This window comes from Myotis nattereri, assembly GCF_964212035.1.
Source record: "Myotis nattereri genome assembly, chromosome: 9".
NCBI lineage: Eukaryota > Metazoa > Chordata > Mammalia > Chiroptera > Vespertilionidae > Myotis > Myotis nattereri.
The window spans coordinates 16,578,154-16,789,829 of record NC_138084.1 but is presented as its reverse complement, the minus strand read 5'-3'; the positions used below and the strand labels follow the sequence as shown (position 1 = coordinate 16,789,829).

Here is a 211,676-nt window from a genome sequence, read left to right as displayed (position 1 = left end):
CTTGGTGTCTTCCTCCTAGCATTCTTTAAAAAAAAAAATTGATGTAACACAAAATTAGCCAGCTTAAAGTGAACAATTCAGTGGCATTTAGTACATTTACAGTGTTGTGTAACTGCCATCTCTGTCTAGTTCCAAAACATGTCCATCACTCCTCAGTAAAACCCCTTTCCAATTAAGCAGTTTCTTTTCATTCTTCCTTTCCATCAGCAACTGGAAACAGCAATCTGCATTCTGTTTTTTTGTTTTGATCTGTTCTGGATATTTCATATAATGGAATCATATAATATGCATATAACCTTTTGCATATATATATATATAATCTGTTTATCCATTCAACAACATTGAACACTTGGATATTGTTTCCACCTTTTGGATATTGTCAATAGTGCCACTGTAAACATTGTGTGTACATGTACTTGTTTTCAGTTGTTTTGGGTATATACTTATGAGTAGAATTGCAGGGCCCTAGTGTGTGTGATTTGAGAGTTGTTGGCTGGGCTTAGATTGGGATTGAGAATCTCTTTCCTGTAATGTTTAATTTTTTGAGGAACTGTGTTCTCCTAACATACTGGTTTTATTATTTGCATTTTACTGATGGCATAATTGAGGCATAGCATCTGCATCGTTTTAACTTCCTAGCATCTTCAGAGCAAGTCAGTGATGGAAGTAGGAATTTAAGACTTAATGATGTTCTTTGTCTAAGGTGACCCATTTAAAGCCATGTTGAATTTACATGAGGCTGTTTGAAATGGGCTTTCTATATTTTATATTCTCTTGAAGAGATATTGTTCAGGTGGTGTTAAGCAGATGTTCTCTTTCCGTAGAGGACAAGACAAGAGGGAATATGTTTTAATTGCAATTGAAGGGATATATATTACAAATTAGAAAGAACTTTCTGACTGCAAGATCCTGGAATGTTACCAAAACAGGTTGTGAAATAGCTTCCCCAAAGACTTAGTAACTATCTTTCTAGGATGATTTAGGTTTGGGCTTGTTGAGAAATGAGGGAGATATGAAAGATTACTTGCTGAGGTCCCTGGTAACCCCAGAACATAATTGTTTGGTAGTTAATCAAAACAGTATTTCTTGCATTTTAATGAGTATATTATCATTTTCCTTACGAAGAAATAATAAAGAGTAGGTGAATTGCTCAAGGCCTCCTGGTAAAATAGAATATTAACATTCTGAATCTTATGCTGAGGGATGTGTTCTTTATCATATGTGTTATTCATGGCTTTATGGTATATTTTTAAATTTTTACTTAAAATTTGTTTTAAATTTATTGATTTTTAGAGAGAGAAGAAGAAGATAGAGAGAGATTGATTATTCCACTTATTTATGCATTCCATTGGTTGATTCTTGTATATGCCCTGACTGGGGATCGAATGTGCAACGTTGGCATATTGTGACAATGCTCTAACTAACTGAGCTACCCAGCCAGGGCTATTAAACATTTGTTTGTATGATACTATTTTTATTATGATTTTCTTCCTAAACCATGGGGATCAAAACCAACATCCGTAGCTTCTATAGGGTATATATGATTTGAGATTTGTTGGCTGGGCTTAGATTCAGATTGATAATCTCTTTCCTATAAAAATTAATTTGGTCTCCTGTTACACTTGTAGAAATGGGAACACATTATCAATAACAGGCTAAGATAATAGATTTTTAATTACTAGTTTAGGACATGCCAGGTTAAAATAACTTAGATGAAGGTGCATGTGATGTAAACATATTTTTGGCCGAAACCGGTTTGGCTCAGTGGATAGAGCGTCGGCCTGCGGACTGAAAGGTCCCAGGTTTGATTCCGGTCAAGGGCATGTACCTGGGTTGCGGGCACATCCCCAGTAGGAGATGTGCAGGAGGCAGCTGATCAATGTTTCTCTCTCATTGATGTTTCTAACTCTCTATCTCTCTCCCTTCCTCTCTGTAAAAAATCAATAAAATATATTTTAAAAAAAACAAAACAAAAAACAAAAAACAAAAAAAACAACAACATATTTTTGTTTGTGGTGCCTGGAGAAATAGAAACCCAGAAGATGGGCAAATGAACATTAGATTCTGTTGCAGAACATGAACCTAAAAATATTCATTAAGTGCAATATTAAGTTTCCAGTTTAAATGCTTCACTCAAGAAGTACCAGTGTTAAGGTGCTTAGAACAGCATTAACTCATTCAATCTGGTATTTAGGGTCTACCTTAAGGTATCTCGTAAGAGATCTCTTATCTCATCAAAATTAAAATCGGGCTTTGAGGTCCAAGAGCCGTTGACTGGGAAGCTAAGCTGAGTTAGGTGGTATTATCATTGGTGCCTTTAATAAAGGATCTGTTAGGTTTGTTTATTTTAGTTGAGCTATGGGAGTATTTACTTGTTTCTTGATTTTTTTTAAATATATTTTATTGATTTTTTACAGAGAGGAAGGGAGAGAGAGAGTTAGAAACATCGATGAGAGAGAAACATCGATCAGCTGCCTCCTGCACATCTCCCACTGGGGATGTGCCTGCAACCCAGGTACATGCCCTTGACCGGAATCGAACCTGGGACCCTTCAGTCCGCAGGCCGACGCTCTATCCACTGAGCCAAACTGGTCTCGGCTGTTTCCTGATTTGAAGATATCATCAAATACATGTATTAAGCTTTCTTTCTTTTTTTTTTTTTGTTAATTCTCACCCGAGGATATTTTTCTATTGATTTTTAGTGAGAATGGAAGGGAGAGGGAAAGACAGAGAGGAACATCCATGTGAGAGAAACATATTGATTGGTTGCCTCTTGCACGAGCCCCTACCAAGGCCCAGGTTGCAACCAAGGTATGTGCCCTTGATCTGAATTGAACCCGGGACCCTTTGGTCCGCAGGCCAATGCTCTATCCACTGAGCCAAACCGGCTAGGGCTTCTTTCTTTTTTAAAATATATTTTTATTGATTTCAGAGAGGAAGGGAAAGGGGGAGAGAGATAGAAACATCAATAATGAGAGAGAATCACTGACTGGCTGCCTCCTGCAAATTCTACACTGGGGATTGAGCCCCAAACCTGGGCATGTACCCTGACCAGGAATTGAACCGTGACCTTCTGGTTTATCAGTCAATGTTCAACCACTGAGCCACGCTGGCTGGGCTGTATTGAGCTTTCTTGAATTGGCAACAACTGTTACCTCTACAGGATAAAAGAGAGGGGATCCAACTTTTGAATATTTACCATATGCTGGTAATTTTATATTTGTTCTATGTAATATTCATTACAGACCTATTAAGTGGATGGTGATATCTCTTGTAAGGTTATATAAATGGTGAATGGCAAAGCTGAAATGGAAAAGAGAGTCTCCTGTTTCAGGCTAGTGCTTTTTAAATTTTGTTCTTTATTCTTTTCAAAAATAAATTTTTATTGATATCAGAGAAGAAGGGAGAAGGAGAGAGAGAGACTGGGGATCAAGTCTGCAACCTGGGCATGTGTCCTGACAGGGAATCAAACGCTCAACCACTTAGCTACACCGACCGGATGATTGGAAGTCTCTTAATCTCATCCAACTAGGAATGGAACTCACAACCTTTTTGGTGTATGGGATGGCGCTCCAACCAATCTAGCCACCCAGCCAGGGGAAGGCAGGAATGTTTTTGTTCACTCTGGTATCCTTAGTGCCTAGAGTACATAGTAGATGGTCAATAAACACTGGACTGTCTATCATTGCTTTTGCATCCCCTATCCCTTTTAAGTGTTTTTTATTTGGAAAGTTGGGGAAATGGAATCCAGCTTCTAGTCAGAGTTTAAAGTGACTAGGATCTTAAATCCAGTGTCTTATTTTGATTGGCTGAGAAATGTGATTGGCAAGGTGGAGGGGCATCTGGAACTTTTAGCATAAGAGCTCCGCACTTAATAATTTGACTTCTTTTCCTGAAGCCTTGAGGGAAACTTTTCCTTTCCCTATTCTAGTCAGCCAAGAAACTGACCTGGGCTGACTCTAACATTGGAGAACACTGAACACAGTATCTGCTGAGCCAAGGACTGGGAGTCAACCTCTGATAGTATCTGAGGGGAAAGCCTGAATTCAAATCCTGCTTTGGCGACTGACTCATGAACCTACATGAATTACTTAGCCTCTTCCAGGTTTTATTTTTATGTGGCTGGTGAGTATTCTCATCTGTCCTGGGACTTTGAGGATCCTTGGATTAATGTTCTTAAAGCTTTTTACAATACTGTTGCTGTGGTTCCCGGGGTTTTTCCAAGAATTGTAGGGTGCAGTGTGCTCCAGGGAGGAGGGTTGGACTCTTTCCCCCCAAGACTGTAGAGAGCAGAAAGATGTAATCCTTTGTGATTTGGCTCTACTTTAGTCTCCTAATATTGTTGGTGGATGAAAGTATGTTGTTGCCTAAGTCGTTAGGCCCGTTTGCCTGAGGTAGCTGGGGTCAGTTCCCATTTCTGGAGTTAAATTGTTTTTGCCTCTGAAATTTCTTTCATCAGAAACTACCTTTTCTCAAATAAAAAAATTTCCAAAAGCTACCTTTTTTCTTTGCTTGCTAATAGAAGATCTCTTGCCAGTTTTGTGCACTTAAGAGTAGCCTTCCTGCTCTTGATTTGTTTGATAGCTTAAGACTCAAAACTTGCCGAAACCGGTTTGGCTCAGTGGATAGAGCATCGGCCTGCGGACTGAAAGGTCCCAGGTTCGATTCCGGTCAAGGGCATGTACCTGGGTTGCGGGCACATCCCCAGTGGGAGATGTGCGGGAGGCAGCTGATCGATGTTTCTCTCTCATCGATGTTTCTAACTCTCTATCTCCCTTCCTCTCTGTAAAAAATCAATAAAATATATTAAAAAAAAACACAAAACAAAAACCTGTGGCAGAAAAATTGGTGCTTTTTATTCCCTTTATTATAATAACAGTAATTAAAATTTATTTAGTTTTGTATCCTCAAAGCATTTTGTAAAGTTGTTAGCCAATTTGTGATATACTGTGTAAAGTTCTGCCTTATTCTGAGTTTATATATAAAAAATGTTGGGGGTGGCCCTAACCGGTTTTGCTCAGTGGATAGAGCCTCGGCCTGTGGATTGAAGGGTCCCAGGTTCAGTTCTGGTCAAGGGCATGTACCTTGGTTGCGGGCAGCTGAATTGATGTTTCTCTCTCATCGATTCTAACTCTCTATTCTTCTCCCTCCCTCTTCCTCTCTTTATAAATCAATAATATATATGTATGAAGTTGGGGGTGGTAGTGGATACGAGAACAAAAAGGTTACATTGCTTACTCAACTCTTGGTAAATTTGGGCTGACAATCTTTGTACCAGGTACTTGACTGATTATTACCTCTTACCTTGACTTTCTACATGGAGAGACCACTTGTTATTTAGAGTATTTGTAATTCTGAACATACTAGTAAATGAGGTAGCGGGTGCAGTTATGTCTGTAAACATTTTGTTTATGGGTTTTTGTTTTTAAAGGGACCGTAAATAATATTGGTTGTGTTGGTTTTGATCCTATAAAATTATTTGCTTTCAATTTGTCAGATACTTTCTGATTCTGTTTCATAGCCACTGTAGTGTCCTTTGTACTCTCAGAACTGTAGGTGCCAAACATCTTTGTGTGAACTTCCACTTATTACTCTGGTTATTGTTGGTTCCTAACTTGGCTGTTACTTTGAAAAGTAGTAATCCTGCCTCAAATTTTTGAACTCTATTTCTTTGAAGGTACTCCATTTCTACCTTAAAAGACGTAGTTCTTTTAAGATGGAAGATGTAATACTTTCAGTCCATACATGGAGGAAAACTTGAAATTCAGGAAGAGTGTGGTTTGTCCAAGATTATGTAACAACTCAGTGGTAAAAAATCAGTTATTAGAACTTCTTAGTCTTATCTTTACCCATTAAATCACATCACATTTATATCTGGCATTCTAAAATGTAACCTCCCGTATTCCTATCCCACTCTCAGAATATAAACACTGCCTCTGTACTTGTTCTAAATATGCTGTTTTTCAGCCCTGACCTGGGGTGGTCACATTTTGGACTTGCATCCTATAGGGTGTCATTTGAAGTGTCCTGAAATACCTTGTATAAAATCCTGTTAATGAAAGCAAAGCTGACAACTGCAGAAAACCCTGTGTATTTCAGTCCACCTGTAGTTTCTAAAAAATACCGGACCGCTTTCAGGCCTCTAATGAAAGGCCTGACATTTTGTGGTTAATTTGCCAGTTGTTTGGAGACCTTTACTTACGCAAGTGATTCTAGATTTAGTATTTAAAGGATTTTTTTTCCTTTTAAAGTGTTAACCTTGGGTTGAATCCAGTATATTATGGAATATATGTTGGTATCACATAACTGATTCGAACGACTCTTAGACTGCCTCCAGGAACATAGTGAAGTGGGGAGAGATGCAGTAACTCGGATGAATTAGGTGATTGCAGTCTGTGAGTCCCTTCCAGGTCTAAATTTTTAATTTATTTATTGATTTTAGAAAGAGAGAGGAAGGGAGAGAAAGAGAAACATCGATTAGTTGTTCTACTTATTTATGCTTTCATTGGTTGATTCTTGTATGTGTCCTGACTGGGGATCAAATGAGTTGTAACCAACTGAGCTACCTGGCCAGGGCATTTGTTCTGTTTTATGATTCACTTAACTTATGTACAGGTTGCCCAAATCTCATTTGATTATTTTTGCCACATAAATGTACTTTATTTTTCTGAGTATATTCATTTTGCTTTGTTGTCTGGTAACAGCCTTTGAAATGTTTCTTAGAAATCTGCTGGTCTTAGGAATTTGTGGCATTTTGGGTCTCTGGGGTTTTATTATTTGGTGCGGGAAAACATAGTAAACCCCAAAGAGGATTGAAGACTACAGACAACAATAATGAACAACTCCATTACTCTTTTTATTGGAGCCTCACAACAATCTGATGAAGCAGATACAGTGATTCCTATTTTATACAGGAGGAAACAAAGTCTCAAAGAGGTTAAATAACTTGCTGAAAGTCATATAGCTAGAAGGTGGAGCACTACTGCTGGCATAAGATGATCACATTGCAAGGAGAACCTGTAAATTCAACTTTTACTTCCCACTGGTGATTTATATTAGTAATTGTAAAATATAATTACGTCCTAGAACTAAGCAGAGAAAATCTTTAAAGCTGGTTTATTTTCCTAACTTTTTAGAGTGCTCAGTTATGTTATGGGAGGTGGGATGGGAAGAGGGTAGAATCTTGGCATTTGTGTTATGTATATAGGGTGGGGCAAAAGGTGGTTTATAGTTGTGAGTATGGGAAACAGTTTATTCTTGTATTATTATTTATTAACTAGGGGCCTGGTGCACAAATTCGTGTACTGTGGGGTCCCTCAGCCTGGCCTGCGGAATAGGGCTGAAACTGCCTCGCCAACATCCCCCAAGGGGTCCCAGATTGCAAGAAGGTGCAGACCAGGCCAAGGGACCCCACCAGTGCATGATTGGGGCCAGGGAGGGACGCGGGAGGTTGGCCAGCCAGGGAGAAACCGCAGGAGGGCTCCAGAGTGTGTCCAGACTGTCTCACTCAGACCCAATCATCCAGACCCCAGCAGCAAGCTAACCTGCTGGTTGGAGCATCTGCCCCCGGGTGGTCAGTGCATGTCATAGCAAGCGGTTGACAGGCCTTAGCATATCATTAGCATATTACACTTTGATTGACCAGCCAACGAGCCGACCACACACTTAGCATATTAGGCTTTTATTATATAGGATTATTGTATTATTTGCCATACAAACAACTGTAAACCTACTTTTGCCCCACTCTATCGCAGTTGTGTACTTTCGGTTCTAATTGCATGAAGCTTTTGATTATTTGAAAATAAATTTTGAGGACTGTGTAAGGGCTTCACAAAAGCTGTTCTTGGCATCTTTTCTCTCAGTCTGGTTTAAGGGACAGATTGGGAAACTTTTTTCTTCCTTCTTTTTAAAAAGAGGAATGAAAAGCACACTTGACTGACACTTCCTCCTCAGCTACAGGTCAGTCTGACTTTAGTTTGATTTAATTCCTTTTGTTTTTTTTTTTGTTTTTTTAATATATTTTATTGATTTTTTTACAGAGTGGAGGGAAGAGGGATAGAGAATAAGAAACATCAAAGAGAGCGAAACCTCAATCAGCTGCCTCCTGCGCACCCCCTACTGGGGATGTGCCCACAACCAAGGTATATGCCCTTGACCGGAATCGAACCTGGGACCCTTCAGTCCGCAGGCCGATGCTCTATCCACTGAGCCAAACCAGTTAGGGCGGTCCTTTTGCTCTTTATAGAGAACCAAGTAAACATTCTTCTTAGGTGGCTGTAAGGAGTGTATCAGGAGAGTAGTCCTATATCCTTTTAAAGAAACACAGGCAAATATTTTTCTTCGGACAAAAGAAAAACTGTGCAATTGTTTTAGTCCCTTTGACTTCTTGCCATTAGTCAGACTTTATCTTGTTTGACCTTTCAGTGTGTTTAGGTCCCTGGGAAATGATAGACAAGCTCTTTGGTAATTCTGAGCTTTAGTTTTTTTTAGATTTCTTGAAAACTGGTATTTATAGCAGTACTTATATCTTCCTTTTGATACCTGTAGAAACTCCAGGTTGCATCACAGTTTTCTGGATCAGTTGAAGTTTGTGACCTATATATTCTTTTTCCTTGTGAATTACACAAGGTCAAAGATCAGATTTCTTCTTTTTTTTGGAATTAGACTGCTGCTGTTTTCACCACATTTTACAAGATTATAAATAGTTTAAAGTTATTTCTTAGAAAGTACATTTATATTGCACTGTTAGGACAAGGGACCTTCAAAACTAATTTCTTCAGAAATTCTCTATATTAGGTTAAAGAATTATAGGCTCATAAAGAATTGTAGACTTAGTAAAGGGTTAAGGTGAACTAATGGGAACTGTATTTCTGCACCTTACTGGTTAGTAATTAAGCTGCAAGGCAGTTTTACTTCCAGACTTTTGGTTTTGTTTTTTGTTTTTTTTAAATATATTGATTTTTTTACAGAGAGGAAGGGAGAGAGATAGATAGTTAGAAACATCGATGAGAGAGAAACATCGATCAGCTGCCTCCTGCACATCCCCCACTGGGGATGTGCCCGCAACCCAGGTACATGCCCTTGACCGGAATCGAACCCGGGACCTTTCGGTCCGCAGGCTGACGCTCTATCCACTGAGCCAAACCGGTTTCGGCAAGACTTTTGGTTTTAAACTATGAGTTGTCAGAGTCACCAGGGAGATTGTTTCCTTCCAGTTAGTTCATCCTTGGTTTATTCAGAAGGTTGGCTTACAGCATGTTGACATTTTCAGTGTGTACATACGTATATCATGCACTAATGAGGGATGAGAGCTGTATCATGAGGATAAAGGTTAGAGTTTGTTCCTTTGTCACTCCTTAGGGAACTGTGCTTTGTATGTGACTAGGAACATGTGAGTTGTGTCTTTCCATAGAATCTTTCTTACTTTTTACATTTTAATATTCCAGGGAGAAAACTCCTTTCAGCACAGGCTATAAATATTTTTCCTTCTGAATATTTGGATGAATCTGGTTGTGTACTTTTTTAGATTGCAGCCTTTCATAAAATGTAAAGAGCCAATTTGTTGTTTGACTTTTTACAATAAGCATTTATTACTTAAATTTAAAAAGTAAAAAGAACACTGCATTTTCTAATTATCATATCACCTGTAGCCTCACCTTTCAAAGATAACCTTGGTTATTATCTTTTTATATTTCTTTTATGTCATTATTCTCCAAGCTCTTTTTTTAAATAAAATTGGGATTATACCATGGTTTTTTTTTGTTTTTTTGTTTTTATTTTATTTTATTTTACATTTTTTCTTAATTAAATCTTTATTGTTCAGATTATTACATTTGTTCCTCTTTTTCCCCCCCATAACTCCCCTCCTCCCAGTTCCCGCCCCACCCTCCACCCTCACTCCCCACCCACTGTCCTCATCCATAGGTGCACGATTTTTGTCCAGTCTCTTCCCGCATATCCCACACCCCTTTCCCCCCCAAGAATAGTCAGTAGATTCCCTTTCTATGTCCCTGATTCTATTATGATCACCAGATTATTTATTCACTTGATTCTTAGATTCACTTGTTGATAGATGCATGTTTGTTGTTCATAACTTGTATCTTTACCTTTTTCTTCTTCTTCCTCTTCTTAAAGGATACCTTTCAGCATTTCATATAATCCTGGTTTGGTGGTGATGAACTCCTTTAGCTTTTCCTTATCTGTGAAGCTCTTTATCTGACCTTCAGTTCTGAATGATAGCTTTGCTGGATAAAGTAATCTTGGTTGTAGGTTCTTGGTATTCATCACTTTGAATATTTCTTGCCACTCTCTTCTGGCCTGCAAAGTTTCTGTTGAGAAATCAGCTGACAGTCATATGGGTATTCCCTTGTAGGTAACTGAGTTTCTTTCTCTTGCTGCTCTTAAGAGTCTCTCTTTGTCTTTTGCTCTTGGCATTTTAATTATGATGTGTCTTGGTGTGGTCCTCTTTGGATTCCTTTTGTTTGGGGTTCTCCGTGCTTCCTGGACTTGTAAGTCTATTTCTTTCACCAGGTAGGGGAAGTTTTCTGTCATTATTTCTTCAAATAGGTTTTCAATATCTTGCTCTCTCATCTTCTGGCACCCCTATAATTCTGATGTTGGTACGCTTGAAGCTGTCCCAGAGGCTCCTTACACTATCTTCATATTTTCGGATTCTTTTTTCATTTTGCTTTTCCGGTTGGGTGTTTTTAGCTTCTTCACATTTCAAATCTTTGCCTTGATTCTTGCGGTCCTCTGGTCTGCTGTTGGGTGTCTGTATAATATTCTTTATTTCAGTCCGTGTATGTTTAATTTCTAGTTGGTTCTTTATCATAACATCGAGGGTCTCATTAGATTTGTTGAGGATCTCATTAAGTTTATCAGCGGCTTCTAGACAGTTCTTGAGAGACCTTAAAAGTATGGTTCTGAACTGAATATCCTCCATTGACAGTTTTGTCCTGTTTCTTTGTCTCCTCATTTTTTATGCTTTCTTGGTGCACCCCCTAGTGGTCTTTGTGCGCAGTCCTGTTGTAGTTAAGCCTTGATTGTTGTAGTTAATACTAGGGGGATTTGACCTCCAGGCCAGCTGGCTGTGTGAATCAGCTGTGTCTGCAGTGGGAAAACTTCTGTCCTCTAGGGAGGTGCTAATCTAGCCTTTGCCTGAGGCTATCTGGCAAATGGCTCTGCGCAGGGCTTGGGCGGGGCGGGTGGGTCGCTCGGGCTCGGGATCAACAGGGTGGGCCGGAGAGAGCAGTTATGGCAGCTCTCAGTTCCGTCCCTAGGGGCTCTGCCTCACAGAGTCCCAGCAATCACTGCAAACCTCGGAGAGAAAGATGCCTTCGAGTTCCGACTGAAGCCAGACAGTCCCGCTTCTCCCGTTTGAGTCTGTGTCCCTAGAGACTCGCCTGGATCTGGAGCTCAGAATCTGATACTCCCTCTCGATTGAAAGCACCAACCGCGCCCTCCGCCGCCAGCCCGCTCCGCGCGCACTAGGTACCTGAGTATTTCACTTCAGCACTGCGCCTCCTCTGAGTCTGGGTATGATATTCTCTTTCCTCCTAGTTGTAGAATTTCCACTCAGCCAGCCTTCCTGTGGTTCTGGATGATGTCCGTTCCGTCTTTTAGGTGTGTTTTGATTTGGTTGTTCAAGGCAGCAATCTCCGGCGTTAACCTATGTTGCCATCTTGGTTCTCCTCCCTCTCGGGATTATACCATGTATATAATTTTGCAATTCTGCTGTTTTCATTTAACATGTATTTTCACTTAACATGTATTTTTCGCATCATTAAATATTTCAAAAATAAATTTTTAATAGGTAATACATTTCAAAAATTTAAAAATGATATAAAACAAACAAGCACAGCCGAAACCGGTTTGGCTCAGTGGATAGAGCATCGGCCTGCGGACTGAAGGGTCCCAGGTTCGATTCCGGTCAGGGGCATGTACCTTGGTTGCGGGCACATCCCCAGTGGGGGGTGTGCAGGAGGCAGCTGATCGATGTTTCTCTCTCATCGATGTTTCTAACTCTCTATCCCTCTCCCTTCCTCTCTGTAAAAAATCTCTGTAAAAAATCAATAAAATATATTTAAAAACAAACAAACAAACAAACAAACAAACAAGCACAAGGTGGAAGTCTTGCTCCCATCTCTGTTTCCATTCACCTTGTTCCTTCAGTTTCTAATAAGTGTTAAGTTATCCTGTTATTCAAAAGGTAGCATTACTATACTGAATACAGTGATCTGTACCTTGCTTCCTCCCCCCGCCCCCTCTTGGAGGTCTCTCGTTGTCATTACCCAGAGAATCTTCCTTACGTAGATTGGTCATTTATTACCTTTAGAGAGAGAGAGAGGAAGGGAGAGGGAGTGAGAGATAGAAACATCCAGCAGAGAGAAATATCAGCATTGGTTGGCTGCCTCCTATATCCCCCCTGCCTGGTATTGAGTCTGCAATTAAACTGGAATCGAACTGGCAACATCTTGGAATGAATGAGGTGCCACTCAACCACCAACCCATACCAGCTGGGCTATTTAATCCCTTTTAGATGGACACTTGGGTTGTCCCCAATTTTTGTTATTATAAACACTAAGAAAGAAGTAGTTATTAAAGGCCAAAAAGTAAGCATTTAATCTGCTTCAGTTATTAAGGGTCAGTTCTTTCCAGAATGCCAGCTAATAAATGTAGAAATAATGACAACATTAGAATATCTGCCCCTAAGTGAAACAGTTCAAGAAAGAAGCATCGCCCTACCTGGTTTGGCTCAATCGATAGCCTGAGGACTGAAGGGTCCCAGGTTCGATTCCCACCACGGGCATATGCCTGGGTTGCAGGCTCGATCCCCAGTGGGGGGCATGCAGAAGGTAGCCAATCAGTGATTCTCTCTCATCATTGATGTTTCTATTTCTCTAAAATCAATAAAATATATTTTTTAAAAAAGAAAGAAGCATCAATGACTGCTAAACCATTAAGCAAAAGGTCGAGGAAGAACAGATATTTGCATGGTGCCAAATGTTAGCCACGGATTATCAATGTAAAGGGAGAAATAGACCTTTTTTATAAAGAGAACTTTCTGGCTGCTACAAATCCAACCAAGTGATCATGTTTTGCCAAGTGATCACATAAGTTACCAAGCCTGACTAAGTGGGACAGACTGAGAATATGTGCCACCTGATGTACTATACCAGGGGGTTTATATTAGCATCACCTGTGAAGCATTTTCCAAAAAACAACCTAAATCTCATCAGTGGTTTTTAGACCTAACTTGTTTACAGGAAATATAAGGCATACAGAGGCAAGCTAAATAGCACTATGAAGGAACAATTAAATAGAACTAGGATGTTAGACATTCTGTAAGTCAACTATCTTGGTCTTTTAAAAAAGCTTGTGTTGTAAAAAAACACACACCAAAAAAACTTATGTTGTAGATAAACAAACAAAACCAACCAAAACAAAACTTAAGGCCATCCTATCTAATAAAAGAGAAACATGGTAAGCGTACATCCGCTACCCTTCCCATTGGCTAATCAGTGAGATATGCAAATTAACTGCCAGCCAAGATGGCGGCCGGCAGCTTGAAGCTAACATGAGGCTTGCTTGCTTCAGTGACGGAGGAAACCAAGGTTCCCCGCCTGCCTTGCCGGCCTCTGAACTTGCAGTTTGAAACATTTTTACAAATATAGAAGCTAAACAAAACCCCAGAAACCTGCTTTCAGCTCGCCGGGATCTCAGAGCTGGAGTTGATACAGTGTTTCGATTATAGAACCCAAACAAACCAGATACCTGCTTTCAGCAGCAGAGGCCTCAGAGCTGGAGCCAGAGCTAAAGCTGGCCCAGAATAAAAAAGAAAAAGAAAAAAAGGAGCGGTTGGGAGCTTCAGTCACCCGCCAGCCTGAAAACAGCCCTCAGCCCCTCACCCAGGCTGGCCAGGCATCCCAGTGGGGACCTCCACCCTGATCCAGGACACCCTTCAGGGCAAACCAGTCAGTCCCCACCTGTGCACCAGGCCTCTATCCTATATAGTAAAAGGGTAATATGCCTCCCAGCACCGGGATCAGCGGAGCCACGAGGCCTCCCAGCACCGGGATCAGTGTGAAGGGGCAGCGCCCAAACCCCCTGATCGCCCTGTGGCTCTGTGTGTGACAGGCTGCGGTGCCCCAACCCCTTGATCGGCCCTGCTCTGTGTGTGACAGGGTGCGGCGCCCCAACCCCCTGATCAGCCCTGCTCTGTGTGTGACAGGGTGCGGCGCCCCCCCCCCCAACCCCCCCGCCACGGGCCCTGCTCTGTGTGTGACGGGGTAGAGCCATAACCTCCCCATCGGCCCTGCCCTGAGTGTGAGAGTGGCAGCGCCCCAACCCCCTGATCGGCCCTGCTCTGTGGGTGATAGAGGGCGGTGCCCCAACCCCCCCTCCACGGGCCCTGCTCTGTGTGTGATGGGGTAGAGCCATAACCTCCCCATCGGCCCTGCCCTGAGTGTGAGAGTGGCAGCGCCCCAACCCCCTGGTCGGCCCAGCTCTGTGGGTGATAGAGGGCGGCGCCCCAACCCCCTGATCCGCCCTGCTCTGTGCGTGATGGGGGAGCTCCCCAACCCCCTGATAGGGCCTGCTCTGTGTGTGACAGGGTATGGAGCCCCAACCCCCCTGATGGGCCCTGCTCTATGTGTGACGGGGTGGCGCCGCAACCTCCCCATCGGCCCTGCCTTGAGTGTGACAGGGGCCGGTGCCCCAACCCCCCAATTGGCCCTACCCTGAGCGTGACTGAGGGTGGCATCACAACCTCCCGATCTGCCCTGCTCTGTGCATGACAGGGGGCGGCGCCCCAACTCCCCAATCGGCCCTGCTCTGAGCCCGACCAGGGGCTGCACCTAGGGATTGGGCCTGCCCTCTGCCACCCAGGAGCAGGCCTAAGCCAGCAGGTTGTTATCTCCTGAGGGGTCCCAGACTGCGAGAGGGTACAGGCCCGGCTGAGGGACCCCCCTCCCCCCGAGTGCACAAATTTTTGTGCACCGGGCCTCTATAATAATAAAAGCATAATATGCTAATTAGACTGGATGTCCTTTCGAATGTCCTTCTGGACGAAGCCAGGGCTGCGAGGGAAGCCCAGGTCCCGGGTGCTGGAGAGAAGCTGGTGCCGGCGGCCAGGAGAAGGAAGGCCTACTCTTGCACGAATTTTGTGCATCGGGCCTGTAGTTCTAGAATAAAAGAGACTAAAGAGACATGGCATCTTGAGACATGGTATGCTTGAGTCTTGATTTAATTCTGGATTTTAAAAAAAGCCAACTCATTAAAGGCGTTTTTTTGGGGGACAGTTGGGGGAATTTGAATGAAGACTGAATATTAGATAATTGGTGTGATAATAGTATTGTGGTTATGAAGCTAAATGTCCTTATTACTAGGAAATGCATAATGGGGTATATAAGGTTAGAGTGTTTTTCAGAAAAAGCAAACACACACATATATTGATGGAGATAGATAAAGCAAATTTGACAAAGTACTAACAATTCTTGAGTCTGGTGAATAGTGTATGTTTCACTCTTTTAAAAACTTTTCTGTATATTTGAAATTTTCATAAGAGTTGAAGAAACAGTGCTGCAATGAATAACATTTACATTTTTATTTTGAAACACCATTTTATTGGGCTGCATATTTCATTGTATAGAGGAGCCAATTCTTTAATTTTTGTATACATATATATATATTTTGATGCTAGTTGACATCTTAGTAGCATTTTTATTTTGTGAGTTTTATGTTCTTAGGGATTGTGGTGGATGAGAAAAAGGAACTGAAAATTTTTTCTCTCCTCTGTTCTCTACTTTGGAACTTTAGTGGAGAAGATAAAACTAGAGTGAGAAAGGTACTCCAAAGTAGTCCTCATGTACTTATTTGCTTTTAGGTAGGAAGTAGAATGGCAGTTACTACTAAGAGCCATACTGCAGGTAATAGCCTCTTCAGATCTGTTACCTGTCCTTTAGTTTGGAGATGGCCCAAGTGAAAGAAGGGGTGCCAGCGACTAGGGTAGCAGCATGGCACAGAAGTCATGTCTTATTTTTGATAAGTTTCTAGATCTCTTTATTAGTAGCAAAAGTTCTTCCTGTCTGATAAAATAAGAACAGAGTAACTGCTTTAGAGAATGGTCTGTTCTTTACATAAAAGGCTAAGCTATGGAGGATATGAGCAGAATTTAAGGAAGAAATATTTTTGGAAGAAAAGTTCTGGGGAAAGGATCATTTCTGAGAAAGTGTCATCATTTAAAATAAAAGCCTAATGTGCAAATTGTCCCCTCCACTGGGAGTTGGACCAGGGGGTGGGGCCGGCGGTGGCCGGGGGAAGAGAGGCGCCCCTGGCCAGCAGCCACTAGGGACCCTACCTGTGCATGAATTTCATGCACTGGGCCTCTAGTCTATATATATAAAAGCCTAAGTGACCATTACGACGGAACGACCGGAACAACCAGTCAACCAGTCGCTATGATGCACACTGACCACCAGGGGGCAGACACTCAACACAGGAGCTGTCCCCTGGTGGTCAGTGCACTCCCACAGCCAACCTCCCATGGTCCCTCCCCCCGTCTGGCAGGCCCCGTCCTGCACCTGGCAGCTGGCAGGCCCCCGTTGGCTCAGACCCGATAGGCCTTGATTGCCCGTTAGGCCTAAGGACCCCACCTATTTCATGCACCGGCCTCTAGTTAAATATGAAAAGAATACTTTCCTTTTTGGGCTAGATTCGTATTTGCAATGGGAAGCTTCTCTGTAGAAGCTTTGACATTAATGTTCATTGACATTAATGTTCATACTTTAGATTTCCATGAAGACAACTCACAAGGAGCTGAATGGCCTCATTTTAGCTGCTTCAGCGTGTGGAGCTATTGCTTGCTCCTTCTTTTCCTGTGCCTGGTGTTACAGTGGCTGCTGAGCACCATGAAGGTTGTTCCAGAGAAAAATGCTGTCCGCATACTCTGGGGGCGAGAACGGGGCACTCGGGCCTTTGGAGCTCAGCGGCTTCTGCAGGAGCTGGTGGAAGATAAAACCCGGTGGATGAAATGGGAGGGCAAGGTAAGAAAAATGGTTACTTTGGACATTGGGTTTGTGCAGGGGTGACAGTAGAATGGGACCTTGAGTTGGGTTAATGACATAGAGTTGGGGTGTAATTTATTTTGTGTACTAGAATAGATATACTATGTAACTTAGGGAGTTTTTTTTAGAAAATATAATTTTTAATTGCTTTCAAAGAGGAAGGAAGAGGGAGGGAGATATAGAAACATCAATGACGAGAGAGAATCATTGATTGACTGCCTCCTGCATGCCCCGTACTGGGGACCGAGCCCACAACCCGGGCATGTGCTCTGACTGGGAATCAAACTGTGATCTCCTGGTTCATAGGTTGGCACTCAACTACTGAGCTACACCGGCCGGGCAGGTAGGTGTTTTTTATTTTTTTTAATACATCTTTTTATTGATTTTAGAGAGGAAGGGAGAGAGAGTGAGAGGTACAAACATCAATGATGAGAATCATTGATGGGCTGCCTCCTGCACGCCCCCTTCTGGGGATCAAACCTGCAACCTGGGCATGTGCCCTTGACTGGAATCAACCTGGGACCCTTCGGCCTGCAGGCCGATGCTCTATCCACTGAACCAAACCAGCTACGGCCGGGCAGGGAAATTTGGTAAAGCAAATTTGGAAGAACTTATGGGCTAGAAGTACCTTTTTTCTTTACAGTTAGACATTTTTCCTAAAGCTAATTTAGATTTGTCTTTCTCAATTTGTAGCTTCATCATGTCCAGTTTGATAATTTACTCTGTGAATACTAATCTAGACAGGTTCGTGTATTTTTGAGGTAGAGTGGGCCATAATTTATAAATAATGTTTTTTAACTTTTTCTGTTTGTTCCCCAGAGAGTAGAACTGCCGGATAGTCCACGCTCTACCTTCTTACTGGCCTTCAGCCCAGACAGGTACCTAGTACTTATCTATTACTTAAGACTTGTGATAGCATTGCTTTCTGTGTGTTTGACCCAATTTGATCCTCCAAGTCAAACCCCTAAAGCAGTGGTTCTCAACCTTCTGGCCCTTTAAATACAGTTCCTCATGTTGTGACCCAACCATAAAATTATTTTCATTGCTACTTCATAATTATAATGTTGCTACTGTTATGAATCGTAATGTAAATATCTGATATGCAGGATGGTCTTAGGCGACCCATGTGAAAGGGTCGTTCGACCGCCAAAGGGGCCGCGACCCCACAGGTTGAAAACCGCTGCCCTAAAGGCTCTTTGAAGCATTGTATGAACAGAGCTTTGACAGTGTATCAGAAAGGGAAAGAAAGTAGATGAGCAGTTATAACCATAAAAATAGTAGGAATAAGCAAAGAACATTGAGGCACAAAACTTGGAAAGTTTTTCAATAATCATCCCTTGCGTGTGCAGTATGGGCCACCAATGGTGTGATAGTTTCCCAGCTAGAAAATATATTCTCAGAAGGGGTTATGTGTCATTTGGGGACAGGGTGGAGAATTCAGAAGCTTTTAAAGATCAGAATTCTGCTGTTGGTAATGCCCAAGGTGTAGTTTTTTTTGTCCTGGGATGAGGAATAGTATAAATTTTCTGTGTCACCCAAAGCTGATAGTTTGTTCCCCCCCCACATGCTTCACATTGACTTTGTACTCTGATTTCCTAGGACTCTCTTGGCCTCCACCCATGTGAACCATAATATCTATATTACGGAGGTGAAGACTGGCAAGTGTGTTCATTCACTGATTGGACACCGTCGTACTCCATGGTGTGTCACTTTCCATCCCACCATCTCAGGCCTTATTGCTTCTGGCTGCCTGGATGGGGAGGTTAGGATTTGGGATTTACACGTAAGTATTTCCTTGTCTTTGGTATTCTCAATTCAGAGACTTGTTTACCATTGGGTTCTTAATTCTGGAGGAGAGACTAGCCAGGTTCTTATCACTACATCCAAGTAAGTGGTAGTCTTTACGCACTTAAATGATAGCAAGCCTAGCCTCCATTCTGTGATGAATACCCTATTTAACTGTTTTTCCATCCGTCCATGCTCTACCATGTGTTCAGGATGGATTTTTGTTGTCTTATAGCACGGATTATACAGTACTCTGATTACGATCCTCAAAGCATTATGCTCCTTGTCCTACTGAATGGCTAGTGGGTTGTACACCGTGTCATGCGCCAAGCTTGAGTTTTCCCAGGCTTCAGAAATAGGAGCTGTACTGATGCTCGTTCCTGATGGCTTGTAGAAGACTTGGAGAACTGAACTGACAGTAATATTTTTCTAATAAATTGGTGACACTGCTCGATCGCTGATTTTCTACGTCGTTTTACAGAGGACAAATTTAAAGTATGCCCTGCCATAGTAATTTTACCTTAAATGTGGACCTTTTGAGAATTTGTCATCTCAGTTTGCTGGCAGCTGGTAACCTGAGAATATTTGGGATTGGTTCATTCATAGGGTGGCAGTGAAAGCTGGTTCACAGATAGCAACAATGCCATTGCCTCTCTGGCTTTCCACCCTACGGCTCAGCTCCTTCTGATTGCCACTGCCAATGAGATCCACTTCTGGGATTGGAGCCGAAGGGAGCCCTTTGCTGTGGTGAAGACAGCTAGCGAGATGGAACGGGTCCGGTGAGTCCTCTGTCCACCAGTGATGTCTGGTATAGATTAGCATGGTAGAGAACATTTACACTTGGCTTTCACCTGGGAGACAGATTGTTATCCCTACAGCTCCTTCTGCCTTTTTTTTTTTTTTTTAAGAATTTTAATTGATTTTTAGAGAGAGGAAGAGAGAGAAACATCAATTGCTGCCTCTTGCATGCCTGCTATCGGGGATAGAGCCTATAACCTGGGCATGTGCCTAACTGGGAATCCAACCGGCATCCTTTCAGTGCACAGGTTCATGCCCAACCAACTGAGCGCACCGGCCAGGGTGCTCCTCCTGCCCTTTCAGCAGCTGGCCAGTCAGCTGGGAAGTAGTTAATTTTGTTCATTTCAACTGTTCATTATTGGCCTATCTTCTGGTCTTTGAAAACTGGGGTCATTAGAATCTTTTTTAGGTTCAAAGCTATCTGGGTTTGGAAGAGCCCCTTTTTGTGAGAGATCGGAAAGGTATTCAGGTTGTGGGTAGCTTGAGGGATAATTGTTCATCCCTAGTTATCTGTGTTTATCAAACTGCAAGAGGGAGATGTAAGTATGCATCAAATATGCCAGTTGATATTTATTTAGCCCTCAAGATCAAAACACACATTGTCTGAATTAAAGCTGATGCAGTTTTCCTTTGGCTCTCTTGGCATTAGAATTGGATATAAGCTAGTCTAGTCTAACTTACAGACTCCGCTAGTTACTTGATGCTGAAACTGTCCATTGTCACCAGGACTCATGCTTCTTGCCAGTGTAGCTTCCATATAAGGGAGGAACTGAACTTGTGGCAGAGTTTGGGAGAATTCTATGCTTTGCTATTATGATGAGCTCATAGATATGAGCAAATGTGCGCTTAATGTAGCTGCTTCCTGGAATGAAGTCTAGGTATTTTTTGAAATTATTTTTGTGATACAGATTCCCATATTTTGGCAACTATAAGGAGATAACAAGAAGTATTGAACTTGACTATTGTAATTTCTTTGAAAGTTTTGAAAATCTCTAGGGTGAAGTAATCTGACATTACAGTATTGATTGCTATAAATTTGTACACGTTTCCTCTTCTAAGTTAGCATAATCTCTATGCATGTCTTTGTCTCTTCGTCTGTTTTCAGTCTGGTGAGATTTGATCCTCTTGGACACTACTTACTCACAGCAATTGTTAACCCCTCTAATCAGCAGGTAAGTTAGTCAGCATTTCCAACTCCATCTAAATTGTGGCTTATTTTTTAAACTAGTGTTGTAATTCTGATTGTATTAGACTTTAATTTTCAGTGCCCGAGTGTTTCTCTCCAGTCAGTATTCAAAACTAGCTTCAGACTGTATTCAAAGTTACAGCCATAATCATAATAGGGGAGTCAATTCCAAAACCCGAGTGATTCCATCATTAGAAGTAACCAGGCAGTGTTGGATAGATTGTCATTCATGTGCCTCTGGCTGGTTAACATTTTGCTTCCCCTCACTGCCTCTATGTTATGAAGATGTCTTTTTTAAGAGAATTGGTTTTCCAGCTGTACTCATTCAGAAATGTTGTTAATTGGAAGGGAATAATTTAATACCATATGATGATTCTGAATCTGAAGCCAGTTCTCAGCACTTCAGAGGTAGAGTTGTTGCTTGTCTGTGAAAGTTTTTCTTGGATGATTATCAGTAGCTTTTCTTGGTTTACCTAAAGGTTCTACCTAACTGTCTTGCTCTGCCTCCGTCCTACCTTGGTCCACACTGCAGGGTGATGATGAACCAGAGATCCCCATAGATGGAACAGAAATATCTCACTACCGACAGCGTGCCCTGCTGCAATCACAGCCAGTTCGCCGGACGCCTCTCCTCCACAATTTCCTGCACATGCTGTCCTCTCGCTCCTCTGGCATCCAGGTGGGAGAGCAAAGCACAGTGCAAGAGTCTGCTACCCCCTCACCCCCACCGCCTCCCCCTCAGCCCTCCATGGAGCGCCCCAGGACTTCCGCTTACATCAGGCTCCGACAGCGGGTCAGTTACCCCACAGCTGAGTGCTGCCAGCACCTTGGGATCCTGTGCCTTTGCAGCCGCTGCTCTGGCACTCGAGTTCCTTCCCTCTTGCCACACCAGGACAGTGTTCCCCCTGCTTCTGCCAGGGCTACTACCCCTTCCTTTTCTTTTGTACAGACCGAGCCCTTCCATCCCCCGGAGCAGGCCTCATCAACGCAGCAGGACCAGGGCCTCCTGAACCGGCCGTCTGCCTTCAGTACAGTCCAGAGCAGCACTGCCGGCAACACGCTCCGCAACCTCAGTCTGGGTCCCACCCGTCGCTCTTTGGGAGGCCCTTTGTCTAGCCACCCTTCTAGGTATCACCGAGAAATAGCTCCCGGACTGACAGGATCTGAATGGACCCGGACAGTGCTCAGTCTGAACTCCCGCTCTGAGGCGGAATCCATGCCCCCGCCCAGGACCAGTGCCTCTTCGGTGACTTTGCTGTCTGTGCTGAGGCAGCAGGAAGGTGGCTCTCAAGCATCTGTGTACACTTCAGCCACAGAAGGGAGGGGTTTTCCAGCTTCAGGGTTGGCAACTGAGTCAGATGGAGGGAATGGCTCCAGCCAAAACAACTCAGGCAGCATTCGCCATGAGCTTCCATGTGACCTGAGACGCTTCTTTTTGGAGTATGACCGGCTTCAGGAGCTGGACCAGAGCCTGAATGGGGAACCCCCCCAGACCCAACAGGCCCAGGAAATGCTCAATAATAACATTGAATCTGAGAGGCCAGGCCCCTCCCATCAGCCCACCCCACACAGCAGTGAGAACAACTCCAACCTGTCCCGTGGTCACCTGAATCACTGTCGTGCTTGCCACAATCTGCTAACCTTTAACAACGATACCCTGCGTTGGGAAAGAACCACACCTAACTACTCCTCTGGCGAGGCCAGCTCCTCCTGGCAGGTCTCCAGTACCTTTGAGGGCATGCCATCGAGTGGCAGCCAATTACCACCTCTTGAGCGGACTGAGGGCCATACGCCCAGCTCCAGCAGGCTGGAGTTGAGCAGCTCTGCTAGTCCGCAGGAGGAGAGGACTGTGGGGGTGGCCTTCAACCAGGAGACAGGCCACTGGGAAAGAATTTACACCCAGTCCAGCAGAACTGGAACTGTATCACAGGAGGCCTTACATCAGGATATGCCTGAGGAAAGTTCTGAGGAAGATTCACTCAGGAGGTAAGCAGGCGCTTTCTGTCCTTTCTTACATCCCTTACTCTTCTCCTTATATCTCTTCCTTTAGTCCTACAGATGTTGTGGCTGCATCTGGAGCGTCTGAGACCCATGCATTTGGTTTGGCTCTCCCTGCTTCCATTGCATCTTCTTGGAAAATCATGCTCTCGTGGCGGAGAGAAGATAGGGCCTAGCAATATGAGCCAGTTGGCTCTACTAGCTCCTTTTCTGGTTAAGCTCTTGTGACCTTTAACCTTAAAGGAGAGTGTAGATTAGGTTGGAGGGGCATGAGGAGTTGAAGAGGAGATAGAACCATTGACGTCCTCTGCCTGGCTTTTTTTAACTTCTTGAAGGATTGTATATTCAGGGCTATGAAACAAGAAAATGTCCCAGTATGTTTAGAAATTAGTAGTAAAAGAAAAGCCTGCTTGGGGCAGATTAGTGTATTGGGTCTTCTTGTGTTGCTTTGTGTTCAGCTCTTAAATCTGATCTTTTGGAGCAATGCAGCTTGACAGAAAGGAAAATAATATATATGTTGAAGGTAGTTCATATTTTTTGAGATAAATATATTTTTTGGACAGCAAGTTAGTTGCTTAGTTAAGATTTTTTGAGTAGATCTTCCAGATGGACATTTACTTTGGGGTGGGGAAGAAGAATAATTCATAGAAGGAAGGCCTCTCCATACTCAGATCGGCATCTCAGGCAACTGTTTCATGGAAGAAACTGAGTGGGTATAGTAAATAGCCCACCACATGTTCAAGGTGTGGCTGTGTGTGCATCTATCTTGATTTATTAGGGTCTTCTTTCTGCAATTCTGTAAAGGTCAAATCTAGTGTAATCACCAACTCCCAGACTCTGCCTTTTGGATCCAAGCAGCATGTTGTTCTGCATTATATCCTCTGTTTAAGCCACTGAAATTTCTCTGACATAAGGTTCTAGCAAGGGAAGGAATATGGATTGTGCACATAATGTACTTGTTATTTTAGGAGGATGCTTTAGAGAGTTACCCAGTTAATAAGGACTTGTTGAATGGTTACAGTTTTTCCAAAACTGTGCTAGGCATTATGGGGATCCCAAAAGAAGCAAATACCTGATTTTTGCCCACTGGGAATATATATTGTTATTGTAGAGGCAAGCCTTATTTACATGAAAGTATATAAAAAATGTAGGGAACTGAATGCTTTATTTTAAGTTTCTGAGATTAAATGTAGTATAATTTTAGAAAAAGGGAGAATCAAAGAAAGCATTACAAAATCATGTCTTGAAAGATGGGTAGGATTTAGAGAGAGAGAGAGAACTTTTATTTTAGGGCAACAGTCCATACTAGGGGAGGAAGAGCATGATGTATGCAAGACAGTAGGTGGTTCCTAAGGGGGACAGGGGAACTTGGTTGGACATAAAAGATAAAAAAATAGCGGTTGTTGCTATGCCCATGTGATTGAGGCCAATTCTGGATTAACATTTCCAAAATTCTGGCTTTGGAATATTTTACCTTACATCTCGAGTCTTGGATTCTGTTTATCCTCTTTGTAAGGAGAGCTGAGACGGTAGCAAGCACAGTTCCTGACATATAGAAGGTTTTCAAAAAGTTTATTAAAGGTAGCCACAAAAGGATTGTCTTCATTTACTGCAGTAGTTCTCAACCTTCCTAATGCCGCGACCCTTTAATACAGTTCCTCATGTTGTGGTGACCCCCAATTTCATTGTTACAAATTGAACATAATGAAAGCATAGTGATTAATCACAAAAACAATATGTAATTATATATGTGTTTTCCGATGGTCTTAGGCGACCCCAGTGAAAGGGTCATTCGACCCCCAAAGGGGTCGCAACCCACAGGTTGAGAACCACTGATTTACTACATTAAAAGCCTACCAGTGTCTGTTTCCAGAGCAGTAGTGGGCTTCTGCTCAGCCTTTGTCCATCCTCTTCCAACAGGACCTCTTCATTGTTATTCTGAGAAATACCTACATGGTTTAAAGTAAACTCTGCTGTTTGATAATAGAGACATCAGTTACTGAGGGCCTACTATGTGTTAGGTAGTATGTTCTTGCTTTGCATGGATTATTTCTATTTCCCACAGCAACTTTGTGCAAGGCAGCTATTAAATTTCCCATCTTAACAGTTGAACAAAGTGAGGCTCAGGGAAGTCCAGTGTCTTGATAAAGGTCCCATAATAGGTCACTGAGTATGGATTTGAACTCTGGTTTGATGACTGAAGATTTTTCCAAGCTGCCCTCCATGATGTATTCCTAATGGGACAATCTCCTCTTTAGGCAAGCCATTTTTTATTTATTTTTCCTTTCTTTTAACTTTTTTATTATGAAAATCTTTAAACATATAAAAATGAAAAGTATAGTAAACATGATTTTAAAACATTAATATTTGGCCAGTCTCCTTTCATTTTTGTCTCCTATCCAATCCCCCATCTAGATGTTATATAATTTGTCTGAAAGTAATCCAACGTGTTTCTTGCAGTGGTTCTCAACCTGGGGGTTGCGACCCTTTCACAGGGGTTGCCTAAGACCATTGGAAAACACATATATAATTACATATTGTTTTTGTGATTAATCACTATGCTTTAATTATGTTCAATTTGTAACAATGAAATTGGGGGTCACCACAACGTGAGGAACTGTATTAAAGGGTCGCGGCATTAGGAAGGTTGAGAACCACTGCAAGAAATGCTGTTCACGAAAACTTTCTACAATGATGAGATGTTCTGTATTTGTGCTGTTCAGGACAGTAGCCACTAGCCAACTGTGGATCCTGTTCTTCCTCTTTGTCAGGAGAGCTGAGAAGGCAGCAAGCACAGTTCCTGACATACAGAAGGCATTCAAAAAGTTTGAAATGCAGCTAATGTTATCTGAGGATCTACATTTAAATTTTTAAACTTTAATTTAAATGTAATTAGCCACATGTGACTAAAATATTAATGATTACTTCTTTTTTTAAAAATATTTTTTATTGATTTTTTACAGAGAGGAAAGGAGAGGGATAGAGAGTTAGAAACATCCATCAGCTGCCTCCTGCACACATAGAAAAAGTACTATGTGTGCCCGCAACCAAGGTAAATGCCCTTGACCGGAACCGAACCTGGGACCCTTCAGTCCACAGGCTAGTGCTCTATCCTCTGAACCAAATTGGCCAGGGCATGATTACTTCTTAATAAAGTTAGCCAATTTAAAATTCAGAAGCTGGCCCAACCCGTGTCACTCAGTTGGTTAAGCATTGTCCCAGGCACCAAGAGGTCAACGATTTGATTCCTAGTCAGGGCACATGTGGGTGTACAGGAGGTAGCTGATTGATGATTGCCTCTCAGGGGTATTTCTGTCTGTCTCTCCTTCTCTCTCTCTCTCTAAAAAATCAATTAAAAAACCATTTAAATAAGTAAATAAAATCCAGAAACTGCCCTGGCTGGATGGCTCAATTGGTTGGAGTGTCATCCTGTACACCCAAAAGGTTGTGGGTTCGATTTCCAGTCAGGGCACATACCTAGGTCACTGGCCTGATCTGTAGGTAGGGCATATGCAGGAGGCAAATGATAGATGTTTCTCTCTCTACAATCAATAAAAACATATCCTCGGGTGAGGATTTAAAAAATAAAATAGCCGAACCCGGTTTGGCTCAGTGGATGGAGCGTCGACCTGCGGACTGAAAGGTCCCAGGTTCGATTCCGGTCAGAGGCATGTACCTGGGTTGCCGGCACATCCCCAGTGGGGGATGTGCAGGAGGCGGCTGATCGATGTTTCTCTCTCATCGATGTTTCTGACTCTCTATCTCTCTCCCTTCCTCTCTGTAAAAAATCAATAAAAATATATTTAAAAAAAAAATAAAAAATAAAATAAAATAAAATCCAGAAACTATTAAGGATCTACCAAAAATTTTTGTAGAGAAAAAGTACTATGTGTGTGGTTTAAATAAAGTTATAGCATTAAAAAATGTATATTGTAGAAAATGAAGTCCTTTGTCATCTTGTAAACAATTTTACATATATGCTTTATAAAATTTAAAATATATAACAAATGCATGGTTATTGTAAAATTGTATATTAATACAGTAAGTTACATTATGTAAGGAGTCACTTTTAGATGAGCGAGGATGAGGTATACCATGAATGCTGACATTCTACTAAAAAATGAGGCATATTTTAAAATTTATAAGTGCACACCCTTTAAAGAAGGGCCATCACTTCCTCATGAATTGAATGGCTACATTCTAGTATAAGTCACTAAGACAAACAGGTGCTAATTGGCATCTTCTACTTCTAAAGGGCCATGACATTTTTGAGCTGATGATCACAGTACAGTACAAGCCCTTGCTTGTATTTCCCCAGCAGGTGTCAGTGTTGGGCTGCTGCTGCCACTAGTCTAGACTGGTAAGCGGGGAAAAAAGGTGTACACTGGCTACTGAAGGGAGAGGGTTTCTTCTTTGGCCTTGCAGTGAGGGAGAGACTAAAGAGGCATGTTTTGATCCTTGGTGCTTCTGATAGAATTAATAGTGTTACAAATAGTGAGAGTATTAAGCAGCAGCGTGTATTTTAGTGTACCAGATGGTCTATGTTGCATAGACCTACGAAGCATGTGGCCTACCAGCGGTGAGGTTGACATGCTTGTCAGTGATCCCAGTTAGGGAGGTTCACTATTAAATCCCAACAAGTGAAAGATCAAAATTGGACTAAATCTTTCCCATATAAATTGTTTTTTCATTCTTTTTCTAGATAGGTAAGGCGTTAGGTCTGAAGTATTTAGTAGGATTGAGTGTGTTCTGAGAACTGTTGTCTTTGATTTTTACTTTTCCCTTATGATCAATGAAGATTGGGGAGGACATTGGTTATAGCATAAAATTTGGCCTAAAACATCGAAGGTTAGAGTTGGAAGCCCTCATTAGATTTCTAAGGGTGCTTTTTGTTTGTTTGTTTTAGACTTTTGTAAGGGAATTGCTTTGGAATTTGGAGCAATCTGAAGCCTCTTGAAGCTTCATAGGCCCACTCACTTGTTTGATCCTTCAGCTCACATGGGGATGCTCCAGGGAACTTTTAGCAGAAACATCATTGATAGAAATAAATGGATATGTCTGCAGGGCTAGTTGTAGGTTCACAGAGGCAAAAGGAATCTAGAAATGGGGAAGGTACCAGTTTTCATAGCTTGATTATAATACAGAGTAGGATCCAACTTGAATATTTTTGTTGTTGTTAATCTCACCCAAAGATATTTTCCCATTGGTTTTTATTTTATTTTTAAAAATATGTTTTTATTGATTTCAGAGAGGAAGGGAGAGGGGGAGAGAGAGAGAGAGAAACATCAATGATGAGAGAGAACCATTGATGAGCTGCCTCTTGCACATCCTCCACTGGGGATCGAGCTTGCAACCCAGGAATGTGCCCTTGACTGGAATTGAAACCGGGATCCTTCAGTTGGTAGGCTGGCGCTCTATCTACTGAGCCAAACCAGCAAGGGCTTCCCGTTGGTTTTTAGAGAGAGTGGAAAGGAGAGGGAGAGACACAGCCCTGACCAGGGCCAGGAATTGAGCCTGCAACCAAGGTACATGTCTTTGACCAGAATGGAACCCAGGACCCTTCAGTCCAAGGGTCGATGCTCTATTCACTGAGCCGAGCTGACTAGGACCAACTTGAGTACTTTTCTGTGCCACTGGCTTAACTGGTTTAAAGGGTTTATTTATCTAAAACCCTCCCAATTTCTTTGGATGGGGAGTATACATAATTTATTCAAAATCTAGCACAACTGTCACCCTTTCCTTTGGGAAATCTTCCCTGACTGTCCAAATAATCACTTCCTCTTCTTTGCTGGCTTGTGTACTAGATATGAAATTGCACCTGTGGCAGAAAGTATTTGTTTCCCTTTCCGCCAGTGAGCTCTCTGAAGGCAGTGACTCTGTCTGTATCCCTGTTGTACCTAGAACAATACCTGGCACGTAGTAGGTGCTCATTAAATGGTAGTTGAATTGAACAAATGGGTTTGAAATGACATCCCCTGTGATCCAGTATGTAGTGTAAATCCTTTTTGTCCTTTTAAGTAAAAAAGAAAAAATAACTTCACTATATTATATATATATCCCTGTAGTCTTATAGAGAGTTGTTGGCTCAGTAAGTATGTGTTGAATAAATGGAGTGGCATTGCCTAGAGCAGTAGTTGCCAACCTTTCGGACCTCATGGACCACCATTGGTCCCCAGACCACTGGTTGGTGACCTCTGGCCTAGAGTACATAGAAGACACCTTTTATAACTTGAGCTCAGAAGACTGAGAACTTACTTCTCTGTTTCACTGTTGTGCCATATTTTAACTTGTATATTGGTTGTCCTGAAGCCTGTAATAAGTCTTATGCACTTGGTTGGTTATCTGTCCTTCACATTTACATTGGCTCCCACTGACAGACGACTCAGTTCACCGGCCTCATATACAGCTTCCTCTTGAGACTATTTTGTTGGTCTTTGGCTTGACCTTTCAGTGATACTGATATGTCTGCTAATCAGTGCTGCTGTTGTGCTTTTCTCCTTAAAGACTCTCTGCAGTCTCAATGACGGTATACTTGGTCTTGAAAAGTCTTGATAAAGTCCAAATTAGATTTGAATAAACCAAATTAAGTGTGAAGGTTCTATTTCCCATTGGTGCATTATGTTTCTTGTAGTTTCTGTGGAAGGCTTTCACTGAATTTGCTTAGAAGTAGGGTGTTTTGGGTTTGAAAAAGTGGGTGCTCATCTATTTTTGTTTTGGGGTCCATGATTTATTAGAATAAATCTTTTTGAGTTTTGAGATGATTTGGGTTTTATTTTTTGACAGGGGTGAGGGGCAGAATTCTTATATTAAGAGAGAGTTTTGCTTTTCCTCTAATTATGCCCGTAAAAAATTAGAATTACTGTCTTTGGTATTCAAGTTACAATAAACCCTTCCTAACTTTTGAGTTCTTACTCAGAAGTTTGGTATTAGAGGACAAAGAATAGGGAAGAATCCTTTGTGGTATGGATAAATCATGACTTGTTCCTGCAGTGAAAAGAGAGAACGAAGTATTGAGAAATCAAACAGAAGACAAAGCTGATGGTGGAATTTAAGCAGTTAGTTTTAAGAGAGGTAAGGGAAGCTCGGGGGAATGTAAACCCAGGCCTTAGAGGAGGAAGCTGAGGTGTATGAAGAAGGGCTGCCCCTCCTGTAAACATGGCTCTTACAATCTTGGGAATTGGGCTAGTGAAAAAGTTACTCTGATTGATCAATTTGTTTATTCATATTTATTTAACAGAAATATTTACTAAGCACCTATTGTGTACCAGATATGATTTAAGCACAGCTATAAATCTCTCATTCTACTAGGAGAAAGATAAAAAATAAAATATCTAGGCTGCCAAGTGGTAAAATATATATATATATATATATATACACACACGTATATATATTTGTTTTTCAGAAAAATATTTTTAAATGTAGGCAGTGCTGGAGTGAAAGTTTGTAGTATTAAGAAGGGTCATCAGCCCTAGCTGGTTTGGCTCAGTGGATAGAGCGTCGACCTGTGGACTGAAGGGTCCTAGGTTTGATTCTGGTTAAGGGCATTTGCCCGGGTTGCGGGCTCAATCCCCAGTAAGGGGCTTGCAGGAGGCAGCCAATCAATGATTCTCTCACATCATTGATGTTCCTATCCCTATCCCTATCCCTATCCCTCTCTAAAATCAATTAAAAAATATTTAAAAAATCTATAATAAAAGCATAATATGCCAATTAGACTGGATTTCCTTTCAGACGACCTTCCAGATGAAGCTGGGGCTGCAAGGGAAGCCCGGGTCCCGGGTGCCAGGGGGAAGCCGGTGCCAGCAGCTGGGGGAAGGAAGGCCTACTGTTGCACGAATTTTGTGCATCGGGCCTCTAGTAAATAAATAAAAAGGGTCATCAGCCCTGGCTGGTGTGCTCAGTGGTTAGAGTGTTAGCCCATGGAACAAATATCATGGGTTCGATTCCTGGTCAAGGGCATGTACCTGAGTTGCAGGTTCTGCTTGGCCCTGGTCAGGGCACGTGCAGGAGTCAAACAATTGATGTATCTCTCACTTTTCCTCCCTCCTTCCCACCCTCCCTAAAAAAATTTCAATGGAAAAAATATCTTCTAGTGAGGATCAATAAAAAGGGGGGCTCCTCAGAGGAAGTCTTGATAAGCTGACACTGGAGTAGAGAACTCAATCAAGTAAGCAAGGAAGTAAACTGTTGATATCGGGGGAAAGAGCATTCTAGACAGAGAGGAAAAACACATGCAAAATCCCTGAGACTGGCTGGAACACAGCAACGAAGGAATGGAAGAGATGACGTTAGAGAGGTAATGAAGATCAAATTATGCAGGGTCTTCTAAGCCATTTAAGAGATTTTACAAAAAAAGCAAGTAAAAATCTTCTCAACAGCCTTATATTTTTACATTTTACCTCTTTTTCTGAGTGCTTTGGGAAGCCATTGGAAGTGGAGTAGCATGATCTAATATTTTAAAAGGATCACTGTGGCTGCTGATTGAGAATAGATAGAAGAGGCTTTGCTAAATGGGGTAAATTAGGGTTAGGCGAACGTCACAGTTTTATTTTTTTCACATATATATTTTTAAAATATATTTTTATTGATTTCAGAGAGGAAGGGAGAGGGAGAGAGAGATAGAAACATCAATGATGAGAGAGAATCACTGATTGGTTGCTTCTTGCACGCCCCCTACTGGGGATCGAGCCCACAATTTGGGCATGTGCCATTGACCGGAATCGAACCCGGAACCCTTCAGTCTGCAGGCTGATGCTCTATCCACTGAGGCAAACTGGCTAGGGCTTTTTCATATATATATATATATATATATTAATATATTTTATTGATTTTTTTACCGAGAGGAAGGGAGAGAGAGAGTCAGAAACATCAATGGGAGAGAAACATCGATCAACCGTCTCCTGCACATCTCCCACTGGGGATGTGCCCGCAGCCCAGGCACATGCCCCTGACCGGAATCGAACCCAGGACCCCCCAGTCCGCAGGCCGACGCTCCATCCACCGAGCCAAACCAGCCTCGGCATTTTATTGATTTTTTACAGAGAGGAAGGGAGAGGGATAGAGAGTTAGAAACATCGATGAGAGAAAAACATCGATCAGCTGCCTCCCGCACACTCCCCACTGGGTATGTGCCCGCAACCAAGGCACACGCCCTTGACCGGAATCAAACCCGGGACCCTTGAGTCCGCAGGCCAACGCTCTATCCACTGAGCCAAACCAGTTAGGGCCATATATTTTTAAAATTAATTTGTGTCTTGAGATTGTGGTGAAAACCAGAAAGTGAGAGTCAATGAGTATGTTAGAGATAGATAGGCCTTAAATATGAAATGAAGAGTTGCTAAATAAAAAAAATAAAACAAAGCCTCTTAATAGCATATTTGAAACAAAGCCCTGCTACCTCCCAACCATGATGGCATGTTACTGAAACTGTGCAGAAGGAAGAGGCTGAAACATTTACAGTGAGCAAGGGGTTATAAATGGAAAATTTGAGGTGCCTGTTTTTTCTACTTACAAAATTAATACAAATTCACGAATCCAAACATTACAGAAATGTGTGATATATAAAGTGAATGTCCTTAACAGTGTTAACCACTGTTAACAATTTGTGTTGATTCCAGAATTTTTTCCTTTATTTGTAAAAAATGGGATCTATCATACTAAATCTTCTGTCCATCATTTATTTACACATTTCAGTTACTGTCTGGACATTTTTCCATGTTGATCTATATAGATCTGTTATATTCTTTTAACAATGGCATTGTGTTCCCACAATTGGATGCACCATAATTACACATTCTCTGTTGGTAGGATCTGGGTTGTTTCTGTTTTTTGCTTTCACAAACAATGCTGCAGTACCTTGTGTACTTGTGCAGGTGTTTCTAAAGAGGATGAACTTTCAGAAGCACAGTTGATGGGACCAAAGAGTATGAACATTGTTAATGATAAATGAAGGTTAATTGTATAGTATTCATTCTAATTCATTTAAGATGTGAACATAATTTTATAGGTATTTACAATTTCATAGATTTGGGATTCCTAATGCTGTGGGTTTTGTTTTTTTTTCTTCTCCCATAAGATTTTAAGGTTCTCAGCAATAAACTCTAGCACTGGGTTTTTCAAGACTGTGCTGTACAAGATTGAGAAGGACTTACTTATGTTTTAGTAATTCTGAATATCTGCCACCTGGAGGTGTTTGTGTATTTTTCTTCTCAACAGCCTCATATGAGGGAGACATAATAAGTTGGTTCCAGGTATGGCATTCTCTGATTACCGACTCTGGGCCACATATAGTCGTCTGAGTCTTGTTAAATAATTGGGAGAATCCAGATATCTCTTCCCCCACTCTAAGGCAGTAACAGTTAGATATTTGATTTATTTGTCTTTAGGAGTATTTAGAAAACTCGTTTCTCTCTTTGGCAATAGGAGAGTGAGGATAGGGTGGAATAGAGAGGAATCATCTGCTCATCTGCTCAACCTGAGCCTCTGTGAACTCTGTGTAATCCCTATGTATATCCTCTCTAAGGGTTGGCAAAGTTTTCCTGTGAAAGACAAGATAGTAAATATTTTAGGCTTTGTAGGCTATACAGTCTCTGTTGCAGTATTGAGCTTTGCCATTGTAGCATGAAAGCAGCCATAGACAATATATAAATGAATGAGTGTGGCTGTGTTCCAACAATACTTTATTTATGGACACATGCTATTTTCATACAATTTTCACATGTCATGAAATAGTCTACTTTTTATTTTTTTATTTTTTAGCTATTTAAAAATGTAAAAACCATTCTTAGTTTTTGTGCAGTGCAAAAACAGGCAGCAGGCCAGATCTGGCTGACAGGCAGTGGTTTACCAATCCCTGCTTTAGGTGAACGTGATTTGGAAGAGAGTTAGGTGCAATAGTAAGTGAAGGTATGATAATGAGGGCCCAGAAGAACTAGGTAGGGGGCTCCTCTCCCTCTATTTTGGACAAGGTGTTCTAAGTATTGGCCTCACCTAAGAATATTTTTCCATTGATCTTTGAGAGAGAGTGGGAGAGAGAGGGAGAGACAGAGAAAAACATTGATGTGAGAGAAACACATAGATTAGTTTCCTCCTGCATGCACTCTAACCAGGGCTCAGGCCAGGGAGGAGCCTGCAACCAAAGTACGGTGTGCCCTTGGCTGAAATCGAACCCAGGGCCCTTTGGCCCGCAGGCGTATGCTCTATCCACTGAGCCAAAGTATTGGCTCTTTAAAGACTATTTTGATGGTTAAGAGCAGGCATACTAGTAAGTGCATAAAGATTTTCTTGTTTCCTATACTGTTTGTCTTGGGAATTGTTTGCAAGCTGGGGAAGATGCGCACCTCTAGGTCCTCCAGGGCAGTATGCTTGACAGGCGGCCCTTCTCCCACTGCAGGTCAAATTAGTGCCAGTTAGGCTGATGTAAATTATCCCCCATCATCTCTCTCTCTCTGAGACAAAATGGTGTAGAACAGGCTGTGTGCTCTGTATATGCACTGAGAACTGGAAAAGATTTAATCGCTTCTGTCAGCGCAGAGTGTTGGAGTGCTACAGGGACAACAGTGGGATCCATATGTGTGCTGCAAATACATGGGAGTAGTTTCTCATGTAATCATTTTTCCCCTTCAGATCGCCCTCTACTGCATTTATTCAGAGTAGTGCTCTAAAGGGTGCGTTGGAGGTTTTGCTAAGACAGTAACATCAGGTGTATGGAGTTTCGTTTGCATAATATATTTTGCTTATTATAATTAGTCCCAGCCTGGTAGAGCTGTGCAGGTAGCTTCCCTTCATCCTCTTGGGCTTGTTATATCTTTATGGGTAGAGGGAGAATCCAGTACATTCTTCTTGGGAGTAGTATTCCTGAAAACATTTCCATGTGCACAAATTTGGCTTTGGTGTGTGGGCCTGTTACGTTAGCCCAGAGAGTGCAAAACAACCTTCAGGTATGTTTGTTTGGCTTCATAAATAGTTTTTCCCCACATAAATACAGATTTCTGGATTCTGTTGGAAAATATGGAAGGATCTGGCTTGCACTCCCTGAAATAACAATAGGCAGGAGTTGAGTAGTTATCCCTTTATTCAAGGCCTGGGCTTTCTTTGTAACTTAGTCTGCACGGGGCTGACTTTACACATTTATGTTTCCTACTTAATTCCAATTTTGTGTTGGTTACCACCATTCCATTAGTTCAAGCAAAATGTGTTGATGTTTATGTGTAAGCAAGTATGTCCTGAGTGCCCTATCATTTGGCTCCACCAGGGGGAGGCACTAGACATTGCAATACCCTCTCCTGTACCCATTGCATCCTGCCTAATTCATCCACAAGGGGCTGTCCTGCTGCTGGAGGCTGACATGCTGAAAGCCCCCTCAACTGAGAAGCTGCCTGACTTTTTAATAGCAATAATTAATAAACTCCTCCTCTGTTTCCAAAGAGGGAAAGTGGAGGTGCCAAGCTTTTTGCTGGCTGGGGTGCACTTTAGTGAGCAGATCGCTGTTATGTCAGGTTATGCAGCCTGAAAGCAACCATCTTTTTTTTTTTTTTTTAATATATTTTATTGATTTTTTACAGAGAGGAAGAGAGAGGGATAGAGAGTTTGAAACATCGATCAGCTGCCTCCTGCACACCTCCCACTGGGGATGTGCCTGCAACCAAGGTACATGCCCTTGACCGGAATCGAACCCAGGACCCCTCAGTCCGCAGGCTGACGCTCTATCCACTGAGCCAAACCGATCAGGGCGAAAGCAACCATCCTTTAATGATGAACTAAGTGAAATAAAATATTGGAGAATATCTCCCTGTGAGCAGAGTGTCTTGGACAAAAGGGTGGGTTCCAGTGAAAAGGATGCTTGATTTCAGTGCCACCTGCTAGAAAATGAAAAGACAATTTAGAGCAGGAGTAGGAAATTGTAATGATAAAGGAATAAAAGACTGAGAGTATGGCCTTGTTATAGAAAGAGAATTGCAGTTTGTTAATAGCATGTGCCCCTTTTCTTTGCTGCATCAGAGTGTTTGAGTGTCAAACGTTTTGTCTCTTTTATTTTTTCCTCTCCTACACATGCTCACATACATTTCTCAGTTTTCCTCTATCTCCCTGCTATCACCTTGGATCATTTCGCCTAGCAAAATAGCTTATATCCTTTCTTTTCTTTGTTCTGATGGCACGTAAAACCCATTTGCATGTTTTTTTTCCTTTTGTTTTTCCCTTTTCATTTTAAGGAATATTGTTCTAAAGCAAAAACATTAATAAAACCATAGGTCTATTCCAAGATTTCTCAATATTGTCTGTAACATTCCATTCAGAAGGTAGAAAACCACAAAGTCCTTCCTGAGGACAGGTGTAGATGGAAAGTAATACTGCATTACTGCACTGGACAGAATACAACTGTGAAGACAGAGAAATGCAATTATTTAATTTCCCATTCCCCAGGTCGCTTTTGTTGAAGAACTGCTCACTTAACATCCTGGGAACTATCTTGTTGAGATCTGCCACTGTGATCTACGAGTGATGAGCCTTTTCCAGTTAGGGTAATGATGTGATGCTGCCTTCATCTATCTGGGTTAGCTTAAAGGACAAAGCCTCAGTATCACAGGTCATCTGTTAGCACTGGTTCTCAACCTTCTAGCCCTTTAAATACAGTTCCTCATGTTGTGACCCAACCATAAAATTATTTTCGTTGCTACTTCATAACTGTCATGTTGCTACTGTTATGAATCATAATGTAAATATCTGATATGCAGGATGGTCTTAGGCGACCCCTGTGAAAGGGTTGTTCGACCGCCAAAGGGGTCGCGACCCACAGGTTGAGAACCGCTGTATTAGAGAAATTGTGCACATAATTATTTTCCTATCAAGATCCTCCAGCTTAACAATTTAAGTAGCTAAAATATAATTGAGGTCACATATGTACCATACCTGGAACTACACATAAACATACTCTGTTCACAAATATTTAGCTTTATAGCAACCTTGGGACAGTCAATAGCACAGTCACATTGTTAAAAATCAGGAGAAGTAAACAACAGGGCTTTTGTACAATGGCAGAAAATTCTGTTCCTGGTAGTAGTCAGGAAATAATTGGCTAAAGAAATAGGTTCATGGAGAGGCATAACCTAGAATCTAAGTAACAGAATAATAGGATACTTGAAAAAGTCATACAGATCCTAACAGAGTCTATTATTTTACTTTGATAGTTTTTTATTCAAAAGTTAAAAAAACCCACCAAAAAACAACCCAAGTGATTATTTCTTGTTTCCTTAATTAAATATTTTACTCTAAAATTGATGAAATCATGTGACTATCTAGAGAAATTTTTCTAATCACAAGATTCTTTGCAATGGAGTAATTAATTAGTAAGCTCAAAGTGAACTCTGAATTGGCTATAGAAATTTGTGGAACAATAATATATTTCCCCAAATCTGAAGAACAGGAGATTTATGGCAGATGGTAACATCAAGAAGAGCCAGTCAAATATTTAAATGGCACCCTGAAACTGGTTCATAGCAAAATGTAATTTTCTGTTAGCTTTCATTATATGGGTGAAACTATTCAGTCAGAGTATAGATCAGGGGTGGGCAAACTTTTTCACTCGAGGGCCACAATGGGTTCTTAAACTGGACCGGAGGGCCGGGACAAAAGCATGGATGGAGTGTTTGTGTGAACTAATATAAATTCAAAGTAAACATCATTACATAAAAGGGTACGGTCTTTTTTTTTTTTTAGTTTTATTCATTTCAAACGGGCCGGATCCGGCCTGTGGGCCGTAGTTTGCCTACGGCTGGCATAGATGGAGGTAGGGGTAGAGGTGCCTGGTTAGGCTGTACCAAGACAATTCCACTCTGATGTCTCTACAAAAGGAAAATAACTTTTTGTGGCTTATCTTCAGCAAGGCAGTCTAGTCCCCTCAACTCCATTGTGTGCTTGGGAAAAGATAGTAAAAATGCTTCCATAAGAGGGAAAGACTAACAGGACACTACAAGCTCACTCTGGAGAGATGTGGTAATGTCATGGAAAGGAGCACGACATGCTGATTTTAACATTTTTTTTTTTAATTGGAGGAATTTGTCATGTTTACACCATTGGAAAACTGGAGCCCTCCCCCCAAAAGATAATGCAGAAAAATTAAATTCATGAAAGAAAGTATACATTTAAAGTAGGCAAAAAATGGTATGTATATTTTCAAAAACATACAAAATAATATCACTATGAAATGCCTTGATTTGCATGTGACATAGTACATATTTCATATTAACCAGATCCAGTTGCTCTAGTAAACTTCTATTACATATGTTTTAAAATGTCGATTTTTAAAAATTAATCTTATTTTTAAGCTAGTTCATAAAACCTGTATTTGTGCACCCATGAATAAATGATCCTGCTTGGTATCTTCTTGGATTCAAGATGCTAAAAGATGAATAAAACTAATTTTTAAAAACTTAAAGTTACAGATGACATATTTTTAATAACAAATAGTATATTTCTTCAAGTTTTCTCAATCACACTACTAAAATTAACATATTCATTTATTCTAGATTTCCAGATATAAATACCAGTCAATTGTTTGTTGGCTATTACATCATAAGTGAAATTATTCTTAGAACTGGGTCATAGTATATAGAATGCCTTAACTTTTCTTAGTTCAGATCCTGTAAAGTACATAACCCTGCCCTTTTAATTGCTTTAAGCTGATGTACTGACTTTGCAGTCTGTATTTTGTAAGAGATCAGATAACTGTAGCTCAGAAGAAACCACATCATGTGGCATGGGCAATGACTTCAGTGGCACTATTCCATCTTTATTTGTCCAGACTGTTGCTTTCAGCCCTGCATTGAGGCCTCCTTCTATATCAGTTTCTTGTGTATCGCCAACCATCACACAGTCCTAGGCTGTACTCCAAGGAGATCACAGCAGTAATAAAATATGGAAGGGCTGGTTTCTCTTCTTTCTGTTCTCCACCTACAATACTATCATCAAAACAGGACTGAGGCACAAACTTCTATCTTCTCCCTCTGGGTCTGTCTGTCTCCATCCTATCTAATAAAGAGGGACTATGCTAATTGACTGCCACACCCTCAAAAATGGTGGCACTAACAGTCACAAGATGGCTGGCAGGGGAGGGCAGTTGTGGGCAATTAGGCCAGCAGGGGAGGGCAGTTAGGGGTGACCGGGCCAGCAGGGGAGGGCAGTTGGGAGGGGACCAGGCCAGCAGGGGAGGGCAGTTGTGGGGGACCGGGCAGGCAGGGGGGAGCAGTTGGGGGCGATCGGGCCGGCAGGGGAGAGGTTAGGGGGTGATCATGCTGGCAATCAGGCAGGCAGGCAGGCGAGTGGTTGAGAGCCAGCAGTCCCAGATTGTGAGAGGGATGTCCCAGATTGGAGAGGGTGCAGGCTGGGCTGAGGGACAACCTCCCCCCCCCCCCCAGTGTACAAATTTCGTGCACCGGGCCTCTAGTTTGGTAATAATAAAAGGCAGACCTCCTTTTGAAGTTCAGTGAGCATGACGTTGACATCTTCTCCTAGAGTCATATTCTGTAAGTGTGTAGATTTCCACAGAAAATAACATTCTTCAGCCAATTTCCTATTGGCTACACTACGCTTTGTTTCTTGAATTGCTTCTTCCCAGTGTGAAGTCCTTAGATCAGTACTGCATGCATTGGGAAGATTAAAACATTCCTTGCTGAGTTTAACTTAAACTTTGTCACAAATGATTCCAGCCTCTTTTTTGTAATGAATGGTGTTTTGATTGTAAGGGCTTTACTATCTTTTCTACTTGCTGGGGCCATGTTAATGGGCATGGTGCGTGCCTAGCCCCATTCCAATGGCTTGCCCGACATCTGCACATGCATAAGGCAGGCCCATGGACTACATTATTTTTTTTAATTGTGATTTAAAAACAAAACAAATTTACCCTCTTAACAATTTTTAAATGTACAGTATTATTAAGTATACGCATATAGTTGTATAACAGATCTCTGGAACTTTTGCTTTTTGCATTAGTGAAACACTGTATTCATTGAACAATTCATTTTTCCTGCCCCTGTCCCCTGGCAACCACCATTCTATTTTCTTTTTCTACTAGAGGCCCGGTGCACGACATTTGTGCACTGAGGGGTGGTGTCCTTCAGCCCGGCCTGCGCCCTCTCTCAGTCCGGGACCCTGAGGGGTCCTTAGCGCTGCTGCAGAGGCGAGAGAGGCTCCCACCACCACTGCTGCCCTTGCCAACTGTGAGCCCAGCTTCTGGCTGAGCAGCACTTCCACAGGGGGAGCACACTGACCACCAGGGGGCAGCTCCTGCATTGAGCGTCTGCCCCCTGGTGGTCAGTGCACATCATAGTGACCCATCATTCTGCTGTTTGGTCAATTTGCATATTAGCCTTTTATTATATAGGATGAGTTTGATTACTTTAAATACTTCATATAAGTAGAATTGTACCTATGTCTTTGTGTGATGGCTTATTTCATTTAGTATAATGTTCTCAAAGCTCATCTATGTTGTATCATATGACAGGATTTTCTTTTTTAAAAAATATATTTTATTGATTTTTTACAGAGAGGAAGGGAGAGAGATAGAGAGTTAGAAACATTGATGAGAGAGAAACATCAATCAGCTGCCTCCTAAATACCCCCTTCTGGGGATGTGCCCGCAACCAAGGTACATGCCCTTGAACAGAGTCGAACCCGGGACCCCCCAGTCCGCAGACCGACGCTCTATCCACTGAGCCAAACCGGTTAGGGCAGGATTTTCTTTTTTTTGAGAGTGGAAGGGAGAGGGAGAGACAGAGACAGAGACAGAGAGAGAAACATCGATGTGAGAGAGACACATAGATTGGTTGCCTCCCACATGTACCAAGCCTGCAACCTAGGTATGTGCCCTTGACTGAAATCGAACCCGGGACCCTTCAGTCCGCAGGCAGATGCTCTAGCCACTGAGCCAAACCAGTTAGGGCTATACCACATTTTCTTTATTCATTCATCTGGCTCTGTTGTGTAACCTTGGGCAGGTTAAGTAGCCTCTCTAAACCTCAACTTCCTCAATTGTAAAATTGTGTATTTGGACTGTCCCAGTTGCTCAGTTGGTTGGAGCATCATCTCATGTACCAAAAGGGTTGCAGGTTCGATTCCCAGTTGGGGCATACACCTGGGTTGTGGGTTCAATCCCTGGTCTGGGTGCATATGGGGAAGTTGAGGGGGCACAGCCGATCAGTGTTTCTCACTTCTGTGATTCTCTTTCTCCCTCTCCTTCATTCCTCCCCCTCTCCCCCGTAAAGTCAGTAAATATATACTTGGGTGAGGATTTTTTAAAAAGTGTGTGTGAGGATTAAATAAGTTAAACCAGCGGTTGCCAACGTTTCAGACCTCGTGGGCCACCAGTGGTCCACGGACCACTGGTTGGCAACCGCTGAGTTAAACAGCTGCTTTTATAAGTTTAGGTCAGTGTTTCTCAACCTTGGCTGCACATTAGAATCACCTGGGAGGGTATCTTTTTAAAATCCTGATTTCTGGGCCTCATCCTCCGGAAATTCTGTTTCTTTGTTATGGGGTGGGGCCACAACATTAGTAACAAAGAAACAGAATTTCCGGAGGATGAGGCCCAGAAATCAGGATTTTAAAAAGATTCCCAGGTGATTCTCATGTACAGCCAAGGTTGAGAACCACTGGTTTAGGTGGTCAAGAAATGCATGCTCTTTTTTCATTATTACTTTGCTCAAAAAAAAAAAAAATTAATAAAACCAAGACAGAAAATCTCTTATTTTGCCGTGACATATTCCCTGCAGGTTATTTTCTTTCTTGTCTGTTAGTATCATTTTTTGGATGTCAGTCTCCATGGGGTAGCTGAAATCTCACCATTTAAAATTGGAGTAAACCAAGTACAAAAGAATGTGAGGTGCCTTGTAAAGAGAGGATAACAAATGGCTATTGAGGTAGGGCTGGTACAGATTACTTCCATTAGTCACTTACTGCAGACACACTAAGGTTCTATTTTAGAAAGTAGAGTAATACGAAAGTAGTTTGATCTATACCAAGGGAATGGGATATTATCTTCATTTTTCCTGCACTCCTTTGTAGTGATTTGTGCAGAAAAACTGGTCCTGCATCTTGATAAGGAAGGGAGCACAAATACTTTAATTTCCCAGATTCTAGGACTACCTTCTGCATACAAGGCAGAAGTGTTTCAGAAAGATGGAGAGCCTGATTGGGATAGAGAGGAAAGAGTAGCAAGTCTTTCTAAATTCACATTGACCCTCTTGACCAATACCAAGATCTCATGCTTTGGACAGACACTGTGAGCAAGTTTGCACTGAGTTTTATTATTAAAGGTCTGTTTCCAAATGTCTTGTTTGATGTTTTGCTTTGGTGGCCAAGGTTCCTTTGAGTACAGCTGTGATTACTTTAGGCTTGTAAGCTAACTTCATGGACTTAGTTTCGCTGTTGTGACCAGCTTGAAAGTTCTACAAGAACAGGAACCATTTCCTTTATCTGTTGATGTATAACAAACCACACAACAAAACTTAGTGACTTAAAAAAACAGTTTATTATCTTTCATTGTTCTTTGGGTAGATTGGGCTCAGTTGGGAATTTCTGTTGGTCTTGCTTGGGTCTGTCTGGAGTTAGAGTTATTTGGAGGTTCAATTGGGACAACGAAGCCTTTTTCCCTTTTAATGTCTCAGGGCTTCCTTTCTTCATGCAGCCTCTCCAGCAGACTTTTTAATGATCCTTACCTGAGGATATTTTTCCATTGCTCTTTAGAGAGTGTGGGAGTGAGGGAGGGAGGAAGGTGGGGGGGGGGGGAGAGAAACATCAATGTGAGAAAGAGACATTGATTGGTTATCTCCTGCATTTGCCCCAACCAGGGCCTGGGATGGAACCTGCATCCCAAGTATGTGCCCTTGATCGGAAATTGAACCTGCAACCCTTCAGTCCACAGGCTGACACTTTAACCACTGGGCAAAACTGGTTAGGGCTATAAGGACTTTTTACACAGGTATCCATTCAGCAGGCATCCAGATCTCTGAGATTGTAACCATTTTAGTGCTAGTGAAAAGAAGTTAATTTACTTCCTAATTATAGTAGAGGGGGGAAATGAATAAATATTTAGCATGCTGGGAATTAAATGGCATCCAGGCTCCACAGAGTTAATCTTCTGGGTGGTATTGATTGACATGCTGGAGGCTGTTAATGTGTGATTCTTTTGGGATATGATTGATTCTTTGGGGAATGGGGGAGGAGAGTGGAAATTGCAGTTTCACTACTAATTGTACTTTAGGTGTCATTTATGACAATTTCATGTTGTCTAGACAGAAGGAAATGGTGGAGAAATTATTTCATTTCTGGAGTCAAATGCTGAGTCCGAAAGGAATCAAGAAGGTTGCTAAACTCAGGAACAGGGTGAAAGGCCAAGTAAACCCCCAGAGGTGAAGTAGTGAAAATCAGATGTCACTAAGAGAAGCAGTTCAGAATGAACCCAGGGTATAAGAAAAGTGGGTGTACTCTGAGCTTTGTTTTAGCTCAAGGGCTAATCATGGGTTGTTTGGGGTCTGAGCGGGGGTCTTATCTATTTTTGTAGATTCCAGAAACCTCATTACTTGAACAGACATGAACCAGGAAGGCTGCTTCTTTGCCTATCCTATATAATAAAAGCCTAATATGCAATTGTCCCCTCGGGTGGTCGTTTGACCGGGAGACTGAGAATTCAACTGCTTGCTATGATGTGTGCTGACCACCAGGGGGTGGCACAGAACATGGCTGGTGTCGGCAATGCAGCACTGGCAGCAGGCGGCAGTGGAGGTGCTGCTGGCCCTGATAGTGGGACCATGGCGGGATGGTGGAGCAGGTGAGCAGGTGGTGCCAGGCCAAGGTGGGTGCAGGTGGGGGGTGGGGGGGAAGGTGCTGCCCAGGGCCCAGAGGTCAGCTGGGACCTGCCCTTCCATGCCAGATGTTCACGGTTCAATTGCAGGCCAGGCCTAGGGACCACACCCGTGCTGGAATTTCACGCACTGAGCCTCTAGTGCAGCTGTTCTCAACCTGTGAGTTGCGACCCCTTTGGGGGTCGAACGCCCCTTTCACAGGGGTCGCCTAAGACCATCAGAAAACACATATATAATTACATATTGTTTTTGTGATTAATCACTATGCTTTAATTATGTTCAATTTGTAACCATGAAAATACATCCTGCATATCAGATACTTACATGACGATTCATAACAGTAGCAAAATTACAGTTATGAATAGCAACGAAAATAATTTTATGCTTGGGGGTCACCACAACATGAGGAACTGTATTAAAGGGTCGCGGCATTAGGAAGGTTGAAAACCACTGCTCTAGTGGTTAATACTAGTAAATACCCCAGCCCACTGTGCATTTCTTTTTTCTCATTCTTTGAAGGCTTCATTTACTAACTCTCTACCTACCTGATGTTGGCTCTAAGGTTTTGCTTCATATATATATATAGTTGTTTGCAATATACCAGGTTCAGTAGCCTATCACTTAAGAGCAAATGTCCTTGGTTGAGGGATTTTTCAATTTTAGGTCAGGAACATGAATATGAAAAATAATCTAAGGAAATGTACAGGTTTGCTGTTACTGAACAATAAATGATTCTACCAATTTATTCTTTGTAGAATTAGTGGGTCTAGAGGTAGACTGTTTTGGAATGTCTATTCTGAACAAAATTATCTGAGAATTCAGGATTATTGATTCTGTAAATCTCTTCTTGATTGGGAGAGGGCAGTCAATCAGGATTCACTGCCTCTTAATTAAAGTCTAAACCTGTCTATCACAGCTGCTGTTTGTGGGGGGATGTGTGCATGTGAGTATCAGAAATACCTGTGGAACTTGTCATTGATATACTCTTACTTAATCTTTAGTGAAAAGCCTTTGATCTAAATCCCTAGTTGAAAAAAAAAGTCTGTGGTCGGTGAGCAGACCACCCAGTCTCCCAGAGAAAATGGATTTGGAGGCAGAGTAAACATATCCATATAGATGACCTTGGATATTTGAGTTCAGATGCTGACAGAAGTGATTTTTTTTTATATATATATTTTATTGATATTTTACAGAGAGGAAGGGAGAGAGATAGAGAGTTAGAAACATCGATGAGAGAGAAACATTGATCAGCCGCCTCCTGCACATCTCCCACTGGGGATGTGCCCGCAACCCAGGTACATGCCCTTGACCGGAATCGAACCTGGGACCCTTCAGTCCACAGGCCGACGCTCTATCCACTGAGCCAAACCGGTTTTGGCGAGAAGTGATTTTTTTATTACAGATTGAAGTTTCATAACTATAGTGCAATGTGTTGAGGATATACAAGAGCTAAGCATTCTACCAACCAATCATTTTTCAGTTGATGAAAATAACTACCCACCAGACAGCAGAAGGTCAGATGTTCTCAGAAGAATCTGGCTGGCTTTTCAGACAAGATCTTTGTATAGCTAGATACACATTTGCATACTGCATAAGAATTCTGTTTCCAGCTTCCTCTCTTTTGGTGTGTGATTATGTTGTGCTCTGATGTTTTACCATCTATTGCTCGTTACACAGAGGGATATATTAATGTTTTGTAAAGATACTTTAAAGCCAGCTTGTCAAACTCGTTGGCGGCCGCTAGTTTAACATACTTGCTTTAAAGTTTTTCTGGTGTAGCACATTGTTTGTGCTTGATGATAGTAAAATAAGGCTGATCCACTCAGTGTGGGTTGTGAGTTCTTTCTGTAGTATATCTGGCTTTTTCCTGAGGTTATTAGCCTTTTAGGTATGCCACCTTGCCTTGGTCTACCCCACAGCAAGGGGCAGAGATTGCCTGCCAGGCTCTGCTGGCAACTGCACCATGTGCTTACAGGTACACCCCTAGAAACTGGGGGGCCCTGCAGTGATCACATGAATACCTATCGTTGGATAACTTAAGTGATAATTGCCAGTGTGTGAAATGGGGAGGTTCTGATGCCTCCGCTTTAAAGCAGAGATGTCAATTTGAAAATCATAATAGAGGTGTCGTTTCAGAACACACAATTATTTTTTACAAAGAATTAGGGCTTGTCATCTCCCAGCCCAGGCATGCAGAGATCTGGAGCTTTTAGAGCAGGATTCAGAAATGAAGAAGGCAAGAGTACATCCTGGTTTTCTTGGCCCCCTGCCCCTTCGTCCCCCTGAAAATATTGCCCTCTTTCTCCTGTGGGGTCTCTTTTGGCAATACACTGTCCAGGAGTATCAGTGGTAGTTTCCCAGGCAAGTAGCCAGCCTCTGACTTTATGATTTAACTAGAGCAGTGGTTCTCAACCTTCTGGCCCTTTAAATACAGTTCCTCATGTTGTGACCCAACCATAAAATTATTTTGGTTGCTACTTCATAACTGTAATGTTGCTACTGTTATGAATCGTAATGTAAATATCTGATATGCAAGATGGTCTTAGACGACCCCTGTGAAAGGGTTGTTCGACCTCCAAAGGGGTCGCAACCCACAGGTTGAGAACCACTGAACTAGAGGCTTGGTGCATGAATTTGTGCATGGGTGGGGTCTGGCCAGCCTGCCCCTATTGGGGCCGATCTGGTGGGCAGGCCTGGGGTTGGGAGGGGAGGTTGGCTGGCCGGCCCCACCCCTGATCGGGGTGGGGGTGGGCTGATTGGGGGTGATTGGGGGTAGGGCCGGCTGAGGGGAGGGGCCACTGGCAGTTGGCTGTCTGGCCTCACCCCTGGTCAAACTCCTGATTGAGAGGACAATTTGCATATTAGCCTTTTATTATATAGGATAGGATAAGCCACCCAGGGACCAGGCTGTGCTGCATTTATCAGGACAACTATGTCAGCACTTTAACCTTAAATAATCAAAGAGATGAAGGGTGATTAAGTATTTTCTGAAAACCTTGTTCCTTCAGGAATTTCAGTGTGAGTTTTTGGACATCTAGCAACCTATGAAAGTCACAGGGTAATTGAGGGGCAATCAGATGTCTGCTTATTCTTCCAAATCTATGGGCCTGTTGATTTATTATCTTAGGTATCTACTGGTCTCCTGTTATGTGTTAATTAGGATGTGAATTTTATGAAGATAAAAAGGTGACTTGGACCCAGTACCTGCTTTTATGTAGCTTGTGGTCCAGCAACAGAGATCAGACACAAGTGACTGCAGTACAAGGTGACTCGAGAAATAAGGCCTTTTAAGAGAGGTTTCAAAATGTAATGGGGTATTAGGGAAGAGAGGGTTAACTTCTGGCTGGCAGAGTCAGGTATTTGAGCTGTGAAGGATTTTTATAGGTAGAGATGGGGAAGAACTTTCCAGAAAGAAGAAATGGTCAAGCAAAATACATAAATAGACAGTGAGGGTGTTTAATTTAGCTAGAGCAATGATTCCCAAAGTGTGGTCTGGGATCTCTTAAGTCAGAACTGAAATGCTGTTCTTTCTTTTTCACTCTCATTCTTTCATGAGTGTTCAGTTGAGTTTTCTAGAGGCTACATGACCATGTAATGAGGTTATTAGTGTGATAGCTAACAAACTGTGTGTTTGTGTATTAAAATGTTTTGTTTTAATTTCAAATATAGTCAATATTAATAGATAAAACCCTATAAACAAAAGCTCTTCGGTGGTCCTCAATAATTTTTAAGACTGTTAATGGAATTCTGAAACCAAAAACTGTGAAAACCACTGAGCTAGAGAAACAGTATATCCAGAAGGAATGAGAAATTTGGCTTTACAGCTTTGAGTGCCAAGCTGAGGAATTTGGATTTTATTTCCTATGTAGAGGGGTGCCATTAGTTTGAGTTTAGCTCAGTGGTTCTCAACCTTCCTAATGCTGCAATCCTTTAATACAGTTCCTCATGTTGTGGTGACCCCCAACCATAAAATTATTTTCGTTGCTACTTCATAACTGTAATTTTGCTACTGTTATGAATCGTCATGTAAGTATCTGATATGCAGGATGTATTTTCATGGTTACAAATTGAACATAATTAAAGCATAGTGATTAATCACAAAAACAATATGTAATTATATATGTGTTTTCTGATGGTCTTAGGTGACCCCTGTGAAAGGGTCGTTCGACCCCCAAAGGGGTCGCAACTCACAGGTTGAGAACCGATGGTTTACCTCCTCTGAACTGAAATAGCAGATATCACCCAGACATCAAAGTCAGGCTGGGAAATTATATCATGGGTACCAGTGACATCTTAGCTTCTAGGCACAGGCTTTTCATTTTAGGTCACCGAGTTCTGGTAGTTATTTGTTTCCAGCGATTGGAGAAGATCTGAACATGTTTGTTGGCTTTAGGATATTGAAGGCTCTTTGCAAAAAGCTAACTGTAGGAGAGAAAGCTCTTTCTTTGGCATTCCTAGGAGTTGTGATATTTACTCGTATACTATTTCTTTCTTTATTCAACACCAATTGGAAAAGTATTTTTTATTCCTCAAGATAGTTCTTGTTTTGTAGCTGTAGAGAATTTAATGTTTCATCAGTGCTATGTGGGGGTGAGGGGTATGTGCTAGTCATAGTAATTGGCTCTCCTGATTTCATGTATTAGCAGTTAAAATGTCACATATATATGACTTGCCAGTCCACTGTATTGCTTGGGGAGCAAATGGTGCCAACAGATCTGTAGTAAGTAGGCACAGGGGATGCATGTTCCAAAAGAACCTCATCAGGGACTTCCCAGAGACAAAGCTTAACATTTTGTTTTGACTCTGATTTAAAGAAGTCTTATAGTTAAGCTGGAGGTTAGGGTGGGAAGTAAACTTGGCAGGATTATAAAATGGAATCATTAAAAATGAAATGGTCTAATTCAGCTCTTCTAGTTCAAGACTCTCCTTTGCAGGATTCCTAAAAAGTCATCTCATCTCTTTTCATACTCTCACTCCTCGGCATAGTGAAGGGTCAGATTGGCTTTCTAACTTAGCAGGATCATTTTCTAGGCAAAATACTTAAGAAGGATGAATGTTGGTCACTCTGGAGGGTGCTCCTTGCCAAAGGGCCTCTGCTTTCTAAGCCGCCATTTATAGGATAACACGACAGGGTGCAGTGATGTTCAGGACTAAACTCCAGAGCCCTTTGGGATGGAAGAAGCTTCTGGGTGTTCCAGGGCAGTCAGCTCTCCCAGATCTTGCTTCCATTCACCCGATTCCTATAGAACTAATTTATTAGTAATTAGTAAGTATTATTTATTTAAGATGGCATAAATGCCCTGAATACTGTTCTCATAATTTCACTTTTCTTTTTTTCTCCAGTCTGTGTACCTCTCGTTACCCCTTCCTCTCACATTCTGTATTTCAGGACTCAAAGACATGCTATGCTGTTGTTTTATGTGCCCCTGTGAAAAGAAAACACAGTAAATGTGGGGAGAAAGTATGTCTTAGAATTGAAACACCATTTCTGCTACTGTAAACAGTGATATCATTGAGGATTCAGGTTTTCAACCAAAGAGATGTATTTTATTTTTATTTCTTTTAAAATATATTTTTATTGATTTTAGAAAGAGAGGAAGGAAGATATGAAGAGAGAGACACATCAATCGGTTGCCTCCTGCTCTCCCCCTACTGGGCATGGAGCCTGAAACATGGACATGTGCCCTGACCAGGAATTGAAGCAGTGACCTCTTGATACATGGGATGACACTCAATCTACTGAGCCACGCCTACTGGGCAAGATGTATTTTATTATTGTCTTCTCTTCTTCATCCTTAAATTGTATTCTCTCTTCAGTGGTAGAATGGTTTAAAGCAGCAGTGCCCAACCAACCGGTGGTTCACGGACCACTGGTGGTCTGTGAGGTCCGAAAGGTTGGTGACCGCGGGTTTTAAGTGTGGGGATTATAGGCCTAGTCTAGGTAGGAAACATTTCACAGTTGGTTTTCCTGGGTGGGAAAGGTAGCAAGCCAGGTTGACAGGGCCTCTGCTGTACCTCTTCTCCAGACTGTTGGAGGAAACGCTTCCGCAAGCCAGTTGCTGGGATAAAGTGACTGCACATGATTATACCTGGAGCCAGCTGGTTTTAATAACAATGAATTGAATTAAGTCAATTGTAAAAGATTGGTAGCTGCTGTCCTTATTCTGCAGATCTGCTTTAAAGAGTCTGGCAGGGAGCCAGAGACCTGTTTTCAGAGAGCAAAATGCTGCCTGAGAAGAGCAATGTGCATTTCTTGCTGAGACCATTTCCTTAGGAACATGTTCCATGTCAGGAGCCTGATTGACTGCCAAGGCACGTTTGAATTGGGAAACAGTGTGGCGGACATGGCAGACTGGGGGGCCCATGGCCCATGTTTAGCAGATGTCTTTTTTAACTGGCCCATGTTGTACAAAAAAGGGAAAACTGTTTTAGCTAAAATTTAACAGGAGATTTTGTGCAAAAGTCCAGATTTCTGACTACTCTTTTGTTGTTGTTGTTTGTTTTAATAACCATTTCTTTACTTATTTTTTGTTTTTGTTTGTTTTTTATTTTATTTTATTAAAGTATTACATGTGTCCTTATCTCCCCAACCCCCCTCCCCCCAACTACTCTTAATAAATAGTCAGATCCACCAATACTGAGCCCACATTCTAGCTTGGATTCACAGTGGATACATACGCACTTTTACCTGCCTGGAGCCCAGAAGGTCCTGCAGTATAGCATAGTGGTTTGAAGCATTTGGAGCTGACAGACCTTCACTGGAGTCTTAGTGCTATCACTCATAGCTGTGTGCCCGACAGCCCAGTGTTCTCGTGTATATAGTAATGCCTAACTTCCCAGGTGCTGGTGCTCTTTTGAGTTATAGTTTTGAGACAGGTGGTTTAGGTCATTGGGAAGTATTGCATCAAAAAGAGTGCTCAGTAAAATATGTGTATCACATATGATCAGATGAACTTATGATTATATAATTAGCAATTTTTTTCAGTTGTTAAGAGAGTCACAGAAATTCTTACAAAAAAGGGTGTGAGAAGAATAGATGAGAAGATAAGGTGATGTGGATTAGGATGACATGGAGGTGCTGAACACCAAGATAAATATTGGCACTACAGGATAATCTCTAGTATGCCTAATTTCCCCCTCATGTGTTGATTCTAATCTCCTATTTGTTACCTGGAAGTACTGCAAATAGAAATAAGATCATGCCTCTGAAGCATTTGTTCATTTCTCACTGAAGAGCAGTTCTACACAATACAGTGGCCATATCCAGTGTAGGAGCTCTGTAGCTCTTCGCTTATTTATGTCTCTAGGTACTTAGCTTGCAGGAAGGGTGTGATCCCAGGTAGCAGGTGTTAGCTGGCTGCAAAGGGGGATGTTATTTATCTTACCCCCCATTTTCCTTAATGAATGACCTCTGAGTTGGTAATTGACAGGGATTATTGCCATTTTTTTAATCTCTGCTAGGAGGCTGCTGGAGTCTTCCCTCATTTCATTATCCCGTTATGATGGAGCAGGATCCAGAGAGCACCCAATTTACCCAGACCCAGCGAGGTAAGGCCGAAGTGAGAAATGGCACTAGGTGGGGGGGAGGGGCTGCCCTTGGGGTTGCCAATTGCTGGAAGCCCCATTTTGTGCCTCTCTGGTCCTGGTGCTCTTTTACTCTTGAGTTACAGTTTTGAGACAGGTGGTTCAGGTGATTGGGAAGTATTGCAGGTAAGTGAACAGAACCTCTGGTGACAGAGTTGTGACTGAGCTCTTATCCTTTGGGGCTCATTTCTGTGAATGTGGCACTAGAGGAGGGACCTGGGGAGGCCACTAGCAGAGTCATAGGATAGGATATATTTCTTTCTTCGATCAGTGAGACTGTTGCCATTCAGATGGACAGCCAAAAGGGAAATAAAAGTATTTATTAGTAGGGATATTACCTATAAATTCAAATAGATAAAAAATCCTTCTTGCTCTCATTTGAGAGAGAGTTTAGAATATCAGAAAGCAGAAATCAAGCTCATTTAGTTGTTGAATTTTTTGAGACTGTCTGAAGGAAGAGATGACTGACAAATGGAACTAAATATAACAAGTTGGAACTTCATTAAATGCTTGACTTAATACTGATTAGAAGACATTTGAAAAATTCTTGAAGAAATAAAAAAAATTCAAATGAGTTGAAGATCCGCCCTAACCTGATACTGGTAACTGAGTACCAAGTTTGGAGTGTTTGAGTTGATGAACATTTATAGTGAAAAGCCCTTTGGGGTTGTCACAGCTGGACTTACTGATTGTTAATGATGTAAAGAAGGGATAAGCTGCACTTAGGCAGTGCCAGAGCACATTGTGAGGCTCTGCCCAAAGAAAAGAGTGTTTATAATGTTGGGGTTGGCAAGTTAATACAGGTCACATAAAGCTAAATGAGCTTTGCTCTGGTTTAAGAATTTCAAGTCTGAAAAACCTTTAGACCAAGTTGATTCCAGAGATATTGATTGATCTTGTTGTTGGCACAGCTATGTCATGATGCTGAGCATTCTTTCTGAGATACTAGTGAAAAGGTTCCCCATTATCCTCTTCCTTTGGATTGGCGAATCCAAGGATCAGGGAACATGGGGATTGACGACTTGAAAACAGGTAGATAGCTTGGATGATGATTGAAGCAAGGACATTTATTTTAGTCCGTATAATCGAAAATAACAAGCCCTAAATAAGAAAAGGAATATTTTCACATGAATCAAATACTCTGAAACACTGAGATAGAGAACTTTTTGTAGTTCTCTTAGGATTGCAATGGAAATCTCATTCTCAGAATTTTTAACCTGACAGAGTTTACCAGTAATTCTTAAAGACCATAACTTGTCCTCCTTTTATGTTATTTGTTCCTACTCAGAGCTCTTTATCACAGAAAGTATCATACTTTATACTGTTGATGTTCTCACATTTTCCCTTTGAACACAAAAATTTAAAATTTTTACTTGGAACACTTCAGAGTTTGATGGTTATCCAGCTCTTCAGTGGGAGGAGATTGTTACCTCATTATTGGTGGTTTCATTTATTTTTTCTCTTAGGTTCACCACCCTGTGCACAGTATGTATAGGCCAGAGCCTTTGTGAGACATCTCAGCATTCAGATCCTTAGCTGCCCTCTGGATATCCAAAAGGATAAGGATAGGGATGTATTTGTAGTTAATAATTGTGCCAAGAATCCTTTTTAAAAAATCATTGATGCCTAGTTTTATAGCTTAGGGAATTTCTGTCCTATCCTATATAATAAAAGGCTAATATGCAAATCGACTGAATGACCAGTTGCTATGATGCACACCGACCACCAGGGGGCAGATGCTCACCACAGGAGCTGCCTCCTGATGGTCAGTGTGCTCCCACAGGAGGAGCGTTGCTCAGCCAGAATCCAGGCTCACGGCTGGTGAGCGCAGCAGTGGTGGGGGGAGCCTTTCTTGCCTCCACGGCAGCATTAAGGATGTCTGACTGCCGGCGGGGAGTGGGCCTAAGCCGGCAGTTAGACATCCCCTGAGGGCTCCCAAACTGCGAGAGGGTGCAGGCTGGGTTTAGGGCTCTCTCCCCACTCCCACCCCCCCGCCCCCCTCAATGCACGAGTATTGTGCACGGGCCTCTAGTAGTGAAATAAATAGTTGGGGTTATCTAGTGCTGAGATTGTGCCCCTGCACATGAAATAACAATCTTATTGTCAGCTTCAGCATTATTTCTGCCACTATCACCAATAATATTTGCAAGATTTTCCCATTAGGGTTGGTTATAAACTCAGGAATGAGTGTACTTGTGGTCACTTTTGAGAATCAGTTCCAAAAACAATCTTTATTCTCCTCTTGAAACTTTTTTTACTTTCTTTTCTAGACTGATTGACTTGAGAATTTAGGCAATAATAGTTGATTTCTGCTGGAAGGTTTTTTTTTTAATGTATTTGGTAGATATAGGAACAACTCAATAGTATTGACTTCTATTTGTTGAAAATAGAGGATTCTTGATTGATTTTTGCAAAATGTGTGGAAACAGGCCCAAACGAATAATGAAAGTTCTACAAGTTAAGACTTTTAAGAAATGGTTCTTGTACTCTCATGACCTTGGCCAAAGCATCTGTGCATCCCATGCCCACCCATTGTATAAAGATAGCTATGTAAAGATAATTTGGACTCAGGTGCCAAATGCAGCATCTTGTTTCATAACAGACATTTGAGTTCCAAAGATTGTCAGCTGGCCTGCTTGGGAATCCATTTGATGGTTGGCCACAGGACCACCACCTCTGATGACAGTTATTTGAGAAGTAGCCTCACTTCCTACAGCAGTTGACTCCGGGATCTGAGTCAGTAGATTTATTGAAGATTTGCCCAGAGACTTTGCCAGGGGTAATGAAAGATCAGGCAGCAAGATGTTTGTAAATACTTTTCCTACCATTTGGATATAACTCTTTAATTTCCATTCTCAATCAATTTTTCCAGATTTCCATTTAAAAAAAAAAAAAGATATGCTTTTTTCTTTTTATATTTAAACCTTATATAAGTTCAGGTCCTCAGTAATCCTCATTAGGATTGCTGTGTTTCCTTTTAATTTTTTAATTAAATACAGAAATATATTGTTTATATACATATTAGTATATACGTACCATTCTTCCATTCCTCCCCCCCCCCCCCATTTAAAATTATATTTTAGAGGGCTTTCATGTGTGCAGATAGGGATAATTTGTTCTTTTTAATAGCTGTATAGTGTTTCTTTGTATGGATATAGTTTGTTTCATCTGTTAATGGGCATTTGGGGTGTTTCCCAGGTTTTCATTAATTCTAATCTCTCTGTATCTTTGTATCCTTGTGTGTTTCTGTAGGATAAAATTTCTAGTGGAATTGTTGAGTCAGTGTGTACCTCAGGCAGGTTTTAAGTTTGGAAATTTCTTAGTAATCCTATTAATACTATCATATAAAACATTCTTCTACTGTTTGTCTCTCACACTCTCAGTTAATAGCCTCAAATTATGTAACGATGTGAAAGATGGAGGGAAAACTTGACAAAGAAGGGAATGTGGCAAGTTGTATGGGACACTTGACGTTTTCATGGAATATGAAGATACTAAGCAGCTAGAAGAACGTAGGTCTAGACTGTTTCCTGAGAATAGTCTAGTAAGGGAGAAGAAAAACAATGACTGTTGCCTTCTGTACTGCTCAGTCCCCATGTAGCCTCTGATGCTCTCTTGTAAGACAGAAAAATTTGTTTTTATCCTTTTAGGTTTTTCCAAGTATATTTTACTCTCAGTTTATATCTCTTATTACAAATATCTATGAATAAATTGTTAAAGGAGAGATAAGAAGCTCAAAGAGATTTTAAGGAGCTAGAACAAATCTGGAGCATGTCTGTTTGTTGGAGAAAAAAAGGGTCCTCGTGAAAATGCCTGTACATGCCTTCGTTAGTGATCTCAGGTTTCCTGTCTCCTGGCCGCTTCCTCATCTAAAACGGAAAGAAGAGATGACTTGTTGATGATTGCTGTGATCCCTTTATATCTTATATTTTAGGTATGGATGATTGAGGGAAGGCTGTGAGTCTTAAAGGGGGTCGGTCCCTTAAGAAACTAACAAGAAAAGTCCAGTGTTACTCTCTTGGGAGGGGACAGCTGTTGATCAGATAAGGACTGATTAAACAGTCTCTTTGCCTTATCTCAGAACAGAAACACTGGTGGTAAGCCGATAAGCATATTGTGCAGTACAAACCTCCTGGTGAGTTAAATGCCCTTTATTTTTTATGTCTCCGGATTCGCCTCAGCAGGGAGAAGCCAGGGGAGAACTGGATTTACTGTCTTTCACAGTTTCCCCCACATTAGTGCTAGTTTGTATTTGTCCATCTCTGTCTCTCTCAGATTATCTCCTGCTGCATACTACGCTCAGAGGATGATCCAGTATCTTTCACGGAGAGACAGTATTCGCCAGCGCTCCATGCGCTACCAACAGAACCGGCTTCGCTCTTCCACCTCCTCCTCTTCCTCAGACAACCAGGGTCCATCAGTAGAGGGAACCGACTTGGAATTTGAGGACTTTGAGTAAGTACATACTCAGCTTGCTTTCTTCCCTCTGCTCCCAAGCTGGGAGTGCTTCCAAGTTGGTCACTGTCGGAGCAGCAGTGGTTGACATTCTAGCTTCAAACCTTTAAAGTACTATTTATGAGTAATAGGATGGGGTGAGGGACAGGAGGGTTAAAATGCCCTGGGCACGCCCACCTCTGGCAGTTGGCTGATTCACCAGGATCTGTGGGAAGAGGCAGTCCATTGGGCCCCGGGCCAGACTGGGAGAAGATGGCTGCTGTACTTACTCCCTTTTGTGTGACCAGTGCCTGTGGAATGCATCGTGTGGACTGTGTTCACAACAGGGAGCAGGAGGCTTGGTGTTTCTTTCACTTAAGCAGAGCAGGTATTGAGAGATTAAAAAGAAAATACTCAGATTTTCTAGAACCCTTGATCACACTGGTACTTTGAGGTTTTACTCCTTTACCTAAACTTTCTCACTCTTCCTCCATCCCCAATAAGGATCCTTTGAAAGTTGCCTGTCAGGTTAATGTGGTGGGTTGCGAGGTGATTCCTTCCTCTTCTGGTCTTTTTAGTTGGTAGTTGGGGGACTGGGTGAGCTAAAGGAGCAGGGTCAGCCCAGGCTCCAGAATTCAAGCTCCCCAATTTGACTTCTGGGTTTTGCCTTCCCTGACCTGGTGCTCCTGGCCTTTCTAGCCATTCATTGTTTCCATTCTGAAACAGCTTTTCTGGTTTGTATCGGATTGGACACTGACTTTTGTTTTGATTCCTATTTTTTGGTATTCTCAAACATGTAAAACGAGAGAGAAAAGGGTGTTTAAGTATTTTTTTTTCCTCCTCTTTTACTGGCAGTATTGGACTAGGACAGCCTGTCAGTCATTTTTCTTTTTTCTTCTCTATCCTGACATAGCCTGGTCAGGTCTGGGATCTTAAGAGTTCTTGTCTCCCCTCAACCTTCTGTTCCGTGAGCTGAATGAATAGTCCCCAGGCGCCATCTCACAACAGAGCTTTAGGATGTGTTTGAGCGATATCTTTGCCAGAAAGAACTGAAAAGGTGGGAATACCCTTTGTACCAGTTCACCTTCCTGATGTGATCCTTAAAAGCACACTAGCAATTGTGTACTTGGAAGCAGAAGGCAGACTAACTGGGAGACTCATTTGCCTGAGGAAGATGTAAATGTGGAAGAAAGGCAGGGATGCTGTGAGCACTGTGGTGTGGCCAGCGAAGCAGGCGCGGTGGCCTCCGTCATCGACTGCGAAGAGCCCAGCTACCCTCTGACTCTCAGCACACGTCATTCTTCCTTCCATCCACGCTAGGTGATGGTGGATACACATGGCAGCCGTGAAGGGAAAATGTCTCCATTCCCTCAACCAGGCAGACACCTGTAGTGCAATATGTCCCCCTGTAAATGAGATTATTTTTCCAGCATTGGGTCTATTCAGGGGAGCAGTTACAATGTATCCACCGAGGTTACTGGGACTTAGCGCTGCTCAGAAGCCTCAGTAATCCTGTGTGGCTCAGATTGCCTAGCCCCCTCTCCATGCACGCTTGGAAGGCTGTGTTATCCTCTGCAGTGGTGGGGCGTGGGGCTCATGCCTTTGAGCTGAGTCTTGCCTCGTGACTTGTCCTTCACAATGGAGTTCTGGGTTAGTTTAAAATGTTCTGTTCTCATCTTACCTTCTCTTTCTTCTGCTACCACCTCCTCCCTTTCTCCTTCCTTCCCCCTCGATTTTCCTCTGTCAGACTGCCTCCTCCTCGTGCTCCCCACAGCCCACCTGTGCTCTCACCTCCCCTTGGCTTCAGCGCGACCTGAATTTACATCGCCTCTTCACCTTCCGTGCCCCGACTGACTTAAACTGTTCTTTCCTAGGGGTCTTGTGGTGCTCCCTGGTTACTAACAGTGGGCTGATTTCTCTAATGCCCCGCTAAAAGTCCCTCCCCTTGGTGTTTGCCTTTCTTTTTGGACTGATACAGACGGTAATCTTGTTTTTAATAGCAGCTATGGATTGGTCACCTCAATAGTAGTAGTCTAGGTGTTCTGGTGAAGGGTGTTGCTGGTTGGTCAATGCTCATTTACGTCTGTTCAGTAGGCATCCATCCTTGCCCTCTTCCCCACGCTGTAAACTGAGTGCTGCTTGAGGTTGCTCTTCTTCGCTAAATATCAAAGTACTCTGAGGAGAGTAAGAAATTAGGGAATATGCTAGCGTATTTTAATTTCTCAGCCCCCATCCTTTCCTTTAGTTTTAATAACTAGAAGGAAAATTAGAGGCGTGTATGGCCATATTTGGGGGGGGGGGTGGTAAGTTAGACATGGCTTGAAATCCTGCTAACACACTTAGGTTACCATGAAAAGAAACTGTTCTAGTGAATCTCCTCACCTTCACAGCATATCCTGCTTTTGCCTTTGCCACCCTACTTTGACCTCTTCAGTTTGCTTCCATTTGCTAAGGCTTAGATCATTTTGTCATTCTCTAGCTTGTCCCATCCAGGTTTACAGAGTCCCCAGAAAATGAAGGGGAGCCATTATTCAGACCCATCATTTTGATTCTCTTTCATCATCCATTGAATGAAAGGTATCAGCTATAATTTTCATATGTATACTAACTTAGAACATATAAAACATTTGTAATATATATAAATATATTAATATATATCTTTAAAATTTTGTTTAATCCTTATAATAATCCAATGAGATATTTACTTTTTGTTTTGTTTTTTTTGTTTATTGATTTTCAAAAGAAAGGGAGAGGGAGAGAAACATCAGTGATGAGAGAGAATCATTGATCAGCTGCCTCTTGCATGCTCCCTGCTGGGGATCAAGCCCACTACCCAGGCATATGCCCTTACCAGGAATCTCAAACTGTGACCTCCTGGTTCATAGGCAAATTCCCATTTTCACTTTTACTATCCCTTTGGAAAGAGGGAGGCTTTTGTGAAGCCCAGGTTAAGCGCTATGTCCCAGTAGTTGCTAAAGTCCATAAAAGAGCTAGTGTACGGTATATGACTGTATGTGACTGTATGACTATTGCTTCAGCTATCCTTGCCCCTTCCACGTCTTACCTGTTACTGTAAATGTACTTAATGATCCCAGAATCATCCCTAGCTCATGTCCTTCCTTTCTGACTCTTTGTAACTGCTTCACCTTCTAAGGCAAAAGAGATACCTGAGCTCATGACTGAACTACAGAACCTTCAGATTAGATTAGTCACATATATTTCCACCACACATACCAGCCACTAGGTAATTGCACTCAACCTTTTTTATTTTAATTTTTTATTTACAGTTGACATTCTCAACTTATTAATTGTTGCTAGCACAGAAAAGAACAAATGCTACATCCACAGTTGTGACACTAGGCCAGTGATGGCGAACCTTTTGAGCTCGGCGTGTCAGCATTTTGAAAAATCCTAGCTTAACTCTGGTGCCGTGTCATATAGAGAAATTTTTTGATATTTCCAACCATAGTAAAACAAAGACTTATACTTTTGATATTTATTTTATATATTTAAATGCCATTTAACAAAGAAAAATCAACCAAAAAAATGAGTGTCATAGGTTCGCCGTCACTACACTAGGCTGTACACTGGAAAAACATCTCAGTGAGAATTCTAGTCTTTCAGCCTCATAATGAAATCTCTTTTAAGTCTATTACATTTATTTTCTTAATTCTTCTAATTATCTGGCTCCCTTTACCCAGAAATTCATATTGTGATCTAATGTGCAAAAACGTTTTGTTTGAGAATGACAGTCATTTCTGGGCCCAAGATGGGTTCCTGTTTCTCAGTTTGACATGCTGCAGTACAACATACACATGTATAGGGGAGCATCCTCCAGCCAGGGCTTCTCCTTTTATGGTCCCCTTGCTAGACACCTTCTGGCAAAGAAGTCATTAAAAGGTCTTCTTGGTATATGATGTAGTTGAGGGGTGTTCTGAAGGCTGTCACTCAGCTCTGCCTTCCGATTGGGTGTGGCATAGGGGAAGTTGCTTGTCTTTAGTTCGGAATGTTATATTCTCCATCTTCCCTTTTGGCATAACAGAAATTTAGTTGAGCCATGACAAAGAAAATACGTTAGAAATCAGGTCATACTACTCCTATCATCTGTCATCGAAATCTGACAGCTTTGTGAGACTCATACTTCAAGATCCTGTGGCTGGGAATTCCAGTAGAGCAAAGCCAGATGTGTCCTTGGTAGTACCTGCGCCTGCTCTTTCTTCTATGCCCAGAATTTCTAGAACCCCTGGGGGAGTCAGTGACTACTAATAGCAAATACATAACTTGTAGCCAAGAAAGGGAAGGGTAAATCTTCAGAGGGAAATGTTGTCTATTTTGAAACAGAGTTGCTTTTGTCTCTTCCCTTGACTTACAAAAATAGGCTCTTTAATATTAGAAGTGCAAGAGAGACTCTAAGGAAACACTAATGTTGCTAGAACCTGCTAAAGCAATGATTGGGAATCAGTCATCTAACTACATTTGTTGAGTGGTGGTATTGTACAGAAATTTAAGAAATAGTTCTTAAAATATGATGAGATAAGAAACTGTTCCCTTCCTTTTTACCAGAGAGTTTTAAATAATTTCATTTACTTGATTTTTGTGGTGTTTGATTGTTTTTACAGGGTGGTCTTACAGAAGAGAAATATTTAAGTCTTGAAATAGGGCCTTTCTCTAGTTATACTTAGGAGAAGGTAAATAAACACAGTCATAGAAACATGAAACAGAATGGAATATTTCAGGAATTCCCTTGTTGATTAGTATGGCTAGACTGTAAAGTACAAGATATGTGGCAGACGAGCCTGGAGAGTTAAAGTAGTCCCAGATCTTAGAGAGCCTTCTGTGCCTTGCAAGGGGGGTGAACTTTATTCCGTAGGTGAGAGGGCACCCTTGAAGAGTTGTAGGCTATAGAATAATATGACCGGATTTTTACATAAGTGTCTTACAAGATAGACTGTAACAGATACCACTGAAGTACAGGACAGTGTTGGGGGAGAGTATTTGGGGAGCTGAGAGAAGGCTTCATGGGTTTCAGCTGGGTGTGAAGGCTGCATACCACTTAGATGAATTGGGGTGGAGGATGGGGCTAGGGAAGGAGATTCTAGAAAGGGGGTAGCTTAAAAAGCCCAGAGATAGGAGATTTACAGGGTTTATTTGAGGACCCTGAATAGAGCTATGGAGTGTTTATAATATGAGGGAGAAGATCAGAAAAGTGTGAACTATTTTGGACCTGGCTAAGAAGTTTTTACTTTACTTTTGTCTGGGACATCCGTTAGTCAATGTGTATGTTATAGGCTAACTGACAGCACTGGTTAGGGTGAACTAAAGTGACAAGTATGTGGATGCAGGAAAACCAATTTGAAAGCTGTGGGCAAGTATAGGTGAGAACACATGAGCACTGATAGCTATTGACTAGGGGACAATCCTGGGTTCTAGTTTTGGCTGAGCTTGTGATTTGTTGTTTGTCCTTGGACAAGTCCCTTGCCCAGTCTGGGCCTCAATGTCTGATCAGTTCAATGAGATTAGATTATCTCTGAAGTTTCTTTTAGCACTAAAGTTCTTGGATCTTTGTTGGAGTTAACTATTTTAGGAGAATTTCCCTTACATGCAGCAGACATAGAATAATGAAAAGTCTCAGAAAAGTGAGGGAGACTTCATGAGGATTAGAAATAGGATATCTGGTACCTGTAGCACCCCTAAATATTTATAAAATATATGCCTACCTGAAGTCTAGCTCTTTACTGAGGATTTTGAGCCTATTGCTTAGAAACATAATATTGTTTGGCAGTTTTAGAATTAGTACTCTTTCTGTGCAAGTAAAATATATATGAATATTTATTATGAAGAATGCAAAAGAGAAAGAAAATGGACTGTGTCTGGATTGTGCCTGGGTTTAGAATGGGAAAATACAGAAGGAAAGAATTAAACAATCAAGACAGGAGAAGGGGGAAAGGAGGACATACCCTTAGAGATACATGTATTTTTTTAACATAAAATGCACAATAGGAATATGATTTTCATAATGTTTGCAATAAAATTAAAGGTAGAATAAGCAGGGAGAGGAATTTGTTAATAGTAATTATCTGTTGTGTCACTATTCCTTGGAGAAAAATTAAGGCTTTGTCGTTCCAAGAGACCTATGCTCCTAGGTGTCCCCTGTGAATGTTTCGGCTGGGACTGTGCCCTGCCCCTAGAAATCGAAGCACTTGCATGTATGCACAGTCTGGCACTAGACTGGGGCTCAGTTCCCATAGCACCCAGGTAAGGAAAGGTCTTGTCCAAGATGACTGCCATCCAGGGACAGGAATGCCAAACAGGCCTTCTTTTGTCTGAAGATTGAGGAGAAGCAAAAGAGCATAGAGAAACAAGTATATATATTTTTAAACAAACATACTTTATTACTGCACACTTTTTCTTTCTTTGTTTTGAATATGTTTTTATTGATTTCAGAGAGAGGAAGAGAGAGATAGAAACATCAATGATGATGAGAGAGAGAATCATTGATTGGCTGCCTTCTGCATACCTCCTGCTGGGGATTGATCCTGAAACCTGGGCATGTGCCCTGACTGGGATTGAACTGTGACCTCCTCATTCCTAGGTTGATGCTCAGCCATTGAACCACACGGACCGACAAGCATTTTTTTAATAGTCTAATTTTCAGCAAAGTCATGTGTGTATTGTCAAGAGGACAATGGCCTTTTGAACTATTTGCTGCAAGAACTTCATTTGTAAAGGCCCGATTCAGAATCATTTGTCACTGAGGAGTAATGACAACCTGACTGTCTGGTCAGGACTCAGACAGAAGTCTGTAGGTGTATTTTTAAATTATAGCCTTTCTCAGGCAATTAATCCCTGGCATTTAGCAGAGGTTGCTGCTGCGTTTCTCTCTTGTTCCAGAGATATATTTTTCTGGTATTCGGTACTTGTCTTAGATGCTTGATTGTTTGAAGGGTGTTTTTTCCCTTATAAAATATTTTACAAGAAAATCTTACATTTTCTCTCTCTCTTCCTCAAATACCCCTTGGAGAGTTAATCAGAGATGCATAGAGTTCAACAACTGGGAAAGCCATTAATGACTCAGTCAGCATCTATCCTGCTGGCTTAAAGGCAGTTTCTAGCTTCTGGCTGATGAGATTGATGAGGATTTCTCTGGTGTCTCCCTGCAAGTGTTTCGGTGGGAAAGTCCTCCTGTGGTGGAGGAAAAGCACCAGCACTCTGATCACTCTGGTCTTCACCTTTATTGTGTGTGTTTGTTTCTGTTAATCCTCAAGAGAGGATATTTTTTCCACTGCTTTTTTAGAGAGAGTGGAAGGGAGGTTGTGACGGGGGAGAGAGAGAGAGAAACATCAACGTGAGAGACACATTGTCTGCTTGTCTCCTGCGCGCGCCTAAACTGGGGCGGGAACTCACAACCCAGGTACGTGCCCTTGACCAGGAATCAAACCTGTGACCCCTCAGTGGATGGGCCAGTGCTTTTACCACTTAGCAGCACTGGCCGGGGCATGGTCTTCACCATTGTTGTTTATTTGATTTAAGCTCCCCTTGAAAGGGCATTAACTATGTTAGGCCCCAGTATTTAGCACTCTCCTCTGTTTCTAAGATAAACCCTCTCTGTAGCTTTCTTTTTTCCACTGTTCATCTATAAAACAACTTCCAATTCACTCCTACTGTCTCTGTCTGACCAGTTTTGCCTCCTTCATCTTATGGAGCCATGCTTCATGCTGATCTTGTACTAGCACTGAAGTGAGTGGCAGAGTCTGTGTAGTTTTCTAAAAAGAACATTATTTTTTAAGTACTTTTAATTCCTTTGCTTTTTTCTTGGAACTTTTACCAATCTTCCTGTCCCCTCCTTCTACTAGTAAGCCACCCCTCCTTCAACCCTCCGCAAATATCCTATGTGTTGAAATTTGTTTCCCCATCTCAACTCCTTATTATTTCTGAATTCTCTCTTCTTTTTAGACTATAAAACCTTTGACACCATACCCATTTCTGTTTTTAAGGTTTTTCTGGTCAGTAAATGCTTATAGGCTGTTTTCTCCTAGATGTCTTTGTTTTTCTCCCATAGGCAGCATCATCTCATTTGTGTGTTTACCGCGTTTCACCTTTTTCTGATCATTCTGGGTCCTATTCTGCCATTTCTCCTTTGCTAGGGTTCTGAGCACTGTCAATTTGAAGTCATTCCTACATTTTATTGAGATGCTACTTAGCTCCTCCTCCATCATTAGTTAAGATGTTAAGCTGAGGACCAGCAAATACATCTCCACTCACTTTGACTGGGGATCGAATCTGCAACCTTGGCATATCAAGGCAATGCTCTAAGAAACTGAGCTACCCAGTGTAATGATGCCTAATGTAACCATCAGATTGAGATGATGTTTGTTTGCTTGTATCTGAGCTGCTGATCTCATTCTTATTTTCATACACACATACACACACACACACACACACACACACACACACACACACATATATATATATATATACATACATACATGGTGTTCCCCAAAACATATACACACATTTTTGAATAATTATAGGCCGTGTTTATTACAATACATTTTATTTAAAAATCGAGCTATCACGTATATATGTATGTATTAATTTTCATATACTAGTATATATATCTTGTCTCTCTTCTGCCTCTTCCTTGATCTATAGAATTTCAAATCAAAGGAATGTATGTAGAGAAAACAATAGTATGCTTTTTCTTTTGGGAAAATAAAAATCAAGTATTGACTTTTAATGGTTCAGCTTCCAGAACCCCTGGTATTGATTTGTCTTTAAATGTTCAGCATCCAATTCCACCAAGATATGAAAACCTTCCTTAGCCTTTTGTTTCTGGCTTGTAAAGCACCCAGTGGTCCATTTGAAAGCCAAAGTGTTGTCTTAATTTTGGTTCCAGGGCCAGTTTGAAGATTATCTTATTAATCAGTCTCTCAGAGGTTCATTTATTTTGTGGAGTTTGGGTAAGCAGCTGATTAACTGCTCGGGCCAGCCAGTGCCCTTTGGCTTGTTGTTCCTTTGATGCATTGGAAACTAAGCCACGTGAAGTCTCTGCCCTCTCTTTTCTTGTAGGAAGCAGTGAAGTACAGTGCAGTGAGCAAGGGCTTCAGAGTCAGATCTTCCTTAAATCCCGCCTCAGCCACTTACTAGTTGTGTGACTTTGGGCACTTATCTCTCTGGTCCTTAGTGTCTTTATCTGTAAAACAGAGCTAATAATATCTTATGGAATAGCTAAAAGTATTAAATGGGATAACACATTAATAACCTTTGTATTAGAATTCAGTAGATATTTTATAAATGGTGGTTATTACAGACGGTAAAGAAAACACCTATACTTTGTTCTTTTTACTCAACTGACCTGACATATTTGTATTGTCAAATAATTCTTTGTCATTGTCCATTTTTCAGCCTTTAAAAGAAAGGACTACTTAATGTCTTTTTTTCACTTATTAGTGTTTTTTTTTCACACCAAGGACCTAAACAGATTCACTGAAAGATAACCATTTTTTGAATGAAATTGATGAGGGAAGTTTTCTTCCTTCAAGATCCCCAAAAGACAAAATTTCTCTTTATCTTTCAACTTAGAAAAAAGTATCCATTCCAGATCCTTTAGAAGATCTAAACCTGGCTTCAGTTTCAGAATCAGCAAAGCTCAGAGATCACATTAATTCCAGAAAAACCTTTCTCCTCAACCACATCCAGCATGGCCAGGGGTGAACCTGAGGAGGGGTGGTGAAGGTAAAGAAGACAGACAAGAGAATACAGTTGGGGCCAGGTAGGATCACTGTGCCTCGATGAGGAAACAGTGACACAGCCTGTAAGCCGAAGCTTTATTTTATAGTCACATCACACAAAGCAAAACAAGGGGAGTGTTCCACATGTTTACATTATTCTTGTGAGAGAGTTTCAAATCTATTTCGTTACTCAAGTCTTATTTTGGCAGCACTTGCTGCACCTCCTACAGTCCATTAGCTACCTAGGAACAAGGGAGGACTATAAGGTCAAGCTTAATTGTGCTGGGAGGGCTCTGCCCTCCAAGCTGGGACTTGTATGTGGCTCTGCCACAGGTCAGTCCAAGGCTTGACCCTATAGTTGCTCCCTATTCTCCTCCTTACTGAAATAAATGCTCCTGGATCATTTAGTTGAGGTACTCCAGAAATAGAGTATATGAATGTGCCACCCAAATTAGTAAGCAGACAGATCACTGATTTCTCTGGGGTCTTCCCCTAGGTGTAGGAATTTAGTTGGGGGATGCTCGTCTTTTGGGCTGGTGGCTGATTCTGCTTTAGTGACTCTCTTACGTGCAGTCTTTTTGCTTCCTCCAGGGACAATGGTGACAGATCCAGGCACCGAGCTCCACGCAACGCCCGGATGTCTGCACCTTCGCTGGGACGCTTTGTACCAAGGTAAGAACTGGAGAGTTAGTCTTTATGAGAGACTTTTATGAAGGAGCCTTTATGAAAGCCTGGGTTTAGTTTTTAAACCTACTTTTTGATCTTTGAACTGTCCACATCTGGAATTACTTTCTAGTGAGTCTATGGTCCAGCCCTGCCACCTAAAGACTTGACAGGAGATGATTGGCCACAGTAAAAAGAGATAGAATAGTGGTAGTGGGAGCATCCTGTTCAAGAATAAAAGCCCTGGGAAACTTTAGAAGAAAGATCAAGAAGGAGGTACAATTCTGTGAACGTACAAATCCTAGGAATTTTTACTCCACTCTGGGCTTCTGTGGATTCCTAGGTCTAGTGCAAACTCATTAGTCAACAGAGCCAAATATCAACAGTACGACGATTGAAATTTCTTTTGAGAGCCAAATTTTTTAAACTTAAACTATATAGGTAGGTACATTGTTATTAACTTAATTAGGGTACTCCTGAGGCTTAGGAAGAGCCACACTCAAGGGGCCAAAGAGCCGCATGTGGCTCTTGAGCCGCAGTTTGCCAACCATGGGTCTAGTGGATTCGTTAGCATTGATTCATAGTATATCTCCCTTGTTTTATGGTCGTCTTTAGTAGGCTTTTCACATGTGATTCCTTCTTGTAGGCGTTTCTTGCTGCCTGAGTACTTGCCTTATGCTGGGATTTTTCATGAACGTGGACAGCCTGGCTTGGCTACTCACTCTTCTGTTAACAGGGTCCTGGCAGGTAAGGAAATGTTTCTTTGGATTATGAAAATTTGAAGTGGCAGGGAGCCAGGTAAGACGTTCCCCTCCTTTACTTATATTGGTTTGACAGCATCTTGCTACCTGGACAAAAACTCTGTTTTGTGGTGTTGTACTCAGTTCCTTATTTCAAGGCTAGGAACTGCAAGATTAAAGAAAATTGTTTCTCTTGCATATTTCTACTTCCTTCAGACATCTTTCAAATTCCCCCTCCCATTTAAACCATTTTTTTTCTCTTAATTTAGCAATTAAATTCTGGCTATTGAATGATAGCAGTGTCTTATTCAAGTTTCAGTTGGTGAGATACTCCTGAGCCAGAGCCTGTGATTTAATTAGGGGCTTAATGCACACCTCTCCTACCCTTTGCTACTGGCAGCACATGGACACTGTGGAATCTTCCAAGAAAGGAGGAGAGACCCATAGAGCTGGCTCAGAAATCTCCACAGAACAGAAGAGGCAGTTTTATGTGGCTGAATAGCTTAGTGACAGGGACTAAGATGCATGGTGCAACTGGGCTCTGAGACATAGTGTGTGCTGCTGCTTCTGGGCAGTCTGAAGAAGAAACTAGCAGAATTCTTTTTTTTTTCCTGACAAAGGTTATTTCTCCATCACACTCTTTTCCTCCATTCCCATCACGTCCACTGCCAACTTGTAATTTATGTATGTAAAGGCATAAAAGGTTTAAAAATCAAGTCATGCCCTGGCCAGTGTCTTTCAGTTGGTTGAGTGTCATCCCATTTTTCACTCTCCCTTCCTCTCTCTAAAAATCAATAAAATATTTTTAAAGTCAGGGCATTATATCTTTACTTTTTTTTAAAGTATATCTTTCATAAGCAATGCTTACGTTTTGGAAAATCTGGGCCACATGAAGGTTAAAGGTAGGGATCTGTATGTGAGCCAGTGGCACTGTCAGGTGGGAGGATGTGACTTTTCTTTTTTTTTAATTTCAGAGAGCAAAGAAGAGGGAGAGAGAAAAACATCAATGATGATAAGAGAATCATTGATTGGCTGCCTCCTGCACCCCACACACTGGGGATGGAGCCCGCCACCTGGGCATGTGCCCTGACCAGGAATCGAACCATGACCTCCTGGTTCATAGGTCAATGCTCAACCACTGAGCCATGCTGGTTGGGCTCCATTGATTTTTAGAGAGAGGGAAAGACAGAGAGAAATATCGATGAGAGAGAAACACATCAATTGATTGCCTCCTGCACGAGCCCTGACCAGGGCCCAGGCCTGGGAGGAGCCTACAGTCAAAGTATGTGCCCTTCACTGGAATCGAACCTGGGACCCTTCAGTCTGTAGGCTGACGCTCTATCCACTGAGCCAAACCGGCTAGGGTGAGAAGGTGATTTCTAATGAATTGCTATGACAGCTGAAAGGCATGGGATCTGGCCTCCCCTGAGCAGTATCCTTGACCAAACGTCAAGGCCTAGAATTCCCAGTAATATCTGTGCTTTCTCTGTTGGAGACCAGGACTTCGTAGGCCCAGGCGTGGCCAGAAGCATACTACACCATGGTCTACTGACAGCCTCATCTGAGGAGGTTTCTGGCCCGAGTTGTAAACAGATCCCATGGCTCTGCTTCTTGCTTGTGGCTTCGGGTGGGGACATGTGGAAGCTCTGCGCTGGCAGATAATCACTTGCTGCCAGACAGCACTATGGGGCTCTTCTCCCCCTTCTTTGTTCCAGGCGTCTGCCTCCACCACCCCACACAGCGCCTCCTGCTCCTCTGCTGCTGGAGAAATCTCTGTTTCCTGGCATTTAGTTTTTTTGGAACAGCTGTATGTTGTTTTTTCTTCTTTTGATTTAATACCTCTACCTTCATTTTCTGTTCCTTACTTTATGCCCAGAGGTCTGACCCGAAGTGACCCAATTTCACTTATGGATACATTTGAATATTGGGGTTGTGTTCCAGCAGCCAGTTGTTTCTATTAAGAAACATTCTCTAACAAAGATACAAAGGGCCACGAGGGGAAGGAAATCTAGATTTTTTCAGAATCTCACTCCTGAGTTAGATTAGCAGATGGTTTCCATTCATAATTAAACTAGCTTCTCCCATCCTCTCAAGATACATTTTGCAGAGTGCCCATTGCCCTTTTCTTAAAAGCCTTCATTTTTTGTAGATATTTGGATGTCTCTTCCAGTTTTTATTGACAATTGTCTTACCTTTTACTTCTGTTGAGAAAAGCCCAATAATAACAACAACAGCAACCAAAGAAAGCCCAACATTGAGTGCTTGCTGTATACGAAACCATAGGGAGTGATTTATTTATTTTTTAAAAAATCAATATTTTATTGATTTTTTTATAGAGAGGAAGGGAGAGAGATAGAGAGTTAGAAACATCCATGAGAGAGAAACATCCATCAGCTGCCTCCAGCACACCCCCCACTGGGGATGTGCCCGCAACCAAGGTACACGCCCCTGACCGGAATCAAACCTGGGACTCTTTAGTCCACAGGCCGACGCTCTAGCCACTGAGCCAAACTGGTCAGGGCAATAGGGAGTGATTTAAGTGCTTTTTCCCAGTAATTTCATCTCTCACAGTAATCCTGAGATGAGTGCTGTTATCTAACAATAAAGAAAACTAAAAACCTAGAAGGTTGACTTGCCCAAAGTAGTGAAGCTGGTAGAAGAGCCAGAACTGAACCAGGCAGTGAGACTCCAGAGATTCCTAATCTGCCTCCCCACAGTTACTTTAAAGGACAAAGCATCAAAATAGCATTCTTTTTCCAGGATCTTACTCTGGAACAGAGAAAACACCCCCAGGGAACTTGCTGACCTTCAGGGTTTTTCTTATTCATTTTAGTTCCTCTATAGGTATACATACCTTGTAAATATTGTGTTTTAATTTCAGACCACCTTAATAAAGTGAGTTGTAATCTTTTTGTTGGTAGAGGGTCATGACTTCAACTTATTTTTTTTAAAAAAGGGGCAACAACTGTGAAGCATAATAAAGCAAACTAAGCACAATAAAATGAAGTATGCCTGTATTTTAAGTGGCTTTTAGACATAGCTTTCTATGAATACAGCAGTGCTTGCTGAGGAAAATCTTATGTAACAGCCCTTTTCCCGAGCCTTTGTGCCCTCCTAGACACAGATGTTTTATTAAACTTGTGATCATGTAATATCACTGATAAAATAATGGCTTTTGAAGCAAAAGACAAATTGGCCTTTTAGCAGTAAGCACTCTCAATTTTTATGGTAAGGTACTTCCTCTTGTATGATTTGGAATGAGGTTGTGATGGTCTCAGAATAATTATGTTCAGCAGATATTTGTTCTGCACCCATGTGCCAGGTACTCCTCTAGGCTACCAGAGTGAATATGACCCCTGGCCTCCTGTAGCTCAAAGTCTGGGCAGTTGGCCATGTCCCAGTCTCGCTGTTTGCTTAGCTCCAAACATAAAGCAAAACTTTGTGTGGTGAGTGGCTTTTTGCAAGGATGAAGCATGGAAATTTGACAGACCTGCAGGACAAAAGCATATAAACACCTGTAATTTTAGGAGGCATGACCAGTACTATGGTAGCAAATGAGTCTCCAGTGGACCCTAGCCATTCGAAATCAACAAAAATGGATTTGTAGAAAATTAAGATCCATTCTTCCCACTTCCTCCCATAAGAGCCTACTACAGAGAAGTGTTTTGATAGTCTGTGAATGTTCATCTCTTCTACCTATCTTGATCCATTCCCCACAATTCTGTAGGTTCCTGATGGCCTCCAGTACCTATCAACCCACCTCATGCCCCTTCTTCAGAATGTAAATTCTGAACCTGTACTTAAAGGGGTATAAATACATTTAAAGCTACTGAACTCTACCAGGTATATTTTTGCGGAAACACACAAAAATCTGAAGAGCTCCCCCTGCTGACTTTTTAGCAGACAGCTCTAGCTCTGTCATAACAGCAACTGATAATAAAGAAGGAAGTGAAGTTAATGCTGCCTACTACGAGCTAGGTACTGTTCTAATGCTTTCCCAATCATTATCTCCTGTAATCATTGTAACAAACCTGTGAAGTAGATGGTGCATTTCCATTCTACAGGGAAGAAGACTGAGTTTCAGAGAAGTTATGTCACTTGCACAGTGTAACACAGGGAGAGGTAGTAGTCCTGGAACTTTAAACCAGGTTGGTCTGTCTGACTTATAACAACTCTGTTCTGTCTTCTGTGCCATGTTTTAACTGAGTTCAAGTAGGGAGTACCTGCCAAAATGTTAAGCTTATAATATTTTCCTGCATGTTTGAGGTTCATAAAACTGAAATGAGAAGCCCTGGCATTTGACATATTCCTGGTAATTACTGGAAGAACAAAAATCTTCTGAAGGCTTGGGACCTGGGTAATGTAGGGTATTAGATATCTGGCCTGCCTAATCTTTTTGACTTTCATCCTAATGAGCATCTGCTCCCAGCAGATGGTTGGCCTGATGTACTTAATTGAGTATTTTGATTAAAACCAATGGGAAGTGTCAGTGTTTTCTTGTTCTTACCCACAGGTCATTGGGGCCTGGTCGAGTGTCCTGGGCTAGCAATGGCTTTGTGCCCAGCCATTCTAATTTCTCTTAGATTTCTTTTTCGATCCAGTAGACAATACACATTCTAAACCTGTACTTAAAGAGGTATAAAAACATTTAAAGCTAATGGAACTCTACAAAGTATATTTTAGGAGTGTTTTAGGAGTATGTTCTTCAGTTTTTCACATACTTTTGAATTTCTTAAATTTTCTTGTGTTGTAGCCGAGACCGGTTTGGCTCAGTGGATAGAGCGTCAGCCTGCGGACTGAAAGGTCCCAGGTTCGATTCCGGTCAAGGGCATGTACCTGGGTTGAGGGCACATCCCCAGTGGGGAGTGTACAGGAGGCAGCTGGTCGATGTTTCTCTCTCATCGATGTTTCTAACTCTCTATCTCTCTCCTTTCCTCTCTGTAAAAACTCAATAAAATATATTAAAAAAAAATTAAAAAAAAAAATTTTTCTTGTGTTGTTGATTTCTTATGTATTTTCATTGTCCAGGCAGCCTTCTGTTTGTTGCCTGTGTGGGTAAGACAGACCTACCTCTTTTGCAAGAATTGACTTTTCCTTGTTAACTTTATTTTTTTTTTATTTTAGTAAATCTTTATTGTTCAGATTATTACATTTGTTCCTCTTTTTTCCCCCCCATAGCTCCCCTCCACCCAGTTCCCACCCCACCCTCTGCCCTTACCCACCCACTGTCCTCATCCCTAGGTGCACAATTTTTGTCCAGTCTCTTCCCGCATCTCCCACACCCCTTTCCCCACGAAGAATATGAGTCCATTCCCTTTCTATGCCCCTAATTCTATTATAACCACCAGTGCATTCTGTTCATCAGATTATTTATTCACTTGATTCTTAGATTCACTTGTTGATAGATGCATATTTGTTGTTCATAATTAGTATCTTTACCTTTTTCTTCTTCCTCTTCTTAAAGGATACCTTTCAGCATTTCATATAATACTGGTTTGGTGGTGATGAACTCCTTTAGCTTTCCTTGTCTGTGAAGCTCTTTATCTGACCTTCAATTCTGAATGATAGCTTTGCTGGATAAAGTAATCTTGGTTGTAGGTTCTTGGCATTCATCACTTTGAATATTTCTTGCCACTCCCTTCTGGCCTGCAAAGTTTCTGTTGAGAAATCAGCTGACAGTCGTATGGGTATTCCCTTGTAGGTAACTGAGTTTCTTTCTCTTGCTGCTCTTAAGATTCTCTCTTTGTCTTTTGCTCTTGGCATTTTAATTATGATGTGTCCTGGTGTGGTCCTCTTTGTATTCCTTTTGTTGGGGTTCTCTGCGCTTCCTGGACTTGTAAGTCTATTTCTTTCACCAGGTAGGGGAAGTTTTCTGTCATTATTTCTTCAAATAGGTTTTCAATATCTTGCTCTCTCTCATCTTCTGGCACCCCTATAATTCTGATGTTGGTACGCTTGAAGCTGTCCCAGAGGCTCCTTACACTATCTTCGTATTTTCGGATTCTTTTTTCATTTTGCTTTTCTGGTTGGGTGTTTTTTGCTTCTTCGCATTTCAAATCTTTGCCTTGATTCTTGCGCTCCTCTGGTCTGCTGTTGGGAATCTGTATAATATTCGTTATTTCAGTCCGTGTATGCTTAATTTCTAGTTGGTTCTTTATCATAACATCGAGGGTCTCATTAGATTTCTTGAGGATCTCAGTAACTTTATCGGCGGCTTCTAGACAATTCTTGAGAGACCTTAAAAGTGTGGTTCTGAACTCAGTATCCTCCATTGACAGTTTTGTCCTGTTTCTTTGTCTCCGCATTTTTTATGCTTTCTTGGTGCACCCCCTAGTGGTCTTTGTGCGCAGTCCTGTTGTAGTTAAGCCTTGATTGTTGTAGTTAATACTAGGGGGATTTGACCTCCAGGCCAACTGGCTGTGAGAATCCAACTTTATTTTTTTATATCTTTTGCCCCTCTTATCTCTTTTAGAAACACAAGTCCTCTCTTAGATGTCCCCACTTCCCTGGTACTTTAAGGAATTACTTCCAGGAGGCCTGTCTAATCTATTTTGGCCAACTAGGTGGGCATTGGGGCCTTGGGCTTGCCAACTTTTAGGAATTAGCCTGGTTTTTCAACTTAATATCATAGGTCTCTAATACAACAAACTACTTAATTACTATATATCAGATCTTCACTTGAACTGGCAAATCTGGGTAAGATGAATAGTAGTGGACACAATTAAAAGGCATCATGTTATACTTAAATGAATATGGACAGAAATGAATAATAATTCTGGTGTTGGACCCTTTATCTGCATGTTCTGTGCCTCTCTCTTATCCAGTAGCCAGGCAAGTAAAATGAGTGGCACATTCCAACTCAACATCAAGTAAGATGGCTGTTTATAAATCCCAGATAAATGGACAATTTTTGGTGGTGGTACTAGCTAGTGCTGCTTTAATAATTAACTCTATTACCTTTCATTCTGCTCCAGTGATGAGAGTGAAGGCGATAAGGGGGCTGGCTTGGTTGCCTGGGAAACAGAAGTAAATGCATCACTCCTCCCAGAGAGCTTTATAGTACTCAAGGCCTTTTACTTATATTACTTATTTGGTGTCTACCAACCACTGGAGCATCAATGTCCTCTTCACCTAAACTCTTTACTACATCTCCATATGCCATATAGTACACACTGCTAGTGAGAGGTGTGCTTATTGAGAAACTGGGGCCCAGTTTCTAAGCTGAATTGCATGTGCTACTTTGGCTTTCCTACAGAAGACTATTGGGCTAATGAACATTTCTGTTCCTTTTGTATTATGTGACTGAGTTTGTGTGTGTGTGTGTGTGTGTGTGTGTGTGTGTGTGTGTGGGTTTTTTTTTTTTATGTGACTACGTTTTTATGTGCCTTTGTCCATCCTCCTTTCTCCCTCCTGGAAATTTCCTCTTGATCTTTCCCCATGGAAGCTTTACACCCTTACCCTTTTTGTACTGTCACTTTGAAATGTATGTAGCACTTTCTAAAGGCTTAGCATTTTCCAGGGCACTTGGGTCTTATAAAAGAACTAAATGGTTCTGCCCTTAGGGAGTTTACAGTCTAGCCAGGGAGTGGCCTGCTTTCTATGTTTTGTTTTGGCCCTGCCACTAAAACTTTAATAATTCCCCTGAGACTTTAACTGCCAATCCTGATAGAATAGCTAAGGGGGCACAACTCAAACCTGGGCTTGGACCAGGGACTTACGTCTTTTGGAACAGTTTGAAGAAACTCTGTGTCCCCATTCATCTTTCAAGTGGGTCTGTGAGCATGAGGGAGTGGAAGTGGAGCTTGAGGAGGACAGTTGCCATTTGTAATATTGCAGAGTTTGGGCTCTGGAGCCAGACTGTCCAGGTTCAAATAATCATTCTGCTACTTTTTTTAAAATATATTTTTATTGATTTCAGAGAGGAAGGTATAGGGGGAGAGAGAGAGAGAGATATCGATGTGAGAATCATTGATTGGCTGCCTCCTGCATGCCCCCTACTGGGGATTGAGCCCACAACCTGGGCATGTGCCCTTGACTGGAATCAAACCTAGGACCCTTCAGTCTGCAGGCCAACACTCTATCCACTGAGCCAAACCAGCTAGAGCTCTGCTACTTCTTAGCAATGTAATCTTGGTTAATTTATTTTACCTTTTGGGGGACTCTGTGTTGTTGTTTTCATCTGTAAAATGGGTATAAAATTAGTTTCTAGCTTATAGGATTGTTTTGAAGATTAAATGAATTAATATATGTGAGACACTTAAAACAGTATTTTTTTTTTTTGGCATACAAGTGTTCAGTTGATGTTAATTCTTATTGTTATTATACATTTTGAGGGGCGGGGGCAGTGTGAGAGCTATGCCAGTCTCTTTATTGATATCTCATTGTTTTGCCTTTTTCTCCAGTGGTGGTCTTCCTGGGTCCCAAGCAGGGCTGTCTCTCCTTTCTATGTTCAGCGAGTTGAAAAAAACTGGGAGTTTGTACTCTGTGACACCTACAGATGGTAACCTGAATGTTCCTGTGTTGATAGTTTGACAAGCCAATGTGTTCACTCTTGCCTAAGTGGCACCAAGGTGGGAGGAGTAGAGGAGTCACAAAGTTTGCATTTGAAAAACCCTTTTCTGTACTCCACCAGAACCCATGCTGATGAAATAAGCATCCACTCAACAGAACAAGTACAACTATGTAACTATGGCAACATGGGATTCTCAGCGTGTAGTTCCTAGACCAATAACATTAGCATCACTTGGGAACTTGTTACAAATGCACATTTTGGCCCCTACCCCAGATCCACTGAGTCAGGAACTTTGGTTGTGGGGCTCAGGAATTTGTGTTTTAATGAGTCTTTTAAGTGATCCTGGTGCACTTTAAAATTTGAGAAACAGTGGTCTAAATTAATTCATTAAGCTAGGAGCAGAAGCAGAGGAATGGGAAGAGATGACTTGGTAACACATTAGGGGTTGCACATACTAGGAATCCAAGATGTGTTTGTGCTGGTGAGCTGGTGTATAACTCCTCTTAATCCTGAGTTATTAGTAATGGGGAAAATGAATGAATTTGTAATTACTTACAGAGTATTTAGTTGTCATACTAGCCTTTTTGGCTCAATAAGCATTTATTGAGTTTCTGTTGTTTACATGGTTTATTGTTAGGTATAGTATCCAGGTGAAAAAGACATGATCTCTGCTCTCCATCTTCTGAGCAAGCCCATTATGCTAATAAACAGCTGTAGGACAGTGGGCATTGTGCTAAATGGTAAAGTAGAAGTATAAACACAAAGCTGTCTGTGAGAGCTCAGCATCCTGCATTGTTTCTGCAACAGAAAATAGAAGTCCATTAAGCTTCATGTAGATAAACAGACTCTTGTCATCTCTGCTAGGAGAAGTTAACCTATAATTCTTCTAACTTCTTAACCAGTTTCCCACATGTTCCCCATCGTCTTCCTGAAGAAGAAATGTTAACAACCTGGCTGATTTGGCTCAGTGGTTGAGTGTAGGACCCATGATCCAAGAGGTCAGGTTCGATTCCCAGTCAGGGCACAAGCCCTGGTTTCAGGCTCTGTAGGGGACATGCAGGAGTTAGCTGATCAATGTTTCTATCTCTCTAACCCTTTCCTGTCCTCTTTTTCTAAAATCAAGAAAAATATATTTAAAAAAATGCTAACATCAACATGTCTGAATTGAGACCCCTTGTGCTTCGGTTTCTGTACTCTAGGCTTCCCTAGACCTAGAGTAATCTCAAAGCTTTTTAAGTCCTGTGGTTGTATACCCTTTAGAAATAATGCTTATATTGAAGGTGCCAGCTAACGATGCCTTCTAATCTAAAAGTACCCACTGTAATGCCAGAACCCTTTTACTTCTCTCTACTTAGGTTATGCTTAGTATGTGCTTTGACATATTTTGCAACCCACAGAACAAATGACACAACAATATAGAAATCTACAGAAGAGATATGAGGAAAGAAAAGGCCAAATGTGAGGTCAAAGCCCGTTTTTTTCCAGTGGAGACAGCAGCCAAATCTCCACTTTATTTAAATTAGAAATCTTGTACAAACTCTGAGAAGACTTGCTGCCCTATCTGCTCCATCAGTTTTTACCTAAGTGATCAGTAGGAAGCTAACCCTCCACCTCCTTCTTTTTAAAATTCTGAGCTCACATTAACTTGTCTTTCTCTTTCCCTTTTCATGTCCTCAAGCAGCCTCATTTATTCCAAACGGGCTGGAAATACCATGGGAGCTGGCAGACAGCACCTCTCACCCTCTCTACCAAAGTAGAACCAACCTGTGGGTGTTAATTTCCTTTCTTTAACACCTGCTGATCCACAAGGCCAGCTCTTCCCAGCTGGAAGCCAAGAGCAAGCATGGATATCTTGGTATAAGCCAGGATGTGGAAAGAGGCACCTGCTTGTGGGTGACCAGAGACCTCTTGGCATGTTGAGATTCCATGGGGTGTTTCTTGTAGCCAGGAGTTGAGTGTCATCCATGTTATGTCCAGATTTCAAGATCCCCAACAGACCACGCGAGGGAGCCAGCCGTGTCCGATGCAAAAGCAAAGAGTCCTTTATTCGAACTAGTTCGGCTCCCCGACCACACTCACCAATGCAACGGTAAGCCCAGTGGCAGAGAGAGAGCTAGCCCGATGGGAAGAGGAGTTTTATAGGGGGGTGGAGTAAGGGCAGGAGAGGGGACTGTGGGCCCCGCCGATTGGCCAGGCGCAAGTCGGTGTCTCATTACACAGGATGTGGTCATATTGATGGCGTGCACTTCCCTTGATTATCATTGGTTAGTCCAGAGAAATCCTGGGTGTGGCTAGCAGAGGCTTGGGCTTCCGGGAAGAAGCCTTGCCGAGCACATGACTCTGCCCAAAAATGGAGGACCCAGGGTAAGATGGAGGGTGTAGTCCTCGCCCTTTAATCCAGAGCCAGATATCCTGTAACCATATTATAGGTCTACTCAGATGAGTCTTGGGTTTATCCTAAGCCCAGTCCACTGCAGCTGTGTGCCATGCAGAAGGGGCCCAGATTCACTCCCGCTGTCTTCAGCTGTGGGTCTCTGTTCTTTGGGGTTGCCTAGCAAACAAACTCATGATTTTTATTCTTGTGGTTCATGGCTGGTGAAACACAAGCCAAAAAATGGTCATTTCTGAACAGAAAATTAAACTGGTCTAGGCTACAAAGGAATAGAAGAAAAGCTGGACAGGAGATAAAAGGTCGAAGTTCCCAGTGAGAACAAGGGAGGGAGGGTGTACTGTGCCTACGTGCCTATGTGATGAAAAGAAATAATTTATTTTCACACATAAATCTGTCTAGAAAGATGAGTTTTCTCCAGAATCTGCCATATTGCCAATGGCTACTTTTGGTAATACTTGCTGATTTTTAGTTCCCCTTAGATTAGTAACACAAATGAAAAGACTACATGGAAAAATATCCACAGGCACTCCTGCCTATTAGAGTGAAGTTTTACCTGAGCAAGCAGTTCAGTTCTGTAGCAGCATTTAAAATTACCCAGAACATTGCCCCTCGTGTTGAATTGATAAAAGCCCTCATGCTGAACTGGTAAAAGGTGTTGTGGAAAGAAAAATGATGGTAACTCAAGCTTAGATTTGACCATGAAATACTGTTAGATCACATTTGCGAAGTGCTGAGGCTGTGAATATGGCGCTGCTTGCGTGTTAAACAAACAACAACCCCAGAGCACTTACTATATGCCAAGTACTATTCCAACCACGTCGCACACATTATTCACTTAATCTTCAAAACATTCCGGTGATGTCCTATCATTACCCATTTTCACAAATGAGAAAATGGAGGCATAAAGAGATGAAATAATTTGCCCAAGACCACAACTAATACCTGACAGAGTAGGACTTGGAACTCAAGCAGTCGAAGCTTTAAATTGGTGCTTTTCAAACAGAACCATCATGGGGTGTGGGTGATTCTTTATTGGTAGAGGAGGCTGAAATGTAAACTCTGGGTTTACTTTAAGAAAAGCAAAAATAGTTTGTTCAGTTCACAAGACTGCTTCTGGGAAGGGGGCTACAAATTCTCCTATATTGTTGCAGCTTCTTTCCCCTAAAAAGAGGGCCCTGTAGAAGAATTACATTCCCAAACAATGAATCCTGAAGAGGTAATTACACTGTTGCCATCCCATTGGGAAGAAAGCTGGGGCGGTGATTACATTACAAACAAAGCTGTTCGGGTATAATTGCTCTGTGCTGCTCTGATCAGTCTGGGGAAGGCAGGCCTCTGGTCTCCATCCTCCTTTGTTTTTTGAGATGGAATCCGAATAGTATTGAATTAATAGGCAAGACCCAGGCACAGGGAAGTCAGCCAAAAGTGCCAACAGGACATTAACTTGCTATTGGCATTTTCGTTCTACTAAAGTTTTCCAGACCTTTTAGTACAGGCAGATTTGAGGGAGAGTCTATTTGAGAAAATATAGTTAGCTAATGAAGGGTTAGAGACCCTTCCTTATAGGATATCCCCCAAAGCTTTCGATGGTCTTCATGCATAGAGGAGAAATGATTGGATGGCAATGAAATTTCTCTCTTCTCTCAGCAGCCTTTGCTCTATCAAAACATGGCCATTCCTTCAAATATTTCCCTAACACAGTGGTTCTTAACCTTCTGGCCCTTTAAATACAGTTCCTCATGTTGTGACCCAACCATAAAATTATTTTCATGGCTACTTCATAACTGTAATGTTGCTACTGTTATGAATCGTAAAGTAAATATCTGATATGCAGGATGGTCTTAGGCGACCCCTGTGAAAGGGTGGTTTGACCGCCAAAGGGGTCGCGACCCACAGGTTGAGAACCGCTGCCCTAACACTTCTAGCATATATATATTTTTCATGTATGTAGCTTCCAGTTGTGGATCAATAGGTCCCTCTGTGGTTCTATTAAAATACTAAGGCTGACTTTTGTTAAATTACAGCAATATCTCTAGATCTGGACTGGAAAAGAAATAAAACTGACTTAACTAGAGCAGAGAAGGGGGTAAGATTCATGTTATCAGGTTGAGGGTTGCGCAGATCCCTCGGAAGTGGTATAATTCTGACCATTTTATTAGTTTTTGCTGCCTCACAAAAGCACCCACAAATTTTCTGACTTATAATAGCATTTATTTATTGGACCCAATTCTCTGGGTCCAATGTACAGTTCATCTGGTCTGGGCCAACCTGGCTGCTCTCTGTGGTTAGTTGATGTCTTGGCTGGGTGTGGATGGTCTTTGTCGGAATAGTAGGCAGAAAAATGGCCTGCCAAATATCTCCACATACTAATCCCTGGAACCTGTGAATGTGTTACTTTATGTGGCAAAAGGAACTTTGAAGATATGATTAAGGTTACAGATTTTGAGTTTGGGAGATCTTTCTCAATTATCTGGGTGGACTTTTAGCAGTTTAATCACATGAGCCCTTAAAAGTGGAAGAGAAAGACAGAAGAGTCAGTCAAAGAGATGCAGTGATCCCTAGCTGGTTTTGCTCAGTGGCTAGAGTGTAGGTCTGCGAACTGAAGGGTCCCAGGTTCAGTTCTGGCCAAGGGCACATGCCGGGGTTGCGGGCTCCATCGCCTCTCCCCCCAGTAGGAGGTGTGCAGGAGGCAGCCAGTCAATGATTCTCTCTCATCATTGATATTTCTCTCTCTCTATCCCTCCCCCTTCTTCTCTGAAATCAATAAAAATACATTTTAAAAAAAGAGAGAGAGAAATGCAGTGATAGAAGATGGAAATGGCCCTCAGCTAAAAGCCAACCTCAATCTCACAACTGAAAGCAGCTGAATTCTGCCAGTGACCCATATAAGTAAGGAAACAGATTCTCCCCTAGAGCCTCCAGTAAGGAGCATAGCTCTGCCACCATCTTGATTTTAACCCCTCAAGATCTGTGTTAGACTCCTGACCTGCAAAACTGAATGCTAGTAAGTTTATGTTAAGCTACTAGGTTTGTGGTAACTTGTTACGGAGCCCTAGAAAGCTAATAGCTAATATAGGTGGCTTCATGCACATATCGGGCGGTTGGCAGGCTGGTTGGCCTCGGCTAGGATGACTTGTTTCTTTTCTCTTCCCTAGTAAGCTAACTAATGCTTCCTCACATAGGTGTCTTAGGGTTCCAAACAGACACAAGAGAGGTCAGGCCTCAATGCACAAGCACTCTTAGTTTCTGCTTATATCATAACTAAGTAGATTTTTTAAATCAGGGGTATCCTGGTTGCTCACTTTAAACAATTTGCTTTTTTAAGTGCCCTTACATATCCATGATAGAAATTTTTCAGCAAACCAAGAGATATAGATGTACAGATTTGGATCTTTGGAGAAACAGACCATTATTTGGATTATTCAGAGAGACATACACTCAGTATATTTTTTATTGATTTGGAAAAGGAAGGGAGAGGGAGAGAGAGATAGAACATCAATGATGAGAATCATTGATTGGCTGCCTCCTGCATGCCCCCTACTGGGGACTGAGCCTGCAACCTGGCATGTGCCCTGATGTGAATCGAACCATGACCTCCTGGTTCATAGGTTGATGCTCATCCACTGAGCCACACCGGTCAGGCGGAGAGAGAGAGATACATTTAGAAATTACATCTAAATAGGAAGCTGGGTTCTGGTTTTCTACACATAGTGTTTCAGAGAAACTACCTTTTCTCTTTCGCTGGGTGTTTTCTGGGATGTAGTCCTCTATTTCTGTGTGCTAGAGGGTAAAAAGATGTGCAGAAGAGCACTGTGGGTGGTTGGACCCCCTGGGGCCACAGGTATTTCTGTGTAGGAGTAAGACTGACAGAATTAACTGTGCGAACACTTACTAAATTGGCTGTAAGTGAGCCTGTACCCATGGCATCATTTAAAATCTACAGCTCCTTTAACAGCAGCAAGTTGGAAGAAAATTTCCTGAAAATGAAGTCAAGGGGTCTTTGTGGCACATTATGTTTCTTATAGCAATGGTTGAGATAAGCTAGAATTCAGTTCTCCTCAAGCATAGGACTTGGTTTTGCTTGGCCTAGTTGATGAGATTGGCAAAAACAACAACAACAGTTTTATGGGCTTCACCCGTGAATGCATGGATTGGACTTCAGGGTATATAGAGATAAATTTAATGCCAGTCATATATATATATATTTAATTTATTTCGGAGAGGAAGAAAGAGAAACATTGATGAGAGAGAATTATTCATCAGCTGCCTCCTACATGCCCCCCACTGGGGATCAAGCCCGAAACCCGAGCATGTGCCCTGACCAGAATTGAACCGTGACCTCTTGGTTCATAGGTTGACGCTTCAACCACAGAGCCATGTTGACTGGGCACCAGTCATTCTGTTAGGACTTCCTTAATGTTCTTTCACAGCCACTCAATGACTGGTGGGATGCAGGGTCTGCTGTTGAGCCCTGGGTTTTGCACTGGACAGTTGTTATTAAATATGATAGCCTATGTACAGGAAAGATGTGTATTTGTCACTGGAGATTGAAACTGGTTTTGACAAGAACTTGATCATACAACTCAAATGGCACCCAACAGATTACTGCGCTTATTAAACATTTCTTTGCCCTGCCTTGAAGCTTAGCCAAGATTTAGGAAATGACCATGAAGCAGAAAGGGAGCTGTTGCCATAGTGTGAAATGTCTGTGTGGCCATATTTGCTGCTGGAAAGTGAAGAGAAGGGACCCGCTCAGCTGAGTCTGGGATGGGGGAAATGTAGATTCTGCTCCCAAGAGGAGGTTGAGCAGCATGTCCCTTGGGAAGGAATAATGGTGCCAAGAATGGAAATGTACAGACTGTTCAATCTAAAGAGGCAGAGAATATCCCCAAATAAAAGTAGAGCTTATCTTTTATTGCCTGATAAGAGGTCAGAGTGTGTGGTGATGAGATTCAACCAATATCCTTCCTTCCTTCTTTCTTTGCTCCATGTCCGTCCGTCGTCTCCCCCCCCCTCCCCCCCCCCCCCCCCCGGCCTCCATTTGCCTTTATCTAGTGTGGGTCAGAGAATTTGAACTTGGATTTCTTTAAGGCAAAATGAATACTGCTAAATTAAGAGTGAATTGAGAGCTTATAAAAGCCACAAAGTGTTTCTTTGTATGAATATTTTCATTGATTCTGCTGAACTGAGGTGACTGGGGGAAAGTGGTAAAATGTTATATTGCTTTTTAGGTAAACTAATAAAAACTGAAAATACCAATGCAGAGCTGAAATAAGTTGTTTCCAAATGCCCAGTTTCTCCACTCCCGTGTTCTAGGTGGAGAGGCTACAGGGACATCTTAGGAACACCTGTTCTAAAGAAGTTTTCAGCTGCTTTAATCTTAGTCTTACCTAAAAAGAATTCGAAGGTCCTGTGTGACAGAAGAAGCCTGCACCAACCAGTGGTTATCTTGGGAATCTTTAGATACCTCTGTACAGTATTATCCAACCCAAGCCATCCTTAAAAATAAACTATCCAAGTGAAAACAGCTTGCTGTACTGACAAGACCTCACCTGCCCCCACACCCCCCATCCCCACACCCCGTTAAACTGCTAGCCCTAAGACTCATTTATAGAATTTCTCAAACTGCCCTTGGGTGGAAGTAACAGAGGAACTGGCCATAGAATTTGGAGATTACAGAAGGAAAGGCATACTGGTGGTTTATTTCTCTAAAAGTCACATGCATACTTTTTGTCCCTTTCTACCGTTATTACCAGGCACTCTGTATTCTAGTTTCTATTAGCATGGACTTATTAGTCTTTGTTTTCAGGCACCAGTTGGAATTGCCTACCTTTTCTTTTGTGTCATTAACATCTGTCCCATGTGGGAGAGGGACTTTTGTCTCAAAGGCTCATGTAGCTATGGAGAGCGACAGTGCTCTTTTCTGACACCTAAAGAAACAGTGTTAGAGTTTAGAAAGCGGCCCCCCCCCCAAAAAAAAAAAAAAAATCTTAATCTTGGTATTCTTCCTGCTTTTTTTGCCTTCCGTATTTTGAATGCCACAGTTTTCTATTTCACCTCTCTTCAGATCTGAGACAGTAAAGGAAGAGTGAAAAGTATATGGCAAGAAACGATGGGATTCTTGTATCAGAGCTAAGCAATGTTAGCTTCAGTTTGACAGTTTTACATTTTAACGTGATTCAGGACTTTTGTGTGAGGTGTATGACAAACTAATGAAGCTGAGAATGGCCTCAGGGGCCCCGTTTCTAGGAAAATGTTGAACTCTTGAGTCCTTCTGTGATGGCAGGGGGACTCAGTGTGCCTATGTAGACTCAGTCAAAGACTATTGCAAACTAATACAAGTTAGAAAGGTCCAATCTACTTCTTAAAGAAATGCTTGCCTCTCTGTTCCTTCTTCAACCTAGGACCTGCGCATTAAACTGTTGGCTATTTAGCTTATGTTCTCCTTTGGCTTTGATGTTCTTCAATGTTAAACATTAGGAAATACCAATCCATAGCTGCTGCCTTGAAAGAAATCAAAGGCTTGAATTCTTTTAATCATGGTTAATCCTTTGTATTCCAAATGATAACCAATGTTGGGTCCTGGAGGCTGCCTGCCGGCTAGGTTGACTAGGGTTTAAAATTAGGTGGGTTACTATTCCAATTTCAGAAGGGCCTACAATGCTTTCAGTTTTACTTATTTGTTAATGTCTTGCTGTTGATAAGGCTTTTTTTCCATTTCAAAATGTTTTCTATCCATTCTACTTATTTTCTCTGCTCCTCTCCAGGTACTCAGATTGATCCTAAGGGACATAGTATAGTCATCCTTCTTGTGCTGTAGGTATCTGGACTTTCTCAAACCGAGCCTTAAAATGTCCATTTCTCAGCTATACCTCTATACCTTGTGTTGCTTATCTTTCAACTTCCTTGACTCATTTTTGTTGTTGTTGTTGTTTAATCTTTCTGGCTTTAAAGTCCATGTTCAGCATCTCCGTAGAAGGTAGATGGGGGTTAAATGTTCTCCCTAAACCAGTGCTTTATTTTTCCGTGAGCCCAATCCTATCTGCTAGCCATAGGAAAAATCTGGAATGAGTACTAGCCTTTTGTGTGTTAGTGTCCTCCTCCACTCACCCCTCCAACAGGTAGTATAGCCACATTAGAACAAAGGGTAGAATTTGGGGTCTCTCTTTGTATTTGAGAAGTGCATGAATGTATTCTGTTCATATAGATCTTACAACTCATACACTTATTTGTTCTTTTACTCCCTATTAATTGGAAACTATTTCTTCCAGTGTATTTACTAACTTCATTATGAAATTAACCAGGAAAAAATTTCAAAACTTACTGATTTTACTATGGCATTCATTGCTACTCAATTGGATAATATTAGTCCTGTTTCCAAGTTTGTATGTAATAAATTCAGTGGGATGTACTCCTTTAGTGTCACTGTGTGCTAGGTCCTACACAAAATGCTGAAAACTTTTAATAGAAAAAGTTAACTTCAGTAACTATCCTTCCAAATTCAGTGAATATTTTCTTTCTTTCTCAGTAATTTGAATTCCTGTTGTTATTCTGTAAACAAAAGTCCTAGACTTAATCTGATTCCTTATCCCTGATCACTATATCACTGTCATAATTCCCCCACAAGTAACAGGAAATAATTAATTCTGTTCTATTAAGGCTTTACCCAAAGATGTCAATACAATACTTATCCTATCAGAGAAATGCAAGTTATGACTTTTCTAGTTTTCCTTGTGCCTCAACCACACCCAAAGTTTCTACCACTCAAACCAAACTTAAATAGCCTTTTCTTCCTCAACAAGCTTTTTAGGGGAAGTATGTTCCAGTGCAGACGTCCTTAAATGGGGTCAGTTTTCTCTTCCTGGCTTTCACAGAGGCTGTCATTCTGATGTGATGCAGGAGGATGTAGTCCGTAATGAATGTTTTTGGCACGACTTGTCAATTGCTTATTTCCCTGGTTATGTTGCATTAACGTATTAATTAACCACTAAATTGGAGTTGAGTTCTTAGTTGAGAAGGCAGCTTTGATTTCCTGAAGGCAGGCTGACTTTTCTTGCATAACTTAGCTCACTGGTATGTCACCAGGTTTTGATTAGTGTGTAAAATTCACTTTTGCTAAAATTGTTATTGTAATATCAGCTTGACTTTGAGGCTGAGGAAGTCACACACTGTGTTCTAGAGTAGGATACAAGTTGATAGGGGTAAGAGGTAAGAGAAAAGAAGCTTGTGTTTCCTACACATGTGAGCAGTTAGCCTGGCAAGTAGGTGAGTTAACAGTCTGCTGGGGAGAACATTTCTTTTCATTGACACAATACCGGAGGCCACCGGGTAGGCACTGTGAGACATTATCTTATTATAACAGTGTCTGCATTTTTATTTTTGCTGACTTGACTGTTGTTTTGAGTCTTTTAATCCCTTCAAACATAGTTATAAAAAAAACCATAGTGCCCAAATGTATGTTATGAATACCAAAAGATTGAGAACTGATACTGTGTGTTAGAAGCTGAACTGGAAGTTGAAAGACAAGCTGCTGTCTATGTGGCTCCTTCAATAATTCACTATGTAATTTGAGTGAGTCGTTTTGTCTCTTTGTCCACTTGACAGGTGAGGGTGTGGTGCTTACCTCCATGTTATCTCCAGGGGTTATATAGGAAAAAATGGTAAAGTACTCTCACTTCCTTTGCAAGAGATTACCTAAGTCAGAAGGAATAAAAGTAGATATGTGCCTCAGCACCAGGTTATTGGCAGTACCTGAACTACTTCAGACAGGCTGGGACTGTCGGCTTTAGGTGTTCCCGTGACAGGAGCACCTCAGTGCTCAGAGATGGGCTCAGGTGGCTGAAAAGGATGCATTCTCAGCTTAATAAAAGGAGTCACTAAAGAACATCTGAGTTGTGCTAGGCACCCTTGGGACATAAAATAAATACTACTTCTTGATGGACTGGAGGCGCTCACAGCAGCAAGGAGAAAGTGGGATTTGTCCAGGGTTAGTGCATTGTCTTCTCACAGGTTGAATGCAGTTCATGAAGCATCCCTTGGCTATCCCTAACTAATTATTTTGACCTCTTCTCAGCTTTTTAAAGAATATGCTATCAACCAAAGATCTTAGGCCATTCACTACTCTTTTGTAAAAGTTAATGTGGATGGGAAATAAAGCATCAAATACTGAAATAGAAAGTTATTCCTAACCCCCTTTGGGAGATTATAAGTGCCAGTATAATCATAAAGAAATACCTGATAAAGCAAACCTTTATAACTGAATTTATTACTGACTTAGGGAGAGGCCGTATAGCTTAATAGTAAGAACAGTTGAATTCAAATTTCCTCTCCCTTCTTACTAGCTGGTTGACCATAGGGAAATTGTTTAACTTATCTGAGCCTCAGTTTCCTCATCTGTAAAATAGGGATTCATTAAAAAAGCCCTGTTTAAAATTATCAACATTTTAAATTACCCCTTGCACTTCCTATTTTTCTTCCCTATTTTATATTTCTCTTTGGTACTTAACATAATTTAACATGCTATGTGGTGAACTGATTTCTTCGTTATGGTTCTCCTCCCCCAGAATATAATTTCCATGAAGGCAGGAATTTTTATTTGTTTTGTTTATTGTGGCATGTAGTAAGCACTCAATAAATATTTGTCTAATTAATAAACAAGCTTATTTTAGAGTAATTGTGAAGATTGAATGAGGACTTTAATTGAATGAGAACTTTTTGTGGCCCTTGGCACATACTAAGCATTTAAAAAATGTTACCATGCTGAAGCCGGTTTGGCTCAGTGGATAGAGCGTCGGCCTGTGGACTGAAAGGTCCTGGGTTCGATTCCGGTCAAGGGCATGTACCTGGGTTGCGTGCACATCCCCAGTAGGAGATGTGCAGGGGGCAGCTGATCGATGTTTCTCTCTCATCGATGTTTCTAACTCTCTATCTCTCTCCCTTCCTCTCTGTAAAAAAATCAATAAAATATATTTTTAAAAAAATGTTACCAATTATGAAGTTTTCCTTGGCTCTAAGGAAGAAAATAGAGGTCTTATTTATATAACCGATTAGTATTAAAGTATTTTGCTGCATATTTTTGAAAAATGAACATAAATCATAGTGCTCAATTATATCAGATTACATGGTATGTGGATTAGATGATTATAACCTAAAAATGAAATATATGTTGCTATGTCTTATTCTTAGATTTATTTTACTCTTAAGATAACATATTCAAATTGTACCTAGGATATGTAATGCATTTATAATATTTTTCCTCGTATTCTTATATTTGTATACATATTTTCTCTCTTCTACTAGAGTATTAATTCCCTCAAATCAGGAACCTTGCCTTTTTTCATATTTCTATTCCCCAGTGCTTTTGTTATAGCTTATTTTGCTGTAATGTCTTAGGGTTATATTCCTAAGACATTCAGGATAATAAAAAAAAATTCTGTTATAAAAACAGTGGCTTAATTTTTGGGGAGGAAGGGTTAGGAACTAGAGAGCTCCATATACAGCACATTTTACCCGGGGCATTTTCAATTAAAATATATTACTGCTATGTGTATATAAGTATAAAGCCTAAACCTACTAAATCTGACATTTGATTACAGCCTTCCTTTAACCATGATGCATTGTACTTTTTTTTTTATAACTACCAGCACAAACTGCTTTCTAAACGTTCCAATCAGCTGCATCACCCATTGTTCTTACCTTGCACAGAACCACTCAAGGCAACACTTATTTGGTCGATGTTCCTCCAACAAAAGTCTAAGAGCTTCCTCTGTACCTTACACCATCCTATGCCCGGGTGGTACCATGATCCATTTTTCTAAGTAAATTAAATGTTCTAGTTTGGGTAACAAATTCCTGCACCCTAGTTAATTGATCCAATTTAGGCTATAAAAATTTGGGCTTTGAATAAGTTCCTATACTTTTACATTGTTATAACTCAGTGCATATTTATTGTAGCAGTTCTTAACTGGTGTCTCCCTACTTCTACTCTTCATTTCTGAAACACTTGCCAGATTACTCTTCATAAAATGTGAGCAGAGAGATTTTTGATAAACACAACAGAATGACCATGTGTATTTATCCTCTCCCAAATCACTTTAAAATGACCGTAAAGGAATTGGAGAAAAGCATCTACTCATTATAAAAAAGGAATGTGACAAAGACAGTGACGAATAGCAAGTGATAAACATTTCTCCTCCAAGAGAAACAAAATTGCATGTGAAAGAAAATATAAATTTATTACAGTGTTTCTATATGCTGTGAATATTTATATAGTTATGAAACTGTAAATGATTAACATTATTTAACCTAAAAATGTAATAAAACTATTTTGGAAAGAAGGGGGAAGAAAGAAGGTTGGAGAAATCATCTCCCATTAGAAAAAGCCAGTAGATAATAGCCAAAATTGAAAAATTAGTAGCAGTAAAAATATGAGTTAATTATCAGAAGAAAAACAGCTAAAAGATTCTGGAGAGCAGAAACCAAGGAATAGAATGGAGCAGGAGGTTGCTATTTAACTTTATTAGCCCTCTAATACTCTTTAATTTTTAAAATTATGTACATGTAGTACTTTGATTAAAATTAAAATTTAAAAGCTATCCACTTTGTAATTCCCTTGCTCCAAAAATGTCAAAGGATTTCTATTTCCTGCCACACAGATGACAAATTCTTTGTCTTTTTTAAGCCAGATTTTTATATTCCCTATATAAGCCTTTGCTTCCCACTGAACTGACACTGCCCTTGAACCCTGAATCACCTTTAGAAGAAGCCCCTTCCAATCCTGAACCACCCTCCTCCTCTCCTCCTTTCCAAATCCTGTCACTCTTCCTTTAAGGCCTAGCTCCTATTTCTTTCCTAAGCCTTCCTGGCCTCCCCTCCCCGAGCCAGTGAGTGACGCCTCCTGAACAGCGGTGGCTCTAGTCGTCTATACCGCTCATTAGACACTTACATGGCCTTTTCTTGTTTGTAATGTTTTTGATGTCTTTTCTCCCCAACTGGATTATAAGCTCCAACCAAGCAAGAAGGACATCTTATTACCATTTTATATACATCTTTCACAGTGTTATGTTTGATAGATATCTGTTTAATATTAGGTCCTCACTCAGCCATCAAAAAGCTTTCTGTTCTACTACTCTTTATTCTAGGCATGTCTCAGGACTGTGTACTTTGGTCTAAAAATCTCTATCTCTGTCAGCCTTACTGAGAGGTTGGAGGCCAGGGCTTTATCTCTTTGCTGGTGGTGCTGTCCTTGGTTGACACAGCGTGCTAGTTTTTTTTTACAGAACATAACCTGGAGAATCATTCTCTAATCTCCCAAACCCTGTAGGTGTTTTTAGGCAGTCAGAATTTTTTTTTACTATTTGGGAGAAATGCTAATTTATCATTACCATCACCACTTTGGGGGTTTACAAACCTTTTCCCCTTATACTCCCTTGCCTTATGATCCCCTGCGCTGCAAAAAGCCAAGAAAAACAGAATAAGCAAAGCCCTCTGCAGTCTCTAAGTACAACCACCTGGCTTTATGTTTGCCCTAGTTAAGCTTCGTCAGTGATACATTCTTGCCCACTGAGCTAGAGCCCCAATATGACCTGAAACGTTTGGGTCATTAGTTCTTAATCTTTAGAAGACAGTGAATGCTGTGAGAATGTGTGTTAAAAGCTGGTTCCTCCCCTCAGAAAAAAATGTGTACACATAGCTCACATAGCTGTATTAAAATATACCCGGGATTTTCGTTTTATTCAGGTACGGTAAGGCCAACAGATGAGACCCTTGCCATTAAAAAGAAAATTTGTTACTTACAGTTCCCAAGAGGAGCGGAACACACCACACAGGGCTACATAGGGAAGTATCTGGGTTGGTCAGGAGGCAGATGAGGCTAGGGAGAAGCATGAGTTCACCAGAGCCGTTGTTGGGATTTTCAGGGGAAGAAATGGGTGAGGCAGGGTCGGTACAATCAGTAAGTTTAGGATTAGATAGTTTGAATAATTTTCGCCGGTTCTGGACTATGGGATGGTCCCTAATTGTCCATACCTAGCCCTGGGTGCTTTAGGGCAGAGGAAATTATTGGTTTGCTGTGTTTGATAAAGTGGTTGGAGGTAGGGACTCTGGATGGGTTGGTTTGCATGCTTGCAGTTAAATTGTTTCCTACCTTTAGGAATTAGCTAATTCTGGAAGAGGCAGTTCCTTAGTCCACAATGCCCCAAGATGTCAAAGCTCTGTAAAATACTATAGAAAACAAAAAAACACGCATAGTACAATAACATGCATACACACAATTATATTTTCTATTTCAGTAAACCATTTCTTGGACCTCCTGAGGCCCATCTGTAGACTCAAGGTTTAAAACCCAAGTTGGGCCCTGGGAGCTCTGTGTCTCCAAATACAGTATATGAATTTTGTTTGCCTCTTTACAAGAAGGTCTATAGCTAATGATCAGTAAAGACAAGAGGATGTAGCAACTGCTCGATTTTTTATGGTAAAGATTTTATTTCTTTTTTCTTTTGACTTTTATACTGAGAGCTTATTTGTGGGTATTTTGTGCCAAGAGGGAAAAGCCTGCATTCCCTAATTGTTGCATCAAGTCCGTCCTCACAGGGCGTCCTGATGACATTTTAAATACATGGAAATTTTTGAATGCTTGAAAACGTCTGGTGCTGAGTCTCTGCTGCATATTTGCTCTGGCACCTGGTCCTCTCTTCTTGGAGTTTATCCCATTGCCTAATTCTGTACATTGTCTCCAAACCTTTCATTAAACATTGTTGGAAATTTTGCTTTTTAACCTCAGCATCCCCACTTATCTATTGAACAGAAACAGAGCCGTCTCTGACTAGTAGGCATTTCCTAGAGTGAAAAGCTCCCCATCTTGCCTTTTATGACTTTTCAGAGCATGAAACAGCAGTGTTCATCCTGTTGGCCTCAAGGCAAGAGCCTTGCAGAGACAGACAAAGGGGACAGCCCGCTCCCAGCTTGGATCCTCCAGAGGCCAGAGGGAGAAACTTTTTAATGTTATACCAACTTATAGTAAAAAATCTACCCACCCTGCTTTGTTTTGACTGCACTCAGGAAGAAAAAATTTGGAGTGTTTTTCCTGCTTGTAACCATCAATTTCTTAGTGCCCTGAGTACTGTACTGGGTAGATTTCCAGAGGCTAGATGCTTTCTTAGAGTCTCAGAGATCAAATAAAAAGGGTTTTAGGAATTCTGCAAGTGTCCTTCTGATGGTTGAGTGGATATTTCTCAAAGCCAAAGGCACTCTGGCTCCAAGTTAACAAATTGAGTTGCAACTGTGTATTTTGTGCAAGGTGCACTTTAGGGCACAGGACTGAGAGGCACTTAAGTCTCTCGGGGTTTAAGATAGTCCTTCCTTTTAAGGGGCTAAGAATCTAATAGTAAGACTCACACATACTCAAATAACCTTTGTCTCTATATTTGATATGGAGTTACTGTATACTGTGTGTGGCAGAGCTTCAAGATATTTCATGAAAAGATAAGAAAATTGTGTGTCCTTTCTCTCAAGAACCTACGTATAATGCACTATGGGGATACAGGTTCAGGGAAAGTGTTGAGGGGAACAAAGCAAGCATGCTTGGTTTATAGATTCCAAGTTGGCCTCTGGTGGACTGGATTTTATGCCTGCCCTCAAGTAGAGTGAATAAGGGTAGGGAGTGCTGCCTCAATAAGATGGCAGGAGAGAGAGCAGAAGGAATATGACAAAATAAGAGAGAGAAACAATGCTGAAACCGGTTTGGCTCAGTGGATAGAGCGTTGGCCTGCGGACTGAAGGGTCCCGGGTTCGATTCCGGTCAGGGGCATGTACCTGGGTTGCGGCCACATCCCAGTGGGAGATGTGCAGGAGGCAGCTGATCGATGTTCCTCTCTCATCGATGTTTCTAACTCTATCTCTCTCCCTTCCTCTCTGTAAAAAGTCAATAAAATATATTTTTTTTAAATATATTTTATTGAGTTTTTTTTTACAGAGAGGAAAGGAGAGAGATAGAGAGTTAGAAACATCGATGAGAGAGAAACATCGACCAGCTGCCTCCTGTACACTCCCCACTGGGGATGTGCCTGCAACCCAGGTACATGCCCTTGACCGGAATCGAACCTGGGACCCTTCAGTCCGCAGGCCGACGCTCTATCCACTGAGCCAAACCGGTTTCGGCGTCAATAAAATATATTTTAAAAAAAAAGAGAGAGAGAGAAACAAAAGGCTATGGGGCTTGCAAAGAAGATCATATCAGGTTAGTGAGAGCAGAAAAGATCGCTTAGAAAAGGGGGGTTGAAGAAGTCCTTGAATGAGGAATACGGACGGAGGGATATTAGCATTTATTAAAGGAGAGAAGAAGGAATATAATAGTAGAAACAGAATAAGCAAAAGTATAAAAGCGGGAATATATTTAAAACATATTTACAGAATTATGTGAATAATGAGCAGTGGGAAATAAGCACAGAAAGATAGATTTTTGGTTGCCTTTAACAGCAGACCAAGGAATTTTATCTTAGTTTAGACCAGCGGTTCTCAACCTGTGGGTCGCGACCCCTTTGGGGGTCAAACGACCTTTTCACAGGGGTTGCCTAAGACCATCGGAAAACACATATATAATTACATATTGTTTTTGTGAATAATCACTATGCTTTAATTGTGTTCAATTTGTAACAATGAAATTGGGGGTCACCACAACATGAGGAACTGTATTAAAGGGTCGTGGCATTAGGAAGGTTGAGAACCACTGGTTTAGACCAGGGGTCCTCAAACTTTTTAAACAGGGGGCCAGTTCACTGTCCCTTAGACCGTTTGAGGTCCGGACTATAGTTTAAAAAAAAACTATGAACAAATTCCTATGCACACTGCACATATCTTATTTTGAAGTAAAAAAAAACGGGAACAAATACAGTATTTGTATTTGCATGTGGCCCATGGGCCGTAGTTTGAGGACCCCTGGTTTAGACAATGACATTAAAGCTTTTTGAGTGAATGAGTGACAAATCAAAACTCTGCTTTTAAAAATAAATCAGTCTGCCCCTGACCAGGTGGCTCAGTTGGTTGGAGTCGTCCCATACACCAAAAGGTTGTCAGTTCAATACCCAGTCAGGACACATACCTAGGTTGCAGGTTTGATTCCTGGTCAGAGTGCATATGGAGGCAGTCGGTCAATGTTTCTCTCTCCCCTCTCCCCTCTCCCCTCTCCCCTCTCCCCTCTCCCCTCTCCCCTCTCCCCTCATGTGTGTGTTATAATCAATAACCTTTTCTTGGGGTGAGGAAATAAATCAATCAATCTGGCATTGAAATATGGATTGGAGAGAGGAGCGGAGAAAGGAAGATAGGTGACTTTTTAAGGGACAGGCTTAGTGTTAATTGCAAGGTCATTTCATGATGTTACCCCCATCCCATGTGGCTGGCTTATGGAAAAGTTTGCAAGCTGTCATGCATTCTTTATGATGACCAGCACCAGTTAGTCTTCAGAAGGCATTGCACCACCATGCTCACTGGCTTGCAGGCATCCCTGAAGTGTGCTCAGTGTTATCTCAGAGGTGTATATAATAAGCAGCTCTGACAGAAAGGAGGAGACTGAAACATACCTTAATCTCCTTTTGCTTTCTCTTGTAAAATAACCTCTTTCAAACACTGGAATTTTGCCACAGGTCTTTCTCAGGAACTTACCTAACCTGACATGAAATATAAGCCTTTCTTATTTTCAGGTAAGATGTTAAATGGTATCAAGATGGTCTCTAATAGAAAAGCCTGGAGCTGGACATCTGTTAGTGCATTTCATCCATGTAGAACCTAGGAAGTGTGAACCTAGGAAGCCCATGGCCTTAGAGTCTCTGCTTTTGTGGGGTACAAAGTTTGTGTGGCCATATGCCATTGATACATACACTCACATAATTTTCTTCATTTTTATTTTTTAATAGCGGTAGGCTCATACAGAACAATATATCAAGGACATCTTCCTGTGTCAGTATCTATCGGTGTACTTTATTCTTTTTAATGGCTGTATGGTGTTCCATAGTGTAATTGACCAAGTTTATTAACGGTTTTCTTTTTGATGGATGTTTAGGTTGTTACAATAAAATTCAAGCTTCTTTTACAAACCATAATTGTTTAGTTCCATTCCTGGCTGTATATACCACACTGAAAATTCCCTTAACATGTGATTTGGTTCTCAGACTACCTAGAACAGTGGTTCTCAACCTGTGGGTCGCGACCCCTTTGGGGTCAAATGACCCTTTCACAGGGGTCGCCTAAGACCATCGGAAAACATATATAATTACATATTGTTTTTGTGATTAATCACTATGCTTTAATTATGTTCAGTTTGTAACAATGAAATTGGGGGTCACCACAACATGAGGAACTGTATTAAAGGGTCGCGGCATTAGGAAGGTTGAGAACCACTGATCTAGAACATAGAGTTTATGTAAACTTCCCACAGTTTATAAGGCTGGCATAACATTCCTTGCAGTTCCCATTAATGCTCCTAGCCCTTGTGTATTTCATGCCTCTGAAATGAATGGCAGTATTCTAAGTCCTTTAAATGTACAGTATTTAATGGTAAAATGCAAGCGAAAAGTTGACCCCTTCTCTCAAGTTCTCTATCTTTAAAAAGAAGGAAAGAGGCCATGGGGTACCAACTGAACATTGATGTCTAAGTGTACACAGAGCTATAAAAGCTTGCTCTCAGAGCAAACTTTATTTACTTACAGCCAGGTACCTAAAGGACAACAAATGTTTTGTGTTCTAAGAATAGCTAATACTGTGTGGGCAGGGATTCCCCTCTAATTCAGAAAAGCTTTTGGGAGGAGGTGGGATTTTATTTAGGTTAAAAGACTTCTAGAAATGCTAATCTGGAGTGTAGTCTAGCTTCCAGGTGCATCCTTTTAGCAGTGTCTCAATATAGGGCTTGTTAATAATGCTCTTTCCCACTTTGTCCTAGTAGTAATGTCTGAACAGTGGATTTTAATGAGAAACTATTTCAACTTAGCTATCTTTATGTGCAAGTATTGTTCTCCTAGAAGCCTACAGCATGTGTATGGCCCTGGGGACCACTCACATTGCTAAGCAATTTGTGTTTTGAAACAGAACCATTTGCCATGCTCTTTCCCTTATTTTTGCTCCATACTTTCCACTAGTTGGTGCCTATACTTTTAGAACAAGGTCTGGAATCCTTTTTTTCACATTGGGATCTAGGGAACAGACTGGCTGGGCCCGTGGAGCAGAATCTGCCTTAAAGGATCTAGTTACTAAGATTTTGTCAGACCCACTTTTAGCAGAATCAGGATGTAATTTTCAACAAAATTCCGACCACCTTTCTATAAGCAACTGCCAACACATTCATTAGGAATTGCTAACCTGTTGACCTTACTCAAGTCCCAACATTTACAATATTTCCCTTGGACCTACTTGTGGAAAAACGTAAGATTGTTGATCTTACAAATGTTCCCTTCATTCCAAAGTGAATGTGAACTTGGTAGTCAAGACCAACTATTTTGTAGTCCACTTTCTGACCTGACCTTTGTCCTTCAAGCCCAGGGGCTTCTTTGTTAGCCCTTAGGGCTTAGCCTTTCTGTCCCTGGGTAAACAGTGATGTGGCAGTGATCACAGTGAAGTGACATGCTGCCTGTGGTGCTCCAAAGTCTCCTCTAAACTGAGTGACCCAGGCTGTGGATTAGAAAACATCATGGGCTGGGCAGAGCAGATCTGGCCACTTTCCTACATGTTGGCCCTGACTGAGTCAGCCCAGTAATGCTGTACCCTGAAATGTACAGGTGTGATTTGACAGGAGCTTTTCGCCCTTTACAAACTGGGCCTCCTAATGAGAATGTAGGCTCATAGAGCAATAATTCACGTGTAGGTGGCCTGTAAGGAAAGTTTTAACAAAAGAGTTGGTTAAGAAGCTGATTTATTTTCTTGCTGTAACTCTCTTGTCATGTGCTGAGTGGGGGCGGAAGGGGAGAGGAGGGTGGGGAACGGTGCTGCTGAAAGCATTTATCTTCATTTCTGCCATCTCCTAGTGTTTATTACCCTGTGATCGACAGATGAGGAAAGCTGCCAGTCAAACCCACGTTCAGCACATTTCCATTTCCCCTCTTTGCAGATTTAGGCTTTTGAAATCTGCATCCTCTTTGCAGCAATAAAGGTCGTTCCCTCCTGCTGCTGACAATCCCAAGACCCTCTGGTCCAATTCCACTCACTGTGCTTCTACCAAACAATAAAAGCCGCAGGAGTCTCAGCAATTTAAGACAAGTGATTGGTGAGAGATGTTCAGTGTTTGAGTCAGTCAGTCGCGCTTTCTCTCTCACATCTTTCTCCCTCAGCCTTCCACCCCTTCCCTTCTCTCTCTGCCCATCTTTATGCTGCTGAGGCACCCCCTTTAGCAGCTCTATTGTGCAACAGTGAGAGGATGACTGCTCTTTGACTTCTTTCCTGGCTTCACTCAGAGACCTCCTGCCTAAGCCAGTGTCCTCCCAGCAACAGGGGTTGCTGGGATCTAAATAGAGGAACTGCCAGATAGTGGGGGATGTGGAAGTGGAGGTAGAGTAATTCTTAATACCCGTATCACCTGCATGTCTTCTGTCAGAGGTAGAGGCTTTGAGGAAATTCCTGCCTGGTGAGAGTGAATGCCAGGTTTTTTGTTTTTGCTTTGGGGTTGTTGGGTTTTTCCTCCATTTCTCCTGAAGGCTGTGGGTTTTGGAATGCTGTTCCTAATAATTTTCCAGTAGCATGTGTTCTTATGAGCTTATTTGTTTTTTTTGTTTTTTGGTTTTTTAAATATATTTTATTGATTTTTTACAGAGAGGAAGGGAGAGAGATAGAGAGTTAGAAACATCTATGAGAGAGAAACATCGATCAGCTGCCTCCTGCACATCTCCTACTGGGGATGTGCCCGCAACCAAGGTACATGCCCTTGACCGGAATCGAACCTGGGACCTTTCAGTCCGCAGGCCGATGCTCTATCCACTGAGCCAAACCGGTTTTGGCGCTTATTTGTTTTTGTCTTAAATAATATTTGTGGGTGGAAGAAAGGTAATGATATTCATTTCTTTGAAAATGCTTGTTCTGCTTTCATAATTACTTGTCCCAATTATATCATTAGTGTAAGTTAGATAATTGCGTCATTAGGATGTATATATTGAAGAAAGGCAGGTCTACAGAATGGTGATGAAAATGGGCCCCAGCTTCTTCATCTACCCACACAGGAGCATCTTCGCTTGACTTCAGAGAGCTAGGAGCTACCAGCTGTCCTGTCAACAGTCAAGATTAATGCTGGGTTTTAATGTGATGGAGGAAGGAGTGAGGACCCAGTGAAGAGCAGCTGACTTCCTTTGCTGTAGGGTGGTAATACATCGCTGAACTCGGGATGACACCATTACTTTCAAGGCAGTGTGATGGAATCATTGGTAATCCTCGAATGAGGAAGCAGAGTAGTCTTAAGGCAGCTCTACCACCTTGGGCCTTGCTGAAGTTCACTAGGTCTAATGACATGAACCTTATGCTCTGTTTGACCCCTTTGAATGGCTATTATTAAAGGGAAAATGGCCATTCCAGGCCTAGAGGTTATGCTCTCCCATCAGAACTAACTACTCCCCTGTATATTTGAGTATGACTGCTTTCACACCAGGCTTGTGAATGTGTTATGCTATCTAGTTGTGCATCTCCTCTTGATTTCAGCGCTCGTTAAAAACTAATACCAATACTGCATGCTTCCACTTAAGGATGTATCTAAAGTAGTAAAATTCATAGAAACAGGAAGTAGAATTGTGGTTACTAGGAGCTGGGGGGAGGGAGTAGAGTTGTTTAATCAAGTATAGAGTTTCAGATGTGTAAGATGAAAAAATTCTGGGGCTCTGTGTCACATGTGAATATATATGTAACTACTAAGCTGTACACTTAAAATTATTAGGATGGAAATTTATTTTATGTGTTTTATACCACAGATATATATACACACACACACACACACACACACACACACACACACACTAGAGGCCTGGTGCATGAAATTCGTGCACCAGGGGGAGCGGGTGGGGGTTTCCCTTAGCCCAGCCTGCACCTTCTCCTGCTGGATCGGGCCTAAACTGGCAGTCAGGCATCCCCCTCGCAATCTGGGACCGCTGGTTCCTAACTGCTAACCTGCCTGATCGCCCCTAACCACCCTGCCTGCCTGCCTGATTGCCCCTAATCCCTCTGCCTGCCTGCCTGATTGCCCCAAACCCCTCTGCCTTCCTGCCTGATCACCCTAACTGCTCCCCTGCTGGCCTGATTCCCCCCAATTGCGCTTCCCTGCTGACCTGATTGCCCCTAACTGCCCTCCCCTGCTGACCTGATCGTTCCCAACTGCCTTCCCCTGCCGACCTAATTGCTCCCAACTGCCCTCTCCTGCTGGCCTGATCTCCCCTAATTGCCTCTGCCTCGGCCCCGACCACCAGGGCTTTGTCTGAAAGGAAGTCGGACATCTGAAAGATGGCCGGTCGACCGGTCTAATTAGCATATTACCCTTTTATTAGTATAGATAGATTATATAGGTTAGGATTGCTTAAATGGGGGGTGGGCAGGAGCCATGTTCAGCAGGAGGAGATGCTCTTGGCAGACAAAAATACATAATCCCTATATCTGGACTGATAGCCAGCCATATGCACTATACTGCCAAACCAGTCATTGAAAAATTGAACTGCTTTCTTACACCTTACACCAAACAGCTGTTGCCCTTAAAACCCCTTCTCAGCCGAAACCGGTTTGGCTTAGTGGATAGAGCATCAGCCTGCGGACTGAAAGGTCCCAGGTTCGATTCTGGTCAAGGGCATGTACCTTGGTTGCGGGCACATCCCCAGTAGGAGATGTGCAGGAGGCGGCTGATCGATGTTTCTCTCTCATCGATGTTTCTAACTCTCTATCTCTCTCCCTTTCTCTCTGTAAAAAATCAATAAAATATATTTAAAAAAACAAACCTTCTCAGCCCCCACCTTAGGTTCTGCCTTTGCAGTTCACCCAGATTAGGTTCTGATTGGTTGGTTTCTATGCCAGTCAGCGTCTCCAGGCCTATCTCTGGGCCTGATCTGCAGCCTCCACGGCTCTGATGATCAGGCCCCACCTCTCTCTCTCCCCGGGCCTGATCTGCAGCCGCTGTGGCAGTGGCCCGCCCACCCTTTGCTGCCCCACTCGCCCACTGGCCGCCAGCCTTGCTGTGATAGGAGCCTGTGGGCCGCAGGGAAGGGACCGAGAGGTGCACCATGCACTTCCTGGTGACCAGTCATCTGTCTGGTCGTTTAGGCCGTGACGGGCTCTGGCGTTTTATAATGTAGATTAATTTTTTATTTAAGAGAGGAAGGGAGAGGGAGACAGAGAGATAGAAACATCAATGATGAGAGGGAATCATTGGTTGGCTACCTCCTGCACATCCCCTACTGGGGATCAAGCCTGCAACCTGAGCATATGCCCTGACCAGGAATCAAACTGTGACCTCCTGGTTCATAGGTCAGTGCTCAACTACTGAGTCACACTAGAGGGGTACCACAATTTTTTAAAAGTTAACACCAGATTCTGTACTACTTACTTTGGATAGGAAGACTATATGTCCTCTTGGCCTGTTATAAAGCTAATCTGCTGTTGCTATATAATCCTGGTTTGAAATGTTTTGAGACTGTTTTTTATGAGAACTATTTTGTGGTGGTTTTTTTTTTTTCTTCCTTGCACACTATCTGTATTCCAGGCCTTACTGATTTCCTTCTTGAGTTCTAAGACTGTCATTTGTTGTTTTGTTGGCCTTATCCAATGCCTTTGACCTCAGCAGTTTATTTCTTGGGTCTGCCCCTAAAGTTAATGATTTGTGTGTGGACTAATACTACAGGAGCAGGAGCTTTGGAGCCTTTAGTAGTTTATTGGGCAATAAAATTAGGTTGATTTGGGGGCCTAATTCCTGCTGAGAGAATGTCACTGACATCTGTATCTACAAAATATTTACCCTTTAATTTATGTTAAATATACTTGAAATGAATATTGTATGATGATTGACACCAGTTTAAGTGACCAGTTAGAACAGTTATTAAACAGCCTAAATCTGATAGACCACACACTTAGAACATTTCCTATGTCAGAATTATAGACAAGCACATGATACCTTTTGGGAATTTTACTTTTCTGTTTTTACAGAAAATGATGTCCCCGACTACTTATATTTTTTATTTTAGCCCCAGGAAAAAGTTGAAGACTCGGTTTCAACTATAAGTAATTTACTCAGAATTGGTCTTTGAAAACACTTTTTCCTTCAAAAGGAAATAATTCTGTTCCACTCAGATACTTTTATGATTGCTGGGTTCCATGCAGTGTATTGTCTATAAATAAAAAAACCCAAACACATTATCTTACGTGAACCTGTGGTTTAATTATAAACATATAGTGGGACATCATTCAGCTATAAAAAGAAATGAATTACTGATACATACTATGACATAGATGAACTTTGCAAATGCTCTGCTAAATGAAAGAAGCCAAACACAAACAGCCACCTGCCATGTGATTGCATTTATATGAAATGTCTAGGAGAGACATACCTGTAGAGACAGAAACTGTATTAGTGGTTGCCTAAGGCTGGGGAGGGAGTGGGGGCAAAGTAGAGGGGAATGGCTGTTAATGATTTGTGTGTGACCTAATGCTACCCATGTTCTTAGGAGCAGGAGCTTAGGAGCCTTTAGGTAATGGGTAAGGTATGGGGAGGGAAGGGGGTGATGAAAACATCCTGAAATTAAATAGTAGCGGTGGATGTTATGAAATTGATTTTGATAATGGTTGCACAGCTGTGTGAATACACTAAAAACCCTTTGATTGTATCATCGGAGGAAATCTTGTTATCTGCCCTCTGGGATTCTTTCCAGGTCCCCAGCCTATAGAGTAATGGACTGTGCTCTTCCATGAGACTTTTAAAATAGTGATGAGGTGACAAAGTGCGTGTCACAAAGTGTTTAGTTCTACCCCCTTCTTAGAACAAATATAAAGACTTTTTGAATGAAGCTTTCTGAAAAGAAATAACTTCTTTCTAGGATGCCATTCAGTGTATACTTAGAGAGGAAGAATGCTTTTTATATCAAAATAATTCTGTGTGTTCTAAGAAGAATTGGTTTTCATAGACAGAAACCAATTTGTTTTAAAGAACTGAAACAATCTATAAGAAAAGACTTAAAATAACCAAACATAAAAATGCACATAAGATGTGGGTAGGTAGTGCACGCTAAAAGAGATAGTGAGCCAATAAGCAAATAAAAAGATGCTCACCAGTACTCTAAATTTTTGAAGAAATGCCAATGGATACCAAAAATTGAATTGTCATTTTTTACTTCACAAATTGACCCAAATTTATACTATTAGTAATAGCCTTATTGAGATATAATTCACATACCATATAGTTCACCTATGTAAAGTATACAGTTCAGCCTGGGCAGTGTGGCTGAGTTAGTTGAGCATTGTCCCCATATAGCAAAAGGTCTCTGGTTTGATTCCTAGTCAGGGCACATGCCCAGAGATGCAGGCTCGATCCCCAGGAGGGGGCGTGTAGGAGGCAGCCAACAGATCGCTCTCTTCTTTTCTCTTCCTCTTTCTTTAAAATCAGTAAAAATCTATTTTTAAAAATACAGTATACAATTTAGTGATTTTTAGTATATTCACAGAGTTGTGCAACCTTTGGCACTACCTGTATATTTCAGAACACTGTTATCACCTGCTAAAAAAACTCGTACCCATTAATACTCACTTCTCCCGTCACTTCCCCTTCACTTTTCAGCCCTAGGCAAATACTGATCTACTTTCTGTCTCCGTAGCTTTGCCTATTCTAGACATTTCATGTAAATGGAACCATATATTATGTAGTCTTTTGTGACTAGCTTTCTGAAAAGAATTTTGAAAAGTTGGTAAGTTGTTCAGTTGCACCTGTCCTGGGGTTTCTAGTCTCAGTTCTGCTGACCAGTTAGCAAGCTGATTCTTTTTTTATTTCAGAGAGGAAGGGAGAGGGAGAGAGAGATAGAAACATCAATGATGAAAGAGAATCACTACTGGGGATTGAGCCTGCAACCCGGGCTGTGCCTTTGGCCAGAATCGAACCCAGGACCCTTCAGTCCACAGGTCGATGCTCTATCCACTGAGCCAAATCGTCTAGGGCAGCAAACTGATTCTTGACTTTATATCTCAACCAAGCAGAAAGATAGTAACTGTGTTTCCATGTTGATGAGTGTTCACACCCCCAGCCCCATTCTTGTTCCAGCAGCAGCACAGTCAGAGATGCCCATTCTGAATGAGGCACTCAAATTGAACAATTTTATAGGACCGAAATATAATTTAATTGTTTCCTTCTTTGTAACTTGCCCTTTTTTACCCTCCTGAATTAGCTTTTCTGATAGATTTGCTAATGATTCCCATTGTTCCATATTTTCACTGTACTGTTGAATCATACTCTTTATTTCGCTGCTCCTAGAACAGATCTTGGAGAGAGGGGAAAAAAAAAAAGTGTTTTGAAAAAATGGCTCCTAATTCTTTTTTCCAAGCAGCAGAAGAGATGCAGAGGCAGAGATGCATGCAGGCTCTCAGGCTTGGTAGAGCTCACCTACCATGTGACTGTCATGACTATTAAGATTTTTATCCCTAGACACAGTCCCAAGGCTTCTGGCCTGCAAGTTGAAGACGTGACTCAGAAAATGAGACTTGGCAGCTTGGTTTTTGCTCTTCTTTGGTAGTTGGCCAGGATCACTGGATTTAAGTGTCCTCTGCCCCTTTTTTTGTCTCTCATCACAATAATCCTTACTTATTCTTTTGCTCTGAAATTCCAGGAGAAGAACTCGGTAGAGTATGGTAGAAGGTGAACTGCCATGACTAATAGTATTCTTATGGACAGCTGCTGTTTCCTAGAACATGAATGACAGTCTTGGGCTCTCTCTCGTCTCTTCCTCTATCTATTTATCTATCTGTATTTATCTGTCTCTCTCAAATTAATGGACCTTTTTTAGAGCAGTCTTAGATTTACAGAAAAATTATATGGAAAGTACAGAGAATGCCTATATACCTCCTCCCCACCCACAAACCCATGGCCTCTCGCCATCAGCATCCTGCGCCAGAATGGTACATTTGTTACAGTCCATAAACATTGACATGTCATTAGTACCCAGAGTCCACAGATTACATTAGGGTTCACTCTTAGTTGTAAGTTCTATGGGTTTTAGCAAATGTATGATGACATTTATTTGTCATTATAGTATCATACAAAATAGCTTAATAATTCCCCCAAATCTCCTTGTGTTCCACCTATGCATCCCCCTGCCCAAACCCTTGGCAACCACTGACCTTTTTACTGTGTCCATAGTTTTGACTTTTTCAAACTATATATGTCATATAGTTAGAATTATACAGTATATAGATTTTTGCTTCTTTCATTTAGCAATATGGATTTAAATTTCTGCATGTCCAGTCAAGGCACATACAAAAAGCAACCAATGAATGCATATAAATAAATGGAACAATAAATAGATCTCTCCCTCTTCTTTTTTCTCTCTAAAATCAATCAAAATAAACTTTTAAATAAAAATATTAAATTTTCTGCATGTCCCTTTGTCACTGGAAAGGGACTGGGACAGAGGCAGATCTGCTCCAGTACAGTCCAGAATGTGTGGACTCTTGATTTCATGCAGGAAAAGATTTCACAACAGGAGTCGAGTGATTTCGAGAGTATGTTTATTAAAGCCGGGGGCAGTGAAACAAGGAAGGTCTGAGATAGAAGAGGTAAGATCACAGCCCAGGAGTGCGCCCAGGCAGAGCCCTTGGGAAACGTGAGGAAGAGTCGAGCCAGGGCTTCTCTCTTTTTCTTTTCTTAGTTAGCCTGTCTAGAGGTTTATTGATCTTTTTAAACAACCAGCTTTGGGTTTTATTGATTTGGTTTTTCTCTATTGATTGCTTGTTTTTAATTTCATTGATTTCTGCTCTAATTTTTATTTATTTCTTTTCTTCTGTTTACTTTTGATTTAATTTGCTACTCTTTTTATTTCCTAAGGTAGAAGCTTAAATTATTGTGGTAAATTTCCTTCTTAGCCCTGCTTTTGCTGTAACCCACAAATTTTAATAAGTTATATTTTCATTTTCTTTTCTTTTTTTTAATATATTTTATTGATTTCTTACAGAGAGGAAGGGAGAGGGATAGAGAGTTAGAAACATCAATGAGAGAGAAACATCGATCAGCTGCCTCCTGCACACTCCTTACTGGGTATGTGCCTGCAACCAAGGCACATGCCCTTGACCGGAATCGAACCTGGGACCCTTGAGTCCGCATGCCGATGCTCTATCCATTGAGCCAAACCGGTTAGGGCTTCATTTTCATTTAGTTCAAAATATTTTAAAATTCTTCTTTGAGCCATGTGTTATTTAAAGTGTGTTGCTAAATTTTTAAGTCTTTTAGGATTTTCCAGTTATCTTTTTGTTACTAATTTCTATTTTACTTCCCTTGTGATCTGACAGCATCCTTTGTAAAGAGCGTAGGGCCTAGGCTACTCTTGTCCACTTCCCCTCCTGTGGATGGCGCAAGGCACAGGGCAGCAGGGCAGCAGGGCAGCGGCCTGGGGTGAGGGATGGGGGGAGGCGCCAGCCCAGCTGGTCCCCGCCTGGATGGAGGCCTCCATATCTCCTGCAGCAGTGCCTTCTCCTGCTGCAGTTCCTGGTTGGACCGCTGCTACTAGACATTGGCCTTAATTCTAAAATTAAGTACTTTCTGTCCAGCCAGAGTGGCTCAGTTGGTTGAGTGTCACCCTGTGTACTAAAAGGTTGCATGTTTGATCTTTTGTCAGGGCATGTATAGAAGGCAACCAACCAATTGATGTGATGTTTCTCACATCGATCTATCTCTTTTCCTTTCACTAAGTCCTAGGGCAGTGATGGCGAACCTATGACATGCATGTCAGAGGTGACACGTGAACTCATTTTTTTGGTTGATTTTTCTTTGTTAAATGGCATTTAAATATATAAAATAAATATCAAAAATATAAGTCTTTGTTTTACTATGGTTGCAAATATCAAAAAATTTCTATATGTGACATGGCACCAGATTTAAGTTGGGTTTTTCAAAATGCTGACACGCAAGCTCAAAAGGTTCGCCATCACTGTCCTAGGGTGAGGATTCAGAAATAAATAAATAAATAAATAAATAAATAAATAAATAAATACTTCTTTCTCTTGGCACTGGCACATTATTTGGGCCAGTCTCTTACAAAAGGACTTCTATGAGCTGTTGATTACAGAGCTATACCCATTGAGGAAAGCATACAGAGATTGGAGTAAATTATCAAAGTAAATTTTTAAAAATATTGTTTTATTGATTTCAGAGAGGAAGAGAGAGGAGAGAGAGATAGAAACATCAATGATAAGAGAGAACCATTGATCGGCTGCCTCCTGCATGCCCCATACTGGGGATTGAGCCTGCAACCTGGGCATGTGCCCTTGACTGGAATCAAACTTAGGACCCTTCAGTCTGCAGGCCGACACTCTATCCACTAAGCCAAACCAGTTAGGGCCAAGGTAATTTTAATGACAGTCATTTGTTAGACATTTATTATTTATTTGCCATCACATTACATTTATTGTTTCAGTAAGTTCTCCCAACAACCCTATAGGTTGTAGGTATTCTTATTATACTTTTTTTTTTATAGATAAGGAAACTTACCTGGTTTCTTTATCTGTAAGGAGAGGCCAGGGATGTTGCTTAAACATCCTACAATGCACAAGACCCACCCCACCCTGTAAACAATTATTGGCCCACAGTATCAACAGTGAAGGTTGAGAAACCTTGAGTCTAGCTTGTTTCATTCTGTTGTTACTGAGAAAACATTGTGGCCTCAGAAATCCCTCAGCAGTTTCTCAGGATTTGGTTTCTGAGGCTGTGTTCTATCTAATACTTGTAGCTCAGCCCATTGACTCATTCTGACACGTCCTATACCTTCACCTTATACTAAATGATTGGGTTGTTTTAGTAGGGTGGTACTTTTTCTTCCTGATATTTCCGAGAGAGAGGTGTGGTTGGCCAGCACTTCTTGCAGAAGAGAACCTGGTGACAATCTGTTGCTGGCATCTTTAGCTCCCTAATCTATGTTTACATGGCACCAAACACTGACTCTTCCTGGTGCCAGGCTTCTTTCCTTCTCGGCACTCTGGCACTGTTGGCAGGGAACACTTCCCCAGTCTCTTCACACATGTTTATTTTATTGCACAGCTGTTCTCCAGAAGATGTTTCTTGAGGCATGCACAGGGTGCTTCTAGAGCAGTGGATTGGAGCCTTAGTCATTCGTGTTCCCACTTGCAGATCCACAGCACTCGTAAAGCATCTGGTATTTTCCATAACTGTTTTCCTGTTTGTAGTTCTCATCTTCTCCCTCATATTTTAAACCCCTAGAATATGGGGTTTGTTTCTTCCACTTATTTTCTACCTTCTTTTAGCAACTAGCATTTTGTTCATCATATACTTAGAAAATCAATTTATCTTCTTCCATTTAGGGTTATATGATTTTCTATGAGGAGTTGGAGGAAATGATAAGGAACTAAAGTAATTTGAGAGAGGCTAGTGGTCAAAGGAAGATGTCAGCCACCTAGATAAGAAGCCAGGGGAACAATTCAGAAGCTTCAGTGGAATGGAGCCTGGGTCAGAGTGCAACTGAATAATTCTGTCCTGGGAAGAGGTAGATCTTAGAATTTAAAAAATGGTTTTCATTATCAAGGAGGCCCATAAAAATAAGAAAGTTCCTATTAAGGCAGTCTCTTGGAATCTTAACCTCCTCATGACCCAGAAGTTTAGCAAAAGTTTCTGATTAGATGTGATTATATAGAATTTTCTGTAAAGGTTAAAAGTAAGGGCATAGTCCTAGCTGGGTAGCTAAGTTGGTTAGAGCATTGTCTCAATATGCCCAGGTTGCAGGTTCAGTCCCTGGTCAGGGCACATACAAGAAACAACCGGTGAATGTATAAATAAGTGGAACAACAAATAATTGTTTCTCTCTTTTCCTTCCCTCTCCCTCTCTCTCTCAAATTAAAAATATAAAATAAAGGGAAGGGTATATATATTTACTAATTTGAGTGGTGCCACAGGACCCTCAATAGGGGTATCAGGTCAGTAGACTCATTGGCAGCATCCCCCAAATGCTGTCTTCCTCGGACCTTGGGGAGATCATGACCATTTGGGTCTCTGTCTTTGAATCTGTAAGATTTTAAAGAATATGTTGTTTGGGAGGTATTGTTTTCTCTAAAACGGTATTTGTCAACCTCTATTTCATTATTACCCTTCTGAGGAGCCCTTTTAGACATTTTTCCCCCCTAATCATCTCTACTGTCATGAAATTTTAATATCACGGATGTGTTGTGTATCTGTTTATCTACTGCAGTACATAGGAGGGGAACCAGCTATTGTACTAAGATTCCCCCCGCCCACCTCTGTGAGCTAGTTTTCACCCCCATGAGGGTAGTATTGCCCATGTTGAGAATACATAATCTAGACATATCATCATCTTGAAAATGAGCTGTTACAATATGTGTACTTTCTCTGCAGTTGAAACTGGGACAGAGGCACTATCAGTAAACTAACATTGAAAAGTCTTCTTAGGCAGTGGCCTGCAGCAACTAGAGAAGAGTAGGAAGAGTACTTTTCTCATATTTTAGGGCTTGTTTTCTCTCTGAATAATCGTTTGACCACTTGAGTAAACAATTGGAACACACCAGGAGTAGCAGAGCAATGAAGGCAGTTCTCTAAAAGTTAAAAAATAAAAGATAAAAAGATGACAAAACCCTTTGTACTGATATGCAGAAATAGGTATAAAATTGTTCACTATCTGGAAACTAGTAAGTTCTAACAAGCTCAGTTTCTCAAAGCAAGAGTTGATTTGCAGCAGAGAATACCATTTAGGTTGTCTAGCATGCAAGAATGTTCCCTCAGGAGGGCTTGGCTCTGTCTGATCGGAAGGGTGGTTGTGTACGAAATGCACCTTGGAAGGAGGAGGAGGAAATGACATGTTCATGTAAATGAAATACAACTGCAAATTAAAGTGTCACCCTGTTAAAAATCCATTTTTTATTTAATTGGCTTCCAAGGAAAAAATATCACACAGAAGCGTATATCTCAGGGAAAATTAAACTGTGAGATGTTACAAGTGAATCTGGATTCAGAGAAGTTCTTATGAGTTGGGTGGAAGTGTGGGTTATAAAATGTTGTCTCAATAAAAATATTTTGATGCTGAAAAAACTAGGCTTATAAATTTCTGCTGTGTTACATGCCAAGGGGCCAGAAGAAATTAACAAATATTACCTCGTTTGTTTTTTATAGTCTAGATCCAGCCAGCTGTATAGTGGCTGCCTGTTCCCTGGAGGAAGCCTTCTTTTAAGATGTTTTATTAGGAAGAAGGTCATATACTAAGGAGAAGCTTTCTCCTAAAGAGCGGTGCTTATTACAAAGACATCCAGGGACCAAAATGCTTTTCTCTGTTAATGGTGTCCTCTCATGCTTTCACTTTTTGTTTCACTTTATTATTTTTTTTTAAATCCGTACCCGAGGATATTTTTCCATTGATTTTTAGAGAGAGAGAGGGAAAGAGAGAAAAATATCGATGTGAGAGAAATACATCGATTGGTTGCCTCCTACACATGCCCAACCACAGCTCCAGCCAGGGAGGAGCCTACAACCAAAGTATGTGCCCTTGACCAGAATCGAACCTGGGACCCTTCAGTCCACAGGCGGAAACTCTATCCACTGAGCCAAACCAGCTAGGGCTTGTTTCACATTTTTATGAAAATTCATGTCTCTTTAGATTGTGAGCTTACCAAATAAGATATATACAGTATCTGCAACATTGTTGGCACTAAGTAAATGTTAATTAATAATGGGAGGGAGCTACCCTGGCTGGTATGGATGGCTCAATTGGTTGAGTGTCCTCCTTTGTACCAAAAGGTTGCCAGTTCAATTCCTGGTCAGGGCACATGCCTAGGTTGTGGGTTTGATCCCCAATTGGGTGGTTGTGGGAGGCAACCAATTGATGTTCACTTTCATATCTCTCTCTCTCTCTCTCTCTCTCTCTCTCTCTCTCTCTCTCTCTCTCTCTCTCTCTCTCCCCTCCCTCTCTCCTTTCCTCTCTATCTAAAAAATCAACTTAAAAAACCATATTAAATAATTGGAGAAGGCTGATGAATGGAATTATATTTCCATGTAGAATTGTTCTTGAGAAAGATGTCTGGTTTCTCCTTGAATCGGGGGCTTGACAGATGGGACTTGCCAGCCTTCTTTAGCCCTAGTATGGTTCTTCCTCTTCCCTCTCTCATCCCAGTATTGATTTACTTATCATCTCAGTGGAAACATGTAGATAAACACTATAATGGACTCTCTTGTCTTCTCTCTCACCAGGGGCAGTGATTGGTGATGGACAGTCTGCTGTGGCCAGTAATATTGCCAATACCACCTACCGGCTCCAGTGGTGGGACTTCACTAAATTTGACCTCCCAGAAATCAGTAATGGTAAGCCAAGGTGGAACTTGGGATACTGATATGGATGGGGTATCTTACTAGTGAGCCATAACTCAGAAACTCACATAGCACTGGACTTTCCATCATCTCATTGAGAAGCAGATTGTCATATGCCATTTCTGCAACTCTCAGTTCAGCAGTTCAGCAAACATGTATAGAACAGTGAACAATGCTAAGTACAGTATGAGGAACAGTGCTAAAGTGGATACAGAAATGAAGATGTCTGTGCCCTGAGAAGCTTACTTACAAGTAGTTCATTGTTCTAAGCCTAGAAGTTTAGGTGGGACTGAGAGAAAGAGAAGAAAGTGTAGGAACTGAGAGCTGATCTTGTGACCTTTGAGGAAAGATGTAGTGATATTAAACTCATTTATTAATCCAGATCTTAATGGAATGGAGTGTCATAATTGATATGTTTATATGTTTGCAAATATGTCTGTCTGACAGTCCAGTTTCGTAGTCTCTATGGAAGTCTGCAATCCCGTGTCCCTGTTGTGTGGAGGGAACTACTATATTTCAGACATCACATTTCATTTGCTGTGTAATGAAGGATTCTCTCTGACACATTCCTGAGAAGTGGCAGTTCAGCCTCTACTTGAATACTTCTGATTTTTTTTACAAATTCAGTATTATTTTGTACTAGAGGCCCGGAGCACGAAATTTGTGCATGGGTGTGTGTGTGTGTGTGTGTGTGTGTGTGTGTGTGTGTCCGTGTCCCTCAGTCCAGTCTGCACCCTCTCCAAACTGGGACATCCCTCTCACAATCTAGTACTGCTGGCTCCCAACCACTTGCCTGCCTGCCTGCCTTGTCTGATTGCCCCTAACCGCTTCTGCCTGCCAGCCTGATCACCTCCTAACCACTCCCCTGCCAGTCTGATTGACGCCTAACTGCTCCCCTGATGGTCTGATTGCCCCTAACTTCCCTCCCCTGCCAGCCTGGTCGCCCCCAACTGCCTTCCCCTTCCGGCCATCTTATATCCACATGAGGGTGGCCATCTTTGACCACATGGGGGTGGCCTTGTATGTTGGAGTGATGGTCAATTTGCAAATCACCTCTTTATTATATAGGAATAGAGGCCCGGTGCACAAAAATTTGTGCACTGGCGGGGGGAAGTCCCTCAGCCTGGCCTGTGCCCTCTTGCAGTCTTGGATCCCTCGGGGGATGTCCACCTGCTGGCTTAGACCCGCTCCCTGGGGTGGACTGGGCCTAAGCTGGCAGTCAGACATCCCTCTTGCAGCCCGGGAGCCCTCGGGGGATTTCCACTTGCCAGCAGGGAGCAGGCCTAAGCTGCAGTCAGACATCCTTAGCGCTGCTGAGGAGGCAGGAGAGGCTCACACACACACACACACACGTGCACACACACACACACGCACACACACACAGCTGCTTTATCCACTCATCTATTGATGGACACTTGGGTTGCTTCCAGATCTTAGCTCTGAATATAGGGGGTGCATATATATTTTTTCTGGTTGGTATTTGGGGATTCATTCTTAGGATATATACCCAGAAGTGGAATCATTGGGTCATAAGGCAGGTTCATTTTTAATTTTTTGAGAAACCGCCATACTGTTTTCCATAGTGGCTGTACCAATCTGCATTTGTACCGACAGTGTACAAGGGTTTCCTTTTCTCCACATCCTGGCCAGCAGTTGTTATTTGTTGATTTATTGATGATCACTGTTATAACAGGTGTGAGGTGTTATGGTTTCAATTTGCATTTTTCTGATGATTAGTGGCATTGAATATCTTTTCATATGTCACCTGTATGTTCTCTTTAGAGAATTGTTGATTCAGGTCCTCTGCCCATTTTTTAATTGGATTGTTGGTTATTTTGGGTGTTGAGTTATATGAGTTCTTTATAAATGTTGAACATTAACCCCTTATTGGATGTATCACTGGCAAGTATCTTATCCCATTCATTTACTCGAATACTTCTGATGATAGGTCACACTGTGATTAAATGGCCTAATCCATCACTGCTAAATTCTTGTTAAAATCTTCTCTCTTGTACCAAGTTGTCACTTCCTCCTATTGGTCCTAGTTCTACCTCTGAATCGCCATACAATAAGTCTAACAATGGCTCTTCTAAGTGACAGTTCTCCAGCTATTTGAAGATAAACTGCCATTTCCCTTTAAATCTTTCTCTTTAGGCCTGAGTTTTCCTTTTACTGATATGGTTTCCAAATTCTTGTCATTTCTGCTCATCCTCCCTTTTTGTTTTGCGGGGGCCAGAACAGAGTGAAAAACTCCAAGTGAGAACTGTCCAGTGCATAGTACAGTGGTGCTTTAGACAGTGTTGGTTTAGCCTAAGCTTTCAGCAGCTTTTTCAGAAACCACTACTGAATTTGTAGTAACTTAAAATTCTTTGGAAATTGTTAATAAATCAGGACTCTGCCATCCTGTAATTACTTGTGCAATTTGAATCTTTTGAAAACGAAAGCAGGTTTGTATTTGTTTCTATTAAATTTTCTCTTAATAGTGTATAGTACCTAGTTCTTGCCTCTCAACATCTGTTTGAACTTTTAGTCAGTTTTTCTTTCTCAATCTTATGTTGTTGAATAACTTGATGAACATGCTTTCTCTCTTCCTCTGCATCACTAACAAAATGGTGAATCAGGACATTGTATCAAGCCTTGTGGTAGGTTACTGTGGACTTCTGTGTCGATTTTGGTTCATGTAGTAGTGTGGGTTGGGTGTTCACATCTGAAGTCCACATTTTTCTGTCTCATTTACAAGATATTGTAAGACTTTGTCAGATGCCTTACAATAATCAAGATATTCTCTTGTCTGTGGCATGTCCCAATTTGCCACTCTTGGTATCCTTATCAGACAATGAAAATTAAGATTAATTTTTCATGCCCTGTTCTTAGTGAAACCTCACTAGCAATCATTTCTTTCTAAGTACTTATAAGCTGCATGTTCAGTAATCTGTTCTTTCATTCTGCTGGGAATTGACTGCAATCCACCTCTTCTCTTCTTAACTACTGAGTTTGCCTGTTTATCTCTGGCCCAGATCTTGTTGCCATAATTTATTTACAGTTATTTTCTTGCTTTATTTTGTTTACTTTGTTTCTTCTATGGTAATCTGAAATCTTACAATTTGAAATATATTCATCATTCAAAATTTTTAAAATAGAAAAGGACATACAGTGAAAAGTTTCCCAGCTCTGCTTCCAGCTACCCACCACTCCTCCCCATAGGCAACTGCAGTTTCTTGTATGTCTTTTCAAGAATATTGTGTGTGTATACAAGCAAATGCAAATGTATGTTTTTCTAGCTTCTGTTTAACCTGAAGGATAGCCTGTTATACATGCTTCTTTCTGCACTTTGCTTTCTTAACTTTACATTATATCTTGAGCTTTTCATATCCTGTATAATGAAAGGCTAATATGTAAATTGACCAAACGACCAGTTCCTATGATGCACACTGACCACCAGGGGGCAGTCGCTCAACACAGGAGCTCCCCCCTGGTGGTCAGTGCGCTCCCACAGGGGGAACGCTGCTCAGCCAGAAGCTAGGCTCACGGCTGGAGAGTGCAGCAGCGGTGGCGGTAGCCTCTCCTGCCTCCAGGGCAGCACTAAGGATGTCTGACTGCTGGCTTAGACCTGCTGCCCCGCCCCAACCTCCCCCACTCCTGGGGAGCAGGTCTAAGCCGTTAGTCAGACATCCCCCAAGGGCTCCCGGACTGCGAGAGGGTGCAGACCGGGCTGAGGAACACCCCCGTTGCTCCCGCCCCAGTGCACGAATAACTGCCTAGTATTCCATTGTCCAAAGGTCAGTTCTTCTGATGAGGGACTTTTATGTTGTTTTCAGTCTTTTGCTATACAAATCATAATGCAGTTTGTCATTTTGCACGTGTGCAAGTATATCTATAGGATAAATTCCTAGAAATGGAATTGGAGGGAGGAAGAGTAGGTATATTTGTGATTTTGGTAGATATTGCTAAATCGCCCTCTGCTCGGGTAATGCCAGTTTATGCTCCCATCTACAGTTTATGAGAGTGCCTGTTTCCCTGCACTCTTGCGTATAGAATGTGTTAGCATATTTTTGGATATCTGAAAATCTGATAGGTAAGAAAATAGTATGTAGATCATTTTAATTTGTATTTTTCATGTTACAAAACAGGTGGTGGGCCTCTTCATCCACTGAGCCTGCAGGTGGCCTTTTCTTGACTGTCCATGTGCTTTCTTTACCTGTTTTTCTATTGTTTTACGGGTATTTATTGGTTTACAGGAATGCTTTATAGATGAGAAAATTAACTTATAATAGGAATTTACTAGTTGCCATTTGTATTTTGACTTTGCTGAAGGTTATTTTTCCTCATAGAACTTACTTTATGTAGTCAGAATTATCCAACTTTCCTTTTATGATTCTCAGATTTTGTGTCATTAGGAAGATCAGTAGTAATTTTATATTTCAGTTTTTTACCTCTTAGACTTTGATTCACTAGGAAATTTAACCTAATACCAAAGAAGCAGGGTATGATCCAACTTTTCCCTCATGGCTACTCATTTGTTCCAGACAATTTATAGACTAATCCATTTGCCTCCATTGATTTGGGATGTTACTTCCATCCTATTAATAATTTGCTGTGGGCTGGGTGTATTGAGATGTATTTGTAGGCTATTTTGTCCCAGTGATCTTTCTGATTACCCATGTGAGAGGGCAGCATGGGTTTTTTTAAGTTTTGAAGATTTATGTTTTAGAATTTGGTAGGGCTCTCTCCTCTTGCTATTTTTTAAATCCACATTTTACTGCCTGCTCAAGCATTTTTGTTTTTCTGCAAGGACTTTTAACTATCTTGTTTTTTTCCCCTGAAAAAATCCTGTTAGTATAATTATTATGATTGTATTAACTTGGTAATTAACTTAAGGAAATTCAGTATCTTTATATCTTCCAGTATAAGAATATAATTTTCAGTTGCTCATAATTCTTAGGAATGTTAAAAGTTTTCTTCACTTGATTCTATACATTTCCTAAATGTATTGTTACAAGCTTATTTTTTTTTAAATAACTTCTCTTTTTTTTAATATATCTTTATTGATTTCAGAGAGTAAGGGAGAGTGAAAGAGAGATAGAAACATCAATGATGAGAGAGAATCATTGATCGGCTGCCTCCTGCACATCCCCTAATGGGGATCAAGCCTGAAACCCAGGCATGCGCCCTTGACTGGAATCGAACCTGGGACCCTTCAGTCCACAGGCTGACGCTCTATCCACTGAGCCAAACCAGCTAGGGCACAAGCTTATTTTTTAAATCCTACAATCCTACTGAATTTGTTTACTAGTTGTTATCAGCTAAATCTCATGGGTTTTCTAGATGTGTTATCTATAAATAGAAAATTTACCTCCTCCCTTCCAAGTTTTACACCTGTGATTTTTTTTTCTCTTATCTAAATGCATTGGCTGCTATCATCAGAACAATGTTAGTAATAGCAGCATCCTCATTGTTCCTGACTTTAACGGGAAAATGTCCAACTTTTTCTCAGCAAGCATATTGCTGGCTTTGGGTTGAACTAGAAATAGTTTATTATTTTAAGGAAGTCATCTATTCCTATTTTACCAAGAGGTTTATGCCTTTTTTTTTTTAAATCAAGAACAGATATTGAATTTAGTTATGCCTTTTTTGTATCTATAGAGAGGATATTTTTTTTCTCTCCTTTGATTTACTAATGTGATTATTATGTTAATAGATTATGTACTATTGAAACCATCCTTGTATTCCTTGACTAGACCCCACCTGATTCAGGATATACTCTTTTTTTTTTTCCAGATGATTTCTTTTATTTTTTAAAATTTCTTTATTGATTAAGGTATTACATATGTATCCTTATCCCCCCATTACCCTCCCACCCCCCCACTCCCCATTCATGCCCTCACCCCCCCTGTTGCTGTGTCCATTGGTTAGGCTTATATGCATACATTCAAGTCCTTTGGTTGATTTCTTCTCCCTTACCCCTACCCTCCCCTACCTTCCCTCTGAGGTTTGATGGTCTGATCAATGCTTCTCTGTCTGTAGGATATATTCTTTAATGTTAAATTTCTTTCATGTAACTTGCTAATAATTGGAGGATTTCATTGTAATTTATGAGATGAATCTCTCCCCCCCTTTTTTCTTTTTAATCCTCACCCTGAGGATATTCCTTTCATTGATTTTTAGAGAGAGAGAGTGTGAGGAAGGGGGGGGGCGGCGCGGAGAGGGAGAGAAACTTCGGTGTGAGAGAAACACATCGACTGTTTGCCTCCTGCACTCGCCCTGGCCAAGGACCAGGGATTGTACTTGCAACCAAGGTACATGCCCTTGACTGGAAATCAAACAGGAGACCCTTCAGTCTGCGGGCCAGTACTGCAACCACTGAGCAAAACTGTCCTTTCTTGTTTCTGAAATCTATGGGTTTTGGTATCAATGTTATGCTTGTGTTAAAATGTGGAGGTTTTTCTTCATCTGAAACAATTTAAATACTATTGGAATTTCTTATACTTTTAAGACAAAAATCTGATGATTGTTTTGCTTCTCTGTTTTTCATAAGCATAGGGAGAATTAGTTCTTTGATAATTTTCCTTGTCAACTGTCCTTTGGTGGTTAAGCACATGAGCTCTTGAGTTACACTGCCCAGGTTCAAATCCCTGCTCAGCCACCTTCTAGCAGTGTGACTTTGGTTACCTAATCTCTCCACACCTTGATTTCTTTGTTACAAAATGAGGATAATAATAATACAAATCTCATAGGATTGTTACGAGAATTAAATTAGTTAATACTTGTCAAACCTGAGGTCAGTAAATGTTAGCTCTTTTTATCATGTCTTTTTCTTGGAAATTGCACCATGATTCTTTGAGAGTATGGCCTTAATTCTGAAGTCACACCTGTAATCTGAGGAACATGCTTTTCATCTCTGAAGAGTGATGTTCCTTAACGTGTTGTCTCATCTGTAATGGGCTTCTGATCCTTCTTAAGCATGTTGTTTCTACCCAGTTGGAGGTCATTTTCCTTGAGAGAAAAACAAAATATTCAGAAGAACAAAGGTATTGGAGATGCTAATATCTCACAAGGCCTTTTTGGATGCTTTTAACATTTTTTGTGCAAGCGTCAGGGCATTCCAACTACACCTTTCTGTCGTTCTCCTTCTGTGTTCCTTGTTACATCTTGTGATCATGGGTCTTGTAATACCCGAGCTGATCGGAGAGCATCATGTGTTGCTCTAGGTTGATTCATTTAGTTTGGCTCACCTTTCTCCCTCATTTAAATCATGTGTGGTGTTAGAATTCTGCTTTTTATAAGAGCCCTATTTTTCTTAGAGTTTTGACCTAAGGAAAAACCTGCGTTCTAGAAGTTTAGGGCACATGGGTCTGATGATAGCCAAGTTCCTTTTCATGGTATTACTCCTAGAATGATAGTTACTTTCACCTGAGGTTCCCGTCATTTGCTTTTAACTGCTTGTGTTTTCTGGTTGGTCTGAATAAAGTCTAGTTACGATTTTGATCATTTCTCAAGTTAGGCTGAAGATTCTGGCCACCTGTTTCAGGTGGAATACTGTAAAGAGATTAGAAGTTTGTGACTAAGACCTCAAAGGCATAAATTTGAAACTGTTTTCATAGGGGGGGGAAAGGAGCTCATTAGATTCACTGTGAATTACAATTTGTGTTTTTTCTTTTAATCCTCACCTAAGGATATATTTTTATTGATTTTTAGAGAGAGGGGAAAGGAAAGAAAGAAACATAAATCTGTTGCCTCCTATATGTGCCCCAATTGGGCATTAAACTCACAACCTAGGTATATGCCCTAACTGGAAATCCAACCCACAGCCTTTTGCTGTACAGTTTGATGCTCCAAACAACGGAGCCACTCGGCCAGGGGAATTACACTTCTTAAGAGAAACTCTTACTGGGTAAATAGCATTTGTCATTAGGGTACCCTGAGTGGCATGGGGCAGATCATAGCACAGAGATGGAGTAACTGGGGAATGCTTATAGTGTCACCTGCCGCTCTCTGTGCAGGAGGTCTTATTCTGAAACTAGTGGCCCGGTGCACGGATTCATGCACCGGTGGGGTCTCTCGGCCTGGCCTGCACCCTCTCGCAATCCAGGACCCCTCAGGGGATGAAGGAGAGCCAGTTTTGGCCTGATCCCCACAGGCTAAGCCAAAGGACCCCACCGGTGCACAAATCTGTGCACTGGGCCTCTAGTATGCATATAAGATCTTACATTAATCTCTTCATGCCCTTTCCCTCCCTTCTTCCCTCTGAGATTCATCAGTCTGTTCCATGTTTCCATGCCTGTGCTTTCCGCTCCTGTGTTGAGCATCTGCCCCCTGGTGGTCAGTGTGCATCATAGCTACCGGTCAGCCGGTCACTTAGGCTTTTATATATATAGATAGGAGGGGCTCAGAGATAGCCCAAAGGAAATTTTCCTGCTGGTTTAAAGCCCTTTGGATAGTGTCTAATGCATTTGCAAAAGTACTGCAACTGCTAATCACTCCCATGGCTTCATCTGGCCAACCAGCGACAGGCTACAAATCGATCTTTGTACAAGGTGTTTGTTTATAATTTATGGAGCTGATAGGAAGGCAGAACCATCTGCTCCTCCACCATCAGCACTTCTAACCCCTCCCATTCCCTGTTAGGGCATTTTCACTTGGAAATCATAATTAGGAGAAGATTACATTGCAGAGTCTGGAACATGGTGACTTCCTGCTGTCTTTTGCATCGTTTTTTTCTCCCCCTGGAGCTGCCCCCCTGAAGCTCTAAAGCCGTTTTGATTTGAAAAAGCCTTTCTTTCTAGCCTTTATTTCCATTCTCTGCTTCCCAGCTGACTGCCCCATCATTGTTCCTCACATGTGTTTTGCTTTAAAGTGCGAGCAGGACTGTTGGTAAGGTAGCAATTTTCAAGTATGGCCCCAGACCAGCAGCATCAGGGACACCTGGAAAATTGTTAGAAATGCAAATTCTTTGTCCTTACCCTGACATTTTTTTTAATAAGACTTCCAGATGATTCTGAGGCAGGCTGGCGCTTGAGACCCACTGTGGTAAGGCCAGTCAGCGAGTGGAACAAAAATTTACAGTGTTGTGTGACTGCCAGTGTCTTGGACTACATTTCACTTCACCTTTTTCTCTACTTGCTTATGTTATTATTGAGACCAAAAAGGATGAGTTATCCTTGTCATTAGTGCATTTCTTTCTATGGCCCAAGAAAACTAGCAACACATTGGAGAAATTTCTCCTTATATGAATTAACTCATCAAAATGTCAGCCTCCTGAGAAGCTGCACAGCAAACTGCAGCATTGACCACTCACCATGGTCACTGAGCATTTCCATTCCTGTGTGGAGATTAATAGACAGCAAGCAGCAAATGTAAGTTGCTAATTGGAGCTTTGAAATAAAAATGAAATTGTAAACACACCACCCAGCGCTCACTGAAATGAAGCTACCAACTCGCTGTGCGCCTTCCACATCCCTTCATTAGGGTAGACGTGAAAGCCTGCAGTTTCTGAAACAGGGCGTGCTGTTGGAGAAGTTCTGTTTTAGTCTTCAGCATTCTCTTTTCATTTTTAATTTGCAAATCTGTCTGTAAGCTCACTGCTGTTAGGGGGAGCAGTTGTGAAATTGGATGGAGTTGCGGGGAGGGGACAGAATTTGCAAGATGGCCATTGACTTGGAATCATCATAATATAGTACAAACACAAACAAAGTGGCTTGGATTTGAGGCCCACAAACTGCTTTTTGTCTGTATGCCCAGTTTTTCATGGACCTAAAGCCAAGCTTTCCAGAAGAAGGAAAACCTTACTTATACTTTCCTCCCCACTCCTGGCCCCTCGTAGAAATTAATATGGGAGTAAGCAATTTAATGTTCCTTTTATGTTGGTAGTCCGTTTTGAGGGTCATCATAGGTTCTGTTTGACTGAATTGTCGGTTAACACACAAATAGAAAAGCCTACTTTCATAAAATACCCACCATGCATTTTTATGTGGATAAAAGAGTAACTGCAAAGCTGTCTCAAAGTCCACAGCATCCCATCTCTTTCCCTATTTATTTTCATGTCCTACTTAATATTTATGATTTCTTTACTTTGCTTCTCGTCCTGCTTTTTATGCTTATGATGTAAATTGTCAGTTTTTTATCTTTCTAAGAGCTGTGCCAACATCAAGGTTAGAAAACCGAGACGGATACACTTGTGAAGTTTCCCACTGTTCCTTTGGTTCTGCGTCCCCAAATGGAATCATGTGTCAATCCAGGGAAGGAGGAGGAGATTGTCATCCTTTTGGCAACAGGCTTGGGACCCTGACTAAGGAGCAGACCGCCTCAGTGCTAACTAGATAAATCTAGCCATGCAGGCTAGAGCAGATGGTGGGTTGGAAGATGAGCAGTACAGAGCCCTAATGGTGGCAGTGAGTATTTGGATGTCATTATTTTATTAGTTAGCAAACAGAACCATCCTTGTGGTCCCTCCTCAGTTTTATGCGTAATGGTGCTGTTGGTATCAGCCCCAGAGAGTTGGCACAATAGCCTAATCAATGTGTTCAGATGTCTTTTTTGATCTACTCTGTCATCTCTTGCTTCATTAGTAACACAGGAAAGGGGGAATGAATATAGAGTTTTAGCTTTATCTGAGTCCCTGATTTCATAAGCTTTAAAGCCCCTGAGAAGTATTTCTGTTTTGTTTTCCTTGAGGTAATTTTGTGGTGAAACTTGCCCTTGACCTCCCAGGTCATGTCTTTTGGCTTACTAGACTAGATCACCTGGAATCTGGTGAGGGCAACTGAGCTTGGCTTTCTTTTTTTTTTTTTTTTTCCTCTTTAACCATAATGCTCTGACAGCAGACATCCAAGTAATCTTCAAATAAGAGGAGTAAAGTGTCTCTGCATGTGTATATAAAATGGACCTAAATGAGACAAAGCCCAAAGCAGCTTGGTCCCTTTGAATGTGTTGTGTTGTTCTGCTTGTGCCATGATGTGGACACTCTGGTTCCAGGCACACTTCAAGGGTAAGCCACTTCTTCCTGGTGGGGAATTGGAGAAGGATTCAAATGAAAACCAAAACTACAGGCATAGTCTGCTTCGTGGGGAGCAGATTCTCTCTACCTGCAGACATTCCTCCAACACACACCCTCTTCACACACACACACACACACACACACACACACACACACACACACACAAACTCAAACTCACACTGAAGCGTGCAGACTGGGGCTGCCCATGGATATTGGCTTTGTTTCTCTTTATCCTCACTGTGGAATTAGGTATTAGTATTAGCAAGGGGCTGTTCAGAAGATTGGTGTCTGTAAATGTTCCACTTCTCTTAAGTGTAAAGTGAGACACAGACTTATGAAATGACTTCCTTCTTCAAGGTCACAAAGCAGGTGTGAATAGGAGTCGCACCCCAAGGAAGTTTACCTGTATCACCCTTTTCCTGGAGTCAGTGGGTTTGCATTTCATTCATCCTGGTTTTGATCTTTTGGACTATAACAGCTGCTGAGTGGCTCTCCAGGAACAATTTATAATAACTTTTTCCTTATCTAATCTCTCAAATGATGTTTCCTAAGTGTGAACTAAGATTCAGCAGGTGATTGTGGTTGTGTTAACTACCTGAAGTTTCATATTACAGTGGTAGAGGAAAAAAATAAATAAAATGAAGTCGTAGAGGAGACATCTCTTTCCTGTCTCTCGTGTTACTTGTTAATGACATTTGAATTTGATTAAGCAGCTTTTAGCATTTATAGAGAGGGTTCAGACCCTTACAAAGGCCCCCAAATTACTTGGACCAGAAATATTTTTAAAATATGTTTTTATTGATTTTAGAGAATAAGGGTGGGGGAGAGAGAAACATCTGTGTGAGAAAGAAACACAAATGGGCTGCCTCCTGCAAGCCCCCTACTGGGGATCGAGTCCACAACCCAGGCATGTGCCCTGACCAGCGACCTCAACCAACTGAGCCACACCGGCCAGGGCTTGGCCCAGAATTTTCATCCCATCAACTACAGACATTTTTACCCTCTTTTCTTTCTTTGATGCAGCCTCCGTGAATGTGCTGGTACAGAACTGCAAGATCTACAATGATGCCAGCTGTGACATTTCTGCAGATGGCCAACTCCTGGCAGCTTTCATCCCTAGCAGCCAAAGGGGCTTTCCCGATGAAGGCATCCTGGCAGTGTACTCCCTGGCCCCCCACAACTTGGGTGAAATGCTCTACACCAAGCGATTTGGTAAGGGATAGGAAGCCCAACCTAGTGGCAGAGGGCTGCTGGTACCTTGAAATGAGCATTCCTAGGAGAGGCATGGTTGAGGTGGGAGTAATGGTCTTCACTGGGCACAGACCAGAGGAAGATTGCTTTGCAGGAGTCCCGCCTGGAAGCATTGCCAAAGAATCTCAGAATAAGAGGCCTCCCTATCACAATAGCATCAGTGATATGTTGTTCCTATTGTGATGGTCAGGAGTAAGGGAGGGACTTTGGCTTGGGAAGTGGGCACACTCATAAACTGTAAGGCATTTTGGCATTATGTATTAAAAGCCCCCAAAATGTATTTTCTCTTTGATCCAGTAATTTCACTGCTAAGGAAATAATAAGAAAACTGTACAAAGCTTTATATGCAACAGTATCCACAGTACTATTATTTATCATAGAAAAAATGTGAAATTGGGAAGAGTTGCTTAAATAAGTGATGTGCATTGATAGGACAGAATACCATTCGTCCTTTAAAATGTTCTTACAGAATATTTAAGTATGGAAAATGTTCATAATGTGTGAAGTGTAAAAAGTAGATTTCAAAATAGTATTTACAGTATGTTACCAATTTTTTAAAATGTGAATCTGTTATGGGTTCCATACAGTGGTTAACATCTATTAAGTACTTTCTATATGTCAGACACTATGCTCGGTACTTTGCATTATACTACTCACTGCAGTCCTATGTGTTAACCCCACAATGACCAAATGAAGATGGAGGCTGGAGAGAAAGAGAAAAGATTAAGAGGAAAAATTATTTCCTTGTAATAGCAAGAACTCTGGGAAATGGTTCTCTCTTCTCTTGGCCCTCAGGTCCCAATGCCATTTCGGTGAGCCTGTCCCCAATGGGCCGGTACGTAATGGTGGGCTTGGCCTCACGAAGGATCCTGCTGCACCCCTCCACAGAGCACATGGTGGCCCAGGTCTTCAGGCTGCAACAGGCCCATGGTGGCGAGACCTCCATGCGGGTGAGTGTCATTGCTTGTGCTTCTGCTGTATGGCAGCTCTCCTAGGGTTGGCAGGGGAATGAAGGACAACGGTGCGATCTCCGAGCCAGGACCAGATATGCTCCTAAGGCATAAGGAAAGGCTACAGTCACTCTGTGCATGACCAACAGGCTTTACCTTCGGAAGCTGTGGAATATTAAAGGGCAGGAGCTTTCTCACACCCTAGCTCAGTGATAGCGAACCTATGACACGCGTATTAGAGGTGACACGCGAACTCATTTTTTTGGTTGATTTTTGTTAAATGGCATTTAAATATATAAAATAAAATATCAAAAATATACATCTTTGTTTTACTATGGTTGCAGATATCAAAAAATTTCTATATGTGACACGGCACTAGAGTTAAGTTAGGGTTTTTCAAAATGCTGACACGCTGCGCTCAAAAGGTTCACCATCACTGCGGGCCTAGCTCATGGGCTGGGTTCCCCAGAGGCCGGAAAGCATTTTTGGTTAAAGACCAAACTGAATACGCCCTTACCTCCACATGAGACCTTTAGCGGAGATACATAAAGATCCCAATGATAAATTTAGTCTACGTAAAACTCTTTTTTTAGAAATCAAGCTATAAAAATACACCTATGAAATGTTCTTTGCTGTGGATAGTAATCATGATGAGGACTTTGGGCAGCTGCTATACTCTTAACTGCCCTGCCATTTCAGTAGCAGAGGAAGGTCCTATTTAGGACCCTTTCTTGTCGGAGTTGGATCCCTTTTATTACCATAAAAGCCTTCTGGACTCAGCTAGACTAGTTTCTAACTGAGCTTCCACATCCCATAGTGGCTCATTTGACTAGGGTTTTGTCAAGGGGAGTCAAGCATTTGAACAGTTCTCTAACTAAATGCTATTTAAGCTCTGTTATGCACGTGTTTATGTGTTGTTTTGTGTGGTGTGTATGTTTAATCCACCCAGTTAGGTTTAGTATAAGCTCCATAGGGACATATCCCCCAGGGCCCCTCATTTAGTGCAATGCATACAATTGCCTGGAATGGGAAGCATTTGTTTTAAAGAAAAAACTAGAGATTAGATCCATTATATGGTGCGGTGGCCTCCATTCTGGTCTCCATCCTCTCTCTTCTCCCTCCTGGGTCCTATAGGGACCTTCTGTTGAGCCCCTTTCCAAGCACCTGAATTTAATAAGGCTCTTTCTTGCTAGTGTGCCTTTACCTGGAATGCTCTCTTTTCCCTCAAATCCAACTGCCCACAAGCTCTTGCCCTTCTGTGGAACCTTCCTAAACAGAATTGATCACTCCTTGTCCCACCACCGTACCTAGTAGACACACTCATGGTAACTCATCACACACATTGCAGTTACTTGTTTCCATGTTGCTCTGCTCTCGGGCTGTGTACTCCTTGAGAACAGACAACTTGTCTGTTTTATCTTTATGTAGTCTGCGTACCTAATAGGGAACCTGACATTTAGGAGGAACAAGGAATGAAAGAGAGTCAAGAATAGTATCTACTCTTGGCATCATAATGACAGGAGAGTTCTGATTCTTGGATTCCATATAAACAGAAATATTTAACATGGAGTGATCAGGAGAGGACTTCATCAAGTTTATTTTCTTATCTAGATATTTGAGGATGGAGTTGAATTTTAGTTTACATGTTCTTATTTTGCTTATCTTAAACATTTGGATGGTCAAAGTACCTGGTGTCTGCTTTTTACCACCTAGAATCCTGGTCCTAACAGCTGTTCTTCTAACCCTGCCTAATTAGGGAATAATGGTTTATAATCATCAAGAGACAGGATCTGATTTCGTCAACACTAATGGACAGCTCCAGTCTCTTCCGGAAGCCAGGGCTCTTGCCCAACTCCTGGCTAAGGGCAAGCAGTTACAGGGTGGGAGCCAAGATGTTGTCACATATGGAGCTGGCAGCTCAGGGAGCGCAGTTGGAGAAGTCTGCTGAGGAGATGCGGTAATTCACTGCTGTCCTGCTAAGGGGCTCAAGGCAACTAGCCAGCTGCTGCGCGCCTCGTGACAAGAGCTATTTTTCAGGCCTCCCAGCGAGGCTTTCTTGATTCTCAATAGGCACCATCTGCTGCTTAGGAGAGGGCGCTGAAGTAACTAGAAAGCTCCCATTTGGGATGTGTTCCTCTCACTCAAGAGACAGGATCCAGGCTTCCCAACAAGGTTTTAGTCACCTGTCCACCAGTCTGACTGTGAAAGCCCCATGCGACAGAAAGGTTTCTGGTTTTCCAGGTCTTGGTTGCCCCTTAATGTCCAAAGGCACCAAAGCACTCAGCAAATGTCCCTGAATTCGTTCACTGGTGGAAGGGAAGACACCAGCTTTTTGGGATAGCTGTGCTGTACCACCATTTAAGGCAAGAAGTGCAGTTTTGTCTGAGAACAGGGAGCAAGGGTTTAATGGGACAGTAGAGCATCTCCCTCTTTGCACCGGTAAGTATAGGTGGGTGTCTCCATCTGTAATGTCTAGCTCTGTCCTTGAAGGAATGCTTTTGTGGGTAATGGGCTTGTCTTAGAGCTTCTCTACCCAGAATTCTCCTCTTTGGTGTTGCCTCTTGGAATTCACTGTGGTAATATGTTCAGAGAGGTGAGCTTATTGGGCCACAGACATTCCCGAGAGAAGGCCCTCCAGAGCACTGACTGATTGTAATCCCCACTAAGTGACATCTCTCCGACAAGAGATGATCTGTTACACAATCCCAAGTGAAACCTCTTCTGAAAATGAATTGCTAGTCACTATTAGTCGTGGCACATTTATTCTAAGCAGTTCTTCAGACTCCTGGGTCAGTGCTTTTGTGAACTGTGCTACTTGGACCACCTTCATTAGAATACGTGGAGTCCTTGTTAAAGCACAGGCACCACTTCAGATTTAAAATCAGTAAGAATGGGGCGGGAGGGACCCAGGAATTTGTATTTGTAAAACAAGCTTTCCAGATGATCCTGATAATGCACTTGAGTTTGAGAACTGCTGTTCTTAATGACCATTATCTTCATTTTAGGTTTCTGCCCTCAGCCTCTTCAAGGCAGAGACACAGTCTCAGGTTTACTTCTTGCAGTTCTGTGTGTGGTGCTTTGATACCACCTTTGGCTAATTTTGTTGCAGGCACCGTGGCAGTTATGTCCCATTTCCTACCAAACTCATAGCTTTTTGGCTGCCCGTGCTTCACCTCCCATCTTTTCTCAGCTGTTGTTGCTTTCCAGAGCTCGGCCTTGAATATCTCTGTGCTGGATGCTTTTCTTCCTCTGTTGAGTCATTTTAATTTTTATCCTGTTTCTAGGCTCTCGTGTCTATTGCTGTTTCCCTTCTCTGCTTACTGAAGTTAGTCTGCCCAATTTGAGTATGATTGGAAAGCCAGGAAGAATAAGACAAGGCACATACTTTCCCCCCCCCACCCCTCTGTCCATTCGAAGCTCCTGCAGACCAGATAGGCAGGGTCTTACTTTCTGTTTGACTCACTTACAGTTGAGCCAGGGAGGGCTTTTTGTTCATTTCTGTTTTGTTTTTTAGTTAGGCATTTAGGAATTGCTGAGCTAAAGTTTTGCTAAATTCTCAAAACACTATAAACTGCTTGTGTTCCCTCTCTGCTTTCATTTTCTAATTGGAACAAGGCACAATATAGTAACAGAAAACTGCAATTAATTTTCTGAAATACTGGCAACTTGCACATTATAATAACTTTGATTGTAACTAAGTGAAAACATAATAAAAAAATTAGTGACGAAACCAGAAATAGTCATATACCAAACTGTTCTTCCAGTTTCTGTCAGTATTAAGTGCTATTTTACCCTGGAATGGAGGCAGAGTCAGCACCTAGGCGTGGGGGTGGGGGAGATGCTGAATCCTTTTGAGCTAGAAAACAAGAATAGTTGTAGCTGGTTTGGCTCAGTGGATAGAGCATCTGGCTGTGGACCAAAGGGTCCCACATTCGATTCCCATCAAGGGCATGTAACTCGGTTACAGACTCCTCCCCAGCCCAGGCCCTGGGGCCCTGGATGGGGCGCATGCAGGAGACAGCCAGTCGATGTGTTTCTCTCACATCCATATTTCTCTCTGTCTTTCCCTCTCTCTTCCACTCTTTCTAAAAATCAATGGAAAAAAACATTCTTGGGTGAGGATTAAAAAACAAAACAAAAAAACACAAGAATAAGATTAGTGCTTTCAGCACAGGTTTTAACAGGTGTTATGTACTCTTTCCCCAAGTGCATAGAGTATTCCTCTCACAGGTGGGGGCTGTAGGCATATATAAGTAGTTTAATAAGAACCGAAAAGCATCCTGGTGACACAATCCCTGTAGATCCAAGAGGCACTAGGTTGCTTGGTGCGGATTTGCTTTTTCTCTCTGGTCATCTTATTGACAGAGTGATAAACAGGACACTTCCTTTGACTTGAGTGTTAGTAGAAGCTCTAGGACTCTACTTTCTCCTTGAAACAGCATTGTGCTCTTGAAGGCAGAGCCTCAAACACTGAGAGGTTAATTTGGCTTAAAGCTTTTTCTTTGTGGCTATGCGGTAAAATTGTATTCAAGTGTTGGTCGACTTATCAGATAGATCGTTAGTTTGGAGTGGATGTTAGAAGGCCTTTCCCTCATCCACTCTTTCTTCCTTCCCCTACCCCTATTTAAGAAGAAAAAAAGTGTTTATTGATTTTTAGAAAGAGAGGAAAGGAGGGAGACAGAAACATTGATCGGCTTCCTCCTACACGTCCTCCCCCTCTCTATTTCCCCCCCCTTTGGGGACGGAGCCCGCAACCTAGGCATGTGCCCTGACCAGGGATGGAACCAGTGACCTCGTGGTGCATGAGTCGACACTCAACCACTGAGCAACACCAGCCAGGCTCTCCACTATTTTTTTCTCTTCTCTCTCTTCCTGTTCACTCCCTTTCCCCCCACTTCTTGACCCTAAGAGTTCTGCTCTGCAGTAGTGGACTGTTTCATATGCCATCTCTCTGGACAGTTTTAGCTCTAGAGATATGCATCCCTCTCTTCCTCAACAGGCCCTAGGCAGCAGGGAGAAAAAGCAGCTTTGTTACCATTTTTTACACACCTACAACCTACTCACATCTAGCTGGGCTGTAGTCTTCAGTGTGTGTTCCTCTGGGACTACAGAAGCATCACCTGGGAGCTTGATAGAAACGCAGAGTCTCTGCCCCACCTGAGACCTGCTTAATCAGAAGCTCTGGGGGTGGAGTTCAGCCATCTTTGTTTTACCAATTGCTCCAAATAACTGCAGAGAACAAACTGCATGGGTATTCTAGTTAGACCTTGCCTGTCGATTTAGCTTTGTCCTTTTCCTTTTTGTGCTCACCCTGTCTCTGGAACTTCATCTAGTTTACTTCTATGGCTTCTATTAACCAGATCTTTCAGATATTTCCAGGAGGTTGAGAGATTTATGAGGACCTCCTGCCATAAGGATTCCAGGCATTTAGGATCATGCTAGCATCCTAATGTGATGGTTCTTTAAGGACTAATGCTGTGAGACCTCTTTCCAATTCTGATTAAAATTCTTACCTGCCCACACTTGACTTTACTCGGGCTCTTCAAGCTCATGCCTGTTTGCATGTGTGTTTTAGAATACAGAGGTGCTTTGGTCAAAAAGTGAGAAAGAGCAATATCGTTATCTTTCTCCCATGCCCTTCCCCATCTGAAGGAGTATTTCTTGAGTTCTTTTTTCCAATGTTCAACTCACTGTTATCCGTGGATGGGAGATGTCACTATGATACCTATTAAAGGGCATCTTACTAGTAGTGTCACCACAAGAAGTAAACCTGAGACTGTGTCTCTGCTACCTAAGAAACATTAGTTGGCTTTCTTTCTTTTATACCATATTTCAGCCATCTTCACAGAGCCTAGTGATGACTGTTATTAAATGTTCATCAAAATGAACCAAAAAAAAAAGGCTTGATATCCAAAATGCTCAGATTAGTCAGAACTGTATTATAGCTTAGATTCTGGGTCTGGATGGGTGTCCAGTGCTGTCAGCAGTGATCAGCATTTATGTGACTAACATGTGTCAGCTCTTAGCCTGTCCTAGCTCCATTCTTTAATATGGTTCCCTCTTTGCCCTGAATTTAGCCCTTGATGTAATTCAATTTACTTCCCGAGATTGTAAATATTTGATTTTTTTAAAAAATATTTTATTGATTTTTTACAGAGAGGAAGGGAGAGAGGGATAGAGAGTTAGAAACATCGATGAGAGAGAAACATCCATCAGCTCCCTCCTGCACACCCCCCATTGGGGATGTGCCTGCAACCAAGGTACATGCCCCTGACCGGAATCGAACCTGGGACCCTTCAGTCCACAGGCCGACGCTCTATCCACTGAGCCAAACCGGCCAGGGCGTAAATATTTGATTTTTAAAAGAGCTCTAGAACTCTAATTCAATCCAGAGTATTCTCAAGAAATCTAAGGGAACCAAGCCTCATAATCTTGACTGGCCTCGGAGTGGCAAAAACCCAAAATGAAGATAAATTTTATTTTTATATCCTGGAAGGGTACTATTTCTTCAAAGAGAGATTAGGATAAAAGAGACAGCTTTGTTGTTACAAGTGATTTACTCCTTCCTAAGATTTTGTCCTCATTAATTTTCTTAAAGCTGCCTGTCAGTTTATTAAAAGCTGCTTCCGCTGCAATTATCTTAAAGTTGACTTCTGAGATGTGGTACAAAGCATCTATCCTCAAAAAGTTCCTTTCTTTAGCACATTGTTGGAAAGGGGGGAGTATGGGATACGTCAGGGATGTCTCTGATGCATTTTGTCAGAGAAGGAAGGGGGCAAGATGAAAATTTTAAAATAATATTAGAGCTGCAACCAAAGTCATTAGCTTAGTCAGATTTTTCCATGACAGATTCCTCCAACTCCAACGATGTCTTTCCTCCATGGTCTCTTAGTAGAATTCAGTCTACACTGCATTTTATTCTTTTCACTCAACAGAGTTTTAGTGAACCCTGCCATATGCCAAGTACTTTGGCAGGTCTGGGAGTGCAGTGAACAGAACGGACCTGCTCCTGCTCCTGCTCCTCGGGCGCGTGCATGTTAGGGAACTGGCTTCCTCAGTGGTTTCACTGCTGTGTTCCCAGCCTTCACTGTGCACCGAACACAGGAGGCACTCTCGTTTGTCCCAGGAACGCCTGTCATTTTGAAATCTGTGTGCCATGTATTTCTTGCGCATACGTGAGCATACATCCCTACTCACTACCACCATCAGTGTGCCTAGCATGTGACTCAGAAAACAGTGACTGAACAAAAGTATTAATGAGAAATCCTTATGAAAATAGGATGTGCTTTCTCATGTCCACAATTCTGCCCAATACCAGTGAGTTTCTCGGTTCTAGTCCAAGTGAAATGCAGTAAGAGGTTCTCAGTAGATTGGTTCAAAAGTGAAAGGCAAACATTTTTTATTTTTTCAAGAATTGGTAGGAGAACCTACCTGAAAGTATTTTAATGTATATCTTGCCCTGTAATTGTTCCAAAATATATTGAATGTTGAAATATATTGAAAGACTCTCTTATCTAAGGTGAATATCTAGAACGGCTACTCATTTGGCCTTTATCTTTGAGATTTGAAAGCCGAGGAAGTTCAAGAACTTGTCCTGTGCTTGGAGATGTGGGAACAGGAAGAAGTAATTATTTTCATTCCTAGGAGTTCTGGGAGCAGCAAGGGCCTCCGTATTTCTTTAGCACAGAAGTAGGTTCCTCAACTGAAGTAATCTCTGTGGTTTGATCCTGATGCCCAAGGGTGGCTTTTGGCCATCAAGCTGATTGAAAAAGAAAATTCTTGTCCTCTGACTGTCCTTTGGATCTCCTTGAGAGAAACAAATGAATAAGGCAAAGTTTACAGGTCTCAACAGCTCATAGGAGGTTGGCTTGAAATGACAGCACATTGTCAATAGCAGCAGAGGGCCACAGACTCCAAGGAGTGCTTTAGTTTGCACAAGGGTCATCAGGCCGACTTGTTCCTGCTTCAGCTGAACAAAGGAGAGAATTAGGTGACTTAGTATTCTGATTCTCGTTTTAAAATGACCACTCTAAAATCAACATTCAGTGAGTTCTAAACTCCAGTGTAGAATATAAAGAAGGCTTGGAGCCAAGAAAAGAAATTCGAGTTTCTGGAAAACAATCAGATTTTCCTAGAGCAGTGGTTCTCAGCCTTGGCTGCACATTAGAATCACCTGGGAATCTTTTTTAAATCCTGATTTCTGGGCTTCATCCTCCAGAAGCTCTGTTTCTTTGTTATGAGGTGGGGCCACAACATTAGTAACAAACAGAATTTCCGGAGGATGAGGCTCAGAAATCAGGATTTTAAAAAGATTCCCAGGTGATTCTAATGTGCAGCCAAGGTTGAGAACCACTGTCCTAGAGGATAGAGAAACTCCAATAATTCATGAATCTAAGCAAATCAAAAACTCGAAAAGAAGGAAAAGTGACCATAGCATCCGTCCCCCGGGCTACACTGGGGTGTGTGCATTTCTCAGCCTGTGACAAGATGTGAAGCCATTCATTTCCAAAGGAAAGGCCACCTGTCTCTTAGCACCTGCTTTCCATTGATTTTCCCACTTCACAGAGTTCATTCTCCTCTGGTAACCCCTCTAGAAGCTTAAAGCTTCCCTTGATTCCCGTCACCGCCCAGAAAGCATTTCTCTCCCACACAGTCCTTCTCTTTCTCTAAGCCCCCTTGGCTCACGCCTTCTCCCAGGGCCCTTCCAGCCCATTTCCCATTGTCCCCTCCTTCCAGCCAGCTCCGTGGTCTTAGTTAAAACAAGGGAGGTCTGCCGACTACACTCAAACTCTTGCCACATGGCGAGGTTCCAGCTTTACAGATGATGCCATCCCCAAATGTAAACAACATGACCACAAAGTCTTTTCTTTTAGCTTCTTATCTGGGCTGGTCTGAGCAGTGCAGTCGCTGCTTGGACTAATGGTCTGAGCTTTATTGACACGTGGTAGAAGATAAAGTATCTTGGCAAGGGCAGCAATACATTTTTCCTCTAAATTTTAAAAGGATGGAGAGGAAGGTTTCCCACTGAGCTCCTCTGACTGCCTCTCATTCTTTTCCTGTATCTTTGAACAAGAAACAAGACCACTTTAGTTTTGATCTGGGACCTGTGAGTTTGAGGGTATGGAGGGGCAGTAGTATATGAGCTGGTCTTGGACCCCAGAAGTGTAAGCATTATCTTCCGCCATACCCATAGAACCATACCGATCTTGGCAACCTGACTCATTCTCTGTTGCCGTGCTGATGGCATTGACTCTAAAAAATTGGTTCTTTCTAACCTATTGATCCCAATGTGCTTCCTAGATGTTAGACAGAAATGAGAATAGCCTGCCTGGGGAGGGGGCTTTGTCAGCGTTTGTCATACACCAGGGAACAGCTGCAGCTGAGACAGGTGAACCCTGGACTCTGCCAGCGATCAGCATCTGGGTCTGTATCCAGACCCACAAAAGGCCCCCAGGTCCTGAAACTCCTCCTCCAGTGTAATGGAATTTGGTAGTCTAACTTTATGGGGTTTCACTTTTGTCAGAGTGAAAAGGGGATTTTTGGCAGGCCACCAGATTTATCCTTATCCCCATACAGAGCTTCAGGGCACCTGACCAGTGTTAAGGAAACCTTTACTTGATATATCTGGGTTGCCTTTAAGTGAAGTCCAGAGCTGTTCTTTACACTATCTCAGATCTTTCCTTCTTGTCTGCGCTGACAAACAGCCAGAGTCAGTCCCCACTGAAATTTGAAAGGCGACTCACGGAATACCCAGTCCCTGATTGGAAAGACCGGTGGTCAAAACCATAAAAGGCTAAGTAGCTAGCACTGTCTAATCATCTGTCAGGGTTGGGGAACTTGTTGCCCAGATGTTCTCCTGTCCCTCGGGCTGACTAGTGAGGAGCATTTCCCCTCAGTGAGGTGCTTTGAGAGCTGTGAAGGTCTGGCCAGAGAAACGAGTATAAACTACGTCTCTGAGTGGTTTTCAGAATGGGCCAGATCTCATTCCTTTAGTCCTTTAGTGTCAGGCATGTATGAAATAAGTACTGCACCAGATGACCTTCCGCGACCTGTGATCCCTACTCACCCTTCACTCTCATTCCCCCTCCCCACCTCCCGCCCATTACTGTTTGCATTCATCCCATCCCCACATTAGAGCGTGATAAGCAGGCATGTGCTTATCAGGAGTCCTGAAGGCTGCTGATCTTCATGTGGCGTTTCTGGCTTCCTGCCACAAAGCAGGATTTAGGCTGATACCCAGATTGAAGGAGGTGGGCCCTTGGGAGCTGACTTTTCAACATTGTTTAAGGGCTGAGGGGTGAGGGTCGGGGGGGGGGGGGGGAGGACTGCCATAGCCAGAGGACAAATCGGTGCCCATGACTCCTAGAGCCATGGAGGTTGTGAATGTCTGTGCAATGGGGTCTGGAGCCTCCGCTGTTAATTATTTCTCTCCAATTTCTCTCATCTTGTCTCACCTAAGGTGGGTCATTTGTCCTAGCCTCTCGAGGGTTTGTCCCCAAAGCAAGTTCCTGTATTTAGAAGTAAGTTGATAGTTTGCTTGTGAATCCCTCTCAGCAATAACTATAAAAGGTAAATTTGTGATATGTGAGAGACTTGTTTGCTTCTTTCCTGATCTGGAACATTTCTAGAAAAGAGTTCACTTAGCCCGGCCAGCGTGACTCCTTGGTTGAGCATCAACCTATGAACCAGGAGGTCACAGTTCGATTCCCAGTCAGGGCATATGCCTGGGTTGCAGGCTCAACCCCTAGTGGGGGACGTGCAGGAGGCAGCCAATCAGTGATTCTCATCGATATTTCTATCTCTCTCTCCCTCTCCCTTCCTCTCTGATATCAATAAAAATATATTTAAAAAAGAAAAGAGTACACTTATATTTTTTATTTGAGACATGCATCAAAAAACATAGCACAACCTTTAAGCATCTGATTTACTGACCTTATTACCCCCTTCTTGCAAGAGTACTTTCTCTGGCCCTTCTGCCCCTTCTGCCCCGTTCTCTGCAATTATAAATCATGATTTTAGGAGACTGTTGTAAGGCCCTTGTATACCAAGGCTCCCCTCATCTAATGCACTGAAATTAATGCTCATTCCTCCTCTACTCTGGGTGTACCCCCACTCACACCATCTGACCTTTGGGAAAAGAAAAAATCAACAGATTGATTTCAGCCACAATTGTCTTATCACAACTGCTTTCCTTTAAGTGTGAATACCAAGTCATATTTAACCTATGACCTCTAGGAGGGACTGAAGCCATCGCTTCTCTTCTGGGAATGCGAAAACCTCTGTGGGAAAGGATGAAGACATCACGCTCCGGCCCCTGATTTGAAGGAAAAGGATTGATTAGGAGCAAAGGGAAAAGACTGGTTTTGCCATCTCCATGGATAGTCAGCAGTGAAGCTGGTGGAGGGAAGAGGACATGAATTTCTTCAGGGCTCCTGCCAGATGTACATGTGCAAGGAAGAGATTATCTCAAGGCCGAGCAACCATGTTCTAGAGGACTAGTTTAGAGATTCATATACAACACTGGGCTCTTTTTTTAGAAGGTTCCTCAGTTAGACTAGAGATTTAAGAAACCCTGGCCAATTCTGACATTTGGAGTTGAGTTAGGCAGGGCATAGGAGGTTCTTCATGCAGCAGCTGTGGGGTAGTCTCGTGCCTCAAACCAGAGCCAGTTCATCTCCGACAGACACCGGTTCACCCTCAGGACATTGCAGGGCCATTCTGGCAGTGTGCCCCGGCACGTTTGTTCAGCACCGTAGCACCGGGAAATCCTTCATAGCAGGGTTCTCTGTGTGTCGGTATGCTGAGAACACATGCTATTCTAGATTCTGTCTTGGGGAAGGCCTTTCGAATAAATACCCAAGGCACGTGGTTGAGCAGTACCAAATCCAGGACTTCTTATGACTCGATTTGTGTACATGCGTACATTCAGTCGGCCCTACTCAATTTTTACTTCTTTTTCCTTTTTTAAATCTCATATCAGGCTAATCAGAAAAATAACTTGTATCACCCTGAATTCACTTTTGAGTATTACTTTCTAACTCACACTCTTCATCTGGTCTCTTTTGTCTCTTCCATCAGTCCTTACAGATAGATAAAGGCAGATGAAGTTCATTCCTATTTATTGATTAAAACCTGAGGAGGCTTAAAGGGAGAAACACCATATTGACTAAAATTCCAGTTGCGGATTCTCTACTTCATGTCATTTTCAAAAGCCCTGACAACCTTTTCTAGAAGTCCCAGATGCAGGTCCCTGGTAATAATAACAACACTTACCATTTATAAGATTGCATCATGCCAGGCATTTTCTATACATCTTTTTTTTTTTTTTTCCAATCTCTGCAATTATTTGAATGTTGGTACTCTTTTTAAACTGAGATCTGGAAAAGTTGTGGTGCAGTGACATCAGGACTCAAACCCAGGTCTTTCAAATTCTGAAATCGACGTCCTTCGTCTTCCACGGCCCTACCCTATCTGACTAACATCGTGTAGACCAATGAACAAAGAGACTGGAGGCTTTCTTTCACCTTCAGCTCAAACCCTAGCCATAGCTGAGCTGCCCCTGGGAAAACAGTAGCTTTGGAAAGATGTAAGCTGTTGAAAGGAGATGCTCTTTCTTTGAGGAATGGAAATAAACTATTTAATGGTGATTTGCATAAGGTAGAAAGAAATCATGAAACTGTGTGTTCAAGATTCCCCTCTGCCTTACGTTCTACACCTTATTGCACCTTTAAACATTGCTTTTATTTAGATGAATTCATAGTGTTCTCGCCCTAGCCAGTTTTGCTCAGTGGATAGAGCGTCGGACTGCGGACTGAAGGGTCCCAGGTTCGATTCCAGTCAAGGGCACATGCCTGGTTTGTAGGCTGGATCCCCAGTAGGGGGTGTGCAGGAGTTAGCCAATCAGTGATTCTCTCTCGACATTGATGTTTCTATCTCTCCCTCTCCCTTCCTCTCTGAAATAAAAATATATTTTTAAAAAAGAAGAGAAAAAAGAAACTGCATTCTTAAAAAAAAAAAAAAAAGAGTATTCTCCCATGTTATCCTCCCTCCCCATTCCCTTCAATTCCCCATTGCTGTGCGAGACTGTGATTTCCATGGTGATAGGACCACCAGTGGAGCTTGACTCTCGCTGGTTTATCTGGTCAGAGGACAGTTGGGGGCTGTGCTTCCAGGTGAGCTGAGCTCTGAGTGGGGCTTTCCAGGGAGTTGCCTTAAAGCAGTGATGTGAGCAGTGCTACATGGCTGTAAGGAAAGCACACTAAGCTTCATGCAGAAAAGCCCACACTTGCCCCTGTTATTTCTTGAAAGAGCCCTAGCCCTCTCCTCCCCTCTGCTACCCCAAGTTCTCAAATTTGTGGTAGAAGTCACCCATTCCCAGCCTAACCATCTCCTTTCCTCCCTGTACTTAGCTTGCTTTAGGCCATAGAAGGGACTTTGTTTCTCCCTGGATTTTGTTATTCTTGGTAACAAATTGTTTCTCCTCTCATTCTCTTTTCTTCCCTCTTTCTCCCCCCCTCCCCAGAGAGTTTTCAACGTCCTTTATCCCATGCCTGCTGACCAGCGGAGACATGTCAGCATCAACTCTGCCCGCTGGCTGCCTGAGCCTGGGCTCGGCCTGGCCTATGGCACCAACAAGGGAGACCTGGTGATCTGCCGACCAGAGTGAGTGGTTCAGGGCCTGGTGGGGTGGGTGTGGAGTGGTCATCTGGGCTGGGGGCTGGAATACTCAGCATTCACCTATGGATGTAGCTGGTGAGGGGGGTCTTTTAGAGGAGAAGTTTAAATTCTGCTAGAGCCTGCCTCGTTCTCATTGTCACTCCTTAAAAGGTCCTTTTCACTCAACAGATGGTAGGGTTAGCTCTCCATTTCAGAAATCTTCAAAAGACTGGTTTAGTTATTTTGTCTCTTAAATCTAAAGCAGTATGTTTTGTTTGTTTTCCCTTGTTCTCCAGTTCTCTAGTGATAATAAAAGTTTCTCTGCAGTCAAAAGCATAGATATCAAATATTCTTTTCTAAAACCTTTTTGAAAAAGTCAATAGGTAATCTTAGGTATGTGTAAAATGCCTTAGAAATGAACTTAAGAAATAAAGTTGGGAATAAGGTGTTGTTAAAGCCCTAATTTTTAATATATCTTTATTGATTTTAGAGGAAGAGAGAAGGAGAGAGAAAGAGAAACATCAGTGATAATAGAGAATCACTGATTGGCTACCTCCCGCACCCCCACACTGGAGATTGAACCCGAGACCCTTCAGTCCACAGGCTGACGCTCTTTCCACTGAGCCAAACCGGCTAGGGCTAAAGCCCTAATTTGTCAAGCCACTGATCTCTAACCACCTGGCTCTGTCTGTGTCCTGCCTGTTTTCCTTTCTGCTGGAGGCTCTGGCTCATAATAGAAAAGGCAGATTGAAAAGCTCCATTTAAAAATTGAAATGGCCCTGGCCTGTGTTCTCAGTGGTTGGAGCATCATCCCACACACTGAAGGGTCTCAGGTTTGATTCCTGGTCGAGAGCATGTACCTGGGTTGCAGGTTCCATCCCTGGTACTGGTCGGGGCACATGTGGGAGGCAACCAATCAATATGTCTCTCTCACATTGATGTTTCTCTCTCTCTCTGTCCTACCCCCTCCTCCCTCCCTTCCTTCCACTCTCTCTAAAAATCAATGGAAAAAATATCCTTGGGTGAGGATTAACAACAAAAATCGAAATGATTATTATCTGGTCTTGGAATGGGGGGTAGGAGGGGACACCAACCAAAGCATTTCTGTGTTCAGTCCTGATGACACTCCTTCCCCTTCCTCGGGCTTTTTGGAGGATAGAGGTCTATTTAGGCAGGACCCTGGGAGTCAGCCAGGTCTGTCATCAATTTTCATACCCATCCAGGTGTGGAGTGTGAAGCTCTGTGCTTCAGTGCAGATCAAGCTGACTGCGGTGTGGGCCGCTGCAGGTTCCAGCTGATTAAATGCCAGGCCGTCCTAAGGCTGTCCTTCACTAAGTATAGAGTCTCCATAGGTGTTCTACGGATCGCAGAGTACATGGGACTGTCTGCTAGGGTCTCTGGGAGTGTCCATGATGTCTTTTGCTAGGGCCCTTGATGATTTTTCCAGGGTCTGGATTTGGGTCAGTTCTTATAGCCTGGTGATTGAGCCTTTAATTGAGCTAGATTGTTGGTCCAGGAGAAAGAAAACTTGGTTCTAAGGGCAGCTCATTCCATTTGGAATTTTCAGGGCCCCTCTGAAGGAGAGCTGCTGCCCAGCCAGCATGGCTCAGTGGTTAAGCATTGACCTATGAACCAGGAGGTCACTGTTCGATTCCTGGTCAGGGCACATGCCTGGGTTTCAGACCTCCTCCCTAGTAGGGGGCATGCAGGAAGCAGCCAGTTGATGGTTCTCCTTCTCCCTTCCTCTCTAAAATCAATAAAAATATACTTAAAGAAAAAAGAAAGAGAGAGGCTGCTGTCTGACCCTGACCTGGTCAAGCTGCTCTTGGAGCTGGCAGACCTCTTGGTCTGCAGGCCGTGCTCCCCTCAGGCTCTGTGTCCAGAGAGCCCCTTCCACGAGCTCCTGTGCCTTTCCGGAGCCCAGCCTGCCTGTCAGGACTGTGCCACCGTCAGCCTAGGCGCTGGGTCTGTTTGTTTCTGCTCTCACCTTGGCTGCCCATAGTCCCAGGATCTGTCTGCCCCGAAATATTTATTTTTCCCAAAGTACATGAGTCTGATTATCTTATATCTTCCTCCTTTCTTCGGAATTCATAGGCATGTTTTTCAAAACGGCCCAGAATTCTGGACCTTAATTTTACTCTTACGAACACGGTAGTTACAGGCCTTCCTTTCCCTCTTTCTCCAAGACGTCCTTCCTCAGCGTTGTTGTCTTCTCTGTGGATCCGCCACTGACCTTCCTCCCAGCCAGACTCCCAGCCCCCACCCCTTGTAGACGTGATCTGCTCTTACAGAGGCAGAACCTCTACCTCCAGCTAGCCGTGGCCCCCGAGGACTTTGATGTCTGAAACCCCAGCCCACGTACTTGGTGTGAGTCATAGACACCTCAGGGAAGCATGAAGCTGGCTTTGGCCTATCTTTCTTCACCATATGTCGTCTTTGGCAGCCAGAGCCTCAGCAGGCCAAAGCCATCTTGGACTGCTTGGGGAGCTCTCTTACCACCAGGAAGTGAAGCCTCTTTTATGAGCAGGGTGGCACCAGCATGTGACACAGGAAACAGCATCCCCTCACAAATGAAGTCATGTTGGACTGAGAGAGCTACCTTAGCCGGCCTATTTCAGTGTTGCTGTTTTTCCTGATTTCTTGGGTCGTGTTGTCATATGCCCCAAACCTTAGGGCTGGACATTAGGGTACATGTATATTAATACGGACGGACTTTGTCCTAAGTCACTCAAAGCTTCTCCAGTTCTAAGTCTGTGTGGTTGGTTTGCTTCAAGCAGGGAATACTGAACAGTATTCAGGTAAGGTTGAGTGAAGGCTCACCCAAGGCCTCCCAAAAGATCAGTGAAGGAATTGGGCTTCCTAAATTTTCAGTCCAGAGCTCTTATCCTGTAGCTGGTTTTTAACCTTTTTACAATAAAAAATTCCTTTAAAATTCTGATAAGCCCTGGCTGGTATGTCTAAATGGTTAGAGTGTTGGCCTATTCTTCTTCGAAGGGTTGCAGGTTCGATCCCCATATCCATTTGGGGTGTGTGCAGGAGGCAATCAGTTGATGTGTCTCTCTTGCATCATTGTTTCTCGCTCTCCCTTTCTCTCCCCCCCCCCCCCCACTCTCTCTGAAAATCAATGGAAAAAATATCCTCAGATAAGGATTAACAAAAAAAATTTTTTTAATGAATAAATAAAATAAAATTCTGATTAAAAGCCATGCACTCTCTTCCACAGAAAAACATACTAAAAGAACACTCATGTAACTTTGTAACTCTCTTAAGACCTCAGGGAAAGAATGCAGCTCTGGATGGGGTTGATGATAAGCATGTCGTGTGAGTGATGCGGAGAGGGCAGTCTCTCTGTGTTGTCACTATGGCTGGTCTCTGGCCTAGAATGAGGAGAACAAATACAAATGAGAATGTGGGAGCTCAGGGCTGTCGTCTCTTTACAAGGTTGCTGCCTCTCCTTGTGTGATGCAGCTCCCTGGCACACCCGTTCCCAAGGGCACAGGATCCAGCCAGCCAGCTGGGCTAAGATTACAGCCCTCCCTCCAAAACAGGTGGTTTCTGCCTTTGTCCCAGGCACAGGCAGCTGCACCTCATTTTGTGCTCTCAAGTATACTCTTGATTTCTCCTTCATTGTCTTAGCCGCAGTGCTCTCTCCAAGCACAAAGACGGGTCACAGGCTCCTTGGGCATCTCTTGGTACTGACACTCTCCCTGACAGTAGAAAAAGACCTAAGGAAACACTCCATCTCTCTAGGGAAAGAAATTCTTAGGACCAGTGAGGAGACAAATAACTGACCCTTCAGCCCCTATACAAAGCCATTACGGTGGCTGGTAGCCAAGGCAGTGAGGTGCTCCTTTCTCCTTGGCTTTGCTCCCCCACTGCCACTCCTCCAAGCTGCCGCTCTGCCTCTGGCTGACTGCCAGCCCAGCCAACACCCCCACCAATAACCACAGTGGGTGTGAAATACCAGATTGATGTGAGGGGGTGCTTGCTCACTTCCGGCTTCATAGATCAGCCCTACAAATGGGAGAGAGGTGCTTCTGGGAAGACCACTTCTCAGAGTCAGCTCAGAAGGCAGAATTCACAGAAAAAAGTAGGCTCGGGCTGTGGGGCATCTGGCCTTTGGCTGAGTGTGGGGCTCCTGACAGGGTCCCAGCTCTGTCCCCTGAGAGGGAGCTACCACTGTAAACAGTGATTACAATCAAGCATCATTGACCACAGAAGGGAACGGCACGCCTCTGAATCAAAAGGGAAGCCACAGCCACTATCTTTCAGGCTGTCTGTCCCACAAGAGCCAGGTGCCAACTCATTCCCACGTCATGGGGACAGCAGGGATGAATGCCGGTCTCCTCAAAAACGGTCCTTTTCTCCAAGGAGACAGCCATGCAACCAATAGATGAAAGAAGAGTGTTCTCAAAGGGAATATTCCCTAGAAGTTGGGAAGTTCAGAGCCAGAGTTCTTTGTGGAGCATTGTCACCACTGAGGATGCCAGGCGGGCTCCTGGCTGTGTTCAGAAGCACAGCTTACAGCCACTGCTGAAAGAAGCCGGGTGTCAAGAGGAAGTCCATCTGAAAAGGCTGACCTGACTGGCCTTGCCATTCGGCTCCATCCCTTTGTGTGTTTGCTAAGCCCCCAGGAAGAACCTGGAGCAAATAGTGGCTCGTTCATCCTCATTAAGCCCCAGGGAGACGGAGGTGGTTAGGACCATTGGCACTGAAGACTGCGTTTCTGTGGCCAGAGGTGTCCTTCAGCTCTGTTCCTTGGTACCTGGAATTTTCAAATCCTTGAAAATATTCAAGATCAGAATATTTGATATTGGGGAACAGATATCAGAAGATTCCGTTGTAGTTGAGCTTTTCCGACCACAGAAAGGAGCCATATCAGGATTAGAAATAGACCTGTTGATGGGGACAGAAAGGCTTGGGGTGAGGGTGGAGGGTGCAGCAGTGCATCTGATGCAGTCTATCATCCTGTTCTGTTTCAGTGGCCAGAGTCCCCAGCTCTGAGCCAGATGGGTGGGAAGAGTTTAAGGGGGACCCTTTGACCATCAGCATCACACTGACAGTCCCAACTCCGAGTGGGCCTTCAGTGATTTCTTTCCTGTGATGGAAAGGAAGGTTCTGGTACATGGTTTGATGTGAACAATTTGTTGTCAGTAACCAGGCCTGGCTGGCAGGAATTACAGAGGAAGGATTGGCAGGGGACCCACATGGTATTGCCACCTGTCAATAAATCCTGACAAGTTTGCAAATCAGAGGCTCCCTGGCAGCTGGCAGTGATGGCTTTGTTTTTGGAAGGCCTCTGCTGTTGACTTGTGGCATTTGCCTTTTCCCTAATACAAGATCTGCCCCCCTCACCGTCACTCACCCATGCCCGTGGTTCTCAGACAACCCCACCAAGCAGGTGAGTGGAAAAGGGAGGAGATGCTCCATTTTAAAGGGGTTCCCAGGCCCTCTGGGGAGTTGTCGGGAGGATTACATAGAGCAGGGAAAGGAAGAGCGCTTTTGGCAGGCTGGGGCACTGTCCCTCCAAAATCACTAGTGTGCCCTCAGGTGAACCCTGTCCCCAGAATCTTAGCGATCCTTTAAAGCAGTGGTTCTCAACCTTCTGTCCCTTTAAATACAGTTCTTCATATTGTGACCCAACCATAAAATTATTTTCGTTGCTACTTCATAACTGTAATGTTGCTACTGTTATGAATCGTAATGTAAATATCTTATATGCAGGATGGTCTTAGGTGACCCCTGAGAAAGGGTCGTTTGACCTACAAAGGGGTCGCGACCCACAGGTTGAGAACCGCTGCTCTAAAGCAAGGGTGGGGAACATCCGGCCCTCGAGCTGTATAAGGCCTGAGAAATCCTTTGGTCTGGCCCTGGCAAGACGTTAAGGGTGAGTTAATTAAATATAGCCCCTAATTTTTAAGTTGACAATTGTATGGCCTGTGAATGATACTATAAATATCCAAATGGCCCTTGGCAGAAAAAAGGTTCCCCACCCCTGCTCTAAAGACAGGCTTGGGGGCTCAGTGACAGGCCAGTTTCCTTTCACTGTGGAGCACAGCCTCCAACATACATTCCCTCCTCATCCAAGTCCTGTCACATCCCATATCAGGGACTGTCTAGTCCTCTTGTTTAAGAAGGAAGCATCTACATCACTCTTCACAGTCTCACCTCCTGGCCAACCCTCAGAACCTGCTGCTCCCCTTCACAATCTCACCTCCTGGCTGATCCTCAGAACCTGCTGACTAATTTGTTTCCTCTTCATGGAAGAAGTTCTGTCGTTAGAGGAAGGTGACCTGGGCCCATAGATTAAAAAGCTGGCTTTCATTGGAGATTGTCATCGATTGCACAGGCCTCCTTAAGAGAGTACATGGGCTGGATGGCTTAATCAATGACTGTTCCTCCTCGCAGCCTGGAGGCTGAAGCCAGCGTGGCCCATTCTGGTGAGGACCTTTCTTGAGTTGCAGAGGGTCGTGTTCTCACTCTGTCTTCTCATGGTGAGAAGGCCACAGTCCTGTTGTATTAGGGTCTCACATTTATGACCTTAACTAGAGGCCCGGTGCACAAATTTGTGCACAGGTGGGATCCACCTGCCTGAGGGGAGGGGCCATGGGCAGTTGGCGACTGACCCCACCCCCTTGCTGAACTCCCCTTTGAACTCCCAGTTGAGGGGATAATTTGTATATTAGCCTTTTAAAAAAAAAATACATTTTTATTGATTTCAAAAAGGAAGGGTGAGGGAGAGAGAGGTGGAAACATCAATGATGAGAGAATATTCGATTGGCTGCCTCCCGCACGCCCCTCACTGGGGATCGAGCCTGCAACTCAGGCATGTGCCCTTGACCAGAATCGAACCCGGGACCCTTCAGTCCGTAGGCTGACGCTCTATCCACTGAGCAAAACCAGCTAGGGTAGCATATTAGACTTTTATTATATAGGATTACCTCCTGAAGACCCTGTCTCCAGACATAACCACATTGGGGGACCAGCTTCAACATGCAGTTCAGTCCCTAGCACTAGCAGAGCTCTTCATGCACATGGGCATGTCCTGCCCCATCTGGGATCAGAACTGGCTGTTGTGTGTAGCGTAGGATCTCTACAGGGATGCCAGACTTCTAATCAAAGGTACCTCCTTCCCAACTTCTGTCCCTCTGCTTTCACCACCCGCATCACACCTCACTCTCAGCCACAGTGACTGGTCTAGGTCAGTGGTCGGCAAACTGCGGCTCATAAGCCACATGCGGCTCTTTGGCCTCTTGAGTGTGGCTCTTCCACAAAATACCGACTTCTGCGCATGGGCCATGAAGTTTCAATCGCACTGTACATGCACGCCGGCACGTGGTATTTTTTGGAAGAGCCACACTAAAGGGGCCAAAGAGCCGCATGTGGCTCGCGAGCCGCAGTTGCCGACCACGGGTCTAGGTAATACCTTCCAGGGAGGAATCAGAAAGCAAAGCAGCCCTAGCTGGTTGCTTAGTGGTTAGAGCATTGGCCTATGGACTGAAGGGTCTGGGGTTCAATTCCAGTCAAGGCTTGTACCTTGGTTGCAGGCTCGATCCCTGGCCCTGGTTGGTGTGCGTGTGGGGGGCAACCAATAGAACCTGCGCGTGGGGCGGGGGGGGCAACCAATAGAAACATCACATTGATGTTTCTCTTTGTCTCTCCCCCTCCCTTCCACTCTCTCTAAGAATTAATGGGGAAAATATCCTTGGGTGAGGATTGACAAAAAGAAAAGAAAGAAAGCAGAGCAAAGCAGTCTTGTGTGCAAGTCAATATAGAAGGATGAGAGGCCACCGCTTCCCTCTGGCAGCTGTGCCACCAGCAGTCCAGCCATCACCACCTGCGTTTCTCTCCTCCCTTCCCCATCGGAAGTTCGTGAGCAGCCTCGTGTCTCCTTCAGCTTGAGGAGCATCTTCCCCATTGCTGTCCACCCTGCCCAGGCCCAGGAGGCAGTAGGTCCAGAATAGAAAGAAGTGGGGGCTCTTACAGCTCAGTGGGGGCTTTTGTCTGCTTAGGCTTCTGAGCTCCAGGCAAGTGGAGAATGCCAGGAGCCCTGTGTTCCTTCCTCCCGCCGCATGGCAGTGGGCACCTGGCCTCTGTGTGGGGCCTGTTTCTGAGCACGAAGCAGGACCTGTAGGCAGGACAGTCGTGGCACCCTGTCTCTCCAGGGCCTCTCCAGCCTCCCATTTGCCATCTGAGCTCCTTTCTCTGTGTCTGAAGAGCTCTCAGAACCCAGTGCCTGCGTCTGCTGTGGCCATTTTTTTAGCTGTCTCAGCCCCAAGGTGGAGCCAGTCAGGCTTTGTCTGCGGGAAGAAGAGGCTAAAACCAGCTCTGCAGGCGTTTGCCTGAAGTGCTCCACGCTGAGCGCTGAGCGTCCCAGTGGAGTGCCTCTCGGCCCCGCCCAGGGTGAGGAAGGAGGGTTCCCTGGGCCACAGTCTGCGAAGCTTGGGAATTGTGAGGAGCTCTGGCCAGGCCCTCTCTAACGCCTTCCACCTTCTCCTCTGTCCTTCCCCACTGACTTCCAGGGCCTCGAACTCAGGCATTGAGTACTACTGGGACCAGCTGAACGAGACTGTCTTCACGGTCCACTCCAGCAGCCGGAGCAGTGAGAGGCCCGGGTGAGTGTTGAAGGAGGAGGGTGCAGCCCCTGCCTCCTGCTTCTGATGGGCTCCCAAGCGATGCCCTCAGCCTGTACCCAGGGCTCTCTGGGTACCACTCAATCAGAGTGGCTCCCCTTTGATCTGCTTCATGCATTGAGCCTTTGCACATGATTTCATTCAAGAAAATGGTGTTGCCCTAGCTGGTTTGGCTCAGTGGATTGAAGGGTCCCGGGTTCGATTCCAGTTGGGCACATGCCTGGGTTGCAAGCTTGATCCCCAGTAGCGGGTGTGCAGGAGGCAGCTGATCAATGGTTCTCTCTCGTCATTGATGTTTCTATCTCTCTCTCCTTCTCCCTTCCTGTCTGAAATCAATAAAAATATATTGATGTCCATGTCTAAGAAAGAACAAAACCTCTGCTCTTAGGGTCTTGGTGTAGAACAAGCTAGGACACCTTCTGGTCCTCTCCCATCTTGTGGTGAGGGGAGAAGCCAGGGCACTGGAGAGGGAGCCTGTCCCTAGGACGCGTGCTCATGTCCTCAGGGAGAATCTGTCAGTGATCTCCCAGGTGACTAGGGCCTCCAGGACCAAGCTGCCCAGAGCTGCAGTCCAGGGTCCATTTAGAGAAGAAACCTGGCACTAACCCTCTTACCATTTAACTCACTAATGAAGATGAATATTTTGAGAAAACAAAGGTAAGCTCTGTTTCCTAGAGGGCCCAGCTGCAGAAATCGTCCCCAGAAACAGCTAGAAATATGAGTGACCCTGTCAGAAGTCCTGGGCTTCCTCTGCTGCCAGCCAGCCACCCCGAGGCTCAGAGCCTGGAAATGCCCAAGGGGAGAGGGTGCTGGCCTTGGGCCCGGGCCTTTCTCATAGGGCAGCTTTTCAGAAGGCCCTAAAGGGTCCCAGAACAGCTTCATACGAGTCTGGGTACTTTTCCTCCACAGTGGAGATCCAGTGGAAACTCCGGATGTAAACTGGAACCTTGTCAACATATAGAAGGAAGGAAATGCCAAAGAGAGAAAGGTCCTTCTGCTGCTCACTGTTTGTCCCGTGGATCTCAGTTAGGGGCTTCCTGTATCTAAAAAAGTCTTTTACGTTAGCCGTCTCTACCTCATCAGAAAGTCCCCTTTGTTTAAGGGAGTGGCTGAACCAGCTGGGCTTGCAAAATTGGATGGCTCTGTGGCCGCTTTTCCTTGTCTCGGGCATGGACTGATAGGAAGGAGAAGGGACACAGGCAAGTTCACTGGGTTGGGAGGTAGCTGTGGGCGGGCAGGGCTGCTGCTTAGCCTGCAGCCCTGGTCAAGCCTGTGCCCGAGGCTTGGCATGGAGCCAGCAGAGCTCTGAGGGGTGCTGTCCCAAGCCCTGCCTGATTTCAGTCCACTTTTCTCTCCCTAGAACCAGCAGAGCCACATGGAGGACAGACAGAGACATGGGTCTGATGAATGCAATTGGGTTGCAGCCCCGGAACCCCACCACCTCAGTGACGTCTCAGGGCACCCAGACTCTGGCCCTTCAGCTGCAGAATGCGGAAACACAGACGGAGAGGGAGATACAGGAGCCAGGGACAGCAGCCTCGGGTCCCGGGGAAGGTGAGAGCCCTGTGATGCTAGTGGGCAAATATGGCAGGGGGCCGGGAGGGGAGTGGGCGGGGACCATCATCAAGGCTCCTGGCTCCTCCACATGGATGGTGGCAGGTACTGAGAGAATGCACTCCAGTCAGGATGAGCACCCTTCCCTCTTTGGGGAGTGCCCTCTTGGTGGCATTAACCACCTCCTCAGGCAGGAACCTCATCTCCTTCATCTGTCACTGATTCCAGCAAGCGGAGCTGCTCTTCCCGCTTTCCCCCAAGTGCCCTCTCCTCCAAAACTTGGAGGACAGAGGCTGTGCTTAGAGAAAGGGCAGGACATAGCTGGATGGGAAAGGCTACGAGAGACCTCTTGCTGTTGGCTTCCAGGGCCTCCCACAGGGAGCCTGTCCCCCTGCAACTGTGCTCCTCTTACACCCGTGGATCACTGCCATTTGGGTGCAGCCCAGCACACCCTCAGCCCCTTCCTGTCACCTATCTCAGGTGCAGCTCAGCCAGCCTCCCTGGCAGTCTGTGCTGGCCTCACACGTCTAAGAACCAATTAGCACTTCCCAGCGGCAGAGCTTGAGCCACTTTGGAGTCTGTTAGCAGCTGTGTTAAACAGCCTGTTCTCACTCAGTCATCTCCTTACCCCCTACCCCGGCCCCTTGCTGGTCCCAGCTCCACACAAGCCAGCCTCGAAGCAGACACACACTCTCTAGGTCTGTGTTGAGCCTATGGGAGGAGAAACGTGATGTGCATCAGGCAAAGAGTAACGAATTTGCCTGTGTTACCCCAGGGAAGCTTTCTATACTCAGTCCCCCGTCCCCCGTCCCCCGTGTCTCTCCCCCCCCCCCCCCCCCCCCCCCCCCGCCCAGGGCACTGTCCCTCTGGCTGCCATAAACTGAAAAATTTAAAGTTAAGTCCCTTTTTGGTCTATGGCCCAGGCCACACCTACATCGGAGGCCTGTGACTCTTTGTTGGGTGGAAAGCCCCAGGGTGTGGACATAAGCAGCTGGCAGTGCTGGCTGGGCTTCAGGCCTCAGCAAGGAGAGAGTTGCAGGCTCCTCCAGCCGCCCCCGTGCTAAAGACAGTCCTAGGCGGCCCCTTGGATCTGATCTCATGGCCGTTTACTGATTTCCACCATGGATCAGCCGCTTGGGCTACAAAGACAAGCCTTTCCTCAGTGAACTTGAACTCTAGAGAGGCAGGAAAATAATGACTTCTTGTGATCAGGACCTCAGAAACAAAGGAGGAGCCATGCCCACCCAGCCTATGGTGCTGGGGAAGGCTGCTGGGGGAGGTGGCTCTGAGCTGAGCTTTCAAGGATGAGTAGGAGTTAGTCAAGCAGAGCGGGTAGGGGAGCGCAGGGAGAGGCATTCCTGGCAGAGGGGACAGCACCTGCAAGTTCAAAAACATCACACTCTACACCAGTGGTTCTCAACCTGTGGGTCGCGACCCCTTTGGCGGTCAAAGGACCCTTTCACAGGGGTCACCTAAGACCATCCTGCATATCAGATATTTACATTACGATTCATAACAGTAGCAACATTACAGTTATGAAGTAGCAACGAAAATAATTTTATGGTTGGGTCACAACATGAGGAACTGTATTTAAAGGGCCAGAAGGTTGAGAGCCACTGTTCTACATAGAAGACCACGAGCAGGTTCGTGTTTGTGGCCTGATCAGCACGTGTTGAGAACTGAGGCTGGATGAGTAGGGAAGGCAGATTCCAGGAACTGGTTGGGGCTGAGGACTTCATCCTTGCGGTCAAGTGCACAGGGCTCGGGGCCAGGAGCTGCCAGCTTGAGGAGAAGGCATCCTCACCTCCCAGAGAATCCTCTGCTTTTCAGTGTTGTTTTTTTAATTTAATTTTTCAGTTTCAGTTGACATTCAATATTATATGAGTTTTAGGTGTATAGTGTAGTGGCTAGACATTTATATAAATTACAAAGTGATTCCTCTGCTCTTTTCTTGATTAGCCTCAGCCCATTTCAGACGTTCTCAGTCAGTCATAAGTTCCTTTCTTCTTGTTTGGGCTGGGGCTGGAGGCTGGCAAGAGGAAGGGGCTCTTGCTCCCAGTTTCAAGAGGCCAGAACCACATTTCCTCCCTGTCTTGTCCCACAAAGGGGAGCGGGTGGTGGAGGGTGCGTCCTGCAGAAGCCGGAGTTGCTCCTCAGTACGAGTGGCAGTCGGGAGCTGGCCCCTGGGCACAGTAGGCTTTTAGCTTTGCGTCTGTCTGGGGCCCTGTAACCTTGGCCCGGAGCTCTGGACCTCCAGCTCTCTTAATCCTCTCAGAAAGAGACATACCTAGAAAGAAGTAGGGGGAGGAGAGCATAGGGGCGGGGGCGGCCTCCGTCGTCTGGGGCCAGGAGCCCTGTTTGGAGGTGCTGCTCTCGTTGACCAGCAACCACTCCTGAGCCAGGCACCGGGATTCTCCTTGGGTGTAGACTTTCCCCACCCAGCAGGCAGGCACAGCTGCTCAGCACCTCACTGCCAGCAGCTGCCTCCTCTCTCCATGTAGGCAAACTGGTGGCCCCATCCGCATAACCTCTCTTCTGGGCTCAGCTAGGAGACAGGGCCGGGGGCATGGGAGGAGGGATATCGCCTGCACATCCCACCCCACACACCAGGGCCCAGGCTCACGAGTATGGGAGACCACCTCTGCTTCGTAGCAGTCACTGTTCTGTGGTGCCCCTCTCGTTCCGATCAGCTAGCACCGGGTGGCTCCAGGTGGCTCCTCATTTTCTTGTTCTGTAAAAATTTGGTTAAAGTCCATTCAGCTCTTCCTAGGACTTCCAGGAAGAGCCCTCCACAGTGGGAATTTGCAGTGCTTATCCAACTTAGAGCTTCCCTACCCTGTCAGAAAGGGAGGGAGCATTCCCTGGTCTCACTCTTTGCTCCCAGCACTGACCCACTCCTGCCCGCCTACAGCAGGCATCCAGGAAGTGTGTGGGAGGGGAGAATGGAGTGGAGGCAAGGCCCTGCCCCTTGCTTGGCTGTGCCACACTACTTCGGGAGCCCGTGGCTCTGCCTCTGATGCTGGAAAAGGTTGTCTGGCCTCTTTCTTGTCAAGTGAAGATGCTAAACCAGCTGCAGTGACTTGGGCCCTGGGCGGCAGGGAGAGCAATGTGAGATGGGAGGGGCTAGAAGACCAGCAGGCCCACTGAGGGCAGGAAGGGCAGCTTCTCCCTTCACTCAGCCTTGCTTCCCCCTTCTGGGCAGTGAACCCCCAGAATTAAATGAGGTCACAGGGCATTATGGGAAGTTGTTGGTCCGTCCATCCTGGCCTCTGTATCTTAGAATTTGCCAAGGAAAGATCTCATGTCAACACGAAATCAGTTTCCCATTTTTCAAAGATGGAAAGAAACACTTTGCTCCAGGGAAGGTGACAGCAGGATTGACCCTGTGGCCACCGCTCCTGCCGCTCATCGCTGAGCTCCTGGGGCAGGCTGCCATCTCCCTCGGGCCCCAGTGTGTGCGTTCTCCTCTGGAAGAATGTGCTGGCTGCCTTCCGTGGCGCGTAGCCTTGGCTTAGAGTCCCCAAGAGAGAAGCACAGCTCATAGCTCAAAGCTGTCAGCACCCAGCCCTGAGGAAGCTGTTGGGGTGTGTGTGTGTGTGTGTGTGTGTGTGTGTGTGTGTGTGTGTGTGTGTGTGATTATATTAGGGACCATGAATTCAAAGGTATTGCCGAGGGAATCACATTCAGGGATGAAGCATGTCCTTTCCCTCCGGAAAGAAACAGACACAGGTGTTTCTCCCACAGCAGGGGCAACATGTGATCTGTGTTCAGAAGCCACTTAAGCCTCTGTAATCAGCTCGGGAGCCCTTTTATTCACCCACACATTCATCTGATAAATACACACCAAGTTCAAGACCAACGTTAGACGCAAAGATGATTGAAACTTAGTCTGAGGCCTTCAGGAACTTGCAGAAGGTCGATGCCACAGATAACTTACAGAGAGAAGTGTGGGCACTGCAGGGCTTGGGGAAGGAGCAGCCACTCCATCGGAGGTCTGGGTGAGAGGCGGTACTTGCGTTGGCCCTTTAAAAAGAGTGGACCTTAGACATGAGGCCATGGGCAGCACAGAGCAGGCGGGGAGCATCTGCGGGGCAGGCGGGCGTACGGCATGTGGGGCCGGCTTTGGTAAGGTCATAGGGCACAGGAAGAGGCCTGGTCAGGAAGCGGCTGGAACCTGGCCAGAGGGCCCTTAAATCTCAAGCTAAGGATTCTTGATTTTTTGAAGCTGCTTGGTTTTGACAAGTATGGATTTAACCAGAACTCAGTGAATCAGAGCTTAATTGGGATGGTAATAGCAGCAGCATGGAGGCTGGGTGGAAAGGGACGATATAAAAAGCAAGACCAGCCATGGTGAGAGGTGGCCAGGACTGGAGCCACTGGTGCAGTGGGAGAGGACAGAAGGCCCAGATCCGAGTGCTCACAGCAGGGCCCGGAAGTGAGCCACATGGAAAGAGCTGATGGTGTCCCGTCCCATCTCACCCCCTGAGCCCTGCACCATGAGCTCCAGGGCCAGCAGTCCTCAGGCCAGCCCACTGCACCTCCCCGGCCAGGCTGGGGAGCCCTCAGTGCAGAGTTCTTGGAAAGCAGTGGGAGTGGCAGTGAGCAGAGGGAGGTCCCCTCGCGCCTCCCCAGGCAGCCCTTTGGCTCACAGGATAGAGGCTGTGCTGGCACCAAGGCTCTCAGTTGACCCTTCCTGTGTCCCCCTGCCAACGGCTTGTCCCCTAGAGAACTCTGAGCCCTGCAGGTTCTCATTCCTTCTGCCCTGGGAGCTGGCGCTGAGCTGTCAGGGGAGACTAGATGGGCTGCTGCCTGAGTGTGGGGGGTAGATGGGCAGGGTTAACCAGGAGATCTGGAGAAGTGAAAGCCCAGGCGGAGTCCCCACCACCCACTGCCTCGGTAAGACCCGAGGAAGAACTACCAGGGGTGCCAAGCACCGACGGAGGGAGAGACCTAGGGTGGCCTTACACTGCAAAGCTGTGAAACTGGCTGCCTGGAAATCAGTTCTAACAGCAAGCAGAGAGAAGGGACTGGCAGGGAGAAAGCAAGGAAAGTCTTGCAGAACTAGCTGTTGACAAGTACCCCAAAAGAAACCCCCACTATCAAAGCCCCCAAATATGCAAAATCCCAAACTGCCGGCAGGCAGCCAGAGGAAACAAAGTAGCAGTTGTGTCATAGCTGAGCACAGGCCAGAGGGAAGGCCCCTCAGGGCGGAGCTGCACTCCAGACCCCGTTCATCACCGCTGGGCGTCCCCCGGGGCCGCACTCACATGCGCTGTCATGCTCCGCCCGGCATTGTGCAGGCTGTGTGCATCCCTCTGTGCAAGTCAGGAAGCTGAGGGATGTGCAAGTTAAGCGGGTTATCCAAGATCACAGAACTGGACTTGAGCCGAAGCCTGTCTGTTCCTACACTAGAGAACGGTCAGGCCTTTGGGGGAAGGCCTAGAACAGTGGTTCTCAACCTTCCTAACGCCGCGACCCTTTAATACAGTTCCTCATGTTGTGGTGACCCCCAACCATAAAATTACTTTCATTGCTACTTCATAACTGTAATTTTGCTACTGTTATGAATCGTAATGTAAATATGATATGCAGGATGTATTTTCATTGTTACAAATTGAACATAATTAAAGCATAGTGATTAATCACAAAAACAATATGTAATTATATATGTGTTTTCTGATGGTCTTAGGCGACCCCTGTGAAAGGGTCGTCGACCCCCAAAGGGTCACGACCCACAGGTTGAGAACCGCTGCCCTAGAACCTCTTCTGCCTCTTAAGATGCGGTTGAAACCTCAGGCCCAGGCAGGTGCCTGGCTGTGGGGCAGGTGAGAGGAAGTGTCAGGCATCGAGCCCCAGGAGAACAGTGTGTGGGAAATAACGTAGGAAGGCTGATGGATGAAGGGGGAACAGTTAAAAATTCAGACTTCCTCCTGGACTCTCAGGAAGTACCATAAACAGAACATAGGGAAGACAGCACAGCTTTGAAGTGAAGCGGAGCAGGCTGTTTGCCTTTGAGCCACACTCTGTGGGGTGCCCTCTCTTTCCGAAGACCAGGCAGCATACCCTCTCCCAGGGCTACCAGGTTAGGTTACCCACGGCGGGGAGCAGACAGGCAAAGCAAGCTAGCTGGCTGGGCCCTTCCCATCGCCTTCATTCAGTTAGTGACCGGCCTGCCACTGGTCCGGCTCCGCGGTGCAGTGGCTGAGGGGCCTTGGGCCCTGCAGGCCATGCTGGGTCCCTGCCAGTAAAACAGTGTGAGCGAGGGCCGCTCCGGGGTCATCGCGCTCAGGTGTCTGAGTTATCCTCAGATAGATTGGGGGAGTGGGCCTTGTTTCTGCTTTTAGCCTAGAATCCTCCCGTTCCTCCTAGCAGTTGCCTGCCTGGCTCAGAGGACCAGGCCAGCAATTAATTCCCTCCCTCTCCTGCTTCATACCTTCCAGGTGAGGGCTCAGAGTACGCAGGTGGGGAAGACGCCCTCAGCAGGATCCAGCGGCTGATGGCCGAGGGTGGCATGACCGCCGTGGTGCAGCGGGAGCAGAGCACCACCATGGCCTCCATGGGCGGCTTTGGCAACAACATCATCGTCAGCCACCGCATTCACCGCAGCTCCCAGACAGGGACTGAGCCTGGGGCCGCCCGCACCTCCTCGCCCCAGCCCTCCACCTCTCGGGGACTGCTCCCGGAACCTGGGCAGCTGGCAGAGCGAGGCCTAAGCCCCCGGACAGCCTCCTGGGACCAGCCCAGTACCCCTGGGCGGGAGCCCCCCCAGCCATCCCTGCCCTTTTCCTCCCCTGCCCCTACTCCTGTCCCCCTTCCCAGCACTGAGGGACCAACCCCGCACTGCGACCTGACCAGTAACCACCACCTTCCTGACAGTGGCGGTAGCAGCAGGGGGGAAGCTGCAGGCCCCAGTGGGGAGCCACGGAACAGGTAGAGACAAGTGTGCACTGGTGCCTCCCTCAAACCGCTGAGCAGAAATCGGACCTCACAGCTGACTGGGAACTGGACACGGAAGAGCTGCAGGCTGCATCAGGAACAGGAGCAAGAGGGCAGGGGTTCGAGGAAATCGGAGTCAGTGGGCGTGAGGCAGTCAAATGGGCAAGGCTCACCTTAGGACTAGAACCTTTCAAGATCTGGAGCCCACGGAGCCACACTGCTGTGCTGAGTGAATGGAGAAGGAAGTGGGTATTCTGCCATGAACCCCGTTTCCCCTAGTCACAGAGAACCCCAGAAGGGCCAAACCATCCTGCACAGTGGCCAGTGAGACAGCTGTGCCCTGTCCACCTGTTGTAGGGGCCAAGCCACTAGGACTTGAAGAGCAAGAGGAGCAGCCGACCCCCAGAAACCATCTCTATCTCGGAGCCTCCAGAGCTTCAGCTTCTTATCTTTCCCCACGAAGGCCACTATCGGGCAGGTCAGGCCCAGATTCCCGAGGACGGGCTTCTACGCTTGCTAATGGGGACACCATGGAGTGGGGGGAACCTGCTTGCCTGAGAGAGGATGGGGTCAAGGGATGGTGGGCAGGTCCTCACTCAGGAGTGGGGGGTGTAGGCTGGCCAGCCCCCAGGGCCTGTCCACCAAGCCCCTCCCTCCCTGTCCCCCAGGCCCTCAGAGCAGCGCCTGTGGGTATCAGTATTCCCTGAGCCGAGGCCAAAGCCAGCCCGAGGCTGGGGGAGGGGGTGAAACTCCAGGTCAGAATGTGAGGTCTTGGTCTGTGATTTAAGGTGTTGCATGTGGAATCTTAAACTGTACGTGTAGTTTCTAGTGGAAAAATCAAGGCGCTGATTATTTTGTTTTTAGTATGAAAATGTGATTTCTGTTTGTAACTCATAGAAACATTGTGGTGGGAGAAGAGGGGATAGTCTGACTGCTAATGAGGGAAACACCAAAGATCTACATCATTAAAATGATGACATGCCCCTCACCAGGCTCCACTCTGTTTTTATGGAGGATGGTGGGAGCGGGGCGGGGGGAGGGGTTGGGGACAGAGCGGGGTCTTTGAAATGAGCTGGGCCCAGGTTCTCCCAGGCACTGGTTTTGGTGCTGCTGGCGTCCGTGGGGAGCCCTGATACCTCAGCATAAGCCACTCCGGTAAGCACTGCCACCTGTGCTTACACCCCGTCTCTGTACCACCACCTCCTGCTTCCTGTGAGCCTGCTAGGGACTGGGGCAACTTTAACAGCAACAGGTGGGTAGGTAGGAATGACAGAAGGTCATTCATCTTGATTGCTTCCTACCCAGGACTATGGGTCTGGAATGAAGATGTAACTGGCAAAGAGTTGGACCCCTCCAGTCCTAGGAAACCACCCATAATGGGGGTTGGAGCTTGTCCTTGTCTACAGACATCCCACAAAGATGCCATTTGCTGGTCCCTCAGGTTTCCTTTCCTTTGTGTCCTCAGTACAGTGACTGAAAGGCCTGTTCTATTCATGGGCCTTGGCCACATTAAGATTCAAGCTGATGTGGCTCTGCTGGTTGAGCGTCATCCCATGCACTGATGGGCCACCAGTTTGATTTCTCATCAGGGCACATGCCTGGGTTGCGGGTTCAATCTCTAATAGGGGGTATATAGATGGCAGCCCATTGACGTTTCTCTCTCCTCCCTTCCCCTTCCTTTAAAATCAATAAAAACTTTTTTTTTTTTTAAGTTTCAAGCAAGTTAGTGGCAGAGGATATTTGCCCCAAATCATACAAAGGTATACAGGACAATCAGAGCCACCCCCAGGCTTCTGCCAGCAACAAGTACTTCAGTACCTTCTGTGTCCCAGACACTATAGGTCATGCATAACTATGTTACCCCAACAGAGACAAAACCAAAAGGTTAAATGGGAAAGCAAGTAATACAAAACAGTGTGAAGAGTTGTATAGTTAGGAACACCAGAATTTTCTAGAAAGTTTTAACAGTGGACTCGACTAAAGGACATCCGCTAGCTGTGTGACCTAGGGCAAGCCACTTGCCTTTTGTTGTTGTTGTTAATCCTTACCTGAGGATATTATTCCATTGGTTTGTTTTTTTTTAATATTTCTATTGATTTCAGAAAGGAGGGAAGAGAAATATTAATGCTGAGAGCGTTATTGATAAGCTGCCTCCTGCATGCCCCCTACTAGGGATCAAGCCCGCAACCCAGGCATATGCCCTTTACTGGAATTGAACCCAGGACCCTTCAGTCTGCAGGCGGAAGCTCTAACCACTGAGCAAACTGGCTAGGGCGCCACTTGCCTTTTCTCTACTTCGCTTTCCTCCCTTGTAGTAGATGCAGGGCTTGCAACCTCTCAGTTACTTCTACCTCTATAATCTAGTCCTTCGTGTTCAGCACTGGTTAGGACAGGCTCCCAGGAAGAGGTGGGACTTGAGCTATGCATTGTCAGATGGGGAAGAATTCCTTGGCTGACAGTGGGGCTATGAATTTGTTAAGTGTAAACCTTGTCCAAGGACTTGGTAACCTCAATCCTCTTCACAAAAACCCTCTGAAGTGAGCACTGGTATTACACCCAGACCACATAACTAGTGGAGGCACAGTTTTAATCCAGGTGGGACCCCAACTTGCTCTATTTGTAAAAGGGGTATTCAGCCATGTGGGTGAGGTGATCCAAATTTGGCCCTGTCTGGCCTCACCTCTGCCCTCCCTGGCCAAGGATGAGCCCAGCCCTACCTGTTGGAGGTCACAACATCAACCCCTCCACTTAGAAAGCTTTTGCCTGGTGGATAGAGCCTCCCCAAGGATAAAGCCTTTTGGGGGCCTCTTGCCCATCATAACAAGGTTGTGGGGTCAACAGAAGAGCTTGGCAAGCTCATTTGGAGGTGAGGAAATAGGTCCAGAGAAATCCTATGGGCCCAAGTTGTAGACCCAATTGGATCAAAGGCTGAGAGCAAAGACTAAACAGGTCTCTGGTTTCCAACTCAGCACTACACAGTTCCACTTTGGGTTCTGGGATTGGGGAGGCCAATGGCCCCTCCCCATCGTGGATTTCAGAGGAACTGGAGCTGCTTTGCCTGACAGCTTCTGGAAGAACCCAAAGCAGTGGTTGGAGACATTTCTGGTTTCTGGGCCCCCAGTCCTTATCCTTGCTTGACTTCCCATCTGACTGTTGTATCTGGCCTTCCTGCATTCTGTTTGTTCACGCACACACCCTGCAGGACTATCATATAATTGTTACATGAACCAATTCACCTGTGAGTGGGGACAAGAGCAATAGCACTTCTTTCAACCTTGGTGATGAGGATCATGGGAGAACAAATCATTCTTGTGAAGCACAATGGCTTTTCACTCTAGCCCCACCCGCCTACTCCAGGCCTCTCCTTCCAGGAGCACTGGGGACCGACCCCCACCTCCGCATTCAGCGTGGAGAGCTCACCAAGAGCCCCCGCAGCTGCAGCTGGCGTTGCCTGAGTTCTGCCCCTTCTCGAGTAGCTCTTGCCCTTTCTTCTCCACTGCGTATCCGCCTCCACCCCCCCACCCCGCGCCAATCCCACACAGAGCCCTCTGAGCATCTCTTAGGTGAGGCTGAAGGAGGGGCGGGACTTGAGTTGTTTTTCCAAGAGAAGGAACCATGTGTTTTAAGGTTAAGCGGGTGTTTGGCGCAGAGTTTGGTGTGACAGGCCTCGCGGCCGGGCGTGGGGGGCGAATCCCTCCTGGTCAGCCGGGGAACCCGCTCGGAGGCCGAGCGCTGGTGCCTGGGCGCGCCGAGCTGAGCCGCAAGGTCTGGGCTGGGGAGGAGCTCTCCGAGGTGCTGAAGGCGCCCGGCTCTTGGCCCGCGGCTGCCCGACCCGCGGCCCTCCGGCCCTCCAGGTCGGTTGCCAGAGACCTCGAGAGAGCAGTGGCCTCCCCCGGGGTCTCGTTCAGGGCTCCGCCCAGGTGACCTTGGGCTTTCCCTCCCAGGAATCGGTGAACTCGACCTTCAGGCCCCGGTTGGATGGGCTGCGTATCCCATCCCGGGGCTGGAGGAAGGGCGCTCACCCCTTCGCGGCCTGAAGTGCGGGGGCCGAGCGGCGGGGTGTGGGGCGGGCGGGAGTGTGTGCGAAGGGCGAGCTCCTCTCTCCCTGGCGGACCGTCGCCGCTCTTCTCTCCCCAGCTGCTTCCCCAGCCCCGACGGCGCCCCTCCTCTGGCTGCACGGCAGCCTGCACGCAGCCGCGGGGTTGGAAACCGCCGGCCCTCGGCCCTGCCCCGACGGAACCGCGGCAGCAGAACCGACCCCACCCACTCATCAACCTCCTAGTGGGGTCCAACTGCGCGCGGGACGACGGAGGGAGGGAGGTCCGAGCTGGGCGCGAGGCCATCTCCTACTCCCGGGGGCCTGGTCAGAGCGGAGGTGGGGAGCGCAGCCAGACGGGGCTGCCAGCTCTCCCCCCAGCCCGCGAGGGGGCGCCGCATCCCCATGACAACGCGGACACCCCACCCCCCAGCCTCTCAGAGGGCCGAGCCCCCAGCGAAGCCACACTGTCGGCGTGGGCGGTGTCCCCACGGTGCCCGAGTGCGGAGCTGCCGGCCGGCTCCAATGAGGGGCGCGCGTAGCTGGGGTCCCCGACGCCCCGGCGGTGCCCCCCGCGCGTCCTCGTTGGGTGGCCGGCCCCGGGCGGGCGGCGCGGCCCCACCAGGATTGGCTGCCTCCCCGTGACATCACGCGGCTCGGGAAAAGTGCGAGCGTGAGCGCGAGTCGGAGCCACAGCGCCGGGAGCTGCGGGCGGAGCAGGGGCCGCCCCTCGCACCCCGTCCCCGCCCCCGGCCCGCAGCCCGACCGCCCGCCCCGCCCGCTGGCCCGCGGGGCCGCCCTCCTCTCCCGCCGTCTGTCAGGTGCGAAGGGAGCGGGCGGAGGTGTCTGGTAAGTGACTTCCGCGGCAGCGCGGGGGCGTGGGGGGACTCGGTTGGGGGAGAAGGACGCGGGGCTCGCGGACCCTCTGAGGCTCCTCAGAGGCCGTCCGACCGGGAGGGACCCCAGGCATCTCTGGGGCGAGCGCGGGGCAGGGGGCTGCAGAGGGCACGGCTGGAGGGGAGGCCGGGAGCCTCGCGGAGGCTGCAGGTGCGCCTCTGGGAAGCAATGGGCATTCAGGACGTCGGCAGGGTGTGCCCGCTCCCAGCCCCGAGGAGGCAGGGGCAGCCGTCGGGGGCAGGACCCGCACTCCAGCCCTCCCACTGGCGGCTCTGCAGGGCGTGGGGCTGTGGAGCCCAAAGAGCCCTTTTCCCGCCCGCCTCCCTGCCCCCCCCCCTCCGGCGCCGCCAGCCCACTCTTGGCCATGGAGTCCGCCATCAGCGACCTTGAACCCCGACGGAAAGCACCCCTGCCCTCTCTGGCGCCCCTCCCCCACTCCAGGACGCTCCCTCGCTGTTGCCCCTGCCCGGAGCCGCGGAGATCAGCGTTAAACCCAAGCCCCCTGGTTGAAGTGTCAGGATCAGTGTCGGTACCAAATCTCCTGCACCCCTTCTCTCTCCCCTGGATTCCTGAGTCCCCTCTCCTCCCCCAGGGGCAGATCCAAGGGCCCCAGCGTTCCCGGAGCCCTAGCGTGAAAGCCTAAGAACCCACCCCTACCCGCAAGGTGTCCAGAGCGCGCGCTCCCGTTTGGCCCGGGAAAGGGGATGGGGGAGCTCGGGGCCCGGCAAAGCACCGTGCCCACGCCCAGAGGCTTCGGAAACTGCGTGCTAAGGGGTGGGGGAGGGCGGGGCCCTGGAGAGACACGACCCATGGACCGCCAGGGCAACGTGGAGGAGCCTCCAGATGGGCCTAGTAAGTCCCAACCCGGCCCTAGAGGCCCGCCCAATCCCTGGGCTGGAGAAACCGGGTGTCCACTCCCGACGCGAGGGCTCGCCGTGTTTCTCCAGCGGGGGTCAGGGTTGGGAGTGTGGGAGAAGAATCCGACACTTTCCTAACCCAGGCCCCCTTCTGGGCCTCCGGTTATAGAGGTGCTGCCTGCACCCTCTCACTGGCGCCCTTTGGCGAGAACACGCAGTGGGCACACTGAGCCGAGCCTGGTGTCCCGCAGGCCGAGTGGGGGACTCTAGCAGCGGCACCTCGACAGAAGTCAGTGCAAGGCTGGGACTCCGCACCGAAGCGTCGGGGGCATAACACTCCTGAGCACTCAGCTAACACAATGCACCAAGGCCAGGGGCCGTTGCAACCCAGAGTGTAGTCTGGCCTGGTCCTGCAACCCTTCCCTGCCCACAGACGCCGGCTCTTGGCCCGACTGGATCCGCGCTCAGACAGCCAACGTCTGCGTTGAATCTCCCAGCAGAGGCGTTTGGCGGGCACTTACTGTCAGCCCTGCATTGATTCGTGTAGACACACTCACAGGCACAGGCACACCCGACCGTGTGCAACCCCCAGGCCACAGCAGTCCAGGCACACAGGCATGCACACGCACGTGTCCACACGGCGCGGGCATGCTCACGCGCGCACGGGGCGCACTGGTATCCAGGCGTGGCTGAGCGGCGCGCACACACGCACATGCAGACAGCTACTCGCTTCTGCTCGCGCTCCCCAGTCATCACACATAAACCGAACTCGAACTCGCCTTCCCGCCCACACGTTCCTCGCCGGTGCCGGCCGGAATTCGGGCGCCCTTAACTTTCCCACCATTAAACCCCGCGCGGAGCCGAGCGCAGCTCCCGGGCGAGGCCCGCGAGGGGATCCCTGCCTGGGGCCTCCTCTGTGCTCCGGGTCTTGCTGGAGTTGGGGGCGGTGGCTCCCCGCTCTAGGGCCGGAGCTGGCACCCAGGGGCCGACATCGCCATCTAGCGGTGCGTGCAACCCTGGGCGGGGCTGCTCGCCTCGCCAGATCCCAGGCGTCCTGGATCCTAGAGAAACGAGACAGAGAGAGTTTTGGTCAGGATGTCTGCGGAAGACTGAGGGGTTCAGAAAGACAACTGGGGCGGGGAGACACGGCGTTTCGCCCTGTCTGCAGCTGGAAGCTTCCCCAAGCGGGCCCAGCGCGGGACGAAACCGCCCGCCACCTCCCCGGAGACAAGATGTCCTCAAATGGAGACAGGAGGTCTCTCTGGGAAAACTGTGGGGGAGGCGGAGGGAATGGGTGGGGGCCCTGCGCAAGCCGCCCCAACCCGCTCCTACTTGTGTCGTTATAAAGGGGAGAGAGAAGAGGCAGGGAATGGCCGCTGAGGCAGAATTTGGGGTTGGGAATGAGGCTCCTGGGTTCTCAACCTGCCCCGCTGCCTACTGACACACTGGCGGACTTTAGGCAACTTAATTAACATGATCATCATCGGTAAGAAGACACATCTGTAAGATGAAGGATACTAACTTTACCTGCCTTTTCAGGCTGCTGTAAGGATTAAACCAGATAATCTATAGAAAAAGCTCAGAGGGATTCCTGACTCATTGTTAACACTCAATAAACAAGAGCGATTATGTTTTTCCTGCTCAGCACCTTGGGTCCCATTCTGATCTCGCTGGCCGTGTCCTGGTCCGGAGAGGCTAGCACCACGGTGTCCTTGGGGCCGGCTGACAGATCACTCCTGCCCACCTTGCTTGCCTGCCTGTGTCTGGGAGGGCAGCCTCTCCAAGCTGGTGCTTCAGCCCTCCCACCCAGCTCAGAGGGTGACGCCTGAGCTTTTATTTCAGTCCCTCCGAGGATTGTACCCACAGCACCGCACCGCACTGCACTGCTAGATGCTCTCAGAGCTGAAAGGGGCCATCGGACCCCGGGGAGGGGGCGTTATCTTGACGCATTTGTGACCTTGAGGGGGTGACACCACCCATCTCGGAGCCTCTCCCTGCAGTGGACCCAGGAATTGGCAGGCAAATTGAAACTGCCAGGCCAGGAGGCTGGGTCTGTGTCTGCGACGGTGGATTAGGGGGGTGTTGAGGCCAGGCTTGGGGGTCACGGGGACTTGGCTCCCGCCTCCAGTGCATTTTCATGCTGGAGATGGAGTTTAGTCGCTGATCCCCATAGCTGCTCCGGCGGGGGGGTTGTCCCGAGGAGTCCTCTCTCGCTCGCAAAGGAGAGAGGTGCAGGAAGGTGAGGCGGCCTGTCGAGGGCCACACAGCCCCCGCTGGCCTTGAAGCCGGGCAGCAGCGCGAGTGCTGGTCCCTTCTTCCTCCTCCCTCCACACCCGCTGCCTCTCCCCCTCGGCTTCGCTCTCACACAGACGCACAGAACTGCGTGTATGACAGTGACTGGTGGTGCTGTGATGGGCCCGTGTGTGTGTAACGGTGCGCGTGTTGGCGGGTGTGAAGGAGCTGGGCAGGGCGGCTGCCCTGGCACAGCGCACAGGGTGTGGGCCTCCCTCACAAGTTTGGGAGAGGAAGAGGGGGAGGGGAGGTCAAGAGGAGCCTGGGAGGGAGGGCGCACAGGCTCAGGGCTGGGGCCTTATGCTGGGGGACCCCAGCTGGTGTACTGGTGACCCAGGGTTGCCCTGAGGGGCAGGCCACGGGCCCCCCTGCAGCAGCTCCTCTCTTCCCTCTGGGACACTGTCACCCTTTGGGTCCTCCTAGAGGCCTTGGGGCTGACCCTGACGCCTGCCTGGGAAGCCAGGTGTGTCTTTCCTCAGTGATGGCCCTTTGGGCTTCTGATGGCTCAAGGGTCTCAGCCCCTGGTTGCTGACAGACTCCAACTACCCTGCCCCTCGCCCCCATGCCCTAGGGCAGGGTGAGAGCTCTGGGAGAGAAACGTGCTCCCCTGAGCCTCTCTGCACAGCACCCTCCCCTCCTCCTCAAGGCTCCCGGCTCCATGCCACCTCCTGGGTCCTCGGGGAGGCCTTCCCCCAGCTGGGTCACTGGTGAGTCTTTGGGCCTCCCGCAGCCAGACTCGTAGCTCCGGGACAGCAACGTGATGTCAAGGAGCTGTGGAACCTTGGTCAGGTTAACACCTCTGTGCCTCGGTTTCCTCAACTATAAGCCATGAAAAATAACAGTATTACCTCATAGGTTTGTTGTGAGGATGAAATGAGTTAATATTTATATAAAAAGTATTGAGAGTGTCTGGCACTTAGTGGAGAGTAAATGTTAGCTGCTACGGGATTGGAGAGCAGGCCCCCTGGTAGTTTGCTTAAGAAACGATCAAAAGGCTGCCCTGGCTGGTGTGGCTCCAGTGGTGGAGAGGTGCCCATGCACCAGGATGTCACTGGTTTGATTCCCAGCCCGGGCTGCTGCTCAGTCCCCAGTAGGCGGTGTGCAGGAGGCAGCCAAAGGATGTTACTCTCCCCCTCCCTCTTCCTCTCTCACTAAAATCAATAAAAACATATTTTTTAAAAAAGAAAATAAATGATCCAAGGACTGAGTGAATATTTCCCACATGCTGACATCTGGGACCACTCATCCCTCTCCTCTCCTTCCGTGGGTCCCACCCACACTGGCCCTCGGTCCTTGTCTCACACATGCCGCAGGGCCATTGCCCTTGAGGAGGCCACTTTCTGAAGCTCTTGTGGCTGCCTCCCTGTCATCACCTCCTCGGAGAGGCCGGCCGTCACTGATCAGCCAGCAGGGGCAGCCCTGTCTGTCCCCCGATCCACTCCCTGTGCCATCACTCTTCCTTGCTTTCTTTCTAGCCCTTCTTTGTTGTTGCTCACTGTTTGTATGTCTCTCCTGATCCGACTGTAAGCTCCGTGAGAGTGGCGGCCGAGTGTGTCTCACTCACTTCTGTAGCCGCAGCACCCAGTGCTCACTCAATAAATGATGCACACGAATGAGGAGGTGATGGGACAGGGTTCCCTAAAGTTCCGCAGGATGAGGGTCCTCTGGCCTCTCGACTCGTTACCCCACGTTCCCCTTCTAATCCACTTCGACAGCTCACCTTTTTCTCTCTCTTTCCTCCTCCAGACACTGCTAACCAAAATGGCGAACTTCACACCCGTCAACGGCAGCTCAGGCAACCAGTCTGTGCGCCTGGTCACAGCAACCCATAACCGCTACGAGACAGTGGAGATGGTCTTCATCGCCACGGTGACGGGCTCGCTGAGCCTGGTGACTGTGGTGGGCAACATCCTGGTGATGCTGTCCATCAAGGTCAACAGGCAGCTGCAGACGGTCAACAACTACTTCCTCTTCAGCCTGGCGTGCGCCGACCTCATCATCGGCGCGTTCTCCATGAACCTCTACACCGTGTACATCATCAAGGGCTACTGGCCTCTGGGCGCCGTGGTCTGTGACCTGTGGCTGGCCCTGGACTACGTGGTGAGCAACGCCTCCGTCATGAACCTTCTCATTATCAGCTTTGACCGGTACTTCTGCGTCACCAAGCCCCTCACCTACCCGGCCCGGCGCACCACCAAGATGGCCGGCCTCATGATCGCTGCCGCCTGGGTCCTGTCCTTCGTGCTCTGGGCGCCCGCCATCTTGTTCTGGCAGTTTGTGGTGGGCAAGCGGACAGTGCCCGACAACCAGTGCTTCATCCAGTTCCTGTCCAACCCGGCGGTGACCTTCGGCACGGCCATCGCTGCCTTCTACCTGCCCGTGGTCATCATGACGGTGCTGTACATCCACATCTCCCTGGCCAGTCGCAGCCGAGTTCACAAGCACCGGCCGGAAGGCCCGAAGGAGAAGAAGGCCAAGCCGCTGGCCTTCCTCAAGAGCCCCCTGATGAAGCAGAGCATCAAGAAGGCCCCGCCAGCAGCGGCCCGAGAGGAGCTGCGCAACGGGAAGCCGGAGGAGGCTCCTCCGCCCGTCCTGCCGCCGCCGCCACGCCCGGTGGCCGACAAGGACACTTCCAACGACTCCAGCTCAGGCAGTGCCACCCAGAATACCAAGGAACAGCCACCCACAGAGCTGTCCACCACAGAGGTCACCACGCCTGCCACGCCTACCCCTCGCCTACAGCCCCGGGCCCTCAACCCAGCCTCGAAATGGTCCAAGATCCAGATTGTGACGAAGCAGACAGGCAATGAGTGTGTGACAGCCATCGAGATTGTGCCTGCCACGCCAGCTGGCATGCGTCCAGCGACCAACGTGGCCCGCAAATTTGCCAGCATCGCCCGCAACCAGGTGCGCAAGAAGCGGCAGATGGCAGCCCGGGAGCGCAAGGTGACGCGGACCATCTTTGCCATTCTGCTGGCCTTCATTCTCACCTGGACGCCCTACAACGTTATGGTCCTGGTGAACACCTTCTGCGATAGCTGCGTCCCTGAGACGGTGTGGTCCATTGGCTACTGGCTCTGCTATGTCAACAGCACCATCAACCCTGCCTGCTATGCCCTCTGCAATGCCACCTTTAAAAAGACCTTCAGGCACCTGCTGCTCTGCCAGTATCGGAACATCGGCACTGCCAGGTAGACAGGCAGGGGCGTCATAGGAGGTCCTGGCGGTCGCATGTGTGTGCTGGGGGACCACATGGCTCAGCTGCTGTGGGGGCAGGATTTGGAGGCACCTCTCGTGTTCACAGTCGCTGAAGAGGACTGAGGTCCCAGACCCTGTGAGGCTCAGGAAGCTCTGGCTGGATTCAGAGAGACCAGCTCTTTGCTCAGAGGAGGGTCAGCCCTAGGAAGGGTCTGAACCAGGACTGCCTGACCCATCTCTCTTGTCCTGCCTCAGGGAGCTGGGGGCACTGGCCTCCGTGGGCACCTGCCCTATGACTAACCAGCGGGGCTGGAAGAATGGACATCTGGAGGGGAGCAGAAGCCAGGACCCCCTTGGGAGGAGCAGAGGCCAAAGCTTAGGAAAGGAGACTCGGGAAGGAGTAGGGTTCCCCATTCTGTTGTAATCGGTGCTTTCTGCCCCCTTGCACCCTGCATGAAGGCTCAGCCCCCTCTCCCAAACCCCACTCCTTGCTGCAGCTACTCAGCCAGGTACTGGTTGGATGGGTGGGCTGGCTGGAGGCCAGGCAGCGTGGGCTCTGGGGCACCCCCTTCTGCAGCACAGCCCTGGCCAGTCAGGATGGGCCAGCATGTCTTCCATTCACTCAGGAGCTGAGGCGTGGCCTCCCATGGTCCCAGCCTGAGCAGGGAACAGTCCACCTGATTCTGAAGAGCCCTCCCCTCCCCAAGTAGAAGGCTCATCCCAGGTCACACCTAGCGAAGGGGGGGATGTGACCCAGTGAAGGTGGGGCTGTGGTGGGCAGTGTTCCCTTGGCCTCTGCAGGGAGGGAGGCCTGGGTCACCAGAGACAAAGAGATGGACTTTACCCACAGATTTCAGTGCCAGTGAAGGCGGGGTTTAAGGCTGGCAAGCAACCCTTATCTTTACTCTCCCACCCCATAGAACCTTCCGGATTGGCAGTGTCTGGACCCAAGGACCTTTGCCTGGGAGTGTCAGCCCTAGTCTTGCTGGTTCCTGCCCCAGCTGTGGTGTGGCCCCGGACTGAAAGGCTCAGTGGACTCGGGGCCTTGGAAGAAATTTCAAAACTGGTCTTTTTCTATGAGCTCCGGGGAGCACCGAGACCCCAAGAAAAACCACCTTTCCCTCCACACTCTCCCCCTCCCAACAAATTACCACAGCAAAATCCCCAGGAAGGGGCTTTTATATATTAAAAAAAAAAGAGCTTTTATTGGGAGAAAATGAGTTTTATTTGTTTTTTAGCAATGGCATCATGGTGGGTAAGAACAGGGGCATGGGAACCAAATTCCTCCGGGGGAGGCTCCAGCTGCCAGAATCCCTTGTCCCTCCCCACTGTGGGCACTTGGGGGGTGGGGGAGGGCAGGGCATGATTGATAAAGCTGAAGAGTCACAAAAGGCACTGGTGGGTTATACTGGGGCCGGGGGAGGGAGCACGTGGGCCAGGGGCTCTTTGGATTCAGGCCTGGCCTCTAGTCCTTTCCCTTCCCTTTCTTGGCTGTAAAACAAGAAAGAAATACCGTGTTAGGAGAATTCAGGTGATCCCTCCTCGGGGAGAAGGAAACTCTGCCCCCTAGTGGTTCTCAGTCAGGGGACCTGAAAGCCGGTGGGACAGGGCAGCCATTACGCTGCTGGACCACTCCCCCTCTCCAACTTCAACTTTCACCGGGGATCAGATCACCTTCTAGTCCCAGCCCCGCCACCCTGGGCAACAGCCGCGCCGCCTCATCCGAGGGCGGCCCACGCACCTCTGCCCCGTGGCCTCTCTGGGCTGCTGGGACTCAGGGGTCAGATCAGGACAGAGGACCCACGAGCAGCGAAGCCCCTCCCCACTCAAAGGGCACAGCTGACCAGATGCCCCACTGGCTGGACAGGGGACAAAGCCCTTCCAGGATGCGCCCTGGACCCTAAGCCAGACGCCCCAACGGAGCAGCGTGGCCGCCCTCACTGGGGCCAGGAGGAATTCATGTCACCTGAGCAACGGGGTCCATGCCCCCCTAAGGCGTCTCTACAGACAGGGGAACGCACGCACCAGGGCCCCACACCTCAGGCTTAACCATGCCCCTCACAGGTGGGGGCAGCCCCCTCCCCCCCAGCTGACCTTTGGCCTTGGCTTTGGTCTTGGGGGCACAGGGCTTGGTGACGCGGATGGTCTCCTGGCACTGGGCGTTGTACCGCGCCTTCTTCAGGGTGCCCTGGCGGGCTTTGGTGCCCGAGCTCCCATCGCAGGACCCCCAGCTCTCAAACTTGTACTTGCAGTCGGCTGGCAGGAGAGCGCCCGGGGTCAGAGCGGGGCTGCCCGTGGCCTCCCGCCAAGGCCTGCCCGGCTTCGGGGGGCCGTCCGCGCCCCGTCCCGGCCCCCGCCGCGCCCCCCTCACCTCCGAACTCCTTCTTCCAGTTGCACGGCACTCGGCAGCGGAGGCGCTGGGTCTGGGCCCCGCAGGTCCCTTCGCGGAAGCCCGCCCCGCAGTCCTTGCTGCTGGGGGTGCAGGGTCCCCAGGTCCACTCGGCGCATTCGCTCCCGGGCCCGCCCTTCTTCACTTTGTCTAAAACGCACGGGGAGCAGCGCTCAGGACCTGGGGCACCCGTTCCAGGGGTCCCGGCCTCGGAGCCCGGGAGGCCAGCCCGAGGCGGCCGGCCTCACCTGCCCGTCTCCAGCCTCCTCCGCCCCCCACGCCTGACATCACCTTTCTTTTTGGCCGCCGCGGAGGTGAGCGCCAGCAGGGCGAGGAAGGCGAGGAGGAGGAAGCCTCGGTGCTGCATCCTGGTGGTGGTGGGGGGGGACACGGGTCAGGGGAACGCGCCCGCCCTTCCCCTCGGGAGCCGCGCGCTGGGACCCCCCCCCGCCTCCCCATTTTCCAGGCCCAAAGGGCCCGACTCCTCCGGGGCGTACAGCCAGGAGGCGCCCCCAGGACGCAGCTCAGACCCCCCCCACCCCCAGCCTCCAGCCTCCAGCCCTCGGCCGACAGCGGCCCCTCCGGCCCGCGCGCTCACTCGCTGGCTGCCCGCGATGCCTCGCTCCCTCCTGCGCTGGCCCGTCCCGCTCAGGCCGCTGCGGCCCCTTTTGTCTCCAGAACCGGTATGAGCCGGTCACATGGGCCCCCGCCCCCTCCCCCGTTCTCCCCCCACCACCGAGGAAGGGCCCGCCCCCTCCCCACAAACCCGCGCCGCCCCCCCCCGCCCCCGGCGTCCCCGCCTCCGCTCCCGCTCCGCGTTCTTGGCGCCTCCACCGGGCTTCCCGCCGCCCGTCCCGCATCCTCGTTCGCCCGCCAGTGCCCTCCGCCCTCAGAGGCCTGGCCCCCCACTTTCTGAGCCCAGGGTCCCCGGACCCCAGGCCTGCGCCTGGCCCTGCTCCCCCGGTCCCCGGCCCCGGGCCCAGCGCTCTATCCCCGCCCCCCGCCCCCTCCCAGGGGGCGCCCCACGCCCCCGAAGGACGCCCGCCTCCCTGCCGAGCCTTCGAGGGGGACCTGGACGGAGGTCGGACCCGGGGTGTCTCTGGGCCCGCGTTCCAGCTCGTGTGGCTCCGTCCCCCGCGCCCCTGGTGCCGCTTGCCCCGTCGGGGTCCCGCTCCACGCCCCCGGGCCTGCGCGCCCCCCGCGCCCCCCTTGCAGCTGGAGAGGCGGTCGGGGCAGCCCGCAGACGGCTTCGCTCGCGGGCAGGGAGGCGCTTGGTTCCGTGGGGCGCTCGGGACGGGAGCCCCGGAGGCCGCTCACGGGTCGGGAGGGGGTGGCGCTGCCTTTCCCGGAGCGCAGGTTTGGGGGGCGGGGGGGAGTTGGAGGAGGAACCCGCAGGCCTGGATTGGGGAAGACCTGGGAGCTGACAAGTTCTGACAAGTTCCAGACGCGGCCTCGGCGGCAGCAGCACATGCCCACCCTGGGAGTGGGGACCACCTCCCCGACCCCCCTAATCAGCGGAAGCCACGGAGGCCTGGGGGAGGGGGCTTGCCCGAGGCCACGGGGCAGAGCGACCTAAGAATCCAGTCCTGCCCCTGCCCCACTTCTCTTTCACTTTCATTGTTATCGTCCCTGCGGGAAGCGGGAAGGGGCGGAACTCGGCTCCTCCCTCCGCCCCACCGAGCTAGGCAGCCCGGCAGAGGTCAGGTCCGGGGCAGGCCCTGGGGCCCACCGCCTAAGAGAAGTTTCTGGGTCCCCGGTGTCCAGTCCCCCCACTCTGAGGATACCCCAGCAGACGCCGCTGCTTCTGCCAGACTGCTCCCGCAAGAAAAGAAATGCAGAAAGGAAAAAAAATCTCTTTACTGAGTCACACCCAGCTGTAAACAAGTCACCACGGGAGCCCCACCCCAACCCCCAGACCACAGTCCTCGAGGAAATACTGGGGAAGGTCAGTGGGGCAGGTGCCAAGCAGGGCAGCGGGCAGGCAGGTGCAGCGGCTCCAGGTCTGTGGGAAGATGGGGTCAGAGCAGGAGTGGGGACTGAGCTCCCAGGCGCCTCGGAGCAGGGCCCGTAAGGACCAGGTGGCTAGGAGGCTCCCCGATAGGGCTGCCCCCTCTGCCCCCTCCCACACACTAGGGAGGGCCCCCACTGAGGGTGAGGGCCGCCTGCGTGGCCCAGCCCCAGCTCCCCAGCGGCCTGTCCGGTCCAGTCCAGGCTCCTCCTCCCCGGTGAGCCTCCAGGTCGGCCCTGGGCTCGGGTGTGGGTGAGATGCTGCGAGTCCTCAGTCCGGCCCTCGGTCAGGGCGGCCGCTCCGGGCACGGCCGGGCTCCTTCCTGGGGCCTGGCTGCCCTGGCTGCCCTGGCCGCCCTGGCTGCCCTGGCCGCCCGGCCGGAATGTGGCGGTGAGGAGGGCCGTGCTTCGGCCCGTGCTGTCAGCACTGGCCCCAGCTACACGGCCGTCTCCTGGTCCTCCCGCTGGACCATCTGGTAGTGCTGCCGGTTCTCCAGGTAGGCGGCCAGCTCCGTGTCCTGAGCCTTCTCTGCCCGCTGCCGGGGAGTGTCGCCCTGGAGGAGGGAGGGGCCGTGACCAGGCTGCGGGTGCCCAGCTGGCTCAGGGTTCTTAAGGTCGAGGAACAGCTTTCAATCCCGAGGTGGCTGCCCTCCCGAGGCTTCCCTCTCACAGGGCCCGAGTCTGGGAGGGGGTTGGTCGGGGCCTTCGTGGGCTCCTTGCCCACCCTGTGGATCTGCTCACCTGCTGGTCTGTCTTCATGAGCGAGGCCCCTGCTTCCACGATGTAGTGGCAGATGGTGCGCTGGCCCAGGGCCGCTGCCTGGTGCAGACAGGTCTCCCCGCTGGGGGACAGGGGCTGGCTGTGGACCCCATCCAGTCCTCTAAGGCCCCCCCACCCCCCATCAGTCTCCCGAGGGCCATCAGGAAGGGCAGGAAGTTTGGGGCCCTAGGATAAGGGGGTGTGGCCTAGAGGACGACAGATTGGCCGGAAAGGGTTTATGGGCTCCCACCAGAGCAAGCATGAGGGGTTGGATGCAGACTGGGCGGTTTCCAGGGTAACCAGGGTCCTGCACTGCCAGATACTCACTTTTCCTCTACAGCATCAAGGATCTCTTGGGGGGCTGGCGGAGAGGGGAGGGACAGGTCAGAGGCCTGGCAGCCTCTCTTCCCTCCCCGTGGCCCAGCCTGGGGCCCCAGTGGCACAGCTTACCGTGGTCCAGCAGGTAGCGGACCACTTCCTTGCTTCCAGTGCTGACTGCGTGGTGCAGAAGCGTGCGACTCTGACCATCACGGTGCATGAGGTCCCCCCCAGCTTGGTGCAGCTCCTGGAGCTGAGGGCAGGAGGCAGAGCAGGGCTGGGGCTCCTCTGGCCCAGCCTTTCCAGCCACAGAAACGCCCCCCAACTCACAGGCTCCAGGCCTGGCGCTAGCGTGCTCACACACGTCACCCCCTAGGGGCTGCTGGAGGTCGTTCTGGAGTGTCAGGGCTCATCTCACCCAGAGGACCCAGGCCCTGGAGCCCGCGGTTCCTCTAATACTCGCTCCTTTCTGAGCACCAGGGACAGGCTGACTGAGCTAGGAAGCCCTTATGAAGGGACACACTGTGGGTGGACAGGGGCAAGGCAGAAGGGACAATCACCACGGAGACCCTGCTGAGGGCAAGATGATGACAGATGACTGTGCCTGGACAGGCCAGCTCTTGGCCCACCCAGAGGCACCACTCCCCACTGCCGGAGGGGGCTGCCGAGGAGAAGACGCTGGAGCCAGGGCACTGGTACCTTACAGAAGTCGTTCCTCTTGGCAGCCTCAACCAGCTCTTCACCTGCAGGAACACCTGCCTGTTACCTCCAGGGCTGGAGGCCTGGGCTTGTGTTGGTGGGTGAACATACGCATGGGGCTGCTGGGCATGTGCACCGAGGGCTGGGCTCACGGTGAATGTGACCACGTGTACCTCAGCAGTTGTGTCTGCGTCAGGCTGTGTATGGGCCCACCTCCCACCACCTCATCCTTATGACCAGGGAGAAGCCTCACCTTTAGGGGGTGCAGCATTCCCTGGCAGTGACCTACAAACAGAGTGGGATGAGACATGACCCAGCTACCGCTCAGGCCAGCTTGTCCCCCTCCCAGCCCCAAGCAGGGGCACCCTTCATTCTTTCAACAGTTTATTGCGTGCCTCCTACAAGTCAAGTGCTGCCCTAGGCACTGGAGATACCACAGTGACCCACAGTGACCACGGCAGACGGAGAACTGGCTCTCAGGGAGCTTACATTCTAGCCAGGGAGACACACAAGTAGACAAATAAATAAAGTCTTTGAGAGCAGGCAGTGCTATGAAGAACACAGGAGGGCAGGGTAGTGTAACTGAACGGCAACTTCAGATGAGGTTCCCAGGAAGACTTCTCTGGGGAGGAAACACCCAGGTGTAGGTGTGAACGGAAGGGGCGGCTCCGTGAAGAACAGCAAGTGTCTGAGGCAGCAAAGGCAAGTGCGGAGGCGGGCAGACTTGAGGCCTCAGAGAACCGAGAGGCAAGTGGGGCTGGCCTGCAGCGATGGAGAGGAGAGGGCAGGCACAGGCCGTGTGCCCTGAAATGCCCACAGGGTACCGAAAGGTTCTAGGCTGGGAGCAGGAGAGCTGGAGGCAGGGGCTTAGATGGGTGGTGTGATCAGACGTGGGGGAGCCGACAGGACGCTGACGGGTCATAAGGGTGGGAGGAGGGGTGGGGCCACAAAGGCAGCTAGCTGAGTGTGAGGCCTGCACTCAGGGAAGTGGCCGGGGCTGAAGGCAGCTTCGGGAGCTGCTGGATTATAGGTGGGACTTAAACCAGGGACTGGAGGAGCCCGGGACTCACCGGGGTGTGGGTGAGCAGGGGGAGGTGGGGAGAGGAGAAGTGGGGGTTGGGAGGTCAGGCCGGGCCGATGCCCCCAGCAGCTCTGGGTCCAGGATATAAATCTCGTCCTGGGCGATCTCAGTCACATAGTTGAGATGTTCCTGTGGGTAGTGAGGCCAGGGCCCAGGGTCAGGGCTGGGGGTCACAGCCTTCCAGGGCAGCCAGTGGGGGTGCAAGGGCCGCAGGCTAGCAGACTTGAAGAAGCCTCTGCTCTGGACGTGAACGCTGGCAAGAGGCAGTCAGGCAAGTGGCTGCCCCTCACCTCTCCATTCACCCCTCCCCTTTCCCATCCCCAAGCCTAGGCACTGACTCTGTGTACTGGGCCTACCAGCCCCTTCCCACTGGTAAACCTTTTCCCAGGCAGCCTGGCCCCTGGCCAGATGTGCTTTTTCTTCTGTGTCTTCCTGGATGGCACCTAACTTTGAGGCCCTCCCACCCACACAGCACGCCTTTTCTGGGTACACTGGCTCCCTTTCCCTGTTGGCACCATCCCTGCACACCCTGTCCTGGAGGGCAGGGCCATGCCTGTCCATGGACATGGGCGATCTGAAGGCTATGGAACACGAAGACGGCTGTAGATGGAGCAGGACGGCGAGTGCTCACCTGGGCCCGGTCGATCCTGTAGAAGCGGCTGGCAGTGGTGGCTGTGGGAGACAGTGAGCTGGCTGAAGATGCAGGGGCCCTTGTCCAGGCCCAGGTCTTCTGCTGCCCCGACCCAGGACCCCCCAGGGAGGAGGCAGGACGTGGACTGGGGCTGCCAGGAGCCAGCCCTCAGGGCCACTTACCGTCCAGGAAGCACCACTTGGGGGACAGTTTTTGGCATGTCGGGGACATGGCTCCAGCACCTTCGGGCTCCTGGTGAGAAGAAAGGCCGGGGCTGGGTGAAGACGGAACCTGGAGCAGGAGCGAACAGCACAGGGCGGGCTTGGGCCCCGCCTCCGTCCTCACCTGCTGGAGCCTCTCGATGTGGGCGCGGCAGAGCTCGAGGTCACTGTCTCCTGGGACCACCACAGTGCCAAGTGGCACGGCTGGAAGACAGACAGGTTGTTAGCAGCCGGCTATATCCCACTGCCCTTCCCTTAGGGGACTCTGGCTCTTCAGCTGCCCCTCCCCCCCCACCCCTCGGGCCCTGCATGCTGCTTACAGGCCTCCTTGAGCTGCTCCTTATCGTAATGCAGGGCGTCGTAGTCGTGCATGCTGACCCTGCTCACTTGGATCCGTAGCTGCTCGGGCACCGGCTGCTGGCTGAGGGCAGGGGCAATAAGAGGGGACTTGGCAAGGGCCCTGCCCAGGAATCTAGCCAAGGGTCTCCTCCCAACCTCCCTGGGGCAGAGGGACTATTAAGCACTTTCCAGTTGGGGAAGTCAAGGCTCAGCGAAGGGCAGAGTCTGGCCTTGGGCCCAGGGCACATGGAGGCTGTGAAGGAACATACTCGCTGTGCAGGGGGGTGGCACTTCGCCGCTTGGCCTTCTGCACCATGGTGGCCTGGTTGCGCAGGGCAATGCGAATGCGCGAGGCGGTAAGCTTGCAGGGCTCGCCATCCACCTGCACCGGGATGGCCTTGGATGTGGTGAGCACCACCTCACGGCACTGCGTCAGCCGCTCACCATGTCCGCCCACCTGCAGCGCTGCCTGTGGGCGCAGAGGGCTCAGGTCAGGGGCCAGCATGATGGGGTCCCCAGCTCTGCTCCTGCCAGGGAGGCTCTGGCCAGAGAACAAACAGAGAGTGACCCCAACAGAGAGTGGAGGGAGGGTAAGACCCCAGTCAGAAAGGGGAGGTAAGGGCAAGAGCCAGACAGAGGCGATAAAGCGATTGTCCAGTCAGAGGGGATTGATGAGTGCCCCTCAGACAGAGAGGCTGGCAGCTACTCTAAGTCAGAGAGAGGAGGAGACAGTGAGTGCCCAGCAGAGAAGGGAAGTCTGGCGACACTCCCTTCCATCTTGGAGCTGTGCTGGGCACTGTACAAAGCAGACGGGGGCTCCAGGCCCCGTGCTGGCCCACTCACCAGGGACGTCATGGTGAAGCCGATGACCTCGAGGTAGCCGTCATCGTGCCGCTGGGGCTCAAAGTCATGGTGCTCCCCAGGGTGGCCCCAGGGCATGGTGCCTGCGCAGTACCTGGAGGGAGGGAGCACGAGGGCTGCAGAGGACAGTCCTGCAGGATGAAGACAGCAGGGCCACAGAGCCTGCCCCTCCTCACCTGGGGATGTTCAGGAAAACAATGCACTGGGGTTTCAGGTCCTGAATCTTGGGGGTCAGGTCAGTTCCATCACACTGGAGACAGGAACAGGGAGGGTGTTGGGGTACACGTGTGGTGCCGAGCCAGCCTCCCTCCCAGCTGGGCCTGTCCACTCTGCCTGCAGCCCGGCCTGCTCACCACCACTCGGATGTGCTTGGCCAAGTCCTTGGAGCTGCCCATCAGGAAGTCGGAGAAGGCTGTCTGTGGGAGGTAGAGGCGTCACCATCTGGTGACAGAGACCTTCCCTCACCACCTCTGGCAGGGGCCCTGTGGCCTGGCAGACACGGGTGGGCATGGGAAGAGGGGTGCTGCTGGGCTGGCAGACCCAGACTCACCCCGGCATAGAACATCTTGTTCCGAAAGCGGCTGTTGAATTTCTCTGGGTTGGCCTCTAGGTGGCGACAAGAAATGGGGGACAGTCAGTCATTCTGGGCCTGCTGGGCTTACCAGGCTGGGGTGGAGAGGAAGGGCTGGGCGTGGGTGCCTTTCACTGGTGGGGAAAGGTGTCTGACCCTTTCAGGGACACTCCTGTGTCCCTGCCTCCCCTGCCTCCCCAGCAAGAGACTGCCAACCTCGAGACTCATGGAACTCCAGGGTCACGTGGGCATCAAAGCCCAGGCTGAAGTAGTTGTTGAAGACGTCCAGAGGCAGCTGGAAAAGGTCAAGGGACCAGCATGAGGGTCAGGCCTCAGATACCTCCCTGCTCCAGCCCCAGCCCCAGCCCCAGCCCCAGCCAGGGGCACTGTGCTTGCTCAGCCACACGTTTTCAGAGGCCTTTTCTGCAGGTCACGAGGTCCACCGGAACCTCTTCCCCGCCCCCTGCCTGCCTCAGTACTCTCCCCTGGGTGCCCTGTACACAAGAGCACCTCACCCGCTGGCATCTTCCCCGGCTCCCCCTCCCCATGTGCCACAGTCTGCAGGAGCTCCACAAGGGGGACTTTGTCTTGCTCACTGCTTAGAACGGTGCCTGGCAGAGAGCAGGTACTTAGTAAATATTTGCCAAGTGGCTGAATAACAACTGTCTTGTGAGGTGAGCACCATTATTCCCATTGTATAGATGAAGAAATGAAGAGACTGACCAAAGTCCTAGAACAATGGAATGGGAAAGGGGCCCAGCTCTGTCTCCTGGGAATCCCAGACACCCACTGCCCGCCTTGGCCTACCCACCCGGTCAGTGGCACCCTCTTCACGCTCCTCAGGCCCCGCCTCAGGGTTGGGCTCGGCGCGGAGGTCCCAGCGGTCCAGCTGCACCACGTTCCCCTCCTCCACGTGGGAGAGGATCTTGGACACAGGCTCATCTGTGTAGCCCTGGTGGGAGCAGCAGAAACTGAGCCCTTTCTGAGGACAGGCCTCCCCACCACACGGCCACCCCAGCGGCCCACCTCCCATGGGCTCTCACCCCGCCCCAGTTGAGGGTGCGGGCCAAGTCGTTGCCAGTGCCCAGGGGCAGGATGGCAACAGGTGGTGGTGGTTTTAAGCGCAGTTGGTCCAGGGTGGAGAGGATCCAGCCGACCTGGAGGGGGCAGAGCAGAAGAGGTCTGGTCAGGCCAGCGGGGCCTGGGCCCAGACCCAGCCCCAGGCCCAGCCAGAAGCAGGAGGACTCACCGTGCCGTCACCCCCGCACGCCAGAATCCGCAGGTTGTGCACTTTGCGGTACATCTCCAGCCTGGGGTGAGGCGACAGGAACGGGTCAAGGCATATGGGCTGGACCCTGAGCACCAGGCAAGCCCCCACCACTGTCCCCACAGAGCCTTGGCCAATACTTACGCCTCCTTGGGCCCTCCCTGGCTCAGGTCGAAGACTTGCCGGGGATTGAGATACCAGAGGAAAGACTGGATGATCTTTGCACCCTGTGGGAGACCAGGAGCCAAGAGGGTCAGGGGTGGTGGGCTGAGGTGGGGAGAAGCACAGGGAGAAGGCCTGGGAAGCAGGCCCAATAAGGGGCAAGGGGGAGAGACAGGATTAGATTTCCCCCAGGATCCCTGGGAAAGAGACGGGGCAGAGGTCTGATATGGAGCCTGGAACGGCTGTGGGTTCTGGGTGAAGGGGCAGGAATCTTGACCCCATGCCTCCCCCCAGGCTCTGTGGAGAGGGGAGGCTGTGCTTACCTGGTTGCCCCCACTCTTGGGGTTCACAAACACCAGCAGGGGCTTCATGAGGGGGGACGGGGTGGGCCTGATGATGAAGGGTCTCCAGCGGCCCTCCTGGGAGACATAGCCCGTAAGGCTCCCTCAAGTCCTGGCGGACCCTACCCCCATGCTCAGCAGGACCCCAGGGTGCCCCCCATGTACCACCTCTGGGTCAGAGCTTATGGTGGGCCTGGCCACAGAGAGGCAACTCGCAGGTCTGACCTCTTCAGGGCCCCAGAGTCCACAATGACCCACCAGAGGCTGAGCCCATGGCAGCTTCCAAGAAACAGGCTCCTCTCTCCTGTCCCCTCCAGCCGCCTGCCTGGCCCCAGGTCTAACCTCTGGACCTTTCTTGCTGGATTTCCGCTTGAAGGACGCTCTCTTTTTCTTCTTGCTTGCCTTGAGAGTGTTCTGCAAGGGAAGCAGGGGCATTGGTGACAAGGTGGGTGAGCTGGCGTGCCTGGCAGACCCCAAGTGTGTGTGTGGGGGGGGGTGTCAAGGGTGCAGGCAGGACTCACCTGGGGCCTGCGGGCACGGAGGATCCAGGTGGGCGGGATGACCACCGCAGCATGGACCCCCAGGGAGCACGGCTCCTCGATCTGCTGTAGCATGAAGCAGGATACCTTGCTGTGGTACTAGAGGGGGGAACACAGCTGAGCTGGGCCAAGCTGAGCCCTGGGACCCCAACCTAGCACAGCATGGGATGGCCTGCGGGAGCAGGGCGAGCACACTCACTGCTTGCTTGCACCAGGAGCAACTGATGGCCACAATCTCCTTGCTGTGGAAGGTGAACTTCTGCTGGAAGCCCTAGGGTGGATAGGTGGTTGGGGGGCCAGGGCCAGGCCTGGAGCAGCAGACCCAGGCCCCCTTCTGTTGTCAACCTCTCTCCACCCAGGGAAATTGAGCACATTTTTTTAAAATTATAAAAACTATAAAACTATAAAATAAGCCCTTAGAACAAGGAGGCTTGGCCAGGGTCCCGTGCTCTGAGGTTACTGCGAAGTGTTGAGTATGCACCTGAGATCTGCTGGGAGGGCCCACAGCTAACTCCTGCCTGACTCAGATCCCTCCTTTCGGACCCCAGACCCGGCCAGGCCCCTGGCCACCCCCTTGTGCACTGCAGTCACTGAGGCACTGTATGCCACTGTGCTGGGCACTGAGGTCAACGGAGGAAAGGGGGGCAAGACCATTCAGGACCTACACTTACTGAGGCAGACAGACAAATAAACCACGAACAAGTGAACGACATCACTGCGGACAGTGCTGGGAAGACCACCTGCAGCGCGTCTCGGAGCCACCCCCTCTTCCAGGAGGGCAGGAACCCCCTCCATACCCACCAGGCGCTCAGCAAACACCTGCTGAGTTAGCACCCAAGACCACAGGCTCTCAGGGGGCTCACTGACCTCAGAGCTGTCCCAACACACTGTGCTGGAAGAAGCCCTTCCTCCCTGCTCTCTGCCCAGCCCAGAGCCAGGGCATTTGGAACTGACTGTGACTCGACCTGCTGAGCGTGAGCTCTGGGACTCAGCACTCTAGGGACACAGTGACGGACAGGCCACACTGGACACACAGCATGGGCTCAGGGGCTACAGCCCAGGTCCAGTCGGCATCAGGCCAGTTGACTGCCTTGGGCAGGCCTCTCACCTTCCCACAGTGCCGACACTTGCCATCCTGCCGTCGCCTGTGTACCCAGTGGTGCCGCACAAAGGTTGGCTGGTGGAGGAGGAGAGAGATATTGTTGTAGTGAGGGGTGGAGGAATTGAACCCTGAGCACGGCCTGCACCCCTCAATATATTAATGATGAGGAATGGGGGCTGTAGGAAGCTTTCCACAGTCCTGTACGTGAGATGAAGGCCTGGAGCCCCACTCCCTCTGTAGGCAGGGCTAGCCAGACCCTCCCCTTAGCTTTCTCAGAGCTAATCCCTTGTACTTCCCTGGGTCCCCGAACAGCCTAGAACAGTGGTTCTCAACCTTCTGGCCCTTTAAGTATAGTTCCTCATGTTGTGACCTAACCATAAAATTATTTTCGTTGCTACTTCATAACTGTAATGTTGCTACTGTTATGAATCGTAATGTAAATATCTGATATGCAGGATGGTCTTGGGCGACCCCTGGGAAAGGGTCGTTCGACCGCCAAAGGGGTCGCGACCCACAGGTTGAGAACCCCTGGCTAGAAAGAGCTGAGCCCTCTGGTGGCACTTGGGGACACTGCAGAGGGGTCCACTCAGGAAACCTGGGGTTTCCTTGCCCCTAAACTACTGTGAGCACTTACCTCACGGACATTCCTGGAGCCTGATTCACGGAAGGACGGCTTACAGCGGAAATTTATCTGTGAAAGATCAGTGTCCACCAAAATGTCAGAACCCCGCCCTGGGGTCAGGCATATGGCCAGCCCCTGCAGGAAAGGGTATTCAGTGTTCTCCTCACAAGACAGGATAGCTCCCAATTAGCCCGGGACCCCCTAGAACACGAGACACCACCCTGCCTCCTGCCTCCTCTCCACTGGCCAGAAGGAAGCTCTCCTTCCTCTGCCCAGCACCTTGGGATGGGAGGGACTAGAACAGCACATGGTTTCCTAGATTTTCCCTCCATCTCCAGCACTACCAGCCTAGGCACCTGCAGGCACCCCAGTCCTTGCCAGCAGACTTGCGCCGACTAGTCTCTGGAGACCTTTCACTAAACTGTGGAACCCTGGTTTGACTTTCACTTTAGGGGGTGGTGACAGGTCTATAATGCCTGACGTTGCATTTGCTTCCTTTTCCCCAAATGTCCCTGCTTCAGCCCTAGCAAAGTGTAGGGAAGCTTTATTCTACGAGTGAAGGGCTGAGGGATGCAGCCACGTTTGCCTTGTTGGTGCCATTCCTAGTCCTACAGGCTGTCCTGTGTGCTGGTCTGGGTTTCTGCTGCCTGGGGAGCCCTGGCAGCCCTGGCAGCCCTCCCGCCTCTGCTTGGACCCTCCTGCCCAGCTGCAGACATGCTGGACAATGGACTTTGGGAAAAGGTCTCTACAGTAGCAGTATGTAGAGCCAGGTTTTGGGACTACACATGACTGAGCCAGCGATGAGGCTTCAGCAAGGCAATTCTCCCTTCCAAGTGTTAGGTGGGATACTGATAAAATGGTGTCATGGCCATGCTTTATTAATTCATCCTGTTGAATAACAGTCAACGTGTCTCATGCTGGACAGTGGGGATACAGCAGCTAATAAAGGTGGGAGCCAGGATTCAAATGTGGGCATGGCAGCTTGAGGGTCCTTGATTCTTCACCACCTTACACACTGTGGCACCCCTGGCAGGCAATGCTTGTGTAACATATGTGTGTGCAGACACGTGTACTCTGAGAGGGTTCAGCACCTGAAGGGGAGGGGCGGGAAAGGTCGAACAACCACACTCACCTTCTCCAGCTGTTCTATGCAGGGGGTGTGCACCACGATCTTGCAGGCTGCACACTTTCTCCGGGGCACTGATTTCTGCTATAGGAAAGAGAGAGCCCCTGAGGCACCAGGTACCTCCACCCAGGATGCTGCTTCAAGGGCAGGCAACCTTCACACCTTCCCCAGCACACCTGCCCTTTGTGTGCACCGGGAGCCCCCACTACTGACTCTGGCATCAGGACACAGTTCCCATTCCTCTCACCATCCTCAGGTAGCCCACAGCGGGGGGCGCTCCGGTGTGAGCCATGTTTGCACCTTCCCCAGGAGGGGCTGCAGCTGTCCAGCCAGCAGGGGTTGGCCTACAGGCTTCTAGATCTGGCTCCACCACCAGGGGTCAGTGTGCTGCACACGACTCACTCACCATCTTCGCTACACAGTACTGCTCCCCAACATAGCAGAAGTCCCCCGACACGTTGGTCTCGAACCAAATGTGCTCCCCATATATTGCCGACTCCTAGAAGTGGGATGAGCATACTCAGTGCATGCTTGCCACCCAGCTCACCTGTCGGACCCTGCCCTGGCCCGACAACCTCTCTCTCCCAAGACAAACCTGCTCCAGCCACCTCTATCTACTTTGTTCCCTCCTGTTTTCTCCACTGTCCCTACTCTGAAGACTTGGCTCAAACATGGCCACCCAGGAGGCTTGCCCTTACCCCATAGGCCCATGGGCTCCTCTCACAGCTGCCCATAGTACCTCCACTCCCAACTGCTTGTGTGGCCCAGAGCCCAATGGAGACAGTACCCATCTGCCCCTCCCAGCACCCAGCCACTCACACTCCAGTCCACAGTGCTCCGGATCTGCCGCTCTGGCTCGCTGCACGGGGCCCCGAGAGCAGGAAGAGGGGGTGCTAGGTGCTGGAGGCCCGACTTGGTGATGGCTTTCCTATAGAAAAGGAGACAGCTGAGGCCAGCTGAGCACTTGGTGACTCTGCTTCCTTCCCTCCCCACCTGGGACCTCTGCTCTCACCGTGACCTCAACCCAAGGCCAAGATAGGGACAGCAATAGGGAGAGTAGAGGACCCCCACCCAACAGCCCAAGACTCTGAGAGGATTCCTGCAGGAGACTCAGCCTTCCTCACAGCCCTTCTGGGGGTGCTGCTCCAAAGCAGGGTGCCCTGAGGTCAGGCAGGGCCTTGAGGCCCTGGCTCCACGCCAGCCCCTTGGAGGCCGCACCACGTGCCCTGCCAGCCGCAGCTATACCTACGCAAGCAGGGCGCTCCAGGCCTGGGGTCCGGCCGACTTGCGCCGTAGGGCTACCTGGCGCCTGCGGGACAGTGGGCGCACACGGGCGGGCGTCACGGGGCTGGCTGTGGTGCCTGAGGCTCTTCGGCCCCCAGGGCCCGGGGGGCACTGTTGGCTGAGGCGCCGATAGTAGCCATGCAGGCCCCAGAGGGCCCGGTCATACACCGCGTCAGCAGGGAGCAGGTGGGAGGCTCGGCGCCCATGCAGGCAACGGGATGCGGGCAGCAGGGTCCCCGCACCCTGGTGTGGGGACGGCCCTGATCTTTTGGTGTCTCGCTGGGTGGTACTCAATGCTGCAACTGTCACGTCCTCCTCCTGGACCCCCTCTTCCTCCTTCTCCTCACTCATGCCCACAAGTCCGGCCAACAGTAGAGGTGCACCCAGAAGCTGAGCCCCAACAGTGGCGGGATGTGAGGTGGGCACCTCATTCACGATGAAGCGGGGGTTGCGGGCTGGGGGTGCAGTGCTGGAGCGACGGCGGCTGGTGCCCTGGGCCCGCATCCCACAGCTCAGGAGGCAGCCCTGGACCTGTGCGCTGGAGCGGCGCCGCTGTGCTAGCGAGGAGGAGGCCTGACCAGCAGGGGAACGGCGCCGAGCCTTGCCGGTAGGCAGCCCCATGCCACTGGGCCGCCGCTGCCCCTCTCCAGGGCCTGGCGCCTTCCACTGGAAGTGTCTCCTAAAAAAGGTCTCCATGCAGGGGCAGGCGGGTGCCTGTTGGGCACAGAGACCAGGAGCATCAGGAGCTGGGCTGGGCCATGGCCCTGCCTGGGCCCAGGAGCCCAGCACAGCCTCTGCCCTTTGAGCAGAGGAGACACTTGGTGGTGGGGGGGGGGGGATAACTATGGCCTCTCAGTAAATAGGGAGTCTGAGGTGCCAGAGAATCCTCAAGAGAGCCCACATGTCCCATGCTTGGGAGCACTGATGCTCTCCCCAGTTATACCTCTAGGCTGCCCAGGAGTAATGGGCACTTCCAGCTACCTATCCCGGCTTCCCCAGTCCAGGCACCATAATCCACAAAGTCTGGTCTAAAGAACTTCTCTTGCCTGAAGCTGATGGAAAATAAAATAAAAAGGAAACTGGAAGTCTGGAGTCCTGGGTTCCAGTTCAGAGTTGGCCCAGACAACAGAGGGCAGAGGGCAAGGCCCTCCTCCTTTCGCCACCAGCAAGGTGCGGGTTAGGTTAGGTATCCTCTCCCAGGACATGGCACAAACCAAGGCATGATAATAAAACAAAGAAACTCAGTCCTTACAAGACTCCCGGGTTCTTAGCTCAGGCCCTCAGAGGACTGGAGGCAGATGCCGGGAGAGAGGCCATCCCAGTCTTCCTGGGGTGGGGGTGGGGGGTGGGCGGTGGAGTGCGGGGGGTGGGGGGGGGAAGCCAAGAGAAAAGCCTTCTGGATTTGGGTTTGTGCATGTGTCTGTATCTCTGCGGGGCTGACAGCAAGAACTTGTCTGGAACTAGGCTGCTCTGTCTCCCTGAGGCACAGCATGGACAGCCCAGGCGTGCAAGTACGGGGTGAGTCTGAAAACCCTTCCATCCTCTGGTGAAGATGCCTGTGAACTCGACTTGTTCTAAGAAGTGCTAGAAGCCCCAACTCAATTCCAAACACTGAGCTGCCCTGAGCCACCACCAGGGAGGCAGGACCCTTGGTGACCTTCCTTGCTCAAACCATCCTCTCTTGACCTTCCTGAACACCTGCTCCACTTTCTCTGCCAGCTCACCTGTTCCTGCCACCCCTTCCTCACAGGCCACTGGGATCACCTGCGCCTTGTCTCTCCCTAACAGGGGGAATGGCACAAAGCCTGGCATTGCTTGGGCGGGGGGGGGGGGGCACCTCCAGAGTGCCCAGGGATGCGTGTCCCTCCATGGGGTGCTCTTCTGAGCCCTGACAGCCTCAGGGAGGTCTGAGTCACAGCCCTCAGAAATCAGCCTGGGGCTGACAGGTGAAATACTTGGCCTGCTGAAGGCCTGAGTGGGTGGGAGCCCTGGACACATGGTGGGAAATGATGGGCTTGAGGAGTCAGGCCTGGCTACACATCTAGCACTTACTCCTCCCAACCACCTACCCACCCACTCAGTCTTTGATTTGCTGCTGTCCTGTGGGTCTGGGCAGGCAGAGTTAGGCTGGAGCCCTGGACGGGTGCAGGTGTACTGAGGGGCAGGCGGACTGGGGTCGAAGTGCCTGAGTCCTGTGATCAGTGAGCAGCGCAGGCAGCCGTGCCTGGAGAAGCAGTGCTCCATGTCTCTGCCTGTTACAGTACCAGCCCCTGCAGGTGGTAGGAAAAGGGCAGGAGGTGAGCTCTGTGGGCAGAGAGCCCTTGGCTGCCTTCTGAAATCGGTATCATCCCGGCTAGTATTTACTAAGTGCTCATTTGTGTCAGGCACTGTGTCGCGCCCTTTATAGACACATACATTGTTTTGTGAACCACAGCTACCTTAAACTATGTGTAGTTTCACGTCATGTTCCTGATGGGAAACTGAGGCTCCAAGAAGTAACTTGCCCCAAATCCAAAGCTAGTTAGCGTATGGCCAATGTTGGAACCCCAGTCCACGTGAAGGTAAAGCCTGCACCCAAGGTGCAGTGGAAGTAGGGTCTTTCCTCTTGGGCCAAAGGGCTGGGACACAGGTGGAATGTGTAGGAAAGGGAACCATAGAAAGAGAAGGGCCCCATTTGCTGAACACTTACTATTTCACAGGCCCTGGGCTCAGCACTTGCATTTACCACCTCATCTGATCCCCGCCACAAGCCTGTGAGGCAGGCAGGATCAATGGATCCATTACAGAGATGATGAAATGGAGGCTTGAAGAAGTGCAGTAATATGCCCAAGGTCACACAGCTGGCCAGTGGCAGAACTGGGACCCAAAACCCAGTCTGCCTGACTCAGGGTCTGCTCTGCACCCAGGAAGAGAAGCCTCAAGGCCCAGCTGCCCATTGCTGCCAGGGCACTGGCTTGCCAGCACCCCTCAGGGTATCAGCTTTCCCCACCCGCTTGGTCAGGCTGCCCTGTGACAGCTGCCCAGCCTGGAGATTAGTCACCCGGACACACCGCCTGATGCTAGTGTCACCCAGAAAACAAAAGGCCACAGTCAGTGGGGGTGGGGGAGGTGCGGCAGGCGCTCTGTGGGCAGTGGTGAGGGCTGAGGGCTAGGCCCTGTCTGCTGCCCCAGATCCTCACTGACAAGAGGGGCCAGGAGGAAGAGGTCCCCTGCACACCCACCTCCGGACACGGGGCCGCTAACAGGTGCTCCTACAGCGCTCTGGCCCACAGACTGCTGGGCAATCCCAAGTCCACATCTGTCTAGGCGTCTCCTCAGCTATCCGAGTACAGTCATTCCGAGCGGGGAGCAAGGCAGGCCTGGCCAGCGTTGTGTGACCATTGCAAAGCTGTCCCTTCACAGGCCTCAGTTTCAAGGAGACTATCAGACTGGCTGATTTGACATTTTATGACAAGCTCTCCTGTCAGGCACCCAAGCCTCTATGCTCCCAAGCCCCCTTCACCCCCCCTTCCCAGGCCGATACCACGCTTCCTGTTCCTCTGATCTCCATAGAAACCTCTGTCCTCTGGTCAGCAACTGCCTGACTCTTGACTTCCGAACTCTGCTGAGGCTTCTCCTGGGACTGGTCAGAGCTGGCTTCAGGCCTGGCCTAGCCTTTTCCCTGCCTCAACCTGGAGCCTTTCCCACAGCGCTGCTCTGAGCTGCAGCTTCTTCTCACCTCAAGCTCTGTCACTTTTTAACTCGCTGGAGGAGGCCCCGCAGGGTTCTGACCCAACAGCAAACTGGCTGCCCTTCAGCCTCCAGGTGGAAGGCCGGGGGAAGCCTGTCACACCCAGAGGGGACAGGATGGGAAAGGACTCAGGGGCCCCTCCAACCTCCAGCTGGCTGTTGGGGGCCTGAGGAGGACAGAGGTTGCTAAGGGAGAGACATGCATGATGGTGTCTGGCCGTGCACCCTTGATGACAGGAGTGTGGCTCAGGCAGTTGCCAGTACCGAGGGAGCAGCATGAGTGCTCCAGCTAGAAAGGACAGGGCTCTTGGCCTCCCAGCCAGATTATCTCACACTCGATGCTGGTTTAAAGTGGAAAAGCCCAAAGGCTTTGAAATCTGTATCTGCCATTGTTTTTCTGGGCTGGTCAACTAACCTTCTGAGTCTCAATGTTCTCATCTGCAAAATGGGATGATGCCCCTGAGCTCAGAAGGTTGGCATAAGGGACATTCTGATGAGATGTTGGTATAAAGCACCTGATGATACAATACCTGGAGAGAGCAGGAACGTGGCAGAGCCTACACCCACAGCAGACACCAGGTATGTGGATCGTGCTACCTCCACATGGTGGGAGTGCCCGTGGTGGGAGTGGGAACCCAGAAAGGGAAGCTACCACCCACCATATGAGGAACAGAGCCTGGCAGCTAGATCCACCTGGGTGTCTGCTCAAGCTATGAGGAATGTCCCCTGCCCCTGGTCCCAGGCCTGGCCCCCAGGGACTCCTCTGCCTCCAGAGGTGCTCATACAAAACCCCCCATGGGATTCAGCCAGAGTGCCCACTCTATGCTGTGGGCAGGGCCCTACTCCCAGCAGGCCCCTCTGGCTGCTCTGCTACCAGGTGGGGACGGCTGGAAGGAAGGCCTGTCTGGGGACTGGTAGACAGGGTCCCAACTTCCCCACCTCTACTCAGTAAGGGGATCCTGCCAACCAAAACAAACAAACAAAAATGCACAGCGGGGAGCAGGTAAGCCTGGAGGATAAAGGAGGCAACCAGGCCAGTAATGTTTACCTCCGTTGCGTCTGCCCTGGCTGGGGACAAACATTCCACCTCCCCTTTCCCATTCCATTTCCATCAGCTTCAGGAGCCTTTCTGGGGATGGTGGTGCCTGGGCCCATCCTGATCCACCCCCACCAGACCCACCCAGACAGAAGCAGGAGGGAGGAAGCACAAGGCAAGGAAAGGTTGGGGGAGCACCCTTTGACCTGATCTGAAGGCAGGTGGCAGGCAGAAGATGGGCGAGTGGGTGGGAACTGGGGTCCCTGGGCAGGCGAACCCTGGCTCTGGCTCCAGCTCCAGGCTGCTGGCCTCTTGCTGAGCAAGTCCTAGTTTGGAGAGCCAGCCGCTGTGGCTGCTCCTCTGCACCCTCCCCCTCGCCCCTCCCCTCTCCCGCCCCTCCCCGCTTGAGACAGCCGTTATGAAAATAACCCCATTGGTAACCAACTGCACTTCCTCTCCCAGCGGTGGCTCCAGGCCCTGCAGCAAACAGGCAGTGGGTGGGTGGAAGGGGGTGGCACACGCAGGCATTCACACACACAGTCCCCGAGTGACAGCCTCCCCTCCACTGGGCACTAGTTACAGTGCAGTCCCTATCTCAGCTGAGGGGTGGGTGGGGGGAAGGCCTGAGGAGGGAGAAATGGGGGTCAGACAGGTTCTCCTTCTGGCCACCTAACGCCTTTTGCACCCACTGGACAGATTTTCAAGGGTCTGGGGAACGTGTCTGAGGTAGTTAAGCACTGGCTCCAGACAAAAAACCCACAAAAATAAATACCTGTGGAGAGTTTTACAACATACAAAGAACTTGACAAGCACTGTCACACAGGAGACTCGTAGCTCCCCGCGAGGGCGGCAGCATGGTCCGCGTTGAACGGACAGGGCCCCAGAGGCTCGTGGAGGCCGGGACTGCTCACAGCTCAGAAGTGACTGAGCTGGGTCTCCAAGCCCTGCTGAGGGGGCCTGTCAGAGCTGTCCTGGCTTGTGTCCAGGACAGGCCAGCCCCTGGCACACCCATCCTGCCCAGAATGCCACCCCTTCTATACTCCTGGCTAGCAGCTCCCAAACGTCCTGGTCCCAGGACCCCTTTATAACTCTTAACAATTATTGAAGATCCCAAAAGGTTTTACTTATGCAGGTTACAGCCATTAATATTTACTATATTAGAAATTAAAACTGAGAAATGTTGAAAATATTTATTAATTTGTTTAAAAACAATAAGCCCATTACATGTGAATATAAATAATACACTTTTATGAAAAGCAAACTATATTTTCTAAAACAAGAACATTAGCAAGAAGGGTGTCATGGTTTAATTTCACGAATCTCTTTAATGTCTGCCTCAATAGAAGACAGCTGGATTCTCCTATCTGCCTCTGTCATTAATCTGGCATGTCACTTTGGTTGAAGTATATGAAGAAAATTCTGCCTCACACTGACATGTAGTTAGAAAAGGAAGAAGTATTTTAATAGCCTTTTCAAGCAATTATGGATATTCTTCTTTGCTACTACATCAAAATATGGCAAGTGGTAGTTTCTTAAAGGTTAGTGGCTATGTGGAATCTGAAACCATACCAATGAACTTTTCACTGGTCTATCTTGCATTTTGAGTTTTGTAACATCAAGCATCAGTCATTGGAAAATATTGCTTTCCTGAGTTATGAAGATCTTCCAAACGTTTTTCATTATACAACATAAAAAAAATCACACCTGCTAGCATCACCACTGAGCTCATTAGAAGACTCCTTCAGTCCTGGAAGGTAGCTGTCAGCCTCTAGTGGATACAAGGTTTCCAAAATCTAAGTTTCGCTCAAAAGCTCACATTTTATCATTAGCAACAAATACCGATACCGTTTTTGAAGTGACAAGCTCACTTCATCCATTTTGAGAAAATGTCTGGCAAACACCTAGTTGGACGTTTTGTCCGCCAGGTGTTCTTTCAGGTTAAAATGGGTGTTCCTGGAGAAAAGTGACTAGTACAGCTTGCAAAGTGCTTTTCAAGACAACCATTAGAGCTTGGAGTCCTTATGTATACTTCATGCTTCTTCACACAGAATATTTACAAGATGTACACTCAAGTATCTAGGCTTTATAAAATCAATACTTTTTTTTTTACTGCATTTTTCGTTGTTGTGAGTGTGGTGTGAAGAATACAATGGCTACTAGTTTATGTTGGGGCCACTGCCTTGATTTGTGTCAAGGTTCCAGAAGTTTTACCCACCCTTCCTTTTGCACCATCAGTACAAATATTAACATGGTAAAAAGGGCACAAGCCACAGCAGCTCTGAATGTATTATTATGAAAATGGTTTTGACCACACTAAGCCTCTAAAGGGTCCAGCCCCCGCCCCTGGACCATACTTTGGGAAACACTGATCCAGCATGGATTCCAAATCCTCCAACCTGGCAAATTCGGCTTCTGTAGCGTGGCACTGACTCAGCCTCCTACGCCTCGACTCAAACCCTAGGTTCTAACCAAGCCAACCTATTCTTTGTCCACCCCCCGCCCCCAATCTGGCTGTGCCTGAGCTCACTGCTGTGTCCCTGCACATGGCCTACCTTCTGCTGGAATACTGCCTGGCCTCCTTCCCCAACTCATATCAGAATCCACCTGCTCACAGCTGCCCCAGCCAAGAATACATCCCTCCCACTGAGAACTTCACACTGCCCATGTGGCTCCTCCCTCACTGGACTCCTGAAAGTCCTGATTCTTTCAAAGCATATGCCTCATTCCTTCCACCCACCGGACTACAGGCTCCCAGGGAGCCAGGGGCAAGGTCTAGTGCATCTGGGCATGCCCAGCACGTCCTGGCAGCAAGTCCAGTGTTTACTACTGACCAGCTCAGGAGGAAGGAACAGGGAATTCCATGGAGGAGGGGCCAGAGCCATAAGGGAAGAGAAGAGCTTCCTCCACCATGAGTACCACACCCAAGGGCTGACCACAAGATCAGGCTGGCCCAGACCACTTCTCTTTGTTGGGCACAAGGGGATGGCAACAGCCTTTGTTTAACAGCTACCTTCCTCTCTTCTCCAAAGGACACGAACAGTGACAGGTGAGGCCCCTCTCTGGGCTGAATGTCACGGCCACTCCATGTTCTCTGTGGCTTTCCTTATGAAACCTAGACAACAGGATTTGGTGACATGAAGTCACAGGGTAAGGGTGGTGGGTAAGGAGGGGCTCCCTCAGATGCCTGGGAGCTGAGCAAGGGTCCTAGTTCTGAGCTCCTTGCTGGGAGTGTTACAAACCCTCTGTTGGCCCCCACATCCCTCTTTCTCTTGTGACCAGTCCCCCTGTGGCCTTCTCCTGTGTCTGCAGTAGGCTCCCACTCCCCATCTGCCAGAAGCACCATTCCCCCCTCATCCCTCATTCAAAATTTAACTACCCCTCTGAACCCCATCTCTCCTTCATGTCCTGAGTCCCCATCTCATGGTCTGGCTCCCGGTAGGTCCTGGAGAAATGTTTGTGGAATGGATTACTGACTCATTCCTTTAGGGCCTCTCCTTCAAGCTATCCTCCCACTGCTACCAGAATTCATTCTCAAGTGACCACTTACCCTCGACTGAGCAAAATGCAAAGACCTGGGCCCGGCAGTCACTAGGCCTCTCAGCTCCTCTTCCATCTTCCTTTCATCCTTTATACATTTTATTTGACAAATATGTAACTCCTCTGTGCCACACATTCTAAGAATTTTACAAATATCCACTCATTTAATTTCAGAAAAATAGTATTATTACCCCCATTTTATAGATGAGGAAACCCAGGCATAAAAAAGAAAGAAAGAAAATAACTTGCCTGCAGTCACAGAGCTGGGATTCCAACCCAGGAGTCTGCTGCAGGCCCATGCTCTCACCCTCTCTCTAAATGCTCCTGTCAAACAAAGCACTGTGGGTCTCTTCATGCCTGTGCACTTGGCACATGGCAGTCTCTCTCTACCTGCAATAAAGTGCCCCTCTTCTGCTTAGTGAACTCGCCTCAGCTACTTCCTCTCATCTTTTCAGAGTTGGCTCAGACATCAGCTCTGCTGGAAAGTTCTCCCCAGTCCTTTTCCCAAAGGGTTAGCTGCTCCCACGCTCAGGCCCTCTCTTGGTTATTCGCCAACAGTGCTGGTTTACAAGTCTGTATCCTCCACCAGACTGTGAGCCCCTGGGGCCATGTATTGCTCACAACTGCAGAGTCTAGAAGTGCGGGAAGTGGTTGGAAGAGTGAATGGAGGGAAAAGTGAATGGTCCAGGCTCAGCCTCATGGATCAAGCTGAGAGCAAAGGGCTTTGGGCCAGCACAGTGACCCAGCAGCTGGCCAGCTCCTGAGGCCTCGCCCATCATCGGGTGGGCAAGTTGCTGGTTTGGGCGAAGCTCTTGTGTCTCAGACGCGTACACTGAAACCGATCCCTGATAGGAATGCTGATAAGTCTCCCTCTGAGTATACCAACCCCTTGCTGGGAGAGTTACCAGCCCTCTGTTGGCCCCACATGCCTCTTCTCTTGTGACCAGTCCCCCTGTGGCCTTCTCCTGTGTCTGCAGTAGGCTCCCATTCCCCATCTGCCAGGAGCACCATTCCCCCCTCACCCCTCATTCAACATTTAACTACCCCTCAACCTTCTGATCACATTGCTCTCTCCTCCATCCTCTAGATCTTCTCACAATCAACTGTCAGCCCCTCGGGCCCCTGTCTGCCCTTCTCCCTTACCCCCCCCCCCCCATTTCCATGCACCCACATAGGGACAGGGGTGTTTCCCCTGGCTTTGAGGCAGGAAGTGTGTCTAAAATCGGAGTAGTCTTTTCTGAGGATCTGGACTCAAAGGTCCAAAGTGGTTCTGCCTCTGATCAGCTATAGGACCTCAAGCCAAACCTCTTACCCTATCTGAGCCTCCATGTCCTCATCTGATAAGTGGGGGAAATACCCACCATGTATTCCTCATGGGGCTGTTCCACACTTGAAAGAGAAAGTGCTTGTTCATGGTAACCAACGCCTCAGTTCACCAAAACTTTAAAGAAAAGAACTACAGAAAATTAGGGTCATCACTTTGGAGTGCAATTTGGCAACCACTATCTAAGCTGAAGACACATCACCCTGTCATCAGGCCCCGGTGGGGAGAACACACAAGGAGACGTGCACCAGAACAGTTTCTGAAGGATGGCTTGCAAGGGCAACCACACTGATAACAACCTAAATGCCCACTGACAGGACACTGGGCAAGTAAGCAGCTATTACAGTTACAAAAAAATAACAGTATATGGAAGTTAACATGTGTTCACAGAGCTCAAGTTTCAAGATGGCTCAATGTCCCCAACAACAAGAAAAGCTAAACTCAGAATATGTACAAGTGCATATAAATCAAGTGCAAAGCCATGCAAAACAGTACTATATGTTGCTGTGGATGCAAACCTATGTAGGGAACATTTTTAAAACAGGCATGGGAATACCACCACCAGAATGAGGACTGTGGTATTCTTAAGCCCTAACTGGTATGGCTCAGTGGATAGAGCGTCGGCCTGTGAACTGGAGGATTCTAGGTTCGATTTCAGTCAAGGGCATGTACCTTGGTTGCGGGTGCATCCCCAGTAGGGGGTGTGCAAGAGGCGGCTGATTGATGTTTCTCTCTCATTGACATTTCTAACTTTCTTTTCTTTTTTTTTTTTAAATATATTTTATTGATTTTTCACAGAGAGGAAGAGAGAGGGACAGAGAGCCAGAAACATCGATCAGCTGCCTCCTGCACACCTCCCACTGGGGATGTGCCCGCAACCCAGGCACATGCCCCTGGCCGGAATCGAACCCGGGACCCCTCAGTCTGCAGGCCGACGCTCCATCCACTGAGCCAAACCAGTCAGGGCAACATTTCTAACTTTCAATGCCTCTCCCTTCCTCTCTGTAAAACATCAATAAAATATGTATTTTAAAAAACATTCTTAAATCATTTTTAAAAAGACACTCAGAGGGAGAACAGCTCTCTGAGATTGCCCTGGGTCTTTCATGGATGGCATGGAACCCCGAGTGTGTTCCTCATACTGTCTTATAATAGAAGCCCCATGTCTGTGGGACAGGAAGGAAGGTCTCCCCCGAAAGGATGACTTCCAGAGGAGGGTGAGTGGGTGGCAGGTTGTATCAGTGGGGTGTCGGTGTGGGCTGGGGAGCAGGAACCAGCCTGCCCCTTTCACAACCGCCCCCGCCTCAGTAAAATGTCAGCAAGCTGGGGAAGGGGGCGGAGAGACAGGCAAGCTGTTAACCCGGGAGATGCTGGCGTGGGCGAAGCAGGCCCAGGCTCCCAGACAGCTATTTTGACATGAGCTATGATTGGGCTCAGCCCTAGCAGGGGAGAGGCCTCTACGTGGGAGCTATGAACTGGTGCTCTGCCAGGAGCAAGGGAGGGGGAGGCTGCTGACAGTGGAGGGGGAGGGCTCTGGGCCCCCCTCTCTCTTCCGACCTCTCACCGTGAGGTGCTGGGTACTGAGGTGCTGGGCACGGATGTGCTCTCCTCCTAAGCATCTCTCCCCAGGCTACAGGCCACCCGCTGACCCCAGAGTGACACCAGGGGTTCCTTGAAACACGTCCCTTGAGCCTTCTACTCCCTGCACTTTGAAAGCAAGAGAAAAGTCACAGACTTGCCCCTCCACTCCAGATCCAGCCAGGGAGCCATGTGACAACCCAGCCTCCCTATTCAAGGGTCTCCTCCAGCCCAGCCACGCTCCCTCTCAAGTCAGGATCCTGGTGACAGTTCTCCCTCAGGGTCCAGGAGTACATCACTTCCTGGGTCTCACTCTACTCCCACACGAGACACAATTCTCTCATTCACTCTCATGGAGCCCTCAAACCCCTTTTCAGGCTCCACCATCTTAGAGATGGAAAAATAAAAGAATGGAAGAAAAGAGTGCTATTAAGTAGGGCAGCCTGGCATTCTGAAAAGATCCTTGGGTTTGGGCTCCAGTGAGAGCTGTGTGACCTGGGCCACACCCCTGACCTCTCTGAGCCTTGGTGTCTCATCTGTAAAATGGGAATAAAAAAACTAACTACAAGGTTGTGGTGAGGATCACATGAAACTGATGAATTTATAAGTTTCTGGCAACTGTTAGTTGACAGAGAAAGATGAGCTGATGCATCACGCACCTGGATGCTGGGGAATGCAGGGGAGGGTGGGAGTGCCCAGCTCAGCCTCCCGCTCCTTTCCCTGGGCCACAGAGCCCTTGGTCTCACTCAAACCCGTTCTCCATCACCTAACCGTGTCTGGTGTCTCAGCGAAGGAAGGACGCAGAAAGTAACGATGGCAGAATGATAGCCCCTCTGGGGCATCTGGTCACTACCCTTTCCCCACCTGAAACTGCCTCCCAAGGCTGCCACCTGTGACCAAATGCCATCTAGGCCCTGTGCGGAGAACCATGGGGGGTGGGGAACTATACTGTAGGCCCTATGTGGGGCTGATACCCTAAGCATATGAGGAGCACCACACATGAGACACAGAGGAAGCAACCCAGGGAGCGAGAAATGAGTGCTTGGTGCCACCCAGAGGTGCACCCTGCTAATTCCACCCAGGAACAGGGGAACTGGTGAGCCTGGATGCAGGTGTAGCAGTTCCCCCTCCTTACCCACACTGTCCCCCAAACCCCATTCTGACTTAGAGAACTGCTCAGGGGTCAGAAGCAGCTCCAGGAGGGGAGGCAGAGGGCAGGTTGAAGGGTGCCCGATGAGGATTTCTCAGAAGCAGGGAAGGCTTTGGTGTCCTGTGATGCAGGACACACTGACATAACCCTGGAGTTAGGGGACTGGCACTGAGTCCCACATAACCCCTAGCTAGTGGTGAGACCTTGGCCTCAATCAAGGCCACCTCACTGGGACTCAGTCTTCAGAGAGGAAAAGGGTTGGGCCAGGTGCTGTGGAAGCTCACCAAACTGCCTTCTGCTACCTTCTGATTGGCCCCACCTCTGCAGCCAGAGTATCAGGTAAGCCACCAGTAGGAGGTGTCTGTGGATCCACCCACAGCAGGTCTTTGGGGCAAGTGAGCCAGCAGGAAGGAGACTCTCTCCTCCCCAGCCTTCCCACAATGGTGGCTGTCACCCCCTTGTGTCACTCTAGGGTACTGCAGGGCAAGTTCTCTCAACAGCTGCTGGCGTTTGAAACTCTCCCTCACCTTTGTGAGGGTACAGGGATCCAAATTCTGCTTCTCCTAGGGATCAGCACATCCAGCCTCAGGGCCAGCATTTCCCCTCACCTCCTCTTCTGCTTGGGTGGTGCCTGGTGAATCCTGGAGAGGGCTCAGGAAGCCAGGAGGGCAGGCCTGTTGCCGCTTTCTCCTCCCCACCTCCAGCTGCCCAGGGCCTAGGCTCTCTCTGACTAGGGTCACTCAGTCTTTCCTCGATCCTTGCCTGAGAAGACACCCGCTCTTGTACTCTCATTTACCAATTTGAGAGTCCTGGGCAGCTCTGCATCCTGAGAACTGACCTTTCTGGAGTATGGCGCGGAAAAAAATGATAAGAATTACCCATCTCTTCCTGGGTCTGTAAGCCAGGGGCTCTGGTGGGTGTGTGGCAGAGGAGGGAAGACTGGGAGCGAGAGTCCTACCCTAGTTCCCAACCTTGGCTAGCCCCACACTGGCTCACGATGCTGCACGGAGAACAGGCTGAGTGAAGTGAACTAACACTCAGCCACTGAGGCCCTTTGTCTTCCCAAACCGGTGGGAACTCGGGGACTCCGTCTTGCACCTGCCTCCCTTGGCCACCTGGCCACTCCCAGTGTTAGCCCGAACAAGACAAACCCCCAAAGAGGCTGCTTTTGCTCCAGACACCTCGGTGCCACGGACAGATATTCTGTGAGGCATCCCTCAACATGTCCCTCCCAATCATTGCAAAACCAACCCAAACGGGGGCTGCTTCCGTTCAGGCTGCCCGGCTGCACCCTCTGCCTAAATGGACTCCCACCATGCTCCCTTGGGGCCATGTGGCAGCACCTCTAAATGGGACCTATTGTCTCAAACTTGTTCCACGGGTGCATTTCCTGCCCTCTGGGAACTAATGACTTTGAGCTCTTAATGAAGGGCAGGGGTGGCAGAGCCAGCCAGCAGGCTCCCAGGGACTATGAAGGATGAGGCCCCTTATGTCTAGATGTGAAAAGTGCCAGGGAACTTCTGACACCCCTGGGGTGCGAAATCAGCTAATCCACAAGCTGTGTGACCTGCCCAGGGCAAGGCTGCCAGGACCAGGCCAAAGGATAAGCGAGTCTTCTCTCCAGGTGGGCTCTGGAGGACAAGGAGGTGACAGTCAACATCCCCCCACTTCTGAGTGACCACCCCTTAGGCCAACAGAATCTGAATGGTGAGGAAAGAGGAAAAGTCAGACACTCTGGGGTTAGGGCGGGGCCTATACCTCCTCTTCTGGGAGGGGGCTGCTAGTTCCCAGCAAGGGCAAGTGAGGTGGAATGGAGCTGGAGAGAATCATGACTCCACTTTGTGTCTTAACGGGGCCAAAACAGGGGAAAGGGAAAACTGCTCCCCAGATTCCAGGAGGGTGAAGCCTGTTGTGCGTGGGCTTTAAGGAAAAACCTCTTAAAGAAGATGCCGAAGAGGCTGCCGTTCTGAGACTGTGCTACCTGCCTGGACCAGGGAAGCTAGCACGCTACCCAGGCACCCTCACTACCCTCCCCAGCCCAGCGTAGAGTGCTGGTTGATTACAGAACTTTACTAGTGAGCCAAGATCCGAATGCAGACTTTTCAACGGGGCTTCAGCAGCCACCACCAATCTGTTATCCTGGATGCTTCCGTCCAGCCACTGTCTATTCACTTAGCACCCCTCAGCCCCAAGGTTTGAGGTGTGTATGGGAGGGGAGGGGATCAGGATGGGGGAATGCAGAAGGTGGGCACCCAGTGAGAAGCAAGAGTCAGGTTAAGAATGAGCACGGAGCCCTGGCTGGGTGGCTCCGTTGGTTGGAGCATTGTCCCATACACTGAAATGTTGCAGGTTAAATTCCTGGTCAGGACACATGCCTAGGTTTCGGGGTTTGGTCCCCAGTTGGGGTACATTCAGGAAGCAACTGACTGTTCTTCTCTCACATAGATGGTCTCTCTCTCTTTAAAAAAAAATCAATAGAAACATATCAAGTGAGGAAAAAAAAAAAGGGTACGGAGCCTGGGGAAAAGATGGAGGGTTGGTTTTAGCTGGGGCTCTGGGGACTTTTACCTGAGACTGGCAATCAGGAAAGGCGGCATGACCAATTTAATATCACTAAAGGGGCAGTGCCCAGGTTAGGTGCGCTGTTCCAAATGTTTGTCCTGGCTTCCTCCAAGCAAAGCAAAGGGAGGGAGGTCAGCCCCAGTGGGCATCTGATTCTCTGAGCTCCCAGGCCTGTCAGGGAAAAATCTTTCCTTCCATTGCCCTCCCCTTGACTCTACCGGGTTTTCCAAATATATTCACTACTGAATGCCCCACTGCCCCAGCACGAGAGCCACTCCTTACACGCTTCCAGAGAGCTTTTGATTTTCTTCTCATTAAGCATTCTATTGGATCACTTAGCATCCCCAGAGTGATGTAATACTGTGGTTTGCAAACTTGGTAGCACATCAGAAACGCTTGGGAAGCTGCAAAGGCCCCACCTCCAGTCACACATGCCAAGGATAAGATCTAGGAATCGGTATTTCCTAAAGCTCCCTGGGTCACTGTGACGTTCTATTGGGAGCCTGTACAGAGAAAGGGATGTGGGTTTTAGAATCAGACTAGAGTTCAAACTCTACCTCTGCCTCTTACTTGCTATGTGACCCTGGGCAAACTACTTATATTTCTGAACCTGTCCTGCTTATTTCAGACAATTATGTAAAGGTACTTATTGTTTTTCTTGCTTCTTGTTCTTCCTCCTGAATGTGCCTGGGGTCCATCCCTCCATCCACAAACCTGTGCCCTTCAGTAGGGGCAGAGCAACGGGTCGGAATAGCCCAACTCTTGGTACCCTGCGGGCAGGGACAGGAAGCCTCTGGCGGAGCCCCTCCCTCCCCCTCTGAAGCCCGTGTGAACATTGGAGGCTACATCCTGCAGAGCTGGGTGTAAACTGTTCCATCTTGCAGGTTTGTGGGTGACAAAACAGAGGGGCTGGAAGCTGTGCTCCCTTCCCCGCTTTATGTGACACTGAAGCCCGCGTGGCTTCCTAGGAGCCCACGGAGCTCCATCTGCCAGTGTGAGGCTCGGGAGCCGTGAGTGGGCCTGCCGACACACTGCAGGTGCAAAGAGCAGGGCCCTGGCGAGGGTAGGGCAGGCGGAGGGCATAGGTCGGCACTACCGGGGTGCCAACCGGCACGACAGGAGGAAACTGCCCATGTTACTGGTGGTAAAGTCTACCCGGGGAAGGGACAGGGTAAAGCTCAGAGGGGCCAAATGCCACGAAGCCCGGGCAACTGAAGGAAAGTGAGGAGAGGCCTTGGGCAGACTCCAAGTGGTCAGAGTCCGGTATGTGTTGGCTCTGGGGTCCTTAGCTGATTGGCTGCAAGCTCCTCGAGGGCCGGGGGCAGTCAGGAGAAAGCCCAGGGGGCCAGGTGGGGTCCGCATGGGGCTCCACCTTCCCTCCTCTCACCCCAGGGCTGCCCTGGCAGGAAGCGGCTCCCAGACAAACCCGGCACACATGCCATGAGCTGTCTGCACTCAGTCTTTCCACACCTTCCCCCAGCTCCTACCGGGGTCTCGGTCAAAGCCTTGTTACAGGCACAGGAGGGTGAGAGTCGGCGAGCTGGGGAGGGGGCAAGCGGGAGGGGGCGCAGACGCCGGCCTGCAGCCCGCCCCATCCCTCTCCCAGCAAGGGAAGGACTGAGAGGGAGGCAGGGGGAGAGGCGCCGACTGCCTCCCAGAGATAGAGGCTGGGGTCTCCTGGCGAATGAAGAGCACGGTAGACAGGTGGCCAGGCACCCGCAACCCCAAGGAGAGGCTTAGATGTTGAGAGTAACTCGGGGACCGGTGTTCGGGGACAGCCCCGGGTCCCCGGGTCCTGGGGGTATCGGCGAGGCCATGCCCTGCAGATGTCGTGCGGTGGTGGGCAGGCAGGCACCCCTGAGTTCCCGAGGGCGGCCGGGCCCCCACCTCGCGCGGCCAGGAGACGCGGAGGGGCCGGCTCTGTCAGCACCTGGAAGGGGTGGCCGGTCCCGGCGCCCTACCTGCTGGTGAGGGGCTGAGTGATCCGGTCCCCCCGCTGGACAGCTGGAAGCTGTCCCTGCCTGGGCACCTCCGCCCCAGAGGAGGCGCGTTCAGTGGCCGGTGCCAGGGAGTGACCCCCACTCGGTGCAGGTGCCAGGACGCCAGGGGGCATCCCGCGCGCGGAGCCAACGCCAGGACAGCCCAGCCCGCGCCGCCGGTGCCGGGAGACCTCCGCGCAGTGTCAGCTCCGAGTGGCGGAGGAACGCCTCCCGGTGCCAGGCGCGGGTCCGCCCGAAGCCGCGGTGCCCGCCCGCAGCCGCCCGCTCACCTGTGTCCGAAGAGCCGCAGCCCCGGGAAGCGCCGCTTGCTGAGGCGCCGCGGCGTCCTGTCCGGCTCGGGGCCGGCGTCGCGCTCGGAGCCGCTGGACGAGGCGGAGGCCGACTCGGAGCCGCTGCTCCCGGCCTCGGGGCTGCCGTCCCGCGGCTCCATCGGCCCTAGCCCCGGCCGGCGGCGGGCCCGCGGGAGACGTCCATGCCGGGCCGGCGGCCGGGGCTCAACACGCCGGCTCGGCGCCGCCCGCCCGGGCCATGGCGCGCGCCCGCTCTGCCCGCCCCGCGCCGCGCGCCCCCGCGCCCCACGCCCAGGTGCCCGGGAAGCGGCCGCCGCTCCAGGAAGTGCCGCCGGCCGGGGCCGCAGGACCCCGCATAGCTGGCCAGGCTGCTGCCTGCCCGCCGCCGGACACGCCCCCTCTGGTGCGCGGTGGCACCCGCCCGCGGCGCCCTCTGCTGGCCGCCGGCCGCTCAGCACACCTCCTGGCCTCCCAGAGGAGGTGGGGCCCAGGGGGCGTGGCGATCGAGTCCCCGCCCCCAAGCCCTTGCCGGGTCCGCCCGGATCCCACCGAATCTCTGGCCTGACACCGCCGCACGGAATGGACACCGCTCTCGCACACCCAGTGCCCGCTCACAACCACTCACACAATCTCCACCCTTACCCCTTTGGCTTTCCCAAATCACACCCACGAGAGTAAAAAGTCACACAGAACAAACATGCCTCTTACACGACTATGTTCACTGATTACGCTAACACTTCCCACCCCGGCCTCTTACACTCAGAAATGTATACTCACACCAAAGTGACCCTTGCACACCCTAACAAAGAACATACGCGTTTCTCATACAAATTCATCTTTCCACAGCTATTCAGTTGCTTCTAACCCTTTTACATACTTCTAACAAATAGCATTTCCCCAACACAATATCCAGCAAAACTTGTAGATCTCTTACATTACGGGAATCACCTGCACATCCATAAATACATACACATAAGGACCACACTCGTTCACCAACATACACACCACATAGAATATACACACCTTTCTCCTCTGCACAAACACCTACCAGGACAACGGCTACAAGTTGCCACTTGCCTCCTGCACACACATCACCCACCAGAAACAGACCTCTCAGACACACACAAGCACACCCCACGGGCAGCAGAGGTTGTCCCTTCTAAAGGTGAGGAAAGCAATGGGAACCAGAGCCATTGCCTGTGGTGGACCAGCCAGCACACATGCCTGGGAATCAGCAGCCCTGCAGGGCTGACAAAGGGAGGCTAGGAAGCTGGAGAGCGTGGTCTTCTTCCTCCCGAGCCCTGCCACCCAGATGCCCACATCAGCTGCCCGCTGTTTCTGTTCACACTCCTCTCTGCAAAGCCACATCCTGTGTCACCTTCACTTTTACCCTCTCCTCTGGGGTTCTAGCAGCCCGTTTTCCAGACTTAGGCAGCCACATATAGCCAATGCTGGGGGGCTGTGGCCTGTGGGAAATCCTGTGGTTTTGAGAAAGAGCCAGCACCCAGAAGCTCAGAGTTTCCTTACAGTTTCTTTACAGTTTCCCGTGGGCCAGCAGCAGGTGCCAGGATGGCCAGGAGGGCAGTGAAATCCCCAAGTGGACCAAATGCTGTCCTTCTGGGGTGCATGGGCCCCTTTGAAGCTTTCCCAATGGTTCTGACACCTAGCTCTGAGGGAGGAGACCAGAGGCAGCTGGAGACCCCACTGAGTGTGCACAAGGCCTTTCAGCACACAATGCCCCCTTCCTGTCGCGGCTCCTCTTCCCAGGTCCCCTACTGTTATTGCCTGTGAAGTCAGCCCTCCACCACACTGCCCCCCAGCAATTCAACATCAGACTTCCCCTCATCCTGCCAAGAACCCCTTTCGCTTTTTTTTCCTGAGTCTCTGCAGAGTTGTTGGACCTGCGGGTGGGGGACCCCACTTCTGCCACAATCCCCCGTCCCAGATAAAAGATTCAGAGAGGGCTGGAGGTGCCCATTCCTGGGCCACCCTGAGTACCTACTGTGTCTGGGGCGTCTCGGCTGGGATCTGTGGCACGTCCCAGGAGCGGTAGCGCCACATCTGCCTCAGTGCCCCCAGGCGCTCCCCTTCTTCTGTCCCCAGCGCCTCCGCGGGGCCCAGAGCTGTGGCCTCATCGCAGCCTCCCTGGGTACTGTGGCCGGCCCACTACGCTCATCCTGCCGGCAACTCTCTTCCTCTTTTGGCACTTCCTGACCGGGGGCCCTGCGAGAGACCAGCTGACTGCCCCAGCCGAGGACCAGAGTCCTCTTAGGCGCCTGCCTTCCGCTGGCTGGGGCAGGAGGCTAGCTGGGAAGAGGAGCTGAACGGGAGAGCCAGAGGCAGGTGAGGACAAGCCCAGCCCAGCAGCCAGGAGACAGCCCAAGAGTCAGAGGCTGCTAGGCAGCCACCAGGCCTGCCCAGGCTGGGATCTGAACTTCAGCCTCAGGCTCAGCCTGGCCTTCCTCTCCACTTAACCTCTGATCTTCACCTCTTGGTCCTGCTGAGGCCTCCCACTTCATCACAACTACCGGGTGTGTTGGAGGGCGGTGCCCAGCCCACACTCAGCTCTCTCTCCTTAACGCCTTTGTGAGCATCACACCTTCTACCAAGGGTCAGGCACCTGGGACAATGCAGAGTAGAAAGAGGAGCCAAAACCGGTTTGGCTCAGTGGATAGAGCGTCGGCCTGCGGACTGAAAGGTCCCAGGTTCGATTCCGGTCAAGGGCATGTACCTGGTTTGCGGGCATATCCCCAGTAGGAGATGTGCAGGAGGCAGCTGATCGATGTTTCTCTCTCATCGATGTTTCTAACTCTCTATCTCTCTCTCCCTTCCACTCTGTAAAAAATCAATAAAATATATTTTAAAAAAAAAGAGTAGAAAGAGGAACCAGAATGGAGCTAGAAGATGCGGACTCATGTCCTGTTTTTACCACTTACCAGCTGTGCGACCTGGGTCAGGCCAGAGAGGTTTACCTCTCTGAGTCACCCTAAACCTTTCTAGAATAAGGCAGGATGTAAACAGATGAACCGATGAATACATGTGTCCGGGAGCTTTTCTGAGCCTCAGTCTTCACGTCTTTAAAATGGAAGGAGGGCAGTAGTAAGAATTGAACCCATGGCATTTTACGAGGATTAAATAAGCGGCCAAAGGGTTTAAATGAATTCATTCAATAAACATTTATTGAGTGCCTTCTATGCATCAGGCACTGTGTCAGACAACGTAGCACTGAGCAAAGAAGCAGGGCTCTAACTCGAAGAGCTTAGATTCTAGTGGAACAAGTAATCAATATATAAAATCATGTCAGGCAATGGGATGTGCTTTGAGGAAAATGAAGCCAAAACGAAGGGGGAAGAGAATGACGATTGTGTGTGTGGGGGGTACTGCCAGGTAGGTAGGGGGACTGGGAAAGCCTCTCTGAGGAGGTGACACTTGAGCACAGACCTGAATGAATCAAGAGCAAACCATGTGACGATCCAGGAAGACAGCATTCTAGGTGGAGGGACAGTAAGAGCAAAGGCCCTGAGGTAGGAATGTACCTGGTGTGTTTGAAGAATAGCAAAGAGGCCTCACTGTGCTGGACTTTGAGGCCATCAGGAAGATTCCATAAATACACAGCAAGGCATGCACTCACTCTTTATTATCAGGGTTGTTTCTAGGATGGAAATTGTATCTTCCTCTAGCACTCTCTGATCACACTGCTCTATAATTAGTTTGTTTGTTTTTTTAGCTCTATATATGTTTGTTACCCCAGGAAAGCTGTAAATTTCTCGAAGACAGAAGCAGTGTCGGTTCAGTTCAGTTCAATAAACATTTGCGCTCCAGAACCTACAGACACAGAAATGCACACGATGCCATCCCAGCCCTGAGAAACCTCTACCTGGTAATAGAACCACCTTTGTGTCCCTCATGACCAGAACACAATATTTCTCAATAAACATTTGTTTAACAAATCAAGCCATGCCATGAATAATTAGTACTCAGTAATGATACATCAATAGCTAATGTTCCTTCTCCACTTCTGTGCCAGAAACCTTTGGATCCTTGTAATGACCCTATTGTTTTCCTTTTACAGACGGGGAAACTGAGGTACAGAATTGCTAAATTCATTTGTCAAAGATCACCCAACTGGTAACTGGTTAGAAATAAGACTCTGTGCCCTTAAATAAGACATCTAATTGCTCTTGTAGAATTGGGGACACGGCCAGGTGATGCCCCTGAGGCGTGGCACCCCCTTTCCCAACAGCTCTCTCTTCCAGCCCGTCATCTCTGTATGCCGTGGCTCATCAGAGACCTTGCTAGCCAGGCCAAGGACTATTCTAGAAGAAGGCTGTTGCAGGGCCCTGTGCTCCCTCCCAGGGATTCTGCAAGTAGCTTGAGCAGTTAAACAGAGGAAATGGGGCTGGGCTTGTTTTCCATCTCAGCTTCTGGCAGCTCTGGAGCGAGCAGCAGCGAGCAGGAAATGTGGCCCCGGAGGGGAAGCGGGCAGGCTGGAGGCTCTGAGAGGCGTGGCAGTCCTGACTGTGGGACCAGGGTCCTCTTGGGCTTGAACTCCTTGAAGCTGTCAATACCTTCCAGGTAGGGTGGGGAGGACAAGGCTGGAAGGGACAGGTGCACAGGGCTGGGGAGGATGCCCTTGGCAGTTCCTAGGACAACATGTGCCAGCACTGGGGCGCTGGGGACCCCTCAGAATCCATCCAGATACGCACAGGAAGAGAATCTGGGTAAGAAAATTATTCTGGGCTTTGTCGAGGCCCCAGAGGGTGAGGTGTTCTACTTCTGTGACCTGGATGGTTAAGTGGGAGCTGGGGAAAAGAAATGTACTAGGGCACAAACACTCAACCCACGACCTGGACAGCCTCTGCTCTCAAAACCCGCCAAGCCAGCCTCCTTGGCCTGACCTTCGGGGCTCCTTATGTTCTGGTTCCTTTTTTTTTTTTTTTTCCTTTTTGTCCAGGCTTTCCCTGTGGAGATTTTTCTCTCAGTTCACACCATGCTGGTGCCTACCTCACAGTAGGTGCTCAATAAACATTTCTTCCCTCTTTTTCACACTTCCTTTAACCTGCCACCTTCACCCCTGCTATTCCATTCTGCCTATGCTGCTCTCTTTGCCTTTTCTGCCCATAATGTTTGGCCAATCAAAATATCCATCTTTCAAAACCCCAGCCCAAGCAGCAAAAGTGAAAGGTGAGAAGAGGCCCAGATCAGAGCCCATTGGTTCAAACTCCAGCCCTTGCTGTGTGACTCTGGGCAAGTCACTTAGCATCTCTGGGTTGGATGATGAACCAGATGTTACTTAAGATCCCATTTAACTCTGACAGTTTTATTTGAATCACCTTCCTTGATCTGCAGGTTTTCACTCACTCATTTGTTTGACAGTATTTTATAAATACCTACTAAGCATCAAATGCTGCTGCAGAGCCAGCACTCCCACCCCACTGATTTATTTCTGACACTCATGTTTGTTCCCAACAATATTTTCTATATCGTGACCTTTTGTGGACATTAGTCTTGTCTCCTTACAGGATTCTTGAACCTTATGTTGTTCCTAGCTCTGTACTGGAGGCAAGTATATGCTCAACGACTTCCTATGGAAGTTGAAATGAGCTGAATACAGGTATCCAACAAGCTGAGCAGAGGGAGGGGGATTGGCTTCTTGTTTGCACGAGTGACTGTGGTGAGACATGGGGGAGTTTTTTCATCTAAGTCCCTCCCCAGCAGCTAAGCCTGTGATCCAAGGACCTGCTAAAGCCCTTGGAAGCAATCCCAAGCCCAAGAGCACCTGCTGCTCGCCAGCCCTGCCCACGCGCTGGGCCTCTATCCCCCCACAGAAGAGACAGAGGTACCTGAGTGGGACTGCAGGTGCTGTGAGCTCGTGACAGATGGGAATTGGATTAGGCTTCTTCTGCACAGCCTCATGAAAGTCATACGCAGGAGGAAATCTGGAGGAGGAGCCTGGGACCCTCTGGAGCAAGAGAGCTATGGGAGTTCAGCAGTAGAAGATGGGCCCTCCAATAACCATGATCTCTCTTGGAACTTGTCCTTTGGCACCTCCCAAATCCCCAGGCTGGAAGTGAGAGGAATCTGGGGGGCTTTCCCCTCACACTGGCTCATCTGCCCTAAAGGGCTTCCTCTGACCCCATCCTGGTCCGTAGCACCAAACCCCCCAGGACAGAATCAGCTGGCCTCCTGCCCTCCAAACCTCCCACCCCCAGCTGTTGGCTCCCAAACCCTGACTGCATGCAGAACCACCTTTCAGCTGCCATGCCCTGTGTCCCATTATCCCTCCCAGGAATATGTGCACTTAGTGCAGAGGCAAAAGGAAAGCTCATTAAGGATGCAAGTCCAAACCCTTGAAAGCCTGACAGAGTGAAAAGGGCTTTGGAGTGAAATCCATTTGAGTCTGGATCCTGGCTCTCCCAGTTACTGGCTGTGTGACCTTAGCCCATTACATAACAGCCCTGAGGCTTAGTTTCTCATCTGCAAGATGCTGTTCGGGGGCCCTCAGACCCGCACCTATGTACGCACCCTGCTTAGTCTTTCTTCCCCGAGCATCTGCAGGCCACGAGCATCTGCAGGCCACGAGCATCTGCAGGCCACGAGCATCTGTAGGTCAAGCACAGCGGAGCCCAGCGGACACCATGTTTAGTCCCAGTGCCTTCCCACACCTCTCTGTGTGTCTTTGAAGAGAGGTCTTCCTCAGCCTGTGCTAACCCTCGTCTTTGGGAACTGGACCCTTGACAGGCTCCTCTGAGAGCTCTCTGTTAGGTTAGGTGGCTCAGTAGGCGGCGTAAGAAAGAGTGGAGTGAATCAGAAAAGGAAAGAAAAGAAAAAGGTTTATTTCTGCGTCCCCGGGAGACCCACGTACCCCCAAAGACAGGGAAGGTGGATTCACGCCAACGGGGGGGGGGGGGGGCGCTTTTTTTATACTGCGGTTGGGTGGGGGGCGGGGACATGAGCTGAGGTATTCAGCTGAGGAAGTTTCAGCTGCAGGCGGTCAGCAAGGTATTCAGGAAGGAGTCGGTATCTGTGTGGGGGTCGTGGAGAAGCCAGTATCTGTGTCTGGCATGCTGATCTGTTAGAAATGCCAGGAGAGTCCATTATCTCATCACACGTCTGCATGTATCCGATCCTGGACTCTCTCCGACCTAACACTCTCCTCTGAAATTGTACAAACTGAGGCAAAAATAAGACTTCAACCCAGGCTTCTGGCTGCCTGGCCTAAGGGCCGCGCTCTCAGCAGCACATCAGAGAACCTGTCCAAATGCCTTTGCTTGAGCTGTTCGAACGCCTTTGGTCCTCCCAGCTGCCCTCCACATGCCCAGATGGCTTGTGCCTGCCCTTGTGTGGGTGATGGGGAGCATGTGCTGCTCGGAGACACATAGGATAGGATAAGACCTTCTCTGGGGTCCCAATCCCTGCACTGCTGCCTTCAGGACGAGCCTGGCTGCACTCCCAGCCACTGCCCTCCTTGGCCTTTGACTCACTTGTCAGCAAGAACCTCAGGTCCCAGTGGGGAAGAAGGAGTTCCGGACTAGGCCTGGGCCCTGCCCTTCCCAAAGGAAGGAAAATGGATAGACCCTCAGCTTCCGGCTTCCTCTGGCGGAGGGCCCCCTCCTCCCCTCCACCTCAGCTCTCGCCCGGTTTTTGCATTTTTAATCCAGGACAGAATGTGATCTCTTGAAGCTCCTTTCTTTATCCTGTTGCTATTTAAATTACAAATCGGCCCCATCTCCCTGTCACTCTTCGGTTATTTTTAGCTTCTGGTAAATAGCAGCAGGGAAAGTTGGATCAGGTGCCCCTCCCTGGAGGAGCTGGGTACCCAATGCAGCGTGCCTGCAGCAGGGGGCACTCTCCCCTGCCAGTTGTCACCCCCAGTTGCGTCCCCCCCAGCTCCTCCGTGGGGGTGGAGGAGACAGGGAGAGGACGGAAGGCGTGCACACAGGCTCCGTCCCTGCTCTTAGACTCTGTTAAGCTCTGCCACCCCACCTGTCATCACTTAGGGCCACCCTCCTTCAGGGGCCTTCCTGCACCCCCCAGACCCACAGGAGGTCCATCTCTGGGGGAGGAGGGAGATGCAAACGATTTTGTAACTTGGGTCTCAGCCCTGCTATGAGTCAGGAGTTTTACATCACTTATCTTCCGAATCTCCGCAGCCACCCTTTGTCCAGGTATTAGTGTCCCGGTTTTCCATACGAGGAAACAGGGTCAAAGGTAAAAGTGGCTTAATCAGCGAGGAAGGGCAGGGCTGGAATTTGAACCCAGGTCTCTCTGACCTTTAAGGCTGCAAGCACGTGTACTGCACTTTCTCTCTCAGTAAAATGCATGTCCTTTGCCTAACGCCCAGATTGAGTCTCAACACCCACTATCTTTCCCGTGGGTTTTTCCTGTTCCCTCTACTGGATCAGAAGTTGACAAACTATGCCCCATGGACCACATCCAGCCTGCTGCCTGTTTTTGTAGGGCCGTGAGCTAATTTGTACAACTGTAAGTGGTTGGAAAACAGCAAAAGGATAACATTTGCTACAGTGGCAGTGATATGAAATTTGAAGTTCAGTGTCTATAAATAAAGTCTTGCTGGAACCCAGCCATGCTCCTTCATTTAAGTATTGTCCATGGCTGCTTAAGCGTGTCGCCTACAATGGCAGAGCAGAGTGACAGGGAGTTGTGTCACCTGCAAAGCCTAAAATATTTACTGTCTGGCCCTGTCCTCAAGGGAAGGGACCATGTCCCATACTTCCATGTCAGACAGTGCCTGGCCCAGGGAGAATTCCAGACCGAGGTGCTGGTCTTCCTTCCAGGTCCTGCTGGGGCCACAATAGCAACCAGCACCGGGAAGCCCCCTGCCAGCCACACCCCAATTTTTCAGCTCACATTTTTACCCTTTCTCTTGCCTCAGCTTCTTCACAGGTGAAACTGGCGGTTTTACAAATCTGCTTGATTATCAGAATTACGTGGGAGAGGTTTTTAAGGTCGAGATGCCCAGGCCCAACCCTAGACTACCTATATTAGGATCTGCAGGGATGGGGCTTTAGAAATTATTTGAAAAGAAATCCCCCAGGTGATCTGGTCTGGGAACCACTGGGCTTAGCTCCAGAGGTCCAAGCTCTGCATCTTCTGACTGGTCCTTTCAGACCAAACTCAGTGTTCCTGGCACCCCTCTGGCTTTTTCCAGGCTGGATACCACTCTCCAAAGGACTCTTGAGCCCAACCCTGATACTTTATTTTATTTTTTTTAATATTTTTTTTATTGATTTTTTACTGAGAGGAAGGGAGAGAGATAGTCAGAAACATCAATGAGAGAGAAACATCGATCAGCTGCCTCCTGCACATCTCCCACTGGGGATGTGCCCGCAACCCAGGTACATGCCCTTGACCGGAATCGAACCTGGGACCTTTCAGTCCGCAGGCCGACGCTCTATCCACTGAGACAAACCGGTTTTGGCACCAACCCTGATACTTTAAATATGTTCTTATTGATTTTTAGAGAGAGAGGAAGGGAGGGGGAAGAAGAGAGAGAAACATCAATTGGCTGTCTCCTGCATGCCCCCTACTGAGGATTGAGCCCGTAACCAGAGCAAGTGCCCTGACCGGAAACTGAACTAGCGACCTCTTGGTTCATGGGATGATGCTCAACCACCAAGCCACACCGGCAGGGCAAACCAACCCTGATACTTTAGAACTTCCTCAAATGTATGGGAGATACTTTTCCTCACACCCAGATGCGGATGTAAGATGCTCCCCACGCCCCTCCCCTGCAAGAGTTTCTACCGGCACAAATCTTTCCATCCACATAAAGCAGCTGCCAGGGGTGGGGGCGAAGAAAACCTGTTTTCCAGAAACCCCCACATCCCTAAAAGCTTCTACTCCAAGCCCCCGTCCTCACCTACGTCCTCACCTACGTCAGAGGCAGCCAGGCCTCAATTCTGCTTCCGCTTCCACCCCTCGCCGCCCTCAGATTTTTTTGCCCCCGTATTTCTGTCCAAGAGCCTTTTCTCTCTGTGAAGGGCTTTCAACTGCTTTTCTTAGCAACTCACAGCGGGGTGGAGGCTCCACTGTGAGCCAGAGCAGCATGGAACTGTGGCAAGCGGAGGATGTGAAGAGGGCTACTGTGGGCCTACGCTCTTGCCAGCCCTGGGCGGCCTGTGCGAGGCAGAGCTTGCATCCGTCATCAGGCCACTCAGAGCGCAGCCTCATGGGAGGGCTTAGCCAGAAAGCACAGTTCGTTCCCTGGGCCTGAAGGGTTTTGACAGCTCAGAGCTGCTGTCTCCTTCACAGGGCTTCTTCTGCCCTCTCCCCAGGGGCTTCTCTTTGCCTTGATGCCTTGGCTGGCTCTGGTCCTAAGACTGGGCTCCCAGCCTAACCCTGGTGTGAAGATCATGCCTTCCTGATCTGTCCCGGGGTGACGGCTGGAGCCTGTTCTGGAGCCTATCTTCTGCAGACCTCACACAGGTGACTCAGAGGTCTCTGGATCCCTGTACAGCCACAGAGGAGTCACAGCTGGTTATTCTGCCTTCTTAGTGATTAGAGGCTCAAATCTGGGCTGTGGAAGGGCCTCTATTCAGGAAGCAACCACCCTCAGAGAATCCCAGCCCTTGCGGCTGCTTCCCTGTGTGTGTGTGTGTGTGTGTGTGTGTGTGTGTGGCCTCTTCCATCTTGGCTCTTTAATTTTTCTTTGCTGCCTATCCTCTAAGCCTCTACCCCACTCTGGCCTCCTGTCCAGCTGTAGATGCTGTATGTCCCTGACCCACAAGCAAGGAAAGTCCTGGAATCCCTCCCTTATGTTACAGGTGAAGAACTGAGGCCCTGGGAGATATTGTCTAGCTCAAGGACACACAGCAAGTCGCTGGCAGAAATGAGAATTCAAGCCAGGTCCCCTGACTCCCAGACTAATATTCTTCCAGGACTCTCCATTCTCTGCCCTGCTCCCTGGCAGTCACCTCTGTACTCTCTCCACCCCCAGGGAACTTTCAGGGGATCTTCTGTCTGCAGCCAGAAGGCTCACGCAGATAACGCCCTCCTCTCAGCATGGTGTTCTGGGAGGACTTGGTAATGGAGCTCAATGGGCCTCTGACTCCTTATGTGCCTCCCAAAGTGAAGGCAGGGCCCAGGGGAAACGAACCCATTTCCCATTTCTTCTGTGCGACTCACTTCATGATGGTGAAGTCCCCTCCCCTGCCCTCCCATCCTCTCCCAAGTGATGGAAGCTTGAGGGCTGCAGAGCCATTAAGAATATTGGGGCCTTTCAATCTCCCAGGGTTGGGCTGGTTTTATGAAACATCTTCCCAGAAACCCCAGGGAGAAGCCAGGCAGCCTCAGACACACCCCGAGTCCGTATGGCTGTAAACAGGCGGGAAAGTTGTCCTCTCTAACCAGGCCGATGGCTTCCAGGATGGCAAGTGCCTCAGTGTCCCTGCTGGACCCTCCAGGGGTCACTCTGGGCCAGGAACTATACAGGGGCAGCAAGTCCGAGTTGAGGCTGTGGTCTGAGAGAGGAGGAGGAAGGCAAGGGCTGCCTCTGCCCTGCCTCCACCCCCTCCATAGGTCCCCTCCCTACAGAACGCACTGACCTACCCTGTTTGAGGGGCAGCCCAGCCCAGCTGATTCCTCCAGGGAAGCCCTGGGCAGAGCGGGCCAGGACCAGGGAGCAGTGTCAGGTGGGGTGTGAGATTCCTCTGTCACAGAGGATGCCAATGAGGGTCGCTGGGTCCAGGAGGGGGTCCTTCCCCATGCCCGGGCAGCAGGGTGCTAGCCGTGGTGTCAAGGAGCATCTTGGTCCCTTCCACAAGGCCCTGCCCAGCACAGGGTCAGCACAGAAGGAAGCCCAGGCAAGAACTACGGGATGAATAAGGTCCCTCCCCCCCCCCCCAGGAGGGCAGGGCGTGTCTCCCAGCTCTCCCCAGCGGTCGGAGGTTGGTAAGGACCATGTCTTGGTCGTGGCTCCCCTCACTGTCCAGGACGGTGCCTGGCATCAGTACGGCACAGCTGGCATCAGTAACCCACCTTGCATGCCTAGGGCTTTCAGGGTTCATCTAGAGAAGGGGTCCCAGAGGCTCCCCTCTCCCCTGCCCCCGGAGGGCAGAGACTCCTAGCGAGGCTTTCTCAGTTCTCAGCGTCAGGCAAGCAGCTGGCGCACAAGGCATGGCGACTTCAGGGGGTGGTCCCGGGCCCGCGCTCCCCCGACCCCCGCTCTCCTTACCTGTAAGACACCTGCTTCCGTAGGTGCATCTGGCAGAACTGCTCCTCCACCGGCGGCCCCGGGGCCAGGCCTCGGGGGCCCTCAGGCCAGGGCTGCGAGACCCCGGCCTCCTCCCCCCGCCGGCAGCGCCGCCGCACCACCTCCGCCTCCGCCGCCCGGCCGCCGCTCGCCCCGTCCCCGCGGGGCCCTCCGCCGCCCGGCCCCTCGGCCATCCCGCGGCCGCCTCTTCCCGCGGCCCCGGCGGCCTTCGGGGTCCCCGCTCAAGTTCGGTCTCCCCCGCGGCTGGGCCCGGGGGCGCGAGGCGGGAGGGCGGCGGCGCGGGTCCCTCGCGTCCCTCTCGACGCCGGGCTCGGACGCCGGAGCCGCGAGCTGCGGAGCGCTGCGCCCGGGAGCGGCGGCGGGGCTCCTCCTGCGCCCGCGGGGGTGTGTGTGGGGGTTTGTCCTCGGTGGGT

General features: G+C 47.1%; 4 protein-coding genes and 1 pseudogene across 12 annotated transcripts; 2 read left to right on the top strand and 3 right to left on the bottom strand.

Moving 5' to 3' along the window:
* Window positions 1-16,907: 16,907 nt before the first annotated feature.
* Window positions 16,908-155,210, top strand: AMBRA1 (autophagy and beclin 1 regulator 1; the record flags this gene model as incomplete). Of its 2 annotated transcripts, XM_081099080.1 has the most annotated exons (17): window positions 16,908-17,042; window positions 17,883-17,941; window positions 18,663-18,846; window positions 19,455-19,627; window positions 20,752-20,818; window positions 21,365-22,818; window positions 51,147-51,233; window positions 55,545-55,724; window positions 66,026-66,106; window positions 66,744-66,844; window positions 110,134-110,244; window positions 122,267-122,455; window positions 123,290-123,444; window positions 136,967-137,106; window positions 145,623-145,715; window positions 147,094-147,287; window positions 153,728-155,210. In XM_081099080.1, 17 exons carry the CDS (start codon window positions 16,908-16,910, stop codon window positions 154,219-154,221), a joined length of 3,897 nt encoding a protein of 1,298 aa, XP_080955206.1. In that variant the 3' UTR covers window positions 154,222-155,210. The 2 variants fall into 2 exon arrangements, with proteins under 2 accessions (XP_080955206.1, XP_080955207.1); XM_081099081.1 differs by lacking the exon at window positions 51,147-51,233.
* Window positions 38,503-39,661, bottom strand: LOC308524664 (N-acylneuraminate-9-phosphatase-like; annotated as a pseudogene). Its single transcript has 2 exons — window positions 39,274-39,661; window positions 38,503-38,852 (listed from the first exon to the last, which is right to left on the bottom strand). The product of its transcript is annotated as an N-acylneuraminate-9-phosphatase-like (transcript).
* An 8,856-nt stretch (window positions 155,211-164,066) lies between the features above and the next one.
* Window positions 164,067-166,710, top strand: CHRM4 (cholinergic receptor muscarinic 4; the record flags this gene model as incomplete). Its single annotated transcript, XM_081099501.1, has 1 exon — window positions 164,067-166,710. The coding sequence occupies one exon, from the start codon at window positions 164,067-164,069 to the stop codon at window positions 165,498-165,500; it is 1,434 nt and encodes a 477-aa protein (XP_080955627.1). The 3' UTR covers window positions 165,501-166,710.
* MDK (midkine) lies at window positions 166,686-169,037 on the bottom strand. Of its 2 annotated transcripts, none has more exons than XM_081099503.1 (5): window positions 168,491-168,567; window positions 168,184-168,260; window positions 167,875-168,042; window positions 167,598-167,759; window positions 166,686-166,994 (listed from the first exon to the last, which is right to left on the bottom strand). In XM_081099503.1, the coding sequence occupies exons 2-5, from the start codon at window positions 168,257-168,259 to the stop codon at window positions 166,969-166,971; spliced, it is 432 nt and encodes a 143-aa protein (XP_080955629.1). In that variant the 5' UTR covers window position 168,260; window positions 168,491-168,567; the 3' UTR covers window positions 166,686-166,968. The 2 variants fall into 2 exon arrangements, with proteins under 2 accessions (XP_080955629.1, XP_080955630.1); XM_081099504.1 differs by lacking the exon at window positions 168,491-168,567 and adding an exon at window positions 168,964-169,037 and having other exon boundaries at window positions 166,712-166,994.
* Window positions 169,038-169,729: 692 nt separating this feature from the next.
* Window positions 169,730-211,436, bottom strand: DGKZ (diacylglycerol kinase zeta; the record flags this gene model as incomplete). Of its 6 annotated transcripts, none has more annotated exons than XM_081099078.1 (31): window positions 169,730-170,453; window positions 170,641-170,740; window positions 170,986-171,019; window positions 171,109-171,229; window positions 171,676-171,719; window positions 171,929-171,960; window positions 172,746-172,885; window positions 173,388-173,428; window positions 173,570-173,639; window positions 173,733-173,812; window positions 173,929-174,029; window positions 174,217-174,416; window positions 174,791-174,902; window positions 174,985-175,058; window positions 175,162-175,224; window positions 175,359-175,414; window positions 175,596-175,674; window positions 176,191-176,331; window positions 176,423-176,536; window positions 176,629-176,689; window positions 176,791-176,873; window positions 177,132-177,227; window positions 177,492-177,563; window positions 177,671-177,787; window positions 177,888-177,959; window positions 178,797-178,865; window positions 179,425-179,481; window positions 180,545-180,622; window positions 180,945-181,037; window positions 181,358-181,466; window positions 211,225-211,436. In XM_081099078.1, the coding sequence occupies 31 exons, from the start codon at window positions 211,434-211,436 to the stop codon at window positions 170,337-170,339; spliced, it is 2,838 nt and encodes a 945-aa protein (XP_080955204.1). In that variant the 3' UTR covers window positions 169,730-170,336. The 6 variants fall into 6 exon arrangements, with proteins under 6 accessions (XP_080955204.1, XP_080955205.1, XP_080955200.1 ...); XM_081099079.1 differs by lacking the exon at window positions 211,225-211,436 and adding an exon at window positions 199,008-199,183; XM_081099074.1 differs by lacking the exon at window positions 211,225-211,436 and adding an exon at window positions 181,788-182,518.
* Between the last annotated feature and the right edge of the window lie 240 nt (window positions 211,437-211,676).

Bases quoted from the DNA above. Each gene is read 5' to 3' on its own strand.
- MDK (XM_081099504.1), bottom strand. From the start codon at position 168,259: ATGCAGCACCGAGGCTTCCTCCTCCTCGCCTTCCTCGCCCTGCTGGCG. The intron at 167,760-167,874 runs GTGAGGGGGGCG...CTCTCCTGCCAG, and splicing joins CTGGAAGAAGGAGTTCGGAG to CCGACTGCAAGTACAAGTTT. The intron at 166,995-167,597 runs GTCAGCTGGGGG...CTTGTTTTACAG, and splicing joins GACCAAAGCCAAGGCCAAAG to CCAAGAAAGGGAAGGGAAAG.